A 287,057-nucleotide genomic window follows, 5' to 3' on the forward strand; every position below is an offset into this window, starting at 1 on the left:
CAATGTAGGACCATTGCTCTGTTTTTAGAACAGCAAGCCAGTCTCATTCATATCTGGCAGACTTAAGATTGTGTTTTTCTCAATTAGCAGCATGTTGTCTGCATGTTGAAAGCTTTTATTTTGCTGTTCTGAACACTCAGTGTCTGGTAGGTCTTTCCTGGGAAAAATCCTCTGCCACACAGGAAGTGATACCGTACCGCCCACACTGTTTGATTGACAGGTGATCTCTGGGAAGTGCAGTGCAGAAACACCGCAGCAATGAGCGCCTAGCAGCAGAAATGGAGACTAAATCAAACAAATGAGTGGATGACCACTTTAAGTTGCTTATGTGTGTGATACTGTATTAAGGTCAGAGGTCAGAGGTCAGGGTCGGCTACAGAACAGCAGACATGACAGTCATCTAGTCAAAAGAAAGACTCTCTCTAACCCTCAGACCAGCCTGTTGTTTGTTTCATGAGTAGATATCAGATACTTGTCTTACTCATTTTGTTTTTAGTTTTGTTCCCTAAATTGAGCAGAATTTTTCCCAAAGTAGACTGAGGCTGAGGCTGAGTTGAAGTTATGCTTTATGCTAAAGATGTAATCCAAGCACAATTTTGTTGTCCTCTGTTGTAACTTTGAGCCCATTTTGTCTGTTCAGAAAATAAAAAATGATGAGAACCAAAGTATTTCCAGTAGTATCTGAGAAACGCAGTCGACCTATGCTTATTATCACAGGAATTGAGTTTCATGAGTAGGTATCAGATGCTTCTCTTATCAGTTGAAAAACAAATGTATTCCGATTCCCAGATAGAGCAGAATGATTCCCAAATCAGATTTAAAAGAAGTTAATTGGCCTCAAACCTTGACCCATCAACCCACACATTTAAGACAAGGCCGCCCCCTGGTGGTCAAAACAAGGAAACGCATGCTGTTGTTGTAAAATTATAAAAAATATATATATTGTAAATGGTTCTGATGATGCTTCACTCTATGTTGACCTTTGGTAAGCAACAGAGGATAAAAGTCTTTTGTCACTGCAGTGTAGGATTATAAGTTTAAGTTTATTATTAAGTACTCACATGGCAGCTGACAAGAAGAATAATAGTCACATAATAAATTATCAAACATTGTGAGATAAAAAAGACACGTAGCCAGGTAAAAACAAATTGCACCAAAATATGAGCAAGGATATATCCATATACATACAGTAGGCTACATGCATAGCCTACGTATACACACATATTGAAGATACATTGTTCTCTAAAATTGATTGTGTGGCATTCATAAAGCCCAGAAGGCCATTTTTCAGTCAAACTCAAGAACAAGGGGAAAATACACAACATTTAGACTGACTTTTAAATTGCCTTTTGCATCTTTGATATATCCCATTTTCGGCTGCCTATCTCTTTAATTTACAGTTAAAAACAATTACAGCTCCAATGCAATTTTGATCCGAAAAATCATTATTCTTAAACAAGATGTATTAGTCTTGTGTGTATGCGGTATTCCATATTAAGTCTATCGTGACCTTATAATGTTTGTTTGTTTGTTTTTTACTGTTCCTGCAATAACATAACGCAGAACTATTTATTCCACAGCGCGAGGGGGCGCCCTGAATCTCGGCGGCGCGCTTCCTTATTCTCTGGCGTCATCAACCAGCGCCCATTAGCAACAGAGGAAGCAAAGGTAGTTGTGCGGTAAGGTGTTTATTCTTACATTTTCACTAAATCGCACTGTCTTAGTTAACTGTGCGTTCTCCAGTCTATGTTTTTATGTGTGAGGTTTATACGTGAAATGTGAATAATTGTTATTTAAGCCTGAAGTGGCTACAGGCAACATTAGCTAAAATTTTGCTGCTTCATTCATGTTCCCTAGTTAGCCGGTTAGCTACGTTAGCTGGCTTCACTGGGGTGTGTGAGCAAATGTATGGCAAAGAATAAGTTTATCCTAATGTTTTAAATCTAGAACAATCCGACAGTTAAATCTATACAACTTTAACCCATCACCCTCGTGTCGTCTAACGGTAACCGACGTTAATTTAGTTGCTAGCTAGCAGCTTTCAGTTCTGTCTCTTTCACTTTCACTGCATCAGAGACAGCCAAGCAGGCGACCAAGCGAATATATATCAACTAATTTAAGCTGTTTGTCTCCATTAGCCTTGTACTGTTTACTTCAACACTAAGTAAGTCAGCTGAACTTGAGTAATGTTGCTTTCTGTTTGTTCTCTAGCGACAGGGTTTGACTGCAGCCTCCAGGAATGGTGAGTTCCCTTTTAACAACTTGACTTCTGAATATTGAATTGGTTTTGTATTCATCATGATCGCTCAAAGGGTGACAGTGAGCACCCAAGAGGAGTTTCTGGGGATATGGGTACATTTTCTGGAAGAGAAATGTTCACCAGGTTACATAAGTTCAAAACAAGCATTCTTATGAGCCTCTAATTCATTGTCCCTGGAGTAGCTCCAGGAAGAGTATCTTAGACTAGTTTAGCTAGCTTTGTCTGTAGCTTTAGGAGAGAATTGTTAATGTTTAAATACTGACTGAACTGCCCAAGCAGGAGAACAATGAATTTGTTAGAATCACAACTGTTAGATTGCAAAAGAAAAAAGCAACAAGTGATGTTTCACTTGCTTCATATGTAACCCAAGTTGGCGGATGCTGTTTGATGGGATATTTTCTGCTTAGTGCCATTTTGAAGTTGAAGAAGTCTTAACTAGCTCTCATCTGTTGTCTGTTTGCTTTCAGTCTCGACGATATGATTCACGAACAACCATCTTCTCACCAGAGGGTAAGAGTCGGGCTTTTGAACAGGATGCCTGATGAAGTTGGAAAGCTGCATTGTGTGCAGGCACTGAATTTCTTTATTGTGGTTTTCCTTTTGGTTCAGCTCCAGTTTTGTAAGAATTTTTGGGGCATGCATATTCACCTTAAGAGTTTTTTTTTGGCAGATATCTCACTTCTTAAATAACTTGCCTTATTTGTTGACCCTACCTTTTTTTTATCCATATGAGTCTATATATGAGTCTGCATAGCTTTTCAGGCTAACATATGACATTATAGTTGTAAAATACATTAATTTGGATGCATATTCTATGTGTTTAAATAGTGTACAACACATGTCCTCACCTGACAGTGCTGTGTGTTGTTGGCAGGGCGTCTGTACCAGGTGGAGTACGCCATGGAAGCCATCGGCCACGCCGGCACCTGCCTCGGCATTTTAGCCAACGACGGAGTGCTGCTGGCTGCAGAGAGGAGGAACATTCACAAGCTGCTGGACGAAGTGTTTTTCTCAGAGAAAATCTACAAGTTAAACGAGTGAGTTACTGCCTTCTTTTCTTTAGTTTCAAAACCGAGTACGGACCTGAAAGTGAGTTTTGAAAGCCACAAATCTCAGCAACTGGTGAAGAAATTGCTGACTCATTGGTATAGTTCAACAACTCTGTCAACCCCCCACAGATGCACTATGGTTATTTTGTGCTATGGGACAGTAAAAATTATTTATTGCACATTTAAAGCAAACATGCCAATGTGTCAAATTGTGTATTGTTAGCTGTTCACACTATCAGATATACAGATGGAAAAACATTGCCCTTGTTATTGTTGTATCCTGCCAATGGCAGTCTGTCACTGTGTTTGTACCACTGATCCTATGCTTCCTATTATCTTGCAGAGATATGGCGTGCAGTGTGGCAGGAATTACATCAGATGCCAACGTGCTGACCAATGAGCTGAGGCTTATAGCACAGAGGTGAGAAATTTACTATTTTGGAACTTTTTTTTTTGTTTAATCCCGGCTGCAACCAAAGGACAAAATGAAAATAATGTGAGTATGGAGTGAATGTGATTCCCTGTGTTGCTGCTGTCCCAGGTACCTGCTGCAGTACCAGGAGCCCATCCCCTGTGAGCAGCTGGTCACTGCCCTGTGTGACATCAAACAGGCCTACACCCAGTTTGGAGGTACGGGGCAGAAACACATTCAATTCTGTTTTAGCCAAAGCCAAGGCTTTCATTTACATGTAAAAGTTACACGCTGAGGAACACGGCTTTGCCAAAATATATATGGCAGCCAAGTTTTTACTTTCTGCACTTAGGAATGCCTTGACCTTCTTTTTATCTAAATGGACAGGGCTGCGCAATTATGGCTAAAGCAATAAGCCTAATTATTTTGCTGAATATTGTGATCAAGATTATTAATCACGATTATTGGTATTATTTGAGTCACAATATGACTATACATGATTCATTGTCAGTCATGTATATACACTCACCGGCCACTTCATTAGGTACATCTGTTCAACTGCTTGTTAACACAAATATCTAATCAGCCAATCACGTGGCAGCAACTCAATGCATTTAGGCATGTAGACGTGGTCGAGACGATCTGCTGAAGTTCAAACCAAGCATCAGAATGGGGAAGAAAGGTGATTTAAGTGACTTTGAACGTGGCATGGTTGTTGGTGCCAGAGGGGCTGGTTTGAGTAATTCAGAAACTGCTGATCTACTGGGATTTTCACGCACAACCATCTCTAGGGTTTACAGAGAATGGTCCGAAAAAGAGAAAATATCCAGTGAGCGGCAGTTCTCTGGGCGAAAATGCCTTGTTGATGGCAGAGGTCAGAGGAGAATGGCCAGACTGGTTCGAGCTGATAGAAAGGCAACAGTAACTCAGATAACCTCTTTACAACTGTGGTGAGCAGAAAAGCATTTCAGAACGCAACACAGCGAACCTTGAGGCAGATATCACTTTGGTAGCCGGTTGACACTGAGCTGAAAGCTGATACCTACCCAGTATTAGTAAGGTGTACCTAATGAAGTGGCCGGTGAGTGTATATTACTACATTGTAATTGAAATGACCCAATGACTATGACATTAAAGGGCAGTGGAGTGTGTAATTTGAAGGTATTTTCACATGGGATGATGAATATTTATAAAACTACTGCACTTTTTGTACATGATCCCCACATTTCAACTATTCCAAACCTCAAAAAGTATTTGGAATCAGGAATCAAAGTTTCACATTAAGGTTGTATTCAACAAAGTTGTAGTTTTTAGGTAGAAGTCTGCAGCCCATAAACATCAGGCACGTCAGCTGGATCAGTGTATGGAAGTCACTCTCAGAACTCTGTGTGTGTGTGTGTGTGTGTGTGTGTGTGTGTGTGTGTGTGTTTTAACAGGAAAGCGTCCATTTGGAGTCTCCCTGCTCTACATGGGCTGGGATAAGCACTACGGCTTCCAGCTCTACCAGAGCGACCCCAGTGGCAACTACGGAGGCTGGAAGTCAACCTGCATCGGCAACAACAGCGCAGTAAGTCACACAGGAGCGCTACGAAGCTCTTTCGTAGTTCGTTCGATTGTGGATTTGTGTGCAATGCTTTTTGCAACGCACACTGCTTAGGAGGATTATGGTATGCATTGTTCAGGCAGTGCAGAGCCCATGGCAGTAAATGTGAGTATTTGGATTCAGAGTTTATAGAAAATACTCCAAACTGATGTTGATTTTCATTTTAATGATACACTGCATTTTTGGTGTTGGTGTGCTAGTAGTTGCAGGGAGTACATTATGTTTTTGTTGTTGTTTTTTGTGCTTGTATTAATGTGCCGTGTTGTAGCAAAAAACAGACAAAAACGGACAGTATGTGCAGTGGCCTTTAGACGAGGGTGAGGGAATGGTATAAATGCCATTCCATGTCGGGACACTAGAGGGCGCAGCTCCACACAGTTTCTGAAAGGAGTCAGGTTAGCCTGTAGCAGTTATGAATAGGACTGGACCTTCACAATAAACACACAGGCTTTGACCTATTTAGGAGCTGACTCCTGGGGAAGCTAATTGTGTAATGCCCAATTCATGGTTGGCTTTGCAGATCTAAGTGGGTCTTTACACTGAGGATTGTGGGTAACAGAACCCCCACAGAGCCTCTCCACACTGATTATATGCACTTGCACAAGGGAGTAGTTGCCACACATTTTTTGAACACTGTTGTCCAGTGGCCCTTATAGTACAGTGAGTGCATGCATTTTTTCCTCCACCGGGAAACAAACCCCTAACCCAGACAGTGTTGGTGCACCAAGCTATACAGGACCACATATGAGTGGTTCCCAGTGATAGTCTATCAGAAAAGGATAAACTGAGGTATAAATGTCTTCTTCACAACTGAACATGGATGTGAAAACCATCTCACATGTCTTCCTACATAACTCCAACAGCACTGGAGTGATTGTGCCTTGGCTTTCTCTCTCTCTCCCTCTCTCTGTTGCTGCTAGGCGGCCGTCTCCATGCTGAAGCAGGACTATAAGGAGGGAGAGATGACACTTTCCTCGGCTCTGGCCCTCGCCGTAAAAGTCCTCAACAAAACCATGGACGTCAGCAAGCTGTCTGCAGAGAAAGGTGAGAGTTTGAGCAGCGAGTGGGTGACGGTTTAGTGTGAGAGAGAGATACAGAGATGTAGAGATACGAGTCTTTTTAAAAATGAGATAACCACAATTTGAAAAAAAAAACCTTACACTTACAGAATGATTGATGGTAAGAAAATGTTTTTTTGTGAAGTATAGTTGTTACCTTAACACTTTTTCTTCTATATTTTAGAGCTATTGAACATTGAACTTCAAGTAATGATTTTCTTCCCTCCAAAATTAATACATATCGTTTTGGAAATCAGTTTTTTATAAATTTGTGTCAACAATAGTCCTTAAAGGTGCTTTGCGTACCATTCTAACATCAATAAATCATTGCCATATTAACTTTGAGACATCAGTATAATTACTGTAAACAAATGAGATCATCGCTGAGGAGACTGGCAGCTTCTACACTACATTTTACATTGTGAGCCACCTGGTCGGATTTCATGGGAAATCTGCTAGATTGCTTTACAGCACAAAATAGAAAGAGGGTGCTGTTGTTCCAGCTCCAACGAGCAAGTTGCAACATCTTCTTTGCAACAGGAAGCATCAGGGTTTATGGGGAATGTGGTTTCAATTTTGAGCACTAACAATACCACTGGCATGAGATAGAGGCTATCAAATGACTCATGACATGGGCTCATTTTCCAGTAATTATACCAAGGTATCATAATTCATTTGACAATGATGTATTGATGTTTAAAAATGTTACAAGTAGCACCTTTGAGTCGTGGTAAAAAGCATCTGAGGTGCTCATGTGACCTGACCCAGCTTGGTCTGGCAGTTCAGGCTCTGGAACTGATTTGAACTTTTTGCCTATGATCACAGTATTCCTCCGAAGGATAAAGCAAGACTTCTGAAAATGGGCGGCTTTCCCCTTTAATATATTATGCTGCCCTGCAGCAGGAAAAAAAAAACACAGTGAAAGCTCAGCTTATTAAAGTTTTAAAGTCTTTGTAACCAAATGCTATTACAAATGGCACTGCAGCTGATGCCACGCTGCTGTTTGTCAGAACTGCATATCAGAGTAACCTTTAGATACAAAAGTCATGCCCTGTATGTTATACAATGCAACAAAGCCATTGTTTTACAGATGCCCATTCTTCACTATTTACTATTCACTATTTATCTAGAGGTCAATTCTGATGTCAATTTGTATGCAACTTGTGTGTGAGTCATAAACTCGAGCACCCATCCCTGTCATGTTCATCCCATAACGTCTGTCTGTCTGTCTGTCTCTCTGTCCTCTGTCGGTGTGTCTGTCTCTCTGTCTGTCTGTCTGTCTGTCTCTCTGTCCTTTGTCGGTGTGTCTGTCTCTCTGGTTCTGTGTGGTTTTGTTGTTTCAGTGGAGATCGCCACCTTGACCCGCGAGAACGGCAAGACCTGCATCAAGGTGCTGAAGCTGAAGGAAGTGGAGGGGCTGATCAAGAAGCACGAAGCAGAGGAGGCCAAAGCTGAGAAAGACAAGAAAGAGAAGGAACAGAAAGAGAAGGACAAGTAGTTCGCCCCCCCACTCTGAGTTTTGTGTGTGTGAGTACGAGTGTGAGCGTGTGTGTGTGTGTGTGTGTGTGTGTGTGTGTGGATGTAAAAATTCAATGGTCAGGTATATTTGCAGTTATTTCTTAAAATAAACCAAAATAATCCATTATGGACTGTTGGTTTGATGTTATTTGGTTGTTGCTTTCTTCAATTTCATGTTGACTACACTTCATTTCAGTGCATTTCCACATTAATATTTTCATTGCGCTTGGCAAAATCTTAGAGCTAAACCATAGTGAATCAACACAGTGGTTATGATTATTGGATTTTTTGTTATTAAGATCAAAAAGTTTGTTTATTCATCTGCTATTATGACTTACTTTCCATTATAACACACGATGTCAAAGTAAAGTAATTTAACTAACCAGTGCATTTACAGTAAGTACATAAAGAACACCTTCACACAATTCCTTTCCACTGCTTTTGGCACAATCTGTCTCAATACTCCTCAAGGTTTAGAAGCCATTATTTATTGAGCCTTTCATCTCTGTCTCGCTTTCATGACTGAAGTGGATTTAACGGTTGAAATCAATATGGGATTAGAGCTTTCATCTGAATTCATATGGTCGGTCTATTTCATGGAAAAAGCAGATGGTCATAATGTATTCCACACTGGGTCTATAAATACATACTTGTCTCTGTTGTGAAATGGTAAATAATGAGACGGAATAATAAATACATTAATCTTTTAGTTAAGGGACGGGCAGATAATAATCTATACAAAGGATGTTCAGTGTGCCCTTTCATCTTCATGTCACAATCACTGGATTGGAAGACAATAGACATTATGCAATATATCGTGCGCAACTGAGTACACAAGATATGATATAAGTATCTGATGTAACCATACCAAGCCTGCTGTGTGGTAATGGCTTCATCTGAAATCTCATACTGCGTACTATCTATTAGGTAATGTAGAGTAGAAATGCATAAAAAAAACAACTCGATAAATGATGCAAGAGTGATATCTGGAGTTGTTGAATGAATAGGCATTTGGCACTACTTTTTGTTAAGTGATGCAATGGTCATTACACCTTTTAATAGGCTAAGTGAGACATCATCATAGTGATGCCTGTGTGGTTGAATTTGCACTTGAGCAGTATACCTGAAGCAAGACACCTGAACTGTATCTCGTGGTTCAACTCATCATTTTATTAGTTAGTGTGAGAGAAGAAACACAACATCAGTCATGTATGTTGTGCTCCAAAACCCCTCTCACCCTTCTGAGATATTACTGGTAAAAAAAACACAAAATGCAGTATACACTTTCAGACAGACTCGGGGTCAGAAAGAATCTTGTAGAAGCAATAGATAGTTGTGTTTTTTTACATTAATTCACACAATCTACAGTCAAGCTGTTCTTTAGTCCTCGGTGAAATCTGTAGCGGCAGATGTGTTTTAAAAGCGAGGTTTTGCAGCAGTGATAAGTCTCTTTAGAGGGGATTAGCCATTGACTGGCTGGTTTTAACTCTGCCGACCGGATGCTGCAGACCCGAGATGCGTGCACACAGGCGGTTCTGGGAAATGGCGTGCTGCGCTGCTGATGCGCTAACCAGTTATCAACCTCAATCTGAGGTGAGTTTATGTAAGGATATGTAAGGTTAAGATTAAGGCCAAGAGGGGACTATCCACCTCTCGTCTTTTGGTCCAAGGGATTAGTGGCACGGCTTGAATGCCTGACTTCAGATTTGGGATGTCCTGGAGTTGTGACAGGGGTGCTGATAGTGGGGGGGGATGGAAGTACTTTAATGAGGCCCCGACATGGAGGGGGCCGTTCAGAGAGAGGAGGTGATGCTATACTAAAGCCTAGGACACACTAGGTGATTTTAAAGCCGAATCTATGCCCGGTTTGAATCTGGGCTAGTCGAGGTTGGGGGTAACAGATAATCCTGTAGTGTGAACGGGCTGAAGACTGCCGATTCTGGCTGTTTGGCCCGATACGATCTGGCCCAGGACCTTTGTCGCATGTCACCCCCCTCTCTCTCCCAATCTTTCCTGTGAACTCTCAAATAAAGGCTAAAATGCCAAAAAATAAAAAATCTTAAAAAAACATGTTTGATTTTGGCAGGCTCGTGTAGTGTGACCAAGACTGGCAACAGCCAATGGGAGTTTAGATAAAGGAAGTCACTAGAAGTCACATTTAACAACAACACCCACTCATGTAGATAGTTATATCAGCGAGATTCCCACCTCCACTTGCTCCACTCTGATTGAGTTGTTACACAATTTATTTTGGAGGGATGAATCACATATAAAATAGTATAAAATAGCCTGGGTAAGTCCACATAAGTATGCGATTACAAATTAAATGAAAGAACTCGTAATGTAAATGTAATCTGCAGAGTCACATCTTGTAAGCAGGCCCAGACTTTCTAGCAGCGGCCTGACCGTCGACACCAGCATGGTGAATTTCCCCGACTGCTGTGATGTCCAGGTTGATTTACTGTAGATTTTGAGGTGTCACTTTTTTTTGGTTGGTGGTGAAATCACCTCAGTAGATAGATGCCATATAGATAGAGAGGTTAATGCTCCAGTCATGCACTGAACGGCTTTCACTCATTCAGAAGGAGGCAACAAAGGTTTAAAAACAAGTTGATAATGCTTCTAGGTAGGCAGATTTAGCACAGTTGAGTCCGTCTCGGCCCAGACACTGAAAATAGATCCGTGGATCAACTGACTTGGGAGGTTTCGGTCTTGGCGTGAAGCCAGTGTTGAGCTGTAATGTGCTGTCAGCTGAGCTGGTTGGAGATTAGCAGCTGAGTCAGCGATAGAGGTCAGCTGGAATGGAGTTTTCCAGAACCTCCATCCATTCATATAGAAAAAAATAAATAAATAAAACTGGCTAAGACATGCCAGACTTTCAGTTCCTCAAATCAGCCTGGTCTTCTCTGCTCCACTTCCCCATTATACTGTTATTTGTCGTGTGTAGATGTAGCTGAAGCGGTGCTGTTGTTGCCCGTTTTGTTCTCCTTTCTGTCCTGTGCTGTCCTTGTGTTACTGTCATTATTTTGGGGCCCTCTATTATGGTTTTCCACCACTTCATCCACTTGGCTTGCTTTCTCTATTGTTCTCCATGCATGTGTTTAGTGTAGTGCAACGCTGAACAAAGAGTTTCCTTTAGCGTTTACAGAAGCAATCTGCCCCAGGAGGGCCGTCTTGAAAAACAAAGTTTATAGTTTAGAGCGTTAATTAAGACCCGGGGCAAGAAATAATGTGATGATTAACTATACACATACACACATATTAAGTCAGAGCTTATGGCTGTTAGCCCATCAAGGAAAAAATGATACACACACGTTAGATAACGATTTTTATTCCATTTTCTCCCAAGACAAAAATTTTCAAAGTATACAAGTGTGGATTGTCATTAAATGGTTGCTAACTATGTCACTGTAAACAAAAAAAACCCTAAGCTATCACAAAAAAACAATTGAGAAATATACATAAAAATATACCTCTGAGAAAAATTAATATCTTGACATTTCCTAATAGCTTAAAGTTGGGGCTCAATCAGTAGCAATGAAGACTCGTATAATCTATACACATGCAAAAGATAAAGCCCCGCCCTCCCACATAGAACAGATCACTGCGTTTCTCTGAGGCAAAGCTCTCAGTATGGCTGGCATGGGGAATGTAGATTAATATTGCTTTACATACCGTGCTAGTTAAGGTTGCTCAGAGTTTTTTAAGCTGGTTGAATTTCAAAATCAGTATGACTTGAATCGACAGCATGTTACAGACACAGAATGGATTCTTTGGCGTTTTGTTCAGACTACTAAAAACAGAAAAACTAAAAAAATACCTGGTGATGCCGGACACGTCTGAGCAGGATCCCTCCTGTACTTTTGCTCTATTTGCATATAAACACCTTAAGTGCTCTTGTTTTACCCCCCAACCCCCCCAAAATGGGCTTATTTCCCCACATACCATGGGGCCGGGTCTGCATGGGAAGAATGTGAAAAATGGACATTCCACAGTAAGACTCAAGAGTTAAAACAACATTGCACTCTTCTCTTTAGGCACAAAAAGCCCCATTTTAAAATCGAGCTTTCAACCGGCGCGGGGTATTACTACTATACAACTGGGCTCTGGTCTAGAAGGCTGGTAGACCCACATGGGATGAAGCTAAACTAGATTCAGACAAACAAGATACATCGTCTGTACATCTGCACGTTTTATTGCTAAGTACGCATAACTGCAGCATGGGGAGTTTCTCTTTAAACCTGACCAACTCGCTGTTTTTAAACCAGCCACTATTCACTACATGACCTGGAAAAAATAAACTTGTTTCTGTGTGTGTGTGTGTGTGTGTGTGACGTGTGAACCCAGTGAACTGGAAAAGGGACAAAACAACAACAGTGAAGTCGTTCTCCTCCTCTCCAGCCCCTCGATAACTCACTCTCAGAGTCAGCTTGACAGGCTGATTGCTGGTGGTGTGAGCAGGAGGGGAGAAGGCGTCGCCCTCCGAGAGCTGGCAGCTACTCTGACGCGACATTCAACACAAAGACTGCATCTTCGCTTTGACACGTCAGGAGAGACTAGCGGGATATCTCCGCATCGGCCTGGCGAGTCCGACGACCGGATCACTTTGGGCAAAAAAGACAGAATGCGGGCTTCAAAATAACGAAAAAAAAAAAACGGAGTGAGGTGCGCTGGAATGATGCCTTGATATATTTCAACAAGATGAGGAAAGTTAAACGTTAAATGTAACAGAGGTCAGCCTTTCACCCATTTACAATGTAAAGAATAACAACATATCTTGTTGACCAAACCACACCCATGATAACATCACCTTTCCCCCAATTCTACTCCCTAAACACAACCGCCCCCATCGACAAAGCTTGCTTTGTACAGAACGTGCACTGACAACCCAAAGTCTCTTTTTATACACAACAGGTGGAGGCTGTCAGAGGATAGATATGCTGAATTTCGTAAAAACACCACTTTCCCCAGAGTGTCAGACAGTTAGTTCTCTTGTTGAGGGCAGCACAGACAAATAATGTAACCAGGCGAGGAAGGATGAGAAAGAAATCAATCCAAATCCCATGATGCGACGACTTAGTTCGAGCTGCGCCCCTCCCTGCTCTCCAATCTGCGGTCATCATAGGGGAAGGGAAGAGGGAAGAGGGTGGAGGGGGGTGTCTGCATCACATGGAGATCCTACCATCCGCCAAACACCCCCATTTATCACAAGTCTACAAAAAAGTGACACCACCCAGTCAGTGATGAGAGGTTTTTGAGGGGGTTTGGGCTGGAGCTGGGGAGGGAGCTGAGGCGGGTTCGTTTGAGGACCAACGGGGTAAAAGGCGTTTTTTTCTGAAGGGGAGGGGGGAAGGGGGGTGGGAGAGGGGGGGGGGAGGGTTCAGGAGTCTGTGGCGGTCACTCCTCATCTGAGCTGCTGTTATCCAGAGAGTAAACCATGAAGACCAGGTCGGGCCGGGCCGGTACCATGGGGTTTCCCGGCTTCACCACCTCAAAGCCCATGTAGTGGAAAGTCCTGATGATGGACACTGGTGAGGAAACACAGTAAACAGCTCTGTTAGGGCAGAACCACATAGAGGAACAAGGCTGCCCCCCCCAAACTACCAACACTCATGCAATGAGGCAGTATCTGTTCCCAATTTGATCTTAACCAAAACTTTTTGAAAATTTTGAGCGGTTCAGCTGGTGTCAGTACAAAGATAAACCAGTCAGTCAGGTGCATTCATGGTGTTCTAAGGCATTTTGAGTTTTGAGTTTCCACTTCCAAATGGCATACATTGTGTATATGAATTATGTTTAAAATCCTTAGTATCTACTCAAAATATTTGTACGAAGTTAAGGTCTTTCCATCTTTAAATTAATAAGCAACTGGTTGTGAGAAACAAGCCCAGCCTCTAACTTGTGTGTGCTATGTTCAGTATAACCTGAGAAGTAAAAAAGGTCACAAAATATCTTACATCGATCCTCTCTGTTTTTATGGAACCACAGGAACACGAAGTTGACTTTGAGCTTCTCCTCAGCAAACTCAAGCAGAGCGGTGAGCCTGGGGATGAGATGGAGAGAGGGAGGGAGAGAGAGAGAGAGAGAGAGTGAGTGGGGAGTGGTGATGATGCACACCGAGGGCTTTTTTTTTCCCATTTTACATAAGTGCTGCAACTTTACATAATAATGCAGTGGCAGCTGCTCGAAGAGCTTGTTGTGAGCCCACGGCAGCCAAGGTGACCCTGTCCTGGTATCGATTACAGCAGAACACAAAGCCAGGCAGCGGAGAACAGAAACTCATTAGCAACCCGTTTAATTTGTAGCTCGCTGGTAGCCTTGAATCACCGTGATAAGAGCCCCTAAAATATATTTAGACCCATACTGCGCAGGGACTCTGACCAAATTGCAAAGATCGGTCAGTGTGTTACACTGATGTTAACACACATTACTTCAGATGCTGTGGGGAATAGCTGGCCTTATCCTAAATAATAGCTTATCTTTTTTTAAGGACTTCTGAGGCTCGAGGCTCAAACCAGGACTAAGAGTGGATCAAATACCAAAGCTATATCAGCAACATTTAAGGTCAATCATTCCACAAGAATCAGAGCATAAAATCTAGATATTTTACAGTTCTCCTAATAATAAAAAAGGACTATGTCCGCTGGGATGAAAATCTTATAACCGCATGGATATGGAAAGTATTTTTCAGAAGAATTGACCTCATTAGCTAGAGTCTGCCACTGAGTTTGTGCTTAAGATATCCATACATGGCTGTGTGGTTGTTTTTGTTTTCAGTTGTTCCTCCCTAAAGCAGGATAGCCTCCCCCGAGATGAAATCAGGGGGAGGCAGAGAACCGGCAGATGTTCGTTCGCATCTCAACACTGCCTTACAGCATTTTAAAAATTACACTGATTGGCCCAAGGGGGCAACATCATTTGGTCATTCATCTGTGCGTTACACATCTCAGACACCACTGATCAGATTTTCACTAAACTTGGGGAATGATGCATCTTTTTGCTGTATTATGAATTTTACAAAATTGCACTGATTAGCCCAATAGGGGCGCTACATTGTTTGTTTGTTTATTAATCCATGTTTCATACGCAATATCTCAGACGCCACTGATTGGATTTTGATGAAAGTAGGAGGAATGATGCATCTCACCACTGCACTCCAGGATTTTCTAAATTACACTGATTGGCCTAAAGCAATTGAGCAGGGCTGCAATTGCACGTCAAAACGAGGTGACATATTTGTTACTGATGGCCGTGAGGGGCACTGCATGATTTATAGGGAACGACATGTTTGTTTGCTGTTGCCTTAGTCTTTATTGAGGCAGCAGGAAGGCTGAGGCAGCTACAGAGAAGAGCAGAGATGGGAAACTATTCGATCCTCGCTCAGTGGGGGGTGAAGGTCTAAACCACTACACATGCTCACCCCTCTTTGCTCCCCTCCACCAGCGGCCCTGCAGGAATCTCAAGGAAGAGGCTGTCTGCAGAGAGGGCCGTATCCCAGCAGGCCGAGCGGCACTCGCTCAGCTGGTAGTGGAAGCGGAGGACAGGAGGGTTCCCACTCACTTGGGCAGCCTGCGTCACTGTCAACTTCTCATCCTGAATGCAGGGAGAGGAAAGGGAAAGAACAGAGAAGATTCATTTAGAGTTGCTCAGTTCAGAGCCACTCAATTATTGATGCTATTCTATGGAAAAAGTTGGGGTTTTCTTAAGTCATGTTGATGTTTTTGGTTGTTTCCATTGAGGTGAGGGTGGGCAGTCCCCTTGCCTTTTAGTATTTTTATTTTATGAGACAAAGGGGAAGTGGCAGAGCTCAGAGCACAGAGCTATAGGTTATAATGGAAAAATGAAATGTGAAATATGAGAAAAGCTTGCTGAAATGAAATCACTAAAAGAGGAAGTTGTGGTGACTGCGTGTGTATCTTAGAGAAGCAGCACAGGCAAGCACATGCGAAGGAGATTTACCCATTATGAATTATAACTTTACAGTCTTAATCTATAATTGCAGCATCATGCCCCCCGTTGAAACACTGTCGCACCACTCCTTGCTTTATTTACCTATTGAGCTGAAGACATTTTCTCATGCATATTGCTTGGCTACTAGCTAAGCTGTTGATCCAAAGACTAACAGCATGTGAAACATGAGTTCTGCATTAAGGCAGGAAAGGTTTGTACACATTGGTAATGCATGCACATACTGAAGAAGAGCAGACCTGTATATCAAGACCTGTATATCAAGACCTGCATTTCAAGTTACGATGGGTTACATAGCTTCAATTACATATGCTGCGTATATAGCTCAAACGTTTTAAATATCTATGTGAATGTACTGAAGATTTCTATGGCCAAATGGGTTCTGGTTGTGACTTTATCCCAGTCTAATAAAGCAGGAACATTAGAAAGGTTGTTTGCAGGGTGAGGGTGAGGGGTGAGGATGTTAATATGACAGTTGTGACTGATCTGTCTGATCCTAAATCTCTAATCCCCTGGGACAGTCAGTCACATGTCTGGGGTACACACACACACACACACACACACACTCCATGTGTACGTGTGAGTGAGAAACAGCGTTAGAGAGAGAGAGAGAAAACGGGTCAACTTTAATTAATTCCCTGATTTTTACTGCCTGCGCATCTTGAAAAGTGCTATATAAATAAAATGATTACTTTATATTCTACATTTCTGAGCCTGCAGAGGTGAATCCCGGTGAAAACGAGGATATCGAGTTCACCTACTAAATCCAGTTCATTCATGAATAAAGGGTGTGGATGAGGAGACAGATTAAAAGGATTTTTAAGCCTTGAAACAGGGATTTTGCAAAAAAAAAAGAGGGTACAACCCTTTAGCAAGGTGTTCCTAATGTTTAGTCAGAATGGTCCAGATGGGATAAAGCAATGAATTATTACCTGAAGTGTTTACAGTGAATATGACACACATGCCCACTTCCTTTAAAACCTTTTAGCCCTTTCAAAATTTATATCATGTGCAACAAAAACGCATCAAATTAGCAATCTAGGAGAAAGGCTTGTCTGATTAAATCCAAGTAAAACGTGTTTTTTATTACTTTTTAAATCAGGTTATAACCGAAAAATGAAACATGAAGTATGACTCAAGCAAAGCTGATGTGTTGAAATGAGGAAAAGAAGAAGTGCTTTGTGGATTTCCTGTGTATGGAAGGGAAGTTGCATAGACAAATCACATTTGCACAAGTCTGCCCAGTGTTTTTTCTGCTTATCTCTGCAGTTGAGTTGAGAATTATGATGCATTAGGGCCTCTATATGTATATAAAACTCCCTTCCTGAACCACTAAAACAACATCACCACTCGATTAAGTGCGTACGCATTTCAGAACACACCGTTTCTGTGGAGAGCTTTGCATTATGGGGTCAGATGTTGGATGGTTACAGCTTTGATTTGCAGACGTCAGCAGGATGTTTTAAATGCTGGGTCACAGCTCTGTGTCCATGTGTGTGTGTATGTGTGTGTGTGTGTGTGTGTGTGTGTGTTCAACTCGAGGCCTCTTACCTTGTGCAGTAGCACGCCGAGAGAGTGATCCCTGACAGTCCCTCGCCCACCCGGGATCTTCAGTTGTGGGTGAGGGGCATCAGGAGCACCACAGAGGCCCCGGAGCCTGAGGGTTGGAGCTGGGTAGCCTGGACCCCGCTAACCAGGAACTGGATGGAGAAAGAGAACAGGAAGTGATGTCACCTTTTCAACAAGTACCTCATGTCGCCATCTCCACACTCAATCTTATCCTCCCTCTTCTATTTGCTCCAAAAGACAAAAAAAATCCTCTCCATCTCTCTCTTTTCCTAACAATCCCCTCTTCCTCATGATCATTCTTGGGACACAGGAATACTGTCAGGGTGTCGTTCCTGACCTTTACATTCCTTGCTATTGATTGCTTGCAATGTTGGCGATATCTGATGACAATTAATCTGACCACGGTCCTGACTGGACAGGTGAATTCAGTTTAGAAACCTGTTCAGACAACCCTGGTTATCAATTCTGATTGGCTGAGTCACATTTGAAGCCGTAAAATTCCTGTTAAACGCACGCCCGTAACCATAATTCAAATTTCAATATAACAGTGAATTTAAGTATTAGAATATATAACCAAAAATCACCACTCAACTGGTGCTAGAACTATATTGCTTGGTGGAAGAAGAAGATTTGACTGTTATTAATATTTAATTATTGATTAAAAGTAAGATTTATTGAGCATTTGCTTTTTTTTCTTTATTACAACGGTGTGTTACTGCCATTTAACAAAAGGCCATTCGAGGCCAGGCTTTACAGTGATCTTTGGAGGTTTTGAAGAAGAACCTGTATTCGTTGTGACTATAGTGAAGACGCACCAAATAACAGCAAGCTGTAGACACTGTTTGTACAAAGCCTCCAAAACCTTTTATGAGTCTACCCAGTGTTTCAATATTGGGCCTGGGATATAAAAGTCATAGGGATGTAAAAGCCAAGAGCATCTGTTGCTACTCTACCAGGACATTTATACTTTTATTGCACTTAATTCAACTAGACCGTAAATGGGACACTGAAAAAAAACAAAAAGCCCTATGATGAATAAACACGGCCTGCTACTGAATGAAGGTATTTCTCCCACTGACGCAAACCTCTCAGCTGGGTGCCTCGCTCGCACATCCCTGTTCTAACTGAATTAATTAAGCACTGCACCTAAATAGCAAATATAAACACACTTGTGGCAACAAGTCATCTCCCCGCAGCGTAGAGGACAGCCAGAGGGACTTAACACGATTAGGTCGTTTGCATTTGTTGGATCCCTTTATGCCATTTCCAAATTGCCAAGGTCGGAAAACGACTAGATGGGCTTAACAGTTTATCCAACAATCAAATCAAAACTTGGGCCAAAGTGTATAAACTAGTCACCGTTGGCTGTGCTGCTGTAAGGGATCTGATAAAGTTCGCCTGCAGAGTCAGACAAGCCTCTTATCACAAGAAATATCTTGTGCAGCGGCAGCCTGGTAGCCTTAACCGTGAGCTTCAGTGGTCCAGTTAAGGCCTGGTTGGTTTCACACAGCTCGCAGCATGTTTATCCAGTCCTGACCTTCATAGCTCAGCAGTCAGATCCCATACAAATCATAATGCAAAAACAAAAGAACAGAATCCACAAGCATGCGAAGTGGACAAGCTCTAAAATTTATTGTATTACTTCTAGCAAGTTTTAATAGACAGAAAAGCATTCACAGAGTGCTGGTTCGTGACCACCTTACGATGCAGACAAAATTAAAGCCTGCGATTTAAATGGGGAACTGCATTCAAAGAGTTCCAGATGGGTTGGGCATGTGGTGGAGGGCATGTATCATAAACAAGCGCATGATCTGTAAACACCTCTGAAAATAGCTCGCGGGGGTTTTGGCAACACACATCTTTAGCGTTTTAAATTACAGTCCAACATTTCAGACCAGTCATAATGACAGCCAGCCACCGTTGCAAGGCGGGATGATGAGAAAAAAAATCTTCCGGGGGTCTCACTCACTCAGCAGAATGTCTGGTTTGCCTGCTGCAACCAAAAGATAATGAAGCATTCATTATCTGCCAAGTTGGCTTTCCTCGAGCTTTCGTTCTCTTTTTGGCTGAAGGCCTGTTGTTGATATTCGGTTTCAGGTGAGAAACACCGCACCAGTTATCTTTAAATTTCCTTTATTGACTGCACATGTGAGTCTGCAGTCTCCATCCTGATAAGATTCCCTCCGCTTTTTTTTTTCTTCTCGAAACCAGACACCTTTGCCCAATCTGCATCACGGCAAGGTAAGAGAAGTTCAGTTGGAAGCTACACCAGGTAGACCAACCTGTTTGAGGGTTTTGGTATCTCTCAATCTCATGTCACTGGGTGTGGCATAAGGGAACATCAGCTAAATTAATCCCTATGTTCTGGTGAGTGGGAGGAGCTGCACCGCAGTTGCTCTGGCTACCAGACAGGTTACCCCGACGACCTGATCTGCATAGCTACGAGCCAAGAGAGTGAGCTGTGGAAAACAAGCTCATTATGCCTGGCCTGTTGCACGCAGCCCTTCGCCGTCACAGAACATACAGTATCATCTCTCTCCTCCCTTCCTTTGGTCTTATTACTTCTGGACACCGTTTGATAACAAAGTGGGAAAAACATTGAACTTTTGTCCCTGGTCCTATTTTCTTTACTTTTTCTTTAATTCTAGGAAGACAGAAATATTTGTCTCTTCTATTGTCTGGGTGTGTTTGACCCTTACACTTCTTACTAGTGGTTGCTTGTAATGTCAGTGACCCATAACAGAAGCTTATTCCGCTGTTGCACTCATTGTAAACATTTGAGAAGAGAGTCTGCTAAGTGCCTAAAATGTAAACAAACAGATGGAGTCACAACCCAGAAAGAAAGAGGAGGAGGAGCCTCCATTTAACAAAAAAGTGGTGCAGTTTGGCAAGAGGAGAATGTTGGCACCGCAACACCACGCAATCCAAGCAGCCAATCGTTTCACTTCATTTATCCCACAGTAACAGAAGAGAGATTGGATTGGGGGCAACAGGTAGGACACAGACGGAGGAAGAGATAAGGACGTTTGCCAAGATGTCAAGACCTGCTTCACTTTTCCATCTTCCCTTTCAGAGAGAGGAGCCTGCCCTTGATGGAAATGCCAGCTTGTTTTGAAAGGCAACACTCTCGTCCTCTGACATTTCAGCCACTCCCCCCCCCCCCCCACCCCTATCCTATTGCCACTCCAGCTGGAGGGCTGCACCCCCAATAGGTCAGGAGGCCACCCTAAAAAGAGTTTATAGGTCAAATTTTTTAAAAGGAAGGTCGGCTTGGTGGGTGAAACGGACTCTGTACACCGACGTGAACGCAAACACACTCACAAGCTCGGGCCGTATTAACATGACGGTGAGAATTTAATCATCTGTGTGTTGCCGTAACACGCAAAGATGTTAAGTGCGTCATCCTCCGATTCTGCTGGGAGGGGTGTGTGTGCACGCATGTGTGTGTGAGTGAGAGTGCGTGCAAGTGAAAGAGAGAGAAGGGGAGAGAAAAATGATTTTTGAAGTATGAATGTTTCCATCGCCAGTCTGTTCTTCCTGAAGCTGTGGACCGAGTTGTTTTGAGAACCGATTCAGGTAAATTGTTCCAGGAGATAAACGGCCCAGGTCTCTGCTGGCTGGCTGACTGCTGGGGCAGAGTTTGGCTGACAGCCAAGAAACACACAACAACTAAAACAGGAAGTTCTCTGGCAGCGCTTGCAAGAAGACCAAAACACACCAAACCACCTCCTAACAATAATCTAGCCAGCTTAGTAATGGAAAGGCCTGCACTTCACCCATGTCTCATTAAATAACCCTCAACTGTCAAACGTACAAGAGCTCATTTATCAAAAACTTGACGGTAAAAATGCTTTAGGTCGGAGACACAAGCAGCAAGTCGCTGTGGGCAAGTAAGTAAACAGGAGAGTTAACAGACTGGAGTCCTCAGACCTCCTCAGACCCCTGAAGTTTGGCCGAGCTGCGTATCGGAAAAGATGTCGAGACAGAAACAGGAAAGGCACACGTGCTCTGAAACCCGAGTCTGGACGGCCGTGTCCCTGCCAAAACACGTCGCTCTGACCCCTGGACCCGGACTGCGGCTGTCCAAGGCCAGGCAGGCAGGCAGGCAGGCAACAACAAAAACAACCACTGAACTACATCGCTAGGACAGGAAGACGCTGCAGACACAGTTAAGGAACGCATTCAGATTGTTAAAGTATTAACCCGAATAATAAATATCAGTTTTGCCAATTCATATGGACACAAATAGTGATTCAAGTTATACCCAGTTCATGAAAGCGTTTACATTTGCTACTATAAACACCCAGGCTCTGTCTCAATGTGCGTTCTTGTGTCACCGTGGCACATTTTACACAATAGCTAACCCCCAAAATGTTCGAATATAAAATAATGCAAGGACAGATGAAGATTAAAGATCGTGGAAGTTTCCTTGTCAACCAAGAGACAAAGAAAAGAGCGCCACCTACAGAAACTCAACAGAAAATCCAAGGAGAAAGATGTTGCAGTCCCGCCCACACTGTTTGATTGACAGGTGATCTCACAGCAATGAGTGCTGAGCAACAAAGATGGCTGGATGGAGGATTATCACGTTGAGAGTAAGACAACCAATAATTCCTATGAATCTCATAAAATGGAGTAAAAATAAGAGTGGTTAATCATTAGCCAACAGAACGGAGCACATGGCGTAGTAGTAATATACGGCAATTCAAAACATGCCTTATATAGACAATTTACCCCACCCAAAATACCTTTGGATAACTATAACACTGATGAAGTCACCACAGGCTTTGTCACTACTGGCAGATTTTGGAAAACTTGGCTACATTTAATAACAAACCAATTTGACTGATGAGCCTGGCACCAAAACAGCGCCATAATTATCTCACTTAATAGCAGAGTAATTTAGCCTACATGCCTACTGACTGTTGTGTGAACACTTCACCTTTGGCAGTAAACAACCTCATCCCGTGTAACAGAGAACCAGCATGTGGGTGTGTTTGTGTGCGTCTGGTACATAACGTTATACCAGAAAACCACAGCGCGACCAGCATAGTCTGTATCTGTAACTCTGATGGCATTTGAGCATTGGGTGGTGCAGCAATAGAAAACGTGTGGCGTATTTGAGCAGCAGAGCCAAGGCCACGCCGGCCTGCACTGCGGTCGAAGCCGAAAACACTTGGAAAGTACCCTGGCTGAGGTGAGATGCCAGCTGTCGACTGAAACCGGTTTGCTTACGTAACGTTTTGGTTTTTGTTTGGTTATTGTTGCATTCAGTTTCATTTTAATCCAGAATCTTCCATCAGTCTCAGCTATCAGTGATTAGATCAGTCAAATGGGCATCACAGAGAATTAAAATAAGAATGCTCAGATTAAGTAATCCAGCTGTTTAAGTGACTGCTCCCCGCCTCCACCACCACACACACACACACACACACACACAGAGAGAGACAGATTCCATTGATGCTGCAGAAGTGAAGCAGAAGGGAGGGGGTGTCATGGTTATGCAACCAGGCTGATGTAGGCCAGTAGATGCCTTCAGCTGACAAGGCCATAGTCACAGAGCTAATATAGTTACTGCACTGGCTTGGAGCATCAATGGACCTAAGCTCGCTCGCTCTCTCTCTCTCTCTCTCTCTCTCTCTCTCTCTCTCTCTCTCTCTCTCTCTCTCTCTCTCTCTCTCTCTCTCTCTCTCTCTCTCTCTCTCTCTCTCTCTCTCTCTCTCGCAGTAGCTCACTTTGCATGTCAGACAATAACACCACAGAGAAGAAAAACAAGCCCAACATCTCTGTTTGTTTACCACTCGGAGAGGCAACTGCACACATAATAGAGCCTGACAAAAAGTCATATGTGAAGGTTAGGCCTAATTTAATGACATTCTATCCCATTCAAAAGGAGAACTATTGTAATCCTATAATAAAGAAGGATAAATACCACACTAAACACTAAGTCCCTATAGGGCTATTAGGTGATGCCATGGGAGACACAAAATACCATAAAATAGCCTAGTATTAAGTCACTATAAACTTACTATCGAGTACCACAGACACACTATTTGTCCTAAAATCTATACTAATATCTCAAATCTAATATTATAGTGTTTTTATAGCGTAAAATACACGTGGACAATAATATGCAGCTACCGTGTTTTGTAGACTATGTACACTGGTAGATTCCCTAAGCGAAAGTAAATGGCCTAGAGTGTCTTGTTTTGCAGAAGGCCTTTAACGACTTATGAATGAATTTCTCGCAGTATCCGCTTCAAGATGCAACTCCAAGTTTCAGATCAATGCGGAAGAAAGAAACTCGGATCCCTCAGAAAAAAAAAAGTGTCGCAACTGGGGGTTAAGACGTGAAAAAAGTGTACAAAAGGGGGTCCAAACAGAGAAAATGCATCCTAAGTGGAATTTAAATATGAAAAATATACCCAAACTAACATAAAAACGTGTCATAACTAGGATTTAAATAACCTAGAACTCCTACTTTAAAACGGAAAATGCATCAGAACTGGGATTTCAATAGAAAAACGTGTCCTAACTGGGATTTCAATAGAAAACAAAAATACTCCAACTAGGATTTAAAACAGAAAACTTTATTCTAACTGGGATTTAAACAGAAAATGTATCCTAACTGGGATTAAGACAGAAAAAAACGTCTTCTAACCGGGGTTTAAATCTCTTGGAAAAGTAAAGTAGCTGAAGTCACTGGTTCCCTAAATGGGGTCCTGGCCCAGCAAAATAAGCTATAATTGTATTTCACCATTACTTAATTCACTATAAGTTAGCACAGTCAGAGAATGTATAAGAACGACTATCCACCTACAGTAAGACAATAAAAATACAGATGAGGGTTCCCTGGGACAAAAATAATATCTAATGGGGTCTAATGTGTATCTATCTGGATGTTTTTTGGCATAAGAAAAGTTTGGCAGCCCTTGTTTTAAGTCATTCTCAGCATGTAACAAAAACAAACAAAAAACAAACAGTCTGCAGGCTTCATACGCAGCCAATAAACTTTGTTGATGTCTGATGAAAACGACACTGTAGGGAGCACGAGACAAAAAATATATCACATTATAAACGCGGAACAAATCGATTTTATCAGTTCTTGTTCATTTCTATTCATAATTCCTCCAGCATTTTTTTTTTTTGTATTTGTTGTGGTTAGCATCGCAGTCTTGACGCCTGCAGTGTTTCTCAAGCCATTCGCAGTTGTTTTCCTGCTGCTTCATGAGCAGGATACAAGAAAAGTTACAGTCTTTAGCACCTAACCGAGACAAGGAGGCTAAACTGGATTTGGGAAAACAGACACCCCCCCCAAATATATTAGTAAATATTACAGAATATGTCCTACCTTTCGTCTGTGTTCAGCATGATAGTCTGGAGAAAATGGGGAGGTTCGCGTCCCTTCTGACAACCAAAATAGTGACTATTTAACAGAAGCTCCACAGAAAAGTGCACCATCCGTAAACAGAAAAAACCCTTATTGCGGTAAAAGTCGGTAGCGCGACTGTATGTTGAGACAATCTTCAGTTACTGTGTTCCGACAGAGCTTCGGCTGCCAGTGTCTGCCCTGCGGCGGCCGCGAGCAGGGCTATTTATAAGATTTATGTCCGCAACAGAGGCATCATGGGTAATCCATCCAGGAAGTGAAGTTTACAAGTTGAAAACAAAAAACAAAAACAGAAACCACCGTGCCATTTCTTGGCCATTTCACGAAAAATCACAATAATATTCCTATAATGACTCATCATGTATGTGTAATACTTAATAATGGTGTTTATAATGACATTTTTGCACGTTATGCTAGTTTTATCTCCTATGGTATCACAATAAAGTTCCTTTTATATTCCTATAGGGATTTATAAGGTGTCTATGGTAGCTACTCAATAGTGAGATTATAGTGACTTTATCGCACTTTTTCTTAAATTTCTTCGCTTTGTTTTTATTTGGTATCACTATAACATTCCTATAATATTCCTAAAGTATCCTGTTAAAATGTACTATAGGATTACTATAGTTCTTTGCCTTGAGGGATTGACTTCTTTCTTGGCTTTTTTTTTTTTTTCTAAATCAGGGTTCTTCAGTAGATGTGGCCTAACTTAAGTCTCTATTGCGTGCAGAAACTCTGTTTTGGTTCGGCAATTTGCTGAAATTTTCCAACACACTTTATAAGTAGGCTAATTATGGTGAGAGCACGTGCTTATGTGTTTTTGCATGTGGTAACATATTGCTGACTGGCCCTCATTCCCTGAGCTTAAAAGTAAAGCTTTTTCTATTGAAATGGAACTTGGCCAACTCTTTAAGGTGGTCTACCTTAACTCTCTCTCTCTCTCTCTCTCTCTCTCTCTCTCTCTCTCTCTCTCTCTCTCTCTCTCTCTCTCTCTCTCTTTCTTACACACACACACACACACACACACATGCAGTTTGGTTCCAAATTCGGACGTCCACTATTTGAAAAATTCTAACTTTTTACTTCTCATAAAGTCATTGATATAAAATGATAACACTTTTACAGACCAGAACATTCTAGAGATAAGCTACTGAATGATGAAGGTGATGAAGATTTAGTCCAAATTTAGGAAATGATTTGGGTCCAGAGTGGATTTTTGGATGTTTTGGGACAGAAGTCTTCAGCTGCTTGGTCCAGACTCACAGTGTGAATCCTAACATAGACCCAGTTATGTAAGGAAGAATGGAAAGGAGCCCCTCTTCCAAGCAGATAATCAGATTAGTAACAAGATAGCAGCCCGGCCACTTGATCCTGGCACAGAGGTGGCGAGTTCACATCGCAGCAGTAATGTTGATGGTCCGGCTCGCCGGGGGGGGGGGGGCAACATGGGGTCATCACCGCCTGCCAGCCGCCGTGGAAGGACGCCCTCATCATGTAACATCGTGTGAGGGAGTCTGGGTAAAGTAAATGAGGGGGGCGGCGGCCTAGAGGCTAGACATTTTACATTTCAGGGCATTTAGCCAACACTCTTTTCCAGAGTGACTTACAGTGAGTGTAACAGTAGAATAAGCTTCAATTCCAAGATTGCCATAAATTACGAGCAGCGACTAGTAAGGAGTCCAAAGGTCAGGGCCTAAATGGACAAAATATTAGGAACATCTTCCTGATATTGAGTTACAGCCCCTTTTGCAAAATCCACATCTCAATTTCCTCAAATCTTAAAAATCCTTCTCTAACTCATCTGCGTCTCTTGCACCTGCATCTCCCCCTTTGTGATTGGTGTAGATTTAATAAGGGAAATCAATAAGGGATAATGGTTTTTGCCCGGATTCACCTCAGCAGGGTATTTCATGATTTTGCACATTCGGTTTTACCTGTGACTGTAAAGCAGTCATGCAAGAGAGAAACAGACAGACATAAGGAGAAAGAGAGATGGGATTTTTGAAAGCAATTTGAGTAAGTAGAGGAGAGGGGATATGCTTCAGTGAGGAGACGTGAGGTAATGTCTTGAAATGATGAGAAGGAGGCTTGGGAGTGGAAGGTTGCTGGTTTAAATCCTTGGACCAGCTGGTAAAAACTGGGGAGGGAAAGTGGATGAGAAACACTCTCCCTTGCCTCAACAGCTACCATCAAGAGAAGACTGTGGTTGTACTGGGCCGTTTTTGAGTATGAGTGGATGTAACTGCATGAATATGAAGCAGGATGTTAAAAATTTTAAAAAAGCATGAATAAAAACTATTCTCTGACATCCTAGACTAGTCCAGACTGCCATTTATCAGGCCACGACAGCATTAGCTATTTGGTGGAAGTCTTTATTCAAAGTGTCTTACAGTCCTGTGAGAGCATTTGTTTTTTTTAGTATTTAATATGAGCGATTCTTAAATCCACCACCTTTACCTTCTCTGACCTCATTGCCATTTAGTGCAGCTGCCTAGCGTGAATTATTGACACAGATCTTTTTGAGGTTACAGTTTCGAACAATGGATTTATTGTCCCGGTCTGTGTTAAACACCAAGGCTTTTGTAAGAGCAGAGGCACCTAAAGCCATATGTAATGCGAGCGCCGCCCCTCAGCTCGCTCTCCTGCAGCACAAACAGGCCGAATAAACATCTGCTGTGCACCTTCAGGTGGGGGGTGAGCAGTCTGAAACGTTCTCACATTTTAAATCTCAATAATTCTTGGAAATATGAGAGTTTCTTTCTAAAATGAGATATCCATCATTTGAATTGAAATAAATAAATAAAACCCATTTACAAAATGATTGCTGGGATTTAAGGAAAACATAATATGGGTCACTATTGAAGTTATCTGTCATTTTAAGTCCTTTCTTTATACAATATTTATGTTTTTGAGGATAGAATCATTATGTACTTTTGAAATACTGACAGTATAGCATTTTGGAATTAAACTCTTCACATCTCCTTATATGGTAGTGTCACTTTACCGCACCACACTACTGACATGTTAGATAATTTTGTACGTGGATAGATAGTCCTTCAATAAAATCACTTTACATACAACATGGAGAACATGGATTATTTTTTAACTGATACATTTTCAGTTAAGCTTCAGCCGAGGTCATTTAATAGTTCACTCTTGAATTAGACAAAGACCAGGATTTCTACTGTAGGAGAGAGTTTATCAGATGTCTTCGGTTCTGTCACACTGAGCGCCTCCAAGAGAAATACTGAGGCCAAGGTCAAATCCTTAGGGAGAGGAATGTGCTGAGATTTTCTTTTCCCCTAATGCCTTGCTCTCCTTGCGCTTTTAATTTCTCTCTGTCATAAACAGACTGTAGAACATACTGTATTCATAGGGGATGCAGAAATTTAGCAAAACAACCGTTGGTCTTGGTCAATCGCTGATCTAGTGGATCACTCTTTTTAACAATACATTTTCTTCACCAGGCATCAGCCACAATGTGAGCAAAAAGTTTCTGCATTGGTACTTCAAGTAAAGGAGCAATGGAGTGTTAGTATAGCATTCATCATGAACCATTGGGCGACACCAGCCAAAAAAACTAGCTCATTAGCTTGCAGGTAACAGAAGCCATTGGTTTCCATAAGGAATGCTAACAATGCTAACAAGTCATTTGTCAAACTTTTTTTTGGCTGTTTCAGATTCTTCTGATTTAGACCTAATATAAAGAAATATCACTGTAACATTTAAAGCACACTTCATGTTCTGAAGACTTTGAATTCCACACTAAATTGAATATTATTTTTGAGTTACGGTGGTTATTAAGCTAAGGTTATTAATTAAGGTGCCCATCCCACTTATAGGCTTACAAGACATCCATACACCATATTGCAATTTCTGCACAAACATAATCCCAAAGAAACTCAGGCATCATATAAAGCACATTATCATTTTTGATGAAGTGTGCCACACAGTATCCACCTTCTTTGAAGCATCTCAGGTCATTCATACTCATCTAAACAAAGCAAATCGAACAGAAATAGAAGTTATTAGCATGCTTTTCAGCTCAAGGACAATGGAATGTAAAATGAATTTCATCGTATCACAAATCACATTGCCCATCCTTTATTTTGTCTACTGAAGAGTAAGTACGGAAACAGTGGATTCTGCACAAGATTCCCTGAGCTCCAGTGCCATCTGAGCCCAGCCCAAATCTCAGATGAACACTGAGCATCTCCGGTTCCAGAACAAATTGTCCCTTAGCTGCCCTTAACGCACTCCGCTCCAGCGTCACAGAGTGGCACATGAGATGATGGCTGAAAAAGAAAACATCTCTCGTGTTTCAGCCCGTCGCCTCGGCTGCTGTTTGAGACCGACACCGTTGACCTGGTATTTTGGCATTGTCCCTCCAGCTCCTCGCGCTGAAGACAAAAGGGAGATCATGTGAACAGCGCCGGACACTCTATCCCTCCTGTGGGGATGAAATATTTAGCAGCGCTCGGCGGGGAACGAGGCTGTAAAACTGTAGCAAAAGGAGCGTCCTCCTGTTGCCAGACGCTGAGGTTCGATAAGGGAAACAGGCCTAATCTGGGGAGCTATCAGGGCCGGGCCTTCCATCCCTGAGGAGAGGCTGTATGAGCCTGAGGATCGGTTAGGGTTGTTATTCATTTGTTATTCTCATCCTCTCTCTCTCACTCTGTCTTTTACTCTCTCTCGGGTACGTGCTCCTGTGCACACATGTACAACACAGAGAAATGCACACTCTGCACCCTGCTCAATTCCAGTCTGCTCTGCCTTGATCAGATAAAAGGCCCATTCTGCTGAAAAACACAATTTTCCAGTTTTCTGCCTGGTGATGAGGCATTTGGGCTGTAAATTGGCGTGAATGAATATTGAAAATCAGGGTTTATGATATTTTAAATAAACATCGTATGACCAAAACCTCAACTTGCTCCTTGTGGTTTCAAAATCAGCTTCCTCCTTCTCACCATGTGAGTGTAACCGTCTGTTGTGACTAAAAGCTAGCTAGTTAGATGCTAATACTTTTGCGTACTGCCAAACTCACTAATCAAACATGGCGGATAGTCATTCATTGTATAATACCAGGGTGTTAATCTGCACAAAGCCCAAGAAAAAAATTAAGGTGAACTTGGCTATTTCATTGGGAAGTATCGGACTGCTCCATTTAGATTCAGCATTAGCAGCGGACTGCATTCTGAAATTTACTCAACACTCTGTGGGTTTGCTAAGTTTGCTAGGTTGATGCCTGATGCCATTCCTTCAGTCAGCTCAAATAAGCAACTATCTGGAAGAAGCCATCGCTTTTGTCATGTTAACTCTTATATGCCAGTGTCTTGTTTGCTAGTGTCTGTCCAACATGTCCAACACTGTTTATAGTTTACACGCGTGGCTACCTCCAGTATGTGTGATTGGCCGTCAACTTGTCAATCAAAGCTCTGTTATGAACAGAAGTTATACACCAACAGTTATCAAGACTGGTACTAGATAGTGAAAATGTGGCTGCATAAAACCTGCATTCTTGACCAAGATGTTTTTAGTGAAGTTATTGCACTTTTAGGTGATTTGTCAACAGCACAAACTGAATTTAAAGTCACCAACAGGGTCTTGAACATTCACTTTTGAAAGTGACCCATATCTGGTATCAGTTTGAGGACCTCCATCCTGAAATGACCTGCATGTATAAAGGAACAACAATAAACATGTCACATCTGGACAGTCTGTCATGGAAGCCACCAAAATGATGGTCCAAAAACGACATGTTCTGTAGCCACGATCACTTCGTTGTTTGGAGTTTTTCGCCTCCTTGAACTTGGCTTTGAGGCTCTTGATTTTTCATTGACACTGAAGCCAAGTTCTGTTGTGGCTCTGCTCGACCATTTCTCTTGCAATTGTTTCAAACAGTGGTCAATTATGATATGTCGTTTATGTCTGAAGAAGAGCAGTAGCTCGAAACGTCACGTGGGATGTTTAATTAAAAAGAGCTAAAGGGAGCTACAGTGTGCGGACCTTCCTCTTTCTTTTATGCTGTCTTACATTGGTCCAGCACCTGCCTTGAAGGTTTTTTGGATGTGTGCGACTACTCCACAGCAATTACGATATGTTCCCTCTAGTCCTGTTTGAATGGAGGCATTTTCTAAAACACTAATTAAATTTGTGACCTCGCTGTTTCTCCCCTAGCTACTTGAGTCTTTGCACTCCATGTTTTTCCAGTCAAAAGGATGAGTTATGGTGACAGGGATTTGTCCCACGGTGACGTAAAAAAAACACATGAATTCTGAGCTGACAGTTGAGAATGCGATCACATGGCTGCGGGTCAGACATGTATCAGATTTAGGAGAACGTGTGAATGTGGGCCAAATCTGAAATGAAAAGATCAGATTCCATGTGTTGTTTTTTTTTTGCTGTTCACACTGCACTAAAAACATCAGATCTGTGTCACATAGGAGGGGGAAAAAATCAGAATTGGGACACTTAAGCTTCTGTGTGATCATGCTTGTCTTCAGGTTTCATGCTTGTAGCTAAACTGTCTCCATTACAAGTACAAGAAGGAGTGCTAATGCGTCTGCACGTGTAGGCTCACAGGCATGTGAAGTGAACCTCCTTGATCTAATTAAAGTTCCCATTGTTCCTCTCTGGCCGCGTCCTACTCTCTGTCCGGGAAATGTTGATTTACTCATGCAGGTAATCACAACAAATATTAAGACACAGTTCCAGGTCCAAGTGTCCCAATTTTTGTGCTTCTATCTTCAAGATCACTGGCAGAAATATCCCAGTTTGCCCATGGGTTGACCTCTAGGATTCTGACAACCATGGGCAAGGCTTACATGGGTTCCTTGTGATGTGCAGATAGCAAAACAACGGCTGTGAGTTTGGGTGTGAACAGCCGAGCATTCCTTGCCAAGTGTTCAGTGGAATCTCTGTTGATGGTAATGATTGTTTTGGGCGAGGCCTTTGTCAACACTGGACTGTGCGGGCGTCCTCAGGAAGTGGAAACTGTCCACTTTTGTTCTTGAGATGATCATTTCTTTCTCTACGCGTGTTTACATTTACATTTTTATGTATATTGTTATCCAGAGCAACACAGTGCGTGAGCAGGACAAAAGGCTATTGACGGACACATCAGCTGTTTCTGGGAACAAAGCTTTGATATTTCGGTTAGGGGACGGGCTGTCAAGGCACCAGGACACCTTTCCACCCTTACAGAAGGACCACAAAGCAATGCTAGTTTAACCCAATATTAGACTGTGCGGTGCTGCAAGCAGGGTCTGAATCTGTGTGTAGAGATCCCATTGGATTTAAAGTCCAATTTATCCACTCAGCAATTGCAGCTCCCATAACAGAGAGGGGAAATGGTACGATGTTCAATCATAACTGATTCAGACCCATTCCCAAAATACAAACCTGTCGATCCATGACGTTTAAAAACACAACTTGAAGTCACAAAAAGTCTGATTCTGTTACTTAGTTGGCTTGTGCTACAAATGAGCCACTGTGCATCACAACACCCAACAACTGCAGTGAACCTTGTGGCATGCAGCGGGTTTGAAACCACACCTTGCCACCGCTTGATGACTTGAACAGTCATAATATTACAAGACAGGTTTGGGATTCCCCACACACACACACACTCACCCATACATTCACTATAGGCACTACCACAGCAGCACCATAGACCTCCATACCAACTGGACACTTGCACACATTCAACACCCAGTGTGAATGTGTTAGACTGGAGCTGACTGCCGTGTCCCTGCAGTTGAAATCCCATCGCTTCTACAAGTGTCACCTTGTTCTGCTGAGGTAGTCGCCTTCACGTGACACCAGTCACACCACCGCTCACTGTGTCACGTCTGAGCACCTGAGAGCCACGCTGTCCTCTCCTGACTGATATTCAGCACCTTTATAAGCTGATTGTCTTGCAGTAATTCAGCCCCCGCAGGCGTGCCTCACTGTTTCCAGCATGCCCTTGCAGCTTATTTGATTTTCATGCACACTGTATTCTTTGTGCCATCGCATCAGTTAATAACAGTTTGTCAGTTGCGATAATAATTGGTCACACCCAGTTTGGGAAGGCTTGTGTGTTAGCTCTGTTTTCTGGAAGACTCAGAGTCACTCCTCAGGGTGTTGTAAAGGAAGAAATGACAGCTTGACATTGCATGATCTCATCCTTTACTGTCTGATATGCGATGAAACTATGGGTTGGGCTGTGTCCTTCCATCAAATGTCTCAGGTGATCTCAGAAACTGCTGAATTTTGGCACTGTGTTCTGGCATTTAAAGACTTGGATTGGCCTGATGGAGGCGCTATAATTGAAAGTCACATTTTCAAACTGTGAAAGGCCACAACTGCTACACCACCAGTCAGATTTTTATGAAACTTCGAGGGATGATGCATCTCATTACTAATTGGTCCAAGGGGTGCCTGCATCATTTGTGGGGGACAACATACTTACTTATTTGTATGCAGCTGCACCTATAGGCCGCCTTTACACCTGGCATAAACATGAGTCCTAGGTGATAGGACTGTGCTTGGATAGCGCAAAAACTCATAAAATCCAGGTGTAAATGCACTCAAGAAGCATTGAAAATTCAATGACTCAAACCGCTTCCCGAGGTGGTCAGAGACACATTTGACCACAAAGTATTGTAAATGCAACATGTCTTCAATCCACATATAGCAATTACTTAAAAAGAACTAAAAAACATCTTCTTCTTGTAACGGAGGTAAACTAGCAGCCTTCTCCTCCACTGTTGCACACAATATGCAGATTGTCTAAAAGGATTTCTTCCTCTGTTTTGAAAAATGAGCAAATGTGCATATAAAAATATCAGTTTCTTAGCACTTGCCATCCCTAGGACGTATGAGGGGGAGTGACGTGGGTGACAATTTGCGTTTTACGAGGGAAAGAGAAATCCGATCCCAATGACAATCTGGATACAAGACGCATGTTAATACCAGATGTAAAAGGGGCCTATTTGTCTGTATTCATAGTATTCCCATGATGTCACCTGCATTTGCTAACAATATGGTTCCACAGCTCATTGGCTGTGGCTGTCATTTGATTATAATCACCTGTTCATTTATTACAACCACCTGTTAGTGTTATGTTATTTTCCTGCCAAGATGGCTGTGTGGTGATGTAACAGAATACTTGATGGAAAGGCAAAGGCTTTGGAGAGAAATTCATACATTCGGCATCAACTTCACTATTTATATTTGTCTAAGAAACACATTTCAAGCATTTAAGCATGAGCCTTTAGATCAAAATGGCTTTAAGATCATGAAAAACATAGATCATTCAATCAGGTGTGTCCAAACTTTTGACCACTAGTGTATATACTGTATGTGTGTATGTATGTATCGAGGGCTTGGAGCCAAAGTGCATTATAGTAGATTTTACAGGAGAGCCAAAACAAATTTTGATCAAACTTGGATCAGCTGCCATTACCACATACTAAGCACAATATTTTAACTTTTTGTGTTATCAGATTGAGCATTACCATAAAAACAATACTGCTACAGTTTAAGTTGAAACTACGCCAAGTTGGCATAAGTGCAGTTAAGCCCTTTTGGCAGCAAACAAAACTCTACTTTTACTGTTACGGCTTTCAGTTTTTGTTTAATTAAAACTTATGGGTCATGATTTCAGTTGTGTCCTTTTGGCACTGAAAAGATCTCACTGAGACCTTTCAATTGATATATAATACTCATATTCACCCAAAATCGCACTTACGCCCCTTTGGCTCCAAGCCCTCGGTATGTATGTATGTATGTATGTATGTATGTCTATCCATCTACCTACCTATCTACTTGCTGTTTTCACAAAATGATTGCTTGTCGTTTCACAGAGCAATAGCAGTAGTGGGACTGTGGGACTGTTGTGGTCCCGGGGGGCAGGTGAGACAGTCTGCAGTAAAAACTGTGTAAGTGGGTAATCTCTGGTTGGGTTCCATATCCAACTGGATATTCCAGTGCCCGCGGTGCCAAGAGTGCTGCTCTTTCTAAAAGCAGCTTGTCTTGCCCCCCGGTGCTGTGCTTCATTACATAAGTCGTGCTGTCCCACTCCCGCCTGCCATCCCTACACCACACTGAAGGTTCTGGAAGCAACTGGAAGACTTTCAGTGTAAATATCGAGTGTTATAGTTCCTTATGTATGTAGACTCATAAATATTGGACTAAAATACGGGCCTGATCTCGTTCTCTTTCATGCATACATACAGACACACATACTCTCTCTCTCTCTCTCATGCACACACACACACGCACACGAACACACATCACAACCGATAACTTGATACTGGCGCCAGGCCCGTAGCCTGAGGCATTACTAAAAGATAAATATTTCATACTGTTACACAACCTCTACAGTTAGCTAGCTAGCAGACAGTTACCCAGCTGCTTGTGTTGGGTCGTTAGTGCTGACTGGTAGTATAGGACCCATATAGCAGCACTTTTATTGTCTCTTGGAGAGCACTTACATGGTCCCCATTCCACAAGTTTGACATTTCAACATGGTGCCAAAATTATGCAAGGTTCCCAGACTGGTCGGGGGAGTGGGTGCGTGGGTGGGGGGGGGGGGGGGGGGGGGGGTGTGACATTAATTCGCCCAGTACATTACACTGGGTGTACAGAACATTAGGACAACCTGCTCTTTCTATGAAATAGACTGACCAGGTGGACCTAGGTGAGAGCTATGATTGCCTATGGTTTCATTTATTGAGAGCACTTTAATCATGAAGCTGAGATGTAGATGAAAGGGAGGAGACAAGGTAAAGAAGGAATTTTAAGCCTTAACACAATTGAAACATGGAGCAAATGGGAAGTGATAATAATATTTTGTACACTCTGTATTTGCTCAAGGAATTTGACTTGTAGTGTAGTTTTCTTGGCTAGGTACAGTTAGTTACACCAGTGACATACATACAGTAAGAGTCATATTCCTACCGTAGATATGCAGATGCATGCACAAATGCATGCATGCACACACACACACACACACACACACACACACACACACACACACACACACTTATATATTATACTTCCATTGACTACATTCATTCCCTAACCTTGAACTAACCCCTTGTAGAAGCGAGGACTCGAGAAATGCCCTCACTTTCGAAGATCTTTGTATCCTTGTGAGGACATTCGGCCCTCATAAGTCGTGAAATGCAAGAACACGAACACACACACACACACACACACACACACACACACACACACACATCTCAAATTCCAGAGATGTGGATGATGAGTTTCGGAGAAGACGCAGTCATACAGTCTTTCAGGCAATTCCCATGAAAGACAATGGGGATCCAGCAGAGCCTGCCGAAATTAGCCCACACTGTCAATGGCCTTGCACCGTCTTCCTGTTCAGAGCCGTGAGCAAGCAGCAACCCAGGAGGAAGGGCAGGAGATCGTGGGAACTGGCGTGTCACTGCAGCCTCGGCCACGTCCCGGTGAAAGCTCCTTCCAGTGAACAACATGACAAACTCTGAAAGCACCGAAGGGGGGAAAAGAAACCCAAGAGGAAACTGGAGAACAATGAAGAAATGGATGTCACACTACTGTTAGGCCTGCTCGGCTAGGTTTGGGTGGGAACCCAAAGGCCCGTTTCTGCTGTAGTCGGAGCCTGGCTATCCAAACTCATTGACAAAAACAAGCCCCAGTTCCCACGGTGACCTTTCCCACGCTGCCGCTCATATTGTATTTATACTTCTCTTGTTGAAGCGTTTCCCTTCTGACTTGGATAAGAAAGTAAAAAAAAATAGACTGGATGTTTGTCTTTCCTTATCACAATGACAGTGTTTTGGTTGTTGTTATTTTGAACTTGATCCCGTCTTTATTCATGCCTTTCATTTGGAGAGATTTCAATGAAGTTTTGGTAGAGTTGGTGACTAGACCTCAGTTTCCCAAAAAGCATCAAACGACTACAGGGATTTTCTTTGGAAGCCTCTCCTATTGACTGCAAACCAAACTTAGATCATACAAAAAATTCTCACCATTGTGTTTCTGAGAAATCTCCACCAGCCTCCAGTTAGTAATTTGTTAACAAAGCTACTACATGTCAGTGGGTAAACTCTCTCTCAAAGTCACATTCAAGATCAGGTTTATTACTTATTAGTGTGAGTGTAGTTTTGTTACTTATTCTTACGTTTGGAAGTAAAGGGAATGCATTTCAATCAATGATCAGATGAATGGTTTCATTCTCCATTGACTTGCACTAGCATTGCTCACAAATGCCATCAGGGGGCTAATGCCAGTATCTCCACAACAAAAACACTTGTGAAAGCAATGAAGTTATGTAAGAAAGGGCTTGGTAAGTGATCAAATGGGATAGGCTACTAAATATCCTGAACCCTCCCTTTGAGATCATCTTTATTCCATTGCCAAACCAATCGGAGGTAGGTACCGGATCAGACCAAACTGGGTTGTTTTTGGGCACGTAGTAGTAGCATGTGACTGCATACCAATAATACCATATCATTGTTGTAACTGGAATTGTATAAGAGAAATAAAAAATGCCTCAAGCGTCTATTCTTGGCCGCCTTCTTGAAAGAATTCACATTCTGATTGATATTTGTAATCTAATCATATTCAAGGGGGATTCCACATATTAAAACACAACAGATAGCAGCTTGTCCCGTATCACCTGCGTTCAGAAGCTGACAATGAAGAAACAAACATTAAAAGTCTGCTTCACCGGCCCACGACAGGAGGAGAGGATGTGGACGTACGGTCCTCCAGTGTGACCGAATGCTTCCGAGCTCCGTGTTGTGATTCTCCCCAGTGTTCTTTTAATCTCGTTGACAAAGCCACTTGCAGGAAGCTATGCCAGATATGTCCGGCCCGTCACGGCCTTCCCAGCAGAGCCAGTAAGTGAAGAATAACACTGTTTCACCAGACAATCCCCAATCGCCACAAACAAGGCCAAACCGAACAACAGAGGGTTTAAGCAAGACCACGGTTGTGCCGACTCCAGGGAATTCCTTCCATACTTTCCTTCTGGTGAGTCATTGTATGCCTGACTGAACTTGGGCAAAACAAGGACCAGAGCAGGTCTGAAGCAAACACGGGGCATGGACTCCGTTTCTCTGTCTGATCAAAAATTATTTTCTTGGCCGAGTTATTGTTTGACAATCCAGCAGCATATTTCACCTCAACCAATTAACTGAATTAAAAGAATACTCTTATATTACAATAATCATTGTAAGAGAAGAGCAAGCCTACACTGAAGACCATAATAGCCATCACAAGTTTAAATTCCTTAAAAACACCATTCAACTAAAAAGTCCACAGGAGTAACTTAAATCATAGGCCATCAAAGCAAAAGTGGTTTATTTCATTTTCTGGTATGGGAATTTTTCAAAATGGCTACTTTGATCATAGTTTTCATTCCCCCACTGTAATCAGCTATGCAACTTCATACTAAACTTAGCATCTTATCAGATGTCCCCCAGCCTGCTGTGTACCAATTAGTAATAAACAGTTTGTTTATTAACCTGTTTATTAATTATGTCAGTTTCAGAGGATTGTGTACATTTGGGGAACTTCATTTCTGTTTACTACGGCTCATTTCAATACAAGTCTGTCCTACAACTCTATAGCGTGGTCACTGATCACATGTCCCATTGATGCAACAGCCATTGTGCTCCGAGCTGAGCTGCACCCCTAACTGCTCATTCATTGTAAATCGCTTTGGACGTGGGCATTAGCTAAATGTCTAAATGCCTAAGTGTAAATGTCCTGACAATAGCAGGACTAGTGGTAAACACCCTGCAGACACGTTTGACCAGTTTCAGGCTGTTCACGTCTCCAAGTAAGAATGGAAAGAAAGAACAGAAGAACAACAGGAAAGAAAGAACAGATGAGTTCAGATGAGATCTGCTCATTTGATGAGCGTAACTTTTCCAATCTTGGAATGGATTGGTCACAAACTGGGAACAGTGATTTTCAGACTTCCCTATGTCTGCAGATGAGTTCACAGGAGAAAGATGTGGTCAGCTCTGTTTAGGATCCTGCACCCTTCCCATGGCCTCTACATATTTCCAAACATTACTGCTAAACATGGCAACAATACTCTGGCAACTCAAAGCATTTTTATGCACAATAATGCTCTGTATTTATTTTTTCACTTAATCCCTTAAGTCTTGAGAACATATTTTCATGCTGTATCAGGGGAAAAATCTGGTCAATCAATCCTGGAAACCATTTTTATCTTGGGCTGGAAAAATATTCCAATATTTGAGTGACATTCTCTATTAACTACATGGATTTCGACAGAATAAAATCTAGTTGGACTTTTGCTCCTTAAAGCAGCCATTTGTTGATTAAGGCTCACAAATAAGGGAACTACATGCGCACAAGAAGAGCATATGTAAAAGAGAGTATGCCACATCTGAATCATTGGGAAATAATTATTGGTGTTCGTTTTAACATGCTCGAAGCACCGGATGGGTGTGGTTTGCGTAGGACTTTGAGTGTCAGGAAGATTAGACAATCACAGGAAAGTGCATCAACGTCAATTTACTTTTCTGTGATTGACAATTTACCTGACACTGACTGCACTGTCCTGATGCGATAAACTGCACCCACCGGTTATTATAAGAATGTGAAAACAAAAGTTAAGAATTCTTCTTCCGCCTGCTCAAATCTTTTGTACGTAGTTCTAGTCATTTAAACGGGATCTGCGTTGGAGACGGAAAAAGCAACTGGTAAACTACAAAAGCAACATTATGTCTTTACCACCAAGAAGCTACCCATAAATAGCCAGAATACCACCAAGAGATGCATTGTTCCTCATTTTATTACACCGAAATCACATGTGAAATCACAAGCGAGGTTGTAAAAAAAATGGGATTGTCTCTGTTCTGCTGTGGAGCGAACATGTCTGGTGTGAGGGAGACCCCCAGTGTCCCGTCTAGGGTACTGTCAGCTTCATACACTGCACTCAAGAGGGTCCTTGGCAAAATAAGGAAGAGCAACTTACTCCACTCATTACCTCATTATATACTAAACCTACTGGAGTTTTCCCAGCTGGGGTCATTGGACTTATACATAGGGGCCCAAGCCATGGAGAAGTTTGTGAACCCCTATTGTAATCTTTGTAGATGCTGAGTTAGATGAATTTCTACTTATGAGCGTTTAATAAAATAAAAGGGATGGGTTGCATTACACATTGCACGCTCAAGCAGACTGCATATGTACACAATATTCACTAGTTCTTAAACGACACCTATTGTGTCTGAAAACGCTATCAAATGAAGATGACAGTTAGCACTTAATCATCATAATAATTGTTACATCATATACATAATATTAACAGGGCGGAGTCAAAACAAACAATGTATCAAAACTTGTCCAAAACTTGCAAAGCTCAAGGTATAATAAAAAATATTTCATGGTACCAATGACACAAGTCCACACCACCAGAACCAGGTGAAATAAATTGCACTTGCAACAATTTAACAAAACTTGAAACCTTTATTTAAGATTTCTTATTTTTTACAAAATACGCAAAGAACAGTTGAGTGCAACTTGGAATGCTCGTTGGTAAATGGACCCAGATCGTGTCGTCATGATTGCTCGATGTGATGCTGTTCTGGCGCGTTAAGACGGGAAGCCGCTGCCACTGGATGGCCCAAAGCCCCTTCTCCAGGACCACAGGGCGAGTAGTGATAACAAGGTGGCCTGCATGATTCCCCAACACCCCTCCTCCCCCAGTCCTGTTCCCCTGTTCCCCCCCCCAGCAGTGCTCTACTCCTTGGCAACAGCAAATGGCTTCTCCACCTCGATTTTGCCACAATCATGGATGCTGACATCTTTAAGAGGCTTATCCCGGCCATCTGTCTTTGTGGCCTCGATCTTCTTCACCACATCCTGGAGGATGACGAGCAAAAGGAAGATATCAGAATTGCTCAGGAACATCAAAGTGTCAGTAATACATTAAAAGTTATGAATGAACAAATAAAATATATAAAATGCAAATATTTATCCAAAATCACAGGGTCCATGCAGGATCAATGCTAGAATGTGCTTTTCGAGTAACCATAAAAAGTCAACATCAAATGAGGCATGAGATCTTTAATTTGGTGCGTGAGCTTGTGCATTTTGGTATTGGTTTACACTTTGTTAAAACACCCACATCATTAGTTTATTACAACATCTGTGCAAAATTCATACTGACACCTAATAGTAAATACAAGGTATACAAGTGTGTCCATGTATTGGTCAGCTTTCTCATGAGGTGTTGCTTCATTTGGCCACCGTTTTTCCATCTTGATTTCCACTTTGCAGCAGACTAGTCGAAACCAACTGGTAACCATTTACAATTTAGATTGCAAAATGAATCAGTTGTGTTCATGGCGCACTTCTGAGTATTTTGGCACTTTTGATGTTATCTATGTCCAACTGAAAGTAGCATTTATCTTCAAGAGCTTGTCATGATATGCATTCAGAGAAAATCATTGACAAAAAGACAAAATGTGGACCAAAGCTGGCCAGTCCACTTCATGAAATATGTTACTCTTTGTTTCTTTTCCTGGATTTGGTACCAACTGCACTCTTCAGACAGTCCATACCATGAGTTATTTGGAAGTTCTCTGCAGTTTATGCAGGGCAGGAAACAAGTCACTGATCTAATCTGAAATTCACCCTGCTATTCTTGGTATTTCACCAGCTCAATATGAAAACTTACTAGTGTGTCAAAACTGATTAGCAGTTAGATATTGGCCTATTTCACACTTTGGATGTGGTTGTTTGACAACCACACCCAAGATGAACTGAAGGGGGTAGCACCTAAATGTTCCAAGGGTCGGTGAAACTGTGAAAGCAACCCCAGTATGTGACCATCGTCGGGCCCCAGACTCACCATGCCCTCCAGAATCTTTCCAAAGACGACATGTTTGCCGTCCAGCCATGGAGTCTGAACAGTGGTGATGAAGAACTGAGAGCCGTTGGTGTCTTTGCCTGCGTTAGCCATGCTCAGCCAGCCGGGGCCGTAGTGCTTCAGCTTGAAGTTCTCATCGGGAAAACGGTCTCCATAGATGCTCTTGCCTTCATTTGGGGGGGAAAGGCATCTCATGAATATTTGAAAGGGTATTGTTCTAAAATGACATATCTACCACTGTAAGTAGGTAACACCTACTCTAACAAAATGGCTGATAGCACAAAATTAAAAGAAATTATGGTACTTATTATAGGATAGCAGGCAATGTCTGTCCGTTGTTCACAAAATGATAACACCTTAAAGGGTAACTTCGGTATTTTTCAACCTGGACCCTATTTTCCCATCTTTTTGTGTCTAAGTGACTAACGGGGACAACAATTTTTGAAATTGGTCCAGTTCCTGCAACAACTCAACTCTCGCGAGACTTGAGCGAGACTTGGTTACACACAGACCGGATCAAGCGAAAGGTAAAGAAAAACGTTTCATTTCTCTGTAGGGTCCTTTCCATAATGTTGTCAGACACTTATAATAACAATCTGAGCCTGTCAGTGGCAAAAACAAGAACTTTTAGTGGACGTACACCGACGGTGCGATTTGCCCCGTCGGATTACATTGCAGCCCGTTTCGCGGCTGCCGGCTGAAGCGATCTCGCTCAATACTGGACCAATTTCAAAAAGTGTTGTCCCCTTTAGACACTTAGACACAAAAAGATGGGAAAATAGGGTCCAGGTTGAAAAATACCGAAGTTACCCTTTAACAGACTCAACCCTCTATATATTTAGCGCCAGAGCATTAAGTGCTTTTGAGATTTGTAGCAAATATATCAAAGATGCACTACAGGTGACGCACTAGCCGTTGGAAATTTGATTATTTTGCTGACAGGTTTATTGGCTTAACTTGTTTTTGAGAGCCAAAACCTGATCTACATTTACTTGCCCTTGAAATAAAACGACCCTGAAATCATGAAATAACAGAATTCATACAGGTAGTCACGTTTGTGTTTGTTTTGACGGACAAATCCATCCAAGTTGCTATTTAAACATAATTCTGTAGGTGTCTGTGGTCATCTTACCGCCAGTGCCGTCCCCTCTGGTGAAATCTCCACCCTGGATCATGAAGTCCTTGATGACTCTGTGGAATTTGCTTCCCTTGTAGCCAAATCCTTTCTGTTCAATTAGAACAAAAAAAACCCACATGAAGTACATTTGAAAATGCTAAACTGATATCAGTTGGCAATGTTTGCTGGCATTTAACAACATGTGAATGCAAGTCAAATTACTCATGGACCTTTTTCAAAGCATGTCTCTAGGACATAGTGTTGTTCTCTCTGAGGGACACCAGACTACTTCAAAGATGGATTTTGCAATTTTAAACACTCCCATCAATATAAAGATTCATAAAGTGATATCATGAATTAAAAAAATTAAGCTCCTCCCACACAAAAAAACAGCTTCATGTTGACAAATTTCTCTCCCTTTAGGGCGATGACTGTGGTAGCTGGGTTGGTTAGTTGGCATGTCGTGCTACCGACAGCCGCAGTATGTAGTTTGGGAAAGAAAATTATGCTGTAGCCCACATGTGAAGCATACTATACCACTTGAAGGGGCATTTCTTCTACAATACATCTGAACTCCTCTATTTTCAGTGTAATCAATTCTCCATGGGATGTTTCACTGCTGTCTTTAGTTCATTAGACATCTGTTGGTAATGTTTTTGTTTTGTAAACATAAGAAGCCCTATTCACACAGTGTGTTGGGAACAGTGTACACAGTGAATAGACATGTGCCATGTGCTATATTTGGTATTTTATCCTGACCCAGTATAGGCCCAGTATCGGATATCAGTATAATTTCATAACAAGTTGTTTCACTGGTGAAAAGGGCTAGAATTCCAGACTTAGAATGACTTAGTTATTCTATAGTTGTCCTGGGCAAGGATTTATTGTTTAGGATGCCAACAAATGATGTTGGCTAACAAATACAAAGACAGTGTAGTTTGCTCCATCGTTTTGATTCGGACTTCGCCAGCTTCTTGCCGTCCGGATGCACACAAACCGTGCACACCGCCCTCCCCCCAAATACTCACAAGATAATATTCATCTAATGTTAAATGACTGCAGAGGGGTAAGGTTGTGCATTTCCTTTTACCATTATTATGGAAGCAACACTGTTTAAGAGGCTGTGAGAATTGACTCTTGGGTCACAGGCACTCAACACCAGCCAGATATGATGCAAACAAGCTGACATCCCAGGGCTATCGTTTTATTATGCAAATACGGATGGATACCATGTTAAATAAGTGGCATTTTCCATTTCCATCAGACCTCAATCACAGTTGAGGTTGGATGTGGCGGCTAGGCTAAAACACATTTGCACAACCAGTGTTACAAGATTGCAGCTTGGTACATTATACACAAGCTCTATGAGAAAGAGTCAAAAGGCTTTTAGGTTCTCACCTCCCCGGTTGCCAGTGCGAGGAAGTTCTCAGCTGTTTTGGGAACGGTTTTCCCGAAGAGTCCAATGACAATTTTTCCAACCTCTTCATCTCCAATTCTGATGTCAAAATACACCTATGGATTCAAGTGATACAGTTATTCCATGCACAAAGAAATATCTCGGATGAGGAGGCCTCATACAAATGCAACACAAATTACATTTCACATACATGTTTCAGACCAATTTCTTCTCTTGCTTGTCACAACACTGCTCCGTGTTGATCCTCCAGGTCATTTACCAAGACAACAAATTGATTTGTGGTTCAAGAGAGGTTTGACAATAGGCGTGTGCATTTAGGATGAGTAAAGGTATTCAAATGGCGAGGAATAATTCGTGTACTAGTGTTAACGTTAGTTAGCTAGAAAGGGTCGCTTGCTGGGCCAACAGACTGTGCACGATGCTAATACTGTTAGCATCACAGAGCAACTGACCAGTCCATCCAACTTGGTCTCCTTGTAATTGTAGACGTGGCCAAAACAGCAGCACCCAGACACTTCAGGCCCAGGCTGAGTATTTAAATTGCTTTTGCGCTGAGCCAGACTGAGTTGGTATCCAAGTGGGTTAGTCAGCCCATGTCTTGCTAGCTAGGCTATATCTTTTTGGGTCTGTATTTGATGATAAAGCGGGCTCGGGTAAAATGGATACGTTTGGAAATGCTGAGAGTTATGGCCGGTGTAACGTTACCGGCTAACGTTACAGTATAACGATAGCCTCCCCAATATCCAATGCAGGCTCATGTCATTCCGTTTTGTGTCCCTGTCTGGCAACAAGCTTTAGCATACATAAATGCACACGTTTGGAAATTATTGCACAAACACTGACTGCAATACCTAGCGCTAGCCTTCTAACTAGCTAGCTAGCTAGCTAACGCTGACAAGCCCATCAAATTCACCGTCAGCAGCGGATGAACAGCTAACGTTAGAGGCCAACTGGCGTCTGACGTGGCTTTCGAAAAGCTAAAGCTAGCGGTTAGCATTAGCCGTACATGGGTAGCTAGCGTTAGCTGATGAGAATTACCTTTGATTTGATTGCATGATGCTCTGGCTGGCTAGCTAGTAAGCTGCACCTACCTTCGCCGTTACTTTAGGGCCTTTCTTCTTTTCATCAGCATCTGAACCGTTTGGGAAGAGAAGGAAAATCACTGAACCCACAATGACTGTAACAGCTACCAGGAACTTCATCCTTCTCTCGCAGATCCGAACCATTAACAAGAAAAAAGAGAGCAGTCAAAAGACGGCCTATTTATCTTGCTACCTTTATACGTGCCGGGGCAGGAGTCGGGTATCCGGGGTGGAGACTGCAGCGGTGGCCCTCTGGCTGCAGTCTGCTCCGCCAACACGAAGCAGCGGGGCGGGACTTCACAGAGCGGACAGGCGCACGTTACTGTGATTGGTTCATTGTCTGGAGTGTATAGACCAATCAAATGCATACGCGTAATGCCGTTTTGATGAATCCAGTTCCCATAAAGATCCAGTCCTGACACTCCAGCCCTCAACCAATGTAACTAAACTAAAACTTAAAGGCCAAAAGTTCCCAGTCTTTTTCATATCAACCCCCCACCGAAATTGATGCACATTAGACCCCAGACTCCATTATAAAGACACACAGCCCAATCCTACCATCTTAGATTTTTGTTACTAAATATGAGAATTGGATGCTCATACTGTAGGTGGGGAGATAAAAGCAGGGAGAGTGAAAACTCTGATCTGATCACTTTGTCACTGTCCTAACGTCAGATTAATGAAAAACTAGTTAAATGAAGCTACTAATTTTGCTGGAGACCCCCTGGAACCCTCTCAAGGACCTGCTCCCCACTTTGGGAACCACTGTTAGGCTGCATGGCTTTGTAGCATACCCAAGCTAATGAATACAGCACTTGTTTATGTCATCTTTAGCCAAACAATGTTAATAAACATGTGTATGAATCTATCAAATATTGGTAGCTCCATCAACTCTTTTCAGAATGATCTAGGTTCTCTGGGACCTTATGTCAAAACTTCTGCGAGGAACTTGGGTGTGATTTTTGATCAGGAACTCAACTTTGAGGAGCAGGTTAAGAAAGTTGTTCAGACTTGCTTTCTTCAACTTAGAACTATTTCTCAAATCAGAACATTCCTGTCTTTTAATGACTTGCAGAAAGTTATTCATGCTTTTATATCCTCTCGCCTAGATTACTGTAACTCCCTCTATACCTGCCTCACCCAGAAGCAAATTTCACGCCTCTTCCAGAATGCTAATGGGTCTAAAGAAACGGGAGCATATCACCCCTGTCCTAGCATTCTTGCACTGGCTGCCTATACATTTTAGAATTGATTTTAAAATTGTACTTATCACTTTTAAAGCACGACTTGGACAGGCCCCAAACTACATTTTAGATCTTTTAATTCCTTATGAGCCTGATTGTAACCTGAGGTCTGCAGGAAAGTCTCTCCTAGTTGTTCCTAGATCTAAATTTATTTCAAGAGGGGATCGAGCGTTCGCTGTCAGGGCCCCAAAACTATGGAATGCACTTCCCAAAGAGCTCAGATTAGCTAAGTGTGTATCAACTTTTAAAACACTCTTAAAGACTCACTTTTTTTAGATTGGCTTTTCTGTAAACTCCTGTAAGCTCCATGGATTTTCAAGTTATCATTTGTCATTTTATCCTTGTTTTTTATCTGTGTTGAATTTTCACTGTTTTACTACTGTTTTATTGTGTTGGTTTATTATTCTTTTATTGTGTAAAGCACTTTGTAACTTCTGTTTTGAAAAGGGCTCTATAAATAAAATTGATTATTATTTGTTCCAGCACAAGTACTGAACTGTTTTGTTTTTTTTACCTTTTCAAGTAGGTGTCATTAACTCCCAATAAAACTTCCCCAACATTGATAAAGATGCACACCAGTCCGCACCACAACAACAGAGCCAAACACTTGTCTTCATATACATTTTAATGACAAACCACAAGTAAATGAGACTTGTTGACAGTTACAAAATTAAAAACAAACACAAAATAAGAAATAAGTAACTTCCGAGATAGATTGTACTTGCCAACAAAAAAAAAAAACGAATGGGGATTCAGAGATAAGGCTACATTCACCTTTGCAGGTGCCTGTTCGAGCACACCTGTCACTTCCTAGTGCAAAGAATCCGTCCTGCTGAATAAGATGCCATACATTTGTTTTGTATATTTGCATTAAGACTCCATTATTGCATGCCTTCAGTGGCCATTTGAGGTATACAAACACATAGTTCTGACAGTTACAAACATCTTACTTGATGTGGTCATTTCCAAGTAAGTTCACTTTTTCTTTGTCAGAAAAAAAAAAGCGTAATTTACCTATATGTTAGTTACAATAACATGAGAGTCAGGAATCTTGTTTAAAGTCCCAATAGAAGACTAGCAGTATGTTACACAGGCCAGCTTATTGGATTTCCCAGCCAATCGTGTTATGCAATCACATTTTGTACAAGTAAGGAAAAGCAAAGATTGAAAAAAAATAAAAATAAAAACAAATGTGAGAGAAGAATGGTAAAAACCAAGACCCAAACGCTGGACAGGAGCCCTGCTAACATATGATCTACACCTCATTTCAAAACATACCCATTTTTCCCCAAGCTGGCTTTATCGCCAACTGAACCTTTAGGTCAGTTAGCTGGCATCTGATTGTTAACTAAGCTTTAATGCATAACATGTCTGTACGAACTTTAAAACAATGTCTTAAGTCAGTTTTTAAAGTTCCCAAAATAAGTGGAATATTTCACTATTCTATCAAAAACCAATAAGTGAGCTTTGTGTAACTGGCCCAGGAATCCATAATGCAGAGCAAGCAACAGTGACTATAATGACACTCCACTGTTGTCTGTGCTACAGTATGCAGAGCTCCCAAACTAAAAAGTCTTTACTGCTGGAGTGTTTAGGCCAAAAGTGAGGAAACACAAAGTCTTCTTTACAAGTTTTCTTACTCTCTAGAATTCTTATCCTTTCAGGACAGATTAAAAGAAAAAAAAAAAAACAGATGAAAAGTCAAGTATATTTAGATAAGAGTTATATTTAAGTCGGACAATCTGAGATTTGATACCCGTGTGAGAATGATTTTTTCAATATTTTACTAGTTCTTCTGAACTTTCTACTGACTATTTTAAGTGAATGCACCAAAAGTTATAGACAGGAAGAGATACAGGGGGAAAAAACAACAACAAAATGTATTTTTAAGCCTAACATCAATAATACCACTTCGATTCTACAAAATTACAGGATTACAGTTACAAGATCTAGAGGGTAACATGTTCATCAGTTTCCAGTCAAACTGAATTGTTTAATAGATTATATATTTCTGATTTGATGAAATGTTTTATTTTAAGTTTGTGGCTGGCTCTGAATATGAATAAAACATAACAATTTCTAAATTCTTTTTTTTATTTCAAGGCACTGCATATTGAAGATATGCATGTCATAGTAAATTAGGTGAGCCAACAAAACTCTTTGGAGTTTGTGAAGATGACTTTGAACTGTGCCCACTGCATAGTTAGTGGCCGTCCTACAGCCCAGTCAGACCCAGATCTGTGGTGTTCTGCTCCACATTCTGTGTCCGCAGGAGGATTAGAAGAGGGGAGAACAGATGGGATCAAAGCAGGCTGGAAGTGTCATGAGGCAGGATTTAAAACTGTAGCAGCCAATCACATTCTTAAACTCATTGGACCGAGCTTTGGGAAGGAAGACACGGAACCTGGTCCAGGACAAGGAGGTCTGCATGGGTCCAGAATCCATGACTCCACCCCAGAACCAAAGCTACAGTACAAACTTCACTGAGGGAGCAACCCCATCAACGTTGTTCAGACAAACTTCACCCAGCCTTAAAATGGCTGCTGGGGCTTTAACTCAGAGTATATTAGTCCCTCTGCTGAGATGGCGTCGCCGAGCCCTACTGTCCGAAGTGGCTGCTTGCAGACCAGCACAGGCGTGAGGTGGAAGGTGACGTTGCCGCGGCGCCACACGGTAACGGGGTCTGCCGGGTTTAGGGACAACTTCACTTGGGGCTCAGCGTTTGAGCTGTGAAACTCTGTGGGGGCTTGGAGCTCCACCTTGCTGACATCAACGGACCGGAGGCCGCAGGCCTGAGTGCTGGCCACACGCGCTCCAGCCATCACCGCCGCCGCCTGGTTCCCCCAGTACCCCTCTACCGTAGCTAGGATGTGGTAGGCCAGGGTGTGGAAGTGAATCCGAGTAAGGTCCGCCTCCGACGAGGGGTCGCTGCGGCCGTGCTGCTCCAAGATCCAGAGGAGTATGTCGCTGACCCGGCCCACGTCCGGTACGCCCTTCCAGGAGGCCAAGTCCGCATGAGGCCCCTCGCCGGCCTGGGCCAGGAACAGCAGCTCCTGCTCATTCAGCCCAATGGAACTGACTATGGGCATGACCTGCTAACAGAAAAAAAGACCTTCAATTAAATACACAGGACCCATTGGGGTTGAACAGAATTTCAGCACACTCATCTATTCTCTGCCGACATCAAAGATTTCCCCTTTTTTCTTTCAACTTTGTGAAGATCAGTGGAGAAAATGAATCCCTATTCTAGCACAGCTGTTTTTGACTCGACATGTACCTCCTGCATGATGCTGTTCATGTAGTCTTTGTCGGTCATGCTCGCCAGCTCCAGGTGGATGGGAACCTCTGCACGGATGTCAGATATGGCTGCCACAGCCTGCAAATAGGATGAAAGACCAAGGAGTTAGACAAGCTACCACACACAAAGTTTATATCATTTGTAGGGATGGGACGATATATTGAAATTCAATATATCGCAATACAAAAATGTGACAATACATTTCATGGGGCAGAAAAATGAATCACAATATTAGCTCCATTTTATTCACACAAATGAGACGGCTTTAACCCAATTTCACAAGCTCTTCATCCAAATTATATTATTTGCACTTTGTAATAACATTTTCAAATTGTTGTTTACATTCTAGCAAACTAATGCCACTGGTAGAAAGATTTGTGGCTCAGAAATTAACATAATTCTGCACAGTCAGACGTTGTTGTTTGCTTTTATTTATTACATCGTATCGTGGTTGTATCGAATCGTGAACCCCATATCGTGTATCAAATCGTATTGTGAGATAAGAATATTGTCCCATCCCTAATCATCTGCAGTATTGCCATGTGATCATTCATGTATATTCCTGACTCCTGGTCAACGTTTTGGGAATAATAATATAACAATTATCGTGATGAATATCATTTCAACATCAGTTTTTAGTTTAGCTTGTTAGACATGGCCCTTGATTCTTACTATGTGTTGCTTGTAATTTTGGCAATCAAGGAATCTAAGGTTTTTCTACTGTTGCACTCGTTGTAAGTCGCTAAAATCCTAAAATGTAATGTAGACAGAGTTAAAAAAAAACGAAAGAGGTGTCAAAACCCTAAAGGAAAGCTGTTAGTCCTTGGTCATGGACCTCTTTCAGCCTCTCCTCCCACAGCTGCCGCCCTTGGCCCTCCATCATGTGCAGGCCGGACAGGACCACGAGGTCCGGCTGGAACTCCTCCAGACTGGCCACAAACGTCTCCAGAGAGCTCATCTCCCCGTTGGACACATCGTGAGAGAAGATGAAGCGGTTGGCTTGAGGCGCCTGGGTTGAACCCCACTGTTCACCTAGAGACAGAGGCAGAGGCAGAGACTGAGGAGGTGGGACAGCCTCACTACACAGGACACAGCTGTAGCATCACACATGCAGTAGAGATGCAGTTCACTGTCTGTGTGGCAGGTGCAAGTGTGGTTTCCGGGGTATGTGCTTTTTCAGAAACAGGATGCTCAGTGGAGTTGGTGGACCACAAAGAGGACACAACCTTGACCTATAAGGACGGAGGCGCTGTTGGGCCATGCTGGATGGTGCAGTCCTCTGACATGCAATAGATAAAGACCTGGTGGAGGAACAGGCTGCTCTTCTTGCTGCCTACCTGCTTTATACTCCAGGATGAGGTGATACTCATCCGTCTCCTGCAGGGAGTCTGGGGGAACAACTATCTGCTCATCCAGCATCTCATGAAGTTTAGGACCAACTGGCCCACATAACAAAACCTGAGGGAAAAGAACACTCAGCTGTAAGTACGACACTTTTTCACCCTGTACCAGTTTGGTAAATACTTGTATTCCAATGTTGCTCTGCAGTGTGGCTGTCAGATATTGACAAAATGTTTTTTTGTGTTTTTTAATGTTGAATACTGGGCTTGTGGTCGGAACTATGCTTGAAAAAATGTCCAAAGTTGCAAAATAATGCCCAAAAATGCAATGAAAGATTTGCTCCTACATTTGTAGGCCAGGGATTCTGCACAACAGCAGAATACCTTGAATTTGCCTTGAATGCCTTTGAATTGCAAACTCAACATTACTTAATAGCCCCAAACTGATGAGACAGACTGACTTGCAATTCAAATCTTCGCTGTGAACAGACACATGCTTAATAGCTCACTGATTCTAAGCAGGTTGAAGAATTTACAATATAAGAATACAATTTACTGTACCATTAGATCTGGGTAGCTGGCGAGCTTCTGACCAATGAGCGCAGCGTTCCCTCCAACATACAGCTGAGAGAAGACAAAAGCAAGATTTATCAGGAGGAAGATGAGCCAGAAGAGACCTGAAGGACGCCTCTATACTCGCTTGGGGAGTAAGGTAGCCTTACCTTCGCACCGGGATACTCTGCTGCTGCACGTGCAATCCTCTGAAAGACCTCCTTGTCACTGAAGAAACGCTCGGCAGCTGCTCCCCGTCTCATGTAATGGATGAAGGCTTCCTTCAAGTCCTCTTTGGAGTGCAGCACTTCATGATCCAGGCCTGTGCCAGGATCCACAGCCAAAGCCTGCAGTAGTCCCACTCCAGAAACAACCACGTCCACACAGGCATTCACCCTTGAAAAGAGAAGGAATAATGACAACTATGGAAAAATATAATGCAGGGTATATAGTTACTTAGCAAAAATTCCTGTTTGAAATAGAAATAATCCTGAAACACTTACATATACACTTTGTAATAAATTATTGTATTCTTTTCCCTAAAAAGGTCTGGTGTCAATTATTACTAATTAAGTAAATGTGCCCAAGTTTTGTGCAGATACCAATATGTCTGTGAAATGTCAATATCAGCTTAATTTTGAAAGTAATTGCACACTTAACATGGAAGAAAAACTAAATGTGCTTAAAAAAAACACAGCTGATGCATTTCATTCAGTTCTCATTTGACTGTTAGCAACAGACAAACCTCCTTAGCAACAGTCTGTCCATCCCTCTAGTGGGCAGTCTTTAAAGCCCAGCCAATCATCAGCTGCCACCTTTTTCAAATCCTGAGCCAGTTTGTTATTATGAAGCAGCTGTATAGGCTGTATAATGCACTGCCATCTTGAGCCAAGCCATCTGAGCTGGGACTGACTCATGATAACACATTACTTCAGACTGGCAGAACCTTGGACTACAGGCTCTTTGACTTGCATTCCCAAAATGCCACTATCTACTGTAAATGGCTGCAAGAGCACAGATTTAGTGTCAAAAATTGGCTTCACTCTACGCTTTTACATTATCAGTCAAGTCAAGTCAAGTCAAGTCAAGTTTATTTATTTATATAGCCCTTTATCACAAGCATGTCTCAGAGGGCTTTACAGAGAGTGTGTCTAGCTAGGTCTAACTAAACACAATCAGTGGTAAACAAAATTTTGTAGGACAGCATGATGAAAAACACAAGGTAGGTAGGAGCAGATTTAGCGAGACAAACAATCTACCTATTCTATATAGCCTAACCTACCCGGCACCCCAGCCTTAGACCCTAAATGCACACAAGGAAAAACTCCCAGGAAAAAATTTGGAAGAAACCTTGGGTGGGCTGAGGCAGATAGGGATCCCCCCCCGGGACGGCTTAGCGTGCAATAGGTGCCGGGCAAAACATTGACAGAGTCATGGGCAACAATGATGACAAGAGAAAACAGAGAGAGACAAAAGAAGGGGAGGAGCATGCGGCGGTGGGGGGGGGGCTGAGGCCAGCAGTAAAGGAGCGAGGGCAGCAGCGACCAGGAGGGAGCAGCGGAAAGGAAGGGCAAGGCAGCACTGACGACGAAGAGCCAGGGCAGCACCCGTCACTGCCAGGTAGAACACTGACCTGGAGTCAGAGAGGAGGAGAGAGAGGAAGCCGCGTACACACACACAACACACCCAGACACACACACACACACGTAAAGAAGAAGGGGGGAAACAGCTGCAAACAGAACACACAGGGTCAGAGACACACGGGGGGCAGCAGCATCAGGGATGTGGAAGGGACCGAGGCCGGCGCTGACGACCACTGGACTGCACCGGAGTCTGAAGGGGGGAGAGAGTAAGGGGAGAAGCAGCAGCAGCAGAACACAAGACAGACACGTTGGGTGGGAGCGGGACCAAGGCCGGCGCCAACGACCGGCGGGAGCAACACCTGTCCACTGGCAGGTGGAGCACTGGACCGGAGTCTGAGGAAGGGGAGAGAAGACAGCTGCACACAGAACACACGGAGTCAGAGCACATCGGGTGGGAGCGGCAGCAGGGATGGGACTATGGCATGCACTGGCGACCACTGCACTGCACCGGAGTCTGAGAAAGGGGGAGGAGACAGGTACACACAAAGACAACGAACACACGGAGAGAGATCCAGGTGGGAGCAGCGTTAGGGATGGGACTAAGGCCAGCACCGAAGACCATCAGGGTCAGAGGAATCTGAGAAAGGGAGGAGAAAACCAGCCGCGCACACACACACACACAGAGCTGTGCAGAAGCAGCACAAGACCCAGACGTATTTGGGCACAGACACGCTCATACAGACAGCAGATAGGAAGTGATTAGACACAGTGTAGCCAGAGGGCATCCCTATGCTTATGTTCCCAACGGCAAATTTCTATATAAATACTATCTAGGCTAGGGTAAGAGAGAAGACTGTGACGAGCCCAGGCCAGCGGTGCTAAGGTAGGTCGTAAGATTGCGAGAAAAGATAGGTTTTGAGTCTAGATTTGAAGATTTCGACAGAATTAGCTTCCCTGACTGTAAGAGGTAGCTGGTTCCAGAGATAGGGAGCTCGGTAGGAGAAAGCTCTACTGCCTGCTGATTTTTTCTTGATTCTAGGGACAATAAGGTAGCCAGCGTCCTGCGAACGGAGGGCACGAGATGGAATATAAGGGATGATGAGGTCGGATAGATATGATGGTGCAAGCCCATGTAACGATTTATAAGCTAACAGAAGCACCTTAAAGTCAGATCTGGCTTGAATTGGGAGCCAGTGAAGGGAGGTTAGGATAGGAGTGATGTGGTCACATTTTCTAGTTCTGGTTAGTATTCTGGCAGCAGCATTTTGCACAAGTTGTAGTTTTTTAATACTACAGTTAGGTAGGCCAGAGAGTAAGACATTACAATAATCGAGTCTTGATGAAACAAAAGCGTGAATTAAGGTTTCAGCATCCGCCGTGTTTAGTAGGGAGCGAATTTTCGAGATATTACGTAGATGGAAAAATGCTATCTTAGTGATTTCCTTAATGTGAGCATCGAATGAGAGAGCTGAGTCGAACGTAACGCCAAGGTTTTTAACTGTGGGACTCTGGGTAATTAAGCAATCCCCAAAATTTAGAGTAAGGTCTGAAACAAGAGGTAGTTGGGTTTTTGGGCCAACAACTAGCATCTCAGTTTTGTTGGCGTTTAGTCGCAAGAAGTTTAGTGACATCCAATTGGTGACAGCGATTAGGCATAATTCTAGGTTTGAAAGTTGTAAGCGGTCGTCAGGTCTAATTGGTATGTAAATTTGAGTATCGTCCGCGTAACAGTGAAATTTAATACCATAACTGCGAAAGATTTCACCAAGAGGTAGCATGTAAATGGAGAAAAGCAAAGGTCCGAGCACGGAGCCCTGCGGTACGCCAAAGTTAACTTTAGAATAATCAGATATAGTATTTTTATGTGAGACACAATGTGTTCTGTCAGATAGGTAGGAATTTAGCCAGGAAAGCGCAGAGTCGCGGATGCCAACGTCGCTCGCTAGGCGGTTTAAGAGAATATTATGATCGACTGTATCAAATGCCGCACTCAAATCAAGTAAGATAAGAACAGAAGAAGAATCGGAATCTGAGGCGAGGAGTAGGTCGTTTACCACTTTTGTGAGAGCAGTCTCAGTGCTATGTAGAGACCTAAAACCAGATTGAAAGGGTTCGAAGAGACTATTACACGAGAGGTAGTCAGTTAGTTGGGTAGAAACTATTCTTTCCAAGACTTTAGAGAGGAAGGGGAGATTGGAGATTGGTCTAAAGTTATTAAGATCATCCGGATCAAGGTTGGATTTTTTGAGCAGAGGTTTAATTATGGCTGATTTGAAGGACGAGGGCACAATGCCAGAGGAGAGAGAGGTGTTAATGATATTGAGTAGGGAGGGGCCTAATATTGGGAGAAGTTCCTTAACCAATTTAGCAGGAAGAGGGTCAGATAAGCTGGTTGTGGATTTAGAGGAAAGTACTAATTTAGAGAAGATGTCTAAGGAGACAGTCTCAAATTGCGAGAGCACGGCGGTGGTCTCTAATGGAGCTAATGCACGATTAGGAGAGGGATCAACGCCCTCGGTGGGTAAAGAATTGCTAATTTCATCTCTAATAGAGTCAATTTTGTGATTGAAGAAATTAAGAAAGTCATTCGCGGTAAATTGAGAGCTCGCTACAGGGGAGGGTTTACGAGTAAGTTTTGCTACCGTGTCAAATAGAAACTTCGGGTTATTTTTATTAGTGTTAATAAGATCTGAGTAGTAGGAGGCCCTAGCGGCGGAGAGCGTACGCTTGTAAGTCAATAGGCTATCGCTCCAAGCTAGTCGAAAGACCTCGAGTTTGGATAACCGCCATTAGCGTTCTAGCTTTCTACACGCCTGTTTTTGTGCACGAGTTTCATCAGTGAACCAGGGCGACGGTTTCTTTAGACGGCGGGTTTTTATGAGTAGGGGCGCAACAGAGTCAAGCGAGTCAGTTAGAATAGAGTTGAAGTTATCCGTGAACTCGTCGAGGGAACCAATTCGTTCAGAGAGAGAGGCAAGAGTTTTAGGTAGGAGATCAGCAAGTTTTGTAGTTGTCGAAGTATCAATACGGCGGATGCTGTAGGTATCAACTGGATTGGAATGCCGACAGGGCAGAGCAATTTGAAATTTAATGAGATAATGATCTGATAATGCCGGTGGATACGGCAAAACTTCTAAGTCTGACACGTTAATACCACGAGCGAGGACCAGATCAAGAGTGTTGCCGCTAGAGTGGGTCTGTTCGTGAACCAACTGAGTAAAGCCAAAAGTGTCAATTAGGGACGAAAAAGCTTTGCTAAGTGGATTAGTTTTACAATTTAGATGAATATTGAAATCACCGATAATTAGGATGTTATCCGTAAGAATTACAAGGTCAGAGAGGAAATTGGAAAATTCTTCTAAAAAAGATGAATAGGGCCCAGGAGGGCGATAAAGGATGATTAGGTAGAAAGGCAGGATACCAGAGTGGTTGAGGCCCATGCTAACTGGAATGGACGGGCGCATAGTGAGCATCTCACAAGATGAGAGTTTGTTACTTAGATCTGGAGAAAGGTTCAGACTCGAATTTAAGATTAGGCCAACGCCCCCACCTTTCTTAGATGTCCGAGCGACATGCGAGTTGGTGAAGTTAGAGGGGGAAGCTTCAATTAAGGGAAGAGCATCATTTGGCTTTAGCCAGGTTTCACATAATCCCATTATGTCAATACTATGTTCTTTAATTAAGTCATTGACCAGCAGGGCTTTGTTAGCGAGTGATCTGATATTGATGAATCCGAGACATATGCGCTTTGTGTTGCTAGTAGGTTCGGGACGCTCAGCAATGCGAATAGGTTTAATCTCAATTACGTTACTATTTTTTGTTCCATGCGGCGGCCGAGGACGACGGTAGGAGAGACGAGGAAGGGATACAGTGCTGATTTGCGAGTACGCAATAGAGTTCGTTGTAGCGTCAATGCTGCAGCCAGAAGGGTTGATATGAATAAGGTTATGCTGAGAACGTTTGGCTCGGCGATGGCAAAAGGTGGCATGGCGAGGGCGGGACACAGTCAAGATTGGATACACTAAGCTACCTGAGCTATCAGACTCCAAACCCGCACTAGGTGAAATCCTAGCAGGCTGTCTAACAACCTGCGACCCAACATGCTTTAGGGGAGTGTGTCATGCCTGCCTCAAGCACCTGTCCATGTTCCTAGACAAAATGTGGGCACCCAACCCAGTAGGGTGTATGCCATCAGTCTTAAGCATGCCAGGTTTACCCCAGAAGGAGGGCCAGTTATCTAAAAACATAAAACCCTGTTGCTCACAGTACTTGGCCAGCCAGCGGTTAAGGGCGACTAATCTGCTGTAGATATCATCATTAAGCGTAACGGGGAGGGGACCAGAGACAATTAAGCGATGCCGACTCATCTTGCTGGCGAGGTCACATGTCCTAATTATGCTGTGTTTAGTGACCTCCGACTGCTTCATCCTAGTGTTGTTGGTGCCGACATGTACTACGATGTTATCATGAGTAGCCTGGTTAGCCTGGTTGTTGTGTGCCTTATCCACATGTCTATGCCTGTTTGTCAGCACCCTAAGAGTAGCCTCTATGTCGGGAACTCTGGCCCCTGGTAGACAGACTATTTCGGCTGGCGCTTCTAGCCTAATGTTACGGGTTATGGAGTCACCTATAACTAGGATGCGTGGTTTAGAGCGGGGCCGAGGAGCCGGGGCGGCAGGCCGGCCACAGGGACTACCAAGCGGAGCAAAACGATTCTCAACCGGGGGCGGCGGTTGAAAATCGGGCCGTACAACAGACGGCTGGCTCATGCGGGCGCTCCGACGCCTCGGGACCGGGATAAACTCATCACCCGTTGCCGAAGGGGCTACGCTATCTGGGGAGTCCTGGCTAACGCTAACACTAGCAGGGCTGCTAGCCAGCCCGGACCGTAAACTATCTGGAGTGCCTGTCGTATCTAACGTGACTAACCTATCATCCTCAAGCTGACGGACACGACTCTCTAATAGAGTGAGCTTATCTAAAAGTAAGGAACAGACAGAACAGGAAGCCATACTTACCAACGTTGATGAGGGTAGCAGAGGAGATTAAATAAAGGCTTAGCTGAGGCTAGGAGCTTAGGCTATGCTAGCGGCTACCAGAAGCTATTACACTAGTCAAGCTAGGATACAAAGCTAGGCTAAGTAACGTTATGTAAAAGGCTAGAGGGTGCTGGGCTGTGCTAACGGCTACCAGACACTATAGTATAGGGCTAGACTGAATAGCTTTAGGCAAAAGGCTATCTAGCACAGGGTGCTAGCTTGCTGCGGGTAACTAAGTAAGCAGGAATTACTAACTAGCAGGAAACAAGCCCACAAGACAGGGCTAATAGCGAAAACTGCTAACTAGCTGCGGCTAGGTAAACAAGCAAGGCTAACAGATGATACAAAATTGTTACAGATAAACCAACAGAAATCGAGAGGGGAGATGCAGTTCACAGGTTGAAAGGGAGGAATTAAGGTTAGGATGTTAGAGGGAAAAAACGAATAAAACTCCGGGACGACGTCGGGAAGATGCTAGCAGCGTGCTAACAGCGTGGCAGTCAAAAGTTTGGACACATGCATTTTTCTTTATTTTTACTATTTTTCACATTTTAGAATAATAGTAAAGACATCAAAACTATGAAATAACACAAATGGAATTATACAGTGACCAAAACAGTGTTAGACAAATCAAAACTATCTTATATTTTGGATTCTTTAAAGCAGCCGCCCTTTGCCTTGATGGAAAGGCAAAGGCTTTGGAAAGAAATTCATACATAGGCATCAACTTCACTATTTATATTTGTCTAAGAAACAAATTTAAAGCATTTAAGCATAAGCAAGCAATGAAAAACATAGTACATTCAGTCAGGTGTGTCCAAACTTTTGACTGGTAGTGTATAACTAACAGCAGACACTACATCTGTTTCTAATGTATTTCACTGGCCGACTCACCCTACTGCCACTTTGCTCCACTGCCGGGTCGGCAGAGTTATCAGAGTCTCCCAGGCAGCGGAGATGACCCGCTCGAAGCCGGGCTGGTCGCTCTGGCTCTGAGCCGGCAGGTTTATGTACTGCAGGATCTGCTCTGGCAGGTCAGGGCCGGCTTGGTAGAAGTACCCAACAGCTAAAGCCAGCAGGGCAGCTGCTGCAGCCTTCCTCCACATGATGCTGCCACACACTCCTGCAACAAGGAAACAGGAGTGAAGTCTCTCACATCGTTCACACAGCTTAACTAACTTATCTGGGTTACTGGTAATGTTAATGTTAATTGTGTACAGCAAGGATGGAAGTAACTAATTACATTTACTCACGTTACTGTAATTGAGTAGCTTTTTTGTGTACTTGTACTTTTTGAGTATTTTTTTTAAGTCAGTAATTTTACTTTTACTTAAGGAAGTTTTGACTGAAGTATTGTTCTTAGCTACATTTTAAAATTGGCCGTTTGTGGAGCCATTTGCAGTGAGAAGAGGAATCTGGCTTTACTTAGTTCAAAATTTTCAATTTTCCAATGAACAGAATCTAGTTTGAACTCTGTCCTCTCATCCTTTTGGAACTGCTTTTAAATGAGCTACTTTTTACTTTTACTTCAGTAGATTTTTACATCAGTACTTTTATTTCTACTTAAGTCAAATATCAGCAAAGTAACAATACTTCTACTTGAGTAGGACATTCTAGCACTCTTTCCACCACTGGTGTACAGGTGAGCTGGCATCTTTAATGTAGAATACCACTCAGTTAAAGAATTCATATACTGTATGTTGTTGTTGCTTGGGCCAGCTTTATACAGTGTAATTAGTATCTAAGTACATTAACAGCCTCACTGTATCATACTGGACTACCAGCTAATACACTGCTGTGCTGTCAGGCACACACGTGTCATCAAGATGTCAAATCTGGAGCTGCTGCACAGAAAATCACTTGGCTTGGTAAACATGATCAGATTGACTGTGACAGCTCCATGGAGGAGTTTCAAAGTTGTTTTCTAAGGTATATATAGTATATATTGTAGTTTAAAACTGATGATGGAACCTTAAATAAAACTCAAACAAGATGCACAGACACATCATGTTTGAGGCTTTATATCCAAGTGAGTTTCGTGCAGATCACATCATGTACCCTTCTCTGCAGAAATTCCCCTCCCAGCTTCTGTTACCAGCTCCTCTTTCATTCTGGATCAGCTCCAGATTTACATCTTGGTGGCATTACAGCTTCAAATCTTACCTCTGCCCTTCTCACAGTTATTCATACAGAGGGATAACATTAATACAAGTCATCGAGTGGTATTCCCCTTTAAGCTGCCATCACGCTATGCCCTTTCCCTGCCACTCCTAACATAGATGGGAGTTTATGGTACAGTATACAGTATAATGTTACAGCTAACGTGGAGAGCCAGAAGTGGCTAGCTAGCCACTGAGGCAGTTCATGAAAGATAATCTGACAGTAGTACATTAACCAGCTCGGCTTGGCAAGAAATCTAATTTAGTGACAAGCACTGCAAGCAAAGACTTGATCCACCTAAGCTTGCTAGCTCGTTTTAAAAGCTAGCCAGGATTAAAGTAGCCAGGTAACTAACCTCCGGACCGAAATGTGCAGACTCCAATGGCAGTCGAGAAGGCGATCGTATTTCCTGGTATTTTGCAGAAACTGCCTTTAGCTTACTCGGTGCTGCTGGTGGCAGAAGTAACTGTGGAAGTCATTGAAGGAGCAATGATTGGAAAGACAGCCTGCACGAATCAGCCCAGAGGAGCACCGACTTCCGCCTACTGCCTGGCGCATGCGCCGTGGCAGACCACAAGCTAAAAGAAGCTGACCGGGTTGAACCGAACCTGCTTTACCTTTTCAGTGCATGGTTAGTGGGCGAGTAGCCTACACCCATGCCATCCACACTACTTCTTTGATATTATTATAAGGTCATTATTACCATGCGGTCTCTTTCACCTTCAGCTTCTCAAATATAAGAAGATAGAATAGATAAGATAGATTTGTTTTTATTTGTGTCACTCCTCAACGCACATATCACACAGAGTAAAGTGCATTAGACAGCAAGGCATTTAAATACTACACTAAACACATTACCCCATTAATGTCAGGAAAAAAGGGGCCCTCTATTTTAAAATACGTTAGTAAGAAGCACAAAGCTGCTTTCAGTTAGTCTACTACTTAATCTTTTCTCCTAGAAATGTACTTTTCTTAAATACTTATATATTTTTCAGCTAGAGACTGCCACCTTTAAAATATTCAGGAACTTTAAGAGATATGTGGATGCAACTCTTCAATTCTCCCTGAGTCTCTACACTTTTTAAGATATTTAACTTTTATTCTTATTTTTTTCCCCACAGAAATGAATGTCAGGGAGTCAATAGTGACAACTGATGGACAGATTGTTTTGAAACATTAACTCTTTCTGATGAATTAAACTTTTGAACCTTTCAATCTGAAACAAGCGCACTTCTAGCTGCTTTTCTCACTTACTCACTAACCACTATGGTCTTGTAATTAACCAAATATCCGAGGCTCATAAAAACCAAGTGAAAAAAACACCCCACAGCCACATAACAGACATAATTGAACTCACCTTTTCTTCCTCCCTTTTGTCCCACAGGCAAAGCAGCCTGAATTTTCAGCCTGAGCCGCTTGTCACTACTTGCAAACTATTTCCCCCCAGGCTGTGGTGAGGAGTGGTGGCTGAGGGGGAAAGTCTCCCTGCTGCTGCTCCCTTCTGTTCTGCTCCTAAATATTAAGCATTCATTCCAAAACGCTAAATATCCTTTTTGTCTGTAAGACTTATTACCTGAAACTGAATCATCACTGAACCTTTTAAGAATGAATTCAGACAGTCCCATCCTCAAAAATATAGTTTCTGTATGTTGTAAAAAAGTCCTACATGAGCTAATATCTTTAAAAGAGTCATTTTGTGATAGAGGGTGTCACTTTTCTCAAATGATATCTCATTTTGGAACGTAACTCATATCTCTCCTGACCAGAAGCAACTGAAGTTTGCCGTCAAATCTAATGCTGCACCATTTGAAGTCTTTACTCCTAATGCTGCAAAATGACTGCTGGCATGAAACGATTTATTAGCCATCTGAAGACAATATATTTTTAGAGGATTTCCTGAATATTTACCAAACAAGAAAAAGGAATCGTAACAGCATTTTGGAATTAAAACCATGGTAGTGTTTTTTTTTTCTTTTTTTTTCCTGTTCTTCATGATTTTCAGCTGAGGCTATTTGTCATTATGTAAATTTCATTGTGTGGATTTGTTTTGTCTGTTCGCTCCCACCAAAGCTCTCCATGAGAACAAATTGCAAAAAGTTGCTCAGGCAGTCTAAACGATCCTTTAAACTTTTATCTTGGGTTCATTGCAAACAACATAGGTTAGAGATCTTTAACATTTCTGTGCACAGACTCAAAAAGATGTGAAATTTCAACAGTTTATGTACACAATGCTTAATTCATGTGTCTCATTCATATCTCTTAATCTTCCAGAGGCCTTTTTCTAACTTGTCATTTTAAATAACAATATATTCATAACCTGCCTTGCTAACTAATGATCCAACTAAAGAAATGAAAGCATTTTGTCATTTGGATTAGAGTATCCTAATGCTTTCAAAGAAGGGACCTTTGTTCTGTAATGTGCAAACATCCCTCCAACACAATATTATGATTTGGAGAAGAAGAGACTCTGTACATCAGTCTCCAAAAGATGTTTTCCTGCCTTGAACATTTAAAAATGTTGATTTCCCACACAAGTCACACCAGATGAGTCAAGTTTCCACTTTATTATAATTTCATCACAACAAACCCATCAAGGAAAAGTCTGAAGTACATCTATATGGCAACAACAAATACAACTGGTTACAAAACTGCTTCAAAATACAATACAGTGAACTATTATCCTCCACTCCAGTATTTGAAATATGAGAGGTTTCAGGATGGTTATATATGACAAAATACTCAGATAGAATATTGCTGAATTATTTTAAAATGAGTGTGTGAGAGACTGCAAGCCCTTCCTTAGTGCTTTATAACACTTCATGACCTCCTTTATGAAACATTCCTGGAAAATATTGTCCCATTTCTCTGGACTCGTTCTGCTCGCTGAACCTTTGACAAACTAAAAATGTAAACAAAAATAATCTTTAAAAGTGAAATATCTATCTGACCCTTGGTTATCAAGTCATTTTATGAATTCATCTAAACTCCTATATTGCCCCTCTACTTTAAAATGATATTCACAACTATTAAGTTCTCACTAAAATTACTAAAAGACCTTAGTATCTTTTCACTGTTGGCTATTAAAAACACATCCTTTTCACGCTTTCATCAAATCTGATCATTATCTACACATTTTGTCTCCATCAGTGTTCCTACAGTAGCAAATCACCGCTCATTTTCTGGCTAAAAAACATTGCAACACAAGATGAACGACTATGATTATGTCTGCTAAATACATCTATGAGTTTCAAGCTGCATTTTGGTATTTGGCCTCAACATGAGATTTTCACAGTGCTATAACAAGGCAGAAGGGTATTGATGTATAACAACAGGTGGAACATGGCAATAACAATGCCTGGTTACAAAACAAAAACTGACAAACTGATTACAAAACATAAGCAGTCGTGGTTCTGTAGAGCATTCTGGATAAAAGCATCCACCAAACGGCATATTTTAGTTTATATTATTCCTTTATGTTACATTATTGCAATTTTGATGTGCAATCGATATTTTGATGCACAAAAATCATACAAACTGTGCTTTTAATTGTAGCCCTATAAGGAAGCGGCGGGGCCCGGCTCGGTCAGACTGGGACTGGACTTGGTGGAGGCAGTGAAGCTCACCCGGACGTCCCGGGGGTAGAAACCCTGCAGAACCCCGTCCACAACCACATCTGGGAGACCTGGAAGACAGCACATGTTACCCCACAAAACACCGGTCTCTAACCACTAGCCACTCTACCAGTGTGCTGGCCAATGAGACTGGAGTGTAACATGCTGCGGTTAATTCAAAGAAAAATCCACCCTAAACTCCATTGCAGCTGCACAGGAAACACCTCAACATGACGTCATGTCGTGTACGTTTGTCCAGTTATCCGTGGGAATAAGAAAAATACACCAAACAACAAAATGGACACAGAAATGCACTGTGCAATATTTTTCATGATGACTATGTAATATTACCCATGACTTACCAGTGACGACTTGCACTCTTTATACATGATTTTAATTATTTTCTATTCTTATGTACTTATTCTGTTTTTGTATCTTATGTCTAAAAACTGTCTTGAAAGTGTGTCTCTTACTGTGTCAGTGTCTGCATTATGTTTTTATGTTTTTATGTTGCACCAGAGAGACTGGCGAACAAGACTTTTTGTTATACTGGACTGGTATAATGACAATAAATTGAATTGAATTGAATTGAATTGAAATGCAAGGTACATCACAGATAGCCGTTTTCTGACAGTGTTAAAATGATTTAGGGTGGATTCTTCCTTTAACACAACATTCTGACTACAGAAGATACAGATCCTTTCCTACCTGATGTGCAGTCTGAGACGTACGGGTCCTGGAAAAATCCCAACACACGCTGATGCGATAACTGGTAACTGAGGAAACAAAGAGATTATTGTCAAAAGGCACAAACATTCTATAAAGCTAAACGTTCTTGAAGGATTCAAATATGTACGGATAATATGAACTCATGTGGAGCACAGTCCCATCTGTTCATCAGTATAGCTGTAGTAGTGTACCATGCCATAAAACTGGCATAGTGTGGCATGTTTTCCCATTAGGTTTTGGCCTGGTTTGGTATGGGCATGTTAGTAGCATTCTGATGAGGTTTGGTGCTGGCACACTTTTAAAGGCTGCCACAGATATCTTCATTACACACACAGGCCCAAGCTTGCCCTCTATTCTAATGGAAGAACAAACAGTGCTGACATTTTACCATAACCATAGTCCAGGGCACCGTAGAGGGGGAATAGGGGTACTGACTGCAGAGGTCCCTAAGCTGAAGGAGGACCCCTAAAGTGTCTGGACTGAAATGCCTTTTATGGTGCTGAAGTGTTTATTTCTAACTATTAAATACTTCTATTTCACATTGCTCTGGTTGTGTTGAGTTATCTGAGACAAACAGGAACAAGCAGGGATAAAATTTGGCGAAGGTTTTTCCTGTGCAGACTAAAACTAAATTGGCCTCCCTAGACAGACAGACCACACTTTCACCAGTTGTCCCACTAGAAAGTGGGACAACTGGTGAAAGTGTGGTTATAAACAGCAGATTAGCATCAGGGTAGCACACAAAACCCATATTTACCTCCGCCAAGGAGGTTATGTATTCGGTGCTGTTTGATTGTTTGTTTGTCTGTTTGTCAGCAGGATTACGGAAAAACTACTGGCCCGATTTTCATGAAACTTCGTGGAAGGGTGTAGCATGGGCCAAGGAAGAACCCATTCAATTTTGGAGCGGATCCGTATATTGGTTGCACATTTTCATATCATAGAAGACTGGACTATTGGCCTTGGCGGAAGTCTGCGCTCTCCGAGTGCCCTTCTAGTTTCTGTTAGGGATGTGTCCGAGGATCGATCAGTGAATGAATGTGTGAAGGTGTGTTTGAGGTGTGGATGGGTAAGACACAGAGGTTTGCTAAAGATAGAAAAGGTTCGTGTGGGGATGAGAGGAAAGCGGAGTGGGCCCGGAGTCAGAATTCCCACAATTCCTTGCTGCACCCCTGGCCGCAGTAGGCCCAGTACATGTACATAACGGGTCTCGAAAAACAGGAAAACGCTATGCTAGTCAAGATCTCACCTGTAACTCTCAGTGTCCAAGTCATCAAGTGATCTGGAATAAGAACACGGCACTATTAGACAGAGTTTCACTGCTCAAAGGAGACAAATAAAGGAGTCAAAACAATGATTTATGGGCTTGTTTGAGAGCGTGATACATTTACTCTGTGGCTGAAATAATTACTGCAATTACTTAATTACTGTGCTTGCTACCGCTCTTCAGGCAGTTGCTTCGCTCTGTGTGGGATTAGAAACGCTGCAGGCAGGGACTCCCTTGTGCTCACACACATGCTGAATCATTTTTAAAATCAAAAGGGATACACTGCCCTCTGGTCGTCTCCCTTATCTCACACAGGTAATATGCTTTAAGATGACATTTTACACGGTATTTCTGATTTATTTGATAGTGTACAGAGGAGACAGAGAGAGAAAATAGAGAATGACGTAATAAAGATAGTGAACCAGATTCAAACCCACAACACTGAAATAAGTAGGTGCTTTAAGCCCTGATATGCTGTTCTATATTTACACGTTTCTAACCTCCCTGGTCATCACATGGTGGGTTAGTGCCAGTAGTGCTGCTCCACACCGCCGTGAGAAATGTTTCTGCTGTTTTTATTATATTGCCGCCTTGCTCCCGATCCAAAAATAGAGGAGCCGAATATAGCCGAGAGATGCATCTTGAACCTGGCTGGAGTCTATAGAGGACTTACTCCAGGCTGCTGATCTTGTTCCCCGTGTGGAAGTGTTTAACATGGAGGAAGTCCAGCAGCTCCTGCGGCACGTCTTCGTTTTGATAGATGATGTCCTGGCCGGCAAAGAATGAACCAACTTGTAAAAAGGTATTTTCGTTCAGTGGATTAAAGGCTATTTAACGGCTTGTCAGCAAGAATGTCAAGGTTTGGGAATCAGTTTTAGTCACATAAAGTGACAAAATGCAAAGTGCGTGAATACTAAAGGCATACTTTAGTCTAATAATACACTACTAGTCAAATGTTTGGACACATACACACACACACACACACTATTTTTCATATTTCAGAATAACAGTAAAGACATCAAAACTATGAAATAACTTAAAGGGAATTATGCAGTGACCAAAAAAGTGTTAAACAAATCAAAACTATCTTATATTTTAGATTCTTTAAAGTAGCCGCCCTTTGGCTTGATGGAAAGGCAAAGGCTTTGGAAAGAAATTATATAGAAATATACATTGAAATCGTGGTGTAGCATGTGGATATATTTTCCTTATTGCTATACAACATGATTAGTAGTAGTAGTAGTAGATTCTGAAGACCACCTTGCTGCCTAGGATGCCATATGCACCGAACAGTTTTGGATTGGTGAGCTCCTCACCTGGATGTAGTCCTCCAGCTCCTGCCTCCTCTGCTCCAGAGGCTTGGTCCTCAGATGGGGGTTTCTTTTGCTGGGGAAATCAGGAGTCTGGATAATCTTCCTAAGCTGTAGGTACCAGTAGATAACACTTTAACCTTCAAACCAACTCCAAATGAACAGTCCATGCTAGCACACGACACATAAACAGAATGAAACCGAATCACCTGGATGAGGTGGAATTCCTCCTGCTCTACAGATTGATAAAATAAGGCCTGGGCTGTGTTGTTAAAGTCACAATTAATGGAGAAATGACTTTTTCACCTTGTTAGCTAATTCATCATGTCGTACCCCTATTTAACAATAAATTACAGTGCAAAACTTCTACTAATGTAAGTGTGTACCTATCTGCACACATAGTATACACATAGTTACACCTGCATGCACAAGATCCAAAAAGCAAAACCTGTATTGCTCCAAAACATGAATATAGGTAAAATATAGGAAAATATAGGTAGAATATAGAAAAAAAAAGAAGGGGAAACCTATATTCATGTTTTGGAAAGGACAAATAAATAATTCACTCAGTAACACATAAATATACATTTGTGAGAATAGGAATGGCAGTTTCCATATACATACTTTTCTGTGGAGAGTCTGGAATTCACTGTGTCTTCTCAGCACATAATGTTTCCTCCCATTAAACAAGATATCAACTCTGAAGAGCTGTGAACGAGAGAGAGAGAGAGAGAGACAGAGAGAGAGAGAGAGAGAGAGAGAGAGAGAGAGAGATGTTAAAGACGAACAGTTTGAGGGTTTGAACAATTATCAGAAAAGTGTTAATACAAGTCCTGCTGTTCCCAACAGAAATATATTTTCTTCATCTTGGAATTTTCTTCATCTTGCTCTTTTTGAATAGACCTGCTTCTCTCAAATGGTCAGATTGTATTTGACTTAGAATGATGAAGAAAATACAACTTAAAGGCACTGTCAACCCAGCTTTAAAATGTGCTCTTTTTATTACCATCAGTAATGCATAATGTCTTTATCATCCACCAAAATCTGAGCATTGTTCAAATTCAGTAACTGCAATATAATGAAGCTTGTTTTGGGGCATTATACTGTGATACAATTCGGAGAGAATGCGTGGGCGTTTCCTTTGCCCGCAGGCTGTGGGCGGGGCCTAAGTTGACTGACATGCCTATTCAAACTCAACATGTGGCAGCTGGAAATTAGGTCATGCTTTGATAGGGGCAAAACCTCCTCTTACGTATTCTTTTAGTTCAGTATCTAAGAGTTTAGTGACGTTGTTCACACCACAGGATGACGAAAATAGCCATTTTAATGAGAAATTGCATATTTTGGTTGGCTATCTCTTTAATCTGCCATCTCCCTGGAGTGCCATATCAATATGCAATGACCAGATTTCTCCATCAGGAGGAGGCCGAGAGCTTCACAGAACCACTTCATCATTAGGAAATAAGTGAAAATAGCCCTGCATGCTTTGCCTACACAGCTATACACATAAATGACAGCCATATGCTGCAGAGTCACTTCTACTTTCCTGAACGTTACTGTGTTGGGTCAAAACACTGAGAGCTGCAACAGACATTTCACTGTCAGACTGAGTGACAGAAACACCTGGGACATTTACTTTACTGTGGGGTTCGGCATGTTACCACCATGACGCCTAATCCAGTTTATGTACGCAGAAACATGCAGCGTTTGTCATGTGTGTTTGTTTGTGTGCTTATTTCTGTTTTCTCATGTGGTTGTCCGGCAAGATTTCTTCACAAAATGTCTGTTTAAAGGTGCTGTGTGTAGCATTTTTAAACATCAATATATCATTGTCAAATTAATTGTGACATCTTGGTATAATTACTGTAAACAAATGATGATTGACAGTCTAACAAATAAGAAAATATGGGAATAAGAAAAACACACCACTAAACCACAAAATGGACCCAGAAATTCAAGGTACATCACCGATAACTGTTTTTTTAAACTGTTTTAAGGTGTTTTAAGGTGGATTTTTCCTTTAAGTAATAGTCTCTCCACCACTAGGCCACACTGCCACCGTGTCCTCACACATAAACATCTTGTTTTACCTTTCTATTTTTTTTCAATTTTTGCAGGAGAATATTACCATCTGGATGTGAGCTAATGTGTGCAATCAGAAATAAAGTAATCATAACAATCAGCACTGTCTGGCTCTCCTCCTGCCGTCTGTTGACGTCCTTTTCTGCAGCAGCAGCATATTTCAGTGGTGAGGGACGGACAGAACAGCTCTACTGCAGGCAGGGGAGAAATGTCTGAAGATAATCAATTATATAAAGTCAAGGGTTCAATAATGCCTGCATGTCCGGCCTAAAATAAGTAACTTTTTAAATGCATAACTGCATTATTATGTTACTTTCTGACCATTGGTTGAAAATTCCATAATGTTACAGCCAGAACAGATGCAAGACTGTGAAAATCAAACATGAGTACAATCACCACTTGCATGGTTGGTTTCCTACCATACACACACACACACACACACACACACACACACACACACACACACAAGATGTACGATGTAGCACACAGAATGGGCTGTGTGTGTGTGTGTGTGTGTAATTGTGTGTGAGCATGAACACTTATATTAACCTCTAGGAATTTGGAATGGACAAAACCTTAGTGATAGACCTATAACCTTAGAGATGTGTCTGTATGTCCAAAAATATATACATGGCACTCCAAAGATGTTAGTGGTAGAAGTTTGGAACAGAATGAAGGTTGTGGTAGAGGCAGGGAAAACAAAACTAAAAAAAAAAAAAAATCCTCACTGCAGCCCCTTCCAGAACCAAACAAAACAAACAAAAACCCTATTTTTATTCAGTTTCATGACAAAGTGTCCCTGCCGTGTCCAGTTAAAGCTCTGTGTTGCCTCTCACTGAACTGCACTTGGTTTTCAAGTCAAAATTCAAATGCAATGCAAAATTCTGACACTTGATCTTTGAATTTCCCCCAGGAGATCAATAAAGTGCAATCTTATCTTATCTTTAGTCACCTTGGTCTACTGGTGCCTGATCCTTTCTGGTCGTTTAGTACCTGCGACTAGTCAAAACAGTCTGATTCGTTGGACTATAAAGGTTCCAATAATATAATTTATAAAATACATTTTCAGCCACATGGGATGGGCCTCACGTCTGTGAATATCACCGGATATTTATACTGAACACTGACCAAGAACATGAATTCACATCAGACCATGTGAGAAGGATTGTCACTGCACACAGAAAACAGAAACGTATATGAAACAGATTGTCTAAAACATTTCCCAAAATAGTGTTTTTTTTCTTTTCAGTTTGTCCACATGTACATTTTTGCTTTCACCTTCTCTATATTTAATGTTGACATTCCCTCTGCTCACAAAATGAGTCCCTCCTTGATCAAAACTCTTCTTCATTCCATGAAGAATTCCATCACTAATCAAGTTCAACTACCGGAAATAGTTTGTCCTGTCCCCACTTGATTATATAGATGAACGAATTGGACAGCCAAAACATCATGCTCTGAATCTTGCTGAGCAAATAAAAACTTGTTCTTATTTTATTGTGAGCCACAGTAGTAATTAGAGCAGTCAGGACTCAATAATGTATTTGAGGAGTAACAGTATTGTGCTGCTTGAGGGAAACTGTATACAGAGCGTTAGTGCAGGACAAGCTCATGAATTTCCTCCTCATACAGTTACAGTCTACAGCCATGTAGGGCAATGTGGACAAAAGATAACGTTAATCTACCATCTTGAGGAGTCTTGTGGCTCTAAAGCTGACTTGAGGCCAGTTGAGTTCAGCACAACACGCCTCTGTGCTGCGGGTCGGCCGGAGCAAATTCCCCAGTCTGCTGTCAATTCTTGCCCTTTCTAAATCTAGGTGTAGACGTTGTTTACTACAGTTTCATAAATAGGTGCTTGTTCTCTGGGAGTCTGACATCCAAATAGATCTATTCATCACCAAGTTTCACATTGGGGCCGTGCACAGCTGAGCTTTCAAATGAGAAACGTTTTTTTGGTACTCACTATAGGCTCTAGACTAGCGCCATAGGAAAGCTTTAGAAAGTACTAAAACACACTAAAAGTCAATTTATGTATGTTTTCCCTCTTTCCTTGCATTAATGGGTGTACAGGTAGGCCACACCTATAAGCCAGTGGTTCCCAAGGGTCCTTGAAGGTAATGCAGGTCCCCAGCAACATGAGACATATGAATTTGGCTGATATTTTGCATATAGGCCGGAATAAATCTGTACTAAATCATCTAGCCACAATAAAAAAAAAACTTCTTAGATGTAATTCTGTGGGACAAAATCTTGTCAAATATATATAAGTGGGTCCCTGGCATGAAGAAGTAATTGAAACCCTGACCGGAGCTCAGCCCCCCGGCTCTTCCTGCAGCTTACCTGCTGATCGCAGCGCGCGCTCACCTGGGTCAGCTCACCTGACGTCGCAGTTCTCCTTTACCAGACTACAGCCAGGAAAAGTTTTGGCATGATAACAGCGAGTAGACGTTCATCGTGGAAGTATTAGAGAACCAAATATCGTATTTTACGCAGCTGATAAGATAAAAGATTACACGCACAGATAGACAAAAGATTCCGCAGACAGTGTCCTCACCTTTCTCGTCTTTCCCGACTCATCCACTTCCCTCTCCATCGATGGAATCGACACTTCAATCATCGGGAAATAATAATCTTCCACCGGCATCGGACTTTATGAACGGGTCAACCACCTGTCTGCATGTGATTACAAACCGAAAGGTTGGTGCTTGAAACAGTTTGCTGTGCGTCCAGGAACTGAAACGTGTTGGCTGTTGCTTTCCCGTCAACACTCCCTCGCTTCCCCTGCGCTCCACCTACAAACTAATTGGACAAACCCAAAAATGTCTCAGGCGGACCCAGGGCTATTAAAGGTGCAGTCCATGATTTAGGAGTAAAGGTTCAGCTGACTGCAAGTGCTGTTGGAAATACTGACTCAACAAAGTGGTAAATACAAAAGTTGGAATTTTCTATAAGACCCGCGTTGCCCAGATGTGACGTTTAGGGGGAGGAGAGCATGAACCATGATGTAATTAACCGATGGCAACAATGTCATTTATTAGCTACTATACATTATTGTTTGCCATCCCACGTAAATAACTAGTATTGTTGTGTGTTTCTATTTTCACTTATTGTTGAACTTTTAGTCACACATTTCTGTTTTCAATAAATTAATTAAGATGTCAGTTACATGGATTTTCTCCTCTTCACTCTGCCACTGCAGCACAAAGTAGCTGTGCTGCCTCATTCCTAATGCAAAACATCAGGCACCAAAAATACTATTTGGCATGCTGTCCATTTTGTTATTTCTTCCACTCCAAAACACTTGAATGCTCGACAAGTCTTATATTTACAACTTCCAATCTCTGAAGTTGGAACTTACAAGCATCACTTGAAGGCAGCAATGGCCCTGACCTACTGTATATTCAAACTCTAAGGCTTCATGAGTGGGTTTGCAGATACACAAGCAGAAATACCATTCCACATGACACACACATCTGGATGGCCTAACAAGTATTTCCCTTCCACCATATAGGCTGGCCACTGTCTATTTTACCAATCCACTGGCAAACAACTACCAATATAAGAAAATATTGATTGTTTTCCCCCCCAAAAAAACATTGATTTATGTTATTTTTGTAAAAGTAAGACCATATCTACATGTAACTTACATCAATTTGGTGCTACTTTGATGTATACTAAACAGAGGAGGGTAAACTCTATTGTCCAAATCAAAAGGTGAGTAAACTGAATGTCGGTGGGGTTGCCCTTCTCTAATTCCTTGTACTAATAACAGAACTGAGAAGCGATGTCAAAACACAACCACACTGCAGAAACTGGAGTATACATCTACATCGAAAGCTATCGCTTTGTCTTTTGCTGAGGGACGGTCAGCCGCACACACACTTTCAAATCCAGATTCACTTCCCAGTACGCTAGAAACACAAAGTAAAACAATACAAATTAATGTGGGGAAAAAGGGATGTAAACCCTAACCATATAACTCAAATCTGTAAGCACATCCGCTCAGGCCCACTGGTCAAAGTTTCAGCCACAAACTGATCTCAGTCAAGCACAAACCTGTCGCTTCTTTAGGGAGAAAAAAGATTCAGTTTATTTAAATCAAAAGGTATCAAGATGTAGGCCTGCTCTCTGAAATCCACCGACAAGGAAGTTGTGCTGTATGTTATTATGAATAACTTGCACTGCAATATTATGTTCTTATTCTTTTATATTTTCCTCTTTCACTTATCTTAATTATTTATTTATCTTTGTGAATTATATGTTCCTATTCTTTTTATACTGAGAGGACCGAGCATACAAGCATTTCATTGCACTGTTTACCCTGAAAAACAAAATCAAATTCAAGTCAAATTTATTTATTGCAGCACTTTTAACAAAACAGGTCTGTCACAAATTGCATTACAGTGCAAAAAATCTCATCAAAGCCAATTTTCTTCCGTCAGCATAACCTTTAAACACATTTTAACAGAGTGAATAGCCTATACGCATCATTTTCCATGTGTTGATTGCCGTTTTGAAGCAGAATCACATGCTCAGCCTGTGACCTGTGATCACGGGATGGATATCTTCCCATCTCTGTCACTCATGGTGTTTTAATTTAAGCAGACAGGAAAGCTTACTTAAGCAACTCCATGTGAGGATGTACGACCTTACGGAGTCATAGATCATCGCAGGGTAAAAATATAATGCAGTAATCTGCTGGTCTGTGTTGCATCATCATGTTTTACTACGGCCCCCAGCTGCACTGATGTGGCTCCTTGCCCTGCTTGTGTACACTCATTGTTTCAGAAGTCGCCCTGTCAGCAAATCCAGGCTGCACACATTAACAACAAGGAAGTTAGACACACACACACACACACACACACACAAGATAGCCATAATTTGATGACAAAAGCCTCACAAATGACCAACAGTAACATTGTGTGTAATCTTTTGAATATATTTTAAGATTCAATCATTTCCCCAAACTCTATCAAACCAGTGCAACTTATTTTAGGGCTTTTTTTTTGTGCCTGTTGTATTGGATTAAAAAACACTGAAGTCTTGTCTAAAATGTTTTGTTGCTGTTGGGTAAAAACCTGGTATCTCCAAACTGCTATCTTTTCCAAAGCTAAGAAAAGCACCATGCATTTAATGGGGTTTGAAAGGGTTTTCATAAACATGGAAATCACCAAAATTGCAGTTATGAGATTTTCACATGATGATTTTCACAGTGATTTGCAACACCAGAGACAAAGAATGATCAGTGAATTGTAAAAGACCGGGCAGAGAGGTTCCTTTCAGTACAATTTAATAATTATAGGCCTTGTGTTCCCTCAGCATTATAAATTCCTCCCATTTTAGAGCAGCATGTTATTAGTGTATTAGGAATTAAAAGCGTTTTAAGCTGTTTAATAGATTTAGTAATCAGCTGGTTTATCTCAGTTTTCATCTGCATAAAATCATGACATGTCAGTTGTCTTACTTTATACTTAGCTTACATACTTATTTACATACCTGGATTTGGATAATCACAATTTCACACCTGTTTTTGACTGACGTCTGAGGCTGAGCTGTACAACCACAGCAAACTTTAGGGTAAATATCCCTCAGATTTATATAACATTTGTCCATGTCTCTTTTGAATGCTGTTATTGTATGTTTTTTGTCAATTCTGGTGGCAATGTCCGAATCAATAAAGCAGCCCTACTGTAGCGTGAGTGACTTGGGAACAACTCAAATCTTTTTTAGTGAATCGGGACATGAATTTGTCACCTAATCTTGTAAACCTGATGCAGCAGCTGGCCTGGAAATCTTGATATCAATGCCCAATCCTGTACATGATAAGGATATATACATACATATACATATACATATAATAACTTTATTTGTATAGCACTTTTCTAAAAAACAGTGTTTACTAAGTGCTTTACATACAATAAAAGCCAAAAAGACGGTGATGTAAAAGTACCACAATTATATAAATAATAGAGTTGAATAATAAAAATAGGAATAAAAGGTAATACAAGAGATAAACAGATACAACTAAAAACAGATGGAACTTTACATAAAAGTGTGTGTTGAACCATGAAATTACAAAATAAACATTTTACATACATATATACATACATATTTTCTTCCAACTGAAACAAATTCAACATGCTAGTTAGGAAAACAACCAAAAGTGAAAATGGAGATGAGGAAAAAATGTCTTCTACATTTATTATTAAGTTGGTTCAGATTTTTGTGTTGGCATTTGAGCTCCATCTACCCAAACTCATCAGTCATCAAACTCAGCAGAAGGGGAACGCAAATCTCCTCTCCTCTACTTCGTGTGCAGCAGCTTGTCATTTGCAGACAGGCAGGCTGGTCTGGTGAAGCATAATGCAATTTGTCCGATCCAGTGTGTGTGCATGAAAGAAGCCACTGTCACGCTGCTAACTGTGTCAGCTGATGCATTCTTGAGGGTTCGTCCCAGTGAGAGAGCTGTTTACTGCCACCAGCTACACTCCGTTTCATACATGGAAACTGGATGCTGCCATTCAGTAGTTCATCCACACACACACACACGTACGCACACACATTTAAATTATTTATTTATGTCCACATAAATACAAGCATACAAAGGACATTCAAATACAGTCAAATATTAGAAGTCAGTCAGTTACATAAGTGCCTAATTGGCAACCACATTGTTACATACACACACACAAAAAAAGGATGATAATAATGGCAGGTTGCAAGATAACAGATACTGATAACACTCTGCTTTTGGATAAGTGCTCCTAAAGTTTAGTCATACATTTTTATTAATATGATTATTATTATTGTTATTATTATTATTATTATGCTGACATTTGGACATTTTGTACTGTGGGAGAGAGAGAATATATATGCCTAAGCATGTTCTGTTAGTATTGAATGCTTTATTTCCTAAGGATTGAATAATCACTAATCATTCATACTCTTATAACTGCAGTTATTATTCCTCTAGGTTTCCTTTCCTTTCTCATCATGTTCCATGTTGTTTTGTTTTGCATATCACAGTACTTTATTGAAGTGCCTGCCTGCCTGCCACATGTTGTGTCTGGGAGATGGAGGCTCTGCATGGTGCCTGACTCAAGTCAAGGTGATGGAAGTGCTGCTTCTCCACTAGGCGGCAGTAAAATGCCAGGTCATTTTTTGGTGAGATGCTGCTGCTACTAGTACTACTACTATTACTACTACTACCACTGCTACTACTACTACTACTACTACTATTACTACTACTACTACTACTAGTACTACTACTACTACTTCTACTTCTACTACTACTACCAATGCTTCTACTGCAACCGCTTGTACTACTGCTACTTCTACAACTAATAATACTAATATAATACTGCTAACTTCCCACTCATAATGGAGACTCAGTCAATTTTTCAAGCTCAAACTTACAATAGTCTCAACTGAAAAAGCACATGTAAAATTCATTATCCATGTTCTGCAAAATAATTCAAAAAGAACTTGTACTGAATGTACTAAAATTATGTAAATCTGAACTAAACTAGTCCGACCTTATTTTTTATTTCTCCAATGTAGGCCAATAGGTGCATTGCAGCATAGAGGATAATCACACTTCCTTGGCCCTATTCCCTTTATGTTGTCTTTTTTTTTTTTTTCTATGCTTTGAATCTGTTCAGTAGTAATAAAAATCATAGCAGTGGTGGTGGTATAGCAGCAGTAATAGTATTAAAATATGTCTTTTGGCAGTTTGCATACTGCATAACATTTGGCACAGCTCTACCTGTCCTGCTGGACTCTTGGCTCGGTCCTGGGAGCCTCATCAATAACTTGGCCTACTGGCAGTGACTGCAAAAAGTCAGCAGCAGCAAATGAGATTCTTACAGAGCATGACATACTGTAGATCATTACTCGCTTGGCAAAGTCAACGCACTGTTACACAGGGTTTGGTGGCCAACATTATAACAATTTGCTTTTAAAATGTCCTAATTTATACATAATCCAACAGATCCATAAAGCATGCTATATTATTTGGCCCGCTTCCTCTCTGCTGCAGCCTGTCTCATCATCATCATCATCATCATCATCATCATTAGTTTCGCTCCCCATACTGATCTGGTCTGATTTTGACTAAACTGCACTGTGTTCCAGCTTTTAAAAATGTACACTGGTTGACCTAATGGAGGGGCGCTATAATTAAAGATCAAAATTTCAAACTCAAACATAATATATAACATCAGATACGACATGGTGCAATTTTGAGAAAACTTGGGAGGGATGATGATGCATTGTGGCACTGTGTTCTGGTATTTGACGTCAGCATGACGGCATACGCTGTAATCACTGAATAGCATTCCTTTTAACATGTTTATAATCTTCAAAATACACTTAAGTTTGATTTTCATTTTACAATACCTTAAAACCATCAAAATACCTGTGTGGTACAAACATGATAAACACATAAATTTGAAATGTAAAGCTGTAGGCTAACAGTTGCTAATGTTCTACGCTAACTAGCTAGCTAATGTTGCCAAATATTATTGACATATAGCTTCAACAGTATTTTAAGTTGTTTCTACTGTTGCGTTACCTATTTGCACAAAAGTCTTATTTGCAAAAAGTCTCTCTCTATCTTGATCAGTATAATGAAGGCAAAAATGCCCCCAAAAAAACTATCTTAAAAAAAAAAATAAAAGTCCCACATGTCCTACTTGTAATCACCACTAGCAGGCTGACGTTAACGGGTTTTCCCCCAGTCGGTAAATTTAATTTAAGGTAAACCCGGCATGATATGAACGCGGCATAAAAATCACATGACCAGAGCATCACCCCCCCCCCAACTTCACACCCCCCCATCCCCATCACCCATCAGCCCCTCTCCGCCCTGAGCATCCCAGCAGCGCAGATAACGCTGTCTGTCTGTCTGTGCGCCTTTAAGAGAAATCCTGCTCTCCGCACTAAATCTCCATCGCTGCTCCGAGGGAGAAGAAAGCCAGGGCAATGTCCGCCAGCTCCGCTTTCAACGATGAGAAAGGGGGATCCTCCAGCGTCGGGGAGCCTGAATATGGGCACGACCCGGCGAGCGGAGGGATTTTCTCCTCCGACTACAAAAGGTACCGCTGCCTTCCCTCCTTCCCGTTATTATTTGTCATATTGGAATATTATGGTGGCAGCTTATGGCGGGGGAGGTGCAATGTGGATGTAATTTCCTGCCTGCTAAGATGCATAGGAAGTGCTTCGGGGTTTATTGTATTGTCCCGAATCGGCTAAATGTCGGCGGACGAAATGCAAATCTATAAACTGGACTGAAGTTTGTTTGGCTCGTGGTTGAAAACGGCTTGTACTTTAAACACCTAAACACCACCTACAACAGCCTTTTCTGCCGTGAATCCCACCGTGATTTGGCTGCTCAGGCGGCTCCATAATATGAAATGACCCTGTGATGGCAGTGTTGTTATTGCCTTTAAGTCTATTCACTCGTCTCTGATGGCAGTAGCGGGGTTGAATAATGCCTCGTTTTTGATTTCGGTTGATTTGGCAGCTGTTATTGCGGGTTTGTGAATTGAAACGTGCAGGCCTGCGGGTTGCCAGGCCTCGGCTCCGGCTTTCAGCTTTCAGCACCACCCCATGTTGGACAGCGCGCAAAGCAGCAGCAGCAGCAGCATCCATCCTCACTTACCTCACTTTCATTTCAAACAGCCACATATCCATGATAGGAAAAATTAAAAATATCACCTGAATACATCACTCCATATTCTAAAAAATACAGGTGACCCCATCCATAATGATATTAAAACAAAACAAATGTCTGATAGGTGAGGTTTGTTTTCCCCCAATGAGGTTTCCCTGGGAGTTTTCCTTGTTCACACTGAAGGTGTAAGGTTGAGGAGTGTCGTTTTGATTCATTGTTTCATAACGTGAAGCCCTTTGAGGCTGGAACTGTGATTAAGGACTACACAACTATACTTCACTCCACTAACACTTTAATAAGGAATATCATTTGAGTTTTACTATTCACTATAAAGGTTATATGTCCCGATAGTGCAGTTAAGATTTTAAATCAAAATCAGCATATATCAACATATATAAACTACCCCCTTTCTCCCCAATTTGTATCATTAAATTAGAAATGTATTTTCAGTGGGCCTGGGATTTACGAAATGTTCTTGCAGTTTTGTTGAGGTGGGACAGCCAAGTCCATACTTGTACTGTATGCTGCAACTGTTTCTACTGTTTTTGTATAAGTTGTTTACAATGTTCGTATTGATTATATATCTTACATATTATTGTCTTTTCTTGGTACTCATGTGGTGAAGCTAAAGGCAAATTTCCACATCGAGGACAATAAAAGTTTTCGTATTCATATTTGTATTATGTCAGTAATCATTTGCCACATTTTTTCAAATGGTAGGCTAGATATTTCATTGTGGAGTGAAGTTCTTCATTTAGTCAGTGCAGTGAAGTTGGGCGTCCTGCTTGTGGACAGTTTGTGGAATATTGTTGTGGTTAAACAGATGAGTCTTTTCCTCTTGTATTTTGTCTTTTGTCAGAGAACAGATCGCCCTACCAATAGTCACTAAGTAGCTCTCAATATTCATACAACAGTCATAAAGCAAGGCCGATGTCTTCTGGATTTGTAGAAGGACTTTGTAAAGAGTCAGTAGGTAAACATTATATTTACATTACATTTTAGACAATTATCTGATACTCTTATCCAGGGACTTTTAGTGAGTGAGCAGGTTTCAGAGTCCATGGCTGTTGATGGACACACATTGGCTGTTTTGGGGGGGGATTGATCCTGTCTGGCTCTCTAACCACTGGATTTCTCAACAATACATTTCTCATAAAACAGCAAACACAGTGTCTTCTGGATTTGTGGATGGACTAGTATGGAAAGAATCAGTAGGCATGTTGAGGCGGGAGAGTAGTGGATGCTGGGGGACTCACAAATGCTATTTGCTTTAGATATAAGTAGTTTAGAGTTTATAGGCCAGAAGCAGATTCCTGTCTGGAGACCAGGGATGTAGTGTAGTTTTTATTTTCAGAATAGAGTTTACACAGTTTTTAAGGCTGACATAAAACTTAAAGGACGTAAATTCATAGTGTACATCATAATAAGTAGTATCAGATTGATGTAAGTTGTAGGAGGATAGGGTTTTATAAGGGATGAAAGCCTAAATTAATGCTTTTCTGAAAATGTAATTGATTTTTGTTTATTTTGCCGTTGTTACTGCCTCATGATGACCACCAACTGGAGGTGACTCATCTTTTTTATCACTTTTTCCCACTGTGTCACACTGCTGGAGACAGAAATAGAAATAGCAGCGATGATGTGCAGACGAGGATTATGGAGTGGACTACCCACTCACCAAGCATTTGGAGGAATGAAAATAAATCACAAACAAAGAGACAGAGTGTTTAAGTGCATCAGATTACTCTCTGGCCGCTCAGTTTACACAAAGATATAACAGTAAATGCTACTAATTATTTAGTATATACTGGAGCCACAGGGAGCAAGCTGGGATCCATACATGAATCTGGTAAATTGACATATATCAGATATCTATATTGATATATAAGTGGCATATACACTATGTGAGCATATGTGACGTATTTGAAAATGGCCACTTTTACATGTGTGGCATATATGAAGATGGTGTTTTGTTGGTGCACCTTGTTCACATTTTTTGCACTTGAGCACATCATTTAAATAAATATTTTTCTATTTTTTGCATCAGTAAGTGCGAGTTCTTTTCATCATCTTTCAGCCCATATGCTGTTTGGAAGCTACACACCTGAAGCACGGGCTGCGTCTTTTTGGAATATTTATAAAGAGCGCAAACTACTCCATATAGACTCTTCATGACATATATTTCTAACATGTATCTACATTTCATCATTGTCGGGTGAAAAGCTTACTCTTCTTTTTTCACTTTTGGTGATTTTCATGTTTTATCTTAAATTGAAGGATCACATGTTCCTCTGTGGGTTGAGAAAGTTGTTCGACTCTTGGGCTGATGAAACCTTTTTAAAACCATTAGATGAACGCCATGTCTGTTTTTCTTAGTGCCTGAAAAGTTTACAAGTTGGAGATACAAGGTTTTAACCCGGCAACAGTGAATTGTTGACATGTATGTGATTAGCATCGCGCATGTATGTTCAATTTATGCAGTGTTTTAATTCCTGTTGCTTAATTTCAGATGTGTGACTCATGTTAATGGTTGTTGCATTCAAAACATGTAAGTTTTTTAAGTAATATTCATCCCACCAAAACCAAAGAGCACATCATAGAAAATGATTTTTAACCTTTGTTTTAAAATAGTTCAGATGTGGAAGGCTGTGCTGACTAATACTACTGCATTCATCCATATATGACCCATGCATGTTCAATTATATGCTTACAGATTTGTCACCCTCTTTTAGGTGATATGTGTACAGTTCATGAGCTTCATTCTAAAATGATTTAAATCCAAATGCTACTTGAAATGTATCACTCAGTATTTCAGAAACATAGATGAGTCCTTCTAAATAAAGGCCTGAAAACACCTAATAACTAAAACATAACTAAACACATTTTTCCAAATGGTAGATATCTAATTCTGGAACAAAATTCCTCTGGGTTTATATGAATTTGCTGTACAGAAGTTGAGCCTTGTGGAGGTGTCATGGGCCTAATTCAGCAAAACATTTGTGATATGAGGCGCCCACTTGATAAACCCAACGCCATATTTTCTGTCATCTAACCCATTTCTTCTGACATATTTCTATGCATGGGCTTCCCCTTCTTTAACAGCACAGGCACTGGTTACATAGAGTGAGAGAGAGAGAGAGAGAGAGAGAGAGAAGACAAATCAACATTGCAATGGAAAATATAGCAATAATGAGAAGATGTTTTGGAAAATGATAGTGTATCTCAGTTTTATTAACGTTGAAATCTGACATTGCATTACATAAATTGCTGTCACAGTTGCTCCACTTACACAGCAATAAAAACCTATAATATGTGGATTAAATCGGCTATAGGCAGCAGCAGCACAAGCTGTCTGAAAAAGCTTCATTAGTAAATGCTACTGACTGCTATTCTGTATGAGCTGGGAGTTTTTGTTTTTTTAATTCAGGCTAATGATGAATCTAACCTGAATTCCCTCTCTGGAGCTGAAAAAAATTCTCTGGTACATGCTTTGAGTGAACTGAAGCTTTTCCACCAGCAGAGGGCGCTCAATCTTCAGAAATGGCGGAATTCCAGTCTGTGAACTGTGACCTTTTGTTTTAACTGGAATAGGATTTAGCCCTAAGGCTGTTTGGGAAATATGAATCAGTTGTGGGCCTGCTGCAGTTGGACCCTGTGTTCATTCATTGATTCGAGTGTGGGCTCGGCCTCGTTGTTATGCAGATGTGTGTTTGCAGCGGCGGGTGTTTCCTGCAGCAGGCAGCGAAGGTAGATTAACTGGTTTCTCTGTAAACATGACAGCGCTGACTCGACCTTCACATGCCGTCTCCTTGGAAACACTGATGATGTGAAATGTTCCTTCGCTCCTCAAACATCAGTTACACTATTCAAGATAAGCAGGATATGGGTTGGTGTTACTGAGAGCAAACTGCAGCTCCAACAGGCTTTAAAGGTGCATGAAGTAAGACTTTTCTTACTTTTCCATAGCACAAAATGACCATAATGTATCTGCAATGGGTCGATAGGGTTGTCGATCAATACTAATGATCACTCGGCCAGGTGCTCAGATTTCTGGCTTTCAAAAACTCACTTTCTGGCCTGTTCTCTCTGTTTTGGAACAAAAACTTCTCCCCCACTTGCATTTTCAGCTGTTCACAGATGGAGGTCGGTGCTATGAGCGAGCGACAAAACCCTTTGTTCTCTAAAAAGTAAAAGACAAAGCAGTATTATTTTGCATTTTGCATGTGATATATTACGTCTTCAGTAGAATTTTCTGTTGGATCTCTGCTCTTATTGGCTAGCTTACTTGTTACTTGTGACTTTTTATATTTCTGTCAGAGATCTGTCTGTTGTTGCGATTCCTTGGCCGCTGATAGAGGTTGATAAAAGTCATAGATTACTTAATTCCATTTTGATGCTTTTATTTGAAGCCTTTCAGTTCCTCAGTACATTCTTTGTATTGGTGGCCTCAGTGGGAATTGAACCCCCAGCCCTGGCAGTGTTAGTGCCTGGCTCCACACACAACCACAGCATGTTACTGGATTATAATTGATACAGGAATATCCAGCTTTAGGACATACTGGGGTTTATGAATATATTAAACTCTTAATATATTCCTTTGAGATGCACTAAGCCTCATTCATAAGAAAATATGTAGGGAGGGGCAGAGACACTGCTGCACTGCACCCAGAAACACAATTAAGACGAATTTCGAACTTATAAAATGTTTGATAAAACAAAATTGAAACACTTTTTAAATGATAGTAGGCAACATTAGTCTTTGGTTGATAAAATGATATGACTTTTACAGAATTGGATTCTCTGTGTTCTAGATATACTGATTAATGAACTGTGGGGAATGTTTTTTTTTTTTTAATATATATACATTCATATATATATATATATATAGACATATAGATATATACGTAGATATATAGATATATACATTTTGGAAATGAATGCTTCTTATGCTGTTGCTATGAGATAAACATTATTCAGACTAGATTTTTGAAGAGAAACCTGTTCCTTCCAATCAAAAATCAAAATCAAAAAATCCAATCCAATCAAAAAAGACAATTTCTGGAGTAACTCTGTTGATATTCAACAGGAGATACATTATTTGGACTGTTTGGACACTCCTAAAGGAGCATTTTCTTTTACTGCATTGTGAAATACTCTGACCCAGAAAATGCACCCATATCCTCAGACAGATACCTTGAGTGCGGTCACAGCGTCAGACTCAGTCTCTCAGTCAGTGTAAAATGTCGCAGCTCCAGGCTGTATTGGTCTTGGTGACATCACAGGTTAAAATCTTTACTCTTGAGCTCATGTTAACAAATCTAGACTGAGCTGTCAGAGATCACCGGGAGAGCATATGTGAATTCTGCTTGGAGGCAAATTCTCCCTCGGAGCCAAAAAGAAACGAGTGGGTGCGAGAGAGAGGGAGAGAGAGAGAGAGAGAGAGATGTCCTCATCACGACACCGCCAAGAAAGCTGAGTCACGTAAGAGGAGAGAAAGCAGTACCGAATATAAAAAAAAAAAGAGTAAAATGGGTCAATTTAGGAACATAATGAGCGAGAGGAGAGGGAAATATTTTAAAAAGTCTGTCGAGGATCACAAAAGGTTTGGCTGTGCAAAGGGTCCAGGTGAAGGAAGCAAGCTGATAAAGAAAGCTGTGTGAGAGAGAGAGAGAGAGAGAGAGAGAGAGAGACTTACTTAACAAGAGGGGAGAGGGAGAGGGAGCCAGAAAGAGAGAGAGAGAGAGAGAGAGAGAGAGGGAGAGAGAGGGAGAGGAGAGACAAACTGAGCGAGGAATGAAATGAACCAGAGAATTTACACGTGAATGTGAAGGGGCGGAGCGAGGATGACTGGAGGACGGCGGTGGTGGTGGTGGTGGGGGGGGGGGGGGGGGGTAGGAGAGAGGGGAGGGAGGGGGGTTACAGGAGGGGGGTACAGGAGGGGGGTACAGGAGGGGGGTGCAGGTGGGGGGGAGGGGGGGGGGGGTCTGATAACGTGGCGAAGGAGAGGCTGTGTGTCATCGTTACAGAGCGCAGAGCAAAACGCCTCGTCCTCGCCGCTCAGACAAATACACGTATATACAGACAGAGAAAAGAGAGAGAGAGAGAGAGAGAGAGAGAGAGAGAGAGTGGTGCAGGAGCAGGAACTCACAGGAGGAGCAGGAGGAGTCACAAATGGAAAAAAAAAAAAAAAAACAGAAACTCCACGCCCCTCTCCTGCGAAGCGTCCATTTACCGAGCAGCAGCGGCTGATGATGATGATGATGATGATGATGACGACGGCTTCGCTGGACGCCTCGCAGCCTCGGCAGTGAAAGAAGAAGCTGCTGCCCCGGGGCTCCGCTGGATTTGGATCACAGCGCTCCGGCAGCGAGGATATCAACCCCCCTCTTGTCCTGTATGGAAAAGGCTTTTTTTTTAAAAACAGGCAACACTGAAGCATTTGTGGAGAGGGTTTCTGTTGCGTCGCTGCGAGACGAGTGTCCACATTGGATATATTTAACCTCGAAGGGAAGGAATACAGCCTCTAAGCACTTTACTGCTGTGTGATAAACAGAGTGAGTAGGATCCGGAGAATTTCCCATCCCGGTGATCGCCCGCTGAACCAGATACAGCGTTGAGGAGTGGCCTAAGTAAACTGCAGGCTTCTCTCTCTCTCTCTCTCTCTCTCTCTCTCTTTCTCTTTCCACTTCTGCCCGGGATTCTACAGGTTGTTACCTTTTGGGTTGAAGGGTTTGCGCTTGTGTTTCTGAAGATGACCACCATGCAGAAGCTGCTGCAGCAGCTGCCGGTGAACGCGGTGAACATTGTGAAGACGGTGCAGAGCCAGGTGCAGGGTCAGGAGGAGGACAAGAGCCCGGTGCTGACCCCGGACAGCGCTCAGCAGGGCTGGTACAACGCCCTGCAACCTGACGAGCTGCGCCACCTCCGAGGTACAGGAGGAGGAGGAGGAGGAGGAGGAGGAGGAGGGGGAGACCAGGAGGACCGACTGGAGGAAGGTGGTGCCATCACCAGTGGCCTAAGCCAACCTTTGCGGTAGGAGATCAGGAGCATCCAGACCTACCTGACCCGTACATGCCACATTTGCATTTTGAGGCGTTTTAAGCGGTTTGTCTCATGCGGGGCGACTTACAATGAGTGCAACAGTACAATAAGCTTCAAATCTTAGATTGGCAGCATCACAAGCAACCAAGAGTAAGGTGTGCCATGGTAGAAGTCAGTGTCCAGAAGTGTAACAAGATAGGGAAGTGAATAGAGACTTGGTAAAGAAATAAGAGCCAGGGAGAAGAGGTACAAATGTCTATTTCCATACAAATGTAAGCACCTCTGCTATGATGAATAATCCATAGTTTCTCTATATTGGTGGTGGTTTTACAATGAGAAAATGGCAGGAATCAGATTTATCAAGTGGAGGCCAAGGGAGCAAACTACTTTGAACGCAAATTTTTAAACCGTACCTCAAGAAAATATGGCGCTTATGAAGTTAAGTTCAAGAGAGATTGTATTTGTGTTCAAGGCCAATCATTGTGCATTTTGATTTCACTGGGTCACAAATTTACAAAAATAGCTTTATTTTGTAGGATGATGTACAAAAAGTACAGTTCTTGTGAGTTTGAACATGCATGTTCTTTTGCAGCCACCATGGAAAAGGAAGAAACTTTGAAATTCTCTGCTAAAAGTCGACATATATAAGACAGCTGCTTGCAAAAGCACGCTTCAAATCTTCAGTCATCAGTATCATCTGCATCTCATTCATGGAACTACATTTTCTTGCCTACTCTTTTTCATGTTACTGAAACCGTGCAGTGTTGAGTCTTTGAAAACCCGAATCGCAGTGCATCTGGAGTTGTAACATTAAACACTGGCCTACATCCATGGAAACTTTCCAATCGGAGAGTCTTGCTGATCTCCTGGCTCTGGTGCCAGGTAACCTGAGCGCCGGTGTGTTCTGTTGAACCACAGCGGGTTAAATAATTCAGAGCTGTTTGTAAATTCAGCTGTTGTTCTGCAGGACGAGACAAAGTCCAAGAAATGAGAAACCCAGTGTTGGTGTGGGGTTACCCTGGGTCCTACATATGCAGGGAACTATAAACCCTGTCTGTCGGATGGCCATTTTTCCTACAGGTGCTGCAGATCGGACGTCATTCACAAGATAATTGAATGAAATGATGTTTGCAGTTTGTAAAAATACATTAGAGTGATAGAGCAAACAGACCTGGAACCGCTTTGGAGTATTTTTGTCTTCAGCTCCATTCATAACTTCTGGTTGCAGCATCACTTTCTATTGGGCCACTATATCAAATACCTTGACAGATATATAAAAAAAAATATGAAAGAAGTCTAAAAATTGTAAGACTTTTACAGTATTGTGTAAAAATGGTGAAAAGACAAAAACCCCAGGATGTGGCTACTCAAGACACTTTCAAGTCTTAATTTGTTGCTTATTGTTGTTTAATGTAAAAAGTTGCTGTTAATTTATTGCAAAATGATTATAATTGTTACTTTCTTTTGTTTATTTTTCAAATGCTGTTGCTGTGTTATTTACTACTACTGCTACTTCTAATAATATTAACAATAATGATAATAATATGACTACTACTACCATTACTACTACTACTACTACTACTAGTACTGATATTAATAACAATAATATGACTGCTACTACTAATAATAATGATGCTTATATAACTTGTTTAGTTGCAAATTGCTGATAATTCCACTTTGACAGAAAAGCTATTTCAGCTCAGTCTGAATGTCAGGTCACTGCTACAGTAACTGTAATATATAATCAACCTTTTAAAGTCCAGTTTTAATTATATCTTCAAAAGGCCTGTTTGCTTGTACAGTATGTTCATTATCAAACAAGCCTCATGGATCCCTGTCGCTTTATTCATTACTGAGGCTGATCAGGGTGGTAAATTAGCACTAGCCACCGGCCAAATCCTGGCAAATTTGGGCTTTTTCCTCTACTATACCAGACACTTTGTCAGGAAATCATCCATCGTTTGAATGGCCTTAGTTTTCATAAAATTTAAGCTGGTTGGTAAAATATTGAACGTGTAATTTTTTGAATTTTCTTGTCACCTTAGCCTGTATATTAAAAAAAAGTTTCCTGCCCCAGAGGTGATGGCGATCAATACTCTTCTAAAGAGATTGCCACTCAAAAACACCTAAAGAAAAATCCACAGTGTTATAGATCATCAATCTGTGATGTTCAATGTGTTACAGGAGTGTTGTAATTAACTTTTTTTGGTAAACCCACTTTTCCCTCAACATGCCTCGTCTACTCCTACTTCAGTTAGTGATTTCCCAGAATGCCTTTCGACAACACCCAGAGAGACCAGGCGTGAACTTGTTGCATCCAGCTGTGGGTTATACTGTACAGTGAGAGAACGATAGCAATAGCAATAGCATAGTAAGAGCAAGAGAGAGGGAGAGAGGCCATGTGTCGCCCCTCACTCAAAACACAACATGTGTTCTGGCTGCATTGCATTCTGGTCTATTGAGGCTACTGTCAGAGGAGAAATTGGTCTCTCTTCCTCTTCTGCGATCCCTGTATGATTGTTGAACGTCTCTTGGTGCAAAATGGCGGCTCTAGAAAGAAGCCCTCGCTCTTTGATTCTGAGGGACTGACACCAAAACCTGATGTTTACTATTTATGATTTTGATTTTTCTGCTATCAAACTCCATTGTAGCTGCTGTTTGGCCAGTTATCTGAATAACAAACGTACACCACTAAACAACAAAAGGACACAGAAATGCAAGTTACATCGGCAAAAGCTGTTTTTTTAACAGCGTTAAAGTGTTTAACGGTGGATTTTTTCTTTAATATTTTCAGATATATTATACTTGAAGCTTCATCTCTATGTTTTGCACTTTTTTTTGGGATGAGTTGTAATAATAGACGAGTTACCGGCAGTAACTTCCACATCTCTGGTGCCGTGGCCAGAGGACGTGTTATTTCATTACAATTTCACAGGGAGAAATTCATTTTCAGCTGGAAATCAGTGTTTTACGGTTTAGTTACTCATCTTTATGGACGGGCCTGGCATATTCGGTGCCCTAGGCGAGTTAGCTTTGCCTTTTTTTTTTTTTTTGGGACGTTATTTTCATCTTATTTTAGGACACAGCAACATATTTGTAACACAGACAGCAGCTTCAGCTTGATTCACTGCTCGAATCCCAAAATAATCCTTCAAAAAACAGTTTTTTATAGATGCTGTCAGGTGTTAATTTGATTCTCTTTGGTGAATCGATGTTTTGAAGTTTTGGTGATAAACTGAGTTATGTTATCCATGCAATGCAATTATTAACACTTTGATACTTGATGAAGTCACAAGTAGAAATCTATCTCAACACACATGCACACACACACACACACACAGAAACACACACAAATCAAATCAAGTCGTGATAAATCAGCTTTGTGCTCTGCAGTGGCCTCCTCCTCCCAGACTGCGAGTCCTCCATTCACTGCTGCTCTGTGCCCAATATGGATGAAATGCACATTATACCAAACCACAGCGGAATGATGTAACAGACTTGTGAACAGACTTGGGTCAAATAGTAGCAAATAATTCGCAGTGTTGCTTTTCACCTTCCCGGAGTACCAGATGTGTGGTGTTTACCGCATCGAGAGGGAAGCTGTAAATCACAACAAAGTATATTAAATTGACTTTCAAATACTTTCCTGTGATTGTCCAGGCTTTCTGGCACTCACAGTTCTCTATAGTGGCAAGCGGTACTAGCACTCCAATCAAGTCAAATACCAAAAATTGAAGAGGATCCAACTGGAATGAGTGGGATAGACAAGGAAAGGGAGATTTATTTATATAGCAGATTTCATGCACAAAGGTATTTCAAAGTGCTTTACACACAGTTCTTTATATAAGATATTAGATAAGAAATACAGAATAAAATAAAGAAACAAAAAGACATAATAAAGTGTATAAGAGAGATAATAATGCGTATAGAGTATTTACACTTGTGGAAGGGAACACCAAGTGTCCTAGCGTCCTAATTGCTTTGTCTCCACCATGTTGCACCTGTGATGTCGCAGTGTGTGTGCTTCGTGGACCGCTGGAACCAGATCCACAGCCTACTGTACCTGGGGGATTCATCCCAAGTGTAAATCTTTGTGTATTCACCCCGCAGCGCCACAGACCATGCCGTCCCCTATGGAAACACTATCAGCTGCAACAAAGGCACTGCAGGAAGGCAGGAAATCGTTTAACTTCGTTTTATTGCATTCTTTGTTGCCTTGGAAACTAGTTGGGGTAAACGTGCAGCTCTGCGGCTATTTAATCACGTCCCCCCCTCCCGCCTCGCCTCCCCCCCCCCCCCCCCCCACACACACACACCCCCACACCCCCACACCCCCCCCAAATGATAAAGAGCTCTGTCTTCGAAGGAATCATTTCATTAGTGGATTCATCCTATTTGTCCCTATTGCAATAGTTTATGGTTTTGCGTATTAATGTAGGCTGGCAAGCCGACTCCAACACAGACACTGAACAGGGAAACTGTTTTGTGAAGTAATGAGGTAGAGGTGGAGTGGGTGTTATCTGACCATAACATATAAAAACAGTCTGACATAAACACATTGAAAACATGCTGTGTAGGTCTAACAGCTCTTAATCTGTTTTTGCAGTGTGGCACCCGCTGTTGCCTTCTCTGAAATGTATAGACTGACTTGTATTTTGAATTTCAGTGGGGTAAAGCAGTTTAAAAACTCATTCATCCATCCACAAACTGTTGAAGAGCAGATGTTTAGATGGTCAAATACAGTACGTTGCTGATCGTATCTCTAGTGCTGTATAATCTTTCAAAAATGGTTTGGATTATGCGGATTACGATGGATAAAGCTTTAAACCCTGAGAAGATTCTGTTTCTTCAGAATTACATCATACGTTTTATAATTTGTGTAGCTTTTTGAGATGTTTTCAGATACAGCACAACCTCAGACTTGGTCACACACCTTACCAAGCATTGTGTCTGGTCCACATGGCCATAGATTGTGTGTTGCGAGCAGGAATTTTAAGACTTTTTAGACATTTTCAAAATAGAAGCAGATGGGCCAATACAAAGCCTATCTGCAATCAATATAAGCAGTTGATTTTTAAACTTATATGCGAGTATGCATAACAGAAATGTTCTACTAAAGAATAGCTCTAATCATTTGACGTGGTAATCCTTGAGGTTTTCATTTTTATTTTTTTTATTTTGGTGACATCTTTGCTGCTAAGCGATCATTGTTGTGGTGTTTTTGCAGTCTTTTTCCTTGGATTTTTCTGTTGATGCAGTTTGAGTTTCTGTAGGTGGCGCTCTTCTCTTTGTCTGTTCAGCCATGGTGGCTATCGCTGCTCATGCTAACTACCCAGTTCTTCTTTTTCTGTTTATTCCAAATAAACCGGAAACGTAAAACACATCAACACATTTTCCCAGCAACCAGACTCCGGGTGTTTAGAACAGCAAATGTAAAAGCTTTGATTAACTGGACATAGGTCAAATCACTATTGTGCTATAACAATCAAGAGTAGCAGAACAGATATTTATTTCGAATTTTGAAAATGTCATTTTGAAAATGTCAATTATTACTTAAGCATGCAGTTAGGCTAGTATCTTTATCTTTGGGTATAGCAGCGATCTTGCCTACATTGATTCGCTGCTTGTTTTCTGAATGTTGTTGCTCTCAGGTTCCCGGCCGCTTTAGTAGAATCTGTCAGTACTGTTTAGGTGTTTTCACAGTGGAGGAGAGTGGAGATGTCAGTTCAGATCCACTCAGACGAGGATCCTGCTTCTCATGTGCGAGCTGGCCAGTCTGTTCCCATTCCCGTCCACCGAGCTGATGGATGAGCGTGGCTGGGGGATAGCAGGTTATATGTAAATGGTTCACAGTAGTCTGATTGCAAAAAAAGATATCTGTAAAGCCCAGCAAAAAAGAAAAAAAAAGGAATCACACTTTTTCAAAAGCTGATTTCTTGTTAGATTATATAGAAATATATCATGTTATATGTTCATGGAGGAAAAAGGCTTTTTTTTTTACGTCAGGTTTTGAACATAAATCGATTTTACACACCACTGACAAACCTGCTTTCACCCACAAAAGTTTCCTCTAACTTGCAAACTAGGTTTCTTCATAGCTGCTCACCCAAAAACAAAGCAAAAGGAGTGGTTCAGACTCTGTGTATTGGTAAATGAAGCAATGGCTGATAGGAGTAATGGGTGATTATATAATAACATGATTGAAATGATAGTTAAGTTGGAATAAGTTGTAAGTATTTTGTCGGCGACAGAGTAAACCAAAAGTAACTGGCAGGAATTAAATACTAAGTGAGTAATCCAATTATTTACTTCACTAATTAGAAGCAGGTATTCAGTATTCTGTAATGGATTACATTTTGAAAGTAACCTCCCCAGTTCTGCTGATGAATCCTCTAGTCGTCGTCACTCTGGTTGGTCAAGAAAGTCAACTAGTAGAAAAGTTTAGAGAAGCTTGTGGGCATTGGTTGAATATTGTATTGGTTGATACCTTGAGCAAAACATTTCTAATAGAGAGAAAATCAATGTCCCTTCCCTCCTTTCTGGTAATTTCTTTATAAGAAGTAAAAATGTTTTATGCATTATGTCACTTTTGACTTACACAGCTGTTAGGTAAATGAAAGAGCTGCAGTTTTAAAGGCTGGACATATTTTGCAATCTGGAACAAGTTGTTTTTTTCCTGCAACAGAAACAATAATTCCTGAGTCACACTTGCAGATTTTGATAACTCTGTGTCTCGAACAGAAATTGCAAAAAAATAATGGAAGGTCTGTATTTCTGTTTTGAAGCACGTAGGTAATCAGTGTGGACCTTCCATCATTTTTACAGTTGGTTTTACTGCTCCGTGTTCCATTCTCCCCAAAAACAAAACAAAAACAACAGATTCCAAGCTGTGAGTTCAGTATCATGTGGTGATTTCAGTGTTTTCTTCCTCCAGACACGATGACTTGAAGGAGATGCTGGACAGCAACAAAGATTCCCTGAAGCTAGAGGCAATGAAGCGGATTGTGGCGGTGAGTATAAATAATGTTTTCATGTGGATTTCGCCAGAGCGCTCAGCAGCTTGTAGTGGGGGATTCAGGAAATATTTGAGCAAAACTGGCAGACACACAATACAAAATGCATGATTTTATTCCGCCAACAGGGAGGACCTGATGCATGCTCTCTGTAACAAAGAATTTCATGGTTTTAACTGTCAGAGATAAAGACCCCCAAAAGAACTAAGCTGTAAAAAGAGATATAGATCCTAATATACCTAAAACTGTAAAAGATTCAATATCCTGATATATAACTAAAACTGCAAGACTTAATATCCTACAGCTGTATGAGAAAGACATTTTGAGATGATAAAACTACAGCCGTAAGAGATGGGAACTGCACAGTCAGCTGTTAAATATTCATAATCTGTGTCAGTTTCCTACTTTTGAAGCTCCACACCCATCTCTTCATTGCTCCCGCGGGCGATAGAGCAGAGACAGGGAGGCACAGGATCAAAAGGGACTGAAATGAAGAGTTTTATTCCAAAGTGGGATATCCACCATTTGGGGAAAAAGGTACACCTGGGCTTACAAAAGTGATTGACGGTACAAAAGTAAACAAATTATGGTACTTTTTAAAAGATCGTATAGAGTTCTTGAATTACAAAATAGTCGCACTTATACAGGTTTTCTTTTTTTTAGACATATTGAATGATGAGCTGTAGGTGATGTTTGTCTTTCCCAGAATTGATATTCAGCATTTTGAAAACAAACTCTTCAAATATACCACCTGGTGAAATCCTTACTGTGCGCACCACTCCTCCTTCTTGGCTGATGTAGGAAGTTTAGCAGGTTTGGTTTGCTTGTTTGTTTTACAGGAGGAGAAAATGCAGGATAGAAACAAAGAGCCTGAATGGCTTCACAAAGCAGTCAGTCTTACCTTGAAAGAGAAGAATTGACATATAAACTAGACATCATTGGTTCAGGTCCATGGCACTGCACCCTAAAACCTGAACCCTTTCCAGGGTGCTGCACTGCAGGCGACACTGCAATCCGGCTTATTGGAAGATGCATGAGTAGCGGGCTGTGTTTGTGTGTGTGTGTATGTGTGTGTGTGTGTGGCCAGTACAAAGATCCAGATACTACTTGTTCAACCTGAATGTTTAAAGCTGCATTAGGCAAGATTTTTATGTAAAACTACGCCTGTCTTACCAGCCTAAATCACAAGGTGTTGCAGCAATAGAGAAGAGAGTCCCATCACGACTAACTGAGATGCCGTAGATTTGCTTTATTAGACCAAATGTAATTCTTTTGTTGGGTGTGGGTACTGCCGAAAGATTTTCTCTGAGTAAAGGAAGTGACGAATTGAAACTTAAAGCAATACTCCACTTAGTTTTAACATGGGGGTTATTTAGCTCTTGACCGCCATGAAAACCTAAACTGAAAATCTAAACTAATCACCAAGATCAGATGCAGCTGGACGAGTTTGTAGCGTTAGGATTTTTACTTCCAATTCATTTGAATAGACTGAAAACTGACATTTAACACGTTTGTGAACAGATTGAACAACAGAACCCGCTACTGTGATTTTCAACTGAGGTTTGGTCATATTTTTTAGAGCATAATTTCGCCAAATAGCATTTTTATTGATAGACGAGAACATAGCGGAGGGATACATGCCTCTGCTATGTTCTCTTATTCGTTTATATTCTGGTTTTCATGGCGGTCAAGTGCCAAATAGCCCCCATATTAAAACTAAGTGGAATATTGCTTTAATAGCAAAATACAAACTGTCTCCTAAACAGCAGCGAGTGAGCGCTCTCTTCAGAGAAAGCTGGACTCTTTCTTAGACTCTTTCTTAAACTAAGATTTTTTGCATCTCTCGTCCCTTTGATATAAAGCTATCACAGATCAGCTGGGTTGGTAAATATGAGCAGTTTACTGACATCTTGTCACATGACTCTTCGGTATTGCAGTTTGAAAATTGCTGCCACCAACATGCATAAATTGTAGGCTATAGTGCAGCTTTGTTATTTTTAAGATTTACACTGATCCATTCTGCTGTGATAACAAGAGATGAGTAGGAGTTATGTGTGAGTCCATGGTAAAAACAAGATTTGGGTATTGCAGTATGAGCTGTGTGCGTCTCCACGGTAATGACAGCAGATGAGTAATGTAGTAATGACCGTGTGTTTTCCCTGCAGATGATCGCCCGAGGTAAGAATGCATCAGATCTCTTCCCGGCTGTGGTGAAGAACGTGGCCTGCAAGAACATTGAGGTTTGTGACGAAGCTACTTTTCATCCTGGTTCATGCATCATGTGTGCTTGATCTCAGCCAGTGTGGTAAACATGTTGCTTTCTGCATTAAGGCTATTTTAGATTCTGTGTCTAAAATATCTGATTTTGTTGTTAAGTCATTTTTTTTTTATAATCCCCTTGCATTTGTTTTTATCTCACCTGAACAAATTTGAATTTTTCTTCTCCTCTTTTTGCATTTTATCATTGTGTTTTGTCTCTTCTGTGCTTTAGCGCTGTGAAAATAAATTAACCAATCTACATAACTTACTTTGTGTTTTCTTTCTGTCTCCCTCTCTCTCTTCCTCTGCCTCTCTCCATCCCAGGTGAAGAAGCTGGTTTATGTTTACCTGGTGCGTTACGCTGAGGAGCAGCAGGATCTCGCTCTGCTCTCCATTTCCACATTTCAGCGAGGCTTGAAGGTAGAGCAGAGGCAGCTACGTTTTCCCATATGAGAATTCCTTCACATTTTGAATTTGACTTGGTTATTGTTTTCATGCATTTTTCATACAGTATTGTGCACAAAAAGTCTCTGCAGTTGTCCTTCAGTTGCCCTAATGATGGTTCAGAAGAAGTGTTTCTCACTGAAACCAAAGCTAGCTTGGAACTAGTGCTGCTCCTAGATTTTAATGAGGAATGCCTTCAGTGCTAACCAGCTGCTTAAGAGGGTTTCATTCCAAAACACTAACATCAAATATCCATAATGGAAAAAAATGCTAGTTGATTTTCTTGGCTCAGTTTTTCAAAAACAGACAATTACCTTGTCTAAAATGTTGAGAGGCTGAAATAAGTGTCACATTTTTCAGATAGTGGATATCTAATTTTGGAACAGAACTCCTCAAATGAAGATTTTTTTTCTTCAGATGATTCACAAGTGTCTTTACAGAAATAACCAAGTAAAATTCAAATTGCCAAGCCCTTTTGACCCTTTTTGAATACTGACTGTCTTGAATTCCCCTTCTTTGTGTTTGTGCAGGATCCTAACCAGCTGATCAGAGCCAGCGCTCTGCGGGTGCTCTCCAGCATCAGAGTCACCATCATCGTCCCTATAATGATGCTGGCCATCAAAGAAGCTGCTTCAGACATGTCTCCGTATGTCAGGAAGACAGCTGCTCACGCAATCCCTAAACTCTACAGGTAACCTCAGGCTTTTTCAGCTCACAAACCCCCAAGAACAAAGTAATGGCTATTAACGACTCCCTGTTATGACTGTAAACACACAAAATGGTGAATTCTGACACCAAATGCTCATTTGTATTTTCCTTTTTCAGGCTATTTTACTTGATTAATTATTGGAAGAAGCCTCGAAGTTGCAGATCTTATTTCTCTAGATAAAAAAAGGGACTTTATTACAAAAATTAAAAGCATGATGATAATTGTGTGTGTTAGAAATCTGTTTTTTCAGATTCCATAAATTGTTTTGCAACCCCCTACTGGGCCCTGACCCCCAGGTTGAGAACCACTGTGCTAAGATACAATGGTGATATGACTTACTGCTAATGTGTTTACCAGTTAAAGCCCTCTGTGGTAGTAAAAAGGTACTGTACTTTCCTCCAGACGGCCATCACTGCTCTTTCATGCTCTAGAATATAATACAGTGGGTGCTTACTCTACCTCCATCTTTTATTAGAAAAATCTAAAGTCTTCATGCCTTTGTGTGTATTTTCCTTTTCTGCCTTCAGTTTGGATCCTGAACAAAAGGACCAGCTGATCGAAGTCATTGAGAAACTCCTCGCTGACAAAACCACGGTGGGTTTTACACTGTTCACAGTAACATCGTTGATCCAATATTCTTAGCAACAAAATATATTTAAGAAATTTGAAATACACTGAGTGCACCAAATATTAGGACCACCTTCCATTTACCAGTCGCGCCAATCCATGCCTCAATTGTCTCAAGGCTTGTAATTCCTACTTTGGTGTTGTCTGTCTCCTCTCCTTCATCCACACCTCCCCTTCACGACTGAAGAGGAGTTAATAGGTAACTTTCACCTGGATTCACCTGCTCAGTCTACTGTCTTCAAAGAGCAGGTGGTTCTGGTGTTTTGTACAGTGGGTGTACATAGAAATGTCAATGTCAGTTGTAACTACATGTATCAACATTGTTTGACAACAACATTGTACATTCCAACAACTGCACAATGATGAGAATATCTAATGTTGCAGTATATTTAGACTGTTAAACCTACAGTATAGCCTGGCAGTTCACAAGACTGAGGTTTGCAGAAACATTGTTCAGCTGTATTATCACCTCTCTGTAATTGGAAAGCTGAATATGACATTGATAAAAAGCCGATTTGGGATTCAAATTGCATTTTTTGAGGCAGGTGTTGTAATTTTCATTTAATTAGCATGGAGAATAGTAACGGCTATTTTGAGTGACTGAAATGAAATGTCCCAGAAACAGACCAGATTTTACTAGAATTCACAAAGTCAGTTGAATCATTTATGCTGTTCAAGTAAATGGTGTAAATAGTGTGCACAAGCAATATTTAGTGTCTATCCATTGATTGCTTCAGTGGTCCTCGTAGATAATGTGTACCTCATCATAAAAAAAAAATGGCAAGCGTTGCCAAGCTAAAAAAAAAAAAAAAGCCTAAAGATCCCCATCTGTTGTTGTGTGTTTGGACCTGACGTAGCTGGTGGCAGGAAGCGTTGTTATGGCTTTCGAGGAAGTTTGCCCGGAGCGCATCGACCTGATCCACAAGAACTACAGGAAGCTGTGTAACCTGCTGATCGACGTGGAGGAGTGGGGGCAGGTCGTCATCATCAACATGCTCACCCGCTACGCCAGGACCCAGTTCCTCAACCCTAACATCAATGTGAGTATCAAGCAAGCACAGACTCTGATTCATACTGATGACATATAGACGCATCAGTTTATTTTAATGTGATCTCAGCTCTCTGGCTCTCTAGTTGATCAGCTGCCTTCATCTCTTCTACAGAGAATACAGTAACATTTGGCATCCAAATTAATGTTAGCAACTGAACACAGAATATGACTTATTACATACATACTACACATAGAGGCACTGCTAACAAAACAATGAGGTTTATTATAAAATGAGTATGTGTTGTCTTACAATCATAAAAGATTTAGCTGTATATTGTTATATACATCAATATAGTATTGCAGCAGTCAGTGCAAATTAATAGACAATGAACCCAGAAATAAGTTTGCTTGTTGTGTGATATCACTGAAACTCATTAGCATAGGAAGAGGATTATGGGAGATTAGAAACGCAGCTAAGGTGTGAAATTTATACTGTAAAGTAAAGTTTTTCACAATACAACTTGTACTATGTTTTATTAATTATGTTGGAGTGGAGTAGGAGTAGGAGTGAAGTGACTCACTTCCAGTTGTGTCATGGTGGCTGTGCTGTAGTAAAAATGTGTGTGTGTGTGTGTGTGTGTGTGTGTGTGTGCGCGCGCGCACGCCTCATTCTTTCTGTCTTGCACTGTTGCCAATTTGCTGACTTTATTGCTAGATTTATTGACTTTTCAGACCCACCTGCTGACTTTATTCTTCAAAAATTACTGGGACCAATCTCGCTACTTTTTTGGACCATGAGGAACAATATTAATGTGTTAACTTCCAATGGATTTGACGACAAATCAATACGGCTGATGAAATTTTCACTAGTTGCATGTCAAATCCAAAGAGGTCTGATGATCACAGCACTTTGAACAGTGTAGCCCCTCTGTAGTGAATATATGTAAATTAGTATATGATGTCATTTGGTGACTCTTTGAGCAGCCAATAGCTACTTTCCTTGAGAGAGAGAGAGAGAGAGAGAGAGTTGGTCTGTCTTGTCCTTCCAACCCACCTCTCCACTGTTCTGTTTGATCTCCTCCCCTCTGCAGGAGTCGCTGCTGGAGGAGGGAGGGGAGAAGACCTTCTACGGCTCCGATGACGAGGACGACGAAGACGACGAGGAGAAGGAGAAGAAAGAGGAGGCTGCTGCCATGGTCAAGAGGAAGCCGTATGTGATGGATCCAGACCACCGGCTGCTGCTGAGGAACACCAAGCCGCTCCTGCAGAGCCGCAACGCTGCTGTGAGGCCTCTAAATAACACACACCTACAACCAGTGAAAAGTTATAAATTACACATTACTCGATACTTGAATGAATTAGTTTACTTGTTAATCTCTGAGAAAAGTAATGAGTTACACTACTCGTTACATTGCGTTACACCCTAAAATGATTCATTGGGCCAATAAATATTGTCGAGCTAAGCCACATTACCAGCAGAAGTATCTAAATAATGACAGACACAAAATCTTTCTTTTAAGGTTTAATAAAGCTAGAACCTCCATCATTAAATTCTGACTTTCCGAGTCATATTTACCACTTTTTTTGGCCCGTTCATGTGTGCTCTACTTGTCATTCCGATATTTCTGACATGACTTGAAGGCAGCATAAGACAAGGGGGATCTTTTGATAGATATTCCACCAATAAAAAAAAGGCTAAAGAATGTAACACAAGTAACGTAATGTGTAATGCGTTACTTAACTGTGTTAGAAGAAAAAATAATGTAATTGCAGTAATGCATTACTTTGTAACGTGTTACCACCAACACTGCCTATAACACACTCTATATACAGTAGAACAGTGGTTCTCAACGTGGGGTCCGGGGACCACCAGGGGCCCTTGAGCAAATTGATGAATTGTTAAACTTTACCATTATTTCATCAATTAGAGAATGTAGACAAATGACTATTTTGATCATAGTTTCACTGTTATCTCTCTACTTACAACACAGATAGTCATGGAATTCTGGACAAAATCATATCTAACAATAAAAATATTCTCAGATTTGGGTCCAAGAGACAAAATCTCATGAAGTGGGGGTCCGTGGCTCTAATGTGGACTAAATTGGGGGTCCATGATATGAAAAAGGTTGAGAATCACTGCAGTAGAACACATCATTACTCACTCTGAAGGGGAGACAAGCGATGATTTCCCCATAGAGCATCACATTACATTAGTACTGCTGTGGTCTCCCTGGATGGCCTGTTTTCTTCAGTGGAAGACATTATACAGTTTCCCCCCATCGTACATTATTCTGCATTAGTACTGCGTCAGTCAAGCTGGGTGTCGTTGTGACCTGCTGGTCAGAGAGACCGATCAGGAAGCAGATGGTCACAGGTTCAATCACCATAACAGCAAATCCGTGCCTGTCAAAACTGTCCTTGAGCAAGACGCTGAACCTCTACTGAAGCTGCTCCAGAGGACCTGGCTGTGGCTGTCCTTGGGCTTTGGTAGAATGTAAACAAAATGAAAAGGTTGGAAGCCACTTCAAGGGTGAAAGTGTATTGATTTCATAGTAGGCGCAAAACAATAAGGTGTATAAAGAGCAATAATGAAACACAATGATAGGCTTTTATACTACATGCACGATAGGCAACGTGTTTCAAGCTTAGCGCTCTTTCTCATTCAGCAAACGCTTTGCCTATCTTGCATGTAGTACAGAAGCCTATCTGTATTATATGATTGCTCTTTATGCACCTTATTATTTTGTGCCTACTAAGCAGTTAATCAATTTTCACCCTTTGCACTGAAGTGGTTTCTAACCTTTTCATTTTATTTGCTACAGGCCTCTTGGAAGCCCTAATTTCCCCCCACTGTTCTCCAGTGGATACCTATAGTAAAGTATCACCTGTATGTGCATCTCAGAGGGACATTAGAAGGAGCATATCCCTACTTACATTGTGTGTAATATGGTGATTGAATGCTTAAAAAATCCTAAAAAGCACAGAGGTTATTGTAACACGCTCGTTTCTCCTAAATAACTTGCCAGATCATTCCTTACACCTTCCAAAGGCTGAACAGGGAGCAAATTAGACCTCATGAAATTAGGGCAAAAAATATTTGCTTTATTTCATGCATGCATAATCAGAATAAATCCAAGGCATGCAACACTTGTATCGCAACGCAATGTATCTGCAACACAATGATGGAGTGGTAATGGACTGTTGCTTTTGAAATGAATGAATATCCAATGAAAGAACAACGCTTTCAACACATTACACTTGATCCCGACATAACAATTCTTGTACTGCTACTTCTACGTTCACAATTTTAACCCGCCCTCCCTTTTCTCATCCTCCAACACCCACCATACAACACACACACACACACACACACACACCCATACACACTGCAGGTGGTGATGGCTGTGGCCCAGCTGTACTTCCATCTCGCCCCTAAAGCAGAAGTTGGGGTGATAGCCAAGGCCCTGGTCCGCCTCCTGAGGAGCCACAGGTGAGCTCTGCTGTCTGTCATTTGAAATAAGTCGTCCATTTAAATTCATATTCTATAGATTTTGACTGCAGTGTAATCTAAATGTAAACCAACGTAATAAAGCCAGCAGGGTCGGCCGTCTCACTGGGTAATTGATGTTGAGAATGAACGTAAGGCTGGAAATCATTGAGTTGGGTTTATAAGCCCCCCCCAAAAAAAATTCACCTCAAAAGCAATACAAAAGCAAATAAAATTCAAATCAATATTCCAAGCAAACACACCACGGACTGTGATAAGAGAAAGAAGAATGACCATGAAACTCAACAATGAGGAAAACAGTGTGACAGCAACAAAATGCCAAAATAACAACAATGGGGAGTAAAATAAATTGCAATAGCCCTGAGGCAGAAAGGGAAATAAACAGGGGGCAGTGAGAATGTGTTAAACATGAAAGCATAAACCATAAGGAATGATGACCGGTCATCGCTGGCTTATTGGCTGTAAGTCCTGCAGACTGTCAGCTGCTTACTGAGTGGGTGTTGTTGTGGCTCTGGGTGTGCTGTAATGGGATCATCACTGTGAGTCCCTCTTTGGAGGATTTGCCAGAAATCCGTCTACCGCACAATGTGTTTCATTAGAGAGCTCATTATTCCTATAGAGGCAGCGAAGCTCATCCATTGGAGGTCCATTGGTAGAATTGGCTGTGTGCAAATAATGGCTAAATGTATATAAACTACGCTAGAAAAAGAGAGATACCTGAAAAAGATTGTTGTGGTATGAGTGTAGGTCAATTCAGTAATGGTATAAGCAAATAGTCAGATAAGGTAGATTTGTTTCCTAATTGAAGTTACTGTACTCAGTAAGTCTAAACAGTTGGTTTTTGGTTTTAGCTAGCAGCTAGCCTGCAGGCTAATTTAGCAAAGCAACCAATGTTAAAGTCGTTGTAGGTTTTATAAGCTGACATTTTATTTGAATTCAGCAAAAGTACTAATCCTCTGGGTGAACATCAGTAAGATAATATGTCCGAATCTCGGCAATATTGATAGCGCCATTGCTCTGCTATTTGCTTTCAAAGTTAATTTTGTGGCTCGGCCTCTGACTAATTGAGACACTGTTTTGTTGAGTGAGTTTGGTGGGTGGAGGGAGGGGAAATTGGCGCTAAGTGCTTTCTTCTTCCTGTTTTCCTTCAAACTTTACCTACCACAGCTTTAATATTAATGTACTACAGCCACTAGTAGCACCAGTTTCTACTAGATATGTTGGCTAGTACGCAAATCAGATGTGTTTACAACCAGTGTTGGTTAGATGACTATGGTTAGCTAGCTAGCAGACTGACATCATCAAAACACTAAATTGATCGGAAATGATCTGTTCTCAGTCAGAAACAGCACAGATAGTAATCATGTCTGTTCAATACTGCTGAGTCAGTCAAATCGTACTTTTCAAAACGCAATCAGCTGTTCACAGCCACTGCCACCCAAGAGCTGTGGACCTCCAGTATGGCCGCCAGAGGGTGTGTTACTGGACAGGGAAGAAACAGGCATTGTCGTTTTGTTGAATACCTCCGTCTCTCTCTTCCTATCCCTCTTCCTCCCTCGTTCTGTCCATCCATCTTTCTTTCTGTCTCTCCTTAGTGAAGTCCAGTATGTTGTTCTTCAGAACGTGGCAACGATGACTATCAAGAGAAGGGTGAGCTACTGTCCTCATAATGAACAGTTCGTTTTCCCTTGTGTGTGTGTGTGTGTGTGTGTGTGTGTGTGTGTGTGTGTGTGTGTCGTGGTGGTGTGTATTGTGTATTGTATGGATTGCACTCCAATGCGGTTCACTGAGGTTTTCTTGTTCCTGTCTGTGTGTTTTCCAGGGGATGTTTGAACCGTACCTGAAGAGTTTCTACATCCGCTCCACCGACCCCACCCAGATCAAAGTCCTTAAGGTTCTATTCTATTCCATTCTATTCCATTCTATTCTATTCTATTCTATTATGCTAGCCAGTACAATGTTTAAAGTACAGTTTGTGACACAGAACACAGTGAGGAAAGTGAGCTTTGGGAAAGGTGTAGGATAATGTTAAAATGTAGGGGCAAAATATGAAATGAGACAAAAAAAATGGCTCTGTATTGCACTTTTACATTTGGATTCAACAAAGTCTGTGTCTGTGTTTTTTTCTTTTGACAGCTGGAGGTCCTGACCAATCTGGCCAACGAGACGAACATTTCCACCATTTTAAGAGAGTTTCAGGTACGTCACGTAAAATAGACTGGAATGAACTTGTGATGCTTTGACAAGAGGAAAGCTAGTCTCATTATCTTTCATTAGAATAGCAGTATAATAGATGCTGTAATAGTAATAATAGAAATGACTGGTCACTGCAGCCAGCAGTGGGCTCCCTTTACAGATTACTGTACTGAGTGAATATTATCTCTGGCAGACTTACATTAAAAGCATGGATAAAGACTTTGTGGCGGCCACAATCCAAGCCATCGGCCGCTGTGCGACCAACATCGGCGAGGTGAGGGACACGTGTCTGAACGGCCTGGTGCAGCTGCTGTCCAACCGAGACGGTGAGTCACATGGGCTTTTCTAGGGGATATACACTGCACTGATACTGATATATACTGATATCAGATATTGAGCTAAAAGCTTAGTTGAGTTTAGTTAATTCATTTGCACATATAAATGATTGAACAGTTTAGTTTTGCTGCACAGTGATGAAACACAGAAGTGATCAAAACACAGTGATGTAAGAAAAGAAAGACGATAAAAAGATAAGAGATTTGAGCAGGTGAGATAATGATCACCGAGGGGATTATACACATCTCACTTCAAAACAAACAGAAAAAACACACCAACCAAAACAAATTGAGAGTGAAAATAAGGTGCCTGTATCAGAGAATTTCCCCAGTGCTTTAATCCAGTGTTAAGACTTGATTTTCTGTTTTCACGCATATATATCTGTGCTGGATATCTCCACTGGACAAAAAAGGATTATATCTCAATCATTTTTAACCATGGACCCCGAACTAATGGTCCAATAGACTGAATTTGTTCTCGGCATCGTTCAATAATTAAAGCTTCGTCTTCAGAATCAGCATCGACAGTGAATAAATCATTTCAGTGCCTTCAGTGAGTTCAGTTTATCCCAGCATGAATAGAAAATGAAGACAAACTCATTCACCATTCATTCACTCATGACTGAAATGAGCGACTCGGACGTGTGTTGCAGAGCTGGTGGTGGCCGAGTCGGTGGTGGTCATCAAGAAGCTGCTGCAGATGCAGCCGGAGAAGCACAGCGACATCATCAAGCACATGGCCAAACTCACAGACAACATCCAGGTGAGAATCTCACTCAGACACTGCAGTTCATTTTGAACGTCTTGTCGTATCAAAGGAAGCAGTGTGTGGTGATGCAGTGGTTAAAGCTCCCTCGACACCCCTGCTGGCTGAGGATCAACTTCCATCAGAGCTTTTTCTCTCGTGTCTCCCGTCGTCTCCCTCTCAGCTGTCCTGCTGTTTTAATAAAGAGGAAATATTACGGGGAATGAACTGCCTCTCTTCTAAAAAAAATAATAAATGAAGCAGTCAGCTGAGATCCTGAATGTTGTAACATTGTTCTGAATAGTGCTTTATAAATTATGATTATTGTAATTAGGATTATTGTTATATATTGTTGCATTGTTATAATCTGAAACTACCAACCATGTGATCTACTACTACTACTACTACTACTACTACTAACCCTAACCCTAGATAAGTACTATATAAATAAATAAATGTATATATTTGTAAACCACTTTTCAAACATGATTTGCTGGACATAAAATGTAACATTAAAAGAAATAAAAAAGCAACATATAAACAACAATTAAAAACAAAGAAACAACAAAAGAGATAAAAAAACAGTAATACTAAATAATAAAAATAAACTAAAGCTTAAAAGAGAATAATAAAGATAATAATATTAACAGTATTCTTAGTGTTAGTATTTGCATTTGCAAAATCAATATTATTACAACCCTTGAAAATCAAAGTAGAGCCACACAACAGTCTTGCTCCATCGATTTTTCTTGCGGTAAACAACGTTTTGACCGAGTTGGTGTTCATCAGGTGTATTAAAAGAAAACAAAACACACCTGAAACTTGGTTGAAACATTTTTTACCACAACAAAATCTGATGGAGCAAGAATGTTCTGCAGACCAACTTTGATTGTTGCAAGTTAACTCCAGCACCAGCGGAAGAGGTGGATGCACGTCTCACTTTACTCTCTCCTGTGTTCCCAGGTTCCCATGGCCCGGGCCAGCATCCTCTGGCTGATAGGGGAATACTGCGAGCACGTTCCCAAGATCGCCCCGGACGTCCTGAGGAAGATGGCCAAGTCGTTCACTAACGAAGAAGACATCGTCAAGCTCCAGATCATCAATTTGGCCGCCAAGCTCTATCTCACCAACTCCAAACAGGTCAGAATGTCATGTGTCTGTCTGCTACGAGTATTTAAAAAGAAAGAAATCAAACCCCTAACCTGGTCTACAACTGAGACCATGAGACCATTGAGAAACATGTCATCCCACATGTTATCCCACGTGTCATCCTTAAATATTCAAGTTTATTCGGCAGTAAACATTCAGTAAACTCTTCCTTTATTGTAAGTTTGAATAAGGTTTCAGTGAGGGATGACATTTTAGAGAAACTGAAGGACAAATGAGGTCCATTCCAAAATGAGATATAATTTATATCTCTCGTATTGTCTATATTTTTAAACTTTTTGAGTGATATATTTCAGCCAACAAGTTTCTCAAAATAGATATGTAGCATTTTGGAATGAAACCCTATTTATTCTAACAATGTATCTTTAGTTAAGTAACCATAAAAAAATGTATATGTCAAGATATTCCTTTAGGACTGTTGTTATACCACACCTTGTAAAGTGGAATGTTTACCATCTCTTAACACCCCTCCACACACACACAGACACACACACACACACACACACACACACACACATTAGATGGTAACTGCTCTGTTTCATCTCATCTCCTCATCCTCCAAGTCTTCCATCTTCCTTCTCCTTGGCAGACCAAACTGCTGACTCAGTACGTTCTCAACCTGGCCAAGTACGACCAGAACTACGACATCCGTGACCGGGCGCGCTTCATTCGCCAGCTCATCGTGCCCACCGACAAGAGCGGAGCGCTCAGCAAGTACGCCAAGAAACTCTTCCTGGCCCTCAAGCCTGCGCCGGTCCTCGAGTCTCCGTTCAAAGGTAAAGGAGCCAAAAGTTCACGTTTAAAAACCAACACATAACATTCATAACATTTTGAAACGCAGATTACATGTTGGGGACATGAATTATGTGAAGACTATGATCCTCAACCATGAAAGGATTATGTGACAATATCAAGAATTGGACACACCATTTTCACGTTTCTCACATGATTAGGTTACCAAGCAGTTAAGTTTAGACTTTGGTGAAGGTTAGGGTTAAGTTTAGGTTTAGGTAACCAAAATTTTGGTAAGTGTAGCACTTTTACGAAATGTCTAAGTTTAAATTGAAAACATGTTAAGATAAATAATGAAATTGTTTCAATGTTTAAGGTAATTGTAATTAGATAAATTGTCTGCTAGCTAGTTTGCTAACTGTTTCATGCAAAGTGTGCAGGATGTTAACATTTTGCTAAGAAATTCTAAGTTTGCAAGTTGATTTATGAGTAGAGCTTTCAGTGTGTGGGTCTGTTTTGATAGTTTTGTCAAATTGTTGAATGATAAACTCAGTTGCCATGGTGATCATGGCTTGCAGTTTATGACTCATTATGCTTTGTTGTACATAAACCAGGTAACTTTTAAGTGACATTATTCATTATTAATTATTAATCAACGTGTTTTCTGAGTGTGTCTCATGAAGTAAGCAGCTTAACACGACTTGCCACTCACTCTGAACTGGTCAGTGTCACTGTCAGTCTTCTTCCTTGCCCTCTCTGCTGCCCTTACCTCTGTGTGTCCTCAGGTATTCTCCATCCGTCGCTGATCGTTGTGTGCTCTGTCTGTTTGCAGATCGAGACCACTTCCAGTTGGGTTCACTGTCCCATCTGCTGAATGCCAAGGCCGGGGGCTACCAGGAGCTGCCTGACTGGCCTGAAGCCGCCCCAGACCCCTCCGTGCGCAACGTGGAGGTGAAGGAGTCTGTGCGTGCAGTGGGAACAGTAACATTCAGAGACAGGGGGGCCCTCTGGGTTCTCCGGGGGGCCCCGAAGGTGGAGGGGAGTGAGGGTGGCTCCTGCCCCAGGGCGGTGCCTCAGAGAGGGTGTGCAAAGTCACCAGGGCATCACATCCGATATAACCTCGGCTCCAATATAACACTGACTCCTCTTTCACTAGTCATCTTTCATTCACTTACTGCTCATCAGCATAACTGCTCATCAGTAACACACATCCCTTTTGGCCTCCATCGACTTCCAAAGGGATGCTGCTTAACACTCACAAAGGAGAAAAGGGGATTATTGCCTCAACAGTGACAGCAAAGGTCAGGCATCACCAGACAGCCTCTATCTGGAAGCTCCTTCTTCGCTAGACATCAGGGACCCAGTCAGTGGTCTCTACCTCTTCGCCCTCTCTGCTGCACTTGCATCTGTTCGGCAGCAGCCCCCCCCCCTTCCTTCTCACCGTTGTTTGAGCCAATAGCACATGCGATGCAGGAGGGAACAGAAAGGGAAGCAACAGGCAAACTCCCTGTTATACGATTTAATATTAATACCAACATGCTGTGCTCTCTGTAAACAGCTTCCCCCTGTAGTCTCTGCTAGGGTTTGACCGATATGGGTTTTTCAAGGCCGTTGTGTTTGTATTGCAGCAGCTGATAGATAGTATTTTATGCTAATTTTCAATATCTTTAAATTTGGCCATTTTTATGCCCCGCAATGTCAAATATTCAGTGTTTCCCCCAGAATTTTAATCTTGGCAGGGTGGGAAAACCTCTGAAACAGCATTTAGACCATCATGATCTTTACTGAAACCCAGACAAATGAAATTCTTTAGGTGGGTTAGCAGCAGGGTCACCCATGGCAGAGAAACTTTGGGACAGATTAGGCCTGTAAATGGAGAATTAATTTACTAAAAGCCTTAAAAACAATTTTTAAGTAATGCATAAAATGTCTAAAGAAAATAATTTCACTGCAGGTTTTACAGACTGTTTTTATGCAGCTGTGGTCAGAGAAGAACCTCCACTATATCGGAGGTGGGTGATATTGACTCGCCGATATCCGATATTACAGTAACAATCTATTGAACTGTAGATGAGCAAACGTACTTTCTATGTGGTTTTTCCAAAATGCTCAGAGTTTACATTCTCCTTCAGTGCATCCCAAAACACAAACTCACCGAATTCCCTCCTCTTCTCCATCCCCATCACTCCATGTGCCATCGGTTCATAATCAATGATGCACTGTAAACGAAAGACATAAAATCAAAACTTGAGTATCTTGCCTCCCTCGTCCAAATCAAGAAAAAAACTGCCAAAACCAACCTCTTGATTTGCATTTCAGGAGAGACCTCAAGGCTTGATTCTGTTGTCACATTTGTTTTTGTTATTTTGATTACTCACTGACCTACATGTTGTTCCATACCCAGTGCTAACTTGTCATATATTTGTGATGCAGATTCCAAGATGAGGCCACAGATCTCGATTTAACACAAATATTATTTTTATTATGATTTGAATTTGGATCCAGCGGGAGACTTTAGTGGCATTTCGGTTGCACAAAACCCACTGGTCGTTGTCCCACTGAGGAAAACAACACAGTAGCACATTGCATTACATCCGCTCTTGGTAAATCCCTGGAGTGTTGTGGCTGTAAGCTGAAAAGGGTTAGTGGATATTTTCGAAAGCCTCGGCCTCTCTGACAGCCTCTCCCTCTGCACAACATGCATCTCCACAGCAAGAAGAAGTCATAACCACCGGTGAGGGGCGGATCGGCTTGCTAGGAGACTGGCGAGAGGTGCCCCCCCCCCCCCCCCCGCCCCGCTGCTTGGGAGTGCGGTGGTGTTTGTTTTGATGACTGCCCTCTCTCTCTCTCTCTCTCTCTCTCTCTCTGTGTCTCTCTCCCTGGTTGTCACAATGTGTTTATTGATGGCGCTGAAGTTGACAGGAAAAGATTAGCTTTTACTCCTCTCAGCTGAATCCCCAGTCAACACAGATTAGCAGAGGACAAGCGTGAAATACACTGCAGTCTAATGCCTTTCGAGCTGTTTTCGGGGTTGTGTCCCTTTCTCATGGGCACGGTGGAAGGGGATTTAACTAATAGGGAGCTGAATCTGCAAGCTGTTATTCACTGAGTGGCATCAGGAGTCAGACAAGTTCAATTTCCTTAACTGAGAATAAGTGAAAATCCCACTGGAGGGTTGCAGGAATAGAATAAGAGTAAACAGTTGATACCTGAAGCTAAAAGAGAAGTTTGATATCTCATGAAGTGAAACTGAAATCAGTCATTAGGATTAGAAAGCTGTTTATTTAGGTGGCCAGTGATCAATGCTGTTTCCTCATGTGCACCTAATTGGTCTCACGTGAAATTTGTGATACGGTTTGTGAGTGTATCACAAATGTTGGTGTGTGTGTGTGTGTGTGATACTGAGTGACACGCATGGCTTTCTCTCAGAGTTCCGCCTTATTGCACAACAGATATCGCTCTCCTTTTCCACCTGTTTCGCTCTCCATTCTACTCATTTAGTTCATTTGAATTCATGCTATCAGCAAACATAACATCATGCTTCGTTATTGACAAAGACATTCATATTGAATGTGTTGTCAAATATTGGATCGACCAATTAGTAAGTAGAGAATGTTAATCATAACTTTTTTTATTCCTGCAGTATTTGAGTAGTTATATTGGAGTATGTCTTGATTTCACTTACAGAAAATAGAATAATTTGTTAATTTTTTTCCAGAATATTGTGTTAAATTATGACTATATGCTGTGATGCAAAAGCTGAATTTGGATTAAGTATTTTGTCTCTGTGATGTCCAAAACTGTTCTCACACATCTGCTGAAGTCCAACTTAGAAACCTTCCTGTGCCTTTATCTCTTGCTTCTCCTGACGTCTTCTGAAACTCTCCTCCTTTCTCCTCATCTCACCTCCATCCCAATTCTTTTTTCTTTTCCACGTCTGCCAGGTTATTACGCTGCTCGAAAGAGTCACAACATTAACGAGTGTGAGTCAGTTAGTGGCAAAGATCCCACCTCCTTGAGCCTCAACCCATATAGCGCCAAAACCCCAAGTGCTTTTTGACACCCCGCCTAACGTAGTTGCTGTTCTGTGCTTAGCTCAGCCAAAGCTCCCCGACACGCGGCACCCTCTTCCTCGGTCTCTACCATTAAAGAAGTGATTCTTTTAGAGGGATGTGTGTGTTCCTCCCACGCGTCGACATGCATTAGGAACCTTGAGGATTTTAAATGGGTTCGGAAAATGACTGCACTCACTGGCTGACTGCACTGGTTAATGAGTCTGGTCGCAGAAAGCTAAGAGACAGATGGCTTCCTCTGTTGTACTTCTGTGTGCAAGTGTGGGAGGAAAAGTCGCCACTCCTGAAAGACATCACTTCTCTTAATGGAACTGCTCCCTGTATACAAAGAAAACCATTTCTGCAACTGGTCATGAAGGCATCACCTGGTGCTACCAAAAAACACAAAAACACCATACAAGCATTAGCATCTGTTATACACCGAATTCTCTCTCTGACTGTAAGATCTGACCACAGATCTGCGGACAGGGACGGCTGGCTTCATTTGGCTGCATCACGCCCAGGCAGAGGCTTTCATGGCCACGCTACCGTAATCTGCCCACGTCTCTGCTTCTGTCCGAAGGGTTTTTTTCGTTTGAGGTCATCAGTCAGCGCTGGCGGCTTGAACTCTTCTTCTTCTTCCTCCTCATCTGCCAGGTGCCTGAATGGACCAAATGCAGCAGCCGCGAGAAGAGGAAGGAGAAGAAAGTGGAGAAGCCGTTCTACTCCGACTCGGAGGGCGAGTCCGGGCCGACGGAGTCAGCTGACAGTGGTAACTAGGGAGGCTGCTGCTGGCGCTGTTGCCGGCCATCTTGGCACCACCACGTCCAGAAACACTGTTTTATCCAATGAAGAGAGTCCGGCAGATGTGTGTGTGTGTGTGTGTGTGTGTGAGAGGTGGAGACACAAGTCCTGTATCTTGGTCTAGAGTTGTGGGACTGATTATTACTGACCTGAACCCCAATTATCCCCATTGACATACCTGCCTTCGCCCAATCACCTTTCCTTTAACATCCAAGCTAGGTTTCTACATAGGCATCAGGGTTGGGGTCAATTCATGATGAACTCATCAATTCCAATTCAACTGAATTGGAATTGGAATTTGAAAAAAACCTACAGGAAACAGAACTGGAATTGAATTTGAATTTCAGGAAGTTGAATTAATTCTGTGAAATTCCATGTTTTTTTAGTTTTTTCTTACCACATAACACACATAGTGTCATATATTGTCAATACTGAATGTCATAAAATGTTACAGGAACCTTTCAGGTGGTATCTGATGCATAACGTAATCATAATCATATTATGCTGAATTTAATGTAACTGTCTTTTATTTGATTCATAAGGTTTGATTCATAATGTGTAGCAAGTCAAGACAACCTCTCTTTGAAGTGGAATTTCATGGAATTTAATGGATTTAAATTCTGTTTCTTGTCATTTCAATTCCAGTTCTGTTTCCTTAGAGCTGGGTGACATTCCAATTCCAATTCCAACTCCAGGAACTGAATTGGAATTTACCATGCATTCTGAATTCAGTTCATGAATGCCCCCGACCCTGATAGGCACTCACCCTACAAAACAAAAGGGATACTTTCCTCAGATCCTGTGGATTGGTAAATGTCATGCCATAGTTTGGATGATTTGAGACTTGCTTGACAGATCGAGATATTACTTTAGACTTGACTTTGACTTGTATTCCAGTGACTTAAAGCTTGACCCTTTTTAATGAGGACTTGAACGTTATGACTTTTGGCTTATTTATGATTCAAGCAGGGGTTGATTGGTCCCAGCACTGGTGCGCATGATTGCATATGTGCATCCATGTGTGTGTGTATGTATCCGTCTTTGGACATGGAGTATATGTGTGTGTTGGTTTGAGTGACCCTCTGACCCCTGACCTTTACCTCCCCGACCCCAGAGTCGGACTCTGCCAGCGGCTCAGAGAGCCGCAGCGCCAGCGTCAGCGAGGAGAGCAGGTCGGGATCGGAGAGCGAAGAGAGTGAGGAGGGTTCCGAGTCCGAGGATGAGGAGGAAGAGGAGGAGGAGAAGGAGAAGGAGAAGGAGAAGAAGAAGAAAAAGAAAGAATTAAAGAAGCCAGTGCAGGAAAGTGAAAGGTAGCACATGTTTCTGTTTTTTTAATCTATCATGGTTTTGGACTGTTGTTATAATAATAGGAGTACATGTGGTTCCAGAGATAGGAGCTTTAACCACAGGTCTTGATATCCGGCTAATATTAGATTAACAACATGCCATTTTGTCCATAATTATGTCAAATACCAGATTTGGGAATTCGAGTCACATGACTTGGACTCGAGTCGCATGATTGGACTCGAGTCACAGTTTTAATTGCTTGAGACTTGACTTGATGCATGAAGAGAAGACCTGAGACTTGACTTGACTTGGGTTCTGGTGACTTGGGACTTGACTCTGACTTGTACTTTGATGACTTGAAAAGGTTTCTAAAGTCTCGACAAAAGATCTTGTGTTTGTGTAAACGACTTAGATTAAAAGTGATGAGATTTGTTCCAGCAGACGACTGAATTTAAATTCTGTTTTCTGAATTTGTATGGAATGATTGAATTTATTGAAGTTGAAACTGATTACAGAAATCAAACTCATGATGCTCTTACCAAGTTTTTATCCTATTAAAACCATATTGCATTGAAAAGTCCTAGATATTTAGTTTTCTTTAAGATATTAAATTGATACTGGACTTGACTTGGTGTTCTACATTTAGACTTGAAACTTAACATTAATGACATGGACTTGACTTGGACTTCACTTGGTGTTTTACATTTAGACTTGAGACTTGTGCCTCAAGACTTGAGACTGACTTGGGACTAAAGTCGACCGCACCGTGTGTATTTGACACACCACTGTCAAATACACATGGCAATACCCTGAGCTACAAAGGACCATATTGACATTGATTTGAATATGGGAACCAGGCTTTGGGTTCAATCACAGCTTAATTTTAGATTCTCCTCAACCAAATGTCTTGAATTTTTAACATGCTTGCTCGTCACATTAAAGGGTCAGGTTGTGGTCCACTTTGTCCCTCATGCAGTTTTTTTCACAGATCTAATGTAGCTTGATGGATGCTGCTATTTTCTTGGGTGTAAACATAAGAGTAGAATCCATCCGATCCATCGTAGAATTTGTTCTTGGGACGTTTTTGACCTTTGCTTTCCTTCCCAGCGAGCAGAGCAGCGAAGAGGAGGAGAGGAAGATCAAGAGGAAGAGCAAACAGCGGAAGAGCGAGTCTGAGTCCGAATCTGAGGAGGAGGAGGAAGAGGAGAGCGAGTCTGAGAGCAGCCAATCAGAGGCAGAATCTGAGGACTCGGAGTCGGAGGCAGAGGTCAAAAAGAAAAAGAAGGTATCGATAGCGAAAACACATCTACACTGTAATATACAGAAACAGACAATACCTCCCTTTTTTCCATGTGGATTCTATGTTTCACCTACTGATAGTGAGTTTTGCATAAAAATGTCCTTCTAAAGTGTTGAAAATAAAATCTAAAACTGCATTAAATTCCTTGATTTATTAAATTTAAAGAGGATTATTGTACAATGAAACAATTTGAGATTGAGTCTTGTACACTTGTACACCCTAACATGTAAATCAGTATCTATTAATATTAATATTAATATTTATTTTATCCTTTCCCAGACAACTGCCTCTAAACCTCCTTCCAAGCCTGCCAAAAAAGAGAGCAAGAACGAGAAGAAAGAAATGTCTCTTCTTGACCTGGATGATTGTAAGTTATTTCACCCCTGTGTTAACGTCGCTGCGCTGGAAGATGCATGTACTGAATAACGACTCTTAATTAACTGGTAGTTCCATCCATGCAAGCTGATTGGTCAAGGACGTTTCCAACCATGTGATTATTCCCATAAATCATGGCTAGATTTATTGGTTACTATGCCAACACTTCTGGTAACCAGGGAGATAGCTAGGTATCTTTCTGAAAGCCATAATACCAGCAAGTGTGTCCTTCACTGTGATTATGGTGATATCCGTCTAAAACACAGTCATACACATAATTATGGTAAAGAGCACTCACTTGAGTATTATTGCTATAATAATGTCTTCTCTGTAGGAGATAATATATGGATAGTACTCAAGCTCTCCTCTATGGAAGAGAACACATAATAATATTTTGGAGGATATTCTTAGCTGCACCTCACTGCCTTACTGTTATACTTTTTTTTTTTTTAACAATTATTTATTGAATTTTTTATAAAGAAGAGCAGCATAATGGAGCATGTCATTACATTGAGAGTCAGTAGAGGTTAAAAAAATTGTGAATGTTTGAATACGATAAATGAATACAGTGAGAAAGAGTGTAAGGAATACATAACTAATAATTTGAGGATAAAAAGGTAAACACAAAAAGCAATAGAAAAAACTAATCAGAACATACAATGCAGACACACACACACACACACACGCACACACACACACACACACACAAAGAAAGGGGGGGGGAGCCAACCTCAATAAAGGAAGCGAGAATACCAGGAATTAAAAATCACCCAGACAGAGTTTGAAATAATTGATAGCATTGGTCCAAATAGTGTTTGTGTGAGCATTATTGACTTTAGCAGTGGACCGTTCAAGGCCAAATATGTCCATAAATATAACTGTCATACTTATAAGTACATTAAAGAAAACCTTCTAGGGTATTATGACTTTTATACAATGGTTACAAATGCATTTGTACTGTATAAAAAGTTTTCTTCAAGGTAGTCAATATTCGTAAAAATGAAAAACAGGAGAAAGAAAAATCAAGAACTGTCTCCCTGGTTCCCGCAAGAGTTAAGCAAATAAATTAGATTTTTGCTAAAGCACAGTTAGGCGTAATTCATGGGAAATATCAGCATGGAAACACATCTTTGCTGAAACGTCCTGATGTTTACAGACTGACGCTCCCTTCTCTCCTTCTCTCCCAGTCGAACCCACCCCCTCTCCTCAAGTCACGCCCGTCAACACCTTCCTGTCCAACAGCCTCGTGACCGATCTGGAGGGCTTGTCTCTGACCGACACTGTTCTCGCCCCGGCGGTAAGTAACTCTCGCTTCTCTTGTCTTCCTGCTTAAGTCAAGTCAGGTGAAAACGACACCCGCCAAACTCAATGAGAACAAGGAAAAACTCCCACGAAAACCTCATTAGGAAAAAGAATGGGAGCTTGGGAAGAGACTGGCAGAGAGGGATCCCCCCTTCCAGGACGATCAGACGTGTGATAGGTGCTGAACATCTTGACTCTGTTAGACAAATTATTGGAATTGATTCTAAAGGAGATAATGATAACTCTGATTGACACATTGAAATCGCCTGAAATGTAAGATTGCATTGATTTGAGTAACCAAGGCGCTCTTTTTTGACAGAAAGAAGTGCTGAAGAGTGCGACAAGTGTTGATATTATGTTTCATTTTTTCTAGTTATTTCAAGTCCGGTCCAGAGTCTATTTTTCACCTAAATAATTGGACAATACAAGTCAAATGAGTCCTTGCAGTAATAGAAACTTTATCCTGCATGTAATAATTTGCTTCTGAACATATTCAAACTTATTTTCTGAATCTTGTGTGCACACAATTTATTAAAAACAATCAAACTATATTGCATTATAGTTTGCATAGTAACTATTATTCATAACTGTTCGCAAAATTGCACATGTACATTTTCACAGATTGTTACCAATTTGTCATGGCCTTTACATGCATACACCACTACAATAATCCGGTATATTGAGAGTCCCTCTGATCTGATACTGACATAATCCTGCATACACACACACACACACACACACACACACACACACACACACACACACACACACACACCCTTTGCTCCCTTCTGTTCTGGAGCTTCGTCCATCCCTGTTCTCATGAATGGCAAAGTCAAGTAAAGCATAATTAACTCTAACCATCTGCGGATGGCCTGTCTGAGGAGATCTTTGGCTGTGAAAGCTTCCTAACACATGTACCAGTCAGTTCCACTCCAGACAAATATATTCCCTTCAAAGATATTCTCTTCAAAAGGAATGGAAATACTTAGCTCAGCCTTCTTTGAAAAGAAAGAGATTGAATGCAGTCTGAAGATTGTTTTTCAGAGCAGACAGTCTACTCTGAGCCTCTTTCAGCCTCCCTGCTTAGTAAAAAAACCCAAAACACTTAGACCCCCCATCTCTGTCCTAGACTACACCTGCTGGTGGGATTTAATCCTACCAGCGGGTGTAAATCTTGTTTCAGAGATGGGAGGTCTTAACCACAACACCATCTCTTATAAATAGCCTCAGTAATACAGATAAATGTGTGTTACTGACAGTGGTGGAAAGAATACTAGCATGTCCTATTCAAGTAGAGGTATTGCTACTTTGCTGATATTTTACTTAAATAGAAGTAAAGAAAAAATAATTTTTGCACACCAAAAAGTCTTTGAGTGACAGGTGCGTAGGACAAAAACAAAAAGGTATAGATACTGAGAAAGAAATGTAATCCTGGACACTGTCTACACTCGCATAATACTTTATTGCGTCGTTTCGGTCATAGGACCTTCATCAGGCAAACACTTAAGTAGAAGTAGAAGTCAAATTTACTGAGTTACTTTTTAGAAAAGAGAACTTTGTTAGATGTGAACACTATGTGATTCTAAAAGGATGAGAGGACAGAGTTTAAACTAGATTCTTTTAACTGGAAAAATTGGGAAATACAGATTAAAATGCACAAAGTAAAGCCAGATTACTCCACAATTTGTCAATTTGCGATTGTCCAGTTTCCGATTCTTATGGAGAGCCACAAAATTTTACTCTCTAATGGTTGTGATTTAAAATGTAATTGTATTGTAAAATACGATAACTAGAGAAAAAATAAAGGTAGAGTTTAAGTAAAAGTAAAATTACTGACTTTAAAGAAAACAAGTATGCAAAAAGCTACTTAATTGCAGTAACATGAGTACTAAATGTAAGGAAGAGGATTAGGGCCACATGTGAAAAATGTATTTAAGTTCTGAGTTTAAACTCAGAACTCAAATAAATTTTTCACATGTGGCCCTAATCCTCTTCTGTATAAATGTACTTAGTTACTTAGTTGGTTGCTACTACTTGGTTCCTGACTGTCTCCCATCCTCTGCAGACCATCGCTCCCTCCAGTGCGCTGAAGAGCTTCGAGCTGCTGCACCGCATCACAGGCGAGGGTCTGTCGGTGGAGTACTGCTTCAGCCGGCAGCCCTTCAGCCCCGACGCTCACATGGTGGCGGTGCAGATGCAGTTCACCAACAGCGCCGCCTCCGAGGCCAAGAGCCTGCACATGGAGGACGCCAAGCTCCAGTCCGGGATGAGGGTCAAAGAGTTCCCGGAGATCGGTGAGTATTTTTGTGGCGTGGAGTCGCTCCATTGGCGACTGAACGACTGACTTTTGTAGTTTTAGTGCCATGTTCCGCTCACTGACCTGTTGACACTGACCACCGTTTATTATTATTACAAAGTTGGAAGGAGATTATGTTTTCACCCCTGTCTGTGTGTCTGTTTGTTACCAACATATCTCGAAAAGTTACAGATTTGGTGGACAGACAGCTCATGGCCAAAGGACCAGTTAATTCGATTTTGGTGGTGATCCGGATCTGGGATTTCTACCATTAGATGATTATTGTTTTTTAGCCATAACTGTTATGCTGCGTTCATGTGCCGGTGGGAAAGTCCAACATCCAGGGCTTCAAAATCAGCTGCTGAACAGAATTGCATTCACATGCTATTTAGTTGTAAAATCAAACCGGAGGCTGCAGCATCGCAAGTTGGAGAATTTGGCAGAAGTTTGTGCTCAATCGAGCCCCTTCTAGTTATTATTATTATTATTATTATTCTTGTTAGTAGTAGTAGTAGTAGCTGTATAAAGGAAAAAAGTGCTTTTGTCAAGTATTCAAAACAGTAACAGAAACATGTGATATTCCACCTCTCGCAAGATTGGTTGGATTTGGTTGAATTTATATACTTGAGATATATAGTTTTCCATTGAGTAATTTGTAAAAACTGCTAGATTTTTCAGTGGCTTGCACAACAAATAATACCTCATACAGCTTGCAGTGATACATAGATCAACGTGGGTGGGTTGCTAACTAAATTTTAGGGTGTGTTATTGATTCATGTGTCAACACCTTTGTCTCATTTCTCTTGTGTTGACAGAGGTGCTGCCAGCAGGTGAGACGGCGACAGTCGTGATGGGCATCGATTTCTGTGATTCAACACAAGCAGCTAACTTCCAGCTGTGGTGAGACTGAGCTTCTGGTGTTTTCTAATGTAGAGACTCCCTGTGTTTTATCACCTTCCAGTGCTCCTCATTAGCTCCGATGAGTCTGGAAATTATAATTACGATGGGTCATACTCTTGGGTGGAAATAACAACTGAATTGATGCTGTACCAAAACTATTTTTTCATGGGTCTATTGAATTTTTGAAATTTGATTTGCTCTGGTAAACTTGTTAGCATCGCATGTGTCTGCAGGCCAAGTTGAATATTATTACTCAACTCATAATTGCGATATTTCCGGCCTCGCATGAAGACGCTGTTTCCCCTCCCTTCTCTCATCCTGCCAGGCTGTATGCTGTGTGTACAGTAGAAAGGAAACACACAAGGCAATGCAATCTGTCTATCTAGCAGAAAACATGTATGCGTTGAAATTAAGTTTAGGTCACATAAGTTATGAAATGATTGAAATGAGTAAAAGCTACCTGAAAAGAAATGTCCCTGTCCTCTTAGAGCAATAATAAAGCACTAAAACAGGTTTTCTTTCATGTCTTGCTCATTTCCAGCACTCACACCAGGAAATTCTTTGTGTCGATCCAACCACCGGTTGGAGAGCTGATGACGCCCGTCTTCATGACGGAGAACGAGTTTAAAAAGGAGCAAGGTGAGTAATAATAGGCTATAAACTATTATAGTAGTATAATAGTATTGGCTTTATAGTATTAACCATGAAACCACAGCCTAGAAACACTCAACGTCATAGAATATAAAAGGGAAATATAAAATGAAATACAATAGGTAATATAACTGTGTAATGAACACATGTAAGCAAGTCTGTAAAAGTGGGAAGAGATTTTAAAAAATTTTAAAAGCAGGCTGCCGACTGCAAAAGTGTAAATTGTTAAGCAAAACAAAATAAAACATCATCTCGGAGTAAATGCTGCACCTATTAGAAGTCATACAGTTTATTTACGCAGCGCTTGGTGAAAATGCTAAATGTTTGACGTTTAAATTTGATCACGTATTTTTTCAATTGTATTGTCTTACTGTTGCCCAATTACACACACGACAGTTACAATCCATAGTCACATAACTAATCACGGCAGCTGCATGATGTTTTTTGCGTCTTCACTTCTTACTCCTTCCACTCTACTTCAATGGGAAACCTTGATCGCCTTTCAAACTGTACGCTGTTAATTCCCTCTAGAACCACAACTAACACCAGGGCAGGAAACTAACGACTTTTGTCTACTGGCCACTTTGACTAATTTACCAGCCAAACAGAGCAAGACCTCTGGCTATAGCCGCCAAAGTGGCTGGTAGAGCAGACTAACTTGCCAGCCACAGACAACAGTTACCAGCAGTTTGGCTGGTGGCTGGTGTTACTTTCCCACCCTGACTAACACTGAGCAAGGTTTTCAGCTCTTATCAACCCATAGTGTGTCTTTAAACATGTGTCATATCCACGGTTCTTCCCTCTTGGTACTGTTCCCAATAGAGACGCTTTTAAAGAATCTAGGTAAGTTGGCTTTGATAGATTTGTTGCTACCAGCTGTCTGTGTGCCACCTGCCTTTTAGCCGACCTCACACAAACCCCAGTCCCCTCTTCCCTACCCTCCTCTAACGCTTCGAGCTGACTCCTCCCCTCCTCCTCTTCCTCTTCTCCTGCTGTCCCCTCCTGCCTTGGTAATAACTGACTGCATCTCCAGGTCTGTAGTTGGCAGACAGATTCACCTGAGCTAACCTGCATCTTAGAAGCCGCTCACACTCCACCAGGAATGACCTGCAATGCTCATCCACTGAGTCCACTAATGCTGATTCACTCTTCCTGTAATAACGGCAGGCTCAGAGCAGCACTACCTTGAGACGATCATGTGCATCATCATTCACGCCATCTCTCTGTTATCCGGGCTTTCAAACCTCTGATAACCACTGACCATGTTGGTAGTCAAAGTGTTGCGATGCCAAAACGCACTCGTTTGTCCAAATGGGTTGTTGCATCAACTTCTACATGAAAGTGTTAGTTACTGGAGAGAGAGAGAGAGAGAGAGAGAACTGTTTCGGTGCAAAATTTTGTCAGAGTTTCAAACGACACAGAAAACTCACGATGCGTTAGTGCACAAATTTGCCTCTTGTGTGCTCTTGTGTATTCACTGTATGAGAGAATTGAATCCCTCCACTACTACGTTCAGTGGGAAGCATCAGTACATTCCAGTTTCATTTTCATTAGCATTTTGTATTGTAATCATTGATGTATTGAGTATTACATCAAATCTTTTCCCCTAGAGGACCGTAGGAGATGCTTTTGGTGATGTAGAAATCACTGTAGTGTTAAAGCATATATGCAGTATCTGTATATAATTACATGTCTATAGCTTGTAGATTTTCTCAAGAATGAAATGGTAAATTTTCAAGAAATAATTGATTGTATATCATGAATTTCTGTGGTACAAAAACAGCAGAGTGTATTGAATACTTACCAGTCATCGCACCAAGCTGATACGAGCAAACGCCCTGTTGTGAATTAATTATTGCTTGGCATTTTATCCTGCTGAGAGCAAATGTGGAGCGTTTCCAGTCTGACCGGTGTCGTGCTAACACTCCTCCAGGTCAGCTGATGGGTATGAATGAGATCTCGGAGAAGCTGACCCTGGGCGACAAGTGCCAGAACGAACACGCCATCGTCCAGAGGGTGACGGCCGCCGCCAACCTCAGCAGAGTTCCCTGCGGCTCAGATAAGGAATGCAGGTGAGAAGATGGAAGCGTAAGGGGATTTTGTTTGGGAAAAGCCAGGGAGAATCAGCTGTAACATTTCCCCCCCCCAAAAAAATTGCCTTTGTCGGTTCTGATCTTGGATCTAAATAAAGATCTGTATTGTGTGTCCAAAAAATGCTGGTAATTAAAAACAAGTAAACATGTCGTCCCCCAAGAATGATGCAGACACCCCTTGGGCCAATCGGTAACAAGATGCATCATTCCCTCCAAGTTTCATCAAAATCGGACCGGTGGTGTCTGATATGTTACATTTGACTTTTAATTATAGCGCCCCCATCAGGCCAATTAGTGTCATGTGTTAAACACTGGAGCACAGTGCCAAAATGCTTCAACCCTCCAAGTTTCGTCAAAATCGGACCAGCGGTGTCTGAGATATTATGTTTGAGTATACCATTTTGACCTTTATTCATAGCGCCCTCATCAGGCCAATCAGTGTCATTTTTTTAAACACTGGAGCACAGTTTGGAGATGCATCATCCCTCCAAATTTTGTCAAAACTGGACCAGTGGTGTAGAAGTTATGGCCTTGGTTTGAAATTTTGAAATGTTGACCTTTAGATGAGCATCATCAGGCCAATCAGTGTAATGTTTTTAATCACCACAACCAGCGTCAAAATGCATCATTACCAGTGATATCCGAGATATCACATTTGAAATTTTTTACCTTTAATTATCGCACCCCCATTAGACCAATCCATGTAATTTTGTAATTTTTGAAAGACTGGAGCACAGTGCGGAAATGCATCATCCTTCCAAGTTTCATCAAAATCAGATCGCGACAACAGTCAGCAGTACAGTTAAATGGATTTGGTAACATACTGTAACATGAGCCATTTAGTGGACGCTTTCATGGAAACCTCCTTACAGCAACATGAGTACATACAGAAGATGTTAAGTGTAAGTGGCTCCAGATGGAATCAAACCCCCAACCCTGCCATCCTCTACCCTCTGAGTTTTAAAGAACCACATTGAGGCTTTCAACATAATCCAAATATTGTCTCTCAACTTCTTTTTGCAGTTTGAGTTTTGCTTGACACTTTATTCCTTCATTCGTTAGTCAAGGCACAGGCAGGGGAATCCCAGTGAGCCCATTAACATGCAAAATTATTCGCAAAGTCACCAGAATGCCGATAATGTTGATTGCCACCAAACGTTTATCGAATCTAAAACCTGATGACTGACAAACGTGTTCATCCTTTATTCTCTGGCTTCATCTTCACTTCCGATCTTTGCTGCTTTGATCTTTGCACTTTGACCTCCAGTCCTCCTGTCCCTCCTCCTGATCTTCCTGTTCACAGGTTCGCCGGCAGGACGGTGACCAGCGGCAGCTTGGTGTTGGTCACCGTGGCGACCAAAGAGGAAGGCGCCGCCCAGCTGACAGTCAACTGTGAGAAAATGGTGATCGGCACGATGCTGGTGAAAGACATCCTCCTGGGTTTGACGCAGTGATGCGCCGCCGCCTGACCTTTGCCCTATGACCCCCCCCCCCCCCCCCCCCCCCCCCCATCCCCCCTCCACCCGGCTCTCGCGTATCTCGACACTCCCACAAAACGACGCTCATTACACCTGTAGCATTTCCTTTATTCTGTAAGCGGTGTCAGTGTGAGGAAATTTCCAGAATGTTTTGTTCTAGTTCATTTTTCTGTTTAGGAGCCCCACTTTTAGAAATGACTATTAGAAACAAACGACTCAATGCCATAGCTGTACATGATATTTATGACAATCAGACAAGACTTATGTTGGGCCTGTAATCGTTTAAAGGAGAATTCTGGCCACAGTGAATATTAAACCCATTTCCCTGTGGATTATCAGAAAAACACGTTATCATGTGACTTATTTCTCTATCTCTAGAAGCCAATCTCTACCACTTTCATTCAACTCCAACTGATATCAAAACCACATTTCTGAGATGGCAAACTAAGTAAAGTAATGTAATCCATAGAGATCTGTGTGTCTACAAGATTTTCAGGCCTCACCTAATAAAGCAGTAAAGATTTAAATGCTTTATTAGGCGATAAAGCAGTAAATTTGTTTTGTGAATGAAAAGTAGTTCCTATCCAAATACATTACGTTAATGATTCTGAAAACTACACAAATCAGTTGGATCTAATGATAATAAAAAATCTTGTTTCTTATGAGACCCTTTTCAAAATTTATAAAATATAGGTAAAATGTAGGACATCTGCAAAACCCCTACGGTGACAAATTACCACAAAAACAACAACAACAACAGGAATTCATAAGGGACAGATTGCACTGTGGCAAATGGGCTGAACATCCACCTTGGTCTGAATTATCCTTAAAGCCTCTTAATGTGACTTCCTCTCCTGTGAGCTATTAACTGGAGTTTGGTCGGCTGTAATTAGCTGAGGAGGAGACTATTGGATCAGCATAATCAATGGCCATTACGTTATTTCAGTTAAACATGAATGTAGCATGAGGAGAAAAACATTTGGCTTGACTGAGGAATCAATCCATCAGATATCATCTATAACCCACTACTACTGGGGATAGAATAGGATTTTCATTTCAACTGCTGCAAATCTGATTTTCCAACTGTAGTATTTGTTGCAGCTTTAGCATTTACCTAGCTGTCATAGTGCATAGGTTTCATTGAGTGGGGCATTTATAAAAAGTGAAAGATGTATAAATGTTATTGTATGTATTGCAACATGTAATACACTAATACTATAAGGTGTGTGTGTGTGTGTGAGTGTGTGAGTGCGCATGTGTGTGTATGTGTGTTTGTGGGCGTGGTGACACTTAATAATTGGCCTGGCAAACAGTAGATAATTTGCTATTTTCAAGAAATGAGCTTGGTTAACACTTTACTTGAAGTGCATTATGGGGGATCCTAGGCACATTATAGTCACATCCAAAAATGACATTACACTGACAATACTTAAGAACACAAATGTGACAAAATGATTTAAAAATGCAAACATTATTGTCAGAGAAATGCAGAAAGTATTGTTTATAAACCTATCAAAAGATTTGTGAGATGTTCCCGCTCCAGAAAAAAGAAAACTCAGCATTTGCGATTCAAACTTTGCCCTTAGGCCGTACTAACAGGTTTATGATTATTTAATATTTAACCCTCTTTTCTGCCAAAAGAGCTTATCCATACGTCTCAGTGGGATTTCAGCTGCACAGTGAGCTTTGCAGTGACTATTCCTTCACTGTGTTTACTAGTTCACTTATAAATTCAATCTGCATTTGAGTCCAGTTCCTGAACTTTGGCTGAATTTTACTGCATTAGATTGTGTTTGAGGTGATAATGTGTCTATGATGCTCCAGAGGGAAATTTCAAGCAGAGTGTTACCACGGTTCTCAGCCGTCACTCGACTCTGTTTTCATGCCTTTCGTTACATTTTGATTTCAGGTCAGAGGTCACGCTTTATAGGAGGAAACCTTCCCCCGACAACAAAGTGGCTTCTATTTTGTTATGGACCCTCATGTGCCCACAGACCTAGCTGCACATTTCTTATCTATAACTCATGTATTTATTTATTTATTGTTTCTTTACTGTTGGGAAACTGTAACGGCTAATGTGTTTTACCAAAGGAGTACATTCAAGTTTCAACCCCCCCCCCCACCCCCACCCCCCACCCCGTCATAGAAAGCTGAGCAGCAGTGGAGCGACAGCCGCGCTTCAGTTTGGCCTTTTTTGTACTCTGTGTATTGTTTACCGTTTAATCATACAGACCCATCATTTCCACTCACAATAAAGAATGTAAAGAGTAGGAAATGCTACTTTCAACATAAGCATCCATTGAGAAAAAAGGGAATTATTATCTCCTTTCAAGAAATCAGTACGGTAAAACTTTTCTCTCCAAATCATAATCCATGCAGTGAGCATTGATCAATCTGGCTCTTGTTTTATCCACACTGGCTTTCTCTTTTAAATATCCAGAATATGGTTTATCATACCCTTTGTGTGGTTGTGAAATGTGGTCCTGAAGTATTACAACTTTATTTATTATACAAATAAAAATATGAATAAGATGGAAAATATGCATTGTGTCGTGTCTTTTGTGCCAAACGATGCTATATCATAAGGTTTTTCACTCTACAGAGCTCAATACACAGACTGATATTATGGAGCGGCTAAAAGTTATGAATGAATTATGAAGCTGTGACACATTTAGGTTGGTAGTAAACATGTAAAGCACAAACAGTAAACATGTAGGGCACAACAGACCGGTAATGTGATTTATGATGGGATGAGGAAGTTGCAAATTGCCTGTTTTCCCCACAAGTCTCATACTCATTAATCTGTTCCTGGGAGATTTAATCAATTTCAGCCTCTTTGGAACATACCCTTCTTTTTAACTCTGTAAATATCCAAGAGAATATGTTTTCCTCGCTGCATTTGAAGCTGTCAAAACATTTCAGGGGATGTCCTCATTTTCTGGTGCGTTCCAAATATTACTCAAATATTTGATTTGTTATTTAGTCTGGAAGATGTGTTGAGTAATTTTGAATGATTCATGAATTTGGTGTGTAAATGTTCAGAGTTAATCCTGTGTCCCATGTACGCCAATGACAGGAGAGTCACTTGTGGGCAAAAAATGTCCTGAAAAACATTTAGAAATGATACAAGTAGATATTAGCATCTTAGGTTTTACGCCATGCTGCTTGTTAGTGTGCGCTTTAATAAACAAGTTATCACAATATCACGAATATCAAGATCAAGCAGAATACCCTTTTCTACGATTTTTCAATAGAATTTCAATTGAAAACACAAAACATTTCACCTATATTTGTATTTCATTTTAGTTTTACAAGTAGTCAAGATAGTTTTAGTTCAGTTGTTTTTCACAAAGTCTCATTTTAGTCACAATTCTTTTTTAACACCTAGTTTTCGTCTTGGTTTTAGTTTACGATAATAACCCTGGTGCAGAGTTCTTGTATTTATGTCTGTGAGTTGTTGTTGTTGTGTTCTCGCTTGATTAGTAATCATCGAGTACAGGCGACACCTCATGAAACAGACCAACAGACAGACACAACTGACACAAAGACAAAACTACTGTTTATTTAAAACTGCTTCAGTAGTCACAAAGCAATTAGGGCTGAACGATTTTGAAAAAAATATCTAATTGCGATTATTTTGACTGATATTGCAATTGCGATATGATTTGCGATATTAGAGGGAATGATAATTTTTACATCATTATTCTCATTTTCATTGAAAAACGTATTAAAATGATTATGGTGTGATTTTTGCGGGGATCTGTACCAAACAAAGATGTTTTCTTAAGTCTGTAGAATGTGATGTGTAGGCCAGGACGTCTCTGCAGCACGACAATGTTTAATTTAAAAATGGTATTTTGACACACATTTCACCTTTAACAAATATTGCGCCTCCTGCGATTTGAAAATTGCAGTAGGCCATATTGCGATTTCGATAAAATTTTGATTAATTGTTCAGCCCTAAAAGCAATGTGAAAATATCTGAACAGACACCTTTTAATACATCACCAACTATCATATCAGCTAAGTCACTCTGGCCAATAAGAATTTTCTATTGTACCAGTACTCTTTTGTACCTGTAGTGGCCCTACTACTGATTGTGGGACAGCATCAGCACCCTTTGGTTTTCTACTGGAATATTGAACTACTGTGGTCCTGTTTGTGTGTTTGAAAGCAGCATGACACAGATTTGCAGTGGAAAAAAATGCTAAATTGTACTGTTTCCTACCTCTCCTTCACCTCCCCACATGTCCAAATTCATGCATGGGATGTATACACAATTTGGCAAAAAGAAGGCATAGTTCAGGTTTTTAACAAGCCAACCTCATCAATCATGAAGTGGGAGTCCTTTCAGTTCAGTGTTTTGTTTATTGAAATATTAGAAACCTAAGCTGCAGGCATTTGTTAACAATTTGTTGACAATGCTTGTGCAAGTCAATGAGTCCGCACAAAACATTTCTTAGAAAAACAATCATAAAAGACCCTTTATAGAGTAAATTGTGAAAGCGACGCTGTAGGAAAGGTTTTTGGAATGTGCTGAATGTTATTTTTCAGAAAAATGCTTTTTAGCTTTAGCCATTGACTTGCAGTGCACTTCCTGCCTCTAACAGCTCAACAACAAAAACACTGAGGGGACTGAGAAGACTCGGACCGACTGGATAATCACACATGCTGCTTAAAAGCCTGAAACATCCATTTAAGACCAAGGTGACAATAACATTCAGGGACATTTTTCATGAGCAAGGCCCACAACTCAGATCAATCTCTAATCCAATCACTGATTATACCTCGGAATGTTTTATAACAACGTCATCTTCAACACAATCCTTTTTTTGAAAAAGAGAAACTTTCTCTAAAAGTTGAGAAACTGACTTAAACTTTCTGGAGGTGTCCTTGTGGCTCAGCTGGCTGGTGTCTGGCTCCATTTGAATTCTTGCAAGCTCACAGTGCATCTCTTCCTGCTCTCTTTCCTGAATAATTCCTGGGAGGCGGATAGAGCCGACTGTCCTTTGACAATATTTTCTATTGGTATTCTTTTGGCATTTTATGAGAGGCACCATAAAAGGCTGGAGAAAAGGCAACGGAGATGACACAAGGCACAGGATTCAAACATCGGCTGAGAAGAACAGGCACAGGAGATATGAGAGCAGAGAGCTTCCCGAGGCAGCGATGCTCCAGTCTGGTTCCTTCAGGAGGTTAGAGGATGTTTGCTCATAACTTGAATGTGTAGATGTCAAACCGTGCGGATTAGCAGCCCGAGGCGTCAGGTGAGCTCCGTCTGCCTGGTCTGCGGGAGGAGAAGAGCCACCAATCCTCCCGTCAGCAGCAGAGCGGACACCAGCAGGACGGGCACGGCACAGTTAGTGTCCACCAGCTTCCCGAAAACGACGTTCCCCGTGATCGCCGCCACTCGGCCCACTCCTGTGAAGAAGCCCAGGGCAGAGGACCTGACAGAAGCAAACAAACAGGTGAAAACAGAGCTCATTTATTATTTACATCACCTCACACCTTTCCCAAAACTTCAAACAGTCCTGCAGATTGTTGAGAAGTTTTGAAATTTTATTACTTAATATTCGTCTTCTGATAATAGTGAAGCCTTATGTTAAAGGAGAATGCCAGTGTCATTTAGAGTTACAGCCCATCTACTTCTGTCTAGTTTACATTTCCTCCAATCATTTTGCAACGCCGTATGTAATTCGATTTTTTAACATTTACTTGCCATTTTACGAGACAAATTATGTAAAATATAAAAAATATTGTCTTGCCTTGCCCGTTGTTTTTAAAATAAAACATTTTCGGTGCCAAACCTAATTCGAAATTGACTGCTGTCTCATTTTTCATACTGTACAAAAATGAATGGCAGAAAATGGCTTCTTCTGATGGGAGGAAATCGACTATGATGACTGTGTGCAGACACCAGCATGAAGAATGGAAAGTAGAGGGGAAACTAAAAGACTATAATTTGGGACAAACTTAAAAACAAAAACACCAGTATTATCCTTTAATTAAAGCTCAATAAAAAGTACGCAGATGACAAAATAGCTTGGCCCAAAGCCTCAGTGAGAAAAATGTATTCAATTGTTTCTCACTGAAAAAAAACCGATGTTCAACGTGTTCTAAGCTACTTTTCTGAACTTTAGTGAGTGTTTTTTTACTAGGTTAAGTTCTATTAATGATTCAGAATCCTGTGTGAATCTGCGGTCGTCTGTTTGGATGCGTGTTGCGTTAAGACGAGGTACCGGAGGTGTGTCGGGTAAAGCTCTGTTCCCACGACGTCCAGCGCGTTCCAGGAGATCACAGACACTCCGCTGAAGACGCAGGACAGGAGCAGGCTCTGAGATTTGGTCTGCACCACATAGATGAAGAACACACTCACACTGGACAACACCAGACTGCAGGCTGCACAATACAACAGAGAGACACACAGTTTTCAGATCAGATCAGACATCAAATTCAAGGGATTTATCAGTGATTTTCAAGGTGTAAAATTGGCTGCACGAGCATGTGGTCCCATCTCATTTTAGATATCAAAGTCACAACCAAACCGCATTTTGAGATCATCTTACTTCCTTAATGTGATGTATTTTCTGTTGAAACAGGATTTTGGGGCGGGACAAAAACCAGTAAACCAATGGGATATCAGTTAGGGAGAGAAAAGTAGTTTTATTTGATTGGAGGGGTGGGATTGTTCAAAAGTCTATGATGGTTTTATTGGTTTGAATTTTTATGTTGACTCCTGGTACACGATGAAGTCATCACTAAAGATTTTCTGTTTTCCAGGAGGTAAAAGTGATGAGATTCTGATATAAAAATACAAGAAAATATTTTTTTTGTCATTTTTTGGGCATAAATTGTGAAATAGTTGTATAGCATGATAGTTAAAATTTGTTAAAAAAAAGGTGAGGTTTTTCATTTCAGTGTGACTTTAAGCCTGAGGAGATGAATGGACTTCTGACTTCATCATCACAACACATCTCTCCAATGAAACTACAGCCAGACTCACAGAGCAGCGCCTTTCCTCCAGTGCTGTCCATCATCAGAATGGTGAAGATGTTGCCGGGTAGGTTTGAGGCAGCGACAATGAAGCCCTCCATATAAACTGCCAGTTGAAGAACAGACACACGCAGGCCGGTAAGCAGAGTATCAGGAAACACACAATGTGCTCAGACACACAGATAAAGATTCCCTCTCTCTGGGTGTTTCCCCGAGTCGGTGCTCTTCGCCTATCAGGGTTAAAGCTGAATTTCAAGAGAAAGATATGGAGCCACTTCCACTTGCAGATAAAAATAACCGTTTATGGAGGCAAACAATCTAGACGTTGCAGCCCATACAGGCCTTCATCGGGGTAATGAAGTGGCCTGCGGTATCCTATCTTTCTTTTGAATAACATAATCACCGTTTACAGCATAAAGGGAATGAAAAGCAGTGTACAAAACAAAATTCTCTTCAACTGTGTATATGATCCACATGTCCAAAAGACCCTGGGCACATTGCACTCTGGGTGTTTTCATTATCTTTCACTATTTTTCAAAAACCTGCTTTTACAGGATAGCTTTTATTCCTTAATTTGACTTTGTTTGTTTCTTGATCATCTTTGCTCTTTTCACTGTGATTTTACACTGAATACCGCCGCTTTGTATGTTGTTTGTTTAATGTTTGTTTTGAAAACCGCTCTATAAAGTTTGTATTAATACTACTTCTAAAACTACAACTAATAATACTACTACAGTTAAGTGATGGACCCATTAAAAGTATAGTCAGCTGCCTGGTGATGATAAGTTTTTCTACTGCATTCTCAGACTCAAGCCTATTTTCTGCACAGTTCCACAGCTGATCAGAGGAGCCTTAAATCGGTGGCTGATGTCCAATTGTGTGATTGCTGACTGGCAGAAACCTGTGGGGAGTGAAATGGGCATGACTGGTGTTATCATCCCAGACACACACCTGCTGTCTTCACTGGGTAGCAGCTCTGGTTGCGGAGCGGAGATGGGAGGGACACGTTGGCACAGGGGGAGCCGCCGTCCTCAACTCTCTCAAACAGCTCCGGGAACCACATCCACAGCCCGTAGTAGCTATACACACACACACACACACACACACACACACACACACACACACACACACACACACACGCATACACAATGGGATTTTAGTTTTTAATTAGAATTAAAGTTACACTAGGCAAGATTTTTACGTTAAAAAAAAAACGTCTAAATACCTGACCTAAATCACAGAAATTAGATCTTTTTCCTCTTTCATCCCTTTGGTATAAAGCATCACAGACCGGCTGACTTGGTAAACATGAGCGTGCTGTGTGCACTTTATTGACATTACGCAACATGATATCTGGGTATTAAAGTAAAAAAATGTTTATCTCTCACTGCCATTTGGAGCAGCTAACATGCAAAGTATAGCTTTAACATACCAGCAGTGTTGAGACAGGCTTAAAAAACACATCAGCTGCACAACAGAAGTACAAAGTGGAACTCTAGTGCAACTCATCACGGCAGAGAGATAATCCGTTATTGTATGTAGGTGGACAGATGGGATTTCTCACCCGAAGGAGATGCAGTAGAAGACAATAAGGAGAGCGACGCTCCTGGATCTGAACGGGCCATTAAACAGCTGCCTGATGGGCGCCAGGCCCTGCAGGGAAAACCAAAGAAATAATCACATTCATAAAAGTTGCATTTTAACTTGCAACATGGTGTAAAACAAAAGGAACAAAACAAACATATAAATAAATCATCAGCCATAATAAAAAGGGAATGCTCTATAATAAAGGGATGACTTGCACTTTTTTTTTTTTGAGGTAAGTCTCAAAAGATTCAACCTGACCGACATCTCGCTTCAATAAATAGAAATATGAAAGTGAAAGTTAAATGTTCTATGCTTTATTAACTTTCTGTTCTCCAACATGATGAATGAAGTGACTCCCCTTCACTTTCTGTGGGAGAAAAAGATGCAACATAACATCAAGGAAAACAGTACTGGGACAGGCCTATCTTCACTTAGTATGTGCAAACTGACTATGAACAAGGAAAAGTCCCGTCCCTGACTGCAGAACACGGCTAATACATGCTTCTGCAGCTGTCCGTTTACTAAGACTTAACCCCTAAACAGTCTCTCTCTGGATGTTCAGTCATGGCTGTGTCTGGTTGCATGATTTTACCATTTTAAAAAAGCTGGAAATACGTTCTCTGTGTGAACCCCAGGTCTTGTTCTCCTCTGATTCCCCTCCTCGCCTGGAGCTGGTGCACAAGCCAAATATCTGAAAAGGAGTTCAAGATGAACACTGCAAATTTAGATTATTCTAGAAGCCCTGAAGCACGTTTTACGTTGAACCAACACACTCACAATGATTCTATTTTCTGCATTAGGGTTATAATCATTTTATTTCAGCTCACTTTGCATGTTACGCATCTTGTTGCCAATAACCAATAAGGTGCTTTACCATATACACAACTCATTGGCTGTGGCTGTTTTTTGATTATAATCACCTGCTAATTTATTACAATCACCTGTTATTTTCCTAGCAAGATGGCTGTGTGGTGATGTTACAGAATACTATGAATAAACTGGAATAAAACAGGAGATGTGATATGAGGAGAGGTTATGATTTTCTGCCACCAGGACACAAAATAGAGGAACAGGCTTTAGTTCATACCGGAAAGGCCTTCTTTGTTCCCCACTGGTTTAGTTCAAACATCAAGCGGAAGACATGGAGCGCCTCTTTCTCCCGGTCAACCTGGCAAAGACAGAGAAAAGATTCAAAGACAGTTAAGAAAAGAACGAAACCCGGTCTTCCCCGCTTCCAACACAAGCCCTAGTCCGGCCTTAGCATACCTCCATGAGGAACTTGGGGCTCTCCGGCATGAGGAACCTGAAAATGAGGGCCGAGGTGAGGCTGGGCACGGAGCACAGCACCACAAACACTCTCCAGCTCTGGAAGTCATGTCTTCCCAGGGAAAAGTGAGCCCAGGTCCGAGGAATCACCAGCCACGCCAAGCCTGCAGACAAAACCACACACACACACACACACACACACACACACACACACACACACACACACTGCAGGTTTTACATTTTGAAATTCAACACTTTGTCCAGATTTGAAATACCTCTGCCAAAGAAGTTATGTTTTCACCCCTGGCTATTTGTCTGTCTGTCAGCAGGATATCTCAAACACATGAAATTTGGTAGACAGATCGGCCTTGGGCCAAAGAACAATTGATTAAACTTGGTCTGGCATTAGCTAGAACTATGAAACTAACAGAAATAGAGACTTGATTCTAAATCCTGAGGGTATGTTTGCAGAGTCGAGAAATCAATTCAACTAAATTAAAGGAATGATGTCTTCAGGTATAACAGCAAGTTGGAGAATTGTTCAGCGTTCACAGAGGTTTGCACTCTCCAAGTGCCTTCTAATTTATTTTTTTTAAGATTATTTTTATGTGGCATTTTTTGCTTTTATTTGATAGATACAGTAGACCAAAACAGACAAGGTTGGGAGAGAGAGAGGGTGATGGCATGTGACAGAGGTTCCAGGCTGGATTTGAACCCAGGATGTCCCTATTTTTTAATTTATTGACGTTGAAGTTGAAGACGATGTGCGGCGATAACAGCTAGGTAATATGAATGGCAAGTCCATATCACTCTACAGATGAAGATTATTCTCCAAAACAACAAATCTCACAACATGTGACAGAAACCGGCACTGAACCTGCAGCCAGGATGTTCCCTGCCATCCAGAAGGTGGCCAGAGCGCTGATCATCGCCCCTCTCCTCAGGCGGGGCAGGAACTCGGAGAAGTAGGAGAAAATAACGGGGATCGAACCGCCAACTCTACAGAGGGGAAGAAAAAACAGAATGGAGATATATCAGTGTTTCCTAAATAGATCAGCAGTGCATTGCTGTCGTTGTACTGCTCAGTTGTCCATCTTGCTCGCTCCTGCTCACCACCACCATAAACAACCTGGTGATATGTCCAATAGTTTCTAGTAGCCGGCATCAGAGAGAGTGAGAGATAAAAATTCTGCCTGTGTTTTATTTCTTTATCTTGTGCTACTTTAGTAAACTTGAAATTTCTGTGGACATACTGCAATATTTTGTGCACCTATTCTGAGTGCAGTCTGAGCATTATGGCTTTGATCCTGTCCAGAGGAGCGACCAAGTGAACTTTACTCGAGTTCCAAGTCAGTCTCAAGTCAAGTCCCAAGTCTAAATGTAGATTACCAAGTCAAGTCCAAGTCAAGTCCATGTCATTAACGTCAAGTCTCAAGTCTAAATGTAGAACACCAAGTCAAGTCAGAACAAATCAAGAGTCCAGTATCAATTTAATATCTTAAAGAAAAATAAATATCTAGGACTTTTCAATGCAATATGGTTTTAATAGGATAAAAACTTGGTAAGAGCATCATGAGTTTGATTTCTATAATCAGTTTCAACTTCAATAAATTCAATCATTCCATACAAAATCAGAAAACAGAATTTAAATTCAGTCGTCTGCTGGAACAAATCTCATCACTTTCAATCTAAGTCATTTACACAAACACAAGATCTCAAGTCAAGACTTTAGAAACCTTTTCAAGTCATCAAAGTACAAGTCAAAGTCAAGTCCCAAGTCACCAGAAACCCAAGTCAAGTCAAGTCTCAGGTCTTCTCTTCATGCATCAAGTCAAGTCTCAAGCAATTAAAACTGTGACTCGAGTCCAAGTCATGTGACTCGAGTCCCCACCTCTGATCCTGTCACTTTTCTACTATAGGCCCTTTTTACATTTTGTTTCTCAATACTTTACTTTCTCAATACTTTACTGCATTGTGAAACCGGTGCATTACAACTTCCTGTTGCCAGCTATGGCCTTCACTAAATCGCTCTACAACCTGCCCAAATTTTTTAATTTGTTACATTATGTTTCTAGTGCTAGTAACCATTACAATTTTGTTGTTTTTGTTGGATTGGTTTGTCAATAAGTCGCAAAAAGAAACTTGCCACAGGAAGTTGTAATGCACCGGTTTAGCTGTTACCATGACGATGTGAAAAGGGCCTATTTGTTGCTTATAATCTCAGGTGATATCTCAGACACCACTTGGAAGGACAGTTCATTTTGGCACTGTGTTCTAGTGTTTAAAAAATTACACTGATTGGCCTGGTGGGGGCGCTGTAATGGTCACAATTTCAATCTTTGAGAGGCCATAACTGCTACAACCACCAGTCTGATTTTGATGAAACTTGGAGGGAAGATGCATCTTGTCTAATTGGCCCAAGGAGTGTCTGCATTGTTTGTGTTGGATGAGATGTTTACTTGTTCTCTTGCTGCACTCATTTTAAGTTAATTCAGCCATTTAGCTGACTCTTATCCAGTGTGTCTTATAGTGAGTGAGCAAGTAAGAGTTCAATGTCTTTCTAAAGCAGTGGTTTTCCATCCTGGCCCTCAGAAAAACCAGCAGCACTCTGGATCCCGAGGACCAGGACTGAAAAACCACTGTTCTAAATCACATTGGCTGTTATGGGGATCAAACATGACCTTTTGGCTACAGGACAGTCTCTAAATCTCTACAATGCAAATATAAAAATGTCAAAAGAAGTCAAGTCCTCACCCCACACCGCTGATGAACCGCAGCAGCAGGAAGAGCCAGAACCATGGAGCCAAGCTGGCCAGAGCGCCAAACAGCCCGTTGATGGTCAGGGACACGATCAAGACCCTCTGACGCCCCCTCCGGTCAGCCAAATACCCCCACAGGTAGCCGCCCACCATCATGCCTATTAGGCACCAGTAAAATAGGAATTTAAAATATTATTTGACTCAGCTCAGTGACAGACTCCACTCAGAAATGAGAAGGTGTGGCAGGTTCTTTCTAGCTCAGCTTGTTTCTTTCCATGTCATAAAATATTACCTCTTACTATGATACTTCTTTTTCTAATGTTTGTTGAGATATGGCCAAAAAACCCAGTAGGTAAATGACTGCTGGACACTGGTATTAACAATACATCAAACTGACCTAACAAGGTGGGACTCTATCCATCAGGTCACTCTATCTTAGAGCACTAGGCCTTTCAATAAACATTGACATTTGAAGATAAGTACAGGTTAAGGCTGTGCAATTAATTAATAATATAAAACAAAAAGCACATGTGACAACTACAATTGTCAAATTGCAAAAGGCTGCAACTTTTTGTTGGATGGAAAGATTTTTCAGACAGTTGCATGCCTGAGAATATCTTTTATTGTATTCAAACTGAACAAATTTACATCCCACCAATAATTTTGGGAATATTTTTGAGTGCTGAAAAAATAATGAATGAAGACAAATCTGTGTCATTTCCTGAGTGCAATTATCTTTAACATGGCTGGTTCCGGGTTCCTGTTTCATTCATTCATCTCATTTAACTCGGTTTAAGTATCTAGTAGCACACTGGGCTAATGCACTATGGGACAGTCACCATAGTTCCTCTAAAACTTTAACTATACTGATTGAATGCATATAAAGATTGAATGTTATATCGGGTTAGGGTTAGTCTTGCACTGCCCCTTTGCACTGTATGTAAGGTCCTGCTGTCACTGCATCACTATGTCCTGTGTTACCATGCAAGTCGCTGATACCTCTGCACCAATGCCACCAAGACAAATTCCTCTATATTGATCGTAATCGGTATATGAAGTGATTGGGAATCACCGAGGAAAATGCTGGCAGTCAGCAGCCCCATGTCTGAGGAGCTCAGCAGCAGATCGCAGCGCGCCGTCGGCAGGAGGAAGGACACACACAGAATCTCCACGGCATCGCTGGCGTTGGCCCATCCGCACGCCACCAGCAGGAGACCGTGGAATAAACCAAAACCTGAGGGGAACAGCAGGAAAAAGGTGGATAAATACAACTTTGAAAGCTGCTGGTCAAAGAATTGTTTAAGTCTTCATAGGCCTATTTTGGATATGATATATTTATTTTATTCATCTGTCGTGCAGTCTAGGTGACCAGCCCACACTGGTCATAACACACTTAACATAATAAACTTTATTTGCCACTTTTCTAAAAATAATTTACAACATGCTTTACAGCCAAACAGTGCAATAGTAAAACAGCAGGGAAAAGGAGAACAGTGGAAACAGTATAAGAATATTTTACAGAAGTAATATTAAAATCAATTCCAAATTTTATAGGAGGTTTTTCACAATCACAAATATTATATAAACAAATATTGGCTATGACTTTGTATTGTGTTGACTGAGCTTTTTGTTAGACGAATGATGTTGAAGAGGGAGATAAATACCACTGTGAATACTACCATCAGACTTTAGTCTACCTGCTTCCTCAACTGCTTCTTCATACGTTAATCTTCTTTGTGCGCTCCCATCCGCATCATGTGTGATGTTTGTCACGCTCCTGTCAAAAATGATGTCACCTGCAAAGCGGTCAAACACACACACACACACACACACACACACACACACACGTTAAGTAAACAAAGTAAAACAGCAGCTCATGCTACACCACATATAAGAGACATTACAGTGGCTGTAGGTTACAAATGTGCAGTCGGGCCTTTCACTTTGCTGTAGCAGTTTATATCAAGCCACAAGCTTAGATTAAATCAGATGAAACTTGAGTGATTCCTGTGGGGAAACTGGACAAGCTTATAGGATGAACTGACAGCATTTTTCATGTAAGCCAATCTCACACATCGTCTGTATTATTAAAGATCCTTTAACTCTGCAAATGTGGATGTCACATGCACACTAAGCTTAGTCATGCCTAAAATGTATTCACACAAAAAAGATAACACTGTTGAACACTACTGATCATTTTGAAATGTAATGAATTCAGGATGTAAACGGAATCTGTGTTTATGCCTGTGAAGCTGCCAACTAGACTATACCACTGGTTTAACTAGACAGTTGAGCAGACTAGGACAGTGGTTCCCAAAGTGGGGTTCAGGAACCCCCAGAGGTCCTGCAGAGGATCCCAGGGGCCCACTGTTGTTTCATTCACTAGAAGTAATTTCTGTTCTTAACAACCTATTTTACATCTGTTTGGTGTTCCTTGAAATGAAAAAGTTAAGGAATCCCCTGACTAAGATACTTTAAAAACATATGTAGCCATACCGACACAAATCTGGAAATTTGTGTAATAAAATATTATTATAAAATATTATTAAATAGCTTGTTGTGTTTCTGTTTAGTGGTTTCTGAAATGAAAAAGTGATGGACTAGCATACCTTCATCTGAGTCCAGGTCGCTTGGCTCCAGGTGGTCGCCGGTGAGAAGTGGCGCTCGTGCCTCCGCATCTCCAGGCTGCACGCGACGAGACATCGACGTAGAATGTATGTGCACGCGTTGCGCGCGGTCTAGTTATTCAAATCCAGCCCGAATTTCCACCACTGCATGTTTCCTATGCAACTGGGTAGCTAGCTAACATTGTAGCTAACCAAACAAGGGTTGCAGGCAGCGCTCCAAACCTCAACCTAAACCAGGAAGTACCATCAACTCATAAAAACCACGGGGGCGTCTTCCCGTTCCCAGCCTTTCTAGTCTACCTGCCTGGATGCTCGGTGCAAACCTTGATCTCCTGAGTTGTACTACTAGAGGCTGTACCCGTGTTTAGCTTCACCTGAGTTGGGGAGGTAGGAAGACACGACTGGTAAGCAAAGGGGAGCGGATTCAGTTGACGTTAACGTTACCTCCCCTTGTTAAAAAAGATTGAAGATGGCGACCAGTTCAGAGCGCAGTCCTCCTCCTTTCCCCGACTCAGAGGACCAAGAGCTGCTGGAGTCCGAAGAAGTTGGAGCCCAGGACAGCGAGGATGACGACGATGTAGACGACCCTTTTCTAGGCGCAGTAAGTCTGATTGAAGCGCATGATATTCATGTTAATTGCACGCAACCGCGCCACCGTGTTTGCTAACATACCAGCTAGCGCAAGCTAACGTCAGCGAGCAAGAAAGCTAACGAAGCACTTCTGCCAAAAGTTTTGGGAGGTGTTGACTGACAATTAGTTTTCCGAGTGTAGAAGGCGATAAACTACTAATGTTAACGTAAGCAACCAACAGGTCAACTAATGTTAGACTTTCGCATGTAGCTATCGATCATCAATGTAATGTGCAACGTCTGTAACGTAGTAAATCTGTGCTGCACCAGTGGTAGTAACGTTAGCTAACTTTGTCGATAGTGCTGCTTATGAAAAGCTTGTTGTAATCTTTGATAAGAATAATGTCGTGCCATTAAACTTGTTGCCAATGAGCTGTCATTGATTTCTTGCCACAAAGTTGAAGTGTGATGACCTGGCTTGGTGTGATTTGATCACAGTCGCTTAGCCAGCCAGGAGACGTCAACCTTCTTCCTAATTAATTCAAGTTAGACTGATAGTGTATTTAAACAACATCCTTGACATTTTCTAAAGTTGACAACTGCTACTATCCCACGTACCTAACCCACACCAGTTCGCCAAATTTTAAGGTAGTGGCTTTTCAGAATCTAGGCCAGCCAAGCCGCAGTCTGTGTGGTTACACTGATCTTGGCAATCTGCAAATTTCGGTTTGCATCGTTTTGCTGTCAGTCTGGCTGTGGAAACATGACATTATCAGGGAAGGGAATCGGTTAGTAATGTTTACCTGTGGGTCAAATTCTGACTTGGTATGTGGATTAAAAGCTAGCTCAGCCTCATGTCATGTGAGTCTCAGATGTGGTCACATGGCCAGAACCCGGATGTTTTTCCACAGGCTAACAATGAAAGTTCAGAGGCTAGATTGGAAAGTTGCTGTCTTTGATTTCTGAGTGCTGAACTCTCTGCTGCATGGAAAACATTACTCAGCAGTTGTGGACCTACATTTAACAGAGCCTGTAGATTATGTAATGTTTTAAACGGACCAGTCAGTGGTCATTACTGGATTCACTGTAGCCTCCTACATAACAAGGCCATTTGAATAAATTCGCTACAGTTCAGACCCAACCTTTAATTGTACAGTGGATACCTTAATAAAAGCAAGCACTCGTTTACAGATGCACATAGTATAACCCACCTTGTAACTATAAGTACAGCCTAAACCAAGTATTGTGAGCCATTTCTGAAACATACTCTGCTGTTTCAGAAAGTCATTGCCACTGTTCAGCTACAAGCTACTTACTAGTTGGCATTTTTGGAGAAAATTTACAGCAGGTACATGGCAAATGTATTACAGATTGAGGAATGAGTTTTTAGGTTGTGTTGAAATGCTTTAAAACATGACATTTAAGTTCCATTTTTTTCCCCTTACCCCCAGAGTTCCCCTCCACTGACCAAAATGGACACCGCACTGCCAGAAACCAGTCAACCCAGTGACGTTTCAACCGAGCCACTCATTGATATCATGAATGATCCCCTGATCGAGCCTGTCAGCCATACAGAAGACAAACCAGCTAGTGAAGTTGTCAGTGAACCCTCGGATGATTTTGTTGACCTAGCAAATAACGAAACCGACGCTGCGGGTGACGAAGTCGAAGCAGAAAGTGCCGTTGCAGATGCAGCAAAAGACACAACTGAAATCCCTTTAGATGAACCCTCAGATGACTTTGTGGACATTTTGGGAAGTGAAACTGAAGCGGCACATGAGGAAGTAGTGGCAGAGGATGTTACTATTGAAGTGCTGCCAGATAGTAGTGAAGTGACAGGCGGCATCACAGATCCTCCTAGTGATGCCATAACGGTCAGTAATGCTGAACAGGAAGTAGAAGAAGCTTCCAGTGCTCCAGTTGTGGACATCAGCATTGATTCGCCAGCTGATAACACACAACAGCCACCTGTCAGTGACAAAATCGTTGACCCTTTGGTTGACCTCATCAGTGATGCTCCACCCACTGACGTGAAAAATCCCAGCCAGCCACCAATGGACCTGTTCGAAGACGACCCGAGTGACTTGTTCATGGAACCGCGACAGAATATATCTGCCAAGCAGCCACAGAAAAGCCTTTTCGACGAACCTGACGAGGATCTGTTCAGTGAACCGCTGGGCGCCACCTCAAAGAAAACCGTAAATGTTGTCAGCAGTGAGCAGAAGGACAAACTTGTCGCGACCAAAGGTGCTGGTAATGTTAGTGGTGTAGGTGTAGGTGTAGGTGGGCCTCTGAATGACAGCTACATCGGAGAACCTGCTGATATCTTCACTGAGGAAGCTGTTGCCACGGCGCCCAGTGCCATCAGCACCAGCAGTGTCGGCTCCAAGACTAACGGAGTCCACTCTGAAGAAGAGGCCGATATATTTGCTGGTGGGTCCGCTATTTTTCTTAATCAGCGATATTGGCAGGGTTTTAGGCTGCAGTGTTGTAAGGGAAGCATAGAGGCAAAGGCCACGTTCACACCAAGCATGTTTGGAGCGGTTTATTCAAACTCTAGAGTGTTAAAAACCCCATGAAATGGCATCTTTACTTCCTTGATATTATGTATTTCCTGTTGAGGCGGGACATAATGCAATGTGGGATCATTCAAAAGTCTAAACCAATGAAATATGAGTCAGGGAGAGAAAGGCAGTTTGATTTGATGGAAGGAGACTGATTGTTCAAAAATCTGATGGTTTTATTAGTTAGAAATTAGTCTGTACGCCTGCTAGTGCAGCATGAGGTCACCATGAAAGATACTCTGTTTTCCAGGAAGTAAAAGTAATGGGAGTTCATTTCATGGGGACTTTAAGTTGAGAACAATGCCATTTGAGTGAGAACCAAATAACTGCACCAAGATGCCTGAAAATGTGTTTCTTTCAAGTGAACTGAGGTGTGGGAAACAATCCCAAAATGCTGATGCTCATTCATGTGTTGGTATGAAGATCAGAGAAGGTAAATGACAGCAAAGAAACAAGTCCATCATGCTTAGCTAAAGTTACAGGATTTGTTTTGACCCACCCCAGTCATGATAATGTCTAACCTTGCGGGATGACAGGCTGCAGAAACTCTGTCCGATAAACAAGCTACTTGAGAGTCCATGTGACTTTTACAAGCCCTTGTAATTGTTTGTAATTGGGCAGTGTGAACCTAAACAAACCAGACACAAAAATGCAACAAAGTAAACTTGTCTACTATGATTCAGACCACAGAAGACAAGTGTGATCCCACCCTGATATGAACTGAATTAATATATTTGAGCCAGAAAGATAAATGGAAACTCAACCACGCCATTTTGAGTCCATGTCTTTGTGTTAACTTGCATGTCACTTTGTGTAAAGTCAGTATTGTGCTTGTGTGTGTGGAAGAAAACTCAGGACAAGAGAGTGGCAGTTTGACAGGTTTATTCAATCTGCAGGTTGGGAGCCAAGGACCTCCAAATCTGGATGATTACACTGAGTTTTATAGTGTTGAATAATCATGATTCTGTTAATACAGATAGAATATAATAAAGCTATTGGTCAAAAAGTATAAGGTCATATGAACAAGACGGAACAACCAATGATAATTACAGTTCTAGCACTTTTAAGGAGATGCATAATAACTGGTGAGATTTGGGCAATTGCACATTCCAGGCTCACAAAACACGATATTACTTTTAGAGTCTAATTTTATAATGGTGAAGCAGATTCAGTATTCTTGAGTTTTAGGCACTTTTTAGGCACACGTTGTAAATAAGGGTCAAAGGTTACATATTAAGTGAGCATATAGAAATGTTGTTTACTATAGGTACTTTTCCATTTCTTCCTCAACATGTGTCAAAGTTGGGAGTTAGTGCAGCTAATGTAAATACATACAGGCACACATGGACATAAGATAGACACTGGACTATACATGTCACTCTACTCATTTCCATTCAGCATTTTCTTAACTCATTCTTGGTTTCTTTTCTGTCTTTTCCTCTCAAACAGAAGCCACAGTGGAGCTTTCCCTTGACAGTCCGCGCAACGACAGAAAAAAGAACGTGATGACCAAACCGTCTGCGTCCGCGTCCGCATCCGCGTCCGCCGCCCCCTCCCTGTCAGCGGCCGCCAGTCTGTCCAAGCCACAGGCCGCTACTCTGGAGGAGGTACACAGCTAATCCTAGAGTGAAATTCCCAGTATGACTGGAACAAAGTAATGACTGAAAAGTGTTCAAGTAGTATTCAGTACCTCCAGGGATTCAGAGAGATGTATTCCAGACAGGGAAAGTCAGGGAATTTGATACATTTTCTGGGGAACTTTATATATGGGTCACTTTGCAGGAATATGCCAGAAGGTATTTTATAGCTTGTTAGATTCATTTATTCATTAGATGGTGTTTTAAAGCTGTTTTTCTTTGCAGCAAGCCCAACTGTAGTGGAAACCAGACTTGTTTACTGCTTTAGAAGTTTTCTGAGCTGAAAAACAACCTTAAAAAAAACAGGAAGGAGCATAATTTTTAGGTCATGGAAGCGCTTCAACTTAGTTATGGAAAGTCATGGAATTTTACATTAAGGCCACAGTCTCTCCCAAAATTAATAATGTCCTGCAAACATCAACGGTTTACAATTTTCAACCAAAAATAAAATGTTTCCCACTTCTTTTAACAAATGACAGCAATTACAATTTCATCAAAAATCCCAATTCTGTTGTAAGATTGTTTATTGATTGTTTAAATTGAAGTACTTGGTGACTAACGGATCATTGCAACTTTGTCCTTTTTGTTTTCTGTTGCAGTTGGAGGAAGAAGAGGAGGAAGACAAATTTGAGATCAACATCTCTATCACCAACCCCGAAAAAATAGGTGATGTTTATTATTTTTTGATGTTCTTATATACTGATAATACAAATTTGTGACCTACATCTTGGGGTTTCTTCAGTCCGTTGTAATAAGGCTACACATTAGTTCCTGCACCATAAACATTGACAAGTAAAGATTATTCTGCTTCATCTAATTCTCCCACTTTTATTTGATGTAAATAGAAAAAGATGATTCATACCTTGTGCAAGGTTGTTGGGCCCTGGCTTTTTAATTCTCTCATTTCTCTTTTTCACAAGTTTGAGCAAAAGAGATGAGACTAGGGTTGAGGGAGCAGCTTTGAGAACATTTTAGACCTGTAATTTGTTTGCTGGACCATAAAATACACCATTTTAAAATTCACAGTCATCCTTGTGCCTGCCTGAGAGATGCAGTCAAGGTGTTCACTGTAAAAAGGCAAATGAATATAGATTAAAACAGGTTTATTCATATGAAATATACAGTTGTATTATTTTGACTGTCAGCAAATCAAAAGCATCTCTAAATCTGTGTATTTATGAGACGGTATCATTAAAAAAATAGACATTAATTTCACTCGAACAGAGAAGCAGCACTGGCTTTTTGTCCCTTCAAGCCTTGCCATTAACCATAATAAAAGAGACAGCTTTTAGTGATTAATATTTAAAACATTTTCAGAATGGAATCAGCTATTTCCCCCGCATTTAATTAGTTGTGCCTATTCACATGTTGAAAATTAAGAGTGGGAAAATATATTGGTGATTTGGAGCAGAAAATTGAATAGGTCTGACTCTGAGAGATTTGGATTAGTGCGATAATCTTAGAGTCCCTCCAAGGCCCAGAAATGAGACGTGGTCAGGAGAGACCAAGAGATTTACCGTCACATGAGAGGGAAGCAGCTTCTCCTCTGTTCATCATACTCCGATAATTTTAGCATCCCAGATAGCCAAGGGTCTCTGTTCTCAATCCATCTGATTAAAATTACGGTATAAATTATAAAAGTGCCAATATTTGTGTGCTTTTCTGAAAGTTTTGATAGAATTTCTGTATTTTTCAACCTTAAGCATTGCCTATTTGCCTATTTAATAGTTTTGTGTTACTTTGCTCTGCACTGACTCAATGAATGCCTTGTATTGTTTTTTTCAGGGGACGGCATGAACGCATACATGGCCTACAAAGTATCCACACAGGTAAAACTCAGTCATGATGCAGCATTTCACTTCATCCAAAGTTGTCTTTAACCCTGAGGAAGCTAGTGCAGTTACACTTCTAAGAATTGGTCTGGATGTGCCATGAGGAAATAATTGTGAATCTATCGTAGGAGAAACGCCTGCGCACTGTTCTCGAAAGGCAAATATAAGTTATGTCACCGTACCCCTTATCTTTGCACAAGGATTTGTGGGAATAAATTGGGTTATGGGATCTCTGTTTTAAGACTAGGCCTCTGCCGATATGAAAATTTCATAGTACGATTATCTTGACCAAAATGATCTTGATATACGATATTATCTCGAATATCATTAAAAAGATTAAAACTTTAAAAGCAGCACTCTAATATGTTTTAATTACTTAAAAACCCAATCCCAAGACATTTTACTTTTTTCTTAAAAAACAAAATTACAAAATTCTGTTGTGATAGTTTTAAACAATACAAATAAAAATCCAAATAACAGCATCTAAAATGAAGTCAAATGAGTGTCAGATGAAGTGCTACTGGTCTGCATCCACTTTAACTCCATCAGCAACTTGAGTAAAACAATTTATTAGAGGGCTCCTTCTTTTGGGGAAAATGACAGACTATAGCTGCGGTTTTTGCGGTGTTATTGTTTTTAACTCCAATATATAGTAATAGCAGTTATTGTCCCATCCCTATTTCAGACCACACTGCCCATGTTCCGCAACAAGACATTCACAGTGAGGCGGCGCTTCAGTGACTTCCTCGGCCTCTATGAGAAGCTCTCTGAAAAACATGGACCGAACGGCTTCATCGTGCCTCCGCCACCAGAGAAGAGCATCCTGGGTAGGCCGAGCGGCTTTACGTGTTTACTCCGCTATAACTAGAAAATCTAATCCTGATCATCTGTGATAATGGATGTTGTTCTGAACAGGCATGACGAAGGTGAAGGTGGGGAAGGAAGATCCGTCATCTGCAGAGTTTGTTGAGAGAAGAAGAGCGGCTTTGGAGAGGTAAGGGAAAATGAATCCTGTCCACCAAATCTCATTCTACTAAAAACATAAGACAAATACTGTGATATGATGTTTTAGCCGTGTTTCCCTGCACAGAGGATGGATGAAAGCCAGCTGTTAATGCTTTCTGATCCAACAGGTATCTCCAGAGGGTGGTGTGTCACCCATCGCTTCTCCAAGACCCCGACGTCAGAGAGTTTCTGGAGAGAGAAGAAGTGAGCCAAACTTCAGCTTGAGCTACCTTGGGGCTGGGCGTCTTTCAGAAGACAAATATTTAAACATTCAACGTTTGAGTTACTTTGAAATGATGGGCTCATTAAAAAATATGAAACTTGCACACACACACAGCTTCTACAGAGACTAATTTGGTGTGAAAATGATCTTAATTTGAGTGATTAACAAGGAATTTCTAGTAATGGTACCCAAGTATTTGAATATTTTTCAATGGATATTGAAATGGATATGTTAATTCTGTCCATTGGGTACTGATCATTTTAGATGTTTTAGCATATTTTCTAAAAGTGCTGATTACTGTACTGTAATTGCATTATGTGTGTGTGTGTGTGTGTGTGTGTGTGTGTGTTTTCAGTTGCCCAGGGCAGTGAACACCCAGACTCTAAGTGGCGCTGGCTTCCTGAAAATGATCAACAGAGCAACAGACGCCGTCAGTAAAATGACCATCAAGATGAATGAGTCAGATGTGGTGAGTACTCTTCAATATTGAACTGTAAACCAATATTCGTCCTGCTCACGGCCGTATTCCTCCCTGAGAAGCTCTTCAGCAGTAGGCAAGTTCAGTAGCGAGGAAATCTCCCCGTTACACTCAAATGCTGAAAGTTTCATTAAATAAAACATGAGCACAGCCTCAGAGCTAAAGTCTGATGGCACTTTCAGGCTGAAGCACTGAACCAAAACACATTCGGTGCTCCTTGCTGAGAGTGGCTCAGCACCGTCAGAATAGATCTGTTACCTTTGTTTTCTGAAACTGGTTTGAACACAATCTACACTGAGCAGGAAAAACTTGCATCATTGTGAACAGCCTGCAAGCTCAAATGAACGCAACAACTTTTTGGCAAATAAGTTATTTGATCAACTGATCCGTGTGCACTGAGAGGATTGGTATCCATTTCACCTTTTGTGTGTCCAATATATATTAAGCTTGCTACGGTCCAAGCTAATATTTAGCAAACTGTTTGTTTAGTGGATGGTACAAGTTAGATTTGCATCTCAAATGCAAATCAAATGCAAATACTAGCATGCACCATCATGCACTCGTGATGTTGCACAATCCTAAACTGGTCAGATGATCAGAGCTTATTTGCCAAAAATGTGTGTATTCCTTTAAAAAATATCTGAGCTGCGGCATTGATATATATTTTCACCTTGGCCTGAAAATACCATACTAAAACTCTTTAGACATACATTGTCTTGCATACATGCTGCAGGGTTCCTGTACAGATCTGGAAAGTCTGGAAGAGTATGAAAATCAAATTTTATCATTTCTGGCACATGGAATCTCATGTTAATAACTGGAAAAGTATGGCAGTTCAGTCCAGATACAAATATAATTCCTGGGACATTTTATGTAGTTGTAGACCCACTGTGAGTGAACATGTTGTGATATTTAATGTTGACTGATGATCTTCAGTAATGTCTATGTGGCCTAATAGACAGTCATATAGCCCAGCCCCCACTGACATACCTCATATTGAACACCGACCAAATTCTTCAAACCCAGCTCAGAAATGAAGATCTGGGATAAGAGTTTTAATTCTGAAATGGAGAATGTGTAAGAGCCCCCATGTCGGAGTTGCACTAATAGTGTGTTTTTCTGCAGTGGTTTGAGGAGAAGCTGCAGGAGGTGGAGTCTGCAGACCAGCAGGTCAAGAAGCTCCATGGACTGGTGGACTCGCTGGTCGGCCACAGGAAAGGTTAGCCGTAACTTTCTGGCTGTTCAGACTTACTACTTCACTTAGCATCCCGTGTTTATTACCTACAGGCAGATTAGGAGGATGGGGATAATTCTGACACAGTGGTCTCAGGATGCCCTTCATTAATTACATCAGACATCCCCCTCCTTTCCTCCACCACCAACAAAACCTGTCCAGTTGGGCATATCGCTGGAGATGAATAGATTCAAATATATTTTGACAGGAGTTATTAATAAAGCCCAGTTGAGGTTGTCTAGCAGTAAGCTGCTGGTGCTTAATCAAAGCAGAGTGGCAAAGGCTACATTTATTTTTACTCCAGTCATTTAGAGATTTACAGGCACTACATCAATAGAGGAAATAATGATTGTATTTCTTTTAAATGACAGAACAGGGCTGAAATGTAAGCTAAAGCTATTTGTTGAATTTAACATAAAATGTGTTTGTATGTTTATTCATTCATCACAGAAAGAGTTGCCTTTTTTTTTTTTAACCCTCACTGCATCTGTATGCTCCCTTGAAACACAATCTACACTTTGAAAAATGATTGTATGAATGACTTGAATCCACTTTGAATGGAGCTTAAATATAGACACAACAATTTTAACTCTTGACCAGTGTGCCCCATAGTCAGTTGTTTTTCTAATGTTCAAAAAACTATGTTGTCAGAAATGATGACTTATGTGCTCCATGTGTATCTTTGTGTCCCATGGGAAACACTTGTGTTTGCATTAACATTTGTCCCTCCCACCTCCTTCCCCTCCAGAGCTGTCGTTGAACACGGCGGGCTTTGCCAAGAGCGTGGCCATGCTGGGCAGCTCGGAGGACAACACGGCCCTGTCGCGCGCCCTCTCCCAGCTGGCCGAGGTGGAGGATAAGATGGAGCAGTTGCACCAGGATCAGGCCTCGAACGACTCCTTCAGCTTCGCCGAACTCCTCGCAGACTACATCCGCCTGCTTGGCGCCGTCAGGGTACTGAGAAAATGAACTGAAACTAATGCCTGGACCTCAAAACTGGTTCATGTAGTAATAGACTATTTATTCTGAGAATTTCCTGAGAAGCCCACAAAATGATTGCTAAAAAGTAAAACAAACTGTTTCACCTTTCAAAAGCCAGCAGGAAACTTGAGTCCCAGCTGACAAAATGGTAACACCAAAATGGATACATAGTGTTTTGGTGCTGAACTCTTATAGTTTGAAAGTGTTCATTCACATTGCTGTTTTGGTCACTATATTGCAGTCTTAAACACTCAAAACCTTTACCAGCTGTCATTATGGTTAAATTCTTGGGCGGTGAGGTCAAATCTGGTGTTCTAGTTTAGTCAGAGGAAATTCTTCGCTAGAAAATGTTAGTGCTTCTAGAAGGGACTTTTAGGGACAAGATAAAGTACTAAAAAGATGATGGATTCAAGTCCAAAACTTAAGCAGGTGGAGAAAGCGGCAACAATGTAAAAATTAGCAGTAACAGCAACAATGTACAGCGGGATGCAGTGTCAGTGTGTTGCAGTACTTTTAGAGAGAGTCAATGCAACTTTTTCACTCATCACTTCTGTCACAATATGTTCAAAAGCTCAGAATCAGAATCTGGCTTCACTCTGAAAAAAACTTCACTCTGTACAGTAATTGAAAGGTTTTAGATTCAATCCCCAACAGACGTATGTCCGATTCTAGTGTATTTTAGCGAGACACTGAACCCTTGCCTGCTCACTCATGGAAAGTCGCTCTGAATAAGAGCATCTGCTCAATGGCTAAACTGAAAAACATAAACATGAAATGATTTGCTGTGTGTTTGTCGTCCTTTAGGGGTCGTTTGATCAGCGGATGAAGGCGTGGCAGCGCTGGCAGGACGCACAGGCCATGCTGCAGAAGAAGCGTGAGACTGAGGCCAAACTCCTGTGGGCCAACAAGCCGGAGAAGCTGCAGCTGGCCAAAGATGAGATCACTGAGGTACGACACAGTCTGAAATCAACACCAACACCATCAAATTTAGTCAATGTTCATCAATAGTCAGTTTAGTCAATAGTCACTAAGTCAAACAAGCTTGGGATGCTTGGAAATGCCGGAATTTGATATGGTGTATTCAAGACTGGGGACAATAGTTGAGTCATGAATAAGTCACTTACAAGTGATTAGTTTTGTTCCTGTAATCAGTTGTTTGTTACTGTCTTCACCAGATGTGTGATGAAACAAATGCACCTGAAGCTGACTGTGTTCAGACTGTGTGATAGCACCAGTGCAGTCACTGTTTACTTATTAGTTCGTTCAGGGATTCAGTCAGCAAAAGGTTAACTTGCAGAGTTGTAAACTAGGTTACTGGAGTATAAAGAGGGTTTAATATCCCAGACTATTGTTCAGCATCTTATCCCATTATTGAGGTATCCGTTTCCCTCTTTGTGCTGTTTCATCACTGCCAAAGTCTTCCAGTGTATCAGTAAAGTAGTAAGTACTTCTAAACACCCCAAGTTTGGTCCATTGTGCCATAATAAAGACTCTTACGAAGAGCCGGGGGATTAAGATGCAATAGAGAAAATCCTGAAATCACAGACCTACATACCTCAAAATGTTTTGGATGATACCTTTTCTGACCCACTTTAATTTCATTATGAATCAAATTTCTACAAAAGCAGATCAGATGTGATGTGCTGGAGCAACCTGAGATCATTTACCTTGACGCTGCCAGAAAGTGCTTGAATGTAGAACGCTCAATTTTTTCCTAAATACTGAGACAAAATCTGCCTTAACACCTGAATAAAAAGGCTGTTTTTATAATTCACTTTTAAAGAGTAACTCCACACTAAAACACTTTTTTTGAGTTATAAACTTGTATTTAGTACTATGTAGTTATGAAATACAATAACGGCAGTCACATTGTCAACATTTGAGCCCAAATGTGCCAGTGCCTTATTTATCTCACTAAACCTGACTCAGTTCGCCCTCTAGTGGTTAAAATGAGCAAATAGTGTTCAGTTGGAGACGCAGCCGCGTTCAAAGACAATTGTCCTAAAATACGTCATTTGGGGAAAAAACGTCATCATCCCCAGTATAAAGGTAGATTTGAGACACTCCACCCTGTTCCTCTTCTCAGCAACCTGGCCCAAGTGTTTTGCATTTTGTTTAAATCACACAGTAGGCAGAGAGAAACTCAAACTGGGTGCAGAGTTAACTCTTTAAACTTCACGGACTAGGATTTCACTTTGCACTTTTCCCCTCTTCTGGTTCACAGTGGGAGGCGAAGGTGACGCAGTACGAGAGAGACTTTGACAGGGTGTCTGCCACCGTGCGCAAGGAAGTCCTCCGCTTCGAGGTACCGAGCTTTATCCTGTTATGTTGCATTCACATTAGTCGCTGGATGTTTGAAAAAGTTTATTGATTGACGAAATTGTTATTTTCTCTAACAGAAAGAGAAGGCTAGGGATTTCAAAAGACAGATCGTCAAGTACTTGGAGTCTATGCTTCAGTCCCAGCAACAGGTGAGCGTCCCATATCTTTATGAACGTAAATATTTGTTCAACATGTCGGTAGTCAAATCTGCTTCTTGTCAAACCTGTTAATGTAAATTTAGTAGTAGCTTTATTGTTTTCCTTGTGAGTAGAGAGGAAGGGGAAGATTCTGTTTGGCCTGGAAAACTTTTAGACAAAGAATCAGTCAAAAAAAAGTGTTAATCTTCCATTTTTATCCGTTTTTGTGAATGAGCCTGACACTGTTACCTCTCTTTTTTTCCTCAGCTGATAAAGTACTGGGAGGCATTCTTACCGGAAGCAAAAGCAATCGCCTAATCTTGTGCACCAGCCTTTTAGGAGAGATGAGAGGCTGCCTTTTCTTATACACTTTACCTCTTGCCTTTAAACCAAGGAAAATGTGTGCATTGTAAAGGGAGAAGAGATACAATCAACCTGTTTTTTAATCACCTTTAACATATAGCTCTGTATTCTATTGTATTAATAATTGTATATTTTCATTTAACCTTACACAAATATTTTCTTATTAGATGAAAAAAAAAAGAGTTTGCATATACAAAGATATGAACACACACAAAAAAGTGAAAGCCTAGTGAATGATTCCATTAATTTCCACAAGAGAAGGGAAAGGAAAATAAAAATCAGTTGTTGTTCTCAGGATGTACTCACATGTTGTTATCAGAAGCTCCTTCATCAGCAGTGATAATTGTTTACAACAAAGGCTGCTCTCTCATCGGAAATATTTCTGGGGACCCAGATGACGAAAGTGGCCAATTTCAAATTGAACAGTCTCATTCTGTTACTTCTTCTTAACGGTGCAAAGGGATTTAATAGCAGTTGAAATACGCCATCTTTGCACTTCCACCAGATAGATTTAGTACTTACAGAGCGGCTAAACACCAAATCTGTGTAAAGCCTGGCCTCTAATGGCAAAAAGCATGCTACTGAAATTGGCATCTGCTATTGGCTGATCATCAGGTGGTGACATCACCTGGCGCCAAAGATCAGCCGATAGCAGATGGCAATTTCAGTTGGATGCTTTTTACCTTTTTAGATATCAGGTTTTACAGATTTGAGTTTGGTGTAAAGTTACTCTTTAACTACCAGCCTTTGTTTTTTTATTTCTTTTTTTAGTTTCAAAATATAACTGATGCTGCGAGAAGGCTGCAGAGCGAAGAGAGGCATTATATTAACAGGGTCTACAGCTACGGTTAAGGGTTGTACCATTATATTGGTGGGGGGGCTACAGCTGCGGTTAGGGGTTGCGTTATAGGTCAAGCTTGTAGGTGTTTATGTTTTAGATTTCAGTCGTCGTGCGAACATTAACTACACGTATAACTCTACATGTCTGTGCCTTTTTAAAATCTGAATGGTGTTTTTGCCTTGTGATGTCAAGTTAAAATCCAATTTGGGAGAAGCCACCTAAAAGTCGGCGCACAGCAAATTCGGTTTCCTGGTCAGTGCAGAGGCATGTTAGCGGTTACTGCCATGACACCCATCATGACTGAGGGTGTCACAGGTGAGGTGAAAACCCGCCTCAGCAGTAGTCAGTAGTCAGTTTGGAAATATTGGGACTGGACTGGCAAGGTTGACTCACACTCATGAGATTTATGTCTAAATGCCTAATGTGCTGACATCTTAGTTCAACTAATGCTTCCCTGATGCCTCAGGCTGCACATTGTGAAGCTGTGTTTTTAACATTAACCAGTCACTAACCCCGTGTCACAGCTTTATGTGGCGGGGCTGCCATTTTTGGATTACAGCTTTAATTTCACATTCGCACATTGTCAAATTTGAGCCGTGCAGCAGGATGCTACACTGTACTATTTGTGCATTGCTAAACTTCCAGACAATTCTTTGCACCTTTTTTTTAAAAAATTTTTTTTTTTACAATTATGTACGCGCTTGTTTTTCAACTAAAATGCGGAGGAATATTGTTTGAAAGCATTGAATTAAAATGCCAGTATGTCAGTACAGCCTTGTATGTCATCACTTGTCAGCGTGCAGAGCAATGTCAGTAACGTGCACTGTGTAATAGGAATTTCTTTTAAAACAAATTAAATCAATAAAACTTGCACTGTTTACACTTGCACATTTCATTTAAGCTCTCCAGAGGTCAGTGTCTTATTTCTCTGCCTGGGCTGCTTTCGTAACCTCACACTGTTGGATTGTGTCCATACACATGAATGAACTCTACTGCAAAACACACACAAAATACAACACTCATGATGAACTATGAGCTTGGAGAGGAATAGTAAATATTGTAAGGAATTGTTTTTGTGACATTTAAATAAATGGCAAGATGTTCCTACGTTATTTTATATTGTAATAGAGTGGATTACAGTTGGGACATGCAGCGTTCTTGGATATCAAGTCCACACAAAGATACAGAAATTACACACAAAGGTAAAGGCTAGTTATTGAAAAAATGGTGGAATTTTGTTAGGAGCAGCCTAAATTGTTTTTTCCATCCAAAGTAGAAACTGGGAAGGTTTTTCCCAATTCAATGATGAACTTTGATTCAATGATGAAATTTTTTTCATTTAAATTTTGACTTATTTTATTAGTTTTGGGGTGATTTGATTTGTTACCATGTTGCCTTTATCCTGTTCTGTGTTCTCAGGATCTCAAAAAGACATATGTAGGTGGCTAGAATTCATACAAATAAATAGTTAAATCTTTAGCACCCAGTAAAGGAGTTTTTGCCTCCATCTTCCAACAGTTTTTTTTTTAAATGCCAAAGAGTTGCTGTGTACCTCTCTGCGCTATAAATACACAACACTCTAAAAGCACAGGAAATATCCTTACGTCTGAATATGCAACCAGCTTTTGTTAGCCGTAGTTACCGTTTTAGTGGTTTAATTGGGTTGGATTTTAACGTTCAGGCATTGGTCGCTCAAAAATTACAAAATATGTGACAGAGAACAAGACAAAGACGTATTTATTATTGGAATACAGGAAAAATCACGAGCGCTTCAGTAGGAAGAGACAGAAAATGTGAATTGTAACATTGTGTCACCTAGAAGCGGAGGCGAAGGCAGACACCATGTAAGAAAACACTTCAGCATTTTCAAAATTGGTTGCAGGAAGGAGACAAAAACTGAATGTTACTGGGTTCACATTCTCAACAGCCGCCACCACTATTAGCCTGAATCACGAGCCATGTGATTCATTTTCAGGCTGTTCAAGAAAATCCCTATGAACTTCAATGGAATCAAAATGTCCTCAATAGCCAGGGAAGTCAAATAACCCTCCTGAAGTCAGACATAAGCTTTCACTAATGTTTTAAAAGTGCAATTTGTTATAGTTTTACTGCCCCGGAGCACAAAATGACCATAATGTCTGCAGGGGTTTGACACATTATTGATCAATACCAGTGACTCCGTGATGGACTGGACAAAAAGAGCAAATGACAAAGCAGCATTATTATTACAGTATTTTGTATTGTGATATTTTACCTCTTCACTAGACACGTCTGTTGGATCTCTGCTCTAATTAGGTAGCTGTGACTTTAATATTTGTGTAGGAGGAGACAAGTTCTGTCCATGTTGTTGCAATTCCTATTGGTCGCCAATAGATGTCGATAAACATCAAAGATTACTTCATGCCCCTTTAAGACCCCAACAAATGTAAAATGACATTTTGTGTTGTTGGTAGATGTACCGAGAGTAATGACATTTTCTTGGCAAACTTGATGTGCTGCACTGGGGGTTTAGTACCAAGATAACATTCAAAGTTCTGATATTTGTTTAAAATCATATTTATATATTTTTTTAAATAATTTTGCCCCTCATAACTTTCCTGTTAGCATCCACACAGCACTCCAGTTAAAATCCACTCCGACTTCTCACAGACGGCTGTCAGCTTTGCTTCGTTATCATTTATTAAAAACTATTTACAATATGATGATTCAGAATTACAGACATCCAGACACCTTTTCATGTGTGCACTTGGTCTGCATACATTGCTTCCCTAAAGTGTGACAGATTGTGAAGATGGAAGAAGCAGCAGTAGTGAAATACCTGCTACATATAATAATAACAACAACAACACTACAGGTAAGCCTTCATGTCAAGCTGCTGCGCACTCCAGTCCAGAAAGATCCACCAAGCAAACAAATAAAAACTCCCCAAACTATGAAGGCAAACTGTGTTACCGTGATGGATTTGAGTACCTGGCCAAATCACAACAAAACAGAAAAACTTAAAATGGTCGACAGAGTATGAAGCAGTGCAGAACCTAAACGACTCTGGCAAATGTGTGGTCTTCACATAATGAGGCACCCCAACAACAAATGACATCATGACAGGACAGCCTGCTACTTGCTTCAGCTTGCTTTGGCAGTCTGACAAGGCAAAACACTGTCTTTGTTCACTCTTGACAAAAAAAAAAAAGGGTTTTGCAAAACAGTTCCAGGCAATTAATGGTTTCAAAATATTACACAAGAGTGTAGGTATCAATAAATTACTATGATAAACAACCACTTTTCATAACATAGCCAACACAACATCATGCTCTCTAAAAAATATATATGCATAAAGGCTAATGTTCCAAATCCACGTTCTAGATATCTGACATGTTGCATTGGATGGACGATTTTAAATAGTGCCATTATCTACCAAAACACTCTTCGCTGGGTCGAAGTGGCTCGAACATGCACAAAATGTCAAATCATACACAGCTGATGCAAAAAACAAAAAGAATGGAACATGTTTAAGCTCTAAATCTGTGTAAACCTTGATAAAGAAGGCCAGTACCTCACAACAAATGAAATCAAGAATATTTGTATTACAGGCAGGGCTGATGTCAATTCACTTGAAATTCAATCAATTCAACCGGCAATTAAGTTGATGATGAAAGAGCATTTGTGATCAATTATTTCTCACTAGCTTTGATTGGACAGTCAAGAAGTTTTTCCAATATTTAAAAGTTTAACAGTGGACTTCCTGATGTGACTGGAGAGTGAACTGATCCCGTCCCTGGACACAGACGTCAACGTACATTTCCATGAGAAGCACCAAAGAGATGAAGGGCTACGGCTACACTTGTCATTCCAATGCAGCTTCTATCATCTGATCACGCCAAGTCACATTAAGTGACAAGTCTGGATGCTTCAAAATCTTTCGTTTTTTTGCTAACATTGCTGTCGAATCTGCTAAACCAGATATACAAGTGATCAGGCTCAGGCTAAGTAATGGAGACAGAGATTTAAATAGATACAGCCGCAGGAGACACATGAAAGCCAGTTTCTGGCTAAGTGTGGACATTCAGCGGTGTGATTTCATAGAATCTGATGTTTTCCATCAGATCTCAAAAATCACATCGAAATAACAAGTGTAACCATAGCCAAGGACACCACTAGAACTACCTTTTGCCCATCAGCACCAGTAAAGTTGACAGACTACAATTTCAAACTTGTCAACTGTACTTTGATAATACTTTGATGTTTTACCCTTTGGGTACAAATATGCATGTGTATAAATATTTAAACATGTATTATTTTTTGCCCAAAATGAATCAAGGTTAAGGCAAGGTAGACGTCTGCTGCTGTGAGACTGAATTCAGTCCGTGACTGTTCTGCGTGCAGCACAGCGGTAACATCTGCTAGCTAGTTAGCATCAAAAATGCAGCTGCACTGACTGAAACTGACTTCTTTTAATTGCAAAGACAATTTGGACTGCAGATGTCTCCTAACCAATATCAAAATGTTTTGAGATTCTTGATGCTGAAAAGCTTTTATAATTTACTTTGAAGACACTAGAGATGTGGAGTCAGTTGCAGTAGGATCTTTAGCATGTGGCTTATTGATAAAGGATCCAAACACACAGCAAAAAAGGCATATTTCACATTTTTGCAACATTCTAAAAAGTGTGTGTGCTGGAAGGCAACTGTCCACTTTGCCTGGGAGAAAGTTAACAGAAGATCAGATGGAAATTTATTGATCCCCATGGGAAAATTGGGCAACTGAATTTAATTCAGCCAATTTTTTAAATTCACAATGTTTGACTTTGATTAGTATCTGGGGGGAAACCGACTATACTGCACCCCAAACCAATAGATAGTAGCAATCTAGTTATGCCATAGTACTACACATTGACCTAGCACCATCTTAGCCTTTCTAGGCAAGATTTTTTTATTTAAATGTTAATTTATTAATTTATTTTTCAGGCAAGGGTTGCGTTCAAAACCAGCGAGGATTGATTTCTTGTTGGCTTTCCCCTCTTCTTTATGATGTTACACACGACTTTTCAGTACACTGGATTTGCTATCTCCAATCATTTGAAGGACTCTTAACAAAAGCTGATGCACAAAAGTCTCCTGTCAAGTCTCGTTTGGGTGCGCTCTGTTGATCGTGTGATGCGACCGCTTCTGTCTGGGCTTCTGTCGGTGTTTTGACCGTCTTGTGAGGGCAAACGTGGTTGCTGTTGCATATGCAGAAACAGCCGTGCGTACTGATGGAGAAGCAGCACTGGTACAGCTCTTAAAACCGAGTCTTCACTTCTCCGTGGCGGAGGAAGAGTCTGGAGATGCTAATGCAGCTCCGACAGACAGAGCATCAGTCTTTATGCTGCTCCTATGAGCCGTTTCAGCCCATGCTGAAGAGAATCTCTGGTGAAATGTTGGGGCTGCTGTTCATTCACTCAGTGCACATTCAGCAGGCGTGGGACCGGGCGGCGCGGCGTTTTACAGCATTGTCCGAGCAACGTATCTAAGGAGGCCTCCGTGCCGGTAAAAGATTATGTCCATCTCACTTTCAAACAGAGCTGTGACAATGAAGGACTTTCCTTGGCTCGTCTACAAAAGAACAGAGAAACAACTCTTTAATTATACCATTCATCAAATTGGTAAAGCTGCCTACATGAACCTGCAATTAAAAAAAAACCTAATAATTTGGCTAAATAACAAAACTAAATCTCAGCTTACTTATAAAAAGGAAAGTTATAGTATTTAGGAGAAACATAATACTACATATTGCATCCATGCCCATCTGACTAATACACATTATATTTTCCAAATTCAAAGGATGAGAATTTCCAACACTGCCAAACTTCTTAGAAAGTCACTATCACTTGTCATGTCAATTTGATGTCATCATGAAAGGAAAAATTTACCTTGTAAAAGTCTCTGGAGAAAGTGGCAAACGATGGCAAAAAGCTGAACTAACTTTCACTGAAACAGCATCTGTTGTCAGTGTAGGCATTTCCTATTATCTTTCATTCATAAAGTGAAGATCTGAAAACTGTGCTCAAGTACTTTGCTCAAGACACAATACTGAGACCTCTTGAAACCCTCACAAAGGATTTCAAAGATTTGAAGATCTAAGCTGTGTGTGATCGTGTCATCACAGCTAGGCGTTGATTGGCTGTTGCCTACCTTGACAGTGAGCTGCTGTCTTGGACTCAGCTCGTCCGGCAGGGCGACGCTGAACCTCTCCTTCCCGCTCAGCTCCAGCGAGTCGGCGGTCTGGCCGGGCAGGAACTGGAGCGGCATGATGCCCATGCCCACCAGCTGGTTCTTGTGCAGCTTCTCAAAGCTCTCAGCGATGACCGCACGCACCCCCTGTCAGCCACCGCATCGGCAGGTGAACGGACAAAACGAGTGAAGGCATAGGTTCATTTAGACTTTAAGACACACTGAATATGTTATGGTATATAAATGTTCATACGTCAATCATAACTGTATGGAAATCGCATATGAAGGGTTTCTTTCCAAAACGCGATATCCATTTTGAGAAAGAAAAGTTACCTGCTGATCATTTCCATCCTCTAAAACTCAATTACGATTCAAAAGGTATTAAGTTGAAGACCAACTTGACTAATATTCATAGTACAGAGTTAGAGTTTTTTTTGTTTTGTTTTTTTTCTCCTTTAATGTCTATGTGAGGTTAGGGATGGAGTGTATGAGGGAGGGGGGTGAGGCCTTTGTGTGCAAATAAAAAATGTATGTAAAATGTATAAAAAAATAAAATTACAGTACAGAGTTAGAGTTTTACAAAAGACAAAACTCTTCTAATGTACCATGTTAACCACGCAAATCATTAACGGTGACCAACATGATGGCAAAGGCAAGTGACCTAACAACCTGTATGAGCAACAAAGTAATCGGCTGGCTATCCTGTTGCCCGGTCAGTATCCTAAAAATGCAGAAAGTGCAGTGTGTAGGTTACCAGCAGGTACGGTCCTTTGGCCACCCAGTCCCTGGAGTTTCCGGAGCCGTAGTCTTTGCCTGCCAGGATGATGAGCGGAGTGCCGTCTCTCTGGTAACGATCCGCTGCCTCAAAGACGTCCAGCTAACCAGACATGCAGGTAGAGGACATGTTAGTGAAGTATCTTTGGGTAAGACACTGAAACCCTGTCTGTTCACTGATAGTTAGTTAGTTGCACTGATGAAGAATGTCAGCAAAACTGATACCGATACTGGAACTGGACAATATAGGTCAATGCCAGTCTAAAGCAGGGTATTGGTATAGGAGAATTTCCCCAATATTTAAAGAGGCTCTAATATAGGACTTCAAAATTTCCTCTATTTATATACATATATGATCAAAATGTTTAATAGACATTGATCAAATTTGATTTTGCTTGAGTGGTTAAATATAAAGTTATATTTTCAAAAGTTCATTATTTTCTATAGGGAGCTTGGGACTAACGCACATAACTGGACTTGGTCATTATTGCTAAAATCCTTCCAGTCAGGCAGATTTTCAGCATTTCAACTGGAAAGCCATCACTCAGCAGGATTACATCATTTGAATTAGGTGGTATTTTCGGCCAATCAGGGTCCAGTATTGTGACTGTTCTGCCAGTGAGGATTTAGTTCAATTTCATTCAATTCAATAAAAACCCTTTTAACTAAACTACATTTATTTGTAAACCTTCAAGAAGAACATTATTCTTATCCTGAGCCATGGTGTATCTGAGAACAAAATCATGAAAACTGAATAACATGGGACCTTTAACTCAACACTAACTAATGTATCCACATGTAACAATTTTTTCCACAGAGGACATTATTTCTCTCTACTGAAAAAAATAGACTATATCCCTATGATATTTGTGCCATAACCCAAAAGGAATGGTCTATGTTTATATTGTTCTGTAGAAGTAATACATTGAACAGATACTTGATATTGACCAATATTTTTACAACTACCAAATACTAAAAATCTTTATCAGGAGTGAAAACCCAGTATTGGTGTATCTCTAATGAATGCAATTCTTAGTAATCCATTCAGAGGAAAAGTGACTCACTGTCTGGCCTGAAGGAATGTGCAGAGTCTTGGGGCCTGGTTTGCCGATGAATCGATTTTGGAGCTTGATGCTGGCGAACGTGCCTCTGGTCATCACCGCGTCGTTCCCTCTGCGAGCGCCGTACGAGTTAAACTCCCGCGGTGTCAGGCTGAGGGAAAGCATGCAGAGTGAAAGGTAAATAAATTTGACCTGACATTTAGAGTACTTCCAGGGTTCACAGAAGGTGTCTGGACAACAGCTGACAGATAGGTGCCTCTGTGTTACAGGCTGCATGTTCAAAAGGGCAAGAATTTATTAAATATCAATCTAGAACGGCTGACAATGAATAGATAAACTAAGATTTTCTGCTGGTAAGAGTAAATATTCTGCACTGAAGCCATGAACACTTCCAGAAGCTCATTGGCTTTAAACACTCAAATTTTTCTGTGGATCCAAAAATCGCTCTCTGATTCATTAGCAATGGAGCAGCTCCAGGCTTGGCCTTTTAGTGCCAGTACAGGTTGGAGCAGGGTTCCCACACTCACTTGGACATCAAATTCAATGGCTTTTCAAGAACTTGTTATGGTGAAATTTAAGGACTCAAAATTGGCATGTTTTGGGGTACAACATTGGTCAAAATGGGACGTCAGAGGCCATTTTTTCTCATGATCTTGTCAAGTCAAGAAGTCCTGGTGCCATGATTCATTTTAAAACTGAACACCGCTGCTGTAGTAACGCAAATCTCCATCACAGGGTTTTTCTCAGGATGTGAAATGTTGATGCTATGACAGAGCGAGGTCCAAAGAGCTGACGCTTATTGATGAATGGGTGCTGTATTTTTATTTACTTTGAAGGACATTCATTCATTTCCAAAATCTTTTAAGGCCTCATTTTATTTTTCTCAAATCCACAAACGTTCAAGATTTTCAAGGTTCACTGATTGACAGGACAGCTTCACACCATAGGAGAAGCTTGAATTCTTGAATTGAGTGGTAATGCCTTTTAAGTAGACTTCTGATTTCTACATTATAACACAGTCTGTACTCAGCTCTTTCTCATGATAATCTATTTTGTGAATAAGTACTGAGATATTTTTGTCAACAGGCTAAAGGAGCGGGTAAATCACAAATTTTGTCAGCCACTGTCACCAGCCAACTCGTAACTGGACCTCTAAATGATGGTTGATCACCAAGCAGCGTGTGTAAATAAACTTAGCAGCTGCAGTCAAAGATTTACCAGCTTTTACCTAGCAGCTGGTGCTACTTTTCCCTAGAGTTAGTGTTAGTGAAGTTAACCAGTGTTTCTGTGGTCTGAGTGGGACTGACCGTTTGCTCAGCAGGTACTTGGCAGCGGCGCTGACCCTGGCGATGCTGCCTGCAGGAGAGATGTGGTCCGTGGTCACCTTGTCCCCGAGGAACAGTAAGGCATGGGCGTTCTCTATCGAATGAGGAGGCTGCACCTCTTTACTCTGGGAGGGAGGGACAGGCAGAGTAGAATCAACAACAGCATTATTTCAATACAGGAAATAATGAGGCCTTTCTCGGTCCATATGCGGGAAAAAAATGATTATCACAAAGTTTCAGGAGACTTACCATTTTGTTGAAGAAACACGGTGAACGGATGTATGTGGACTTGTGATCCCAGGGGAAAACCACAGAATCTGGACAGTCGATGTTGTTCCAAAATGTGTTCCCTTTCTGTGAGAGAGTAGAGCGGAAACAAAAATTGTCTGTAACCACTAGCTACCATAAATACACTTGACTCTCACTTGACACTTGTGAAACAGGAAACAGACAATCATGATCTATCTCAACACATATACAGCACATTAATCATACAGTATGAATTGATATCATTACTGGCAACCTCTCTGAACCTGAACTAGAGGTAAGGAAGGAGAAGAAAGCAGCAAAGTATTTGGAAGGCGACCCTCTCCTCACCTCCATCCTCCCCCTGAGGTCCTTGAAGATGGAGGAGATGACAGTGTCCTCCTCTGTCTGCTGAACCTCCTCCCTGGACGGCCAGACGTCACGCAGGAACACCTCCTTCCCCTCCGACGTCACGCCTGCTCAGACAACAGGGGGCACAACGTTAGCATCGCACCAAGCTAACCAACAGGTAAGCAAACCAAACAAAAAAGAGCCATGTTCATAACAGGAACCATAAAGAAGTTATAAAGCAATTTTCAAAACAAAAGTCACATTTTTAGATGAGTGATGCTCTCAAATCTTGTTGTTGAAAGAGTGGAAATTGGGAGTGTTGAGTTTATTAATATTTAAAAACTGTAGATGTTGCGTATTTTCACGTGATGTAGAACACACACTTCCCATGAGCTGGACTGATAGCACAACTGATAGAAGTGGGCTATTGAAGAAAAAAAAAAGGGGGACATGTGAAGAAGAAGAGAACCCCCCTTGGAGCGCCCTCCTTACCCAAAGGCTCTTTCTCAAAGTCGATGCCCACAGTGCCGGCTATAGCATAAGCCACCACCAGGGGAGGGGAGGCCAGGTAGTTGGCACGCACGCAGTCACATAGGCGTCCTTCAAAATGCCTGTTGCCAGATAACACTCCGCAAGCCACCAATTCCCCCTATAACAAAATATATGGATATGGTTAGAGTTTGATTGCTGTGAGATATATATGTAATATTCCTTTATCTTTCCATAGAAATAGGAGAATCTAGCGTTGCAAAGACCTTATGTACAGATACCTGTTTGATTGCATCAACGACGGCTTCTGGTAACGGTGCTGTGTTCCCAACACAGGTGGCACAGCCGTAACCTATCACCTCAAATCTGTAGTGTAAAGAAATTAAAACAGTCAGTCTTCTTATGTGTGTGTTTGCGTGTACGCGCGTAGCTCTGTGTGTGTGTGTGTGTGTGCGAACATGCTTACCCCAGCTGGCTGAGGAAAGGCAGGACTCCGCTGGTACTGAGGTAGTGAGTGACCATGCCACTTCCAGGAGCCAGGCTGGTCCGAATGTAAGGCTTGACGACAAGCCCCGCCTCTACAGCCTTCTTGGCCAGAAGACCTGCCAATCGCAAACACAGCTGCATTATGGCAAACATGTCTGCAAAGTAGCCACACTTGAAGAGACTGGGCAGTCCATCACAAAGCAGCATATTAGTATTTCTGATCGATTGAAAAGAGAGAGGAGGATGTGGGTAGAGATGCGACAACGCAACCTGATTGACTCGATTAATTCATGCTTTACAATTGGCCGTTTTGAATGGAAAATAAAAATGACTACAATAATTACACAAATTCCATCAGAAAACACCAACCACAAAATACACTTGGCCTGATTAAGCCATTCAACCCACTTACAGAATGATGACAACGCTACATGTTTAGCAGGATTTAATAATAAACTCTCTGCTTTTACCTTTTATACATTAGGAGATATTTCAGAGGAAATTTGATCAGAGTTTCAGCTTTTGGTTATCAAACTATCTGCCTTGACCCGTGACTGAGCGTCTCACCTGCAGTCAGCATGATAGACGGGTTGCAGTTGTTGGTGCAGCTGATGACGGCAGCGATGACCACCGAGCCGTGGGCCAGCTGGTACTCCTGACCGCAGTGCAGGAAGGGAATCTGCCTCTCCTGCTTCTGCTTAGCGATGTGGAAACCTTTGGAGCCCACCTGAACGGAGACAGAGACCAGGAAGAAGTTGCTTTATTAAGGTAGACGCCACCTTGAGATACAAATGATGCTGGTATTTTTTTTAAATTATCAAATTCAATTGTCAAAGCTTTTAAAATGGTGGCAGAAACCATTTTTGTGGCTACTATCTCATACTTCCTGATTGTTTTTTGCAGATTCAAGTCAGTGAGCAGAGTGCATTTGATGGTTTAAAAAAAAACACCCTGGAAATTATGATTCATATTAAATAATGAGTTTAACTTCTGTCTAGCATCTGTATCCTTGAAGCGGTACTGTTATACAACAGTGATACGTTGGTGTCTGTGGCAGAAACAGGCTTATTGGTCTAAGGGTTGACAGAAGAACAGAGGAGCAGAAATTAATGCATTTTTGTTTGTTACCTTCTCGTCTAGACAGCTCTGGAAGTCCTCCTTCATGCTGCTGACTGCCACTCTGTCCTGAGGCCTCTTCGGTCCGCTCACATGGGGCACAATGGAGCACAGGTTGATTTCAATCACCTGAAAAGAATAAACCATTCATCTCTGTTCATTAGGTCTGTTTACGTCCACCCATCGCCTGATGTTTTGGGCTCAGAAAAATGGGAAAGTTGACTGGGAATGAATGTGGGATTGTTTTCCTACAAAAGAAATCTTTTAAACAATCCAAAAAAAAAAAATCACATCCCTCCACATAAGGAGGGATGTTCTTCCCTTTTCGATCAAACAAAATGGAAACAAAAGTGTCCAAGGAAGAAGGAAAAAAATTACTTGAGCTGTTCTGCCTGGCTCTCATTTCTTTACCCAGAACTTCACTCTTATACATAAATACTCCAGGCACTCAGGAATATTTGTTACTATTGCCAGGCACTGCAGCTTTAACCCTTGCACTCGTCTATTGGATGCTTATAATGTTGGCAATCTAGGAATTTGAGCTTTTACTACTGTCACACTAAGTCACTCTGGTTAAGAGTGTTAGCTAAATGTCTAAAATGTAAATATCCTAAATATCCTGTCTGCAGCTGGGAAGAAAAGACACATTACCTCTGAATATTGAGGGTCTTCTGAAGGGTCCTCATAGCTTCGGAAAAGTTTTACAGCCTTCATGTAAGACTCCAGCAATTCAAGTTTTTCTGGGGTAAAGTCTAGAAGGAAAATTAGAATAAAACAGGGCAGTTATGGGATGCAAAGTATTGACCCAGAGAAAAAATGCATAGACAGAGTTTATTGAAAGGAAAATTCAACCTGAGAAAAATCGGTTGATTCTATTGTCTTAGACCGTTTTAATATTTGTGAAAATTAACACTTAGCAGTTAGGAACCAGACAGTTAGGCGAGAGTGAAAACGTAAACCACTGAGAATAAATCAAACACTAACTTTGTGAACACAGAACTCCACAGAATATTTGAATTTATGCACACAAACGAACAGTGCACAGTTCTGCAGGTGTGAAGGAAAACTCCTAAGGAACAATAGCAGCACTTGACTGACTCACTTGTCTTTTTAAAGTGCTTGAGAGTGACGTGGTCGACGGGGAAGAAGCTGACGGTAGCGTTGTACTCGGGGCACATGTTGGCGATGGTGGTGCGGTCTGGAGCCGACAGCTGGGACACGCCGGGTCCGAAGAACTCCACAAACCTCCCAGCGATCCCAGCTTGCCGCAAGTGCTGGAAAATGAATCAAGCAGAGGAGGGAGTTATGTGTGTTCATGGTACCTCGTGGTACATTGAAAGGTAAGAAATGTTTAATTCCGGCAAATAATGCGATCTGTCACAGAACATCCCTGGCAAACAAAAGATCTACAAGGGATAATTTGTCCCTAGTGCAATTCATTTAATTAATAAATTGCACTAATCTACCCCTTCTCTCATTGATGCGATTTGTTTTATTGATGTGATGTACATGGATGTGATGTTGTGTTTTAATTGGTGAGGCCAAAGATGATTTCCCTACCTTGGCTAGACAATAAAGTTGCATCGTATTCTATTCTACTCTATTCTATTCTTGTAGCAGTGGTGGTTGTGGGTGATTTAGATTTTTGTACCACATCTGTTGATGTTACAGTTTCAAAACCAATCTCACTTAGTTACTTTTTGATGGTTCTAAACTTTGCCATTGCATTGCGACATGTCAGCACTCCCATGGGGCTACCAGGCTTGTAAATTAGGCAAGTTTAGAGACGATTTGGAGCGACATCATGCAGGAATGACAGCATTCCTGCTGTCGTGTGCATTTACGAGATGACGCATCAACAAGCCTACCCACGCCCTACTTAGTGGTGAACACAGTGCCAAACGCTCGTCATGTAAAGGCGGCCTTAGAGGGATAGGCAAAGAAGTTCCTAAATACAGTGTGTGTTATGTGGTGACAGAGTGCTCTTAATTCACTCCAGGCATTTTAATGGGCTTGTATTTTGATATACCACTGTGTGTGAAATGTGTACATGTATGTGTGTCTCACAGGGACATGTCAATAAGTTGCTAATTACAGAAAGAGCAGAGCGCTCTCACCTTGGTGATGCCCAGGACGATGTCTATGGAGGTGGTCAGAGGGTTGATGGAGCCCACCAGTTTACATCCCACCACCTGTGGGAGGGTCAGAGACACCGGCTGGCCCAACATCACCGCCTCCGACTCGATTCCCCCTACACCTGGAAGAAGACAGCAGCATGCAGAAAACATTAGTTAGTTATTAGTTTTTAGAATTGACACAAGAGCAGAGATTTGTTTGCAAGTGCAATCTGCCTACTGGTTGGAGTAGGCAGAAATTTGAATTTATATGAACAAATTGATATGAACAAATCCAACAAAATCGACAACCATGTGTTGCTTAGATCACAAATGTGCAAGCTTTTAAACTTATAAACCTATAATCTACTAGTAGTAGGATAGTAACAAAACATATAATCATAGTTGTAGTGACAAATTTGTCTTTTTACTTCAAGTGGGTTCCCTTTTCCACAATCAGTCCGTTTTCCTGGAAATAGCAGGAATGAGCAAATTACACCAAATGGCCATTGTTTCCTCCAGTGTTTGAATGGTAAGATCAAATTTATTTCTATTAATATTATTAGTGGCCTAGAAATTCCATGTAATTTAGGAGAAAAAAAATATTGTGAATGCCGATAATATTGTGTGTTGCGTTATTTTGGCGGGACAGTATTGCAATATTAAATTTTGGAGATCGCCCAAACCTAAATGACATGTTACAATCTCTCTGTATACATATTGAATACCATGGAGCAACAGTAGAGGGGAGAATGTGGTAGGCAAACAACGGTTACTATACAGTCAAATCACAAGCAGCTGCTAACAAAACTAAGTGGAAACTGGTTTACCCCAGCCCAGGATGCCCAGGCCGTTGATCATGGTGGTGTGCGAGTCGGTTCCCACTACGCTGTCGGGGTAGATCAACCCGTCGGTGACCTGGATCACTCTGGACAGATACTCCAGATTCACCTGGTGGACCGCGCCCACATCCGGGGGAACCACGTTCACGTTCTTGAATGCTTTGGAACACCACTATTCGATGGGGAGAAATGGCAACAGTTTGTACAGCATTTCTCTTAAACCGTCCTATTCAAGCAAATACAGATATAGTGAGTTCTGTAGGTTACCACTCTCCCAAGGGGACAAATGCAAAGTTCTTTCATGAGCCCAAATTAGTTTCTTTTTGCATTTTCAGTGGTTGTCAGTTATTAAAAGGTCTGAAAGAGTGACTAATAACTGCTATGAACAACTACTTAGTACTATAAAATGTGTAAAACAATTAGAACAATACATTCTGGTTTCAAGATTTAGCCTAACTTTTGATATAAAAATTCATGCTCATTTACTGAATTCCAGAAGGAGAATTTAGCAAATTCCTTGACTTTACCTATCTGAAATACACTTCCCAAATTTCATCACTGTCCACAAATCCTACGACTTTTCTCTCCCTTTGATTGGTTGAGATGACCCAATCTCTCCCACCGAGCTTTGCAACACACCGTACCTTAAAGAACTGAAGCCTCTCTTTGTTTCTACTCAGCTCCAGCTCCTGATTCTTCAGGGCTGTTTCAGGTCTGCAAAAAAAGAGAGCAAGGCTACAATAAACATGTCGTCCCCCACGAATTATGCTGACCCCTTCTGTGCCAATCAGTAAAAACTGTTACCTCAATTTGACCTGTAATTGCCCCCTTTGGCCCAGTCAGTGCAATTTTTTAAATGTTGGAACAAAGTGGTGAGATACTGTACATCATTCCTGCTAGTTTTATCAGAATCCGATCAGTGATGTCTGCATGTGACAGACAGATGGAAAAACGAACAAATGAACAAACAAACAGAGATCTATCCACATTAACCCCCTCCCGCTAAAATGAGGGGCCTGAGGTCTGTTTCCTCCCCTCACAGCCACTGAATCTCTTGTTAACTGTCACATATCAGCAGCTCTCCTTCAAAACTTACTCATTGACAGGCTGCAGGTGGAACGGGCAGAGGAGGGGTGTGTTCTCTATCTGCTGGACAGAGGTGGGAGGTCGACCCGGGGAGGCTGGGGGGTCACTGCACCTGGCTTTACTACAGGAGCTCCGCTGGCTGCCGCACTGAGAGCCTCCTCTGGACAGTGGTCTGGGAGGAGTGGAGCGAGGAGGTGCCTGGTTCTGGGTTTGGCCGTCTCCTCCGCCCGGGTTGGGAGCGTTCTGTATGGCACTGTGGACAAAACGTGACAAAAAAAGTAAGGTAGTACTTCGGGTTGTGTAGCTTCCTGGCTATGATATAACCCCAAAATCGGCGATACTCTGTTATCTGTTGCTCCAGTAGAGGCAATTGGAGAATTGTGTTTTTTTTCTCTCTCCATTAACTGCCATTGTATGGAGGAACAGGTCTGAAAATCACACCTCTAGCATAACAAATGCACAAAAAACAGATTCTGACAATATATAAAAAAACTAGTCATTCAGCTGAATTGTTTTGAAGCGAATCGCTTTTTTTATGTTCATGAGACTTTTCAGTTTGAGTTTGAGTCTAGTTTAAGTGTAAGACCGAAATCCGGTCGGAGGAAATTTGTGCCGATGGAACAAAGAAAATAGTATGTTTATCAATAGTTGTAAATAAGTGAAAAAATATATGGTCACAATAAGTTAAAAGAAACGTTTCCTAATTTAACTTTATGAAATAATAAACATGGTTTGGGCAGGTACTGGTTTAGACTTCCATTTTGGATCCCTACTTGAAATGAAAATGGTAGTAGTAACTCTACTTTTTAGAGATTGGTGGCTTGGTGGGATAGTGGGATCAAGTTAAGTAGGGATAATTTCCCTAGTGGGTAGAGTAACCATCCAGTAATAGAAAGTCAGTGTGTGTCCACAACAACATCCTTGCGTCATCTCAAAATGTCCTTGAACAAGACGTTGAACCTTTAACTCTACGTTCTCACTCACTTTAACTCACTCCTGATAAAAGCGAAAATTGAAACACAAACACACCATTTGCTGAAGTCGATCTGTAGCGAGTGATCTACGATGAGGTCGGTGGGGCACACAGGGTTGACCAGGCCGGGGTCCACGCCGTGTTTGGCCACTGCGTCCCTCATGGCCGCCAGGTCCACCATGGCAGGAATTCCCCTGTGGAAGTGAACCAAAAACAGAACTTTGTTTATATCGCATATCCCAAGTAGGGCTTGTGGGCCAAATTTAGCCCTCCGGAGATTTATATGATGCTTGGGCTATTTTTTAAAATATTTTATTTTTAGCTTTTTCCAATAAATAAGCATGCAAAAAAAATACCACCCACTCGCACCTCTACTTTTTGGTGACTATTTTAATGCAACTTAATTATGAGTAGCAACAACTTTGAGATAGCTTGCTTATTTCAAAGCACATTAACAAACACCATGATGACACAAGACAAGCTAATGCCTACTTTTTGCTTTTCTACATTATCGATATAGATCAGATCTTTTGCCCCCATCCCCCAACTCAACCCCCCATTTTGATCTCTCTAAATGAAGGAAAAATGATTAGATCTCAATCCTTTTTAATCAATGACATAAACCTTGGTACATGGTATCGGCTGATGCTTAAACTTTGTGAGTCAGAATAGATTTGGTAATGGAACAATGATGTTGTTGTAAACCCTGTAAAACTCACGTGAAGTCCTGCAGAAGGACTCGGGCTGGAGGGAACGGCACCTCGGCTATATTCTGCTGCTGCTGCCAGTCCAGAATGTTCTGGACGTCCTCCTCCTTTGTGTAGAAGCCGTCACACTTACGAATGGCCGCCTCCAATAAGACACGGATGGATAGAGGCAGCTTCTCTAAATAGGAGGAAACAATAAAAGGTGGCGGCATTTAATTTCCCGGAGTAAACAATGCCTGATTAAATCCTCAGGACTGTTCATTAACTGTTCACTGTGCCATTAACATAAAACAGTGATTCTTAACTGGGTTTGCATTGGGACCTTAACTTGTTTGAACCATGAAGTTGCAAACCAATGTAGGCTGTATAAAGCATCCAGAATATAGATAGATTATAGGATAGATAGGTAGATTATTGGGCAGATAGATAATTAGATAGAATATTATACAGACAAATTACTAAGTGAGAACTCAAAACGCAAATATTTTTTTTTTGTAAATTTTAGATCTTTACTTCTTTTTTTCTGAATAATAATTAAAGGTCAATTTCAGTGCATTCCCCTTTTAGATAGTCCTTGAACCAACAAAAGGGTTTTCATCTAAGGAACGCCAAACAGTAGTTGGCATTTTTGTGTGGGAGTCTGTTTCGCTACGTCTTACAACTAAATACGATTATTCTAAAGGTCAGAGACAAATAAATGCCACATGCAAAAGTTCTGGGACGAGGGAAACATTTGTTGAAGATCTGCATCCTCTCTTTCGGTCAGACTTTTTATGCCTGGACTCACCATATCTTGGATCATTGAATTTCTGTGGATTGAAGAACTTGAGGCTGCCATCTTTCAGTGTGTCGATCAGATGGCTGTACGGGTGCTCTGCAGGGGGGAAACGCACATTTTATCAGAATACAACTCTTATAATGCCAGTCTTAAGACCAGGAAGGTTACTTTGATGCTCAAATCTGTGATGTTTTTTTTTAATCCCCTACATGTCTGGTTGCCAGTTGGACAGGCCTGCTTTCTGAAATTTAAATGAAAAATCAACTCCAAGAATAAATAGGGCCTTATAGTTGCAGAGTGAAGCCATACAGTTGTCTTATTATGTGCTGTGTTAAGAAGTGAGTCACTCTGTATCAGATTGGTACTTGATATCAGTAGACACTCAAATGTTGGTAGCATTGGTTGGGGCTACTCTTGTCATCATCAGGATGGGAAACTACCACCAGCCACCAATCAGATGCTGGTAAATTAGGTAGGGCTGCATGATTATGGTAATAATGCAGATTATTTTGCTATTGTGATCACAATTAAGATATTTATCATGATTATCAGTCTTGGTTTCAGCAAACAAAATAATTTTATTGCACATTTATTTTCACTTTTTTCAGTGCAGTATTTCTAAAAGTAGCAGCAGCTAGAAAGTCTTGTTCTCACTTTTACTGTCTTTCCCTTTCTGTGGTCCTTACAAAATTCAAATAATAAATAATTACTAGTTTATTATTTTGGGGTGCAAACTATGCACAGAATCGGTAAGTTTTCTTGTCGTTATCTTGTTTAAAACTAAAGTATGCATCTCCAAATGACAGATGATGATCCATTTCTTGGAATTAAAATGTTTTAATGTTCAGACTCGGAAGAAGGATTTCCTCTCTAATGTTGGGCTGACTTTCTACACATGGTCTATGTAAGATTTCTCTCTTTCTTTCCTGTCAGATCTGTCTGCTTCTCCATCCTTCTTCCATCTTTCGTTTTGATCACATGGGTGCATGTTGCGCATTCAAAGGTTGTGACTGGTCACGCGTTATGGAGGCACTTAATATGCCACACTTTAAGGGGAATTGAAAATAACAAACACTTCAGTATTCATAGTATTCCCATCATGTCACATGCATTCCCTACCAATATGGTGCCTTACAATAGACAGTTCATTGACTGTGGCTGTCGTTTGATTATAATCAATCACCTGTTAATTTATTACAATCACCTGTTATTTTCCTACCAAGATGGCCTTGTGATGATTTAACAGAATACTATGAACTGCCAAATTGCACAAGTACTAATCAAGTAAACATAAAGATGTGATGCACAATTATCTAGGCCTACATTAAATTGTGAAGCCCTAGTTGTGGCTGTTACATTTTGGTGGAATTCCCCTTGATGAAGACATGAGGGAATAGTGTAATAACCAAGCAAGTGCTGAACCCCTTTTGAAACAGGCAGTCTAGTCTTGGCACAGCATCACTCGCTGTGCTGGACTCTCCACAGGACAACATACTGTAGCCTTGGCTCTCAGTTTACTGTCTTTTGAAATGAGCAACACTTTCAGGTTCACAAAGAAACTGAGACTGCAATTTAACAGGTTTAAATGACTAAATCCAAATTAAAATGAAGTATTCTCCGCAGTTTTTACAATTCTCAAATTCTTCTTTCCTGAGTAAATAAGGAAGGGAAGAATGCCCTGAAGAACAAACATGCAATCATCAGGGAATGCAGAAAGGAAAATCAAGGCCCTCATATTAACTTGAGAAAAGAATGTAAGAGGAACTTATCATGGAACTGGTTTAGTCTAATTCCTACAAATCTGATAATGAACCGGTGTGAATGGCACTCTGGGGGTTTCTTGTATTCTTGTATCATCTGCAGTGTTTGCTTTAAACTCATTCATTAGCGGCGGGGCACCAGAGCAAGAACACTATCACACTGCTGCTGGAGAAAAAGGCAAATAAACAAAACACTGTAATTGAGCTCAATTTACCCAAGCAGGCATAAACAAGTTTAGAAATAGCGCTTTTATCATAATCAAGAACTGATGTAAGAACGGTGTTAGCGCTGCAACCTCCACTAGGACCAAAACAATTGGAACATGGAAAAAATAAAACTTTTGCTACATTCATATCATATGGGAACAATAATCAGATTGCCCGAATGACTTGAAGGTTCAAAGCAAAGACTTGTAAGCCTAAGTGTTCATGTGTTCAAACTCATTCGAAGCCGTCAAAAGTCACAACTGAAGTTTCTGCAGACGTTGCTTGTGGGTTTTTCACTCTTTTCACCAAATTATCAACACTATTACTAACACTACTACAAACCAATTTCAGAGGAAACACTCTGGTACCACAAACAGGCCTACATGTGAGAAACTCAATCTGTAACTGAGGCATCTGCAAAAAAAGACACAGAGACTGAATACCCTAACCACCTTGCTCAAACATCACTGGTAATTTCTGTTTCCTTTCATGTTAACAACCTAACCTCAAATTTCCCTGCTTCACTGTGATGCATTTGTCTGACCCAGCTAGCAAACTTACCTCTTTTAAATAACTGGATGTATGCAAAAACTGAGAAGCATATTGCAAAGCAGGCTGACTGGCAAATGTATTGTCTTCTATCATCTGAAAAGAGTTAATAACACTGACTGATGACTAGTGAAGTCCTCTGGGGAGAAAGCCTCATTGGAAATTGTTTTAACTGATAAAAGCAGCGAGCTAGACAATTTGCAGCACAACCTTGAGTTATTGGATAGCTTAAGGAAAATCATTCCAAAATTGACTCAACGCTACACTTTAATTTAAATGTTTGCTTAGTCAGACAGTGTCATTATGAGGACGGCCTACACTGTGCCACTTTCCACAGATGCTAGGTTTTGGAAGCAAAAAGAAACCTCATCTAGATGCACAGTCTCTCTAAACTGAATGAGTTGGAGAAATTACACCATGCAACAACAAAGTCTTTGGGGGGCAATGTGATGATAGCCGTGATGACATTGACGTTTATTAACACTATCATGCATGAAGCCATTTCTGTATGTTTTCCGATGACAGGGGATAGAAGCTACCAAGCTAAGGAGCGGAGGTACCGTTTAGCTAGTTGCTAACATAGGTCCTTATCGCGAAACACACATTAGCTAAATAGCTAGTGATCGACCTCCCAACCAAATGTCTTGAGGAGATAAGCAAGACGAAGGTAACCATTCACAGAATATTAGCTTACGGCCGATAGACAGTTAACTAGAATGCTTGCAAAGTTTGGGACGTTTTGTTAAGTCCAGCAACGCTGGGTGGCGTAATGTACATTAGCTAACTTAATAGCTTTAGCTTAACGTTAGTTGGAGAGTAAGCTAAGTTCGACCTGATTTACTACCATTACGGAGCTAGCTAATGTTAGCTATCATCTATGTGATTGTTTGACGCCAGTTAACCTTATCTAACGTTAATTTAAAAAACATGACAGGCATTTTCAGATGAAGGATTTCGCTCTTAACGGACTCAAATCCCGGGGGGTACTAGGTAGATCGAATAACGGCTTGTTAGGTAAGGTTAGCTAACGACATCTCTTTACCTTTGACTGAGGAAGTGAGCGCCATGATGACTTCTGAAATCAACACGACTCGTTTTCACGATGGCAACACCACACTGACCAATCAGAGCACAGCGCTTTACAGCCGCGCCCACTAACAAAATAAAACACACACTTTATAAAACAGTATATCAGTTTACTGAAACCGCTGCAAAAACACCCCACAAACTCGCATCTGATTTTTAGGTAGGTGTTAGCTAACTAAAAATCACCGCTCATTCTGGTACTGAAGAATTGCTTAGCAACCACTTTATTTAGCTACTGTTCTGTTGCTTTTGCTTGGTGGACTTATAACATTTAGCTATAATCATCATCATTTTTATTGATTAAAAAACAAACATTGACTATCTGCAATCTTTTTTAAATATAACTGCTACTGATATTTTATAAAATCAATAAGAAATACCTAGAAAGACCTAATATTTGATCAATGTGCAGAAATATGGTGCCTACAAGATTCACAACATCTTTTGTGTTAGACTACAATTAATCATAAATGATTAACACATAGAAGAATAATTGCTTGTGTCAGGTTACTTGGGGTCAAACACCATTTCAGAATTTTCTCAGGTAACGCCTAATCGCCATTGTGTTTTTTGTTCAGGCACTAGATTATAGTTGCCGTGTTTGTAAATAGATTGATGGATAAATTACAAGTAGTTTGTGAACATCACCCCTCATCTCTACTGGGAATGTGACTGTAAAGCCCCTATGTAAAGGACTCACGTGACGTTACGGAAGTGACATGTATGTTCTCGCGCTGCCTTCATGTACGCGTAGTAAATTCCGGCTTCCAACCACGGTACTCATAAATACTTAGGCTTCTCTTATGGTTGCCTTTCCCTGGGTTACATTAATAGTGAAAATACATAGAATGCCAAACATATAATAATGACATTTATCACTTTTACCATCAGCTGTTGACAAAGCTTCCATGCTCTCCAAAAGTCACATCCTTGCAACTCGGGCATCATAGAAAATTCGTTTCGCATTTGCATTTACCACTTTGTTGAGTCGCTCATGCGCGGTCTTCATGTAATTCCAATATTTCTGACAGCACTTAAACGCACCATCAGCTAAAATAATAGCCAAGTAAACATTTTTTTTTTTACATTGGACAACCGGGAGAGAAATGGAACTTTAATTCGCTTTTTTAAAGAAAACCTTGCAAAAATAATCATAACAATAGCTCACTAAAACAAAATACAGCTGATGACCCTTGACCCTCGACAACGTTTGTTATTAGCATGAATGGACGGAAGGCATGGTGACCCACCTTGTAGAGACAAGGCCGTAGTTTAACAAAGCTCGCCTGGGTTATGCAGCTAAATTTCGCAAGACTGACTGAGAGGCGGAAAGTGAAGCCGAGCAAGATGAGCTGCTAACAAGTGAGTTTCCTCGGTGTAAAAAACATCTGAGGTCGGTAGTTTACAGAGGATAAAAGCGATCGTTTTCATAACAGACAACGCGACCACAGACTGTCATTGCACGTGTTTCCTAGTGCCTTAACGCTACTACTGCAAGATAACACAATACTATCATGAATGATGGATTGTTTTGACACAGTTTCTGTCCTGACACTGTTATGAAACGGTGCTTGCTAGTGTATGATTTGCAAGGACAAATCATGTTCTTGTCTTGCTGCCAATTATGCTGACCTCCAATATCAACTGTACACATGCATATACGGGAAGTCTGTCTGTACACTGTGTTCTGTATATTTGAGTAGCAAGCTCTTATATGTAGCCTACTCTGTTTTCCTTCAGAGATCAGTAGACTTATCTTGTGCAGCATGGATAGCATGTAGTAGATAGAGTGGTTATAGCCTTTGGCACAGTCCTTGTTGTCCTCTGCATTCTTCTGCTTTGGGTTGCTGATAACTTAGCAGACTTTGCTTTTCCAGGGAAATTGTGGAAATCCCATCAGGTCTGTCAGGCTGTGTCTTGTTCGTTAGACATAGGAAATGAGGACTAAATTATAAAATTGACATACACCAATTGTCTTTAATTCTATGCAGTAGTAGGCACACATCCTGAGTTAACCCTTTTGGAGATTTATTGAATGCTTTTTTTTTGGCCTCAGAATTCAGACATTGTCCTTTTTGTTTGTGTTCAACCATTGAGGAACAGCTGTTTTTCACATGCATATATTATTATCTAGCCTTTATTTTACCAGGTTGTCTCATTGAGATGCAATCTCTTTTTCAAGAGAGACCTGGTCCAAGGAATGGCAGTGCCAGCAGCAATGTTGCATGTCACAATACATACAAAAATACATACAAAATTAGACAAAAATATACATAATTGCATTAAAAATATAGTGGAATCAGGGAGGGATCAAAAACCACACCCCAAACAGAGAACTCCATTCAGAGGAGGAATTTAGTCTAGGACTAGACCAGACCCCCACACACAAAACCACCCTAAGAGATTTTCCAGCCAATAAAAAACAAGACTTTACTAATGTTGAATCCTCGTGGTCCCTGCAGGTGTGATGGCTGTCGGAGGGTCCATGACTGCAGACACGTGGCTCTAGGAGCGGGGAGCCGCCCAGGCCGGCAGAATGCAGCAGAAAGGCGCCATCCAGATCATCGAATGGGAGGACCTGGACAAGAGGAAGTTCTACTCCCTGGGGGTCTTCATGACCATGACCACCAGGGCCACCGTCTACCCCGCCAGCCTCATCCGCACCCGCCTGCAGGTGCAGAAGGGCAAGGCGCTCTACTCGGGCACCTTCGACGCCTTCTGCAAGATCCTGCGAGCGGAGGGCATGCGGGGCCTGTACCGCGGCTTCATGGTCAACACGTTCACGCTGGTGTCGGGACAGGCTTACATCACCACCTACGAACTGGTGCGCAAGTACGTGTCTCACTACTCGCCCAGTAACACGGTGAAGTCGCTGGTGGCGGGCGGGGCGGCGTCCCTGGTGGCCCAGACCATCACCGTGCCCATAGACGTGGTGTCCCAGCAGCTGATGATGCAAGGCCAGGGGGAGCACCTGACTCGCTTTAAGGTCAAACCCAAGATGATGGTGGCGGCGACCAAGCGCAAACTGACTTTCGGGCAAACCCGCGACATTGTGGTACAGATATTCGCCGCCGACGGTTTCCGGGGATTTTACAGGGGCTACGTGGCATCGCTGCTCACCTACATCCCAAACAGTGCACTCTGGTGGCCTTTTTATCATTTTTATGCAGGTAAATGACACTCTGTTAGTCAAGTGAAAGTCTATTCTGTATGTTATTCTCAGAACTAATGTAAACTTTTAACCTTTTAACCAATTTAAAAGAAATGTACTTATTGAAAAACAAAACACCCCTCTTTTTGTTACAATAAGTTATTTCAATCTGGAGTCATGGCCAGCCCCCCCTACTCAGTCAGGCTATAGTCGGCTATACAACTTCTAGTGAGATTTTGCCACTTGACTTTAAGCTCCTTTTCCTTGCCACTGCATCAGTAGCTGAAGGAGAAGTTAAAAAAATAAAATAACTAAAGCAACCCAAGTCCTATAGAAAGGATGGATTCAGGGGGCCCCATGCTTACCTTTGCCTAGGGCCCCCAAATCACTAAGTCCGCCCCTGGTTATTCTCAGTTACTACATCCATTTGGGAGAGTGGACCCAGATCTAGCTCAAAACTGATGGGAAAATGGGTTTGCAGCACTGCATGCAACATGATACATACTCACACTCATTATGAACAAAATATACAACGCAAGACATGGTAAAAAGACCATTGGAAAGGGCAGTAGATTGCATGACTGAGAAAGTGGGTAGGACGGAGTAGAGGGTCTTACCTGTCACAGTTAATCAGGTTTACAGCACGTGGGATAAATGTCAACAGTCTGTTTGATTTAGCCTGCAGTTGCCTGAACCCACAACTTGAAGGGAGCGGCTCAGATTCTTCCCACAGTGGATGACTAAAGGCAGTCTGTGATGCTCTGGGCTTTACACAGCACCTGTCATACATAGTCATCACTGAGAGCGGTCTGCTGAGTGCCTTGTTTGCCACTTTCACAATATAGAGTATATAAATACACGTTCAAACCCACATAACTTTATTTTAAATTCTAGTCAAGATCCCAAGGTTTCCAAAGATACCAAATATGTCATGCTGAATTACAGGGAAATGTGTATAAAATGATGCACAAACGTCTAGATTTTTCCCATTTGACGTAATGATGCAGCCATAAAAAAATGGGTTTGAATATTTCACTCAATATAAGCAGCTATAGCTTCAGTGAAGCGTTGGAACGAGCAGATGCACAATATGGATGTGACATTGTCCTACAGTATGGGAAAAAAAACTTTTCTGACTCTGAAGCTACTTAAGAGGAAATTTAAGAGGAAACTCAGTGCAAGGGTTTCAACGAGGCAGTGTACAATATGAACAGCTACTGTACATTAGAATGAACACAGTTAAGCTTCAAAGGAACAGTATCGTATGATGTTGCATGTAAATGAATATGGATTGGTTTGAATTATGTAAACCCATGTAAATGCCAACCCTCTGTCTCCTGCCACAGCAGACTATACTGTTGTTACATGAAATGCGTTGGCCTCACACTGTTTTCCTGTCCTTTTGTGTTCCCAGAGCAGCTGTCCCTGCTCGCGCCCAGTGAGTGTCCTCACCTGATTCTGCAGGCTTTGGCGGGACCAATGGCAGCGGCGACAGCCTCCACCATCACCAACCCCATGGATGTGGTTCGGGCCAGAGTGCAGGTAAACAACGGAAAGCCCCATAAAGACAGATTTGACGCTCATAACAATGTTTTCGGCCGTATTGCCTTAAGGTATGAGCATTAAATCTTTCTTTGTGGGGCTGTTATTTTTTCCTCTTCTATAGTTGCTTTGCCAATACCAGCACCTCACTAGGACACCGGTGTGTGTTTATCTACGACTGATACTGCTGGCTTGAAATAGTTGGGACTGTGCCAGAGATTTGTGTACGAGAAAACAAGCTCTGTTGATATTATTGTGAATCCTACCGGTCCTATAGAGGTCATAGATTACTTAATACCCCTTTTAATTATTGGTTTAAACGCACGCACATTATATCACTGTATTTCCATGTAGTGTATACACATCCAGAACAAAGAATGTATAGCAGGACTTGGCTTGAGTTGAATTGGATTTTCCCACTTTTTCTGAAATAAAATCCTTCAAGATTCAAGAAAAGTTTATTGTCCATCATTGCAGGCAACATGGAAATTTTTCTTTGGCTTGTGTCAGGCTCGTCAAACACAAAATGGAGAGATAGCAATCAAAAACAAGTACTCAAAAAAACAACAACAAAACAAAGAAAATAAACATGAAGCATGGTAAGGTGCTGTGTGCAGTGTGGAAAAGTATCTCTCTATATTGTCCTAAACATCACAGACACAGATCACCATACAAAGTTCATCTGCAAATAACGCGGTTGATTAACACTCCCCCGTCTGTTAAAGGTGGAGGGCAGATCGTCTGTGATCGAGACGTTCAAGCAGCTGCTGGCGGAGGAGGGAGTGTGGGGGATGACCAAGGGCCTGTCAGCCCGCATCATTTCCTCCACGCCGACGTCGGTGCTCATCGTGGTGGGATACGAGACTCTGAAGAGACTGAGCCTGCGGGCCGAGCTGGTAGAGTCCAGACACTGGTGACGGGCCAGAGGGGCGACGAGGAGCGACCCAGGACGGCCTCGTGTCGGGCTATACCTCAACAAGCCTGGGCAGGAACGGGCAGGACAGGCATAAACGACTTGTGTGTGTGTGTCAACCTGCAACAAACCCTGATCTTTCTCCCAGCCTTCGGCCTACTGGTCCGCTGTATAGTTGTTTCCGTATGCCTTTTTAGAACTGTGTTACCTTGATGTTTTAATGCAGGTATGGAGCAGGGTGCACACGGTGATGTTCGGTTGGGAGTTAGAGGAGGAATTATCTTGGCCTTTTTTCCATTTTTCAGATGTGCTTCTACTGGCTATTTTGTTTATTTTGTTTGGTTAAAGTGTTATTGTGAAATATGAGACTTTTTGTTCCAAAAAGAGATATCCACAGACTATGAAGAATCATTTGACACGTATTATTAAAACATGATTGGTAGCAAAACATTAAAATCAATTAAGGTAAATCTGTAAGGATAGTAGGTAAATTAAGTCCCTGGTCGACAAAATTATGGATCCTATATAGGGATATTCAGTCAGTGATATTGAATGATGAACTTGATGATGTATTTTTTTTTTTCCTAAATGGATATATAGCATTGGAAAGGAACTCCTCATGCAGTAGTTATGGATTTTTTCTCCTGTGTCATATTGTAACTGCACCAAAGCAGTCTAAGCATGTGCAAGCTTGATGCACATGGTGAACATCGGGTAATTATTACTTTCCAAATGGATATAATGTTTTAAAATGGAGCTCTCGATTTTAAATGTATGTATTTTAGTAGCGTTTGTGATGAGGCTAGTCCAGTGTGTATTCAAGGTGCCAAAATCTGGAGGCACTGCAAAACAAAAATGCCTTGTTACTTAAAAGCCGATCACTCTAAAAAGCAGATGAGAGCTTGATATCTGCATGGTGCATTCCAACGAGCAGACATTTGCAAAAAAATATCGTGATATATATATATATAACATGGTGAACGGTGATAAACATCATCTCATCTTTGTGTAGGCCTGTCTGGTGTGGAGAATAAGGTGTATGGTTATTTCAATATGTCATTTCCTATATCTACTATGGAAAAAAAAAAATGTATCGTTCTTCTATTCACTTACAGGAGAACAAAGATGACCGTTGTCTCAAGGTTTTTGTGAAACCTGGGCCAGATTAGTGTAGTTTCACAGAAGAATCTTCTATGTAGCTGCGTCATGGTGATTTGATTATTTTTCCAGCAGTCTGTGAAGTCAGAGATAGAAGGCAGTATAGGAATGCCTCTCTTAAAATAGTATATTAATGAATTCTATGGATGGATGATTTGATCAAAGCAACCAGGCAGCTGTTTCTGCTTGTTTTTAGCTCAGAGTTTGCTCTCGTGCCTAAACAGACTGTACAGTACAGAGTGGAGCTTGACAGAAAAGACGAGAAATGGGATGACGAAACAGAAGCTAGGCTTAAACCCAAGGTACATGGATTATTCTGCAGACCACACAGCCATCATGAAGTACCGCAGTGTTTTTGTTTTCACGTTCCTACAAGTTCAGCTGCACAGCCGTGTCTCAGATGGTAGGGATTCAGTATTTTGTTCACGGGTCGCCTCTGCGGTTAGGATCAAGGGGGATCGAACCTGGGACCTTCCGGTTACAGGACAGTCGCTTTCACCGCTGGGCCATGCTGCTGTAGGTTGTAACATTACACCAGCAGATAAAACTACCAGGCTGCCTTCAGATCCTTATTCTGCCAGTCAACTAATAACAAGTTTGAATTGAATCAACAGCAAATGGGACGAGTTGCAGGCGATTGGTAGGGCAACACACATTTATACACAGGATACACTTTTGGCCAGTGAGCAATTTGGAGGTTAAGTGACCTGTTCAATGCACGACATGTAAATGGTTTTTTTTTTTTAATCTGACGGTGGTGGGCTGGTTACAAGGTTACTGTAATGTTGGAAATAACCCATAATGCCATTTCTCAGCAGCTGGAGAAGCATCCTGTAAATGCAGCCATTTTTAGATTTTACTGTCTTGACTACTGCCAGAAAACACACAGATGTCAATGGATTCTTTTGAAATTCTGTGACTTTTTTTTTAAACCTGGGAAATGTTTTTGTGTGTGCAAACGGCACATTTCAGTTTGTACGACACAATGTTCAAGCAAATAATAATGATGTACTCTTGACATCTCCAGCGTTTCTTAAGTGATGATGGACCTTTGTCTATGGAGGAAGTCATATGTTGAACAACACCTCAATCTATGAATTTCTTATGTGATATTCTGCATCACAAATAATTTTAAAAGCTACAATTCAATGTGTTTTTAACACTGAGAACGTATTGTTGATTAATATTGGCCTTTGAATGGAAAGTCTAATAAAGGACTGTGAATCACTGCAGTGTTTGGTTAACTAGTCTCACCTACCCATTTTACACATATTTAAAAACAATGTTGCTACTAGGTCACCATGTCATCAACACATCTTAAATCAATCAAATCAAATCAATCGATGCATCAAAGCCTCTGTGAAGGACATCAGACATTACCATAGAATATAATGCCTATTATCACATTTGAAATTTATACTGTATGTTTGAAGAAAATCCTACACAGGTTACCTTTAATGTTTCAACTCTGGACATGCAAGTTTGTTGGGCTACTTAAGGAAAATCTTATTTATTAAACTTATTTATTTGGAGCCTGGCCTTTGTGCTGCAGCATCAGGATCTTACAGGCTTGTAATACTCCTGCTGGTCCAGTGGAGGGAGCATGAGATTGTACTTCAAATCAAACACAATGCTCAAATGATTTCTTTCCTATCTTGTGTTCCCCGCCATTGAATTGAAAAGGTGGAGTTCCCACAAATCACAGGAAGAATCAGAGATGTGACTGAGACATGAAACATCAGAAAATGTTGGGTCGGAAGTAGGGAAACAGAAATTTCAGTTAGGAATGAAACTGAGCATTGAATTTTAAAAGCAGGAATACCTGATAAAATAGCCATTGTTTGGGATTTATAGATTGTTTAATTGAATACTCCCAGGTTTGTATTTAATACAATGGAATGGGATCAAATGTGACACATATAAGTCCATGTTTAATGTCATGATGGGGACAACATTGCCAGCTGTCCAGCTTTCACCAGTCTGTCATTCTTCTGAATTGACATTCTGCACAGATATCATACCGACTGTGAGCATCCTGGCTTTTTACAAATGAAGTTCAAGAGTCTCCTGTCCATCTTAAAATCTGACTTGGAAAACACAAGCTATTGTTTTTTTAGTATATATTCAAGGCTATGAAATGTGTGTTATGCATATAGACAGAAGTTGCGAATCAGGCTGGGTTATTGTTGCAAAAAGTTTGGCCAAAAGCATTGATAAATTCTGCAAAGCTCTGTACTATTGACAGTGTTAAAGTGTTTCAGTGTAAAAGTTACAACACAGATCACTGATAATATGGAATTAACTGATTTATGAGTATGAGTTCAAGCGCTGTCAAGGGCCATGCACATAAACTCAAAAAATACAACGGAAACAAAAATACAAAAACAAAACCCTTTATTTGACCGCAGCAGGTCAGTGCAAAATAATCCATGACATTTACAGCCTGCCCCTCCCACCCCTCCCCCCAGCCCCAATTTCGACTATATGGTTGTCGTAACCACTCTGAAAATCCAGAGGAGTTTTCATCTTGGTCTGCTGTACCGTCCCAGCCTGTACTGGACATCCTTCACATGGGGCAGTCGTAGATGTGGATGGCCCGGTCGTCTCCAGCTGAGATGATCTTCGATCCTGTGTTGTTGTACTTGACACTCCAAACCTGGGGACAAGGAGAGCAGAGAGGATGGGGAAAATGACCTTGGTTTAAACATACAACTAGTATATGTACAAAGTGTTTCATTACAAATTCACATATCCACAGTTTGAAAAAAGTGACACCTAACCATACAAACAAAGAGTAATAGCATGACTGACAGCATAAAACAAGAGGCACTTGAGCTGCCTAATGTCCTGCCATTTGTCCTCATTATTATGCTAATTGGTACAGCAAGGTGCTCCAAAATCCAAACAGATCATCTGTTCTATAGGGGGAACCTGTGGTGTAAGTATGAAGTTTCTATCATATTGATCTTGAGTTACTGTGTTCACAAGAATGTGTCTACACACAGACGCTACCGCAACAACATGTCTCGCATATGATGTAGCATGGTGGTCGGACATAAAAATGTATACTGCTTTTCTAAAGGTTAGTAACTTCAGTCCTTGCTTGATAAAATGAGAACCGTTTCACAGACAGGACCCTCTACATTTTAGAATGATGTTTTCCCACATGGATACACAGCATTTTGGAGGGGAAGTCTTCATACCAAGTGTTTGTTCAATTTCTGTTTTTTCCTTGTGTTACTCACTGCCAAAAGTAACGCAACACTGAGCTAATTTCATCTATTATTTTACTAGTGTGATATTTAATAGATTTGCATACATATGTGAAGTGTTCAATATTCGTGCAAACAATTTGTGTCAATAAAAGTCTGTGACAGTTTGTGAAAAGAGATCCAGGAGCATGTAGGGTGTTCAAATTGAAAATCACAACATGAGATGGGAAAAATTCAAATTGACGACGAGTTAAATTTCTTGATTAAATGAATTTAATTCCTCTGAGCTCCGCAGTGTGCATCTAGCATTCACACAGGCAACACAGCGTCTCCTCACGGACTGAACCAGGTTCCTGATGTACTGGAGGTCCTGTTGGACCTTGGGACGTCCTGATCTCGGTCGGTCATTGGCACTCCCTGTACGCCTCAGTTGTTCATTCAGCCATTCAACAGTGCGTCTCTACTTGTCCAGCTGTAACTCCGGCGCCAAGAGGCCCTAAAGCTCTCCGACGTTCGTCTCTTGACAATTTTGGCATAATGAACTGACCAAGCCGCATTTCATGGCCTTTTATGGGGAACACTTTACACAAATGACTCATTACCATGAGGATTTGCATTTGCTAATTTCACATGACCCCAACATTGGCTAGATAGGGATTAGTCTCAGCACTGAAAACTGCAGTGAGCATGATTATTGTTCATTAATGAAGTAAACGAAGTCCAACATAATTATGTTATGCTACATTCACCTAGTTAAATAGCCCTTGAAAATGTGTTGCGTTTCTTTTGGCAGTGAGTATATATTGTAACTGCACCAAGGCACTTGAAGCTCTCACACGCACAAACAATATAGGCATACAAGCTAAACATGGCGTGGCCTTTCTTTGAGCTTTTTACCAATACCTCAAAAATGCACCAACATACCATTCATGTGAGCAAAAAGTGACGCCTGAGAGCAAAGAACTGAGCAGTCAACGGCTGAAACAAATTTTCCAATTAGAAGAACAAAAGGCAGTGCTAGAACATTTAATAGGCTGCAATTTGTCCCTCTAGATCTTCAGGCTTTGCAGTCATCTTTCTTGACGAGACAAAAAAAACAATATGGCAGACTTAACCGTCTCTGATCTCCTCTCTCTGAGGAGCCATGCTATTTCAATCAGCAGCTTTGTTGAAAAAGGGATGAAACTCCCCACAGGCGCCTGCAAGCACAGATCTAATGACAGCTGGGATTATTGGTTTTGCCAGAGCTGAAACATCAGAGTCGGGTTATGTGAGGGGCCAGACAAGGACAGCGGCCATATTGACCCAAACACATCAGCACCCAGATAGATTTTCACACTTTCAATTGGGATTACACCACGCTCAGTGGAAGAGATGCACTGCTCAGCTTAGTCACCTGGTCTTGATGGTCGAAGAAAGTGTTGACACACGCTCTGGAGCTGGCGTCCCAAACCTTCACACTCTTGTCAGACGAGCTGAGGGAACAGAGGAGAGAAAAAACATGTCTCCCTTGCTGTGTTTTGCAGTTCCTCTTAGTATCAAACTATGTAAGGGCTGCCTGACCTGTACCATTTACCTTTTTGTAGTTTGGCACTGTGAACTGAAAACCCAGTTTGAAAAACAGCTTTCAAATCAATATTTCAAGCAGCCTGGCACTGGATTTGTGCAATGGGAGTGAAATCATGGGAAAGTGGGCAGAGTAAAGCAAACTCACTAATATCACTTCATACACTAACAGACAATGGACTACTGGTTATTATCCTCTACCATAATTACAGTGCCATAGCAAGCAATATCTACTATGCAAGTGTGATGACATCCTTTCCTCTGTGTGCTCTACCATTCTTTTAGTGTTATTGTACATAGTTTTAAACACTGATTTCTAACCAATCATCTATTCATTTACATTCTAAAAATGGAGTGTCATTCTCAACACATCCACGTGCCTAGTTTTGGAAAGACAACTTGGTTGGATGGATAGATAACCACCAAGTGAATGAAGACCTCCGTTTTGCAACCACCTAAAGCTAGAACCCCCCTCAACTCCCAAAGTGTTTTGTTTTACCTGGAGACAAAATGGGTGTCATCTGGTGAGAAAGCTACGTTAAGAACCCAGGATCCATGTCCGCTCAGCGTGCCGGCCAGGTTGGCATGTTGCCTGAAACACAACAACAACAGCAACAACTTATATGGAGCCAACAGACTGCTTCAAAACTACTGCCAGGCCTAGTCACGAGTCACGAGTCACAAGAAAGTTGGCAGCTGAACTCACACGTCATAAATCTTGATGTAGCCGTCGTCGGAGGCGGTGACCAGCAGCTGGGAGTCAGGGGAGAAGGTGAGGGATCTGATGGGCATGGCGTGACCTGGAGAGAGGAGACACCGACACTCAATAAGCTTCCTCAGAGACCTCAGTTTTGTTCTCAAAACTGTACAAAGGGTACAAAGGTACTTGAACTTCAAAGGTACAAAAGTACAAAGGTACAAAGGGAGGAAGCTTCAGGATGCCCACATGCAATCAGAGAAGAAGCTCTGTTCCACCCTTTCCACTAAAGCACTAAACAGCAGCCAAAGAAGCAAGGTTAGAAGAGACAGGAGACAATCCAGTCGTGTGTATGATGCACACATGTACAATTATATGTGTCCGTTTTCACTTGTGCATGATAGGAAATGTGCAACAGTGGTAGGATACTAATGTGCTGTTTTACAGTGTCTTCATATACAGAAAGCATTTTGTGTCCAAGAAAACTGTCCTTTGGGACAACAAAGCCCATCTTCACAATATAAATAAGGTTTGGCCTTTTATCTGTGGTCTTACTGCCCCCTGCATTCTTTTTATTATTATTTTTTTTTTTACAAATTCCTTTTGCCTTGACCCATTTTAATTCATGTCGGTCAGTATCCATCATTTGTCTCACTGGCTTAAATTAATTTTTTATTGTCTGTGTAGCTCTTTGTAACGCTGTTGTGAAAAGCGATATACGAATAAAGTTATTATTATTAGTACCCTTATCATCATCAGTAATAATAATAATAATAATTGGACATACCTTCCAACGTATGGAGTAGCTTTCCAGTGGCAATGTCAAAGATGTTGATGATTCCATCGATGGCTCCGCTGGCCAAGTATTTTCCATCTGGGCTCTGCAGAGCAAAACAGAATGAGACCAATTAATGTATTTATCATGATGACAATTTTCAACTTGCTGTAGCTTCCTGTAGAGAACCGAGACAAGAAGAGCTACAAGACCTCTACTCAGATGATCTGTTGAACTGAAGGTTCAGAATTTGAATAAGCCTTTATCTTGATATAGTCAGGATGTTCCCCTCGGTATCCTATACAAGCTACTGATACCAGCTACTGATTGGCTAGTGCTAAACAGACAGACAGTAATAACTACTAGTTCTGAAGTCATGGAGTTATCATGGCTTGTGTTTGGGGGTTTTGAGACTCATACCACTTTGAATTATTCATGAAATATTCACAAAATAAGCCATTTTTAAGCCATCCATTTTCTATAGCGGATGTGTACTTTCCTCCTTTTTGTTGACGTATCTGGTTGCATTTTTACTTAATAAGGGACAGTAAAATACATCCCACCCTGCCCGGGTCATTCATTGTTCCCTCTCTTCTCCCATTGTTCATTTTCATATTCACTGTAATCTCATATGGGATGGGCCATTTATGTGGTATGACACAAAAATAAAAATTCCATCTAAGAGAACACTACTCCCCACCCTATTGATTTTTACGCTTCAAGAGGGAGTTGGAAACAAGAAACACGGCAAAAAAAAAAAAAAACTTTTCTTAATGCATTTTTGTTAAGAATTTAGCTGAAAGTTAGACTTCCACACAATGATGGCAAGTCAAAAGACATTTTGCAAGCTGGATCTCTAGGGGTTCATGCTGGATTCAGTCCCAAAGAAGATGAACTTTGAGTAAGCGCCCACAGTTGATGTTAAGGCTTTGAAATTGTTCACATTTTATCAAGTTTGTTTGTTCTTAAAACACTCTGAAATACATTTTATGTACAAAATGCACAACAAAAATGAAGGTTGACATGATAAGGCACAGGTTGTTCAAGGAAAATTACATCTCTGTACAAATTACTACTTTTAATGTTTAGTTCATCTGTAGAGCCACCATCAGCTAAGCGCGTTGTAAGCAATTATTTTAATCCAACTTCCTAGAAATTCCATTACTCAGTTTAATCAATCATAGGCTTGGCTGTTCTGAGCACTGGAAGACAGCCAGAGGGCAATTTAAAAACATTAGGCATGCTCCATCAGTATACACTACACAAGAGTGATAACCTTTTCTCCGAAAATTGGCCTGCTGCGCTGTTACTTTAGGCATACACAAAGATTCAACTCAAATTAGCAAGCTTGTTTTCATGTGTGTGTGCGGGTGGAATATCTGCCAGCAAACACACACACACACACTTCCATTATGCCTACTCTTCACAGAAACAAACCAGGCTACTTGCAGAGTGTCTGTGTCCATGTGGCTGGACTGGACTTGTTGTTTAGATCATAATAAAATATACTGATTTATGTGTTGAAAACCTTTTAAACCCAATTTAAGAAGCCTTATTAACTATCAACAAGAACTGGTTTGAAATACAGGAGGTTAAGAGAAGTGACATCATAGGAGTGCAGCGGAAAGAAGGGTCAGCGGTTTAAATAAGGGAAAACCTGGGTGAAATGTTGGCAGGCCTGTGTTTGTCTCATTGTTTTTGCGTGAGATATATGAGTGAGGAGATAGAATAGCAAGATAGAGATACTGACTGCCAAAGAAATCAGACAAATAACAAATTCAGAAAAGAGTATAGTTATACAGAGCCACAGCACTCATGTCTGTGCTCGTCTATTTGACCCTTTAGAGAATCTGAGACTTGAGAAGCGAACACCTAGCCAACCAAAACGACATTTTGAGGTTTCCTTACGTAAGCGATACTCAGGATGAACTTCCCTCGGGTGTCCAGAGAATACTCCTTCTTGCCACTTTCCACTCCAAAGATGTTGACTTTGCCAAGATGGCTTCCTGTGGCGATGTATTTAGAGTCTGGGGAGAAGGCGACCGTCCACGCATCAACTAGAACGAGAGGAGAGCAGAAAAACAGAAGAAGGAATTAATTGATCAAATTGATTAGCTGCCTGGTGTTTTGTCTATCTGCAGCAAGCACACACTAATTAAAGCAATGTTTCACTTAGTCACACAATTTATTATTTAATATGCATACCTGCTGTGACTTTGGTAGCTGTCAACCTCCAGCACTACCTGTTCCCTTGAGTGTGTATTATTGTCATTCTATATTTTTTCCAAGTTTCTTAATTATTGATAACTATGAACAAGCAAAATTGCTTCACAAAAAAAAGACCCCAGGACATAGATTTTATATAATATAATATATTTTAGTTCATCCGTTGGTTACATTACAAAACACAATTTGCCAAACCCTGGTAAGAAAAAAGAAAAGTTAAACGGTGACATAATGACTGATTACCAGAGCAGCCACTTCATATATAAGTGATGAAAATATAAATGATATGACTGTAATGTCATAATGAAATATCCATTTAATAAGTAGTAGACGCACAAGCTCATTTGCTAAGCGTACATAAGAAGTTAAGGGCATGGAAAACAATCACAAGTGGCATGAAAGCAAAATAATCAGAGAGCCCAAGTAGGGCTGATACATATACAACGTTGGATTAATAAATCCACAAATAAAGTTTTCCATCATTGCTGTGTGGAATATCATTCCTTGTCCAGCAGATGAGAAGAGAACTTCGATGCACAGAGCATCCACAACCTGTAGGATTAATAAACAGCCTGCTGCAAAATGATCATATCCAGTAGCAAAAGATAAACTCAACACCTTCTTGTTGTTGCATCCAGATAGTGAGTAGCCAAATAGAGAATTTATAACAAAAGCCTACAATTTAAAACAGTTATGAGTATCCAGCTCCAGCTGTTTCTGCAACATCTCTGGGTACATTTTTAGATTTTTAAACATGCACAAAGTTGTGCAAAGTTTACTACCAGCAAATCGTAAAAAGTTGGAAAAGGAGTGCTGCATGGCTGTGATGTAAAGCATATACCATACTAGTTGTATTGTGATGGGAAAAAAAAAAAGAAAAAAAAAAAGGGATTGTGCGTTTCATCCACTGCAGTGTCCATTAGTGACACTGCATTTTACTCAGTGGTTGGTCTGGACCAACCACTGAGTAAAATGCAGTGTCACTAATGGAAGATGACATGGCATTTAGATGGAAGTTCAGCTTGGTTCACAATACACCAAGAAAGAGACATTTCTGGGGTGGGAGTGGGGTTCCTCAAAGGTGAGCTAGGAAAATAAAGTCAGCTTGTTGCGCTCTGTATCAGACCAGACATTGGCTCTGTGTAAAGATGACGTTCCCTGGAGGGTCGAAATAAACATGCCTATACGTTCAATCAAACCTGCAGCACTCACTACGTTTACATGCACAGAGTACTCCGGCCATTGGCCACACTCTGGTTAAGCTCTTTACATGAACCTCCTCTAAGGCCTCCAAGTCTTACCTGGTCCAGCATCCATGGACTTGATCTGTTTGCCGGACTCCAGGTCCCAGAGGCGGATGTGGGCGTCCAGGGAGCTGGAGGCGGCGATAGCTCCGTTGTGGCTGATGTCGACCGACACCACGCCCAGCTGGTGGCCCTCCAGAGTCCACTGCAGCTCCAGCTTCTCATCTGACCTGGATGTGGGGGTTTGGCACAGAGATCGTTTGGTCATTTCAAGTCAAGTCAAATTAACTTTATTTCTGGAGCACTTTTAACAAACAGGTTTCTGACAAAGTGCGTTATAGAAAGATATACACTAGAAAACAAATATATCTCTCCTTTGTTAGGAAGCCTTTGAAAGCCAGATGTTAAAAAGTTACATTACTATATTTAGCACTTCAGCTGGGCCACTGAAATGAGGTGTGCTCCTGCTGCTCTGAACTAGTGCTGAAACGATTAGTCAATTAATCCATTAGTTGATCAAATTAATTAATCAATTACAATGCAAAAATACCAAATATCTGTTGGTTACAGCTTCACAATACTAAGATTTGTTTCATATCATTATTAAATGAATACTTTGGGGTTTTTTGGCTGCTGGTCAGACTAAGTAAGCAATTTGAAGAATCACTTTGGGCTGTGGTAACTTCTGATGGGCAATTATTATTTTTGCCATTTTACAGAGTAAATGCTTAATCAATTAATCTAAAAAATAATAAATAGATTAATCGATAATGAAAATAATCATTAGTTGCAGCCGTACTCTGGACTACATATCCATCCTTTATCCTCATAAAGGTGCTGGCACTGCAGGAGAGGACACAGACTGAGAAAGGCAGTCAAGTGTGTTACTGCAGTCTGGGGAGTCAATTTCCACTTTTCTCAAAACTCAGAGTTGATATATATTTGGCTATAGTTCAAAAAGATGAAATAAAAATGGGCCAAAAATACAAGTGAAAAAATATGACTTTACATTTGTCTTTGATGGAACTCCAGCCAAGAGAGCTCTAACCAAGAGAGCTTTTATTGTGAATGTAAATGTCAGATTAGCAAAGTTTCTCTGAACTGGACTGGACACATGAAGAAACATGAAGTGGCAAGGCTGGATCACTTTATTCAAATGCTCCATTCATAGATGTATTATATATAAACTTTATATGTATGGCACTTTTCCAAATAGAGGTAGGAAATGCTTTACAGAAAAGAAGCAGTGTTCAAAGAAAGAAAAAAAGACAACACTTACCATTTCCAGACTTTCACCATGTCATCTAAGGAGCCGGTGACAATAGTTTCTGTCCCGTCCGCCTCACTTTTACCCCACGCTGCTGTCCAGATTGCATCGTCATGTGCTGAGAGGAAACGAACGCAGGTTAGAACATTGTGAGAATAACAACAACACAGCAATGGTGCGTCTCATGTTTTCAAAACATCCAGTTTGACCACGGCATTATTATATTTAACATTTTCCCTAACACAAAATTGGCTTGAACTGCCTATAGAATAATTGCCTTTTGAATAAATGCATGGTGACGTAGCCAGAACAGGTCTATGCCAACTACTAAGAGTAATAGATCTGTAGTGCTGAATAACATGGACTTTTTGGGGAAAAGGTCTTCTAAATAGCAATACTCACCATGCTCTTGCTTGAAAAGAATGCTGTACTGAAATTAAAAACAAATTGTTACAGTTAGTTGCAATTTTCTCATTCAGACACTAACTGAGGGCTAGATGGGAATTATGGATGTACACCCAAAGCTATTTGAATTTGAAATGCCAAATTTTGAGATGAACACATTTAATTTAGCAACTGCTATTGCTTACTTGAGTGCTCATTGTTGTTCCTGGAAGTGGGAGAACCAGCTACTTAAACCTAAAAACAATGTGAACGTTTGTTAGCATTGGAGGAACACAGGTGAAGTAGCGTTAATGGTTGGCTGATGTGAAATACAACAAAATCTCTATCTGAGATGTTTTTGGAGGAGCAATAAAGTTGTTGTAAAGGTGCAGAGGATGAACACTGGGTGCTGATTTAAAAAAATAAAAATAAATCAACAGTCACTGTCACTATTTTACCAGCCAAGACAGCTCTTTTTCCAGAAATGAAACTAAACCGCCTGCTTGTTTACCTGCCACAGCAGCTACTAGAGCAGACAAACATACCAGCCACAGTCAAACTCTACCAGCCTCAAGTTCCCATTCTGAAAGAGGGGCTTAGTTGATATAGATTTGAGAACTGCTGAAATAGCAGCTAACGTTAGCTAGTTAACTGGACAGCGTTATCAGTCAGCAGTTGGCACCAAAGTGAGGTTTGCTGGCTACACAGTTACTTCACTGCCAGGTTATCGCTTCAGTATAAAGGTTAATCAATTCCGACACAAGACTGTTAACAGCTAGGTATAATATACACTTACGTACCTTCAAAAATCCGTATAAAATTGTGTGATCAAATTTGGAAGCGCGTTTACATGGGAGACGCCATGACGACAACTAGCGTACTTCCCACTTCCGTTCCTCCTTTTCTTCTTCGTTGGTTTCATAGCGGTTGGCAAATAACTTATGGAGCGCATTACCGCCACCTACGGATCTGTGGATTATAGACTATTTCAGTGATTCATTATTATTATTGATTAATTCATAGATATTTTAGTGAAAACAATCACTTTCTAAAGTGATTGATTTAACTGGGGGAACTGATAAAACAGTTTATAAAACAATCAATAAAATGGTAATAAATAAGTCCGTTCCTGTTGACTGTGCAGAAAGGTGTGAGGGAGAATCCACAGGACCAACAGGGTGCTGATGAGGGATCCTGTTATTTCTCTGTGGGTTGAACACACTATTATCTCACTATTAATTTTAGAGCGGAGGTCTGGGTGAATGTCATCTAACAACAACAAAAACAAGTCTCTAATAACAGGGTGTCACCCAATCAGAAATGGTAAAGCAGTAGGCAAATGTGGGATGGAAAACATGTCTGTAAATGGAATAACAAAAAGTAAAATTTAAATGCTTTTTTAAAAGTTCTTCGCAAATCGATTTATAAATTCATTACTTTACTCACTGACTAAACACATAGGCTAATTAGGAAATTGAATTATTAAATGACTCATTTAATTACAGTTTTATTATTTGTTTTATAGAGTTTTATTAATTGTAAATTTAATTATTCACAATCTAAATTCTTTTTTAAAATGTAGGCTATCTGGTAATTAATCAATAACTGATCACTGAACTAGTCTATAATAGTTATTGAGGCAAACTACAGGCTCTATATACAGTAGTTTACAAATAGATGTAATTTAAGAGTTTTTGACGATAACACTATTCAAAAACCCTTAATTTTTATTAATAATGGAAACTAACTCAACACCTTTGGCAAACTGTCAAGTGCAAGAGGAATAAAACAAGAAAAAAAAAAGTCTGTCTGTAAAAATGTAAAGAAGTGATTTTAAACAGGCAGGATGAGCCAGATCCGAGGGGCCAAGAAGACAAAAACATGATCAACTTTAGACAAGATTTAGACATGATTAACGTTTTTTTGACGAGACCTCGGGACGGTCCTGAGCTGCCTGCCTGCCTCGCCTCATAAAGGGTTAAAAGTAAAACATCCATGGAGCCAAGAGCCAGGCCCACCTGAGCCTGAAGAGAGAGCAGCAAAACAGCATCATTATTTTGACAGTTACTGAAGTTGCCATTTGACTAGCTGTGTAATTACACACACACACACACACACACACACACAGAGAGAGAGAGAGAGGAGGTCAAGATAACCTGGCAAGATAATTATTCCAAATAGAGGCAGACAAATTATAACCAGTGTGTTTGAAATTACTCTTGAAGGCAGACTGAAATGGATGTTTGGATCAGCAGAAGATGAGAGCTGTCCTAGAAAAGTGTGCGTGTGTGTGTGTGTGTGTGTGTCTTTCTATCCATGTGAGACCTTGGGAGTGAGGACATTTTTGTGAATTGAGGTCACTTTGGCCGGTCCACACTTCTTCACGGGGTACATTTTAGGATTTGGGTTTAAGAATAAGATTAGAATTAGGATTGGGTTTGGATTAGAGTAAGGGTTAGGGTTAAGGTGATTAGGAAATTAATGAATGGAAGGTCCTCATAAGAATCAAAGTACAAGGGTGTGTGTGTGTGTGTGTGTGAGAGAAAGAGAGAGAGAGGGGGGAGAGAGAGAGAGAGAGAGAGAGAGAGAGAGAGAGAGAGAGAGAGAGAAAATTCCTATCAAAATCAAATCAAAGCTGGAGTAAAACTTTGACATATAACGCTTAGGAGAGAAAGTATAGCAGATATCTTTAATCTGAAGTTGCTGATAGTTGATATTTTGCGCCAATATGACCATTTTCACTCCAAAAATTACAAGGACTCAGTGTGTCCTCTTGGATTTCAATCTTGTCAGGGTGGAAAAGCCTCTGAAACAACATTAAATCACTAAAACTCCATTTAAACCCATAATAATGAGGGTTTTCTTTAGGGTTAGCAGCTCTTTAAGGCTTGATCAGCCACCCCATCTAATCAGTGTTAGGGAAAACGCTGGGATACATTAGGCCTTTAAATAAAGAACAAATTTACACAAGAATGAACAGTTAAATGAATTATATGTGCAAAGAAAATAAGATTTAGTTGTTGTTATGTAGCTGTGGTCTCATATTATGTGAAACAGTGTGGGACATTTATAGAAGATTGCACATTTGGTACTTATGTGCAGGTGTGTGTGTGTGTGTATGTGTGTGTATGTGTGTGTACTGTGTCTGTGCATAACACACTGACTGGTTTCCTACTTCACTTCAGAAGGAGGTTATTATCCTGATTGCGATGAGTGCTGCGCTCCCATCCAAAGCTTCATCAGCAGAGGAAGCTGCTCCGCCGCTCCTCCTCCTCCAGATGACTGTTTACTTCCAGATGAAGCGCTGGATGGCTTTTTACTTCTGAACACAAGCCAATTCTGGAACGACATGCGTGGTCGGCCGAGTTAAAGAATAATGGATTTACCTTTCTTTCAGTTTGACGACATAAAATTTTCTATTTTAGTTCAAAGGACTCTAATATAAACCTTTTTGTTAATATTATACTCATAGCTAAGTTTTACATTCATACATGAAAGTGGGAAATTAGTCTCAAAACTTGAATTTCAGCACCTATACAAGCATATCAAAAAGTCATCTTCTACCTCAAAAATTATACATATATATATATGAGAGCCTCATCCCTTAAATTTGAAGTTTATCTGAAATCTAGATATATTCTTATAGCCTTGAATGAAATGTATGATGATGTTTTTTTTGGTCATAAGTTCTGTTTATTTATTTTGATTGTTTAAGTCTAAGATTTCTGGTTTCTTGTTCTTACTCAGGCATTTATATATCTCACTCTGCTGGTTCCTATCTTGCTTGTGTGTTCTTGTAAATAAAAAATAACAATTGTTTGGCAGAAGCTTTAACTTAAATTACTGTAACTGGGCTGCTTTCAGAGGCTCTGGCAGGAGACACTCACCTCATCCTCTTCATTTCTGGGCCTAAACGCACTCCACTAATGATGAGAATGCTGCAGTTTTCAGCCAAGTGATTCATTTTGGCTGTTCAGGGAAATAATGGAAGTGATGTTAGCCGAAGCTCGCTAAAATGATGGATGGAGGAAGGATGTACTTCTGCTGTAATTATCTTTAATATGACAGAGTACAGTGCTTTGACAACATAAAGCATGTCCGCAATTTTCTCTGCAATATTCCACCTTTTTATATTCAAAACATGATAGATTCATAAAACTGATATTCTATAAAAAGTTATTAAGTGCAGTTACACCCTTTTTGCACCAAATTTCAAATTTCTTTTGACCATCAGATTGACCATCAGATAGAGCTCAACAGGAGATTTCCAGTGATATACAATTTTTTTTACCAAAATGTCACTTTAGCACGAAGCCCTTGATACGCTGTTTGTGTACAACAAAATACATCCCAACTTAATAAAATATCCCATAATGCAGCACTTCAATCAAACCGAAAATGAATTGTTCATATTGACTGAAAATCTCTATCTTCATCATCAAATCTCTATCTTCACCTCAGCATCAAACCATAAAAACTGAACTTGTATGCCATTTTTTTTAGTAGAACATTTGTTTTCCACATTGATTATCAATGCTTTTCAAAGCAAAGGGTTTAGTTTGGTAGCAAAGAGGGAGAGTGAATCAGTGTTATTGTTCATCTGTCTTTTGCCTGAAACATTTGCATTTCCCATTATTTCACTCTTATCTTCTATTTCCCATGGCTTCCAATGGGCTGAGCAGACAGAAAGCTGTAAATGATGAAAGATTTCGAAAAACTAATGATCTATATGCTGTACACAGAAAACTGAGAGCAGTGTTTTCCATTCACAATTGTTAAGACAATTGCAAAAGAATGAACTGCTCATAAAAAGCAGTAACTGGGCGTCTTCGAGGGCTTCTTCTGGGTCTGTTTGTTAAAATCCCACTCAGACTGTACAGAACTGCTTCAAACAGCTCATGTGGCTCATGCTGCATCCCTTTGAGATGGTGTATTGATGTCAGGGCAGAGAGCTTTGAACCCTGAGAAGGCCTCAGTCTGCTGTGCTGTGGCTTTAGGGAGCAGCGCCGCGAGGATCAGAGCCGCTCTCATCTCCCGGCTCCACTTTTCAATGTCAGAATCAAAGCTTCGCCCCGCACAACTAACTTTTGGGACACATTTCACATCGCTAATATTGTTTGGGAATGTCTGACGTGCGCAGCGTGATCAAGTTGTCTGAGTTCTGCATCTGTCAAGTGCCTCCGCTCTGTCGTTTAAGTTAAGCGTGGCTTGACACAAATACAGAAAATAACTCCAAAAAGTGTGCAAATGCGTCAGCTGCTTATGTAATTGGCATTTTTCTACCTTGACTGGGCTTTTAGAATATCAGCCGAGCCTGATTATGGGATTTACTCTTGGCAAACTGTGTTAAGGGAAATAAAAATGACTAATCCAAAAAAAATGATTAACGCCAAAAGTAAAAACTTTTGAGCTGAGCTGTCTATTTATAAGAGGTTTGACTCGTTATAAATCCCTCCTCAGCAAACTTTTAAAAAAACTTTAGAATGCAAAGTGCAAAATCTTAGAGTATAGATTAGTCAGTTAAAATGACAACTGTGTTTGGGTGTTGACCGGTGTTGACACATGTATACATTTTTTTGGTACTACAGTGTGTTCCCATAGCCTGTGGTTTTTCAACTTCCTCTCCAAATCATATTCACTTCCTTTCCAGTAACTTTCAACAAAATGATACAATCGCAAATTCAGAGGCTGGAAAAAACTTTCAAGTGGAATACTTAGCAAAGGATGAGGGAACATAGTGTGTTTGAACTGTACAAACCAACATTATGTGAAACAGAGTGTGACACCTGTGTGTGTGTGTGTGTGTGTGTGTGTGTGGTATAACAACCAGTGTGTCTTCTTAGCCTGCCCATCTGCATATACCTAACCAGTGTGTCTCCCTCTGGTGGGCTGTTAGGGAATCAAGTTGTAACCAAGAAGCAGAAGCTCAAACAACAGCAACAGAACAGAAACTAATGTGATATTTCTCCATAAAACCAACAAAAATGATGCACAGGCTTATTTATTATAACTGTAAAGACAAGCTGAAGGGCTGTGGATGATAAAATATAAAAAAAAACAAGTAATGAGCGGTATTCTGTGATCAGAAAACAGAACATTTATTTTGTTTCGTTTGCAGTCCTTAAGATAACTGATAACATAATAAATGCCAGATAATGTAATAACTAAATGTAATAAAAATGTTGCTCTTAATTGGTTGAAAATGGAATAAAACCTATGTAATTTTATGTAATAAATTCCATCACATTATTACATTATTACATCATAATGGCTGTCACATATTTTTAACTGAAGATGTGATAATGAAATTGAATAATAATGTAACAGCTCTAATTATTACATTCTTCTTGCATTATTAGTCAACATTACTATTACATCATCAGTTAAAAATATTTTACACCCCTTATGAAGTAATAAACGCTGATTAATGTAATAATGTGATGGAATTTATTGCATTAACAGGTTCTATTACATTTTATAGGGACATTTTTATAGCATTTAGACAAGTTTTTACATCCAGCAGTTATCACAGTATCAGTTGTTACACACTGTTAACTGCAAAGCTTATTAGAAGCCTTCTACTTTTGTTTGGTAAAATTCCACTCAGACTTAATATACCTGCTTCAAATGACTCAAATGGCTTTTTGTAGTTTTTAGATTCTGTTACTTTAACCTTTATTTATCCGGTGATGGTTTGCTGAGCATGAATACTCTTTTCCAGCAAAGTTCTGCTTCACTTTCACACAGTCACACACATTCACACCCAGTAACCACAGCTGGGTGTTCAGTGTCTTGCTCAAAGGCTCCTCAGCTGTAGTTTTTTTATGGTATTTACCCTAGTGTAGTGTTGACTACTTAGTTAGCAAATGCAATGCCATGGTACTGAAGCTCTGAGGAGGCTAAATCCCCAAACGACCACCCTGCTTCCACATTACATAATGATACAGACTAACACATTACAGAGAGGTTCTCACCAGCCTTCTTCCCCCCAGGGATCAACAGGGAAACAGCCAGATGAATCATTATCCGTGAAATAGACCATCTCTTTGATCTATGGTTGTGGTGCAGTTATGGTTTGAGGCTAATTTGCTCAAAGTTTCAATATCTTCACATTATTTAGTCAGCCATGCATTTTAAACTATAACAGAGAAAATGAAAGTGGAAAACCCACAGATCTGAATGTAAAATGATGCATCCTAAAGGATTACATGACAGTGACACAGGCTAGATAGGTGCCTGAAATTGTTAAATGGATTATAGAAATCAGATTATCAAATAATAGATTCAGGGGGGTTTGATTATCTTTACCGTGTGAATGTGTGAATATTCTACAATACAAGTTATCACACTGTTTACCAAACTTTATTCTGAACTACTACTTTTGAATAAAGGAATATATTACAATAGGAAAAAGGAATATATTTCAATTTTTTTTTAGTTTAGATTTGATTTGAGTTGCTTCTTCTCATCTTTTCTCATCTTTTCTCATCATCTTGTCAACAATTCTGAAGTTCACTCTAATACGGTGTTTCCGTACCACATTCAAAAATGACTATCCACAATCTAGCAGTTGACACGTCCTAGCTCTATAAATACACTCTGAAAGAAGGACTTCAGTCTGTCCGATCCCCAGAGAAAACAGAGACGTCAATCTTGCTCTACTGTATTAATGGAACAGAGCTTTCAGGGGGAGGGACCTCCTCTGACTCCCATTAAAGACAGTAGCTATAACGGAGCGGAGACAAGGCTGCAGCCGGCAGACTGAAGAGCTCACTGACACACACAGACGAAGAGACAGAGAGAGAGAGAGAGAGAGAGAGAGAGAGTGTGCAGCACAAGTGTGTGTGTGAAGGAGAGTGGAAAAAGGCTGCAAAAAGGGAAACCCAGAAAGACACTTGGTGTAATAGTGTGAAAGAGAGGCTGAGGCCAGTGCAGAAGAGACAGGAGTGTAGAGAGACACAGAGAGGGAAGAAGGAGGAGGAGGAGGGTGAGAAAGAGTAAGACAGGGAGAGAGAAAGAGGAAAGAGAGGGAGAGAGAGAGACATCAGAGCGTGGAACAGGTTCTTTTTGCAGGTGAAGAAGCCCTTACACTCAGCCTCAGCAGACATGCCCAACTTTGCCGGCATCTGGAAGATGAGGAGCAGTGAGAATTTCGATGAACTTCTCAAAGCCCTGGGTAAGCCCTTTCCTGCCGATCTATCTCTCCCCATCTCCCCGTCTCTCTCTCTCTCTCTCTCTCTTTCCCCCCCTCTCCTTTCCCCTCCGTAGCCTGTGCAACAGTGCATCCCTGCGTGAGGTTGACTATCAATCATGTCCATTAAAAAAAAACTAAACAAAAAAGGCTTTTCTTTCTCCTTTGGGATGGAATGCTTTACTTCCAACAACATGGTTTTGTTGTGAGAAGCTGCCTGGGAAAGCAGGCAGAGATCTGCGGGGAGATGCGGAGGGAAATCCCTCGGCTATACAGGAGATATGAAACGCTGGATGCAGAATTCCTCCCCAAACAGACGTGGTATTGTTACCAGGAACATGTGGGGGGGAACAACATTATTCATGTTAAGCGTTTAAGTAGGGCATGCATTAGCAATGCCAGCGGAGGTCTCCAGAGCCCGGTGCCATTCTCTTGCGTCCTATCTTTTGTTCTTTTTTCACCCCTCTTAGTCTTAACTGATGATTGTGATGGTTTAGATGTGGACAAGTTTAACTGGGTCATTCAATTGTGTGGCGGTGTTTCGTCACGCCGGGACCGAAGCAGACAGGGCCACAGCAAAAAGGCTGGGTGTTTTTAGAATAATGTTCAGAGAGTATTCCCACTGCGAGGTTTTGGAATGCGTGGTGTAAAGCTCTGAAAGCAGTGCAGGGATGAAAAAACTCTCCAGGAACTGATGACAACACACCGGATCATAAATGAAAACTTTAGAGACATGAATGCTTCCTATTTTAGCAGCAGACTGGGCAACTGAAGTCAAAGAGTTGAGTTAAATTTATACCTTGCAAAGCTGAAAGGCCATAATTTAGTTTCATGTATGCATTGCTGCAGCACTACATAGCAAACATGTATGATTTGATGGGGATCAGGCTGCATACCAGACTCTAGAAGCTTCTACTCTCCGCTTGCTTTTTGTTTTTGAATATCCTTACTTACGATTATCTACTCTACCATTTCCTACTTTTATCTACTCTTTAATGCCCTGGAACTATTCAAAGGCCCTCTGTGAACAAATTTATTTTGAAAGCTAGTATAAATTTATCTTCTGTACGGTCTGGAATTGCTCATTTTTGATATGTGACAAATCACATTTGTAGCCAGAATGCAAACCTTCATCTTTACCAAACAAATTTAACACTTCTCCAACAATCCTGCCCCCATTCTGTGTGAGATGAAAGGTCTTTATACCGTAAGCCATAAGGTAACTGTTCCTCTGTTTGTATGTCCAGGGAGAAAGCAGTCATTCTCTGAACTCAGTGCCTCATCCATTCATGAACGCATTAACCACATCTGCCTGAGCAGATCATTCGTTTGCTCTTACATAAGTGCTCGGTCAATGGAGAGCCGCTGACGGCCGGCTAATGTGGATTCCAATGCTGCTGGGCCGCCACTTTCCATCATCGTCTTCATAATTATCTGTTGACTCGGAGGTTTCCCTACAGTAGGAGGGGATTGTTCTCCATGGTGCGGATAGCAGGGGAACAAGGGAACACAGAGTGAGAGGAGCTGTACAAATTGAACAGACTCACACGGGTTTAGTCTTTTGTTCACTAATTGAGGGGAGGCATGTGTGTTTGCCTTTGCCCCAACAATGGAGAGATACTGTAGGCTTGTTATCTTCACAGCTGAGCCAAAAGTCTATTATGTTTCTATTTTTTCTGTTGATCTGCTGTTACACTACTGAAAAGATTGGTCTGTATCATTAAAGGCCCTGGTCAAAAAACACAGAAACACACAAGACACTGAGGTTTGGATTCAAAAAGGAAGCAGCATCAGGATCCTGTAGAAACCTTAGACACCTTGTTAGTAGTGTTTGTGAGAATTAGCTCAAGTTCTGTCACTTTCATTAACAAAGAAAGCATTTTGTGAGTTGTGCTAGGGTTTATTCTTTGTGCCAACCCATGCAATCCTTGCTATTGTTTGCTTGAATGATGTTGATCTAAGCACTCAAGCTTATTGTATCATCACTGTAAGTCCCTTCAGACAAGAATGATGCCTAAAAAATGCTTAAAATTACTCCAAAAAGTCAACTTTTCAGAAATGGCGAGTTACTGATTGACTCTCCCACTGATGCTCATGCATATTTAACACTGTAAAACCCAAGGCGTGATCCCCGGGTCATGAAACATGGGTGGGGTTCGATCGTCAGCTGTCAAAATGATGTTTACATGCTTGGGTCTTGACCAGACAAGGCCACAGTGGTTTTGGTTTTTGGAGGATCTCTGAAAACTGAGCAGAGCTGAACGCTGTGTTTGACAATCCATGATAGAATAGCTTCGCAAAGTGAAATACTCGGTCTTATTTGCAAAGCTATACACGTTCTGTATCTTCAGCTACTTCAGGAGGTGAGAGAGGGCAGTGAAGTAAAAAGACCCAGGACATTTGGCAGGGCATGAGGCAGAGGGCGAGCCAGATGGCCTTGCAGAGTCAAACGGGGCATGCCAGAGTGTTGCCACAAGCCAAAGCCGTGCCACGCGCAGAACGGCAGTCTTACACTGCTGCGGCCACCAGACAAAAGGAAAAGCCGGTGCTGATCCGGCCCGACACCCTCAAGTGTCGATTTTTTTTCCGGCCAGAGCCAAAAACTTAATCTCTCGCTCCAGTGCCAAAATTCCCCAGATTTCCCCAGATTTCTCTCAGTTTTCAGCAAGAGTTGAAGTTACTGCCAGAGCCGCAGAGCATTTATCATTTTCCTTTCTTTTGAAACATCTACATTTCTGTCACTCTTGTTTACTCACAATTTGAAGTATGAAATATTAGTGGAAGTTCATGTTTGCTACACACACCAACACAGCGTGACATGCAGCCAGCATGCGCCGCTGTATTTTTTTGTCCTGTACATGATAGGGGCTGACATGGAGGCCTGGAGTGCTGTGGAAAGCTGGGTGGGGTCGAGCGTTTTAGCAGAATAGAAAGACAGCGGGACACATCGACGGCTGGACGAAACGAAACGGGTGGTGTCTGTGTTCGAACGATCAAGCCTCGCTAGTTAATCCTCCATGACTTCATCTCTCAAATACTCTCTCTCTACTTCTTTCTGGCTGTTTTTGTCTGTCTCTCGCTCAGACGCATATAGGGTGGGGTTGATTATGCGGTAACCTGCTCAGTGCTAACCTGGTGCGCGTTCATGATTCACGGTACAAAACATTAGAACCGAGTTCCCAATATTGAGCTATACCCACTTTTGCTAATTCCACGTCTCAATTTTCAAGGCCTAAAAATCCTTCTTTAACCAGTCTCCTTTGTCTGCATCTCCCTTTCATGATTTAAGTAGATACGTCATCTCTGACTTCTATCGACCTGAATATGATTAACAATAACATCGTCAGGTCTTTGGCTCAGCCTCCACCCCCCCTCACCCCTTGAATTACAGCGGCCTGTAATTGACACAAACAATAAAGTCACATTTTCACAATAGAGACAAGCAAAGCAACTAATTAGAGCAGAGATCCAACAGAAACGTCTAGTGAAGAAGTAATATATGGTGCAAATTACTGTAATAATAACACTGCTATTGTTTTTTTTGAGCTAAACTACTAACTACGAACCAAATGTCTTGCGCTGTCAGTCGCTCACTTGTAGCACCGTCCTCCATCGTTGAGCAGCTGAAAATGTGAGCCGGGAGTTTTTATTCCAAAACAGAATACGAGCCAGAAAGTGAGTTTTGAAAGCCAGAAATCTCAGCACCTGGTGAAGTAATAACTGAGTCACTTGCATTGATCAATAACCCTATCAGACCCCTACAGATATATTATGGTCATTTTGTACTATGGTACTATGGCAGTAAAAAAAAAAACTTATTGCCCCTTTAATTGGATAATTTATTTATTATAAAGTGGAAAGAGCAGGTGGTGCTAATATTTTGTACACACAATGTAGCCTGCTTCTGTTTTGCCAACTGTGACTGACTGCCTTGTCTCTCTCTCTCTCTCTCTCTCTCTCTCTCTCTCTCTCTCTCTCTCTCTCTCTCTCTCTCTCCCTCTGGTCTGGGTCGTGTGCGGTCAGGTGTGAACGCCATGCTGAGGAAAGTGGCCGGGGCGGCGGCCTCCAAGCCCCACGTGGAGATCCGCCAGGACGGCGAGAAGTTCTACATCAAAACGTCCACCACTGTGCGCACCACCGAGATCAACTTCCACATCGGAGAAGAGTTTGACGAGGAGACGGTGGACGGGAGAAAATGCAAGGTAGAGCTTCCGTTTAGCTTCAGTTTAGACATCCACTGTCTAAAGATGATTGTTAGTGCAGGATGGATGTCAAACTCACCACTGAATATCACTGAAGTTATTCGCTATCTTGAGCCCTTAACTTACAAACAGGTAAACATGTCGTCCCCCAGAAATGATGCAGGCACTCTTTGAGCCAATCAGTAACAACACGCATCATCCCTCCAAGATTAATCAAAATCCGACTGGTGGTGAAGCAGTTATGGCCTTTCAAAGTTTAACATATTGACCTTTAATTATAGCGCCCCCATCAGGCTATACGTTATATTCCATTAATGACGCAATTCTTTTGAAAATCACCATATGGACACACATTAGAAGAAGTGAAATTAGCTACTGAGACATAACATAAAAAATGTATTGACTTTATATTTTGAGTGAGAAGTTGGGTTGTGGTCCGATTGACTTGCATGGAGTTGGCCTGGATTTGGAGTCTTTTTGGAGCCGGCCCCTAGCGGACGTTAGAGGAATTGCAGCCTGCCACCACTTCTGTATTGGCTTCAAAATTCACTTGTGGTTTTGACCGCTTGGTCATCCCTCCAAGTTTCATTGAAATCAGACCAGTGATATCTGAGATGTTACATTTGAGTTAAAAATTTGACCTGTAATTGCAGCGCCCCCATCAGGCCAATCAGTGTAATTTTGTAAACACTGGAAAACAGCACCGAAATGCATCATGCCTCCAAGTTCTGTCAAAATCACGTGCTATGGATGGAGAGACAAAGCCAGATCCAGAATCCCCCATTGATTTCATCACGTAGGGGACAAATAGCTGCCTTTAAGATTATGTAAACATCTGTATTTTTAAAAAATACAATCACTATCATGTAACGATTATATAGTATTTTGTAATGAAACCCAGATGGAGTGATGATCCGACCCCTGAGTTCACCCTGCTGTTAGCTCTCTCACTTCTCATTTGTGCTTCTAACTGCAGCGTCCGTCTGCCATCAGACCAAACAGGCCCAGAATCTCTGTCACTGTCTTTCCAGATACAGTTGGATGAACTGCTTTCCCACTGCATGCCGTGTCTTTCTGCCTGGGTTGATCCACTCGCCCCAAACCTCCTATAGCGTCCCTTTCTGTTTATTCAAAGAACATTATGCCTCATTTCTAAGAAGCAGCTCTAATACAATTAATATAAGCGGTAGATGTAAGTGTGCGTGTGTGTGTGTGTGTGTGTGTGTGTGTGTGTGTGTGTGTGTGTGTGTGTGTGTGTGTGTGTGTGTGATTCTCTACATGACTCAGATGCCCTGCAGCACCAGCAGTGTGTCCTCATTTCTCTTTAAATCTCATTCTCACGAAGAAACGCTCGCCATCGTGAGACATAAGCGCATTTACAGCTTCAGATAAGCGTGCGTGTGTGTGTGTGTGCGTGTGTGTGTGTGTGTGTGTGTGTGTGTGTGTGTATACAGGGAGGACATACATTGAAAGCCATACATCCATGTTGGTTAGAACATTGTTACTTGATGATTACATCCTTTAAATTGTCAACTTCTCTATAAGCAAAGGGCTTAAGGTTGCCAACGACTTCAACAATAGCCCATAATAGTTCATGCTAGCATTTTAGAAAGAGTAATTCTGATATTTTTCACTGTGATCTTAACACATATATCTGGAGGATAGACTTTAGAGTGTGTGTGGAGGAGGTATATAGTTGTGTAGGAGGAGTATAGCAGTAGTGTTAGTGGGAAATGTGTGTGTGTGCATTCAAGGCCTTCGAGGCTCTCTCCATGCTATTGTTTTTGAGCGTCCCATGAAAAATTAATACCACCATCCATGCGGTCTCATCCATTGGTATCATTGGTATCATCCTCACGTCTGAGTGGCTGGATTAAGGGCAGATTGAGGCGAGATGGATGGGAGTTTCTCTCCAAGCCGCTCCAGGCCCAGAGGGGGAATTCTCACACCCGTCCTAGAATACAGTATTACTGAAGTCTGCATCATCACACTGATACGGCAAACACAACACTTATCCTGGTTCATGATAAAAAAGCCACGGCTCTGATACACAGGTTTGGAAAGTATGGGAAAAATCAGTAGAATTATTTTTGAGAATTTCAAGGTCTTAAATATTGTTGGAACTCACAACAAATCCACCAAAAGTTTCAAAAAAGTCTGGAAATTCACTACCACACTTCTGTTTCCCTGAGTCTCTGTGTATACTGTTGGGAATATCAGCCTGTAGTCAGAGCTGTAAAACAACAAACAATAGATCTACAATGCCTAAAATCTGAGGTTTTAAAAGGTAAGGACTTTAAAAATGGATGAAAAAAGTGTAGAAACTCTGAAAAATACAACTGTCTGTGTTCTGTTACATGCAATGTGAGCAACCTGGTTTCATAGAGACGTACATGTATCCCCTAATACAAGCTGGACTTTTAGGTCAACTATGTAATGAATAGGTTGTGTACAGTTAGGTAAGGAAGATTAGTCAGCTCGATTCCTGCCTGATAAAGTCCATGTGAAGTTCGGAGTATATAAGATATTAGGATCACCTTCCCAATATTGAGTTCCACCTCCTTTTTTTACACATCTAAAATGTATCTCAATTGTGTCAAGGCTTAAAAATCCTCCACTGATTTGTTTCCTCCCCTTCAGTTGCATTTCTTCATTATCGAAATGGATTTAATTAGCAAAATGAATAAAAGACCTGGATTCACCTTGTCAGTCTATTTCAAAAAGCAGGTGGTCCTAGTGTTTTGTAACTACCATCTCTTAGTGTTACAGGGCAATGTTACTTAATGTTGCTTAAATTACTTAAGCTAACTAATAATATCAATCATCATTCTTCTTCATCAAGCTTCAATCATTCACATTTTTATGCCAGAAATCACTTTCTTAGATTATGTTTTGAAATCTCAATTTGTAATAAATTGTGACTGTAACTATAAACTTTTGCAAATGATTTCTCCCTATAATAGATACGTTTTATAGCTTCTTCTCCATGTGATATAAACATAATTTTGTTTATCAGACCAAATAATGTTATTGCAGCTACACAATAAATGGTGTCTCAAAAGTTGAGGAATTTAGAGACACTACGTCATGGCAGAAACCATGATGCAATTGAGATAACGAGGATCTAAATTAGAAAATGGCTTTAATAAGACAAGCTGGCATTGACCGGCCAGTGGCTGACATCTGTTTATTACAACGGCATCGCTCTGTGCTTAGCAACCCCAGATCCCCGGCTACATTTGTCCTTTCACTGGGGAGAAACGGAGCCTTGTTTAGTATCAGCAGGTCACACCGGATAAACTGACACTCATTTTCTTGACAAGCTCACATGGAGACGCGGTGCTGTCCCGTCACACAGAGGGACAGATGAGGGAGCCGTCAGAAAGGAAGGCCAGGAGCTGAATAAAAGTAGCAATAAATTCAATTACAAATTACAGTGCTAAATTAGAGTTCTCTCATTTCCGCAATTACATTGTAATTAGACGGTAACAAAACGTATGGGAAATTTGGAATTATTATACAGAAACTACAGATATTGAGAGAAACTATTTTTGGTAACACTTTAGATTAGGGAACACATATTAGCTATTAACTATGGGTTTTCCTCAATAGTTTAATAATTTCTTTCAATAATATGGGATACTAGCACCTTATATGCCCCATACTGAGCAAAGCATACTAAAAGCCCAATTCATGTGCAACAATTTCCTTACTTCCTGTCTGCTATAAGCACTAATTAGGATGCTATTGAGGGAAAACCCATAGTTTATGGGGCATACTTGTAGAATACAATAGTGCAGAATAAGGTGCTAATAAGTGGTTTGTAATGACTAATAATGAACCAAAACACTACTAATATGCATGTTAATAAGCAACTTATTAATAGTTAATATGTGTTCCCTAATCTAAAGTGTTACCGTATTTTTTATTTGCACTGGTTTATCTTACACAAAAGTAATAATCTGACCAGCAAATACTTTAGAGTCCTTTGTCAAAGACAGGTGGAAAATAGACACATGTTATTACTGGCTTATTACACTGTAATTGCTGTAATCTAAACACTGATATAAAACTATGTGTGGATCCCAATGTTCTGAAGTTCATGGACAAACAACTTAGATATGTGAAAAATGGTATGATCAAAGATGATTGATCCCTTATGATAACCCATAAAAACATATTTCTCCATGAGACTGGCAGCCATTTACTGCTTTGTTGGTGGCAGTGGTGAACGTGGTTTCACTCAGCAGTCCACAGTCTCTCATTAACACTCTTCTGGGCTGAGGTCTGGTGACTGAGGAGACCACGACATACTGTACTTATGTAGCCCTTATGTAGAGTCACACATTTTACTGTATGCTTGCTGTATGACTGCACTGCTGCTCCATCTCTGAGAGGAATTGTTTGGAAAATGAAAGTCACAATAAAGTGGCATTTTGAGAGCGTCTTGCCTCCGTGATTTGAATGTATTTCCGGACGAAATAGGATATTTGGGCGGGGCATAAAGTGGGGAGGAATCATTCAAAAGTGGCCGTAAACCAATGGGATAACAGGATCCATTAAGGAGTTTTATATGGTGGGAGGGGCAAGGGGGTTACTGTTCAAAAATCTGTGATGATATTATTGGTTGTTTTTTTGGATTGTATGCCATGGAGTAACAACTAAAGCGTGGAAGTAATGAGATTCAGACATAGAAATATAAACAAATACATTTTTTGGCATGTTTTGTTAAATAGGTGCCGCTTCAGGAAATTCTGTTTTTTGCTTCTTTTACCCCCCCGGCCACAGAGAGGTCAGAGGTCAGGGTCAGATACAGAACTGCGAACCTGGAGCTGGTTGGGATTCAGTGTCTTGCTCAAGGACACTTCAGCAGGGCGGATGCTTGAACCCAGCTCCTCCGGCTGCAAAGAATTCCCCGAAAAGTAATAGTTTGAAAGAAATGTGCTGCAATATGCCGATTCAGCTGAATGTGCAAACTTTGAGAGAGAATAGGCTGCAGTGTCTGTTGCAGTGCTAGCGGAGGATAGTTGCATAACAGATCCAGGATGGGCGAGTTGCTGACAGCTTCCACTGCTTTTCTAACCGCTGGATGAATCTGGGCTTTGTGGATCAGGAAATTCGTATTCTTGAAGGCGCCGCTTCCATCAGGGAAAAATACATCCTGGGTGAAAGTGATCCCCAAGGCTGTCCATTTATTTTAACAAGATTAACAGTGATGTCTATCTCTAAGGGATGGACGGAAGAAAATATTATGAAGAAGTTTAACCCTCTACAATTGAAGGGTTCTGTTCTCGATCTGTTTAGGAAAGACAGCGGCGTCTGTTGTTTTATATTTAAAGAACACAGACAGTTACATCCACTATAATGTTAGTGTCTAGTGAGTAAAAGGTTCAAGATAGCCAATAAATTCAATGATGTTTAATAATGAGTTTTGCTTTTGTGCAAGAAACTATATTGTCAGATTAGAGAGTCTCATATTTCAATTGTTCAATTCAATTATAAAATCACAAAAGTTAATGTTGGAGGACTGAAACATTTTAGAAAAGCTTTATTTTACAGCCAGCTGAGCATTCAAACAATTAGAACTACTAGAGTAACTCCAATGCACTGGTTAATAGATGTATTTGTATTGTAGATAGTGTTATATTCTCTAAGACATACAAGGAGTATTGTTCTGACCATTTGGAAAACCTATTACAAAATTACTTACAGCACAACATTAAAACAAATGATGGTACTTTTAAAGACTAGATATCTTACATCTTTATGTGGCAAAACAATTTCAATTTCAATTTATTTTTTAGAGAGTAAATAATTACAAAACATTATTTTGGAATAGAACCCTTCATGTTGTCCCACTGTATGTAAACTGAATCTTATCTCCATAACTATATGCAGTTGACTGACTGACTTTTTGACATTTCACCAAAGCCTAAAAATATGTAGTCTATTCATGACACGACAGAGACTGAAACAGCACACACATTGTTTTGCAACTCTCTCGGAGAAGACAATAAAACTGCCGAGCTCATTTCCCGGTTGTTTCCCAACTGGGTGGACAATCTTAAGTTCTGTTCACAAATGTATAACAGAAAAATTACTGTACTGAAAAGTGACCCTGCAAATTCTTGGGCAGTGGAACTGAAGTGGTATTCATGCTTGCGGAGAGAAACTATTGCACATGGAAAGGGAAAAATGTGTAATTGCGTGCATGCACTACATCAAGTCTATATAATTCAACCAAGAGCCTGGGATATTTGAGATAGATATTTGCTTTAAACCACAAAGCGCTTCTGGGTATGTGTGCAGAACAGAATCCACTAATGGTTTGATCTCTGTCTGTCTAAATTACATCAATGAATATGCGCAATTGTATGTAGGCTATTCAGATAACGATGGTACATTTTGGAGATATTATTCACAAATGGAACTGTCAAACCGAGATTTCGACTATACTGAAGCGGCATTCGACAGCTTTTTTTTGCCTCTACCTTTATTTTACGGCGTGAACTACATGTTGCAGTCGGGGAGAGCAGACATGACCTAATTTGGATCCCAGGAGACAGCACGGCTCCTTCTGTCTGTGCCCTGGGGCATGCTGGGTACTGGGCAGGGCTAGACGGCTGTCAGCGCCACAGCTTTTTGCCACACGAAGCCCCGCTGTGTGAAGAGGCAGACGAGACCTTGTTGTTATCACACATTCACCAGATCCTTCTGTTTAGGCTTGAAACGCAATTCCAGCGTCTCGGCATTCATTCGTGGAAAAATCATGCTGTTGATGATATATTTGGTCTCTTTCTCACGAAGGAGAAGTTAAAGCAGCACGTTGTCTGCCGGTGTGGCAATCATACGCAAGACCGGAGCCGGACCTGCAGGACGGCCAGCCCAGTGACACTGGCACATGAGCCGGAGGGCGGACGGGGCTTGGCGGACTTTGAGGCGGAGGGGTTGGCAGCAGAGGGCTAAGTGGGGTTTGGCTGAGGCCGGTCGCCCCCCGTGGTTAAAGGGATTACACGCTGATCTGTGCCTGGCAAAGAGCAGAGGGCTGATTAACACCGCCACAAGGTTAAAAAGCTCCCTCTAATCTGCGGGATTGTCGAGGGATCAGACGGCCTCCTCTCACTTCCAGGAGCGCTCCTGTTCAGAGGAGAAAGTGATAAGGCACTTCCTGTCGGTGGCAGAGACGCAGGGAGGGGGGGGGGGGGGGAGAGAGGCGATGGGTTCAGAGTGGTAGACATAATGAGGCGATTATACCTGCTCTGCATGGATGGAGGTGTTTCATGAAAGATGGCAAAGACATAGAGGTACTTCTGTACTATTGTACCATAGGACACTGTTCTATTAAAACAGAACATTCCTTGGTTGAAAGATAAATATAGCTTCTGACGGCAAATCGGCAACAAAACAAGTTGAGGTTCGAGGTTTAAAAATCTGTAGCGCACCGGCGTCATTCTCATCTGAACACAGCGGCTCGGTGCAGCCGTTGTTGTCTTCCAGCGTACGGCAAAAGCACGGCACTTCTGGGCAAGGGGACTTTGACAAATGGAGTCCTTTTGCCCAGCTGGTTGCTATAGAGACCGACGTTAAGTATTAGTCACCTGCCATGAGGCTACGGGGAGAGGCACAGGGAACGGAGATGCTGTGTAAAGAAGGATCAGAGTCCGTTTGATCGCCAAGAACAATAGAAGTTCTATATCAGATTCAGATTCAGATTCAGATTCAGAAAATGTGAATTTCTCTTGTTGACATCACACCTTAAAGAGTTTCATAGTGCGAGGACAACATGATCTCACTTATAGTCCAAAGAGATAGGTCATGGCATACTGTATATACATAGGGACAGTGGACTATACACACACTCCACATACAGGACTGCATCTTCCATCATTTTGACGAAGGCCAGTTCTCTGGTGTTTTGGTGAGCTTACAGGCAGCCTTGCCAAGGTTTGGGGGAAATGGAGCGGGCCTGTATTGTCAGAACAGATGAGGGTCAGTGTGTCTGAGACTGCCATGCCTAATTTCCTTGCCTTTGACAAACTGTAGGTCATCCAGCATGGAGAGGCAGGAACAGGCCTGCAGCGAAACACGGCCGAATCTAAAATCTCGAGCCAAAGAGACTGCAGATTTGTCAAGTTAAAGGACTGATTGCTTCAGAGTGATTCCAGTACACATTGAGCATGCAAAATATTGGGTGCAAAGTTGCAACCCCTTTCATGCAATCTATATCTCAATTGTCTCAAGGCTGAAAAATAATTTGTTAACCTGTCTGCTCCCCACCTTGATGTGCAATTAGCTTCATGATTAAAGCCAATTTAACAGATAAAATCAATAGGTTGATGTCTGATAGAAAAGAGCAACTGTAACTGTGTTCTGTAACTTCATGATTAAACTGTAACTTCATGATTAAAATTCAATTTAACAGGTAAAATCAATAAGTTGATGTCTGATAGAAAAGAGCAATTGTAACTGTTCTGTAACTTCATGATTAAACTGTAACTTCATGATTAAAATTCAATTTAACAGGTAAAATCAAGTTGATGTCTTAATAGAAAAGAACAACTGCAACTGTACCCTAACACTTTGAATACTAAGAGTCTGGCATAGGCTTCTCAGGTTGGGAATTATAGTGAGCAACCACTGACATGAGAAACACAGCGTGAGCACACAGTGTGAAGAGATGGGTTCAAGGGGGAGTGAGCATGTTATTTTGGGCACTGAAAGACATTTTGTTAAGTCAAAAAAAAAAAAAAAAAAAGCTTTAAACCATGCAGGAAATGAGATGTTCTCCCACTTAGCTTTAGACACACTCTTTGTGTCTTAGAGGCAATGGAGACACTAAATTCTGTGAGACTCAACCGGAGCCAACAGCAGCAGATGCTCCGATAAGTATCCCGTTAGAAAGCGACAGAAAAAACAAGACGTGGTAAAACAAATGCCTCAGACAAGTAGGATGAATTTGTTTTAGGCTTTAGTGTGTGTGTGTGTGTGTGTGTGTGTGTGTGTGTTGTTTGGAGGAGAGAGAGGGAGAGTGTGTGTGTGTGTGTGTATTTATCTGTGAGTTAGTGTGCAATAGAGAGAATGAGAGAGCAAATCCATCCAAGTCAGCGCAAGAGACTGATGCTAGCGCTCGAATGGGGCCGTAGCTAATCGACTTTCTGGGTTCTGGCTTTATTAGAAAAAAAAAAAAGAAAAAAGAAAGAAGAAAAAACAGAGGGGAGGGGAGGGAGAGCTGTAGAAAAGCTGTAGCAAAGCTGTAGAAAAGCCCCTCTGCTGTTCAGCTTGGCAAAGTCTGAGGACGGCGGCCCGCAGGGACCCGTGATGGCTTCCCTTACCTTTGATATGGTGATTAACATTTGCCTCTAAGAAACCGAGGCTGCCGCTCCATCCAAAGTGCACCGCAGTGCTGAAAATATACACTTCTCTTACTTTCAACAGGACAAATTATCAGACGAAATGCCTATGAGCAACACTGCAAATGCACTACTTTATTGGCAATTATGAGAAAAAACAATCCCGGTTTTCAAAGTGAAAATCACTGCTCAGACCCGGATTCTTTGTTGTGCATGAATACTGCGCTTGAGTTGGATTAAGCAACGGCGCTTTGATCAGTTGCAGGCCTTGGAGCTGGATCACAGCGGTTTGGTGCGATGCACTGTTGAAAAGGAAAATGCAGCTGGGTTTATTGACTAGAAAAACACACTTCAACTGTGGGAGAATATCATTAGTGTCCGATAGCAGCATACTGTAAGCCCAACAGTTATGAATGTGTTGATAGCAGGCTAGCCTATGGCATTTTGACTAAAACTTTGGACTGAGGAAAATCAACACGCTGGATTGAGGAAACTAATTCTAAAGCAGCTGAAAACAGAGCAGCCTGTGTGACAGTGTGCTTAGTTTGAAGTAGACATTAGAGGTAATAAAAGAAGATGGTAATTAATGCCCCCTAAACTGACCAAAATGATAAATCCTCTCCATTAGCACAAATTAGCACCACGGGTCTCATCACCCCTGATTCTTTATGAATTGCTAACTCTCTGATAGGCAATTTGAGTCAATTGCTCCAAAGGAAATTAGTCCTGAAGTCAAAATCTGACTAATCCTGTTGAACTCATTTGAATTAATATTGAAGCAAATTAGCAGAGGGAGACCTTGACCTACTGAAAGCTAAGAGGATTTTATGTTTTCTCTGCAGACTGCTGAAGCCTGGGTCTCTGATTATAATAAACACTAATATACACTAATTTATTTGAGTTGGAAAAGATGATTTGTAAGTCCATGTAAATGCATTCAAAAGTTCAACTTATTAGTAGCATCAAGCCCAACAGATCAAATTTGTTTGATAGTGGAAACTTTTTCAGCTATCTTACACATCAACAGTAAACGTCAGGTTTTGGTGTCAGTCCCTCAGAATCAAAGAGCGAGGGCTTCTTTCTGGAGCCGCCATTTTACAACAATCATGCAGGGAGAAATCCATCGTAGAAGAGGCAGAGAGACCAATTTCTCCACTGACAGCAGCCTCAATAGACCAGAATGCAATGCAGCCACAAGACATGCTGTGTTTTGAGTAAGAGGCGTGACTCTCACTTTTTCTCGACTGGAAAACCTCTCTTGCCGCCATCTCTATCGCTCTCTCCACAACATACCCACAGCTGAATGCAACACGTTCACGCCCATTCTCTTTGGGTTGTTGAAAGGCATTCTGGGAAATGTAGGAAGTCGCTAACTGAAGTAGAAGTAGACGAGGCAGGTTGAGGGAAAGGGAGTCATGTTTTTGATTTTGGTGGCGTCTTTGGTGCGAAGCCGTCCTTATTGTGATGTTTCTGCACTGCACTTCCCAGAGATCACCTGTCAATCAAACAGTGTGGGCGGGACTGTGATGTCTTTTTCCTTGGATTTTCTGCCGATGAAGTTTGAGTTTCTGCAGGTGACGCTCTTTTCTTTGTCTGTTCAGCCATCGTGGCTATCGCTGCTCATGCTAACTACCCAGTTCTTCTTCTAACAAACCGCTGTTGCTGCTGCAGGAAACATTAAACGCATCACTTCCTGTGCGCCAGAGGATTGTGAAAGACCTACCAGACTCCGGGTGTTTAGAACAGAGAATATAAAAGCTTTCATGAACTGACTATAGGTTGAATCACTATTTTGTTTTATCAGTCGGCGATAGCGAGTTGCAAAACAGACATTTGCTGGTATGAAAATGTCATGTATTGTTGCTTTAAAGTACACCTTGCGGATGTGTTTTTGTCATCACTGACCTGGACCAACACGCTGACCTTTCGTTCTGTTGCCCCACCTGCCCCTCCCCCCCACCTGCAGAGCCTCGCCACCTGGGAGACGGAGAACAAGATCCGCTGTCAGCAGACTCTGGTGGACGGTGACGGCCCCAAAACCTACTGGACCAGAGAGCTGAAAGGCGATGAGCTCATACTGGTGAGTGCTCAGAAAATGACTCATCATCTAGCCCCGGGCCACTCAATAGATTAGAAAAAGAAAAAAAAAATGAAGGACATAAGCAACAATGCAGATTACACAACTCTCATTTCGGGCCGAGGTCCTTGTGTCCCTCAAAAAAGAGAGAACATTTCAAAAATGATTTAAAAATTCATTCAAAAACTATTTTTCAATTTAAAATCAATTCAACCAGTAAAGCTGCTCTCTCTCCCTCCTCATAAACATGCAAATGAATGTCCTGCATGGTTCATAAAGTAATACAGAGGCAATAGAAACACGCTGGTATGATGTGTACGGTGGCTAATCTGTATGATCGGTCTGTTATGAGGCTGGTGAGCAGCAGCTGGGAGGCTCGGAGGACATCAGATGCATTAAGATGGGATTTGAAAGTAGCCGGTGTTCTCTGTATGAGAGATGGTTAATAAAATGAGGCAGGGAGTGTATGAAGCCACCCTGGAGATTCATCTATAAAGGAAATGAGAGGGGCCGTTTCCCAAGGAGCCGAGCTTTCATCCTTCCCACAGAGAGACGTGAAAGGAGAACAAGAGGAGCTGCTACGCTGACATTGCAGTAATACCCCCCCTGTATTTAGCCAGATTAATATGGGTAGGAGTCACCGGGTCTAAAGCGCCCCGAACGATGTGCAGGGGGTGCAGGCCAAGACCAACGGACCGACAAACAGCTCTCAGGAACCCTGCATCAACGTCTTTGCCCTCTTAATGCTCGATGCTCCCACGGTCCGCTTTTATTGTTAAAGTGTTTGTCAGATGAACATCGGAAATGCAAAACCTTGTCAGTGGATTTGGAACAAAAATAAAGACGCTTTAGATGCTGAATAACAAACTAATCGCAGGATTTGCATAGCACCATACTAGTATTACAGGCAAGAAGCAAGTATGCAGTGGGCAGAACAGCAGAAACAGCTTTAACCTCTTTGAATCATATCCTTGATGCTGTTTTAGTATTTATGTATACTATTAGTTGAGTCGTATACTATTGAAGAGCATGCTAGCGTTCCATTTCTGGTTTAAATAGCTTGCTGGTAGCTCCTCATTTTTGTCTTACTGAAAAGAAGGAAGGACATGTGAAATCTTCCTCCGGTGTTTGGGTTATAAAAGCAGAGAGTGTTATGGCCTACAGCGCCCGCCGCTCTGGTGACACTTTGGCCCGGCTGCCCTGGAGGAGCTGAAGCGCCCGCGCGCTAATGGAGATTGATCTGGCCGAGCTGTGACAGCAGCAGAGTGTCTATGTGGACGACTGGGGAGACAGGCGGTTTGCTCTTCTCACCTCGGTCCCCACCGCCTTCACACCGCCCTCCCCTCACACGGGCTACGTTCACACTGCAGCTGAAAATGCCCCAGTTCTAAATATCTAAATTTGTCCCTCACATGTGACACAGATCTGATGATTTCTGATCAGAGTCGGATGGAGTCTGATTTTTTCACGTCTGATGTGGAGCGCATGGATATGTGGTGCAAAATCGGATCCCAGGAAGTGTGACCTACATGTGACTTGTAGTTGTTGTCGGCACAGCCGTGACAGCAAGTAAATCCTATGTCATTCAGACGATGAGACACAACAACAGAAAGAAAGCAAACACGGACGACTTGACGGGTATTTGGGGAAACGCCTAAATTCAGTCAAAAGTTGAAGACGCATTTACTGTAACTGTGTGTGTGTGTGTGTGTGTGTGTGTGTGTGTTCAAAACAACTGGGAGAAGTATATGTACAAAAACAGATGTGACATCTCTTGTTATTGTTACTGTGTGTATGTGTGTAGTTTTTTGACATCACTGTCAGTTCATATTCGTATGGGATATGGATTACATCCTAGAATAGATATGAACAGCCATCCAAAAAATTAGATATGAGCAGAAATTGAGCATGAAGGCCTGCAGCCCTAACAGACCCACACAGACTCCGACTGACTGAAACAATCACAGCGACACACAGACGAGGGTTGGGTTGATATCGGTTTGTCAATATATCAGGCTGATATTGGCCTTTTATTAAATATCAGCTACTGGCCCACTGCCAATATGATGGAGGTTTCTCCTTGACCACAGCTACATGTGTAAACCCTTCAACTTTATTAATTAATCTATTCAATTGTTCAATTGTTTTGTAAGTTAAATTTTAATTTAAAGGCATTAGTGTGTCCCAGATGTTCCCCTACCACTGAAAAGGTCCAGTGAGAGTTTTAGTGTCACGTGTTGGTCTAAATGCTTTTTTAATGGCTTTTTCATCCTGCCAAGAAAAAAATTCAGGGGAGACAGTGAATCCTAAATCCTCAAATTTAAAGATGTTCAAAGGTAAAAGTTTATGGTAAAGTAAGAACTCTGATTTAACCAAGGTTCAAGGTTCAAGGTTCAAGGTTATTTTTATTATCCCCTAGGGGCAATTTGTTGTACAGCCAGCAGTAACCACATAACCATCACAAACAATAATAAATAGACAACAAATACAATATAAAAATCACATTGAGTTAATTAAAAGGCCAATGGCAGTTCTTAAGTCTATTGGTCCTGCATCTTGGCAGATTGTATCTGCGGCCAGACGGAAGCAACTTGAACTCCTTGGACAGGGGGTGGCTAGGATCAGCCGGGATTGACCGGGCCTTCTTCAAAGTCCTAACCTTGTACAAATGAGGAAGGTCATTCAAGGTAGTGCCTGCAATTTTGCTGCACACTTCGACGATACCCTGCAATCTGTTTCTATTTTGGAGGGTAAGTGACCCGTACCGGCTGACAAAGGAGAATGTGAGGACTGATTCAATAAAACAGGAATAAAACAAGCTTGACACGGCTAGATGTCCAAAACCAATCACATCTTGAAATCTATCCATAAAATAAAGGACACGACATCAGTGCAGTTTCCAACATCTGTTCATAAACTCATACGCCTGATTAAAAGTAAAAATGTTACAGTCATGCGACATATCTCTTTGAACGCTTCAGAGGAATAAATTGTGTAATGTGGTATTGATTAAATATCATGCTGTTAAAAATCCTGGAAGAATTTTGTGCCTCTCAAGCGAAAAAAAAAAACAGGCATGAGTCACCACTGCACCCAGACAACCTCGTTCCAACGGGACAAAGAACGGGAAAAGCCAAAACAAACATTGTCTGGACCTGAATCATATCTATCAGTTTCCAAGGAAGCCTCCAGACGCCGAGACAGTTGAACAATTGCAGAGCTTCAGCTAGAGACTCAAAGGAGGACTAACAATCATAATGCAATGGTCTGATTCTCTGTGGCAGTTCACACTGTAAGTGGGGCACATTTCCATAAGATTTGCATGTTCCATTTAATTGGTTTAGTCTGAAAACACTTTAAGGGCAAAGTCTTGCAATTTTCTGCAGCTACATCAGCCTAAAATAAAATAAGAAAATTATGGCACATCTGAAAATTCAATTCAAGTGACTCACGCCTGCGTATTAAGGGGATTGGATGCATAAGCCAGTTATTGAGGAGTTTCTTTTGGTTTCATCATCAACAGTTTGCAGTATGACCCAGATTGACGGACATAACGTTGAACGTGATGTTGTGAAAAATACAGCATAACTTAAAGGATTTCCTTGACATTTGGAGTTGTATTTTGACAGTTTTCCTCACTGTGAACTTGTCACATTGTGAAGTTAATGTTTGTTTAAGTACTTCAGTAACCAAAAACTATCTTACTCTTCTCATTTCTCAACATCCTGAATTTCCCCTAGGGGATCAATAAAGTGCATCTTAATCTTAATCATTTAAACAAAGGGGTGCAGCTATCCCAACCTGACTAGCTTGAAGCTAGGTGTGCCCTTTCATTGCAATGAGGAAAGCTAAAAAAGTTTTTTAAGGAAAACTTAAAGGAATGTAGAAACTTACTGGGCTCAGTGTGACAGGTGTTTGTTGTCAAAATGTCAAAATGTAAAGCTATATCCTTAACTTTTCCTGCCAGTTGAAGATGTGGACTAATGAGCATCAGATAACTGAAATATTGAACTTTCTTTGTGTTTCCTCCAGACGTTTGGGGCAGACGACGTAGTGTGCACACGGATTTACTTCCGGGAATGAAGCTCCGCAGACCTCATCAGGACGAGACAGAACCCACAGGACAGGAACCCAGCTGGATACACCACACCTCTTTTAAACCCGACAACCCTCTGTCATGCTAACATGCTAGCAAAATTTGCAATGTATCCTGTGTAATCTCTCAGCAAAACCTGCATAGTCTACGCGTACAGTAGCAACGTTTCTGTAATCTGGTCATTTGTGGCGTGTGGTGTGTTTTTACAGTCCTGCGGTACAGTAGCTGCTCGCTGGATGCTCAGCGTTCATATCTGCAACCCTGGTGTCATTTTGTTTTGGTAGAATTTAGGCATCAACTGCATCGATTAGGCATTCATGTTCAATGACAAGCAACAATAAAAAAAAATGGGACAAACTGTATTGGAATTTCTTTCTTGACATTTCCAGTAACCAGAAACCTCTACACTACCCGTCAAAAGTTTGGACACACCTGATTGAATGCATTATGTTTTTCATTCTCTTAAAGCCATTTTGATCTAAAGGCTTATGCTTAAATGCTTGAAATTTGTTTCTTAGACAAATATAAATAGTGAAGTTGATGCCGATGTATGAATTTCTCTCCAAAGCCTTTGCCTTTCCATCAAGGTGGCTCCTTTAAAGAATCTAAAATATAAGATAGTTTTGATTTGTTTAACACTTTTTTTGGTCACTGCTTAATTCCATTTGTGAAAAATGCATGTCCAAACTTTTGACTGGTAGTGTAGACATTTGTGTGATTTTGTATACTGTTGTGTTCTTGTTATCTGCCTCCACAGTTTATCTCCAAACTAAAATGCAAAGGGTATAAATTGTGTAAAAGGTGTCAGATTTAAAGTGTCAGATTTATCAGATTTAATACCTGAAGATACGTCTTCTCTGGTTTCTGTCTTTGAGAAAGAGTTGTTCATGCTCACAGTTATAAATTGGGTAGTTAGCAGTTATGCTAGGGGAAGTCTATCAGGCTAAATGCATTTACTCTAAAAAAGAAAATCACTCACATACCCTATACAAATACAAATTCAAATACAATTTTTCACAGAATGCCAACTAGCCTCGATAACAAATGCTATTAACTTCTGTTCCTGAATTCTCAAAGATAAAATAACTGCTGCAGGTGTTTTTTTGGATAAACTGAAAGGACTTCCAGCCCCTCAGGAATCAGATACACTTCTTAAAAAGCTGAACTAGCCCTTTAAGAGAGCACTGGGTTGAAAAGCCCACATCCCACCGCGCTCCGACCTTCCACTCCCCGCTGCTCGCTGCTATTCGTCTCTTGCACCGTTTCTTCCCAGACACTCCCGGGAGACGGGTCTTTGTGTCTGATACAGTACTGAGGCAATACGATTAAAGACAGAATGGGGTGGCGAGATAAGAACAGACAGACTGGAGCAAAATACAGTCAAATCATCCAAGTAGGGCCTTGTCGCTCCAGCGTGACTAATGCCACAGTTCCACATTTACATGAGTCGTCTATTCATGGAGACAGAGGGGTTTAAATCCAGAGGAGCACATGGAGACGTTTTTTTTTTTATTTTCTGCATTATGTATTTTGGATTTCAAAGAGATCTGGATGTGAGGTAGAAACGAGGAAACTTTATCCTTATGTGACTTGCCTGCAGGGCCCGTCATGCAGAGACAATGTTATTGGAACGAACAGACACAGTAGCGTTACGGTCAGTCCGTCTATCTGACCTCTTTTGCTTCACTAGCCTTTCTAACCTGATGAGCTGCCCACTGGTCTGTGCTGTGCCTTGTTTTACCACCAAGGTGGCCAGAGAGAAAGCCAAGATCACTGGAGCTGGACAGAGAAAATCAGTTAAATCCATTATGAGACTGAAGAGGGAACAGGAACCAAAACGGGAAACGTTTTTTTCAGCGAACACTTGGAAAGAATAATGGCTGAGACAGTGGTGAAAATATGATCCACCCTCCCGTTGGTATTGGTATTATTATAGCTGGACCGCTGTCAGGAATTTGGGGTGATGTAGAGTGACCCGAAGGTCTCATTTAAATATTAGATGGGAAAGATGGGAAATCTGTGGAAAAACCCTTAAAAGAACACAGTGCCAGTTGTCTCCATCTGCATCATATTTAATAGACAGCATTTGTGTGAATGGCTAACTATGAGTTTTAGCCCACAGTTGACATTTTTATTGATATTTACTTTGTGGTTTCAGTTTTTTACATGAAGCTGGAAAGTTCGGACACTACACACACAGGAAACAGAGGAGAGAGTGGTGATAAACCATAAACCATATTCTGTCCCCATGCTGGGGAGAGGCATTTTATTCAATTTAAACTTCATTCAAGAATGTCGTCCCACTGAGATTAAAAACCACTTTTTCAAGAAGGACCTGACTCAAAAAGCCGCATCATGACAACCAAAAGAACTGCAGACAAATGAAATACAACAGCAAAAATGTAATGGCACGACTAAAATGAACTGTGAGCTCTCAGAATGGACTGTGTCCCAGAGATGTGCGGTCCAGGAAACAAAAGGGACAAGTCTTCAGACATTTTCCAATAGAAGACAGTGCTGAAGTCAATGTTGTATCTGATATCATTCTAATAGACTTACACTCTAAACTACAATGCTAAAATTCCTGTAAACATTACAGAAACAGCCTAAATGATTTAACTGTAGATGAAACAGAGCCTTGTGTTTTTTAATCCAAAAGATAATTTATTACATTGGCTGTTTACACCAAAATGTCAATGGAGAGCTGCACTAACGCTGCTATTACACCAGAAGTGACTGACAAACTAGGTCTGATGCCGTCATTTCTCATAATACCAAAACTTGATTGATTGACTGTTTTAATTAGACGACTAATCTTGAAGTCTCAGATAATTTTCCTCCATTTTCTTGGAAATCTCGTCAGTTATTGCAAATCATTTAGCCTTTGTGGAGTGTGTTTTTTTTCCTTTTTTCTGAATAGTGTTGCAATGCAGCACAGGCGCTGATTTACTGTAAGATGATGTGAGCCAGGCAGCGCAATATATTACCATACAAATCCTTCTATTGGAAAAGCCATTGGGGAACTTATTCAAGACACTTCCCCCAAGCAGGTGCACAACACATGAATCCCCGGCCCGGGCCAGGACTGCCATTGCCTGTTGACTGTGAAATGTGTTGTAGCCTCACCAGCGGTCAGAGGCCCTGGCGCGGGCCGCAGTCCTGTCCCCATGGTGGGATGTGGCGAGAAAGTGGCACGACATCAAAAACAAAAAGCAAATCTGTCTCTGTCCTTCACGGTTGCCAGGGATTAAAAGGTTGTCTTTTCAACACTCGGCCTCGCGAGGACGAACACAGCGGCGCGGCGGCTGTTCCCATTCCTCAATGCCAAGGCCGCCGGGACGGGTCCGCGCCGCCCCTGCTTTTTGACCTGGTATCCCCTGAAAGAATGAGTTTCCTCCTGAGTGCATCACAATGCTGCGGGAAGCAAGGGCCGGGGCGCGCGCCTGCTGTGATGTTAATTTAATGACGAGCTGCTGTTCAGATGGCTGGTCCAAACAGCTGAATAAAGGGATTGTTGTGTTTTGCTCCATTTTGTGGAGAAGGGGCAGGGAGCGCGCGGGGGCCCCTCCGGCTGTCTTACCGCACCGCTCCGGACACCAAACAGTGGAGCCTCTGTGAGTACAGTGCGGTACAACGGCACTTCCTAAAGAAAAAAGACAAAGTTCTCCCTTCTCTTTGCCACTTGTGCCCCAGTTAAGCTCGTCCCTGCTCCTGAGTGGGTTTTGGAGGGTTAGGGGCGCTGCTGAAAAGGGTTTTCTGAACAGTAAGAGCATGATTGGTGCATGCTTTACTGCATTAACATTAGGCATTGGAGGAAAGAGAAAAACCAGACTTTCCAAATAGTGGCACCTCAGCCAGACTTGCACCTGTTAGTTAAAAAGGAGGCCCAGTAAAACACAAATTGTAATACAAAGTGGTGTGAACAAGTTTAACCAGTTATGACACTGCTCTATCTCCAAAACCCATAAAGAGGTACCTACTATGCTGTTATTCCATCAAAAAATTCTAATAACTTATTTATTAATGAGTAATAATATTTAATAACTATTTATCTGTGGCATACAGTGCTGACAAACCAGAAGGTGTAAAATGCAGCACATTAGCTTTAACCTGGAATAAAACTATTGGATATGAACACACACGGAGGATGGAAAAGGTCAAGTTCAGCCAAGTGTGTGTGTGTGTGTGCTTTTCAGTGTGTGTGTGTGTGTGTGTGTGTGTGTGTGTGTGTGAGTGGGTGGGTGGGTGGGTGGGGGGGTGCTGCTGTCACATTAAATTACCCAGAGTGCTTTGTGCCTCTGAAGTCCCCAATGACTTTCATCCTGTGATATATTTAGTCACGCTAAAGTCCAAATAAACGGCTTTCTCAAGAGGGGAGACGCACGTATTCAGAGCGCCGGCAGTCGCAGCTCCACACAAACGCCCGCAGAGCAAGAGAGGAACCAATACTGCATGTAATGACAATGATAAAAGCAAAGTCATTTACATTTTAGGCATTTAATGTTCTTCCAGAGCAACTGTGAGTGCAGTGTATGCTGAATTTATCCACCCTGTTGTGGACTGGCGGCCTGTCCAGGGTGTTTCCCTGCCTTCTGCCCAATGCATGCTGGGATAGGCTCCAGCCCTACGTGACCCTGAATAGGAATAAGTGGGTAAAGACAATGAACGAATGAATAAATTAATATTTTTGCCAGGGAAAGTCCACAGTCTTCTACTGGTGGCTGCTGAGCTGCTCTACTGGAGCAGTTGGGGGTTAACTGCACTGATCAGTGACGTCACGCCTCAAGAGTAATTGTTTAGGGAGTAGAGGGTGGACTCATTCATTTTTGCACCCACATTTTCCCAGTTGGATCCTGGGCTTTGAACCTTCAAGTCACAAGCCCACTTCTTTAATCCCCTCCCTGGATGTAACAAGTATTCCTCTCTCTGTAGAATGACCATGTGAGTTATTTTTAAAGGTGCTACATGTAGCATTTTAAACATGAATATATCAAAATAATTGTAATACCTTGGTATAATTACTGTAAACAAGTGAGACCATGGTGGAGATGATTGGTAGCCTCTACCTCATGCCAGTGGTATTGTTAGTGCTGGTGTTTCTCAAAATGAAGACCACATTTCCCATAAACCCTGTTGCTTCCGAACGCAAAGAGCATGTTGTTTCCTAAACTGCTGAATATTATTCAGTTTTGGACCGAGCCTCAGTGATACAGTTAATGTCACTGAACCCCAACTGCACCCACAAGTCATTAGTGCTTTAGTGTGATTCAAATCACAAGTCCCAATGTTCACATTTTCAAGAGATAATATTTTGGGCATGTGAGGAGAAGAAGTAGTTAACAGTCGTGTAAAACTCACATGCCATCATCATATCTGAATCATAAATTGTCAATAATAAAGTCCAGATTCTCTAATGTTGAGTGTAAGTTTTATAGGGTGTTCATACCACTGAATACATGTGCATTTGTCCTCTATCATCCACTTTTATGAGTATAAAAGCCAGTAGGCTGTTCTCCATAGTGGTTAATAGTGGGCATTGCTATTGTATTGACAATACCAGATAAAGACAAACAACTCTGCAGCATATCAATATGTGATTTGGGATTCTCTGCTCATTTTCCAAACATTACTGTTTACAGTGTTTGTTTATAATGATGCTGCAAGAGTTAGCTGGATGCAGACACATATGGATCCCATCCATCCAGAACATAACAGGTCAGTATCAGTGACCTAATGGTCGTGTCCGACAACTCAAGCTGTAAAATTGAAGGTTAAAACATTACAGTTGGTGGAGAAAATCTTTCTTGTCTGTTGAGATTTCTAGAGCTGAGTATCTATAATTGACTGTGCACACAGGAGCTTGCAGCGGTTATGTAAGAGTGCCAGACTTCACTAATCCCTTTACAGTGGAGAGGAGCCCGCTGGGTAGCTCTTCCTCATCATCAGGACAAATCAGCCCAGCCAGACATCTCAGCCGGGCTGAGAATCCACCAACGTGGAGGAAAAAAAAAAACTCTACTGAACGCTCATTAATGTTCAGATAGAGAAAAACAGCCCCTGGGTGGAGCGGGTAGAAATTACCCATCAAGTTGGGAGGCACAGCAGTTGTGTGAGAGAAAACCGATGAGCGCTTTGTGTTATTAATAGTCGCTCTGATACATGCTTCTGATTTTTTGAAGGTGCTTTTTAACCCACCTGACCCTCAACTCTTACCAGCCATTCCAAAAATATATCACTTGTCAAGCAACAAACAGTTCTGGATAATCTGGGTTGATTCAACAATGTTATTAGATGTCTGGTGCACAGAGTGGGGAACTGCCACCAGCCAAATGCTGGTAAAGCTTGTCGACTCTCCCAGGCAGTGTGACAGGTATCCAGACTTACTGCTGCTCTAAAAAGCCCTGAAGCTGGTGAAAAAGGGAAAGTGGTTGTCGAATTTTGAAATACAGCAACCACTGTAAAAACCCCCGCTTCTCCCCCAGCTCCATGCGTTCATATACAAGAATGAAGACCAGAACTCTACTTGGTCAACCTCAGTGAGTTAATTGCTTTGCGTTGTGGGTGCCAAGGCCTCCAAGCTGGAGGGACAATACCGGCTCTGTGGCTGTGACAATAGCGCTGCTCTCAGAGTCAGAAGTTGCGGAAGCACCGCCATTAGGAAGCTGAAAGCTGTTGAAAGTTAGGGAGCGTGCACTCCAAGGACTAATCACGCAGAAGAGCTTTGGGAAAAAAGCCCTCCAGTCTCCCCCCCCCCCCCAGCCTGTGTTTCTTTTGAGCGACACTCATTACCTCTGCCGGTGGGAGGCACGGTGGTTCTGCTGGCTTGCGTCGGTCTGGCTCCTCGTCAGGGCCTCGGCTGAGCTAAGTGGGTCGGGTTGGGAGGGTAAGTGGGTTTGGGGGGGGGGGTTGAGTGTGGGAGCTGGTGGGTCTCTCACCTGTCTACCCTCATTGTGTGTGTGGTAACGGCGGACCACCCGTGGAGCCTGGTGGAGCCCGGCCAGTCCCCCGGCCAGTCCCCCGGCCAGTCCCCCAGCCACCCCTCCTCCTCCCACTTCAGATCGGCGTCTCGCACAAAGCTGCCAAGAAGTGACGCACGCTCTGCCTCAGCGGTCACAGATGAACTCCCCTCGGTCTCATCTCTCACTTCACTGCTGACCCGGGTCAAACTCTATTTGCAGATAATTCTTAGTGTTTGTTTTAACCTGCTTGGAGTACCAGGAGGGTGCGGTTTGCCACATAGGACAATACAATGAGAACCAAAATTTTGATCATTTGAAAGTCAGTTCTGCGATTGACATCTTACAAGTTCAAGTTTGTTTATTTATGTAGCCCTTTATCACAAGCATGTCTCAGAGGACTTTACGGAGAATGAGACACAATCTTAATTCTCCTGATGTGGTAAACTCCACCCATCTGGTGCTCTAAGTAGGTTAAAACAAACTCTAAGAATTATTTGCAGATACTATTTGACTGATATCTGATTAACTGACCTGTAAGAAGAAATGAGCGCGGTGCATAAAGATGGCGGCCACGTTGGTTGACATCATGTGGTTCCAAATTCACATCCCACAGTGCAACACAGCCTGTTTCCTAACTGGCAAGAGCAGATGTTTATGTTCAATGCTTTGCACTGTTAGGTGATTATAGAAAGAAAATCCAATGGGGAACCACTGAAGGGATAGTTCCTTTTCATTTTTAAGGCTCATATCTCTATAGAGCTACGGTGACCTGGTGACACGTTGTCAGCACCACTTTATGTCATTTTGAAAACCTAACAACTATACTTATATCTACAAACTTGCAGAAGTAAATACAGGTGTCATTATTTCACTGAGTCTAAGATTCAGTAATTTTGCCTGTTAGCACTTATTGATCTCGAGATCTTGGGTAGAAAAGCCTGAATGCCAGTGATAACAGATCCCAGGACAACTACTGTTTGAAGTTTACTGCTCCTGAACATCTGTGTGCGCTGAAAAGTGAAAATGTTCCAGAAAACTGAAACATGGCAGGGAAGAAACCAGAGAACTTTTGTCATAACAAGGTTATAATTGCCAGTAAACGGTTTAAATTTCTCATCTATAGGTTTACCAAATCAGTAAAAAGATGACCTATATTAAGACCATTAGGTGTGATGAAATCAAAAACTTTAGTGCTTTATAACAAATGTTTTAGGGGGCATATGATTCATGCAAGTAAAATATCAACAATATGGGATATGTAGTGTGAGGAGATCTGTGATGTGGACAGTAAGAGGACTCCCTCTGCAGGATTATAAGGGAATAGATCATTTTTGATAGATGTGAACACATAACACAACCACCTTCCTAATATTGTGCTGCACTCACTTTTACACGTTTAAAAATGCTTCTTTAATCCTTCTCACGACAGCAGAGGATTTAAATAATGAAACGAATACAGGATCACATCGCTTTCAGCTTTTGCCGTTTCACAGAACTACAGCGCTATTCCTAATATTTTGCACAATTAGAACAAAAGACAGTGTGTAAGGCATTAAGAATATACATGTGTAGATGCGGTTAGAAGTTTGCCTAACAAATAACTTGATCTGTAACTGAGTAGTGTTGGGAAACTGTTAATTGCCATAGACTCCAATGAAGCTGATTAAATGAATAACTCCATGGGTGCTGATCAATAAATTCTAGCTGCAATCACTCTGCATGCTGCTGCTACTGTTGACACTGGATGCACACTGATACTAATGAATCTAGTCTTGTAATTGCTCGTCTCAAGCTGTTTTGCACTGTGTGACGCCTGTTTATTTCTTGCGATACTGTCAGTAAGTACAATTTAAAAACTGCATCTCTGCAGCAGTCGCACCAAGAGAAATCTGTGTACATTTTTTATATTGAATAAGAGTGACTGATTATTGGACACGGGGAAGTTCTCCTTTAGCATTCCTGCCGATCCAAAGTGACGGGAAGCAACAGAGGAAAGGGAAAAAAAAAAAAAACACAACAACTACACAAAAGGGTATGTAGGCTACAAATGTCATTTTTATTATTACTTTAAATAATGTCTAAATAAAGGGACTAAAGACATGCTCGTGTGACTTTTTCCATTATCAAAAATATGGCGTTGGGTGATTTTTTTGTCAGCAGAAATCTATCCAGGGGGGGAGGAGCGTGCATCACAAGGTGAGACTGTGGTGAGTACGTTCGTCTGAAGACTGAACTGAGAACTGAGCCGGAGCCCCAGTCCCACCATCCCACGGACGGTGTTGGTTGGAGTATGTCAAAGGGGCAGTGATTATATCAACTCATGTACCAACCAAATGTCACATTCAAAAAAAAAAACAAAAAAAAAAAGAAATATCAACAGTTATTTTTCATATATAAAAACTGAAAGACCTGGATACATTTCTACTTTTCAACATGTTTTTACTACAGAAATTAAAAAGAAAGACAAAAAGGAACACACAAAGGGGGGAAAAAACAGCTATTTTTATAATCAACTCCCTTTGGTAAAAACTGTAATAAATGGTCTTGCGTTTTGTCTTTTTCATATACATACTAACTTTAGCCATTCATCACTAAAGTCCACAGTAAGCTTGGAAAGTATTACTAGCACAACAACACAGATCTGTCATAAAAAGTCTGAGACTATGTACAGTGTATTTACAATGTGAGCGGCATGTGGACAGTCCACCCAGAATGAGACGTGTGTGTTTGACTGTGTGTGTGTGTACAAGCTGGTGTATTGGCGTAGGGCATTGCCAGCAACTTTTTTAAAAAGGTTGAATACCAGGGCGGCGAGGATCATTTGTGTTAATAGAACTATATATAATATATATACACAACACATACACTGGAATACATGTCAGTATCTGACATTCACGAGCTATACAATTTTACAGTCTGAGACCAAACAGTGTTGTGAGGCTAATCTATTTTTTGTCCTTTTTTTTTTTTTTTTTTTTTACATAAGATGCAACAGTGCTTTTCACTCTTAACCCGACAATACTGTTTGGGGCTCAGGCACAGTTTCTAATAATGCTGCCGTTTGTTTTGGAAAAGGAAATGTAACCCTCTTTCCGTCTAGTGATAGGTACATAATTGTGATTTGGCCTTAACGCAGGAATGTCTGAACCAGATCTCTCCAACGCCAGTCTTTGTTGAGCTCCCCCAAACCTTCAACATGGGGAAAAAAACCCATCTGAAACGACATTTTCCTCTTCCTAAATAAGTGCACTTGTCCACCAAACTGTTTTCCATGGATACTGCAGTGATCGGAAAAAATTCCTGTACGTAATGGGGCTCTTATTCTGACGGCTGCAGATAAGACTGTCGGTCAATAAACTAAACCAAAGCTCAGCTGTGATCGAGTACAAAAACCACCACTGAGGCCTATTGTTCACGTCTCTAAAGCCCTTTCTTAAAGGCTGAGGGAAGTTTGTTTGCGATGTGGCTCGGAGTGCTGGTAAGAGCTCAGGTCTGTGACTGGGACATCATGACGATTCCTAAGTTTTGGCACCAAAGGCCCTGCAAAAAAGATGGGCCCAGCTAAAAACGCTGGTAAAATCAGTAATCCTGCCGCCCCGGGTACAACCAACACAGTAGCTAGCTTAGTTGTGCTCCCATGTCGGCCTTAAAAACATATTGAGAAACCCTCGTCCCTACCTCTACCCCCCCCGACTCCTGACCTGTTTGACCTTAGACCCCCCCCCCCCCCCCCCCCAAAAGTCCTCCGTTTCTCCTCCTGGCTCCGGTCGGCTACGGCGCCTTGCTGGACGGGCCGTATTTGACGCGGTACTTGTTGATGTTCATGAAGTGAAGGACCTCCGGCTGGCGGCTGGTGGTGCAGGGTAACAGGCCGTCACGCCCCTCGCCCATCAGCCACTTGCTGGTCTCGGCGGCCATGTCGCGAGTGACGTTCTCCTTCACCCACGCCTCCACCCAGGCCTGGAAGCGATTGTGTAGCCGCGTGCTCACCCGCTCATGTGACTGGGGAAAGAAGAGGGAGGGGGAGGGGACATCATGGTTATCGTCACTGCGGTTCTGTAAAGCTCGATGGGAGAGAATGGCATGAAAACGGCCATGGTTAGGGGCTTGACTCCCCACTGTACATTAAAGTGCTTTGGATAAAAGAATCCACATCCAACGGCTTATGTTATACCACTGCAACAAGTGCAGGTTTGAATTATACACCCAATATTTAATTATGGTGTGCACTGTTGAACCACTGTTATTCCAGTACTGGTTTTGTTTACATTTTGATGTATTGAGTTAAGGATTTTCTTTACCAATCTCAATTTGATTGGGTTTTACATGTATTTGTTGGTTGTAACATTATGTTGCATATGTTTGTAATTGAGAAAAGCAGAGCTGTATTTTGAGTTATGTTGGGTTATGAAAGTTGCACAAGGCTTATTCTCCATGTACAATTTAATCTCTTCAAGAATCTGTGTGAAACCTAAATGTTTTACAGCCAAATAAGTTGTGGACTGTGGATTTTAATAGAGGGACCAACCAAAAAAGACAGTGGCATGCTCATCTTCTTCCATACTCCTCTAGTCTACACTGAGTGAACAAACTATTAGGACGATGATCAGGTGAATCCAGGTGAAAGCTGTGATTGGTTATTGATTTCACCTGTTAAATCCACTTCAGTCATGAGGGGGAAAACCACGGAAGAGACAGGTTAAGGAGTTTAAGACTTTTAAGCTACGAGATAATCAAACTATTTGTATGTGTTTCTGATATATTTTACACTCAGTAGGCCTTCACCTTCAATTTCAGTCAACTCCACGGAAATGTATTCATAGAGAAACATAGTTGGAATACCAGATGAGTAAATTATGTGAGGACTACCAGATGAGTAAATTATGTGAGGACTAACAAAGTGCAGTTCTAGGTAACAGCTGGGTAAGAAGATCCGGTGAGTACCTGGTGAGCTCGCAGCAGGGCAGTGCGTCGGTACATGTAGTCCTCCGACTTGAAAACGTAGACCATCTTGTAAGAGTTGAGCTTGAACATGCACTCCATCTTCTCCTTCTCCAGGGATTTCTTCCCGCCCTCGCAGGCCTCCTTGTCCAGCTGCTCCCGGCCCTTCTGGTACTTCCGGATCCGCCTCAGGTTCCTGGTTACAAGCGGGGAGGGATGTGTGTGTGATGAAGGCGGCTAATGGAATCCATTAAGAACGTTTCAGAACAAGATCGATTAGGCCTAATTTAATCAAGGGATTCATAATCGACTTTTAAATCTGACTTTTAGAGGGAAAGCTCCTTTAAACGAGGGACTGTAGTGCTGTGCACAAGTTATATGTTGGAGAGAATCTTACATTACATAAAAAAAAAAAGCAAAACCTAACCATCAGTATCGCATTTTCCACCCCCAATTTTTCTCTATGTGCTGAAAAAACAAACATAAAAGCTGCGTCCATATGTATCACAATTCACATATCATTTGCAATGTTCAACAAAAGGAATCGCAATATGATTTCTTTGGCAAGATCATGCTGCCCTACTCCAAGGTCAGGAAAAATAACAACAATTCACCTGGGGAGAAACACTGGCTTCTGAGCGAGGTGCTCCCGCAGCTCAGGAGAGGTGGAATCTGAGTTTAAGTAGCGTCCAACATAATCGGACCAACGCTGAAAATACAAAACAAGTCCTCTTAAGACACAGGCCAGGAATATAAACACTACTGGTGCACTAACATTACCAAAAGGGTTGGCAACGGATCGTAATTAGTATTTCCCCTACATCTGTGGCCCCCTCCTGCTAGAAAAGTGGGCGCTCCAATTAGAAAAATGTAAAAACAAAGAAAACATTCATCTGCGTTCATGAATTCCTTGATATAAACATGGGGCGATTGCTCAACAGTTACTCCATATTTCACGAAGGGATGTGATGATGACAAATGAACAGGAAAGATAAATCTCCAATTAGAAAATGAATTGTATGTCCAAAAAACTGCAATCCTGACAAAAACTAATAAATCACATATGTGTAATTATGATATAAGCATCCAAATAAGACGTCCAACATCTGCTTTTGAATTTACCCCCATCCCTCACTTCTACCAAACACCAGGGTGGGAAATTAAGAGTAGCCACCAGTCCATTTTGGCTGTGACTGGGAACTTTGTGCACTTTACTAGCCACTTTGACAGGTTACCAGCCGTCATAGAAGTACTCTTCAATTCTAAAAAATCATAATTGGCTGGTAAAAACGGTGAAAACTTTTTGGAAGCCATCTGTCGCTGTGGCTAGTGGATGAAAAAGTTTCTTTCAGAGTCGTCTCCCTCACTGGTCAAACCTCGAAAACAAAGAGCCAGCGGAGCGTGTCGTGAAGTGCGGAGGACGTTCAGGTTGGGTTTGGCAGCCGCTCACCTCTGCTTCCATGGGCTCGTCGGAGTTCTCCTCCTCCGTGTCGAGCAGCTCCACTGTGAGCTGGACCTGGCCTCTGTTCCTCAGGAACATCAGCTGAGAAAGAGAAAGGCAGACGTGGCGATAGAGAGGGGGTACAAGGGGAAAATCACTTCAGTATTTGAGACAGAAAGAAGACCGAAATAAAAAAAAAAGGCGTCCTGTTCCCTCTCTACTGTCCCTGATTCACACTATATGACCCTTAAGTGGGGGATCTACAGGGTTCCTACACATTGTTGCTAATCAGATTTCATGACCATTGCATTACTATTCCATGATATTTCAGGCAAAGCTGCTGTTCAAAGCTGCATTAGGCAACTATGCATGTTGGCGGCTCCAAATGGGAGCAAGAGGTAACCGTTTGAAAGATTTGAACTCCGGTACCCTGAAAATCATGTACGATAACGTCAGTAAAGCATGTTTACCATCCCAGCCGGTCTGTGATGCTTTATACCAAAGGAAAACAAAGAGACGAGAGAGGAAAAAGATCTAATGTCTGTGAGTCCGGCTTTCTCTGGACAGATCGCTGCTCACTGCTACTTAGTAGACAGTTTGCATTTCACGTATAAGTTTTGATTCATTGCAATTCCTGTGAATTGCCAGTGTAAATACTGGACGCCAGAATTTCATTTGGCCAAATAGGGCAAGTCTACAGGGTCTCAATTAGTGGGGATGTGACTCTCTTCTCTGTTGCAGCTCAACTTTGTGATTTAGGCCAATAAGACAGGTGTTTTTTTACATAAAAATCTTGCCTACTGCAGATTTAATTTCTTTTTTTTTTTTCACTGAATAGGTGTTCCAGGTCTGGCCGTGGCTAATTACAACCACTACCATTGCTGTAGGCTTGTGTAAAATTTGTAATTTGTAGCATTATTCATTCTCTGAACTTGAACTCATTTCCATATTTCCAAAACTTTTGGGATATGCATCATTTTCCAGGCCTTGAAAACACAATACTCAAATTCCATGACTTTTCCAGGTTTCCCGGTGACTGCTGGAAACTTGTATATTTTTTTACCTTGAAGCAGTTCTCGTCGGACATGAGCTGCTCAGCTTTCCGCTGGTAGACGCCCTCCGCGGAGCTCCTGGACGGCTGGGTGGAGATGGTTCCTCCGGTGGCGGTGTTAGCGCTCTCTGCCAGGTAGAGGTCTGTCACCTGGACGCAGATCTCATCACTCACCATGTGCTGGAGCTGGGTGGAGAGACGGATGGTGTTTGAGTGTTTCTTTTTTTTTTTTTTAATCGATATTTTTATTGTTTTATAAATTCATTCAATCATTCAAACAACATCAATAATTTTACATTTTGTTACTTCAACACCCCAATATATTTTTAAAAAAAAAAGTTAAAAAGGGGCCAATATTAATGATAATTAATTAATGAGAAGTCATATGAAATCTAACTTTATGGCATGTACCCTAAAATGTAAAAGTAGTGTTGATAATACTGAAGAGAACTGTTTGATGGCAATGTGGGAATTCTATACAAGGGTCAGAGCGATATATCGATTTGCCAATATTTGTTATTTGTTTAATATTTATTGGATATCGGCCAGTCAGTGTCGTCTACAACGAATATGAAGAAGGTTATTCTGTGACCATAGCTAAATAAAAACAGTCTGTAAAACGGGCAATGAAATTTTATTTTCTTTGCACATTTTATTTATTCATGTAATTGTTTAACCATGTTTTTGCAAGCAAGTTCTTCATTTAAAAGGTCTAATGCATCCCAGACTTTCCCTACCACCGATTAGATGAGGTGGGTCGCCCTGCCAGCCCTAAAAGAATTTCATTATGCGAGAGTTTTAGTGTCCCAAGGCCTAAATGCGGTTTCAAAGGCTTTCGCACCCAGCCAAGAATAAAATTTTGGAGGAAACACTGAATACTTGTATTTTTTGGCATGAAAATTGTTAAATTTAAAAATACTGAAGAGTGACACAATATACTGGCTACTCGCAGCTTCAATACAAAAATCGGCATCATTCAAAAACCCATATCAGTCGAACCCAATTCTATACGCAACTAAAGTCAATACACCCGTATACGTCCTAAAACCTTTTGGAGACACTCATCATCACAGAGGCTTGTGTGGCTTTCTATCACGCTCATTCAAATTGTTAAAATCACATTTTTTAATTTGCAGATGCCAGACATAATAGAAAAAAACACTAATTCTGCTGCTGTGATTGCATTGGACAGCTATTACTTTTAATTTAAAATTAATTTAATTATTTTAATTTTAAGTGATGGTTAAAACATTATAATTAGAGTATGGAGGACGTGTCCCGCTGTGATGAGTGTCTCCATTTTTTGTCTACTTTTCAAATGCGTTTTCGTTGCATGTTCCCACATCTGCAGTTAAAGGGACAATTCACCAGAACAAACCCAATATACAGTATATATCTTGCAGTATCTCCCACACAAAAACTGCAAACCCCAAATACCCCAAATACCGTCCACAGAGACTCATGTCACGCAGCAGACGATGACCTCTTGTTGAGTAAATGAAAGCACCACAAAATAATGTGAAGGAATAAAAACCATGGCCAAAAGCCCCAGGGGTTTTATGTGAATTCAAATCAAAACAAGCATTACAGCCAAATATCAAATGAACCCGACACCATAGCAAGACTATTCAAGGGGCAATCATTCACATGCAAGGTCAGGACAGAGGGAATAAATGGACGCTTACCTGCCGGACGATGCTTTGGATGAGCTTGTCCATGGTGAAGGCGGTGTAGGCGTGGATGGTGAACATTTCCCTCAGGGAATCCTCGTACTGGGACGCCTCCATGTTCCCATCCAGCAGATTCCGCACCATCTCCAAGAAGGCCGAGTAATAATCTTCTACCTCGATGTCCACTGCAGACGAGAAACATCAAAAATCAAATGGATCAGTGGATCAATGTATGAGAAAAAACAATTGGCTGCATTTAAAACCAACTACCTTTGGGAAGCAGTGTTCATTTTGGCAGCAATTTTTAATTTTCCTAATAGTTTCAGTGGTTTCCCTTGTTCTATATAGCCTAAGTTTTAGTACATTTTAATCATTAAATCCACTCTGTTTTTGTTCAGTTCTTTATCAGTAAAATCTCTGCGTTTTCCAGTCAGTTTCTGTAAAACTATTGTTCCCTTTCCCTCTTGTGATGTCGGTTGGCGGCAATAAGCCTACAAAAACTTTCTAAACAACAAGGAAGAATGTGCTCTATGTGTGGGAAAGATGGAGATGGAGATGGTTAGAGGCAGAGAATATCCATTGTTGCTCTCTCCATGAAAGGAAAAACAAAAACACAATGTAAGACAACAGCTTCGTCAAACTGAATGTCCATTAGTGTTCTGTAATGAAATTTAATTTTGGCACATTTTCCTTTATCTGAAAATATTTTTTCTAGTAATTTATATTTGTAGCCCTCTGTGTCTAGTTTTCATTAAGTCTCAGTTATGTCAAATATGTTTTTGACATTTGTTTTTTGTCATTATTTCTGACATAAAAAGTGAATTCCATTGGTGAACTAACAATATTTAGCTGATTCTGATATTTCTCACATGCCCACTTAACTCCATTCCCTGCATGCATGAGCGTAGAGGCTCTGTTGGTGTTAGTGCTGAAACGATTAGTTGATTAATTGATTGTAATTTTGATAATCGATTAATTGTTTTAGTCATTTACCAAGTAAAAACACCAAACATTTGCTGGTTACAGCTTCACAAATGCTAAGATATGCTTCCTTTTCTCCGTTTCATATCATTATAAAATGAACACTTTGGGATTTTTTGGTTTGGTTTGATTTTCTGCTGGTCAGACTAAGCAAACAATTTTAAGACATCCGGTAACCTGTGATCGGCATTTGTCATAATTTTTGACATTTTATAGATTAAATGATTGATCGATTAATCAAAACACTAACGGATAGATTACTCGAGAAATGAAAATAATTATTAGTTGCAGCCCTAATCGGTGTTACTCACTGGGCTCCTTGAGTCTCAGCTGGATGGCCGGGTTGTCGTTCTTGTCCCTCTTGAGTCCCAGGACTTCCCGCTCCCAGTCTCGTTCCCTGACCTCCTCCTCGATCTGCCGCTCCGCCTGTCCGTAGAGCCGCAGCAGGCGCGAGCACAGCGTCTGGTGCAGGCGCAGGAAGATGTACCAGTTGTTGTTGACGTAGAAGAGGTTGTAGGCGTCGTCGCAGCCGCGCAGCTTCTGTGCCGCCGTGCCGCCGAACAGCAGCTTGGACTTGGAGGGGCTTCCGCCGCCGGGGACGCCGTTGTGCTTTTTGGAGGCCCCTTCCTCGAGATCCATCTCCTCTTCCTCCTCCTCCTCCTCCACGTCGGAGAGCTCGCCGCGCTGGGCGAACAGCATGTCGGGGATGAAATGGTAGATGATCTGCTTGATCTTGTACTTGTCCTCCTTCTGGATGCTGGTCTGCCGCTTGACGTGGTGGATGATGAGCGCCGCCGCGTCCTCCAGGATCTGGCTGTCCTCGTAGGTCAGCGTGAGGTGGGGGCCCGCGGGTGGGGTGGCGTTCTCTTCGGACGCCTGCTCCTGGCGCTGCACAGCAACAACAACACAGGTCAACTCTTCAACAACAGCAGTTTGCATACACACGACTATAATATGAGACGCAAATAGATTTCGGAAAATTTGAAAATACAAAGTTGAAGCGTTTTTAGTGTTGCAAGTGCACGCGCTTTCCCACTTTTGTGCGATGCCTGCCTTGACCTGGGGCTTTATTCCCATCTATTCCTATTTTGTTTACAGTTTCCTAAAGCAGTTCTTATTTGGATACTTTATCATGATAAACACTTGAATTCATACCATAGCAAAACACTCAAGTATTGTATTGTATAGTATTGTAAATTATGGTTTTATTTACCATTTTCTCAGTGTAATCTCTTTCTCTAATGTCCCACCACCCATGGAGAAATATTGGAGTAACAGCGCAGAAACATTTGAATTCAACAAAAGAAACATCACATCAAAACCGGGCGGCAACCCGCCGAGAAGAACAGAAGGAAAACTTACTTCGTCGTAGATGCTCTCGATTTCATTCAGCAGGGTCTTGGATCGAAGCACTTTGGTGTCATTCTGTTTGAAGTTGATGCCTTGATGGTCAAGAGATTTGAGGTAATACTTCTCGTTCTGCTCCCTCCAGATCTTGTTGAAGCCTCGCTGGGCTTCCCGCCACTCTTCCTCCTTGATCTTTAACCTGACAAGAAGAGAAGGCGTGGTTTTGGTTTAAATTAAACTAATGCACACAGCCAAATCTCTAATGTGGGATGGGATTAATGACACTGAAATTTAGTGAATTTAAAAAGTTAATAAAAATATGACAATCCAAAAAATAAGCCCCGCTTTACTTAAAAAGGAATTAACTTGATCACCAAAAATGAGGTATAACAGATAAATTAAACTGGTATTCGACTTGGTTTTAGCGCCCCGGGTCGACACCTACCTCTTCAACACGATGGGGACAGAAACGGCAGGATTCTTCTTCAGGCCGTCGATGATGTCGGGCGCCTTGTCGCCGTATATCCTCTGGATGGCTTTGCGGTGCACCACCTCCGAGGAGCCGCCCAGGGTGTTGTCCAGGCGGAACTTGGCCTGCTCCTCGGCGGACATGCGCGACAACTTCCGCTGCACCGTCTCCAGGACGCGGATGGCAGCCAGATTGGTCTCCAGCACCACATCCAGCTACGGGGCATTGAAACACAGCCGTTTTTTATTACCCTTTTTCTGTCCGGGAATGCATTCTACTGTTCAACAACTCCTTTGCTTTTCTACAGTTCGCTGCCTAGTATAACCTTGATCTTCTTCTGTGGACCACTGAGCAATTTCACTGGAGCAATTAGGGGTCAGGCACTCAGGGTCACTTTAACAATAGTTGTTGAAGGAGGCAAGTGCATTACTCATTCACTTCTCATTCACTTCCCCTGCACAGTAGAGCTGAACAATTAATCGAAACAAAATTGAATTGTAATCTTTGGTCCTTGAATCAAGTACAATATTGGTGAAAACCTTTTATCATACTCAAACTCAGTAAATCCTGCAAACTGACATACATTTTTTTTTTTTTAACAAAATCACTTTTCTTTAAACAATCTTAAAGTTCTAAAAATTTTATGACAAGAAAAACTTGTGATGGTGTGAATCGCAGTTTAAATCGCAATTGCAATATTCTGTCAAATAACTGTAATTAGATTTTTTTGTCAATATCTTTCAGCCCTACTACCCAGATATGGTGCAGCTGGTTTGGGGATTCAAATACGACGTTCTAGCCACAAACCTGCGTCTCTAATCTTTAGGCCGCCACACCCCCAAATCCCTGATCAGGGATGCGATCGGGACAAGACTAAATAGAAATAATTCCTGCAAAAATCAGGAAATGTGAACGTCTGCTGGACTGGAGTTAGTTAAGTTAACCAAGAACTGCTTCTCATTTGCAGCAGCAGCCGGAGGCATCAACCTCGCGATGACATCATCAGCGCTAAGTTGTGAGTCTCGAATGTGGCCGCTCACCTCAAAGCGTTCGTCCTCACATCTGTAGATGTGCTCCTCATACTGAGTCTTCTTGGAGCTGACAAAGGTGGAGTCTTCAGACCAGGAGGGGAAGGAGACCCAGGTGTCATTCAAGACCTGGAGGAACACACATCAAATCAGACCTTTTCCTTCATGCAAAGCACACTGTGTCATGTTTGAGCTCTATACTCTTATTTATAAAGTCACATCAAACAACGACAATGAGGATCAAGTGTAGACTGTCAGCTTTAATTTAAGGTTGTTTTTTTTTTTTTTTTAATAAAAACCAGCCGTTAAAAGAGCTACAGCACTTATTTTCCAAAAGTATTAGAAATTAGTTACTAGAAATTTTCAAATGCATTTCATGCTGTTGCTGTCCAGATACTAGAGAGTTCAATTTATTACTAACATACCATATTGCGTATTCTCAAGGCTCAATTTCAGTTAGTACTCAACTTTAATTAGTCAATTAGTTTTGGCTCTCGATTTGCTCCTCTACCTTCCAGCTACATTATTCAGCTTTGTAGAAACTAACCACTTATGCTTATATTTAAGTATTTGCGCCAGGTGTATAAACAGTGATCACGTCATAAGGGCTGTTTGATGTTGTGCTTTGGGTTTCTGCACATTTCTGCGAACGAAATTCCATGACCTTCTCCATAATTATTCCACAACTTATAAGGCAATATTTGCCAGCGTCTATGCTTAAATGTTACATGTTTTTTGTTGAATAGCCGATTTGAATGTCTTCTTTTGACCAGCCAGCGCAATCAATTGGGATTTCTGTAATTAGGAAATTTGTCATAGCAGTTATTGTTCCTTCAAATGCAGCCAAGCTTTAAAATAAACATTTTAAAGATTACGCACAAAAAGATGATGCACTTTATGACACTTCCCAAACTTTTGGATGTGTACCGTAACTTCTCCAGTGTTTTGGAAAACACACTTCAGTGACTTTTTCCGTACTTTCCGTGACTGTAGGATTGCCCCTCTCACCTCTTTGCAGAGCGGAGTTCTGCCGGTGCACTTGGGCTGCTGGTAGCTCTTGGGTAGCGCTCTGTAGCTGGAGCCCAGCCTCTTACAGGACGCATAATCAATCTCCATGGCGATGCCCTCGGTGGCCCGTTCCTTGGGGTACGCCTCGATGTGGGACATCTCTCGATACCCCAGGAAGTTTTTGAACCAGTTGAACAGCTCGGGGAATTTTCTGTAGGGCGGAATTAAGTAGAAAAAACATCTCTGTGATATACACTACCAGTCAAAAGTTTGGACACAGCCGATTGAATGTACTATGTTTTCTATTATCTTATTGCCATTTTGATCTAACGGCTTATGCTTAAATGTTTGAAAATAATTATTTTAGACAAATATAAATAGTGAAGTCGATGCCTATGTATGATTTCCATCAAGGCAAAGGGCGGCTACTTTAAAGAATCTAAAATATAAGATAGTTTTGATTTGTTTAACACTTTTTTGGTCACTGCATAATTCCATTTGTGTTATTTCGCAGTTTTAATGTCTTTACTATTATTCTAAAATGTGAAAAATAGTAAAAATAGAGAAAAATGCGTGTTTCCAAACTTTTGACTGGTACTGTGTATACTATGAGAAAGTCACCAGTCTCGTGTGCCGGGTAACACGGCTGAACACTCACCCCAAAAACGGCAGCACCAGCTGCACCAGCTCGGCCCTGGAGATCACCTCCTGGTTAAAGATGACCAGGCACCGCAGGAAGTTGTCATAGGCCTCTGCACTCCGCAAGGCCTTCCGCACCTATGTTGGCAAATACATTTAAAACAGTTAGCTGTATATGTACCAATCTGAAGGTACATATTAAGCAAAATAACTACGACTCTTACATGCCCCAGTATTTCAGTACACCAAAAGTGTTTAAAGTGATTATGATTATATTCAGTAAAGTAGTATTTTTTTCATATGCATTTCAAAGGGATTCATATTTCATAAAACAACGCCTTATTGCCTAATGGGCACTTTGAAAGTACACCCTACAACTCAGCAGTCTTATGTAAATGTGCTTTTTCAAGAGATGTTTTTGAAAGTCCTTTAGGGCCGTTTTTTAAATCTCTTCTGCATAATTTGGTCATTTGTTTCCCTGCATTCTGCGTTAATAGCGTTCCATTTTATCACAGTGTTTTTGCAAGGGGAAATCCACACACATCTAAAAATAGTTTGTGCAGGTGCGCCAGAGAAAAGCAGTAGACTCGACAATGAAAAATACTCCAAAAAAACTGCTACTTGCAATGCAACACCTTTTTTTTTTTAATGAAAATATTTAAAACTGGACCCTCGTCAGAGATTAGTCTGACGATGGTCCAGTTGAAACTGAAACAGAATTTTAAAAAAAAAAGGTGTTGCACTGCAAGTAGCAGAGTGCGGTAGGTTTTTGAATGACTGTGTTTTTATCATTTTGCAGATAAACTAAATGAACCTGCCTGTCAAAAAGTGGGGTCAATGTTTAGGCATCATATTAACTCAATTAGGCAGAACACACACTTGGGACATGCAACAGACTGAGTTTGAATTTTGGGTTGTTGCTCTTTACTACCTTTCCTGTCCCTATTTCTACTGTCAACTGTACAGAAAACAAGGAAAGCTGAACCAAAACCAAAAACTGAACCAAAGTGAGTTGCCAATCTTAAAAAGGGCATGTGTGCCGAGATAAAAAAACAAAAACAACAGCATACTAAAAACTCACCTTCTCAAAGAACAGAGATTCGGTTCCGACTCCATGCTTGCTAGCTTCTGCCACAGAGGAATCTTTCAAATTCAGTAACTTGGGCTTCTTCTGTAGCATCACCAAAACGGTAACAGGGAGATATAGGTACAGTAATTACAAAACAGCGTACCAATGGCAGACATGAAACTAACTGGCATGAAATTAACTGGAAACAGGAGCTGATTACAGGAGCAGCGTTAAGCAGAGAAAGCCTGTGTACCTTGACGGGGGGTGTGGTCCCTGCGGCCGGGTGCCGGCGGATCTGGCAGCCGTTCTGATTGGGCCTCTGCTTGTTGTTGAGCTGCAGCTTTTTGGCCGTACCGCCGTGGTCGTTCCGTACCGACTCCGCCTTCTCTGCTGTGGTCTTACTTAATAGCTATAGAGAAGACACAATATTGATATAACAGGGGTACATAACTTGTAAGGGATCTATTAACTCATTTTGCAATTTGCTAATTTTCTGTTTCTGTCTCACTGTGTTTTAACTCTTATGTGATTTCTAAAATGTCTACTGTTTTTCTCTCACTCTATATTTTACCTTAATTTGTCTTTTCATCTATTTATTGTACAGCACTTTCAGCTGCATTTTATGTATGTAATTTTTTTATTATTATTATCAGTTTACTATTACAGAACTGTTACAGTGGGTTTTTGAAAACTGGTATTAAAGGTTTACTATTCAGTGTTTTCCTTAAATTAATTCCTGGACTGTTGGAAAACTGCTCCCATTGATAGAAAAATTCATCATCTGTCACTATTGGTAACATAAATCAACTATATAGGGCAATCATAACACAGTTAATCCATATGATAGCATATAGACAAAGTTAATTCTAGGAATTGGGCTGAGAGCAAAACGGAGACACTGAACCAAAATTACTACATTAATATTCTAGTGAAATAACTGCTGTTCCATCGACCCGAGGACAGGGGTAAGATGTACTCAGAATGTATCATGAGTTTGCTCACCACCGAGCTGTTGGCGTCGGGGAGGAACTGGCCGAACTCTGAGAGCAGGTCCTCCTGGTTCTTGAAGAGCCTGGCCACCTGAGCGTACACCTCCTGCTCCGTCAGCGCCGGGGTGTAGTTCCCTCCTGCCTCTTTGGCGTTACGCTGCTCCTTCTGCAGTGGGCGAATACAAGACAACTATCATGTCACTGCCGAATCCTCGAGAGAGAAGTAGGTTACACTTTCCCCCAAAGTTTTAGAATATAAGTGCAGACTTTCTTCTAATTGGAATTCAAACATTTTATTGAAACAACCAACCAGCATTTTGATCCAATACATTTTGTCAGGATAAATGTCAAAAGTCCTCTAAAAAAACTTTTGTGTTTCACAGAGTAAAATTAGGAAATGATAAGATATTCTGTCCTGAACTTTAAAACTACTTTATAATCAACTTGTCGTTATGTGTGAGTCATGAGTGTTTCACTACTGAACAGTGATTATAATGGCTACCTAATTAACCATTAATTAATTAATTAGGTACTGCAAAATTCTGTAAATGACTGTCTTAAATTAAGCTCCACTTTGAAGAGTGGCCTTTAAAGTTTTGGCTGCAGCCGCTGACCTGGTACGTGTGGAGGATTTCCAGGAAGGCTTTGTAGATGTCGGGCTGGCCTTGGAAGCGGTTCTTGATCTTGTTGACGTAGTTGATGGCGTGGTTGAACTCCACCGGCTGGTTGTTCTGCATGGGCGGGCCGGTAGGGGTCCCGCTGAGTGGAGGGTGGAGCTGCAGGGGCGGGGAGCGTGGAGAGGTGTACGCTGGGATGGACGGATTGCTCTGGCTGCTTGGCGTCAAGGCTGGAGACTGCAGCGGCTGCAGAAGATGACAGAAAGGCCGGGAGATTTAAGATTGTGGGGTACTATTTAATGAGCTGTGCCCGAAAAAAAAAATTCACAAATTATCTTAGACAGTTTAGGCTATATTTTTATACGATGAACAAGTTTCTGTGGAGAAAACAAATATTTTCCAAAGACAGAAAGACTCTAGGCTGTGATAAATCAGAATCATTTAATTTGCCAAATACAATAATTGTACAAGGATTTGCACAATTTAGAGTCACTGGCAGAGGCATCAACAGAGGCATCTACAATTTATGCTACAACACAGTACTTAATGACATATTTTGGTCAAGTCAGGAAACCAACTTTTGGCTCTAATGACCTACAAAGTAAACAATATGACCTACATATGAAAACTACTAAACCAAAGTGGTGCGTAGAACAGGCAAAAAAAAGTCAAGTTTCAGTCTGCACTTGGTACTCACCTTGCTCATCTTGGCCGGGGTGGGCTGCGTCAGAAGGGGCGGAGCGCTGGTGGTTGCAGCAGGTGGGAGCTGGGCCGGGTGCTGAGCGGGCGCTCCGGCAATGGGGATGTTCTGGACTGAAATGCCGTGCGGGGTGATGTGGTGGATCTGACCGGGCGTGGTCACGTTGACCAGGTCGTTGGTCTGAACCTCGATCTTGTAGCCCGGGGGCAGGAAGGTGTTGAAGCCCATAATGAGGTCGGGGTGACCTTTGAAGAGCTGTGACACCCTGCTGATGACCCCAGGGGTGTCGATACTGGAAACGGAAAACAGGCACAGTACATTCAAATCCACCGCTGATGTAGATAAGGAATGGGAATCTTGACTAATTTCACTGTCAAAGTTATATCACTAACAAATGTTGAATCTTTAACTCTCGAATGTCTTTTCCAATCATATGTTTCACTGTCTCCACTGTTATCTCCCCTCCAAAAAAAGTCCTATAAACAAACATGCATTTCTGCTCTAGACAATATCTAACAAAAAGAGTTTAAGAATGGATTCCTGTCCAAATGTATATTTAATTTTGGGTCCTCGATACTAAAAAGATAAAAACCTCTGGACCAGTACATTCACAAGTTCTCAGCTGACCAGTCGGTTAATCTTACCAATCCCCCCTTTAGATTACAGGACAGTTGCTTATATTAGTGCTGCATCATGCAAATTAGTGATACCACTGTATTGCAATCCAAGATATAACTGAGAGGAAGAACTCCTAATATGGCAGACCAATCACACTAGAAAACTGGTAGAGCTTGGGCGTGTAACCCAATGCCGGACAGTGTGTTTTTTTGTCAGTCAAATCGAACAGTGTCCTCACCTTTGAGACTTGAACTCTTTCATTATGTCCAGGAAGTCGTTGTAGACTTGAGGCTGGTTGCCAAACTGCAGTTTCACTTGGTCCAAGTAAGACAAAGCATCTTCAACCTTAGGAAGAGAGGAGAAAGGAAATTCAGATTCATCGCTGTTGAATTTAGAGATGTATCCAAAAAAAAGTTGGAAAAAAGTTAGTTCTGTGCCCCAGTTCCTACACATTATTTATAGTAAAAATTCACTACTTATCCATTGTAATCCCATGACGAAAGACATCACTGCCTATGTTCACATGTGTCAAGTTTTGCTGATACCCTATTTTTAATTATCCAGGTCTTGTTTTGGCTAGCTGCAACTAACCAACTTAAATTATCAGAAAATGTATTTGAATTATACTCTTGCTCAGTTAAAAAACAAATTAACAAATTTCCATGAGTTCTCCAAAACTTTTTGACATATTTATTTGAAGTACCTTTTGAGGCCTGGAAAACACTATTTTCAAACTCCATGACTTCTCCAGGTGTTCCAGAGAACGTGAAAATTAAAAGTCAAAATAAAAGTGGCCAACTAACCTTGAGCCTCTGGAACTGCTGCTGGCCCTGCGCTGTGGCTTGGGGAGCCGCCGTATGGCCGTGTCCTGACATCACAGACGGGCCGTGGGACTGGACCGCCGGGCTGTGGTGGTGGGACGCCCCGTGGACGGCTGGGCTAGTAGTGTGCCCATGTCCTCCGCTGTTCTGGGCCACCGTGGGCACCTGGGAAAGTAGAAACGTCTATGAAAATGATGGCAAATGGTGAACACAGGAAGAAGGAAATTTGAGAGCCTGCACTAAGACTAATCTCCTGTCATGAAGCATCAGAATCACTTAAATCACCAAGTACAAATGTACAGGAATTTATTTTGACGACAGTGAGACACACTGACAACTTAGAGAGAGAATAAACAGAGCGTTGGCTCACTGTGGCTGCCGGGCACTACCGACCGAAAGAGTTTAAAACGACAGTCTGAGCTACGAGTGACTTGAATGAATTAAACACTCATACTTGACCTAGTTTTAACTGCAAAACAGTATAAGCTTAGAGCAGATCCACATTGGGGTAGCAGTGTGTACCTGGTATCCCTGGGGGACGGAGTACTGGACGCTGCCTGCTGTGGGCTGCATGTTGTCAGACACGGCCTCATACACAGCCGGGGCCGGAGCCGGGGCCAGGACACGATGCTGGAAAGCCTCCGCGCTGCCAGGGAGGCGCCGCTGCTGGGACGCAAAAACCGTTTCCTGTTCCTCCAGTCGCCGCTTCATTATGAACTCATACTCGTGAGAGCTGAGAGACCTGCGAACAAACAGCATATGGACCCTATTTCACACTGGCAGACTTTTGTCAAGTTATCAGAAACCATTAAATCAGCTTCTTGATTGCATTCAATAATTTGCAGGGGAACATATGGCAATCATTTATGTTTTTTTTATTCAACACTGAATTTATGGATACACGCAGTGCCAGCAAGCCACTTCTGTTGTTTGTCTGAGCAAGAAATATGTTACATAGTTTTGACTGTGCATCAAATAAACAGGTTTTATGTTTTAGTGGCATAAAGAAGCCAGGAAGTGTACAGCAGTCAATTAGTTGGGGCCAAATTATGTTTTTTTACACTAAAGCCAGTGATGTAGTGGTGAATAAAAAGGTGGGTAAACTATGACCACCCACATGTCAGTGATCATCATCAGGCATCAAAATCACCAATAAAAAAAAAAAAAATCAGTGATACTCTCAGAAAAAGCATTAATTTAACTTGCAACAGTTTGATACTACTTATTATTAATTTAATACTATGAATTTATGAACTCTGAATTTGTGAATTAAAGCTTTGTCTCAACATAAAAAGGGGAGTTTACCCTCAACTACATCCCTGACAAAAACCCTCTTGACTTAGGAGGAGTCATTCTAATAGATTTCGATTTATATATGACGATGATGGGTTGCAGGCTGCATAAAGACATACTGCATTTACTGAGATACATATCACTCTTTGGTCAAAAACGTCTCTTATGTTGTCGCCTGTTCAAATAGGTCAATGCTAACGTTATAACTTCTACCAAGAAACGTGACAAATGTTACACATCTAAATTAACATGCACTGAATGTAAAACTTGTGTGCAGTCCCTGTAGCCAATGAAATCTACAGACACTCTACGTCACCGATGCAACAAACAGGTGCTGGAGGAACGTGGGAGTCTGCCATTCACAACTTCCTCAAGCCAGCAACAACTACTGAGGCAGTGAATGAATGATGTTAGTGATGAAAAGCTACCTAACAGGAGAATATAAATGTCGTTTCTTTCAAAGGCCAAATATTTGGCAAAGTAAAGTGACACATCTGCTGTCAAACTGAAGCGACTGTGCAACATTAGCTCTTCCGACCTTTCAAGTACAGTAGAGCTGCATTGAGTCGTCAACTAACGAGTTGTCAAATCCTCTGTTTTAACAGCCATAGCAAAAGGGAGCAGGGCTGCAATCCATACACCAACTCTCTTTGGAATAGTATCGTAATATCCAGGCGAATACAGTTTGAGTTTGCCAGATGGTAACAATCGTTAGCCCTTTCCCCATTCGCTTTACGGCCTAGCAACACAAGCACCGACCTCGAGTTACAACACGACGCTTTCTCCACGCCCGCCATTTAGAGCGTGGCGTAGGAGTGCAGCAAATTACACTCCATTTCTCGCAGGTAAGCACCACCGCTGACTTGCTAGCATGTCGGCTGGTTATCTTGCCTGAAAATATGTCAAAACAATGATTTCGGCTAACTTGCCGAGAAGTTGTTAGTTGGCAGAGGTTGTAGGCTGCCAGTTAGCTGCTAGCTAATGTAAACAACACGAGTCGCCCGACTCCGAGCACCATCTAGGCTAGCAGCGAACCACATGCAGCTAACCATTAGCAATCCGGGTTGCTGTTCCCGATACAAGCTTTATTGAGCAAAAACTGACTATCGGCGTATTAGATCGATTGTATCGGGTCTAGCTACGAGTTGGTGACATGCAAAGGACTGCCGATTACCCATATGGTTTACTCAAAACGTTTGCTAATGTTAGCAGGTTAAGTTAGCCTGCTGAATGAATTCAACTGAACTCACCCCTCTCCTATACAGCGAGCTGAAGTTCGCAGATGATTCTTTGATATTCCGTTATGTGTAGTTGGCTATCAAACTACTGTCTGGAAGAGATGTCAAAGCGAGAGGTATGCGAGAAGCAACTTATGTATGGCTTTTGATTTAAAATAAACAATTCAAGCTCTGGACTGCAAAGTGAAAATCTCCCCGAGAGGAAAACAATCTCCGTTCGGTTAGCTGGATGTGAGAGGCGTGGCTTGTGCACATAGTCCCGCCCTCTGCGGGATACTATTGGTCAGTCCGCCCAGAGGATCCGCAGAGGGGCGGGTCGAGTGATCTGGATTGTGAATTTGGAATGTCACTCAAGGATTTATCGTACAGTTACCTGCACGCCCATTTCAAATGGCATTTGACTTGAAGCGCGACAATGCCAGTGACGAGTTCAACCCGGTTTGCATCCAGTTTATGGAGAAGTGATCAATACTGTGCGAAACGCGCGCGTTCAATATGCACATCGAGAACTTTATTGGAGAAAGACGCTTTTAACTGCCCCGTTTGTTTGTTGGGGTAAAAAATATGCCTGGCCAGCGCGATGTACCCCCACCCCCAACACACACAATGTAGTAGCAACACTAGTAATACTGGGGTAATGGTAATCACTGCTTGTATCGCCTAAATAAGTCGGTCTTTAAATGAAATGAATCTTGCACACATTGGGTGTTTTTGTTCCATTTTAACCTGCAACAAAATAGCTTCTACTACTTCCTGGAGTTTGGTAACACGTGACTATGTAGGAGGGGTTACATATATAAAATGTGCCCTCCTTTGCTCGTGTGTCCCGCCTCTTTCTGTGCATTACAGCCAATCAGCGCGTGTAATTCTTATTACAAAGCCCCAAAAGGTGGAACTTCCAAAATAAACCATCGCCCACGAGAGGCGGAGCTGCAACACCAGCCCGGGATTCCTTCTTCCACCCGAGCCGAGAATTTCACATTCAGCAGCGACCGTCGGCTGCAGCACACACACATACGCACACTTGTATCCCGACTGTTTTTCCCCATATTGCGTGAATCTTTTTCAGCTTGCTTTGCAATGCTAAGCTCCACACCTCGGATCCAGCTACGGCTAAACAAGCAGCTCGCCTTTCTGCAAAACCGATTAAAAAGGGCACGTCGAGCGCACCATAAAAGAGTACACTGGCTCGGCTCGGCTGCTTCACAAGTAGCCAGACATTTTACCAAGTTTCGTGCAAAAAGCATGCAAGGAAACGCAGTGCGGGGCTGTAGAGAGCCACAACACCGGACCAGACCGCGGCTAGGACCGACTAGCCCCTACTCGCGTCGGTCGGTGTGGGTGTTTGCTGGCCCCCGTACTACAAACAAAGGGTTCAGAGCATTAAAACGCATCATCTGGCAATTACGCTTTGCGTGAACATTGCCGGACACGATGAAGTATACGGGCCTAGGCGGCTAACATTGCATCTTTTCTCGGCGGCAAGAGCTGATCCAGTTGCCCTTACTAAACAATGCCAAAGTCAAACGAAACGGGAACTACAGCGTTTATAGAAATATCGGCACGGCTTCACCACACGCCATTCGAGGCGTCCCGAAACGCAGTCGCTAACCCAGTTTTCCTGCAGAAAAAGGACGGCCGCGCTTTACAAATCATATTCTTTGTTTACTTCAATATTCAGAGTAAAATGTCTAACCTGTCTCACCACAACAACTCCCTCCCCCTACCGATCCATTTGCAAACAAGCATTACATGCACACTGCAGGCAAATGTTTCGACTTCTAACACAGCGGGACGCCTCAAAATATCATTTTTACATGCCAGGGAGATTGTTTATTAACCGAAAAAATGACGTCCTGCTGATTTTTTTGCGAGAAACCACGTTATGTTTTGCCTGATTCTCTGCCGTTTCCCCGAACAAACCCCCTTAAATTCATGTAGGGATACAAAAGGCGGGACTGGAAACAAAAGGCTTCCTAAACCGTAACGGACGTCATTTACTAAAAATAGTAGCGATACTGTTTAAAATTGTTTAGTTTAACCAGCTGTTACATACCCAGGAAAAAGACTCCTTACTCCGGATTCGTGTTTGTAACAAAATAGTTGGAGACGCCCCCCTCCGTTGGCATTGGCGCATACTACAATCCACGTCATTTTATTTTAAATATCACCCGCTAAACCAGAGGCAGCATCAGTGGAGGAGCAGTCTCCACCAAATAAAACAGCATCTGCATCGAAAAAGGAACTACCCTCCAAGCCCAAATTCTAGTTAGTCTGATTTACTGTGTTTTGTTTTTTTCCCATTGCTGATCTGTCTCTCCACTCGTACCACCATGACAGCTCCCTGTGCAATTTATTGTAGCTTAGGTGTCAAACAAAGTGATTTCTTATTCCAATACAATATTATCTATTTGGGTCACACTTTATTTGCATAGTTCAATGCTGATATTCAACTTCCTATTTTAAGTGACTATAATGTGTCACTAAATAGTCTACTGAGTTTCCAGTGATACTCATAATTATGTGAAAAGTAGTGTATAGATATTCAATGAGTTTAGATAGAGACAGGCATTGAATATCTATAGACTAATTGAATATCGATAGGTTGATGTTAGAAATAGGGTTAAATTAGGGTTACACAGTCTGTCCAGATGTAGCCAAGTGACACTTTGTTGAACATCTACTTTTTGTCACCTGATAATGAGTATAAACACTGGACTATCCAAATGAAGTGTTACTTCTATTGCTTCTATTATTTGCTGACTGCCCGTGTACACATAAGTTTAAATTTCCATCAGCATAATTATAGCCTAGATTATAATACATATTATGGTGTTGAATTATTCTTCCTAATAGGATTCTCACACTTTCTTTGCTTGTTAAAAATATGAACTATGCTTGCTGCTTGATTAGATTTTGCAATTTATTTTCACAATAATCTTTCTAACGGACAAGCCTGCCTCTCAATTGTATATCTGTTATATTATATGTACTTTTTATTTTTTTTTTTACATTCTAAAGTTACTGGGGAAAAAAACAGCACATAAGAAAACTTTTTTCCTAAGGTTTTGTGAATCCAACCCCAGGACTTTTAATTTTTGATATCATGTAGTGGCACTTAATGGAGCAGCTCCACTTCTCTATGGGAGGCTGACTTTGTGGACTCAGGATGCTCGTTTGAGCTTTTACAGCCCAGAGTGCTTTATTCTGTCTTGGTGCTAACAGCGCTAAGGCAGAGAACTCACCCTCATCTCATGTAAATCTCCCTGCTGTCACCGGCCTGTGGAACGCATCCAAAAAGTATTGCTTGATGTAATCACACATTAGAGTCTTGGCTTTCTTGTTCCTGGCATTGGGAGAGACTTGTACATGTGTATAGGCTTACACAGTCGAATTTGTCCAAGATGATAAAAATGCCATGTGAGTTCTGCTTGAGGGTGCACTGTTTTGCATTTCTCTCTATTTAACTACAAACACCACTCAATTTAAGAATTCACAAACTATTCTTATGGCTCTGAGCAGCATTTGTGAATATGAGCAAGTCTCCATCACAGCTAGAAACCATCAAAATAAGTCTCTCATGTTGTTAAAATGTATCGCTCCAGCTCCCCTTAGAGGATATTTTCAGATATATATACAAACTAAGAAAAAAAATGCCCTCAAATAAGAGGGTTTGTAAGCAATTGCATGTACTTGAATGGTGTTGCAAACACTGACAGTAGTGTATACACACAGCCAAGTGACCTTTTCTCAACTGCAGGGTAAAATGAAGTCAATAATAAATGGAAGGAATACCCACACACATGAATCTTGCTCTCGTTGAGCTTTACCGGTGCCGTGTTTCAACTTAGAGAGAGCAATATTTTGCCTTGAGGATATCATACCACACCCAAACTAAGTATTGTTGGAAAAAAGGCATACCCACACGTTGAATTTTACTCTGCAATGTTTCAATCTACTGGGAGTGAGATTCATTCTGTGGGTATTCCCTTCTCAATGCAGTTGCTTCCACCGCTCATTTCGGCAGGGCGGTGTATCCCACAGTCGGGCTAAATTAACTGTATTTGTTGTGTGTATGCAGCAGTTAAGAGTGCTACTGTAACCACCGGGACTTGAAGTGAAGAGTGATACTGTGGGCCTTCTGCTGTCAGCTGAAATGACCGGTTACCATTACCTGACTTTGTAACAAGTGAGGTGAATTTTGGCTCAGTTTAGATTCAGTATTTCAGTGTAGAGAGCTTGGAATAGCTATTCATGGACATGTGTATACACATATATTATTACTGGTGACTGCAAATATGCAAAGTAATTTTTTTTTAGTAGTGTGGGTGTATGCTCTATCATGACATTTTTGTTATTTTTTCGCTGTCTTTGTATATTGGCAAAGAAAGGAGAAGAAATGATCTAATTTTGTAAACGTCAAAATTATTGTGTTCCACACATTGGGAGGTTCCTGACAGTTTTCAGCCTTGTTACTTATAGTCCTATTTTTAAGTTACTTCTTGTATAGACTTGCTTATATGCAAAATTTTTTTTTATCTTGCTGACTTTTGTTGTTATCATATAATTACAGATTTATTTATTCTTCTAACCCATTTTCTCGTTCCCTATTTTTATCTCCACATCTGTGTATATATTTTCTTGTTTATATCGTTCTTTTCAAGTATATTGCTATTTGTTTTTATGCCTTGCTCTTTGTAAACTCTGCGTTTAGATAAGCGCTATATAAATAAAGTTTATTAAAGCTCATTATTATTCGAGACTGTCAAAAGTTCTTTGAAGCTGAAAAAAACTGAGGGGGTTGTTGTGACAATTTAAATGCACACCATTCATTATCAATAATGATCAATGATGATTGGAAAGTACATTCCCTATAAGATTGTACTTTTACAAAACCTGTTTTGTAAAGTGCCAAATAAAATCACAACCATTACAAATGTACACGTTGACATAAGTTGGTATTTAATACAGTATAGCTTGATTCAATGCTCCTACTAATGATAAAGTAATAGGTTATAACAGAACAAATATAAAATTAATGTAGATAACTGTATAGCCTGAATAATTGTATGAAAACAGAGTTGTTGAATACAATAGAAAAATAAAATAGGGCACATTTTGCGTTTGTCATTGAAAGGAACAATAATTCTAAAATCAGAGTGCATGAGGATGGCAGACTTAAAAAAAAATGCTTCACTACAAGCAAATTCAATATGAATTCTGTAGTAAAGAACACATTCTTTCACCCAGCAACAACATAATGCAAAGTAGACACACAGACACTCAACAGTTTTTGTACATGTACTCTAATCATGACAAGATACTGGGATCAGATGAAAGTATTGATTACAACCACAGGAGTCTGAAGAACGTCAAGTAACACAATAATATTGAGAATACACATTAGACGCAATTTGTGACTTTCAAGTGCCTAAGAAGCACATGATTGGGCGTAGGCACAAATTTGTGCGTTTTTATTCAATATTTTGCTATTCTATTGTTAATTTCTAGTTTCCCCTTAAAATCTTCTTGATTTGTCCCAATAAAAGCGCTACGCACACTCTTGAGTCGAAAGTGTCACTAAATGCGTTTCCTATATTTATGCATTACTAAATATAACAATAACGATCAACTTATCCCAGTATCACATGTAGACCTATAGATTTACTATGAAGTTTTGATCGTCATTCCACTTTATCGCCATAGTGACTAATCTCAGAGCACACTGGGAATGGTTATTTAAAAGTGCTAAGACATGACTTGTGTAAAATAATAAAAAAAAAAAAAAGAACTATTGCACTACTCATGTGAGGTCTTAAACTGATGACTTACACAGATGTACGCCTCAATGGCACAGTCACTGCAGCATGGACTACTCAACAGGTGTGGTGGGGGTGGTGTGTGTGTGTGTGTGTGTGTGTGTGTGTGTGTGTGGGGGTGGGGGGGGTGGGGGGGTGGCGGGGGGGTTAACAATACATTCCCAGAATCACACTGAAGCGTAATGGCACTGCTAGTGAGCAAAAGCAGCCGTGAACACTGGTCTGTGTCTGTGCTGCAAGCCTGGAAATCTCAGCGTTAGATGAGATGGAAGGCCCGGGTTTCAGTGGATGAAGTTTGCAACAGAATCGGAACAAAGAGGAATTCACTTAACTATAAAACTGAGTAATGACAGAGGGGATGTAATGACCCTCTGAGAGTTTACAGCCTGAGCATTTCAGATGTGCTCCATCCTTTGATTTTTACTGTCTCGCAACCACAAGTAGGTGAGAGCAGAAAATAAAAGATAAAATTATGTGTTGTGCGACCTCAAAGGAATACACCGACTTCTTTGATCAACTTGTTGTGAGAAAAAAAAAAAAAAAAAAAGATTCAGATGGCAGTTTTCACCTCTTCAGTGTGTTCAGTATTGGCTACGGCGCTTCTGAGATGATGCAAAGCTAGCTCGTACCATCCACTAACCATACACCATGTGCTAAAGCGTTGGCATGCACTGTAGTGAACTAAATAAATACTGGACACACAGAAGTGTAAAAGCTACCAATGCTGTTGGTGCATGGCGGTATGGTGACCAAACTCCCTATTTGGAGAAAAGTTTTTTTTTTTTTTAAAGGAACAGTTCACCCCAAAATGAAAATTCAGTCATCTACGCACCTCTATCAGTTGAAACTCCATCGAAGTTCATACAACCAAACACACAGTGACTTAGCCTCTGTGGTTCCATCTCAGCCTTCTCCCAAACCACTGAAGTTAACAACATCTTTTTAAAGCATACATTTTAAAGAATAACATTTCTCCAACCAGCTCCTGCAGCATAATCCAAGTGTTTCGTAGCCAAACCACTGCACTATGGGTTCGAAAATCCAGTATTTACCTCATTATCTCCTTTATCATGTACACATGACCAGAGTATTGTCAGTGAGGAAAATACAGGAGGTAACTAGAAGGGCACTCGGAGAGCGCAGACCTCCGCCAAGGTTCGTGCTATTATTGCTTGTTCATGAGTTGGATCCGGATCCGCTCCAAAATTTAATGGGTTCTTCCTTGGCCCATGCTACACCCTTCCACGAAGTTTCATGAAAATTGGGCCAGTAGTTTTTCCGTAATCCTGCTAACAGACAAACAAACAAACAAACAAACAAACGGCACCGAAAACATAACCTCCTTGGCGGAGGTAATGAGGTGTGATCGTTCGGCTACAAAACACTTGGGTTATGCTGCATGAGCTGTTTGGAGAAATTTGATGGACATTTTATGCTTTTTTTTGGAGCTGTAAAAAGATGACCCCGTTTGGGAGAAGGCTGAGATGGAACTATGAGGGCTAATTCGGTGTGTGTGTGTGTGTGTGTGATGGTCCTAACTTCAATGGAGTTTCGACATGGGGGTGAGTAGGTGACTGAATTTTCATTTTGAGGCGAACTGCTGCTTTAAGGTCCCTAAACTCTTAGTTTAAAGTGGCACATTAATGAACAAACGGTTAACGAACATTACCTCGATCACTTCATCCAATGTACCTGACCACAGAACACAAAACTGCAAAAGACAAAAGCAGTTGGTCCACTCTACCACAACACAAAGAACCGTTTTCCGAGAAACGTTCATTAAAGACAAAATGTCACATTGTCGGCAGGCAGAATGTAATCACATTGATGCATCTTAATGTCAATACTCAAGCATTTCTTGTCACTGTCTTGTCTTGGCAGTCCTGGCTTGCCAGAGAGGAATGACCTAGTTTCGAAAGAAGACTTCTGTGAAGTAGTAACTTTCCGGGGCTCACTAATTGATCACACCAGGGGGCTTGGGGTTAACGGATTGACTGCAGAAATCTCAGGGCTCATGGATTGGCTAAAAGCAAGGGCAGAAGCTCACTGATTGGCTGAGAGCAGACCCTGCCTTTGGGCATGCTCCAAAATGGCGTTGTGGCAGAAGTAGTACTGGTCCGGGGTCTGGATGCTGAAGGCTCTCTGTGTTCTCATGCGCCGCACCGTCTGGCATACGTTTAGAGAGCCTACATCCTGTAGCTGGGAGAGACAGATGTCCAGGGCGCAGAAGGTACCTGGAAACACAGGGCTTGTCAGTAGTAGTATGAGTAGTTGTGGACTGAAAATAAAGCTAATGTTGCTACTGTCTTGGAAAAACCATTTTACTGCAAGTTGTGGCTTTTCTTCTTCATATTTGAACTAAAAGTTTACATCGTCATCTATGCGTTGAGTGAGTTTCATGACCCTTGGGCCCTTGAGACATGTAAAACCCACATGATATAATTTCAAAAACACATGGACGTCAATATGAAAAACATTTGTCAAAACTTGAAAAACTTATTTTTGCACATGTGGCTTATGTCTGACAACAGCCATATGATGAAATATTATATACACAATACCGATAATGAGCAGTCAAGCTGCAGGAGAAGCATAATCTCAGGGTCTCACCTGTTCTCCCAATGCCTGCGCTGCAGTGGACCACCATGGGGGGTCCCATGGGGTGGCCTGTCCACTGAGGTCCCAAAGCCTTCACCACTTTCCTCTGCTGTCTCTTCACGGCTGCCAGGAAGTCGATGAGCGTCACTGCCGAGGTGGGAACGCCGTAGTCAGGCCAGCTGAGGTACTGGAAATGACTCACTTGTCTTTGTTCGCATGTCTGATTGGACAAAAAAAAAAATCAGATTCAGATAGGCTCAGTTTAGTAAGCTAACCATCTGGGTAGGAATTCTTAAAAATAGATATATATTTCTTTTTTTTTTTTTTACATAATTTCTGTACATGATCTGTAATTGTGGATAATTAATTCTGCACATGAAGGCTTCATTGCTCCCATCAGGCTGTAACTGAAAAATAGTGAATTCTAGCAGTGGCAGTGGATTGACTGTCAAATCAATACATGATGGGATCAGTATCGATGTATTTCAAGGTTAGGTTTTCTCTCTATATAGCAGCAGTTTGTCGACCAGAAGTTGCATCAAAAATGGTGTCTTTTTGATCCGAGTGTGTATATTTTCTCTTTCCTAAAGATGTAAGATTACTCAGTTAGCCAGATAACTGTGAAAAAGAATTACGTCACTTCTTAATGTTATGGGTAATTTGACAAGTATTGTATGGTACATCAAGGCTTTTATTCACTGATATGTAGTCAAATGAGCAGTGAAGACATTTCAATTTTGCCGTGCTTATCAGCATTATGAAGAATAGTTTAAGTGATCTGCTTGTGCTTTGATTTGTGGTTCATTTGTGGAGTTTTTGGGCTTGATTTTCTGCAAACTCACATTTCTTCCAGGCGGACTGTACAGGGATGCATTAAAAGGGCAGACAGCACATTACAAAGGTCTTACGCAACAAATTTTGATTTATTTGACTGTGCACTGGCTATTAGCAAAGTTTAGCTCCTGATCAACATCAACTGACAAGTCATTGCATGGTCTTTTTCAAACCGGCAAACAGTGTCATATATGCCCGCGGGAAATATTTCAACAAGCAGGATTACTCAGGGAGATAGCGCCAAAATGATCATAAAATAACTTCCAAGTGTTAGTTCATTAAGAGATGCCATCAGTTGTTATGGCTACAAGACAGCCATACAATCTAATATCTAAGTTTAATTTGACAAGTTATTCAAAACCTCAACAATAACCATTCTCTTTCCACAGTTATCTGACTACCTAGGTAATATTGCTTCGTGAAACACTTCCCAGGTGTGTACTCTCCGGTTATGATTTGTATACATGCGGCGGCTGATGGCTGTACCTCAGTGTTGTGCAGTTCCAGGGTGGTATGGTTGTAGTGGGAGTGGTGGTCCACCCTCTGGTTCACCACTGCCATATGGCTGTAGACCTCCTGCCCCCCTTCCTCCAGAGGCCAATACTGTCCACACTTCCTCCGCCCGCCCTCGTCTGTCCTGCAAAACACACAAGATACACTACCGGTCAAAAGTCTGGACACACCACATTTTTCTAGATTTTTACTATTTTCCACATTTTAGAATAATAGTAAAGACATCAAAACTATGAAATAAATGGAATTATGCAGTGACCAAAAAAAAGTGTTAAATCAAAACTATCTTATATTTTAGATTCTTTAAAGTAGCCGCCCTTTGCCTTGATGGAAAGGCAAAGGCTTTGGAAAGAAATTCGTACATAGACTTCAACTTCATTATTTATATTTGTCTAAGAAACAAATTTCAAGCATTTAAGCATAAGTCTTTAGATCAAAATGGCTTTAAGATCATGAAAAACACAGTACATTCAAGCAGGTGTATCCAAACTTTTAACTGGTAGTGTACTTTTATGATGAATTTTAGTCTCAGTTTTGTCTAACCTCACAGGAGATTGATTGAGATTGATTTTGGCTTTGATTACTATTTTCCCCATTTAAGATTCAACTTAAGTTACCTGGTTGTCATGACGATAACGAGCACGTTTTGTTCCCAGACCATTCTCCAGAAATCGCCATAGGTCTTTTCCAGTGGACCTAGACAGTGCAGCGTGGGATGGAGAGCAAAGTGCAATTATTGTTTTCAGTCAATGATCTAATGTAATGAGGCATGTCTCGCTCACCTAAATGTGTTTCTCAGTGCCAAATTTGATCTTTGTTTACAATATTTATGACTTCGTTGACAACATCATCGAAGTAATCTTATAAAGAAACGTTTTACAATAGATGCATATATAAAAATGTATAGTAAATGTAATGCCTCATTTTTTTTCAGTGTATTGCTAAGCCCAGTGCAAAATTGCCCTTTACTATAGACAAAACCCAGTAGTCAAAATTTTAGAGGTGTAAAATAATGTTAGTGCCTATAATCTCACAATCTAAACAACTTTTACAAACATGTTTTTGACTAATCAAGAGAGCAATCACCTATCTTTTAAAAGGTATCTTTAAGCCGATTACCGTTTTCTTTTCAGTAACACTGATTGCTATTTTATTTATATCCGCATTACTGCAATCATATGTATTCTATAACTTCCAAACCTTGATAAGGATGATAAAAGATGAGCCGTCGTACCTTGAGTACCAATGTATGCATTCTTCTGTTTGTAGCCGTCCATGAAGCTAGCATTGATGTAGTCTGATCTCTGTGGGAGCAACACAGCTTTGTCACAAAGATAAACAAAGCTTATGCAACAGCCAAGGTATCCAATGTCAACTCAATAAAACGCTTGAAAATGAAAAACGTTTAATAAGAAGGTGAGTGTTGCCGTGAGCTGGATCAGATTATAGAGCTCATTGTCCATCTGGGGCTGCTGGGTGTGAGTAGAGTGAGTTATGAGGAGTGAGAATGGAAGTAGTTTGGTCACACACGACTCGGGCTGAACAACTACCAGCTAGATTTTGAAGTAGACTAGTTATACTCTGAAGCTTGGCAGATTTCTGGCCAGTTGAGGGCGACTACTAGTGGAAGCAGTTGTCTTTGTTGGTATGAATGACACCTGTAACGTGTGTAACTGAGGATATTGAGGAGCACCAACCTCGTTCCTTCTGGCTTTCAAACGAACTCTTGTTTGATCAAGGCACAGGACGTCTCCATAGCGATTCCTCTCCTGATTGTACGCTGCTCTGTAGACAATCAATACAAAGGTCACAATTAGTATTGACAACCACTGCAGCAGCCTACTTCCCACCAAGACTTAACATTGACAATTTGCAAATAAGCAGATAAGCACCAGACACGCCACTATGCAATGCAGTGGTTCCCAACTCCGGTCCTTGAGACTGAGAGTACACTACCAGTCAAACGTTTGGACACACCTGATTGAATGTACTATGTTTTTCATTCTCTTAAAGCCATTTTGATCTAAAGGCATTTATGCTTAAATGCTTGAAATTTGTTTCTTACACAAATATAAATAGTAAAGTTGATGCCTATGTATGAATTTCTTTCCGAAGCCTTTGCCTTTCCATCAAGGCAAAGGGCGGCTACTTTAAATAATCTAAAATATAAGATAGTTTTGATTTGTTTAACACTTTTTTGGTCACTGCATAATTCCATTTGTGTTATTTCATAGTTTTGATGTCTTTAATATCATTCTAAAATGTGGAAAATAGTAAAAATAAAGAAAAATTTGGTGTGTCCAAACTTTTGACTGGTAGTGTACTTCTGGTTTTCTATTGTGCAGGCATTTGATTGCATTTCAAAGTCTAAATCAGTCCTTAGTAGATCAATGGCTAGAATGAAAACCAGCTTGGGCTCGGAGTTGGGAACCACTGATTAAACGCATACCCAGAGCTCCAAATATCAGCCCAACTCTTCAGCAGATGTTTCAGCTGCTGTAAACTCACAGTGCACAGTGGAAGGTCCCGGGCGGCGGTTCTTTGCGGAGCTCCTCATACTCTTGATGGATGCCCGAGCGCTGCAGCCTGCCCAGGTGAGCCAGCAGCTCCTGCGGGCGCATGGCCTCGGGTCCCGGGGTGTGAACGGAGGTGTCTTCCAGGGGGATGCCCACCAGCTCGTCCACGGGGTCCACCCGGCCGTTCTGGCCCGCCAGTAGCTGCTGGTTCCAGCTGTGGGCGTCCAGAGGCAGCAGGCCCCCGAGGTGCTGCGGGAGGCAGTCTCTGGGGAGGTGGTGCCGCAGCTCCGCCATTTTCACCATCTGAACCTGGAGGGAGAGCGGACGGGGTTGGACGGGGTGCAGAAGGGACAGAATTAGGCTTTCCTCTTAGTCACGCTCAACATCGTACTGTTGAATCAGCCTATGTGAGAGTGATGTAAGTACAGTACAGTGGGTAGTGCTCGCTAGGATCCGACTAATATGGGTTTTTAAAGGCCGATAGCCAATATTCAATATATTTCAATTTTTCTATTTTCATGCCAAAAACTTACAAGTAGCCTATTCAGAGCTTACTCCCATAATGTTATTCTTGGCAGGGTGGAAAAGCCTCTAAAAAAACATTTAGACCATCAGATGACACTAAAACTAATGAAAGTCTTTTAGGGTTAGCAGAGTGACCCACCCCTGTGATTCAATGGCAGGGAAACTCTGGGATAGATTACAACCTTTAAATGAGTTAATTTACAAAAAACAATATCGAAAAATTAAACAAATAAATGAAATGTGCAAATAAATTAACATTTTATTGCAGGTTTTACAGACTGTTTCTACATAGCTGTGGTCAGGCTCCAATATATCGATTATATCAGCAGTGGACCGATATTTGATATTTAATAAAAGGGAAGGCCAATATCAATATCTAACCATCAAGCTCACACAGACAGAATGTTTGACATCCCAGTATATATGAGGCAGCAGGGGGATTAGTAGTTAGAGAGACCATCCTCTAACCAAAAAAAAAAATCACAGGTTCGATCCCTGCAAGAGTGACTGCAAAAGTCAATGACACTGAATCCCTACCTGCTCGCTCACTGTATGTCACTCCAGATAAATTAAGCTTATAAGAAAACACAAAATCATAAAACCCTAATCCATAAAACACAGTCTTTCATCAAACTCCCAGAGATGATTCACAGACAGTCCGAGGGAAGAAACTCAACTTCTCCCAGTAAAATATAAGAGAGTTGAAGAGCAGATGCGAGAAATGGAAAATAAAAAATGGAGGACCAAGCCCTTTCATTTACCCTCTCCCGAAGTTTCTCCTTGAGCAGCAGGCTGAGCAGATTGTAGGGCACTCTGAACCAGACAGGGGCACCGACGATCAACACCTTCTTCAGCCTGGCAGGGAACGCCCCCTGGTGGATAGAGGCGGCACACATTTTAACAAACCATTTATCAAGTGACATTTTCAATGATTTTTTTTTTTTTTTGCCTTTTTTGAAAGCCACTGGTTCAGAGAGTGGTGTGCTTATTCTCCTCTGCTTTTAAAACAAAAGGAGGGAAGGCTGTCCATCCTCTAAACTCTTTCTGTATTCAGACGGTGACTTAGAGATAGCATCGGTGTGGATCTGTTTCCTTCTCTGAGTAAATTATTTGTGTTTGTGTGTGTGAGAGGCTGAACTCACCAAAATATACATGATTAATGTATTAATGTATTAATGTATTAATGCATTTCCCCATTTCCCCTTTACATTGTGATAATCAGCTTCTGCATACATTATTCAACTTGCCTGAGGACAACTCAATTACTCCAGTCAATTTTTGATCAATGTATGTTGATCAATGGTGCAAAATACATGCTAATGAGTGGGGGTTGTGGAATTGTATATGGCTGCATTACATTACATTACAGCATTTAGCAGGCACTTTTGTCCAGAGAGACTTACAATAAGGTACATTTTGTCAACAGTAGTCAAACTGACCGTATATCACAGTCTTCATCAGCTAAGCCCTCTATAGGAATAAGTAGCATGGCTGCTTACACATGGTTAAATAAGAGTTTACTCAGTGGTCAAATGTGTAGAATAGATACAGCACGTCTTTCTGGGTCTCTTCTAATTACCAGACAGATGACTTTACAGGACGTACCTCGTCAGGTTCGTTCGTCTCAGGGATATTAGTCTTAAAGTCAATTATCAGTCATGTGGAGACATAACATCTGCTTTGACGTAAATGAACACTGTATAGATCACAGGTCTCCCTCAGTACGGGAAGAGACTGACATCACTGCCTGAATGTTCATGTTTTTCCTCTCCAATGATGCATCATTAAACTTGGAGTCTACTAATTGATCAGATCGACTCCTGTCTGTTCCTGTGCTCCGGTATCAATATCACCGTACAATTATTTGATGCTGACTTTGCCAAATGAGTGTTATTATTGACTATAAACAATATACTGCTAGGTCCTTAAAACACAAATCACTTGGATGTACACACACACACACACACACACACACAGTTGCCTAAAGAAGCACCACTCAGCCAAGGTATACAGATTGCATCGTTTTCATGCTCATCAAACCATTCAATGAACCATTCATTTTGCCCTTTAGATGGGCATTTTAATCCTGGAAGAGACCGACCCCACCGAGATAGAAACGCTCCATCACAGGATGAAGGCAATGACTCAGAACAGCTTCATATTTATTTGCATTAACCTTGCCCTCTGTGGGACTGAATGAACTTCAACACTGGCAGAAAATCCAACCCACCTGCTTTCAATGTACTTTGTGGCATTTACTATGGATCTGTTTGCATCTATCCAATTCTTTATCTTTATTTGTATCATGCATCTCATTTACTCAGCCGTTTCCCTTTGTTTGGCATTTACCTGAAAATAAACATTGACTGTGCATATGTAAAATGCTGCCTTGGTATTCTAACCTTAAGTAAGTTGAGGATCTTCTTGCTCAGGTCCAGCTCAAAGTTGGTGTAGTTGGAGCCTGCCATGTCATAGATGAACACCAGGCCGTTCCTCTGGGTCTCAAAGCTGTGGCAAAAACAGAAGTGAGACTGGTGAGCTGAGGCATGGATCTATCATGACTTATAAATAAAACAGTTCAAGTAGCAACTTAAAATGTTTTTGTCACGGGGATATCCTGTGCCCTCTAGAAAGAGCCAGCTACTATATAAAGGTGGAGGCTGGAGCTCCTTGGGAGAGTATAGCAGACCCTTATCTAAAGGAGCATTGCCTATAGTGCAGATTCGATTTATAAGTATATCCTTTGTTTTGTCTATTTTTTTTGCAAGTTGTATTTTTTCTTTTTTTCTTCAATTGGCCAAATTTTTGTCTGCACTGTATATAAGCTGCATGGGACTGCACTGCTTGTAAATAAAACACCTGGACTGATGAACAGAACCATCTCTTTTGTGCCTCAGCCAATCAGCCAACCTTACAGTTTTATTCTAAAGATAGATATCCACAATTTGAAGAAAACTGACAAACAAAATTATCTCTTGTGTAGATCTGGAACTATGGAATAATATTGATGCCATTAGCTATCTGCAAACATTTGTCTGTAAAAAAAAAAACATTTTTGATGGAAATCACCCATTGTCTTGAAAGATTTGATGAACTGAAAGTAAGTATTTTTTCCTGAATTGTTATGATTGAAAATTAAATGAAAATATAGTTATAATAGTCAATTTTGGTACACAATTTTAGGATTCCCTCAAGGACAACTAAACCACATGGGAAATAAAATGGGACTTTCTACATCAGACTGTGTGTCACATGTAAAATCCTGCACCAGCTTTCAATTCTAAAACTCAATACTTTCAGTTTGTAAGAGAAATGGATACCCAAATTCATCCAATAATATTTCAAAAATGTTGCTCTTCTATACGTTGTCAGGTTATCATAGATTGAGCTGTTAGTGTGTAGTGCTCACCTCTCCACCGCCCGGTCCAGGAGGTAGAAGAGGGCCTGGAGCACCACATGGTTGCCCGTCTTGTTGGGGTGATGAAGTTTGGCCGTGTACAAGGCAATAGAGGCCCCCGACGGGTCCCGCACGCTCTGGGATAAACCACACAAACAGATGCACACAAGAGAGCAAGCTTACACCAGATTTCAACTAGCATATCACTTTTTCACTAGCAATGCCATTTCCTGTAGCATGTTTCAGTACTGTACTTTATACTAATGGGAGGATGACAAATGTACCAGTACTGTATCTGTGGTGCTGCTGTTGGCACCCATGAGCAAGGCAGTCAGACACAGGCACTGTACTAAACCAACCAAAAATAAATTAAAACTTGTTTTACTTTTCATATTCTTTGCTTCTTTTGTGTTTCCTTTTCTGCATCCTGCATACATCTCATTGAGTTTCTCATTGAGTGTAAAATATATACCATCTACAAAGAAAGTCTGATCAGTTGATGATCGACTGAGATGTATTTTTAACCACATAAAAAGGTTTTAATGGGGGCTGGTTTTACATTTGACTATAAGGTGGCCAAATGGATACTATGTAAAAATGAAGGGTGAACAGTGACCACAGGGGGGCAGTTTAGTTCATATGCTGGTTACTGGCAAGCTGCCAAAAAGGGCTGTCAACAATTCAGCAGGAGGAGCATTTCTTGTCAATAGTGATACCACTTCCAACAGACCATTTATTTCCCTGAAAGAGACAGAGAACATATTTAAAAACGTGATCAGTGCTCGGGCTGCTTGTATCAGGAGACCCGGTGGCTCTTCACCTAAATACAGCCGCTGACCGAGGATACTCCGGAACCGTCCTTTGTAAGCAAATAAGCCTGTGTTCTCTGGCATGGGGGCTAAATATACCTCCAACAGGATATGGAGCCTGCTGCTGAGGCAGGAGAAGTCCAACGTCAGACAAGAGGATGTGTAGAATCAATGCCTCTGTGGCGCGTCAACGGGGGAGGAAGAAGGGAAGGCTGGAGAGAGGGAATGAGCGTGCGTGTGTGTGTGTGTGTGTGTGTGTGTGTGCGTATGTGTGTTTGTGTTGGAGGAGGGGCAACTTTCATGGTTGTAATCTGGCTGACAAAAGCTAATTTGATCTGGCAAAGGGGAAGTCCCTTGGCTTAAGGGTCAATCGATCAATATCTTACACGACTTAAGTGCTCCCGAGGAACCCACACACTCCTCATGTAAAGAACTCACATTTCTGTACACAAGTCCCTGAGATCCTAAAATTCCTCTAACAGTGTTTCAGTTTGGGTCAGAGGTTACACATGGGGAAGAGGTCGAAGCACAAATGTCCAAAGCCCTATGACCAGAAAGTCTTAAAAGGTTTAACGGGGGGCATTTTTGTATGCTCAGTCCAGGACTGAATAATTTTATGTTATCTAGAATTGAGGCAAGTTCAACTATATCCTCCAGCCTTCTATCAGAAAAGACAGCTGTCCTGAAACCCTTACCACAGTACACTCCATGCACGCATCTGTACAGTAACACAACATGTGTCAAGAATTAGAAAAGGCTGGTCATAAAAAGGGGACAAGGGTTGGGGACATGGGACTGTCCTGCTGAGATGGTCCATAAACATCATCATCATCTGCCTTAAGTACAGTGGAAAAGTCCAATTTGATGTCATGTTATGGAGTAATTCACATTCTGTAACAGGGATGGGCAACCATGTGTCATGGTGCGGCAAGTGATTTCACCGATTACCACACATTCAACCAGACAGGAGGGAGCGATCAGTCAAATCACCTGGGGTAGTCTGTGGTTGGAATGAAAACCTGCAGACTCTTGGCCCTCCATGACACACGGTTGCCCAATTCTGTTCTATAACGTGACGTCAAATTGGACTTTTCCACTTGAGGTGTGGCGGATGTGGAAGGGATTTTAAGGGTTAATCTATAGGCACACAAGCATGCAAACACACACACACACACACACACACACACACACTCTTACCAACACGGTGAACTTGCCGCTGAGCAGCTCTGAGCGGAGAGGTTCCTCCTGTGGCTGCAGTCTGACGATTCCTTCTTTTAGACGCGTTTCCTGAGGAAAACACATCACAGCAGGTGGAGTCAAGCCTTGATTGAACTAAAAACAGGCCGTCACTTTGAGCTGAATTCCTTTCTGTGAGCAACAACATCACGTGCCCGACTGTCCTGGAAGGGGGATGCCTCTCTGTGATGCCCTTCCCAAGGTTTCGTGGCAGTTTTTCCTTGTACTTACTGGAAGGTCTAAGGTTGGGTGGTGTCATTTTCATTTATTGTTTTCATTTATTGTTTAATAATGCGGCCATTGTGAAGGACTTTGAGACCGTAACTGTTATTAGGGCTATACAAATAAACTTAACTTGCCAATTATTATCCCACTATCCCTACTATCCACCAGTTTTACTTTCACATTGTCTACATTTTGTTTCAAAGACTTAAGATTGCTTTTATGACTGTTTTATTTCTGTTTTATTAGTAGTGGGAGACAGAAACAAATGGGAGAGGGAACAAAATGCAGCAAATGTCATAAGCAGTTTAAAAATACTCATGTTAAGTGGATGTTATGCACCTTAGCCTGTTAAATCATGAGGGTGCCCATGTTCCTGTTGCCTTAATTCCAAAAAGGAACTTAATAGCTCTACCGTATCTAGTAACTTTCTTTACAACCTGGAACTGGCAGCTGACATTGACCTTGCATGACTAAAACAAAGCAAAACCTTTGACAAACCAAACTATGTAAGTAGGACCAAGGCAAGCAAGAACGCACTGTAAAATATCAAGAATGCATGGGCATCATAGGAAAAAAAGTTTTATTTTTTTTATTTATTTATTTATTTTTTACACGTGGTGCTTAATGGTTTATCTAAGTGCTATGTTTCATGTTTCAGAAATACAGCAAGGCGTAGTTGAGAGTAATCCCAGTTGCCAGTTAGACGCTACAATATTGAAAGATATTGATTTTTTTTTATGCAAAGCCCGACTCGCAAGACCACCCCGACCAACCACCTCGCTTTCAACGCCAGCTTGGCCTGCTTGTTTGTATTTTTTTTCCCCCCCAACTAAACAAGCGTCTCACTGGAAATTTCCCCCCTTAGTTCGTCCTGACAAATTACTCGCACCAAACCTCTGTCCTGGTGCTGACGCAGCACTAAACCAAGTTAAATGAAGTGTGGCGGGGCAGGGGAGACTAATCCTTCTCAAAGTCACATTCGAGGCATTCATAAATGAGACGCATTTATGCAGGCCAAGTATTCATGGCTGAAATGAGACCAACGTTGGTGATTAAAGAGACTTCACTAAGGTAGGTGGTAAAATCCTGCCACGTCTTGGAGCTATTCAGGTCATTAGAGCCTGTGCAAGGCGTTCGGGAACTTTCCATTTGCTACAGTGGATAGATTGGAGCAGATAAATCCCCATTTTGTGTGAAATTATACACCATTTTAACATCAACCTAAGGCATGTTAAGATTTGGCCAGAATTAAATTAACTGCAGAATGGGGCATTTAGGGACAAATGAGACATTCTCATCCACAACTCCCTGGTTTGTATTATGTGGCTCAGAGGACAAGGGCTTGATTATATCTGGATGTGTTTTTCAAATCATAAAATAAATGAGAATGGTCAGCGAGACCTGCAGTCTGATCCACTAGTCTTGCCCTAGAGGTTTCATCCTGATCATCATTTTGTGGTTTGATGGTAAAAATATCACCAAGGTCACCAACTGCTATTCCAGTGACATTTGGAAAGCAGCGATCTTTTCTCTGCTGCGTATGATCATGCTCTGCCCTCAGCGAGTCCTCGGATGCCTCTCATCTTGTCCCCACTCGCTCCCAGTCGGCAACGCCGCCACCTCTCTATCGCATCTGCTGTAAGCATATGGCGTTCATACTCCAGTGTATGTTTTACATTTGGGCCTGCAGCCTCGCTCCACGTTGCTCCTCGGGGAAGCGGTTAGGAAGCAAACAGGAAATAAAGAAGGAAAAGGAGAAAAACAGTGATGTTCATTAGAACTGAACGGACGCTGCATTCCCAAACATCAGCGATCCACCTCCTGTCCGCTCCCAAGATGTCCTACTGAAGATCCCAAGAACTGAATAGCCCAGTCTCCTCAGAAAGACTTCCCTTTAACCATTTTGGCCCCTTACTTGACCACATTTCAGCCATTTTATTTTACTTATCGAGCATAAGTTAAAAAAAAATCTATTTCTACTATTGTGTTGTATGAGATACAGACATCCACTTGCCCTTCTCCTGTGAAACTCAGAAAATGTTGGGTTCCTCATTTACTCCAGCATAACCATAGCCGTACCGACCAATGAAGTCTTATTATAAAAACAAAGTTAGGCTATTTCATGATAATCTTAAGAGTTATCTGGCAAACTGAGTAAGCCTGCATGCTGCTTCTTGAAATATGTCCCTGGTGTGTAATTCAGTGTGTGTGTGTGTGTGTGTGTGTCTGGCTTGGGCTTGCTAGTGCATCTGCTTACGCCATCTCTTGCTTGGCTAGGGCTTCTGAAGAGATTTGTTCAATGAAAAAGGCCTTGTGTTGCAGAGACAGACATGGTGGGACGCTTCTGTGCGCTCTGGGTGAACGGAGAGATGGCTCCATGTGACGCCATCTGGGCTGACCTGCATCTGAGCAGGGTTTACTGATTTTTATCGGTTAGTGGCATATTTGTATGTTCATTCTATCTTTCATTTTGAAAAAGGCAATTGAAATGCTGCTGCATTTGGTCCAGATGTCAGAGTGCTCCACACTGTGTGCAGCAGATACAATAAAACAACACTGGATGCCAACACAGGATGTAACATCATATTTTGTGCACTTAAGCAAAAGCCATTGTCCGGATAAAATTGTCCTTTGAAAGTGTGGCATCAGCTATTTTTGACTATCAGAAAGCATCAGAAAGGGAGAAAACTGCCGAGACGTGTGAGAAGCAATTTGTTTGCGGTTGTATCACATACTGTCTATCTCCCAGCAACCATGGCTGGTGCCATTCATGCAGGTCCATTGTACAATTGACTGTGCAGAGATAATGGCTGAATATATAACAACCAGGCAAGAAAGAAAGAGATAGATTATTGTTAATGTGGGTGTAGGTCATTTCAGTAATGTTAGATGTAGAAAGTGAACAGTCCGATATGGTAGATTTGTTTCCGAATTTAGGTTATTGTAACAAGGGAAACTGTCCTCATCCTAACTTTCACCCCACAACACTGAGTTATAGCTTGAGAAGAGTCAGCTCAGTTACCTAAAGCAGTTGGTTTTTGGCTTTGTTAGCTAACTAGCCAGCAGGCTAAGCAAACAATGTTAATGTTAACACGCAACTACTAGCCACTATCAATGCTAGCTTTTACTAGATATGTGAGATAGTGTGCAATTCAGATGTGTTAACAACAAGACACATGGTTGATATGGTTAGCTAGCTAGCTAACAAGCTGAAATCAAATGTATCAGTGGTGAAATGATCAGTTCCCAGTCAAAAATAGCACTTAAATTAGCCATTGTGTTGAAACGGACTAGTTGTATGTTTAAAAACGCAGTCAGAGCTGTAGACCTCCAATATGGCTGCCGGAGGGTGTTATGTCACTTGAGAGCCCTCTATTGTTGTGTGTACAGATGTAAATGTGAGTTAGCTGAAATTTAAATGATTCTCTCTCTCTCTCTGTGTGTCTCTCCTTACTCTGTAGCTGTGGAATAGCTCGATGGCTCGGAGGACATCAAACTTGCGGGCCATGAGGAACTTGACGGCCAGCTCCCAGGACAATGGTGACACTCCATGCTGACTGGTCCATTTGTTGATTTCCTCCAGAAACTGCTTGGTAGCCTGAAACAGACACAGATACTCCCATGATGTTAATTGAAGGTCAGAGAGGAAGGAACTGAAACTAGGCTTCAAACTTGATATATCCTCTGAGGAAGTGCTATCACAGAATGTATGTAATGGCCCGGTAAGATGTTTAAGATAGTGCCATCATGTATAGGCTACTATGCAATGGGAGCCATGTTCAGTGTGTGTGTGTATGTACACTTATGAGTGTACAAGATATTAGGATCAACTGCTCTTTCCATTAAATACACTGACCAGGTAAAATCCATTGATTTCACCTATTAATCCACTTCAGCCATGCAGGGGAGATGCACAGTGAAAAGGAGGAGAAGAGTTAAGGAAAGTTTGTTAGGCCTTGAGACAGATGAGACATTGATTGTGCAAACTGCAATTTGTGCAATTGATTGTGCAGCCATCCACAGCGCTAGCATTTACATTAGTCTTTCCTCTGTTTCGGTCGTTCTTTTTCACTCATTAACCACGGCTATTTAATTGGAAATGTTTGTCGCTTCGTTACCGCTACGAAGCACCAAAAATTTCCCCAAGACAGATGTGGTTAATGAGAGAAAACAAGTCAGCAGAACTGAGAAATAAGATGCAAGACTCAATACTAAAAAACAAAAAATAACCCGTCAAAATCTGATACCACAAATCAGCATTTATAATTTGCAAAACAATACATTCTGAGTTCATGCATTATTTTGTGTAGAAAATGCTAGTTTTCTACACAAAATAATGCATGAACTAGTTTAACTAGCCTAAACATTATAGTTACTAAGAAAGTTGTTTTAATTATTACAGGAATTCCTATAAAGGTTATGTTATTAACATGCTCTTTTGAAATTTCATATTTATAAGGAAGAATTTGCAAAATCTGTACCTTGCTTTAAAGTGCTTTAAAGTAGATCATCACATGAACTTATAGATATATAGTCGTATAAATATTGTTGTAACTTGTTCGTTTCTTTGTATTAGAACCTGGATTTCCCGAAATTCAACCTGGATCTGAATTTCCCTATAGGGGATCAATAAAGTGCATCTTATCTTATTTGGAAGATGTATGAATGCCTGACATTGTAATTTTTTGTGACTTAATAAAAAAAGAATAACAAAATAAAATCATTTGCAAAACTTGACCATACAGGCCTTCAGCTTATCTTGCAAATAACTCATGCATAAACAGAGCCAACGTCCTTTTTAGGGGCTTCCTGTGCCCCCCCTCCCCCCTCCCATCCCCTCTGCCCCCCCCCCCCTCCCGCCCGGAGAGTTATCGAGTCGGCACCCAGTGAATCGTCAAAAGGCGACAGAGGAGGCGATGAAAGCTCACGCTCAAAACAAGGGGTTCCGCTTCTCTGGTCAGGCACAGCGGCGGCGGGGCATGCATGGGAGACAGGAAGTCAGGTTCTGGGAGTCCGCGGCTCCTCAGGAATACAAAAACCGTCACTGACGAGCGCCGAGCCCGAAGACAGGACGCCACTGTCTCTGCTCAGGAAAGCCAGGGCTTTCAGAGAAGAGCGGGCCTGCAGCTTCTGCTCTGTTCAGATGCCTTAACATGCAAGGGGTGAAGGATGATCAGTTCACTCCTCAGTCTCACAGGAGGTTTGATCTGTGTTATGTTTTCAAGCCAATTCCCCAAATTTGGCATTAAATACATTTCTGAACAAAAATTAAAAAAGAAAAGTTGACTTAGTTTATGTTTCTGACCTCACAGTTGAACTACGAGCCATGTTTTCATTGCGGTCTTATAACGACTTATGAATACATTTGATTGTGAGAATAGGGAGTTTAGAAATGATTCAGAAGTTACAATTAGAATCTCTATCCTTTAATTGTGTCTGCAGGTGTAGAGTCTCTTTTTAGTCCAGTTTAAGTATACTGATGCACATTTGATCTATGGAGAGTAGATGCAAGGGGAACCTGCACTGAGAAATGGAAGAAAAAAAAAAAAACCTCTCAAACCGAGATGTTTAAATGGAAAATGTCTGTTTTATTCGACATCTGACTAATAAAGTGACGTGCTCAAGTGAAAAAGTGGTCACCATTTTGCGTTTAAACATCTGTTTGAGGTGTTTTTTCCCTCCCTTTCATCTAATCTTCATTGGTTTTTTGGGTCTATGCACCCCTGTGTTTTTCCATGTCCAGGAAGTACACTAGGTGCACATTCAGTTTGTTCCACTTCACTGGGAAATCACTGGGAAGATGATGACTCAGGACTTCTGGACAGTCACTACAGGGGCATGTTGATGATGACTGAACCATGACTTAGATGTTCTGCCATCTAAAAGTTGGTTTACACGTCCTTGGGTGAAGCTAAACTGATTCCAAGTCATTTGTCAAGCACTTTTGTCAACTTGCTAAACAAGAAGAAACGGCAAAAGAAAGAAGAAGCAGGCTGCAGGCTCAGAGCTGGCCAAATGATTTGTAATCATTATTTGATATTATTTATTTACAGAGAGAACTACTGTACTAACCTTTAATGTCAACAAGATAGAAAATCTGGAGCTACTCCACAGAGAATAACAAATGGTAAAAGGAATCTGTGAGAGCATCCAGGGAAAGAATAAGCCTTTTTTTGAGCATTAAAAGTCTCAAATATTCTATAAATATATGGAGCGGACTATACTACGCCACATATAAACTGTTGAATTTTGTGGTCTCACCCTTTAACGGGCAATACACAACTCCCATCTAACCCAGATCCTCTGCTCTTTGTTGTTACAGTGTGTAGCGTTAATCCTCTGGTGTGCGCCAAAGACAACTTCCTGTCAGATTGCTGTCAGGTACACTCGGGTTTCCAAGATCTCATTGGTCTGACAGCTGCTCTTTCTCTCTTAGCCTTTTAAGGAGAGCCTGCCAACTCCAGGCAGTGACCCTCTGTTCCTGGAGAAGCCAGTCTTGTTTGGTTTTTCTGCACTAGGGGCCATATCCGCAAGAGTGGAATTTGAGCGGGGATGGACAAGTTTGTTTTCATGATAGCACACCAGAACGCTGCGGAGGAGTGACTTATTGGATTCCTGGAGGATGCATAAATATTTGCCTGACTTGTTCATATTCTGATATGGCAGGAGCATTTTCCTCGAAGCGCTCCAGTATTAGTTTGAAACCACTTAATTCTGGCTTACACAGTTTAGCATAAGCCCAAATAGACTAAAAGGTTCTTGTAAATATCAGTGAGTCTATATCTGATCATCAGGCTTCATTTTCTCCATCCTCATCTGGTTCAGTTTTCCCTACAGCCTCCGTCTGTTGTTCCGAGATGCTGAGTGCGCCGTTTCGAGCCAGTGGTGCTTGGCGGTCCCTCCTCTCAATAAACAGCTGATATTACATAATCCTGTTGGTTGTTGCAGCTATTGTATATTGCTTGAGGTTGTTCATTGATGCGGCTGACAATGGCTGTCGATACGTCATTGATTAGGTTAGCTATGGTGAGGATCTGCTGTGCTGAGAGCCAGTGGAGGAGGCGGCTGCGGTTGGTTCTCAGATACCTGGCACTAACAGCTGAGCCTTCTGGGATGTCATGGTCCTAATGTAACGAAATATCTAACACTGAAGGTGCCCACCCAGTGATCCCCATAGGATACAAGCCTGCAACTATCTGTCAGCTGCAACAGTCAGTGAGCTTAAAGCGAAGCTGTCCATACTGTTTGGCATGGAGGGCCAAAAGGGATGAAACATAACACAAGAAGAGGTTGTGATGTTATTTGTAACAAGAAGGCGTGGAAATGTAACAAATAGGCATTAGCTTCTTAGGTCTTATGCCATTATAATGTAGGTTTGTATGCCTTTTCACGAGCAAGATGTGAAAATCGCAATTCAAACATTCAGATTGCACTAACCACACCAAATAATAACACAGTGAATATTCACATAAAATTCCAAACAACTACAAAACATAGGTGCTTAATTTTTATTCCCATCCATTCATTAAGTCAAGCCAAGCCAGAGGGCAGTAACTGTTGAGCAGTGAGGGTTAAAAAAAAAAAAAAAGTAAAAAATAAAGTTTACATCCTGTCCCTGACAAAACTATTGTTGAAGTGGACTGTTTATCATCTAATAGCATTTATAAGTAGAACTTTTGTTGACATGAAATCTAAACCCTAGTCATGACCTTTAAAACACACAAAAAGTAGTTACAAAAGTATAGCTATTTAATATTATTATACAAATACAGAGCAAAGTACTAAAGGAGTAAAGGCACCAGCGCAGTGTCACAGAACTTCACAATGTTGATGTGAAAGTTTGAGGGAATTGCATTCAGTATATATTTCAAAATTTGGTCAAAAATCACTTTGGGAGATATAAACTGTATTGCATATGGCATCACCTAATACACAAAATTAATAGAATTAATACCATCATTATAACAGCCAAACATCTCACTGCTGTAGGGTAGCAGTTATGACATCACAGAGGAAACAATGGCCTAGTATTAAGAAGTATTCCCCTGGAAATATGAATTATATGGATCAATATTTCCACAAAATACACAAATTACTGTGTGTGCCCTTAAACTATCCTTAAACACAACAAGATTTCTTCCTTAAACTGAACAAGGTTAATGTTGCTGTCACAGGCAACACTTTAAATCGGAGTGTGGTGAGAAAACTTGTAGATAAACTCCAATGTGTGATGTTCCCCTTCAGTCTTGTGTGTGGCAGGAGTTTCTTTGGCAGAGCTGATCTGTATGTTTGTTGGAGACATGAACCAAACTAATCTTGCTAATAAGCCTTTATTCCTAGAAACCAGATATTTAATGAATGTCTCAGTATTTAGATATAGTATATCATGTGACTGCATTAACACAAGAGTCCACACGAAGATAAGTGAATTGAAAGGCTACGGAAAATAGTGTAGGGTGACTGCAGTGTCATGATGACACTGTGATTCAACAGACAAGGCTAATGCATTTCTTTTTTTTTTTCTAAGGGGATTTGGGGCTGGCCTTGGCATTGCCTTTCCGTGGTCTATTTGATTACAGATGCCATGCTAATCTATTTACAACAATGGGACTGCTGTTGCCAAGCGGCTATTCACTTCAATTCAGTCAGCCCCATTTGGCACGAGTCAATACCAAAACAGGAAGTCAATAACGTCACTCTCTCCCTATTCCCCACTTTCTCGCTCTCTACTGCTTCCTGGGAGTAGACACAACACACACACACACACACACACACACACACTCTGAAGCACATGATGTACACACACACACACACAAACACACACTCTCTCTAACGCATATACTCCCCCTCCCCCCAGTTTAGTGGAAATGCTTTTAACAGCTGCCTTTAGAATGAAGTTCCACCATACTGTTGTAGGCTCCCAAGAGACACACACACACACACACACACACACACACACACACACACACACACACACACACACACACACAGAACACCCCTCCACCCCCACCCCCCACAAGGCTAGGGATGTAATAAGGGCGTCCGGTGCCCTAGCGGGGGCCCTGGCCCACACAGGAAATGAAGTAGCCAGATAAAGCTTTCTGCTGGCCAGATGATGAGAGGAGTCAGGGGGGAGAGGAGGACTGCCAGCCCAGAAAGACTGGCACGAGCAGCAGAGAAGAAGAAGAAGAAGACTCTTAATAAATTGTAGCCGTTGCAAATGGATACATTTTCCAACACAGTAGCCCCTCTCTGTTGGGAGTAAATGGAACAGGAATACCAGCTTTAATCAATTTGCTGCTCTGATTTGGATTTGGTTTCTTATCTTAACTGTTGTTAATACCACTAAACCTCTCTGGTTAGTGTTTCAAGAATGAACTCTAAAGCAGGCTAACTTCTAATGCTACTTTATATCTGGCCCACTAATACATATAGGATCAATAATCCAGGTTAACCTATGATCAATATGATTTGGTCACTGCTGTCTTCCAATCCCAAAATGAATTCTCCAATTCAAAATTAAATTCTCCATTCAGGACCCGAGTTCATAAAGCTTGATGTATTGTAACATTCTTCACAAGTTATTCATTACTTTCCTCAGTAGGCCTACGATATGTGACACACTGGCTCTAATGCTGAGAGCTCGGTGATTCATGACTTGACTACTTTGGGATTTTGCCTATTAAAATATGTATAAAGCAGCCCAAGTTTCATTGTGACCATGTACAGATTGTAAGCCCCTCTGATTTAAAGACTGTAATCTCAAATCATTCTTTGTATGCCGGGATGTAGAGGAAGGTAAACTTAGCTAAACTCAGTTTACCCAAAAAGATTAAACTTTTTGGGCAGACAGCCTAAATCTTAATGACATAAATTCATTGTATACATTACAGTAAGTCGTGTCAAACTGGTGTAAGTTATATTAAGATCAGATAAATTGATGGTTTTCTTAAAGTAAACTTGATATTTGTTTATACTGGTGAATGTTTGCCTTATGATGATTACACTAGAGGTTACAGTTTACCCAGCTCTTTATTTCCCACTACATCACTGTTTGTATGACAGTATAAACCAAGTTTTTACTGGCTGCATTCCTGAATGAGCCAAATCTGGAACCACACGGCGTTTTTGGACTTTCCAGAAAAGCTTTTCCCGACGTTAAGATCACGCTCTGTGACCATGAGTGGACTATTCTCAAACCATAAATTAATAATTTTTACATATAAAAGAGGCTGGTAAAGCCGACCGGGCCCGTTTCGCAACACTTCAACTCAACCACTGGTGAGGAACTTGCAGTGATGCAACGAGCAATAATGCGCCAGGAATCGATACAATATTTCCGCTCTGCATTTAGGACGATTTCGCAACAATTTCACCATTGCACACTGCAGTTCCCACTTGCAGCGGCGCGCACACGCATTGCGCAGGCCAAATACCTCCAGGTAGGGCTGTAGGTTGAAATCCTCAGGCTCTACCACAGAAAAAGAAAAAGGTAACGATAAAGATATTAAAAGGGCCTACCTGTTCTTCCTCCGCCGATAAACTGGCTGCCATCGTCCCCTTCGGTTCTCGGATCACCTTTATCAAGATGTGTCCTTCTCATGAAGTGAAAGACGACGGAGATGTCTGTCTGTCCCTCGTGTAAAAGGGGTTTTAGGGGTTGTCCCTCTTTCTCTAAGTTGAAGGCATTTGAAACGTTACGGAATAGCCGAATGTGTCTGTGTTCCCCCCCCCCCCCCTTGATAATGTAATAGGAGTCTGAGTGCGAAACACGCAGGCCACTTAGCCTGAATCTGCCATCCAAAACTACAGAGAGAGAGAGAAAAAATCGCTGATGTTGTGTCAAATTCACCGAAGAGAAGAAGAAGAAAAGAAAAAAAAAACAGACACAGCACTCAGCAGCTAGACGTGGCTTTGCGACGGCTCGATGCTGACTGGATTTTTAAGGGTTTTCACCATGGTCTGACCGCTCATCCATGTGTGTGATCTAAGGGCTGCCGGTCACTGAGGCGTCCACGCCATGAATTGCAAGTTTTTAATCCCTGAACGTCGCCTTTTATATGGTGAAGCAGCAGCGCACGGCACGGAGCGGAGCGGAGCGGAGCAGGAGCGGAGCAGGGCAGTGTGAGGTGTATTGTGCGTGTTGCTCTACCCCCTGGTGGTTAACACGAGGAAACGACAAGAGCTCACGACCTCCGCCTTCATTCATAAAAATAGGAAACCAAACAGGAAAATCACCATTTTGAGTGTCAGCTTTTAATCCGGGCCACGAGGAGGATGCTCGTGTTCACGACTCAGAGTTGTTCGTGAAAAACTTAGTTATAAACTTTCCATACTGTGCCAAGACTAATTGAAAATCACTATAATATAATATTCCTATATGTTTCTGTAGGAACTTGTAGTGTGTCTGTGGTACTCAGTAGTTTAAATATGTCCTTAATTTCCCCATTACATAAACATTAATTGTCCGTTAAAAATAACATAGCTATAAAAAAGTAAGGGTTAGTGTCATGGGTTTTTAAGGGATTTATTCATGGAGACACTAGTAATTATGGGATTTTTATGCCCTTTGCGCATTGTGTACATGGTTATTAATTAGTTATTAATGGAAAGTTCCAATCTCCCTGAATTCTTCATTATATTAGAAAGTAAGCAGTCAAAAATTAAGGGGGTGTTTAAGGGGTTTCCTCCATTAATAACTCCCCTAACTAATTTTAGGGTGATTTTGCATGAATTAAGGGGTGAATTAATGTAAATTAATGTAAATGTAAGATTATTTTATGAGATTAGTGGTTTGTATACTGTATAGTGACCTTATTGTACTTTGTTTTATTTTCTTTTATCTCCCATGTTATCATTATAATATTCCAACAAGGAGCAAGTTTTGCTGTGGCATTTCTACTTTAGTATTTTACTAACATTTATTGTTTTATATAAGTCGTTATTCTTAAGGGGCTCCTTGGTCCAAAATAAACACTGTCCAAAACACTACTGCACATTATAGGTACTGTTGCATGAAAGACTGGCCTCTATTGCAGAAATGAGAGAAAGTAGATTAGATAGGACTATGGGGCTTGGCCAAGAATAGCAGCTTCTTTAATAGTTTGTTGCAAGAATAGCACTTTAATCAGTAAAAGCCCTCAGGAAAAAGGACTACAGTAACACCATCATGCATTTCACAGGAATGTCATGATATCATAGGAAATAGAAAATACCCTGAAGTACTTTAAAGTCACAATAAACTCACTATTGAGTGCCACAGACACACTATAAGTCTCTGTAGGAATATTATAGTGATATTTCAGCAGGGAGGGTAGTTCAGAGTTCAAGTTCAGAGTTGGGAGATTACATTTTCTGCAAGACTATTGATTACCTTTAATTCATAGCTTGATGTGCTTTCTTTAGACTATACAGAGTAACACAGAAGCCTTGGTAAAGCAAAGCAGAGACCAGTTTGAAAGTGTATTTATTGTTGAACTCTGAACTTTATACAGAGGTTGGTAAGATTTCTTCATATTGCTGTAACATCCTACCTCTGTAACAGCTGCCTGTCAGACGAGCTTCAGGTTTGATTTAACAGCTTCTTATACCTGGATGAAAAAGCAAGATAGTTCATCAGCTTTTACTTTTTTGAGACAGTTGTTCATTTCTCTGACTTACAATGTTTCTATAAGAAAACGTCAGAAATGATACATTCACACGCTATTTTTTTCCACGAAAACACAAGATCCCATAATAACTGTAAATAATGAGGCGTGAGAAAGTCTGTGTTGGAAACCAAGGGAAAAGGGAGTGGACAACAATAGACTTCCTGTCAACCGGCTGACATCATGTCATTTGGGAAAATGTGATTGGCAAACCCTAAGTCCCGCCCACCTAATATGTCAACCCTAACTAAAAACCCTCCTTACAGTCTTTGTTTCAGTGCATCAAGAATTTAGAGATTAAGTCCTGACTTACTTCACTGGGCCCTTCAGTGGAAGTTAGAGAGGGAGATTCAGTCATGTATAGTTTTCCAAAAAATCAACTTGCTCTAACACAACACCAATAGGACATGCTTTACTGTATGCATGATGTATACTCCTGTCCTGAGTATAGTATACATGTAGGCCTATACTATCCTATTGAGTTGAAAGTGACTGTTGGTTTCATGCAAAAGCTGTATGAAAATCAAATTAATCCTGGTTCATGTATGATTCACAAAAGCAAAACATCTCGGGCCCCATTTCAATTTTGAATTTCAGTCATTGCATAATTAAACAATAACGATCCCTTTTGAATATTAGGAGGCTAATCTTTGCAAGTCTGAGAGCTGCTGGAGAGCTGCAGGAGAGACAGAAACCGGTTTTCTTAGAAGTCTTGTGACAAGGGTTTCACAAAGATCAAATGGCCTTGAGAAACCTGAAATGTGTGAGTGTGCATGTGTCTGAAAAGTGTGACTGTGGGGTGACAGGTGCACAGTTCCTGGAAAGCGATTGGGGATGACTAATAGCAGAATTCTTGCTCTAACCACTTTTGCTCTCCTTGACAGCTTTGCAGTTAAGAGGTGACTGAATGTGAGATAAAAACAACTGACTGTACCGTATGTCTGCATTTGTCATCCATTTTAAGGCCTCCATCCATTTTTGTTTTCAAATATATAAGTTTAGAGGAGTCAAATCCTTTGGGCCTATTTGCAGACCTTTGGCACAACCTGAAACTATTTGCACACATGACCAGAAATAAGGCAAAGCTGGTGCAGTGAAGCAAGGCAATGCTGAGTTGAATCCTAAATCAGAGGGGGAAAAACTTTGTGTTTTGTGTTTTCTGGAGGGTCATCCATAGGAAATTCAAAGTTTTAAGCTAAATTTCACACAGCAATGGTACAACTTACATAAACTCTGTCACAACCCATGTGAGTGAAGATTGGGCAAACTGGTTTCTTTTCCTTTTCCTTCCTCTACATTCAAGCAGAACTGAAATTTCAATAAAAAGTAGGTAGCAAAAACAAAACTCTCATGCATTCTTACACATTGTCAATCTGTAATGTTTAATGCATTGCAGGAGTTATTTAGACATTTTTTTAAGTGTTGTCATTTACTGTTTTTGGTGTGCCCATGTTCCCTGAACCGGCCTTGTCTGCTTCTACATCTGTTAGTGATTTTTCCTACATTTCCCAGAATGACTTTCACCAACCCCCAGACAACGGGCATGAACTTGTTCCATTCACCTGCATGTGGATTATTTGTGTAGGAGTGGAGGGAGCGATAGCGATGGCATAGTAAGAGCAAGAGTTTTGCCAGTTGAGAAAAAGTGAGTCGTGCTCCTTACCAAAAATGCAACATGTCTTGTGGCTGCATTGCATTCTGGTCTATTGAGGCTGCTGTCAGTGGAGAAATTGGTCTTTCTGCTTCTTCTACGATGGATTTCTCCCTGCATGATTGTCGAGCGTCGGTGCAAAATGGCGGCTCTAGAAAGAAGCCCTCGCTCTTTGATTCTGAGGGACTGACACCAGAACCTGATGTTTACTGTTGATGATTTAGATTGCAAACTACATTGTAGATGTGCTGGGAATACTATGTATTTCTCTAAGACATCTCTGAAAAATAGACCTCATTGTACCAAAGGGGGACACCAATGAAGAAAAACTTAAAATGTGCACTTTAAGTTGAAACAAGACACGTAAAACAGCGTACTTCGAAACTGTTATTTTCCTTAAGACTTAAAAAAACCCCAAAAAACATGTTACCTTCCTTCCGAAGATATCTAAAAATACTTGCTACAGACAAGAGCTGGTGACCTGAGACAATGTTCTTGGTGTCTTTTGGCAGAGGAAATGTTGGCGAAGGGCCACTGAAACTACGGCACAGCCATGACAGGCACACTAACGTCTTTCCTGTTGACAGCCAGTTTCCACTCGGCGCGTCAGTTACGCAAATGGCACAGTAAAGTTGCTGCAGAGGAAGATGCTCATGAATTCTGCTGATGAGGGCTGGTATCAGCAGTGTGACTCATGTTGTGGCGCTAACCATATACTGGAACATCCTCTATTTACGATTAAATTGACAGTGCAGGTCTTGTGAGGTGGAGGCAAAACAATTTAGTGCAGTTCAGTTTTTTTATTCAAGCTTCATTTTATATAGTAGTCAACATCACTCTGGGGCAAGGCAAAATGTATTAAATGCATGACTATCAATGACTACATATTCATTCCCTAAAATGTATTTATTTTTGAATGTTTTAATGTTTTTAGCATTCAATTCTAAAAAAAACCTCTGAAGCGATGACAAATAACTTTAACCACAATCTGGTGCAATGAGCATTAAACAACTTATCTAGAATTTGAGGTAAAGATTTTATGTTTTTATCCAAGTGTCTCATTTTAAAATTTTAGATTACACATCTTTCCCAGAGAATTGATCCAATTCCCCGGCTCATCCGGTCTGAAACAGGCTTTTCAAAATTCTACAGTATTCTAGAAATTCTAAGATTTGTGGGAATGCTGTTAATAATACAACTGTGCAGAGATAGTGGGTCAATAAAAAACACCATTTATTCAGAAGAAACATACACTTTAAAACAGTTAGATTCTAGAGTGAGCAACTTTAAATTTAAAAGGGAATTGTAAAAGTCCATATCAGTGCCTGAGAACAAGGTCTGAATAGGTCAAACACTTCGCCCCTCCTAACCATTCTACAGAAAGTACTGAGAGTAGATGATACACATTTTGCCTCAACTGATGCTCAACATAATTATCTACTCAAAACTCAGTCTTTTTAGGTGCGTATGTATCCACTGGTAAAAGTATAGCAAGTGGTAGGAAACCTGCACACTACTGAAAACAATGAGGATAAGAAGTTTATTCCGTGACATCCATTTTATTCCAAAGTGCATAAAGTTAAAGGTGCAGTGCAGAGAAATAATGATGCTCCTTTGACGGAAACATCTGTGCACTGAATTTGCATTTTGGAATAAAATAGATCTACTTGATATCTACCTCTCATCCTCTTTTTTGATTGTGTGCTGACGTCTTACTCTTTACTATGCTGTTACGAAAGGACTTTGCACAACAGACCATGACATGATAATTACACTGGCTAAACACAAGCCTTCTCAACATCTTTGTGCCACAAAAGAGGTACAAACAAACAAAGTACCCTCAAAACTTAGGAAAAAACTTGGAACGTGGAATTTGAATTTTTGACCATGAAAAGCACATAGCAGCATACGGCATAGCTCTACTAATCTCCACTCTTGAAGTGTCTTAAGCAGTGTTGGATTAGAATTAGCCATGCTTTGCAATTGGTCAATCATGCAAAAGTATTCAGAGGAATTCCAAAGAGCCATTTGTGGGCCACCAACACATAAAACACTTGAGTTAGCATTTAGCATTTTTGTGAACTCAAAGCCTCCCTCTCAGTTCTCCATGTGGGCTTCCTTTATCGGCTTTTGGGGCAAACAGTTCAGTGCGTCTCCGTCCCCTTTCTCCTGGCTGGGGGTGGACAGGTACTCCAATTCGTAGCGTCCGTTGACATCGGCCGGGCGGACTTCGGTTGATGTTTTCTTGTGTTCCAGGATCTGCTGCAGCTGGTGGCTGGCATACTCGGGCTTGGTGGTGAGGGGTCCTACGGGAACCTCGATACCCAGGATATCAGTGACCATGTAGGGGCGGAGCCAGCCCACCAGAGGGGTGCTGCCGGGGGTGTAGTGGGTCTGACGGTGGTAGAAGAGAAGACCATCCACCTGCAGGCGGAAACAGTGAAGCTGCGTTCAGATTTAAACCAATCAAAGCCTCATGAAGTAGAACCCGAATGTATTTCTGCTTCCATAAGAATGCTATAAAGATAATGAGAAATCCCCAGAATACATTACACCTTAGGCATTTAGCTGATGCTTCTATCTAGGATTACTTATAACGTGTGAAGCCGTAGAAAAAGGTGTTTGTAAAAAGTGCCAGAATGGACAGCAGAGTGTTTCTTACGCCGAAGCTGTACTCGGCTCCCAGGGCTTTTTGTATCGATTCTGGTGTGCAGGCTGTGCTCTGAAGGCTCACAAACCGGAACTGTTGGACCAAACAAAACCAGAGCACCATGTTGTTAGTTCCAAACACAATTTGTCTTCATGTCAAACATGAGAAATTGCTCTCTAACGGTGGGTTTACTCTACAAGAACTAAGCCAGATTTAGCCCCTGTTGGGCTGTACCAAACAAACACTGAAGATTAGGGGCTGGAACTCTAACACAAAGTTTTCAAATAGTCTTCCCTCGAGCGCCCCAATCTTGAAAATGTGTGTGTAGTGGCCACTTTAGTGCCCAATAAATACCAAAAAATGGCAATGAGTGTTTGTCTTTAATTTTCCTTTGTCTCATTTCCCCCTGAGGAGTTTTAAGTTCAAGACTTTATTTTCCCCACATGGACAAATTGGGTGCAGCAAGGCATAAAGCACAACAGTCCCTCACAACAAACAAAAAACACAGAAAACCTAAAATTGAATCCACACTACAACACATCAAATAGTAATATGAAGAGCAGAAAATGAGGAAGAAAAAGGGGGCATGAGGTGGGGAGTCTATCTGTTCCAGTTAAGCTCTATTCTGGGCTGCTGATACTGACTGGGTTGCGTTTGGCGATCTCTGACAGGCCGTCTGCCTCCTGGACCTTGGACTGGAGCCAGTAGAAGCGGAACTCAGTCTGTTGATGAGAACACAAACACTGTAAACAAAAAACTGCCTTTCAAATTCCGAGCAAATGAAATGGGCAACGTGGCAAAAAAGCACATCTGTGGCCCAGACATTGCTACTTAAGCAATTAGACAAGCATTCTTGGATTGCTGGAGGATTACAAGCCTGTCTTACCGGGCAGTCGTAGACAGGGTGGCCTCTCCAGCACATGACATCCAGGATGTAGTACGTTCTGTCCACTTCACTGTAGATGCAGTCGAGGATAGTGTAGTCTGCATGTGGGACAGGACCAGTTATATCCACTCAACAATGTACAGGTGGTTGGCAGTCAAAAGTGGCTTATGATCACTCTTAATGTCAATTAACTATCAGTTGCTGCTGTGGCACCCGAATTTCCCCACGGGGATTAATAAAGTGATATCTTATCTTATCTTAACTAATTAAAAAGAGCAATAAGAACGATTTTTACTGCCCTGTGGCACAAAATCACCATCATATATCTGCAGAGGTTTGATAGGGTTGTTGCTCAATACCAATCACTAAACAATTACTTTACCAGATGCTGAAATTTCTGGTTGTCCAAACTGACATTCTGATCCATACATCTGTACAAAAACTCTCCACCCATTGAAATTTCAAGACACTTCCAAGGGACTTATATATGGGACGAGATGAGTTCTATCAATGTTATCAATATAGCCTTTCAATGTTACCTACTTTCCGGTCCATACTGGAACAAAAACACCCATTGCATTTGATATAACTTTAAAGGTGAGTGGGAGCCAATGGAAAAAGCTACTGTTGGTGGAATAATTTCTCGTATCGCTAGAAAGCCCTGGTCCGTCCCTTTTAACGAACCACTAGAGGAACGGGCCCACCTACCTTTTCCC

General features: G+C 41.3%; 15 protein-coding genes across 23 annotated transcripts in view; 5 read left to right on the top strand and 10 right to left on the bottom strand.

Moving 5' to 3' along the window:
• The first annotated feature begins 1,628 nt into the window (after nucleotides 1-1,628).
• On the top strand, nucleotides 1,629-8,027 carry psma4 (proteasome 20S subunit alpha 4). Its single transcript, XM_071922312.2, has 9 exons — nucleotides 1,629-1,679; nucleotides 2,212-2,242; nucleotides 2,728-2,770; nucleotides 3,135-3,297; nucleotides 3,653-3,730; nucleotides 3,851-3,939; nucleotides 5,158-5,288; nucleotides 6,245-6,368; nucleotides 7,726-8,027. Exons 2-9 carry the CDS (start codon nucleotides 2,240-2,242, stop codon nucleotides 7,878-7,880), a joined length of 786 nt encoding a protein of 261 aa, XP_071778413.1. The 5' UTR covers nucleotides 1,629-1,679; nucleotides 2,212-2,239; the 3' UTR covers nucleotides 7,881-8,027.
• Nucleotides 8,028-11,215: 3,188 nt separating this feature from the next.
• On the bottom strand, nucleotides 11,216-24,994 carry oaz2a (ornithine decarboxylase antizyme 2a). The gene is given in 6 exon segments (XM_071922294.2): nucleotides 11,216-13,428; nucleotides 13,858-13,943; nucleotides 15,321-15,493; nucleotides 17,420-17,500; nucleotides 17,502-17,568; nucleotides 24,789-24,994. Coding segments are annotated over 6 exon segments (648 nt in total). The 5' UTR covers nucleotides 24,899-24,994; the 3' UTR covers nucleotides 11,216-13,297.
• Nucleotides 24,995-40,290: 15,296 nt separating this feature from the next.
• ppib (peptidylprolyl isomerase B (cyclophilin B)) lies at nucleotides 40,291-45,570 on the bottom strand. Its single transcript, XM_071922307.2, has 5 exons — nucleotides 45,341-45,570; nucleotides 44,231-44,344; nucleotides 42,848-42,941; nucleotides 41,698-41,882; nucleotides 40,291-40,706 (listed from the first exon to the last, which is right to left on the bottom strand). The coding sequence occupies exons 1-5, from the start codon at nucleotides 45,473-45,475 to the stop codon at nucleotides 40,584-40,586; spliced, it is 651 nt and encodes a 216-aa protein (XP_071778408.1). The 5' UTR covers nucleotides 45,476-45,570; the 3' UTR covers nucleotides 40,291-40,583.
• Nucleotides 45,571-47,190: 1,620 nt separating this feature from the next.
• On the bottom strand, nucleotides 47,191-61,987 carry adpgk (ADP-dependent glucokinase). Of its 3 annotated transcripts, none has more exons than XM_078283304.1 (8): nucleotides 61,905-61,987; nucleotides 59,282-59,510; nucleotides 51,936-52,161; nucleotides 51,775-51,837; nucleotides 51,211-51,331; nucleotides 50,709-50,905; nucleotides 49,853-49,951; nucleotides 47,191-49,670 (listed from the first exon to the last, which is right to left on the bottom strand). In XM_078283304.1, the coding sequence occupies exons 2-8, from the start codon at nucleotides 59,491-59,493 to the stop codon at nucleotides 49,107-49,109; spliced, it is 1,482 nt and encodes a 493-aa protein (XP_078139430.1). In that variant the 5' UTR covers nucleotides 59,494-59,510; nucleotides 61,905-61,987; the 3' UTR covers nucleotides 47,191-49,106. The 3 variants fall into 3 exon arrangements, with proteins under 3 accessions (XP_078139430.1, XP_071778415.1, XP_071778414.1); XM_071922314.2 differs by lacking the exon at nucleotides 61,905-61,987 and adding an exon at nucleotides 60,903-61,008 and having other exon boundaries at nucleotides 47,191-49,667; XM_071922313.2 differs by lacking the exon at nucleotides 61,905-61,987 and adding an exon at nucleotides 60,903-61,008.
• A 1,109-nt stretch (nucleotides 61,988-63,096) lies between these two features.
• Nucleotides 63,097-72,346, bottom strand: snx22 (sorting nexin 22). Its single transcript, XM_071922325.2, has 7 exons — nucleotides 72,101-72,346; nucleotides 68,089-68,172; nucleotides 67,471-67,575; nucleotides 66,828-66,922; nucleotides 66,137-66,169; nucleotides 64,867-64,934; nucleotides 63,097-64,229 (listed from the first exon to the last, which is right to left on the bottom strand). Exons 1-7 carry the CDS (start codon nucleotides 72,188-72,190, stop codon nucleotides 64,102-64,104), a joined length of 603 nt encoding a protein of 200 aa, XP_071778426.1. The 5' UTR covers nucleotides 72,191-72,346; the 3' UTR covers nucleotides 63,097-64,101.
• Nucleotides 72,347-78,528: 6,182 nt separating this feature from the next.
• Nucleotides 78,529-123,503, top strand: ap3b2 (adaptor related protein complex 3 subunit beta 2). 5 transcript variants are annotated; one of them, XM_078283093.1, is made up of 29 exons: nucleotides 78,529-78,641; nucleotides 93,195-93,270; nucleotides 95,439-95,513; nucleotides 95,857-95,952; nucleotides 96,507-96,667; nucleotides 97,213-97,279; nucleotides 98,170-98,352; nucleotides 99,395-99,586; nucleotides 101,699-101,796; nucleotides 103,410-103,464; nucleotides 103,637-103,708; nucleotides 103,951-104,013; nucleotides 104,204-104,336; nucleotides 104,999-105,108; nucleotides 106,054-106,230; nucleotides 106,847-107,033; nucleotides 107,822-107,940; nucleotides 109,702-109,761; nucleotides 111,699-111,813; nucleotides 112,960-113,049; nucleotides 113,094-113,140; nucleotides 114,244-114,417; nucleotides 114,739-114,799; nucleotides 115,995-116,104; nucleotides 118,175-118,403; nucleotides 119,221-119,305; nucleotides 119,847-119,944; nucleotides 121,890-122,028; nucleotides 123,353-123,503. In XM_078283093.1, exons 1-29 carry the CDS (start codon nucleotides 78,529-78,531, stop codon nucleotides 123,501-123,503), a joined length of 3,336 nt encoding a protein of 1,111 aa, XP_078139219.1. The 5 variants fall into 5 exon arrangements, with proteins under 5 accessions (XP_078139219.1, XP_071778410.1, XP_078139220.1 ...); XM_071922309.2 differs by lacking the exon at nucleotides 109,702-109,761 and adding an exon at nucleotides 110,934-110,972 and having other exon boundaries at nucleotides 107,822-107,952; nucleotides 112,960-113,155; nucleotides 114,240-114,417; nucleotides 114,712-114,799; nucleotides 123,317-123,503; XM_078283094.1 differs by lacking the exon at nucleotides 109,702-109,761.
• Nucleotides 123,504-126,819: 3,316 nt separating this feature from the next.
• Nucleotides 126,820-139,039, bottom strand: sv2 (synaptic vesicle glycoprotein 2). The gene is made up of 13 exons (XM_071922303.2): nucleotides 138,742-139,039; nucleotides 137,830-137,928; nucleotides 137,205-137,366; nucleotides 136,128-136,290; nucleotides 134,251-134,372; nucleotides 133,374-133,537; nucleotides 133,195-133,275; nucleotides 132,700-132,798; nucleotides 132,085-132,173; nucleotides 131,472-131,599; nucleotides 130,531-130,626; nucleotides 129,767-129,926; nucleotides 126,820-128,974 (listed from the first exon to the last, which is right to left on the bottom strand). Exons 1-13 carry the CDS (start codon nucleotides 138,833-138,835, stop codon nucleotides 128,791-128,793), a joined length of 1,641 nt encoding a protein of 546 aa, XP_071778404.2. The 5' UTR covers nucleotides 138,836-139,039; the 3' UTR covers nucleotides 126,820-128,790.
• Nucleotides 139,040-139,227: 188 nt separating this feature from the next.
• Nucleotides 139,228-153,841, top strand: snx1a (sorting nexin 1a). The gene is made up of 15 exons (XM_071922300.2): nucleotides 139,228-139,360; nucleotides 140,781-141,762; nucleotides 143,343-143,500; nucleotides 144,130-144,196; nucleotides 145,316-145,359; nucleotides 146,048-146,189; nucleotides 146,278-146,356; nucleotides 146,496-146,571; nucleotides 146,946-147,059; nucleotides 148,194-148,287; nucleotides 149,051-149,256; nucleotides 150,088-150,231; nucleotides 151,508-151,588; nucleotides 151,683-151,754; nucleotides 152,010-153,841. The coding sequence occupies exons 1-15, from the start codon at nucleotides 139,229-139,231 to the stop codon at nucleotides 152,058-152,060; spliced, it is 2,442 nt and encodes an 813-aa protein (XP_071778401.2). The 5' UTR covers nucleotide 139,228; the 3' UTR covers nucleotides 152,061-153,841.
• A 1,753-nt stretch (nucleotides 153,842-155,594) lies between these two features.
• ireb2 (iron-responsive element binding protein 2) lies at nucleotides 155,595-175,086 on the bottom strand. The gene is made up of 22 exons (XM_071922306.2): nucleotides 175,062-175,086; nucleotides 171,513-171,599; nucleotides 170,738-170,903; nucleotides 170,075-170,212; nucleotides 169,056-169,298; nucleotides 168,604-168,673; nucleotides 167,948-168,131; nucleotides 167,121-167,260; nucleotides 166,106-166,277; nucleotides 165,655-165,755; nucleotides 165,016-165,132; nucleotides 164,455-164,614; nucleotides 163,868-164,003; nucleotides 163,683-163,767; nucleotides 163,405-163,561; nucleotides 162,913-163,037; nucleotides 162,565-162,669; nucleotides 162,298-162,440; nucleotides 160,994-161,141; nucleotides 159,910-160,032; nucleotides 159,117-159,302; nucleotides 155,595-158,537 (listed from the first exon to the last, which is right to left on the bottom strand). The coding sequence occupies exons 1-22, from the start codon at nucleotides 175,084-175,086 to the stop codon at nucleotides 158,427-158,429; spliced, it is 2,922 nt and encodes a 973-aa protein (XP_071778407.1). The 3' UTR covers nucleotides 155,595-158,426.
• Nucleotides 175,087-176,336: 1,250 nt separating this feature from the next.
• Nucleotides 176,337-183,062, top strand: slc25a44a (solute carrier family 25 member 44a). The gene is made up of 4 exons (XM_071922322.2): nucleotides 176,337-176,467; nucleotides 177,568-178,275; nucleotides 179,671-179,798; nucleotides 180,524-183,062. The coding sequence occupies exons 2-4, from the start codon at nucleotides 177,642-177,644 to the stop codon at nucleotides 180,713-180,715; spliced, it is 954 nt and encodes a 317-aa protein (XP_071778423.1). The 5' UTR covers nucleotides 176,337-176,467; nucleotides 177,568-177,641; the 3' UTR covers nucleotides 180,716-183,062.
• A 1,203-nt stretch (nucleotides 183,063-184,265) lies between these two features.
• Nucleotides 184,266-194,117, bottom strand: skic8 (SKI8 subunit of superkiller complex). The gene is made up of 11 exons (XM_071922326.2): nucleotides 194,041-194,117; nucleotides 193,447-193,495; nucleotides 193,259-193,286; nucleotides 192,869-192,974; nucleotides 191,647-191,819; nucleotides 190,028-190,176; nucleotides 188,132-188,225; nucleotides 187,354-187,447; nucleotides 187,147-187,239; nucleotides 186,478-186,556; nucleotides 184,266-184,525 (listed from the first exon to the last, which is right to left on the bottom strand). Exons 2-11 carry the CDS (start codon nucleotides 193,456-193,458, stop codon nucleotides 184,436-184,438), a joined length of 918 nt encoding a protein of 305 aa, XP_071778427.1. The 5' UTR covers nucleotides 193,459-193,495; nucleotides 194,041-194,117; the 3' UTR covers nucleotides 184,266-184,435.
• Nucleotides 194,118-201,013: 6,896 nt separating this feature from the next.
• crabp1a (cellular retinoic acid binding protein 1a) lies at nucleotides 201,014-221,496 on the top strand. Its single transcript, XM_071922319.2, has 4 exons — nucleotides 201,014-201,416; nucleotides 205,455-205,633; nucleotides 216,950-217,063; nucleotides 221,093-221,496. The coding sequence occupies exons 1-4, from the start codon at nucleotides 201,347-201,349 to the stop codon at nucleotides 221,141-221,143; spliced, it is 414 nt and encodes a 137-aa protein (XP_071778420.1). The 5' UTR covers nucleotides 201,014-201,346; the 3' UTR covers nucleotides 221,144-221,496.
• Nucleotides 221,497-231,864: 10,368 nt separating this feature from the next.
• Nucleotides 231,865-250,178, bottom strand: sin3aa (SIN3 transcription regulator family member Aa). 3 transcript variants are annotated; one of them, XM_071922299.2, is made up of 21 exons: nucleotides 250,048-250,178; nucleotides 248,027-248,246; nucleotides 247,487-247,669; nucleotides 246,922-247,028; nucleotides 246,063-246,357; nucleotides 245,363-245,611; nucleotides 244,762-244,914; nucleotides 244,013-244,168; nucleotides 243,772-243,858; nucleotides 242,710-242,828; nucleotides 242,052-242,262; nucleotides 241,056-241,172; nucleotides 239,992-240,230; nucleotides 239,562-239,745; nucleotides 238,511-239,087; nucleotides 237,234-237,403; nucleotides 235,561-235,734; nucleotides 234,507-234,599; nucleotides 233,671-233,765; nucleotides 233,060-233,252; nucleotides 231,865-232,117 (listed from the first exon to the last, which is right to left on the bottom strand). In XM_071922299.2, the coding sequence occupies exons 2-21, from the start codon at nucleotides 248,213-248,215 to the stop codon at nucleotides 231,887-231,889; spliced, it is 3,822 nt and encodes a 1,273-aa protein (XP_071778400.1). In that variant the 5' UTR covers nucleotides 248,216-248,246; nucleotides 250,048-250,178; the 3' UTR covers nucleotides 231,865-231,886. The 3 variants fall into 3 exon arrangements, with proteins under 3 accessions (XP_071778400.1, XP_071778399.1, XP_078139103.1); XM_071922298.2 differs by having other exon boundaries at nucleotides 243,772-243,861; XM_078282977.1 differs by lacking the exon at nucleotides 233,671-233,765 and having other exon boundaries at nucleotides 231,985-232,117; nucleotides 243,772-243,861.
• A 7,087-nt stretch (nucleotides 250,179-257,265) lies between these two features.
• Nucleotides 257,266-279,538, bottom strand: ptpn9a (protein tyrosine phosphatase non-receptor type 9a). Its single transcript, XM_071922305.2, has 13 exons — nucleotides 279,029-279,538; nucleotides 271,962-272,105; nucleotides 268,244-268,333; nucleotides 266,250-266,374; nucleotides 265,243-265,348; nucleotides 263,602-263,712; nucleotides 262,308-262,624; nucleotides 261,497-261,584; nucleotides 261,034-261,103; nucleotides 260,417-260,495; nucleotides 259,773-259,923; nucleotides 258,465-258,672; nucleotides 257,266-258,088 (listed from the first exon to the last, which is right to left on the bottom strand). The coding sequence occupies exons 1-13, from the start codon at nucleotides 279,059-279,061 to the stop codon at nucleotides 257,898-257,900; spliced, it is 1,713 nt and encodes a 570-aa protein (XP_071778406.1). The 5' UTR covers nucleotides 279,062-279,538; the 3' UTR covers nucleotides 257,266-257,897.
• A 4,470-nt stretch (nucleotides 279,539-284,008) lies between these two features.
• Nucleotides 284,009-287,057, bottom strand: part of snupn (snurportin 1) — an 8,844-nt gene continuing 5,795 nt past the window's right edge. The window contains exons 5-9 of the mRNA XM_071922323.2: nucleotides 287,050-287,057; nucleotides 286,342-286,439; nucleotides 286,100-286,177; nucleotides 285,468-285,548; nucleotides 284,009-285,229 (exon numbers count right to left, since the gene is read on the bottom strand). The exon at nucleotides 287,050-287,057 is cut by the window's right edge and continues 89 nt beyond it. Of these exons, the coding sequence (XP_071778424.2) occupies nucleotides 284,903-285,229; nucleotides 285,468-285,548; nucleotides 286,100-286,177; nucleotides 286,342-286,439; nucleotides 287,050-287,057 (592 nt within the window). The 3' untranslated portion in view covers nucleotides 284,009-284,902. The remainder of the gene's footprint in view (nucleotides 285,230-285,467; nucleotides 285,549-286,099; nucleotides 286,178-286,341; nucleotides 286,440-287,049) is intronic.

This window comes from Centroberyx gerrardi, chromosome 4, assembly GCF_048128805.1.
Source record: "Centroberyx gerrardi isolate f3 chromosome 4, fCenGer3.hap1.cur.20231027, whole genome shotgun sequence".
Taxonomy (NCBI): Eukaryota; Metazoa; Chordata; class Actinopteri; order Beryciformes; family Berycidae; genus Centroberyx; species Centroberyx gerrardi.

Bases quoted from the DNA above. Each gene is read 5' to 3' on its own strand.
- slc25a44a (XM_071922322.2), top strand. From the start codon at position 177,642: ATGCAGCAGAAAGGCGCCATCCAGATCATCGAATGGGAGGACCTGGAC. The intron at 178,276-179,670 runs GTAAATGACACT...TTGTGTTCCCAG, and splicing joins TTTTTATCATTTTTATGCAG to AGCAGCTGTCCCTGCTCGCG. The intron at 179,799-180,523 runs GTAAACAACGGA...CGTCTGTTAAAG, and splicing joins TGGTTCGGGCCAGAGTGCAG to GTGGAGGGCAGATCGTCTGT.
- ireb2 (XM_071922306.2), bottom strand. From the start codon at position 175,086: ATGGCGCTCACTTCCTCAGTCAAAG. The intron at 171,600-175,061 runs GTAAAGAGATGT...TCCCCCCTGCAG, and splicing joins GCTCACTTCCTCAGTCAAAG to AGCACCCGTACAGCCATCTG. The intron at 169,299-170,074 runs GTGTGTTTGTGT...TTTTGTCCACAG, and splicing joins CAGATCGACTTCAGCAAATG to TGCCATACAGAACGCTCCCA.
- sv2 (XM_071922303.2), bottom strand. From the start codon at position 138,835: ATGTCTCGTCGCGTGCAGCCTGGAGATGCGGAGGCACGAGCGCCACTT. The intron at 137,367-137,829 runs GTAGACTAAAGT...TGTTCCCCTCAG, and splicing joins AGAAGCAGTTGAGGAAGCAG to GTTTTGGTTTATTCCACGGT. The intron at 129,927-130,530 runs GTGAGTCTGGCT...TGTATTGTGCAG, and splicing joins TGGAGGAAAGGCGCTGCTCT to CCTGCAGTCTGGTGTTGTCC.
- adpgk (XM_078283304.1), bottom strand. From the start codon at position 59,493: ATGTGGAGGAAGGCTGCAGCAGCTGCCCTGCTGGCTTTAGCTGTTGGG. The intron at 51,838-51,935 runs GTAAGGCTACCT...GTCTTCTCTCAG, and splicing joins CAGAGTATCCCGGTGCGAAG to CTGTATGTTGGAGGGAACGC. The intron at 49,671-49,852 runs GTACATGTCGAG...TTTTTCTGTTAG, and splicing joins TGAACAGCATCATGCAGGAG to CAGGTCATGCCCATAGTCAG.
- snx1a (XM_071922300.2), top strand. From the start codon at position 139,229: ATGGCGACCAGTTCAGAGCGCAGTCCTCCTCCTTTCCCCGACTCAGAG. The intron at 143,501-144,129 runs GTACACAGCTAA...TTTCTGTTGCAG, and splicing joins AGGCCGCTACTCTGGAGGAG to TTGGAGGAAGAAGAGGAGGA. The intron at 151,589-151,682 runs GTACCGAGCTTT...TTTCTCTAACAG, and splicing joins AGGAAGTCCTCCGCTTCGAG to AAAGAGAAGGCTAGGGATTT.
- snx22 (XM_071922325.2), bottom strand. From the start codon at position 72,190: ATGCCGGTGGAAGATTATTATTTCCCGATGATTGAAGTGTCGATTCCA. The intron at 67,576-68,088 runs GTATGTATATGG...TGGTACCTACAG, and splicing joins TCCAGACTCTCCACAGAAAA to CTTAGGAAGATTATCCAGAC. The intron at 64,935-66,136 runs GTGAGATCTTGA...TTGTTTCCTCAG, and splicing joins TTGGACACTGAGAGTTACAG to TTACCAGTTATCGCATCAGC.
- ppib (XM_071922307.2), bottom strand. From the start codon at position 45,475: ATGGTTCGGATCTGCGAGAGAAGGATGAAGTTCCTGGTAGCTGTTACA. The intron at 44,345-45,340 runs GTAGGTGCAGCT...TTGAATCCATAG, and splicing joins GCCCTAAAGTAACGGCGAAG to GTGTATTTTGACATCAGAAT. The intron at 41,883-42,847 runs GTAAGATGACCA...CCCCAAATGAAG, and splicing joins CAGAGGGGACGGCACTGGCG to GCAAGAGCATCTATGGAGAC.
- ap3b2 (XM_071922309.2), top strand. From the start codon at position 78,529: ATGTCCGCCAGCTCCGCTTTCAACGATGAGAAAGGGGGATCCTCCAGC. The intron at 98,353-99,394 runs GTGAGTATCAAG...TCCCCTCTGCAG, and splicing joins TCCTCAACCCTAACATCAAT to GAGTCGCTGCTGGAGGAGGG. The intron at 118,404-119,220 runs GTGAGTATTTTT...TTGTGTTGACAG, and splicing joins CAAAGAGTTCCCGGAGATCG to AGGTGCTGCCAGCAGGTGAG.
- crabp1a (XM_071922319.2), top strand. From the start codon at position 201,347: ATGCCCAACTTTGCCGGCATCTGGAAGATGAGGAGCAGTGAGAATTTC. The intron at 201,417-205,454 runs GTAAGCCCTTTC...GTGTGCGGTCAG, and splicing joins TGAACTTCTCAAAGCCCTGG to GTGTGAACGCCATGCTGAGG. The intron at 217,064-221,092 runs GTGAGTGCTCAG...TGTTTCCTCCAG, and splicing joins AAGGCGATGAGCTCATACTG to ACGTTTGGGGCAGACGACGT.
- skic8 (XM_071922326.2), bottom strand. The intron at 187,240-187,353 runs GTGAGTTCAGCT...GTTGTGTTTCAG, and splicing joins TACATCAAGATTTATGACGT to GCAACATGCCAACCTGGCCG. The intron at 184,526-186,477 runs GTGACTAAGCTG...CCTTGTCCCCAG, and splicing joins TCTTCGACCATCAAGACCAG to GTTTGGAGTGTCAAGTACAA.
- sin3aa (XM_071922298.2), bottom strand. From the start codon at position 248,215: ATGAAGCGGCGACTGGAGGAACAGGAAACGGTTTTTGCGTCCCAGCAG. The intron at 247,029-247,486 runs GTTAGTTGGCCA...TCTCTTCCTAAG, and splicing joins AGCAGTTCCAGAGGCTCAAG to GTTGAAGATGCTTTGTCTTA. The intron at 233,253-233,670 runs GTGAATTGTTGT...GCTTGTAACCAG, and splicing joins AAGCCAGTGTTTCTCCCCAG to GAACCTGAGGCGGATCCGGA.
- psma4 (XM_071922312.2), top strand. The intron at 2,771-3,134 runs GTAAGAGTCGGG...TGTTGTTGGCAG, and splicing joins AACCATCTTCTCACCAGAGG to GGCGTCTGTACCAGGTGGAG. The intron at 6,369-7,725 runs GTGAGAGTTTGA...TTGTTGTTTCAG, and splicing joins CAAGCTGTCTGCAGAGAAAG to TGGAGATCGCCACCTTGACC.
- ptpn9a (XM_071922305.2), bottom strand. From the start codon at position 279,061: ATGGCAGCCAGTTTATCGGCGGAGGAAGAACAG. The intron at 266,375-268,243 runs GTAAGAGTGTGT...GGTTTATCCCAG, and splicing joins GCGGCAAGTTCACCGTGTTG to AGCGTGCGGGACCCGTCGGG. The intron at 263,713-265,242 runs GTTAGAATACCA...TCTATCCACCAG, and splicing joins AGATCCTCAACTTACTTAAG to GGGGCGTTCCCTGCCAGGCT.